Here is a 280896-nt window from a genome sequence, read left to right on the forward strand (position 1 = left end):
GCATCAGCACTGCACGTGGGCCAGCTCCACACGGGTCAAGGAGGCCCTGGTTTTGAACCTTGGACCTCCCATGTGGTAGGCGGATGCTCCATCTGTTAAGCCAAGTCCGCTTCCCTACTAGAATAATGTTACGTTTACTTGGGTCCATAGTTGAATCTCCTGTTGTGTTTGTTCCTTCTGCAATCTTGAGGATTTGGGGATGGTGATGCCCACTCTGCTTCTGATTGAGAGGGGGCTTAGATCCCATGGGGCAGATGGATGGAACTGTCTTGTTTGCAGTTGTAGATACTCTCTGTTATTTGGGACAACCATTGTCCATCATCATCATTTTGTTAGTTGTCCCAGGCAAGTCCAATGAACTGGAGAGTAGATATTTGCTGCAACTCTGCTGAGATTCAGGGCTCAACTGGCATATGAATAGACCAAAGATATATATTTAATAGGTATAGTGCTAATTATAGGTTCAAATAAAAGGGGCAGAAGAACTGTGTGTAGGAAAATTATCAATGAGTCTAACTCTGTAACATTATGGAGGTAGGTTATCATATATTTCAAGGTAAATGGCACCCAAAGGGGTGCCAATTTCCTGGGGTTGTCTGCTCTGCCTATGGTGTCCAGATATCTCTAGAGACCTCAGGAGCCCCTCTGCCTAAGTCATTGTTTACTGTGGCTATCAGTAAGATCCCCCTGAGACATGCATAAGCGTAACCTCTGGAATGACCTCCCAATTCACTTTGAAATCTCTTAGCCATAAAAACTCTTTTTGTATTTAATATTTCTCCTTCAGTCAAGGTCTTTTTCCAAATTCATCACTAGTTAGCTCTTGGTAATAACCCCCATGGTGCCAGGGCGGTTCATCCCTGGGACTCCAGTCCCATGCAGGGGGAGGGGAAAGCAGTGAACCTATATGCTGAATTTGGCTTAGAGAGAGGTCACATTTGAGTAACAAGTTGATTTTCAGGAGGTAACTCTTAGGTAATATATATTGCTAGGCTAAATTTCAATTTTACAAGAATAAGGTTCATAAGTATAAAGATTTATCAAGGGCCTGGTGTATTGGTCTGTCCTCCTGCACTAGGCACTGCCTATGTACTCTAGAAACTCTTACCACTCTATTAGAGAATGTAGCAGGACTCCCCAGGATGGGAATTTAATATTTTGTTGGTTATTGTGTGGGTCTCCACTCACTTGTTATAGAATTTGAGAGAGGTTCGATTATTTGTGTATACAGAGGCCAGGACTCAGGAATGATTTTGAGAAGGAAAAATGGTTTATTGATGGCCGGCCGGACTCGGGAGCTTCCTGTTGTAAACCCGAGCCCCCGAACAAGACTTACGAATTTTTTTTATACAGAGAGGAAAGGTTAAATGGTCCTTTTGTTTCAGTTCTCAATAGGCTTGAATTAGCATATATATCTTCCACATCTTAGGTAAGCTTTTAGCATGGACTTCAGACATTCTAAATAAGCTTTTAGCATATTTTGTTTGCATTTCCCCTGAATACTTAAAGTTTATAGACCTTGCATTGTTAAACTGTTTCCTGGGACTGGAGTCGTTGCCATGGTCACCAAGGGCAGGACTGCAGCCTCTTACTGTCTCACACCCACAAGTCACAGACAGCTTAGGTTATCTCTGAAGAGACAAAGAGCTTCCCACCCATAGCCCACATCACACTGAGATAACACCCCATGACCATATGTACACATTCATATTCCATAAAGGCATGCCCCGGTGCATCCTTCCCCACACATTCCCCAACTACTGACACCCTGCATGTAATTTAATATTTGATAATAGCTGTAGCCAATAACCAGTTCATGAAATTCCTGAAATTTTAATCAGTTCTAGAAGACTGGTAAAAGCCAACTCCTGCACATCCCTAAACTAGATCATTTCTGCTGGCTTTCAGGCATGCCTTGTGCTGCCTCTGCCGGCAATTTAGGTGTTTTCATTTTGCACTGGGTCTCACAAATTGTGTAGCTGGAGCTACTGATAACTCTTCGCTGGAATCCCCACAGCAGAACCATGGTGGAGTTGAGCCTTGGAAACTGCCAAAAAGTCTAAAAGCATGGAGTCACCACCCTCTCCCCCCACCCCCAGGATCATCCCTGGCCTGGCTGCCTTCCACTGAGGAAGGCTGTCCCCTCCCAGGAACCAGAGGGCATCATCCTAGGACAGCTCCCACCAGCTTAATCCCACAGGTAGGGAGCCGGCCTTACCTGAGTGAGTCCACAGCACCATCTGGTGGCAGCTGCCTGTTAGGGGTCCCTGGGAGCCAAAACCTGGGTCCTTGAAAAGAATTCTCTGCCAAGAGGGAATCAGCAGTGCCGAAAGAGGGATCTGGGTCAAAGAAGGGTCTTAGGGTCAGGGACGAGGTGAATTTCCATGCATTCATACTTGACCTAAGAGCTAGCAGAGACCTTAGAGATCCTGAGGATGATGAAAAAACTAAGGTCCATTGAGAGAAATTGATCAATGCCCATAAGACAGGTTTACAATATAGTTTTACTGACTCCCAGTCCAGTGCTCTTTCAACAGACTGTTTAACTCAGCAGATGCTTATTAATCTTCTAACAGTGCTTTACACTGTTTTAAGTCCTGAGGACAGAGGTAAGAGGCTAAGGCAACGATTACCACATTAAGAACTTTATGCCATCGGATGTATTTGGTGCTTTATTGATTTATTTAATTTTCACAACAACAAAGATAAGTGTCTGCATTTTAAAGATGAAGACACTAAGACATGGGGAAGTTACTTACTCTAGGTACTTTGCTTTAGTGGCTGAGCTGGAACTAGAATCCAGATCTAGTTGACTCCAGAAGTCATGCCAGTGAAGGCAGCCATCGGTCAAGATGTGGGGATCCAGTGAAGGCAGCCATAGGTCAAGATGTGGGGATGACAAAAGAGAGCCAAGCAAAGGGCAACAGCAAAGGGTTCCACTCAGTCCACAAACACTGAGGTCCTCATAAGCAAGGCCTGTGATAGGTCTGGGGACAGGGGGATGTAGCAGTTTGATATGGTTATGAATTCCAAAAATAGATATTGGATTGTCACACCCAGGATATCACCTGGGCATGATTAAGTTATGATTAGGGCTTTGATTGGGCATGTCATTAAAGCCTTGAGTCCTCACCCCTTGGTGGGTGGGAATTCACAGATAAAAGGCATGGCAAAGGACAGAGCAGAGGGCTTTTGATGTTGGAGTTTTGAAGTTGGAGTTTGATGCTGAAGTTGGAGCCCTGGGAAGCAAGGAACGCTGAACTCAGACAAAAGCAAGACCCTGGAAGGGAGGAACCCAGGAAGCCTGAAATTTTACAGACATTGGCAGCCATTTTGCTCCAACACGTGAAAATAGACTTTGGTGAGGGAAGTAACTTATGCTTTATGACCTGATATCTGTAAGCTCCGACCCCAAATAAGTACCGTTTATAAAAACCAACCAATTTCTGGTATTTTATATCAGCACCCCTCTGGCTGACTAATACAGGGGATGAGATAAGATGATTATAAAGAAGGATAAGATGCAGTTTATCATCTGGGCAGGGAGGCAGAACCTGAGGTCAGAAGAAGTTAAGACATAACACATGAGAGATGTGCAAAAACCTGATTTTGTAAGGAAACCTTGGATTCAAATCAGAGTTCTGCCATTTCCTAGCTGTGCGATTTTGGGAAAGTCACTTCATCTCTCTGAATCTCAGCTTCTTCATCTATAAAATGGAAATTAAAAGTAGTTCCTAGCCACATGGAGCTGTTGGGGAGATCACACAAGGAACACTGTAAAATGCCCACCTGTCTAATAAATGGCACTATTGGATCTACTAATTGTAGTGCATCGCCACTTGGTCATGTCATTTTCACAGTTTGCCATTTCCTTATTAATAAACCTTTAGGGGAAAACAGACACACATACACACACAAAAATAAGCCTTTCGGGGAGTGAATGTAACTAAGTTGTTGAGTGCCTGCTTCCCATGTACTATGTACGAGGTCCTGGATTCAATTCCTGATGCCTCCTAAAAAAGAAAAACTTTCATATAAAAGCCAGACCAAAAAATAATATGATTTCACTTACAAGAAATATCCAGAATAAAAACTTCATAGAGGTTTCCAGAGGCTGAGGGAAGTGGGAATGCAGAGCTATTGCTTAATGGGTAAAAAGTTTCTGTTTTGGGTAGCTTCAGCAATGTTTTGGAGATAGAAGGTGGTGATGATTATGCCTTTGTACACAACACGTGGTCATTCATGTTCTATTAAGCTTCTGCTCTCAAGGCAGTCATGTTCCATTCTTGTGTGTCTTCAAGGACTAATTTTTAAATATTTTTTTCAGTTCGTATATAATAGAAGAAATTTATGAACCTGTAGTTTGCTATATAACTTTAAGAGAATGTAGTGGTGATATTTGATTGTTGTGTGGTACGTGTGCGCTTTCTAAAGTTAAATGCGGGAAGCAGAGTTGGCCCAATGGATAGAGCGCCCACCTACCACATGGGAGGTCCAAGGTTCAAACCCAGGACCTCCAAACCCATGCAATGAGCTGGCACACACACAGTGCTGATGCACACAAGGAATGCTTTGCCACACAGGGGTGTTCTCCGCATAGGGGAGCCCCACGCGCAAGGAGTGTGCCCCGTAAGCAGAGCCGCCCAGCACGAGAAAAGTGCAGCCTGCCCAGGAATGGTGCCACACACACAAAGAGCTGACACAGCAAGATGACGCAACAAAAAGAGACACAGATTCCTGGTGCTGCTAACAAGTATGCAAGCAGACACAGAAGAACACACAGCAAATGGACACAGAGGGCAGACAACTGGGGCAGGGAAGGGGAAAGAAATAAAAATGAATAAATAAATCTTTTGAAAAAATAAAGTTAAATGCAACTATCTGTATATCGACAACCTTTTAACCAACTGTAGTAGTTTGATATAATTGATGAATTCCAAAGAGAAATATTGGATTATGCTTGTAATCTGATCTTACCTGGGCATGACTGAGTTATGATTAGGGTGTTGAGTCCCCACCCTGGGGACTCACAGATAAAAGGCATGGCAAAGAACAGAGTTGAGGGTTTTTAACATTGGAGTTTTGATTTTGGAGTTTGATGCTGAAGACTTAAACTAGAGCCCTGGGAAGTCAACACGCAGAGGAAAGAAAAGCCAGCCCCAAGAAGAAAGGAACCTTGAACCCAGAGAAAAGCAAGCCCCAGGAACATAAAACCCAGGAAGCCTGAACCCTCATAGACGTCGGCAGCCATCTTGCTCCAAATAGAGTTTGGTGAGGGAAGTAACTTATGCTTTATGGCCTGGTATCTGTAAGCTCCTACCCCAAATAAATACCCTTTATAAAACTCAACCAGTTTCTGGTATTTTGCATCAGTACCTCTTTGGCTGACTAATACACCAACCCCTTCAATATAATTAATATATATTTTTATAATTTCCTTGCCAGGATAATGTTTTTTATTTCAATGACTATCTCTGGGGTATTTCACAGAAGATCTGTTTAACCTTAAAGTTGAATAATTATTATCATTGAATTTTAGGAAGGATTAATGGTTAAGCACATGTAAAAACACTAGGGTTAATCAATTTTTTTGAAATTTTTTTCTTTATTAGAGAAGTTGTGGGTTTACAGAACAATTGGGTATACAGAACTATTATGCATAAAATATAGGACTCCCATATACCACCCCACCACTAACATCTTACATTGGTGTGAAATATTTGTTACAATTGATGATAACATATTTTAATAATTGTACTATTAATTAAAATCATAGTGTAATTGAGGTTCACTGTTGTGTAGTGTAGTTCCATGGATTTTTTTAATTCTGTTACAACATATGCAATCTAACACTTCCTCTTTTAATCATATTCAGATATATATCTCAGTGCTGATAATTGTGCTCACAATGTTATGCTACTATCACCACCATCCATTACCAAAATATTTCCATCATTCTGAATAGAATCTCTGCACATTTTAAACTTTAACTTCCCATTCCCTATCCCCACCCCATCCTCTGGTAACCTATATTCTAGATTCTGACTCCATGAGTTTGTGAGTTTGCTTATTCTAATCACTGAGAACATACAATATTTGTGCTTTTGTATCTGGCTTCTATCACTCAACATGATGTCTTCAAGGTTCATCCACCTTGTTGCTCATATAAGGACTTCATTTCTTCGGCTGAATAATATTCTATTGTTTGTATATATAAGGCTAGGTAAATTTAACTTCATATTGGCCAATACCAGGATGTATTCTACGGATGTCATTATTTTGAATTGAGAATTAATGTTTAACACTATCAAATTATATTTTAAGTATCTTATTATAATTTTTCCCCCAAGATGGCTCCCTCATCTGTTTGTTTTCTTTGTTGTGGGGGTTTTTTTGCTCATTGTCTGCTTGGGTTTTTTTCTTTAAGAGGCACCAGGAACCAAATCTAGAACCACCCATATGGGAGGTAGTCACTCAACTGCTTGAGCCACTTCCACTCCCTGCTCGTTTTGTTTTTGCTCATTGTCTGCTTTTTTTTTTTTCTCATTGTCTTCTTTAGGAGGCACCAGGAACCAAACCTGGGACTTCGCATGTGGGAGGTGGGTACCCATCTGCTTGAGCCACATCTGTTCCCCTCTTACTATAAATTGTAAAAATATTATTTCCAATGTTTCTTTAAAATAAAACTTATACTTAAAATGTAAAACAAAACAAAACAAAACAAAAAAAACCCACAAAATTGTACACAACATTGTAAAAGTAATGCCACTGAGTGGTTCAGTAAACTTTCATGACTCTCCTCTGCCCATGAATTAGGTTTAAATTTTAGCCCTGTATTCAAGGCTCTCAGGAATCTAGACGTTAATGACCTACCTCCATCTTCTCCCTTCCCTTTTCATTTTAGCCACTCCAGATTACTTCAAATTAGCCCTTTATCCTCACTCTCCTTATATTTATTCCTTTATTAACTCAACAAATATTGAGCAATTATTATGCTCCAGGCACTGTTCTAGTCCTAGGGGTAGACAGATGGACAAAATCCCTGCCTTCATAGAGATGGCATTCTAGTTTGAGGAAGGCAGGCAATTGAAAAATCAAGTAAAATATGTATTATGTTATATGGTGATACATGGTGTGGAGAAAAAATTGAAACGGGAAAGAGGAATGGGAGTGCTGGAGGGTGAAAATTGCAATTTTAAATAATATGGTCAGGGCAGGTAAGAAGATGATGTTTGAGTAAAGATCTGAAAGAGGTGAGGGTTTGAGGCACATGGATATCTGGGGTAAGAGCATTCAAAGCAGGGGGAAAAAAACCCTGCAAATTCAAAGGTCCTGAGGCAGGAGAGTGCCCAGAATTTTCAGGAAACATCAAAGTGGCTAATAGAAGTAGAGCAGAGGGACTGAAGGAGCCAGTAGTGAGAGGTCAGAAAGTTCACAGGAGGCCAGATCAACTACATAGGGCCTTAGAGGAGTTTTACTCCAAGCAAAATGAGAAGACATCAGAGAATTTTGAGCAGAGGAGAGTTGCTTTCAGGACAGACTAAGACTAGGCTAGGCTATAGGAAAGCAAAAGGAAGTGCAGAAATCCCAGCTAAGAGTAAGTCCCAATAAACAATGTAAGAGATGTTGATGACTTGGAGCAGAGGAGATGGTGAGGAATGACTGGATTCTGGTTTTGTTTTAAAGGTTTAGCCAGTTGGATATACTGAGAGATTAGCTTTGAAGTATGAAAGAAAGTGAAGAACCAAGGGTGACTCCAAGATTTTTGCCTTGAGTAACTGGAGGATGAGGTTGCCATTCACAGTGTTGGAGAAGTTTGCAGGAAGCTGAAGTGGATACATCAGGAGTTTGTTTTGGAACATCTGAAGTTTTATATCCACTCCAGATTACTCCAAATTAGTCCTTTGTCTTCACTCTCCTTACATTTATTCCAGATTACTCCAAATAGAGAATAATTTGGGTTGGAGAGAAATTTTGGGTGTCTCCAGTTTATTGATGGCATTTAAAACCATAGGACTTGAGATTACCTAGAGGGTGATTATAGACAGAGAAAAGAATAGGACTACGGACTGAGCTAGATAGAAAGAGAAAACAATGAACATTGAATAGGAGGTGCCAGAGAGGATAGGGGGAAAACCAGGAGAGCACATGTGTGCTGGAAGCCAAGTAATCCGCTGTCAAGTCAGATGCTTCAAGTAAAATGAGGATTGAGAATTGGCCATTGCTCTTGGTGATGTAAATATGGATTGGGGAGTGCAAAAATCTGATTGAAGTGAGTTTGGAGAGGGAATGAGAGGAGAAAGTTGGAGTCAGTTTGTTGTGGCAGCAGAGAGAAGTCAGTAATCATGGTATTGAAAGCCAGGACATGAGAATTTTCTAAGAAAGATTTATGATGACTGGCCAGGCCTGGCGGACTTCTTTCCAAAAAACAGAGCCCTGAACAGGATTTCCAGGCCCCTTTTATACAGAGAATTTAGGACTGGGGATCAAGCGGCACTTTTGGTGAGGAAAGAACTTTCTTTGTTAGTTTCTTAGAGTCTAGGGGTTTGTTTGGAAATCAAATAAGCTTGAATTAACATACCTCCCCCATTCCGTCTGGACGTAAGCTCGAATACATATTTAGTCTACATCCTTCCTGAATACTCAAAGCCTGTAGAGTCATTTAACTGGCTTTCTGGTAACTAGGCAAACTTGGTTATAGAATTAGATAAGTTTGAATACACACATATACACGTTCAAGCTATATTATTCCCCCCTTTGATGCTTGCTTAAGTTTGTTAAGCTTTGGCATCACTATATTTGGAGTTATAAGATGGGTGGCCATCTGTGTTTTTACCACATCATTTATTAAAGTATGTACCGTAGCTATTATTAAGGGGAGGAAGCAGTTAAGTATGATGAGAGCATGGAAGGAGTTCCAGCTGCTTATTGCTTTGACTGCTTATTTCTCTCATTAATTTTCCAGAAGGATTCAATGATAAAGTTCTTGGGGAATATTTGGAGCCCCTCCTGGCCTCAGGAGGAAGTTCCCTTCTGAGCAGCAGAATCTTGGGGAGAGTTTTCCAGCAGCCATCTTGGGGGCCATTGATGTCGATGATCCACCTACTGATTTTCTATCTTACTAGCCTGTTTTATTTCCTTTCTCAAAGAGTTTACACCTTTAATTTTGAAGGGGTGTTTAAGGGAGATGATCTTTCTCTTCCATAGCTACTTCCTGCTGGTTAGGGGCAGTAGGCTCTACTGACAAGGTGTAAAACTTTTCTTGCTATTTTATCTCAGTTGGAGGAAGATGGATCTGGAATCCTGGGCAAAGCTGGATGCAGTTTTTACATGGCTAACAAGAGGTTGCTTCTGGAAGAAATAAACTTAATTAGAATTTTGAGAATATATGGTTTCATTAAGAGGACACTGGACCACAGAAGTAGAAAAGGCTAGGTGCTTGCAAAGGCTGCGTTTTTTTCAAAGTTGATGGAAAACAGTATTTTCCTCTGAGTTATTTTATGCTGTTAGTTAATTCTAGAAATTGCAATAGACAATGGAGTTAGGTATAATTTGCCAAGCATTTCTCTTTTCAGTTAAACTACAGATGAAAACAGATAAGGTTTTTTTAAAAAGGGATGTTTGGCTTGTTTTCCCTTTAGCAATAGGCATTTGGGCTAGAGCTAGAGGGAACAACTAACTTTGACATAGACAATACTTAGCCTTTTTATTTTTTTGGAGAGGTATTTCCAGCCATCTAGTGACTGGCAATTTATACATTTCATCAGGTGCTTTTGCACTTCTGGCTTTACTCAGGATTAGTGCACCAAGCTGGACAGTCTTTTAACTTTAAAAGCTGTGTGAGTGATCAGAACTACAGAGTAAAGTTTTTTACATTTTTTGCTTCAATTGAGTAATTCTTGGTAATTTTTTTTACTTTTTACTAGGCTCTGTGTTTTAAAACCCATTTGGTTAAGCTGGTTAAGAGTTTTAAGGTAGTAGTGGAGAAGGGGTCCCTCAGGATCTGACTTTGGGCCCTCTACTGGCAGTAAAGTAGCTGGATTGAGAGTCTGACATACCCTTATCTGCACCTCAAGGGTCTCCGGCAATTGAGCCTGGTATTTAATTAACCAGCTACCTGGTGTGGGGTGAAGACTGTGAGAGGTTGCCCCCAAGTTAGTGTGGTGGCTTTTTCAATTAGAAGGACTACTGGCCCCACTGTTCTCTGGCAAAGTGGCTATTCTTTTATTTTACAAGACATGTTCATTAACTACTCAGAAAATGAAGTTTACCAGTACTGTTAACATGCTCAATGTCCTTCTGCATATGATCTAATAGGAATATTACCATAATTATCAGACATATATCTAGAATGGGATATAGGTACAGTATTTAATACTCATTAATGTACTACTCAATGAATAAGCTTCTCTTTGAACTGTAATTAATAGATTTAAGTTTCAGGTTTGCAATACCTTGCCTGTTATCTCTCCATGGGAGCAGGCCGTAATGCCAATTGTGTTTAAATTCTACTCTCAGTACTCTGGTGATCATTGCTCCACTTGGTATGTCCCTTACACAGTGAGCAAGCCACAGTACCATTGACCCTAGAAAGAGACTAGGAAAGTAGTTTCCAGTATTCCACCAGCCTGGTGCATAGCACTCTTTGGCACTATGAAACAGTGCCAGTCTGGAGGCAATATCTATTGTACCTTTGGCTATACTGAGCCATTGTTGGCTGCTGCAGGAGTTTGAAACTGCAATGTAATTTCCATCAACTTCAGGAGCACAACAAGAGATGTAGTAGATACCATTATTGTTTTAGGGATCAGTAACCAACCTAGCCAATAACTCATATGGAGAGACAACCTGCAGTGTATTGAAGGCCTGGTTTGAAGGAACAAGGGAGTTTGAAAATGCTGAAGTTTATCTCTTGATTTTTTATACACCTTTTAAACATTTCCAATGCAATGTGTTACATATCAAATCAACTTTTTAGTACTTGGCTTTTTACTTCTGCACTTTTACCATGAAAATATTAATTAGCAGGTATTTTACTTTAGCAGTAGAGGAAAAACTACTTTTTCCATTCTTAAAATGAAAACTGAAATTCCCAAAGGAATCAGGGTAACTTTTCTTTACCATAACCTGAATATGCACAGTGAGGTGACTTTTAGACAGGTTTTATTGCTTTGAAGTTACTTTTTGCTGTTAACATTAATTTAGGTATTTAGTTAATAATGCCTTCGTAGAACTAACCATTTTTTTTTTTATTTTTTTATTTTTTTATTCCTCTCCCCTTCCCCCCTGTTGTCTGCTGTGTCCATTCGCTGTGTGTTCTTCTGCATCTGTTTGTGCTATCCTGCAGCACTGGGAAACTGCATCTCTTTTTTGTTGAGTAATCTTGCTGTGTCACCTCTCCACGTGTGTGGCACCACTCCTGGGCAGGCTGCATTTCTTTCACACGGGGTGGCTCTCCTTCTGGGGCACATTCCTTGTGCATGGGGAACCCCTACGCAGGGACGCCCCTGCGTAGCTACGGCACTCCTTGCATGCAGCAGCAGCACTGCACGTGGGCCAGCTTACCACACAGGTCAGGAGGCCCTGGGGATTGAATACTGGACCCTCCATATGATAGATTAACACTCTATCAGTTGAGCCATGTCCACTTCCCAGAACTAGCCATTTAAATGCTTCAGTTTAGATGCTTTTACAAACTTTTTTCCCTCTTCCCCCACCCCCCTGCCCAGTTGTCTGCTCTCTGTATCCATTTGCTATGTATTCTTCTGTGTCCGCTTATATTCTTGTCGGCAGCAATGGGAATCTGTGTCTCTTTTTGTTGCATCATCTTGCTGCATCAGCTCTCTGTGTGTGCAGCGCCACTCCTGGGCAGGCTGGACTTTCTTTTGCGCAGGGCGACTCTCCTTATGGAGTGCACTACTTGCGCGTGGGGCTCCCCTACACAGGGGACACCCTGTGTGGCACGGCACTCCTTGCACACATCAGCACTGCATGTGGGCCAGCTCACCACATGGGTCAGGAGGCCCTGAGTTTGAACCCTGGATCTCCCATGTGGTAGGCAGACGCTCTATCCATTGAGCCAAGTCCGCTTCCCAACAAACTCTTTATAATTAATCACAACCACACAGACTGGTTAATTTACCTTAGATTACAATTAGTAACTGATGGATTTTACTTTATGCATTTGAGAGGGCAGATCTACATTTTAACTTAATTTCATTAGATATGAACTTAGAATTTTTATCATTTTAAAGGTTTAATATATATGATGTTAATTTATTAACTTGGTATTTTATAAACCAAAGAGATAACACCCAAGCTAAATAAATTGAAACTGTTATAATAGTTTATACAAAGAATTTTTTTTTTTCATTTCTTTACAGGGGCCTAAACCCCTTTTTAAATACAAACTGATTTTTAATTCCTTCTGCTTAAAAGAGTTTTAATCTGTTACACCTAGCCCCTCCCTTAGAGCTCTTGCAAAGAGAAGGCCCTGGGGGCTTGGTAGGTTAAGGAGCTCAGGAAAATCCTTTTCCTTTTTTAATAGTTGCTATATTTAGATTTCTATATGACTTTTTTTTTAAGATTTATTTTTTTATTTATTTTTCTCCCCTTCCCACCCCCCATTGTCTGCTTTCTGTGTCCATTTGCCACGTGTTCTTTTGTGTCCCCTTGCATTCTTGTCAGGCAGCACCAGGAATCTGTGTCTCTTTTTGTTGCATCATCTTGCTGCATCAGCTCTCCGTTTGTGCAGTGCCACTCCTGGGTGGGCTGCATGGGGTAGCTCTCCTTATGGAGCACACTCCTTGAGCCTGGGGCACCCCTACATGGAGAGCACCTCTGCATGGCATAGTATTCCTTGTGTGCGGTAGCACTGCACATGAGCCAGCTCACCACATGGGCCAGGAGGACCTAGGGGCTGAACCCTGGACCTCCTATATGGCAGACAGACGCTCTATCAGTTGAGCCACATCTGCTTCCCTCTATATGACTTTTTTTAGCCTAATTTGGGCTCTAGGAATATTCATCACATATATAACTGCATATCTAATTTTAACAATTTGAATAGAGCTCTTTTAAGAATTATTTGTTAATTTGATATTATCATCCTGATATACGAAGATATACCCTGAGCAAATAGGCAGACATGAATAGTTTGACATGAAAACACAACTTAGTTACTTAAAACTTTCATTTTTTTTAACATGTTTAATTATAAAACATTTGAAAAATTTCCCAGAAGGCTTTTTCTAATTTGTACTATGACCCTGCAGTTTTACACAAGAATTTTGTTTCTTAATTAATGGTTTATAACCAAAATGTCCCAATGCTCTAATACAATTTTCTTTTGCTTCAGAACTTTATCTTTGACTTTGACTTTTAGCAGACTTTGAATGAGTGAGATTAATTATATGTATATTCACTAAGGCTATCAAAGCCTCAGGGGCACTGGTTTCTCTCATGAATTGCTTTTAGGAAACCTGACAGTCAAGGCCAGAGGTTTATTTTACTTTCCAGTCCCCGGAAATAATGGGAATCCAGTGGCCACTGGACTAGAGGAGTGGACATCCAACCTCAAGGGTTAAGAATTTCACGAGGCAGTAATTTAGTTCACACTTGGAGCCAAGAGAGGAAGCAGGGTCACTAATACCAGTAGAACAGGAGACGGGGATGTCTCAAATTTGCCTTCACTAAGCCATAGGGGAAGAAATTGTCAAGAAATAATGTAAGCAGAGGCAAGGGGTGGGGCCAGACTTGCAGCAACCATAAACAAAGGCAAACTCAGTTTATAATTACCATCACAATACCTGACGTTTAAGGGCTAGGTGAGGCTAGTTATAAAATAACCATAATTAAAGGTAAGTTTAAGTTATAATTACCATTACTATAGCAAACACAAGATAGACTTGAAGTAGCCAAAAACAGAGGCAAATTAGTTTAAGATTACCATTATAGGGAAACGGGCTTTGGCCCAGTGGTTAGGGCGTCCGTCTACCACATGGGAGGTGGTGGTCTACCACATGGGAGGTCCGCGGTTCAAGCCCCGGGCCTCCTTGACCCGTGTGGAGCTGGCCGCGCAGTGCTGATGCGTGCAAGGAGTGCCGTGCTACACAGGGGTGTCCCCCGCGTATGGGAGCCCCACGCACAAGGAGTGCACCCATAAGGAGAGCCGCCCAGCGCGAAGGAGGGAGCAGCCTGCCCAGGAATGGCGCCGCCCACACTTCCCGTGCCGCTGATAACAACAGAAGTGGACAAAGAAACAAGACGCAGCAAAAAGACACAGAAAACAGACAACCGGGGGAGGGGAGGGGAATTAAATAAATAAAAATAAATCTTTAAAAAAAAAAAGATTACCATTATAATAGCTGAAATCTTGGCTACATTTATTCCATTGTAATAATTTCAGTTATTATTTTTCTGCTGTTTTATATATAAAGGCATTTATACAATGATCTTAACTTTTAGTTTCTAGAAAGTTTTCACTTAAAATCAATTTGGGGAAAGTGGATTTGGCTCAATGGATAGAGCATCCACCTACCACATGGCAGTCCAGGGTTCAAACCCAGGGCCTCCTGACCTGTGTGGGGAGCTGGCCCATGCACAGTGCTGATGCCCGCAAGGAGTGCCGTGCCACGCAGGGTGTCCCCCACATAGGGGAGCCCCACACACAAGGGGTGCGCCCCATAAGGAGAGCCGCCCTGTGTGAAGAAAGCGCAACCTGCCCAGGTGTGACACCACACACACAGAAAGCTGACGCAGCAAGAAGACACAACAAAAAGAGACACAGATTCCCGGTGCTGCTGATAAGGATAGAAATGGACACAGAAGAACACACAGTAAATGGACACAGAGAACAGACAACGGGGTGGGGGGAAATAAATAAATAATAAAATAGAATAAAATCTTAAAAATAAAATAATATAAATTTGGGCACCTTTATTTATTAACTAAGCAATTAAAATAATTTTATTAGTAACAATTTTGTGAAGTTTCTCTGTTTTTTCAGCAATTAAATAAATTTCACTTGTGATTTATGCATTAAATTCACTAGCAAGATAGCATTGACTTTTTTTTTTTTTTTTTTAAGATTTATTTATTTATTTAATTTCCCCCCCTCCCCTGGTTGTCTGTTCTTGGTGTCTATTTGCTGCGTCTTGTTTCTTTGTCCACTTCTGTTGTCGTCAGTGGCACGGGAAGTGTGGGCGGCGCCATTCCTGGGCAGGCTGCTCTTTCTTTTCACGCTGGGCGGCTTTTCCTCACGGGCGCACTCCTTGCGCGTGGGGCTGCCCCACGCGGGGGACACCCTTGCGTGGCACGGCACTCCTTGCGCGCATCAGCACTGCGCACGGCCAGCTCCACACGGGTCAAGGAGGCCTGGGGTTCGAACCGCGGACCTCCCATATGGTAGATGGACGCCCTAACCACTGGGCCAAAGTCCGTTTCCCAGCATTGGCATTTAAATATTTATTTTTAGGTTATCTTTGACCGTTTGTTTTTTTTTAAGATTTATTTTTTATTTATTTCTCTCCCCTTCCCTGCCCTCCCCCCAGTTGTCTGCTCTCTGTGCCCATTCGCTGTGTGTTCTGTGTTTGCTTGTGTTCTTGTCAGTGGCACCCAGAATCTGTGTCTTGTTTTGTTGCATCATCTTGCTGTGTCGGCTCTCCGTGTGTGTGGCGCCACTCCTGGGAACACTGCACTTTTTTTTGTGCTGGGCAGCTCTGTTTACAGGGCACACTCCTTGCACACGAGGCTCCCCTATGCGGGGTCACCCCTGCATGGCACAGCACTCATTGCGTGCATCAGCACTGTGCGTGGGCCAGCTCATCACATGGGTCAGGAGACCCTGAGTTTGAACCTTGGACCTTCCATGTGGTAGGTGGACACCCTATCTGTTAGGCCAAATCCTCTTCCTGTTATTTAATTTTTAACAGGTGAACTCCAAGTCTGATATTCTAGGTATAAACAAAATGACAAAGTTAAATGTAGATTTTAAAGTTGAACACAGAGTTAAGCACAAATTAAAACAGAAGAGAAAATGTATACTTTCAGCATTTCTAGGAACTCTTTGATCTTAATTGATGGCATATGAGCTCTTTTTGTCTTGATCACTATTTATACCATTTATAGGCACAACCAAGTTTACACTAATGGAATTTCAAGGTTTATTTTCTTATTTTTTTAAGGAAATACAATATGAGGTTTCTAGGCTCAGGTCTATCTGTTCTCTTTTTTTACTCTGGTTTAACTGGAATTCAGGATTTTATACAGAGGCTGCTTTGTGGCCATGTGGAGCAGCAGTGGACAGAATTTCCTGATTCCTGAAAAAGAGACTCTTATGGAGAGTTTACTGGTATTCAGAAGCCATGGTGATTATTTTAGGAAGAATAAAGAAGCACCTTTTTAATCAATTGACCTGACACCCCAGAGTCCCAGCCTAACCAAAGTTTTATCATTTTACATAATTTAATATTACCATCCAGAGGTATGAAAATATATACTGGCACTGAACAAACAGACAAACACAAGAAGACTTATGGCACACAGCAACATAAAGTTTATTAATTTGACTCATAATTCTTACTCCTTTGGTATGGTTGTTTCTCAGCTTTCCATCATTTCGCAATTTTTATTTGTATTGCTTTTAAGATTTTTGACTGGAGCTAAGGGGACTCACACAGCATTAATTCACAACCTTTGGGGAAGTGTCGTGTTTTCAGACATGTAAGCTATGGGAGGGGGGCTTATCTTTCTTTAATGCTTATCAGGGGAATTGAGTTACAGCTTGTTAACTATTGCAAACTTAGTGAGGGGGAACCTCTAACAGGACTCTTTGCTTACCTTTGCTGTCTACAAAACAAGCTCAATTGCAATCCACCATTAAAAGTTATAGGCCTATTTCTGGCCAAACTTCTCTTTTGCTCAATTCATTTTCAGACCAAGCTTTATCACAAAAACCAATCCATTTTTCTGTAACTAAGATCTTCCAAATTTAGACCAATTCTTCAAGATGCATCCCAGTGGGAAGCACTGGGATACTGACAAGGGAGTAGGACTTTAACCCACAAAACCTCTCTCACTACCACCAAACCTTTAACTTGCAGTTAGCTAGAACCAAACAGCAGGTTGGTACAAACCCCTAACTCAGACGAAGAGCCCCAGGGGGTGCCTTCACTGCCCTTGACCAGATGAAATCACCACAGAACCATGGATTAGGACTCCACTCTTGCCCTGCATAAGTATGTCTCTGCATCTCACTGAGTTTCCACAGTCAAACACACACAGCCACCTGCTTTTCTTTCCTTTTCAGACCTAGAGAAGGCAGCTTCCCCCCAAACTTCCTGGGAGTACTAGGGTCCTCTCAGGAGTTGAACAGGCTCCCTTTCTAACGTTTACAGTTAGGTGCCTCCTACACTATGCCCCCGGAAGACTTACCCATCTGGCATGCAGAGCTTTTCTGCTTCATTCTCAGGGTCTCCTTTTAAACCCTTCAGTGCCTCCAGTTTCTTCCAAAAGGGCTCCAGTGGACTCCACAACCTCTTTCTGTACTAAAAGGGTCCAGGGGTACCCTGGGCTGGGGTTCACCTGGGCCCTCCCAGCTTCCTCAGAGGGATCCAAGAGGAGCAACCAACTGTTGACATCTCTGGCCTTCACAACAATTCCAGACGAGCCCCCAGAAATGTTGTGGCAGCAGACAGAAATTGGTGATTGCAGTATTGAAAGCCAGGACAAGAGAATTCTCTGAGAAGGTAGATTTATTATCAGTGGATAGCCTGGCAGACTTCTTTCCAAAAAAACGGAGCCCTGAACAGGATTTCCAGGCCCCTTTTATACAGAGGATTTAGAAGTGGGGAACAAGCGGCGCTCTTGGTGAGGAAAGAACTTTGTTAGTTTCTTGGGGTTTGTTTGAAAACCAGATAAGCTTGAATTAACATACCACCCCCATTCCATCTGGATGTAAGCTCGAATACACATTTAGTCTACATCCTTCCTGAATACTCAAAGCCTATAGAGTCTATATCATTTAATTGGCTTTCTGAAAACTAGGCAAACTTGGATATAGAATTAGATAAGTTTGGATACACGCATATACACGTACAGGCTTTATTATTACTCTTTCCAGTTTTGCTGTAAAGGGAGTAGGGGAACAGTCTGGGGTCAAGGAAGAGTTGGTTTTTGTTTCTTTTCTTTTGTTTTTAAGATGGGAGAAATAACCACATGTATGATGGCAGGAAGAATCCAGTAAAAAGAAAAAATAGGATAAGCAAGTGAGAGGTGGAGAATTACTCAAGCCACATTCTTAAGTAGACAAGAGGGGAATCTAGCACACAAATGAGCAGGTTCATCTTAGTTAAGTGCATCCTTACAGGAAGGAAGGCACAATATGTGGGCACAGGGGCTGACGGGTGGGTAGATGAGGCGGTGGGAGCATGTGGAAGCTGCCTCTTCCTCTAGAAAATCCTCCCCATCTATCTCTGCCTATTGAATTCAATCCAACTCAATCCCTCTCCTCCAGAAAGCTTCCGGATTTCTCAAGACCACATCTCAGCTCGCGTTGTTTTGAGCTGGGCCAAGAATTGAGGTAACTGAATGGTGTTGGGTCTCCCCAGTATCCCGGGAGTCCCTCCAGAGACAGCATCGAAATCACCTCTGAATTTCCACACAGCAAACCCAAACCCATAGCTCAGCACTCTGAGCTTGTTGAATTAGCCCGAAGAGACCACAGCAACTGCTACGCAGCTGATTTCACAAAGGGGGGCGGTCCAAGCCCTGCGCTTTGGGAGCCAGACGTTCGAGCTCCAGTCATGCACCCCCCTCTTTCCTTTCTGCTCCCAGTGCTCCGCCGTCTGGCCGACTGGCCAATCCTGTCTCACTGCGGCTACCGTAACGAACTTCCGCTGATACACACCGAGAAAGGTTAGAGCTTGGCGGGGGTTGAGCCAACGCTCGAGGCGGGGCCTGTGGACGGGGCTGGATAAGGATTGGGCAAAACATTGAGGGGCGCCGCGAGGGGACCGAGCTTACGGAGGCAGGGCTTAATGATGGAGCGGGGCGGGGATTGGACTGAGGACAGCGCCCGCTCGGGGATTGGGTCGAGCGCTCCGGGGCGGTGCTTGGAGGCGGGGCCGCGTAGGCAGTCAAAGGTGAGTAAATAGTGGTGATGTCATGCGGGCAAGATGGCGGAAGGGTGAGCCCGTCATCCCGTTCCTGGGCGTTGGGGCCTGAACTCTCCCAGGGTTGGGATGCTCGGCCAGGGACCCCGTGGGGAACAAGGGGCCAGCACGGGCGAGAACGAAGCTGAAAGGGCGGGGTGCAGTCGCTGTGTGTGGGGATGGGGAAACGGTCTGCGAAGACTCTGCCTGCGGGCCCCATCCGAAGGGAAACTGAGGCCTGATCTTTGGGCGGGCAGGGGTCGTATCGCAGAGCCGCAAGATGTGTCTGTCTTCCACAGGGAGGACGTGGGCTGGTGGCGGAGCTGGCTGCAGCAGAGCTACCAAGCAGTGAAAGAGAAGGTAAGCTGGGCCGGCGCCCTTCCTACTGCTGAGCCCCGCGCCGTTCATTGCAACCTGGTCACCCAGCCCGGCCTGTGCGGACGCCGGGCCTCGGGGATGAGGCGGACCTGGGCCCCATTTTTGGCCCCTGCCGGCACACGGAAGGACAGACCTCGACGCAGACCGCTATGATACTAGCTTGAGTGAAATAAGGATGTTTTAAAGGCAGGAGCTACCCTTTCGTAGGAATCGAGAAATTTATTCCAAATCGGGAAATTCAAAACTTCTTCGTGGAAGCGAGAGCATTTGATCTAGGCTTGAAGATAGAGGATTCTAGCAATGGAACAAACTTATTCCTATAGTCATTCGAATATTAGAGTATATGCCACAACCGCAAGCAGCACTCTGACAGGGCCAAAGAATACAGATGTTAGGCAAACAAATACAATTCTGGGCCTCAAAGCTCACAGTCTAGCGGGAAGACAGATATTAACCGAATAGTCAACAAATGGCTATTTAATCAATTTCCGTTAGTACTGTGGAAGTAAAATGCAGGGACATCTCATCAAGAACACTCCAGCGAAGGAACCCTGCTTAGACAGGTCAGAGATGAGCATGAACCATACATCCGTGCCTGATGATTTCTGTCCAGCTGTGGGGTTTGCAGAGAGAGAAGATTGATGGCCAGAGAATTGGACCTTGAATGTCTAGCTAAGCAATCCTGGTGGGATAAGAGGCTTGGCTCTGCCAGTGGAGAATGCCAATGTGTGTTCCTGTTTTATTCTATTTTAGTTTGTCAAAACCAGCCCCAGTAAAATGTGGAAAAAGTTAATGACTACCTCAGGCAACTGGGGTGAGTCCAGCCTCAGGGCAGACTCCAGGAGACTTCTGGCCTCAGTTAAGTCAGTCCTCTACTCTGGGAGCATTTGTATTCCTATCCCAGCCTGAAAGCTTCTGAACTAGTCTCTAGGCTACAGCCCAACAAATCAGAAAAGGCCCTGAGCTGTTTTATGTTGTTGATTAGGACTGAGAAAGTCTTTCGCTCAGAAGTTTAATAGACTAGACCCCAGAGGAGCTTGTTTCCTGTTGAACCATTTCCTGAAAGGAGAGTCTGACATTCATTCAGCAAGTTGTGAGAGCTTATGTGTTCCCTCAAGGTTTGTCCTACCATAACTTATGAAGAATAGATGGTCAGCATTCCATTCTTGTCCTCAGGGAACTCCTAATTTGAAGCAGAGGGCTGGGTGTTGTTTCTGCCTTTGGTGGTGCCCCAGTTGGGAAGAGAAGAATTAATTTCCCATTCTTAACTGCTTACTCTTATGTGAACTTGGGCAAATTATTTAACCTCTCTTAAGGCCTCAGTTCCTCATCTGTAAAATGGGAATACTAATTATATCTATCTGATAGGATTATACAAAGGGTTAAATAATATATGTAAAGTACTTAGGATACTTCCTAACACATAATAAGCACTATATAAGCATTAGCTGTTTTTATTAAGTGTGGAGGGTGATGGGGAAACCTCAGACACCAGTGCATTGTTCCTTCCATTTTTTTCTTGGTCTTGCGGTGCTTTCCTGGCCTTCCTTTCCTTCCCTTCCCATCCAGGATCCATTTGGCCCACTTGCTTCCTAGCACTCCCATTCCCTTCAACCCCTTAGTACACATTTCGCTGGAGACTACAACTCTGAGATAGTGCTTTGCTCTGCCTTCTGCTCCTTACTGCTTCATTGAGGGTGTTTGAGCACTAAATACTGCTGGGGAAAGTTGCTCAATGGCCCTAGTACAGATTCCCCAACCTCAGCTGGGCCTGAGCACTTCCCAGCAAACCTGCTGAGCAACTAACTTGCTTCTCCGCCCCTTCACTTCAGACATTTTCTGAAATCCTAACTTCTTCAAGCCCTCTATTCAACCACTTTCACTTCTTAGGAGACAGCCTCACCTACTTTTTGAAACTTGAAGTCAACAAACATGATCTTTCTTAATTCCCTCCCCACCCCTGAAGCCACCACCTATAAACTTATCAATGTTCACACTCAGCTCCATCTACTACTTGCCAAATCCAGGAGGTGGTTTTTAGCTCTTATCTTCCTGGACCTTTCTGCTGCTTTTGGCACTGGTGAGCACTGCCTCCTTTTGAAACTCTACCCTCTTGGCTTTCAAGACATGATTTTTTCTCATCTTTCCTTGTACTTCTCTACTTTTTCCTTTCCTGACTGTGTCACAAGCTCCTCTTCCTCTGCCTGCTCCTTTAAGGTGATGTTCTGCAGGACCTTGTTGTCAGCCCACTGTCCTCAGCCCTCTACTCACTCTTCAGACTATTCCTTGATGACCTTTTCCACTTTGATGTTTCAACCAGCTCCCCTATGGTAACTCCTAGTCCTTTCCCTTTAACTTCAGTGTTTGAAGACAGCTTCTGCTGGACAACTGTCTCACATATCCTACAGTCACCTCAGATTTGCATGGCCAAAGTCAGTGTTACCATCTTCTATCTAAATCTGTCCCTTCCTCGTATTTTCTATCTGAACTGGCAGCACTACCTACTCACCTATTTTAGAAGATGGTAGCTCTTAACTCTTTTCTTGCCCTGAGCCTTCAGATCTATTTAATCACCAAGTCTACCTTTTTTGTGCTTCTCTCCTACCAGCACTGTCCTTGTTTATATTCTTCTGTTTTCTTTCCTGTACTATTACAATAGCCTCCTGACTGGTCTTCCTCCTGTTTTCTAATCTTGTCACCCTTGGACCCATCTTCCATGCCAGTCAGTAGAATGATCTATTGAAAATGCAAATCTCATCATGTCCCACCCCCATTCAAACTTTTGGTGTCTCCCTTCACCCACAGGGCCTACCAGGCCTTCCATCGTTGCCCCTGACAACCATTCCAGCCTCATCTCTCACAACTTCTGCTTCACAATTTACATTCATCAGAACTAAAACACTTGCAGGCCTCAGTAAACCCCATGTTGGTTTTTACTTCCATGTTTTCTGATGCCAGTCTCTTGGCCTAGATTATCCTGCTATGCCCATGCTTTCTTAACTTACTCCTGCTCATTCTCTAGGGCCTAACTCAGGCATCCTTCCACCAAGTTTCCCAACCTCCCTGCTCTGCCCTTGGACATCAGTGCTATTATGTGAGCATTTTCCCCAGTAGATGTGACCTTGTTTGAGGGTAAGGACTGTGTCTGCTTATATTTGTCCCCTCAAAGCTCAGCTAAATGGTGAAGACAACCATTCATCAAATAGTCTTGCACATGGTTATATGATTAAAATCACCCTGGGACATGTAAATTTAGCAAGCTAACAATTTTTAGCACCTAATATATGCAAGACTATGTCAGACACTTGGGAAGCATCAATGAATAAAAAACATGAGCCCTGGTGTTCCCAGAACTCAGTTTATCCAGGAAGTCAGATATCAAACAGGTAATCATGAGTCCAAACTTTGATGAATGTTTAACAAAAATTGTGGGTCCTCTGGGAGCATGAAGCAAGGGGGAGCCAAGGTAGTGTGAGGTGGCATCAGGGAAACTTCTCTAGGGAAGTGACATTTAAGCTTAGACCTGAAGGATAAACAGGAGTTAGCCATTTACAAGAGAGGGTTCATTCATTGTGTTTGTTTGCTTGCTTGTTTTGAGGAGTTAGAACTGTATGTCAGGTAGAAGGAATAGTGTGTTCAAACACCCTGAAGTAGGGAAGATCCTAGGGCATTTGAGAAACTTAAGGAAGACCATGGTGGTTGGAGCTCAGTGAGGAGCATGGTGGTAGGGGGATGAGAATCTGCCAGAGGCCTGATTATATAGGCCTTGTAGGTAAAGGTAGAGATTTTGTACTTGCTCTTAGGACAGTAAGTAACCACTGAAGAATGGGAAGCAGGGAGCTTTAACTTTTAAAGCTCATGGCTACCATGAGAATGATATAGAGGAATCTAGCATGCAACCTGGGAGGAGTCCAGATGACAGAGCAGGTTGGCCTGGACTAAGGTGGTAGCATTGTGGATAGAGCAAGTAAACTAATAAATGACTCCTCCACCTCCAATTCAGGAGCCCTGGGTCGATATTGAGGCAGGATTACTACTCCCCAGAGAAGCCTTGGGCTGATAGATGAGACTTTCCTATGCAGAGACTTCCCAGGCTGATAAAAAAAAAAAAAAAAACTGGTTCTTTCCAGAAGAAGAAACTACCAGACACCTGCTACTCATAAACCTGCTTTTAAAAAAATGCAGATGATTATTCCCATGTAAAATGAGACAGGATTGCAGCACAGAGATAGTTCCAGAAGGTAACCTAGAGTTGGTGAATATGAAGCATTGCAGGGCTAGTCTTCAAAGAGAGCTGAAGGGCTACTCCTCCAGCTACGTCTTAGTGCAGGGTGAGAAGCAGATTAGTTAAACAGAAGCAGGAACTTAATGGATGATTAGAACCATGGAATGGTGACACCAAGATCTCAGAATCTGATCCAGTATTTTTCTTAACCCCTTCCCCTAATTTGTTGAATGAAAAAATCACAACATCTTTTCATATTATTTGAAGTTTGAAACTACTATCGACTTAAAGCATATCAAGTCAGTGCATCCTCTGTTTTGTTTTCAGACTGTGTGTCCCCTTTCCAGTCTGCTCTTGAGAATCACTGATCTAGTCCACCTCTCTCATGTTATAGGAGAATACTGAGTTCTAGATATGACTTTCTTATAGCCACAGAGCTCATAGACACCTGGGCTGAGAGTCAGTCCCTGTACATAGAGCAGCAGGAAGTTTCCCAGTGCTCTCTGCTTTCAGGTAATCCCAGGTCACAGAATTGGGACAAGTGAACATTGTTTCTGAGCCCAGGCTCCCCATGGCATTTGTGTCTGTCTGGTACTGAAGAGGCACAGGGAACAAGAACAAAGGGGTTGGGGAGGGAAGGGATGGGCCAGCTGGCTCTGTCATTCCCTCTCTGTCTTCCAACAGTCCTCCGAGGCCTTGGAGTTCATGAAGCGGGACCTGACAGAGTTCACCCAGGTGGTGCAGCATGACACAGCCTGCACCATTGCAGCCACAGCCAGCGTGGTCAAGGAGAAGCTGGCTGTGAGTACTGCCCACACCCGCCAAGTGACTGCCCTCACAACCTGACCTGGTGGGGTTTCCCAACCTTTCTACCACTACCCAATTATTTTCCCCATAGACTCCCATTTTGAAAGATTTGGGTCAAGGAAACAAGATAGATATGTTAAGTAATAATTGACTTTCCCACTTCAGTATTGTGCTGGCGATATTATCTTACTAGCAAAGGCATTCATTACAGACAATTTAGAAAATATAGATACATGAAGACAAAAGAGAGGAGGGAAGGAAGGGAAGGAGGAAGGAAGGAAAGAGTACACCTTTTTCAAAACTGGATCAATTAAATACTGTGTTTTATAACCTATAATACCTATTGGACGGGATGGATGAGAGGGTGAGTATTAGTTTTAAGCTTTTTATTTTCTATTGCAAATTTCCCTCTAGAAAAACTTACCAACTTTTATTCTTCCTGAGCCTGTTTTTATTAATAAACTAGTGATGCAAAGCAAAATTCTCTTGTGTGATGGGAGTTAGGTTCTAAAGTCAGTGTGAAAAGTGAAACTTGTGTATGATCAAAGTAACCCTGCAAATCTAAGTTTCCAGTGAATTACACTGTACTGGTTTTGGATTACAGTTTTTCTTTTAGCATTGGAACAGATTTTGATTTCTGTTGCTTTGTGATTAAAGACTCTTTTATGAAAAACACATTTTGGAGTTCTTTTAGCCAAGCTTATTTTGTTGAGTCTTGTAAAATACTGTCTGCCTACTGACCACATCTGCTGATGAGCATGAGGGACAAGGAGTGACCCTGCTGAACTGCTCTCAGTCCAGTCAGTAGCAGAGGCATCGCTTGTTTCTTTCATTCATTCCTTCTTTTCATTCAACAAATATGATTGTATGCATAGGCCAGCAAGTGCCAGGCACTGTGGTAGGTTCTGGGTTTAAAATGCCTGGGCAGCCTAATCAGGAGTAAATATTACAGTTTTCCAAGAGGTTTATGGAGCCTGAGCCTGTCTCAACACCCCATCCCTGCTTGCTTAAGAGCATTCTGACCAGTGTGACTCAAGCTTGGTGTCCCACTTACCCCTTTCAGAGGTCCATACTTTGGCCCTCAGCTGATGCCAGATCTGCCCCCAGGCAAACCCAGCTGTTCTCATCCTGCCCATATCTCTGTAACCATTTGTACAAAATATTCTACTTCCTGAGCAATGATGATGATGAAAGTATTACAGTATTGCTATTTACTTAATTTTCATAGTAACCCTATGAGGGATGTATATTTATTTGCATTTTACAGATAAGGAAACTGAGGCTGAGAGAGGGTAGGAAGGTCATAACCAACAAGTTGCAGAACTGGGATTCCGTTCCAGCTGACTTCAAAGCTAATACCCTGTCCACTACTCTACCCATAGGACCTCTTCCCTGCTGAAATGTCCATGGCATGGATGCTCTCCTGTCAATTTTTAATCAGCTTGATTTTGATGAAACAGCATTCTAGGATCTCTGCTGTGACCTATATTGGCCTGTTCCATCTGGAAGGTGGAGTAGGAGCCTGGGTGCCTCCCTCTCCTTCTCCCATTCCAGAGATGGGATGAAAGGCCCTGAGCACTTTTCTGGTCCCACACACCCAGTACACCTTTGACCCTGATGCTTCAACCCCCATCCACCATACTCCAGATGGTAGCCTGCCTCTGGGGCACTTACCTCTTCTACTGGCTTTTCTCTGCAGACTGAAGGTTCCTTGGGGGCAACGGAGAAAATGAAAAAGGGGCTATCTGACTTCCTGGGGGTGATCTCAGACACCTTTGCCCCTTCTCCAGACAAAACCATCGACTGTGATGTCATTACCCTGATGGGTACACCTTCTGGCTCAGCAGAGCCCTACGATGGCACGAAGGTATTCACTGGTGGCCTCAGCGCTGGGCTTTAGTTTCCAACCTGAACTCACAAAAACAATACATGTTTAAGCTAAAAATGACACATATATGAAGAAATTAGGGAGAAGGTAATTACTTCTAAACCCATAATCTCATCACCCAAAGAGAACTTTCATTTACATAGGTAAAGAAAGTTTGGGTTTTTTTCTTCTTAACAAGGGATGAACTTTATACATACAATTGTGTAACCTGTCTTTTAAAAAAAAAATCTTTACAACAACTGAGTGTCTTTCCTAATCACCATTTTTAATGGCTTTAAATTATTGCAGATAAATATAGCATAATTTATTCAGTCATTTCCCTAGTGTTGGACATTTGGATTCTATTCAGCTTTCAACCATAATCAGGAATGCATTGGGGAGCATATTTCTGCCACAGTTTATTTTTTCATCATTCCTTCTCTTAGTTCATGAAGTATTTTTCTACTAAATTAACAGCATGGTGTCATAGTAGCTTGGCCTTCTTTGTAGCATTTTATCACATTGAATTTCCATTCCACATATACTGATTACGCATGTTTTTCCAGCACTGGCATTAGCACCACCATTTAGTGAACATTTGAGTGAATGATGAAAACTTGTAAATGATAACAACTGTGAATCATCAGGAAAACCTCTTGAAGATCTCATGCAGGCAGGCAAACCTGTTCTTGGCAGGATACTGAGGAAGGTGGGACTTTCTGTTTACCAGCTAAAGTTTGCCACCCTGTGGCATTGGTGGGAACACAACTTAAGGTCACTGGGCAGACTGACCATGAATTTAATAAATTCTTGATGAATGATTTTAATTTGAGGGGAGTTGAATTATTTCAAAACTTGTCCATGAATTTGGTCTTTATTAATATATTTTTGTTAACATTTCTCAAATTTCACAAAATTCAGAAACATTTTATACATGAAACTTTGTAACCTGCTTATACTGTATTTAGCTTAGTTCTCAGGGGTGGAATACTGGGTGAAAGATTTTTCTGAGAGCCCAAATCTTTGGACTCCTTGTCCTATATTCCTTTTCCTATACCACAATATTAATTAACAAGTGCCTGTGGGTATGGTAGCCAAGTGGCTGCCTGGTTATAGCTGGGTTATGGTTGATTGGGTACCCTCATAGAGAAAGGGTGCTTTCTATGCTCAGCACTCCAGAATTTCTGTTCTCTGTTTCTTCTAGGCTCGCCTTTATAGCCTGCAGTCAGACCCAGCAACCTACTGCAATGAACCAGATGGTGAGGGGGCAAACTTACAGGCCAGGTAGACCAAGGGGGACTGGGCTGTATGCCTGTTTGCCTTACATAGCAGAGACCAGGTACCCTTTACACAAAGGATCAGAGTGGGGCTAGTATGTACCTTATACCTGGTAGGAGGGGTTGATATTCCCTTTTCCTCCCTGAATCTGGGTGTCTTCATCTATTTGCAGAAGGTTTACTCCCGTCTTCCCTCAACCTCTCAGCTCAGCCTCGCTCCCAGCCCTGCTGCCTTCAGCCTCTGTTGCTGAGCCCCTGCTGTGCAGCAACACCCCCCACACCCCACCCCATGCTGGGAGCTGGAGATCAGGAATGAGTGAAACCCTCAAACTCGGTCCAACCTTTGAGGAACTTGCACTTAAGAGAGAGAAATGGTGGATAAAACAGAGATGGTAGAGAGTGGAGTGATGGGGCAGTGGCACCCAGCCCAGCTGGGGAATCCAGGAAATGATACTTGAATTGAGGTTTTCAGGATGAATGAGAAGTAAATGAGACGGGCAACAGAACATTCGAAGGCCCAGAAAGGACAGGGAGCACCTTGCCATTTGGTAAGGCTAGATTAAAGGATACGTGTGAGGAAGTAAGGAGGGCAAGAGCTGCCAGTGGGAAGGGCTTTGTGTACTAGATTAAGCAGTTTGAATTTTGTCTGAGAAGCATAGAGGTAGTGGTTCTTGGCCTTTTTTAGTCACAAAAGCCTTTGAAAATCTCTTGAAAATGACAAACCCTCTCTCCAGAATATGCCCCAAATTTTGTACACAATATGGGAATTCTTTGACCCTTTGAAGCTTGTCTGTGGACCCCAGCTTTAAAAACCCTTCCATAGAGAATGATGGAAGATTTTGAGGCCTAAGGGAATCAGATTCATACTGTATAAAGAGCCTTTGGGCAGTCCTGTGAAGGAAGAGAGAGAAGGCAAGACAGGAGGCACAAACACCAGTTAGAAGACTATGACAGGAACCTCAGCAGTGTTAAGGCCAAAACCTAGGAAATGGCAGATGGAATGAAGAGGAAAGTGTACACTGAGGGGGGTGGAATTCACAGTGATTGGATAAGGGAAGAGTCTAGGTTTCCATATGGATTATTGGGTGAGACTGATTGGAGGGTCTGCCACACCTGTGCAGGAAGAGGTATCCACACCTGACCTGTGGATCTGGAGCCCGGAAGTGTAGTCTGGGCTGCAAAGAGAAACTGAGGAACTCTCAGTTTGAAGAGGGGTTTGAAACTCAGAGTTTAGCAGAAGTTATCTTGGGAAAAAATAGAGAATGAGAAGAGGTAAGGGCATAAGGAAGGAGAGGAACCCATGAAGACTCAGAAGGAATAACCAGAGAAGTGAGGGAAATCTCAAAGAAGTGAGAAGCCAGGGGAGAAAGGGCTTCAAGAGGAAGGCATTGGCTCCCAGGGTCAGAAACTGCAGAATGGTCGCATAAGGGGAGGATAGAGAAGTAGCCATTGGATCTGGCAACATGGAGTATGGGGTCACTGGTGATGTGAAAATGGCAGTTTCAGAGAGGAGAGGATTCAGTAGCCAGGTGGAATGGGCTGCAGCCCCTTTCTGGAGATCCAAAGGTCTGATCCCCACCCTGATCTCAGTGAGACCCCTCCCTTTGCCTGACCCCCCCACCTTGGGCCAAATGGCTTTGAAAATCCCTTCAGCTTTCCTCCTTGTCCAAGCCCTGGCTTGGATTTGTTCTATAGGCCCAGTCTTCTTTCCCAAACCCAGGGTACTGACCATCTGTCCCTCTGCAGGGCCCCCGGAATTGTTTGACGCCTGGCTTTCCCAGTTCTGCTTGGAGGAGAAGAAGGGAGAGATCTCAGAGCTCCTTGTAGGCAGCCCCTCCATCCGTGCCCTCTACACCAAGATGGTGAGGGCCCAGCTGGCAGGACCTTAACCAGCACCAGGCTTGAGGTGTTGGGAGGTGGGAGGGTAATGTCCAGCGTCAATGTGGAGTCATCTGGCCCAGAGAGCAGGGGGAGACCCTATAGAGCCAGATCAGACATGTCATGAGCCAAGCATCTGCACAGGAGAAGCCAACTCACCAGGATCCTGGCAGTCAGAGAATGGTGAGAAATGGAAGGGCCAGCAAAGCCTGACGGGAGTTCTTTTCATCTTCCTTGGCTGAGCTGGGCTAGGAAGGTGGATCTGGCTGAAACTCCCAAGGGGTAGAAGTACTGTGAGAATCACTGCTAAGCCACTTACTCTGCTGGGATCCAGAGCAACTGGGAGCAGGCTGATAAGTCTGGGGAAGGAGACCCCACACAGCACTCCCAAAGTCTCATCCCTACTTCCTCTCCCTCCAGGTCCCAGCAGCTGTTTCCCATTCAGAATTCTGGCATCGGTATTTCTATAAAGTACACCAACTAGAGCAGGTAGGCTGACCTAGCCCAAGGAGGTACTCCACTCAGCCCTGGGGAAAACAGGCTGAATTTTGTTGCGGGAAGAGGGGACCCTGACTCCTCCTGGCTCTCTGTTCCCCCATACTCAGGAGCAGGCCCGGAGGGATGCTTTGAAGCAGCGGGCAGAACAGAGTATCTGTGAGGAGCCTGGCTGGGAGGAGGAAGAAGGTAAGCAGAGTGGAGAGGTGGTGGGCAAGTAACAACCTGCCAGAAGCTTGGAACGATTTGGTGCGTGGGGAGGAGAAGAGAAGGAGTACAATTTTCATATGTGCTGAGTGAGGACAGGCTAAAGTGACGAGATGTTTGACAAGATAGGTTTAGGTATCAAAATTACTGGTGTCCATGGGAGGTCTGCAGTTCAAACTCAGGACCTCTTTGACCGGTGTGGAGCTGGCCCACGCGCAGTGCTGATGCGCACAAGGAGTGCCGTGCCACACGGGTGTTATCCACGTAGGGGAGCCCCACGTGCAAGGAGAACGCCCCATAAGGAGAGCCGCCCAGTGCGAAAAAAAGTCCAGCCTGCCCAGGAATAGCACCACACACTCGGAGAGCTGATATAGCAAGATGATGCAACAAAAAAAAGAGACATAGATTCCCGTGCTGCTGACAAGAATAGAAGCAGACACAAAAGAACACACAGCGAATGGACACAGAGAGCAAACAACTGAGGGGGGCAGGGACGGGAGAGAAATAAATACAAAATAAATAAATCTTAAAAAAAAAAAAAATCACTGGTGTCAGTTGGAGTAGGTACCCTGCCAGCCCACAGATAGGCTGCTGCTTAGTCACTCAGAAAGCTTATTGAAAATCTAGATCCCCTCTCCACCTTCTAAATAAGAGGTAGGGATGGGGCCAAACTTGTATTTTACGAGCTCCTCTGGTAATGTTAATGCCATCTAGGTTTGGGAACCACTGGCTTAGGGAGGCTGCTGAGCACTCTCCACCTAGTAGCTTAGCTTAAAAAAACATGTTAGGGCTACATATATAATGTGCCCAATCTATGCTAAGAGCTTTACATGCATGGTCCTCACCATAACTACATTATCCCTCTATTATCAGTGAGGCAGGTACATTAGGGAAAGGTTAAATGACTTGCCCAAGATCATTCACCTAGGATGTATGTAGCAGAGTCTGACCTGAATCCAGAACTGACTCATTTTTAAATCTTGGCTCTCTAATCCATGTGACCATCTTGGGTTGCATTGATAGAAACTGAGTGTCCACCAGCCATGTGCTAAGCCCTGGGCAAGACATGGGCAAATAGGGAGTGCTGCAAAAGAAGAACCACAATGGGAAGAGGATAAAGAAGGGTGAGAAAATTAGCATTATTTTGTCTTGAGCAGGGTGAATTTGGGCAGAAACTGAGGTCTCTTCAGAGAGCTCCAAGGTTGTCTGGGGACTCTATAGGGTACAATGCCAACTTTCCCCTGCCTTTCCTTCTCTACAGAGGAGCCTGTGGGCCTTTCACCCACATCTCCAAAAGAAGCAAAGATTCTTGGGGCCAAAACTTCCACATTGCCTGAAGGAGGAGCTGGCTCCCAGAGCCCCTGTGAAGAGAATCTGGTGACCCCAATTGAGCCCCCAACAGAGGTGACTCCATCAGAAAGCAGTGAGAGCATCTCTCTCGTGACACAGATCGCCAACCCGACCACCTCACCTGAGGTTCCAGTGCTGCCCAAGGACCTGCCCCAAAGGCTGCTGGAGGCATCTTTGGAAGAACAGGGCCTGGCCGTGGATGTGGGCGAGACTGGGCCCCTGCCCCCAGCACACTCCAAGCCCCTAACCACTACTGGCCGCTGCAGTGGCCCAGAGCCCAGGCCTCCAGCCAGAGTAGAGACTCTAAGGGAAGAAGGCCCCACAGACTTACGGGTGTTTGAGCTGAACTCGGACAGCGGGAAGTCCACACCCTCCAACAACGGAAAGAAAGGTAGGTCTGGAGGCTGCAGCCAGGGGTTGGGGGCGGAGGGGAAGGGGAGAGCAAAGAATCTTGTGTCCTTGACCCTTGTTAGGATGCTAGGAACAGATTTCCTTTATTTGTGATACTGTTGATGATGATGATGATAACTGCAATATATTGAATATTTGTGACCATATTTCATCAAGTTTAAGGTGCACATATTCTCTGGAATCAGGAGGTATCTTAGAATCAAATAAAATATATGGTTTATGCCAGGTCCTGTGCTAAGTATGGTATATTGATTTAATTTCTCACTCACACCTCACAACCCAGAGGTTGGTGTTATTATCCTCATTCTGCAGATGAAGAAGGTGAGGCTCATAACTGTTAGGATGCTCCATTTCATTTGGCCAGGCCAGATTCAGACTCAAGTCCCTCTCACTCAAGCCTGTGTCCTTACCTGCCACATTATGCCCATTTCTGTCCCTTCGGACAATTCACCCTTCCCCTGGGCTGGGAACCCTTGTATCACTGCCATCAAAGGTCTTCTGCCTGGTTAACTATAGAGAAGACATTTAGCTTCTCTGACTCTCCATTATTATTATAATATATGGAAAGAAAATTTAGAAAAGAAGAAAATACTTATGGACTTGGCTATGATCAGCTTTAAGTAATAAAGCCTTAGTTTCTCATTTGAATAACAGAATTTTACACTGGTGACTCTGACTTTATCAAAGGAGAACCCCTTTAACTGATAAAAAATAAAGGACAAGGGTAGCTCTGGTGTCATCTTTTCTTGCCACATCCAAAATACCTCTCCAGAGATGGAGGATTGTCAGCAGGACCTCTCCTCATTCCCTTACACACACACACACATCCTCTCTTCGCTAACCCTCAGTACCAATCGCAGACCCAAAGCTTGCCCAGCAGGTGAAGCCTGTCCTGCAGGTGCAGAGCAGGACTGGTTTGCTGCAGTGTGTGGGAAATGGGCCCACCCCATCCCTACTCCACATGCTATTGGAACTGCAGGCTTTCCAGTTTCCAACACAGTACTTCTGACTCTGATTCAGTGAGGTCATCCATTGAACTCCTCCTACTCTTTATGAGACACCAGAGGGGGAGGGGCAAAAGTTGCAGTCTTTATGACGAGGCCCAAAACAGCAGGAGACAGGCTTGATACTGGAGGAGTTCAGAGAAAGAAGGAATCTCTGGGCACCGACATTTTTACCGAGGAGACGGATGTTGTATAGGAGAGTTGAAGAGTTTGGGGCAGGTGTGGGTGAGTGATAGTTCAGGCCAAGGGAGTCTGCAAAGTCAGATGGAAGAGGGCATGGGGCATGTTTGAGGGTTGTTGACTAAAGCTCACTTTTCTATATTGTTTCCTAGGAGAGAGAGGAACAAGAAGGGTAGACGGGTTGGCTCAGAAATAGAACTTAAGTTTGGAACTTAAAATCTTAAGCTGGATTCAGAAGGTTGGACTTGGTGCCATAAAGCAGCAGAGCATGGAGGCTAATGGCTCAAGCTCTGGAATTCAGACAGTCCTGGGATCAAATCCCAATTTTGTTCATAAGCCATGTGACTTCAGGCAAGTTATTGATTCTCTAGCCACTGTTTACTCCTCTAAAAATTGGAGTAATTGTTTCAGGATAGTTTCTCAAAGGAAGGAAATCTGATTAGAGCCCTGCTTTGAGGATATGATAATGATGATGATGATAAGAGATAACATTCTCTGAGCAGTTTGTTTGTCTAGCTCTGTGCGAAGCACTTTATCTGCATATCACTCAGCCCTCACAAAAGCCCTCTGAGGTGTGTGCTCTTTTCCCCGGTTTTGTACTGGTAAAAAACTGAGATCAATCTTACCTACCCAATAAATATTTAGGAAGGTATAAAATAGTCCTTTAGGTGAGTGAAAGAGCAAATGACCCTGACAATGGGCATGAATTTTAAGTGAGACCTGTTGTGCTTTTGCCCAGCCACATTCATTGCACATTTATTGTTGAAGGTACAAGAAGAGCATATGGAGAGAAAGATTTAACCAGGGTTGAAGTTTGCCAAGAGAAATCAGTGGAAGAAAAGAGTCCAAATTATGCAAGAAGGGATCAAAATGATGGCTTATGGAATCAGAGCTGGGTAAGAAAGGAAATGAGGAATAGTGAAAGAGTTGGAGGGTTAAAGAATTATAGGTTTCATTTGGAACTAGTGCTACTGAGGGTGGTTAGAAAAAAACTAGTGGTGATTAGAGACTGGAATCTTGAAATTGAGGTTATGGAGGAAGTGCAGTGTAAGCACTTAACTGCCTGGCTGTACTGCCTCTGATGCAGTCAGGGGTATGTGAAAGGAGGGGCTGGGATTTGATGCAGAAGACCCACCAGAAGCAGTTGTGGTCAGTCAAGTGGAGGTTAGCCAGGACTAGGGTGGACAGTGGGAATAGAGGGAGTCAATCTAAAAAGGAGGAATAGAAGCTTGGAGACAGATTGCCTGCTTTTTCCGGTTATGCCCACATCCTAGATGACATGAGGCATACTCTCCAGAGACTGCAGCAGTCTCTTGGGGTGGCCTAGCCATGGGGTCCCAGGGTGATCCATGTCATTGCAGAACTGCTTCTCACCTGTACTTTGTCTCAGGTGAGATCTGTGACATTGGCCTTACCCAATGGTGGGATGTGAGAGGGCAAGCATGGGGCAGACCTGTGGGCTAGAAGGAACCCTGGTTTAAGGCCCTGCTTCACCGTTGACGATCTGTATGACCTGGAAGTGGTTTGGTTTTGTTTTGTTTTGCCTCCATTTCTTACCTGGGGAAGCAGAGATCCAGTTAAAACAATAAAATGAGTTCTGAGTGACAGCACTAGCAATCACCTGAAAATTCCCCTTTCTTAAAAAAAGCAAAACTCCATATGAAGTCTTAAGTTGTTGTTTCTCACATGAGTCCTCTGCCACATGCACAGTGTCACGTAGAGCTCCATACTCCATGCCAGGGTGGGATGGTGGGAGGAGGCAGATGGCAGAAAGAGCCAGATTCACATATCGCTCTGCCACTTGAAGCCTTCATTTCCTCGTCTGTAAACTGGGATTGTAATACCCACCCCAGAGGGTGGGTGTGAAGTGCTGAATGTTGGCTGAGGTTCTCTTTTCTACCCCTGAAAGAGTTTGCCCTACCATTTAAGCCTGAAGAGGGAATTTCAAAGTCCTAGAGGGCAACCTGAGATGAGCAAAAGCTGCCATGGCCACAGCCACAGAGTTGAAGTGAGGACTGGGCCAGGAGCTGGGCTGCCAGGCTGCAGGGAGTCTGCACTGGCAACCAGACATGTACCATCAGTGTGTCCTGAAGGCACAGGAGGACTTAAGCGAGGAGTCAGAAAAACCTGGTCTTGATTGCCGCTCTGACTTTCTGTGGGACCAAGTACAAAAGTACACTTAATTCTGAGACAAGACAAAAATATGGCTCCATTTGTTGAATATCTACCGTGTGTGTGTGTCTGTATTTAACAGGCACTTTACCATCATACTTCTAATCCTAACACCATTGTTTCTCAAACTGTAGGCCTAGGGCTACATAGAACACACGGGTGCTTGTGTTTTTTGTTTTTTTGTTTTGTTTTGTTTTTGCTGGGCATTATAGAGGGTATCTATTTGGGGTAGAAGTTTACAGTTACCAGGCCATAAAGCATAAGTTACTTCCCTCACCAAAGTCTATTTCCGCATATTGGAGCTAGATGGCTGCCGACATCTGTGAGGGTTCAGGCTTCCTGGGTTCCTCTGGGCTCAGCTCCTCTTGTTTCCTCCACAAGATCAACTGTAGACTAAGAGGCTCTCTAGGCTGTGCCTCTCTCCGCAAGGTCAGCTGTAGACTATCAAGTGAACAGCTCTGTCTCTTTCCCAGGGGCTCCAGCTTAAGACTTCAGTATCAAACTCCAACATCAGAAACCAGTGCTTGTGTTTAAAATGCAGAATCTTGGTCCACTGCTTAGATCTGCTGAGGTCTCAGGGCCTGGGTGCCTGGTGGGGAACAAGTGGGACAAGAAGCCACATATTTATGGGCATTCCCACTTGGGGATCAGACACCCATTCTTTTTATTTATTTCAAAGTAATCTGTTCATTTTCAAAAAAAAAAGCACCAAGAAAAATTACCTAGAGATAACTTTTATTTGTATTTTTGTGGGTATCTTGCTCATCTTTTCTGTATGTGTACTTGCATCTATGAGTATATATTTTTTTTAATGGAATCATACCAGATATACTGGCTTTTGTTAAAGAACTATTCATGCAGATTGTGTCTTAGTAATAACTTTCATGTGCACATTTTTAATAATACCTATAAGAAGTCATATCCAAAGATGAATGTTTAGAGCAAAGATTATTAATCTTTAGCAGGCATCAGAATCACCTAGAAGTTGGAAAACTTTTTCTGTAAAGGGTCACATAGACTCGGTCGTAACTACTCAACTCTGCTGTTTATCACAAAAGCGGCCATGGACAATATGTAAACAAGTGGGCATGACTGTTTCAAAAACTGTAAAAAGCAGGTGGCAAGCTGGATTTGGTCCATGGGCCATAGTTTTCCAGACCCTGGTTTTGAACAAGGGCCCATGAATATTTATTGAATGCCAACTCATGTTCTAGGCACTTGGAATACACAGCACAGCAGTCAAAGATTCCTGTTCTCATAGAGCTTACTTTTTTTTTTTTTTTTTAATTTATTTTTCCCCACCCCTTCATTGTTTGCACTTGCTGTGTCTGTTCATCTTTGTTTCTTTAGGAAGCACCGGGAACTGAACCTGGAACCTCTAGTGTGGGAGGGAGGTACCTAATCGCTTAAGCCACCTCCATTCCCTGCTTTGTTGTGTGTCTTTCATTATGTTCTTCCTCCTGTGTCTCTTGTTGAGTTGGCTTGCTGTGCCTGCCAGTAGCATCAGCTAGCTGTCTTGCCCTTCTTCTCTAGGAGGCACCAGGAACCTCTGCTCCCTACTTTTGTTGTGTCTTTCATCATGTTTTCCTTCTTGTGTCTCTTTTTGCGTCATCTTGTTGGGTCAGCTTGCCGCGCCTGCCCGTCACAGCAGCTCGCTGTCTTCTTTAGGAGGCACTGGGAACTGAACCACAGACTCCCATGTGGTAGGCAGGAGCTCAGTCGCTTGAGTTACATCTGCTTCCCTGAAGCTTACATTCTAATTCCCGTTATTAAACAGTAAACATAATAAGTCTGATTATATAATATGTTAGAAAGTAAAGAAGTACAATGGAAAAAAAAACAGCTAGAGCTGAATGATGGGAATTGGGAAAGGGGGTGTTGGTCAAGGTAGGCCACATTTATGAGAGATTTGAGCTGAGAAGTGAAAGAGGTGAGGAAGTCTAAGCCATGTAGTAGCCGAGGTACAGGGAACCGCTCATGCAAAGACCCAGGTGGGAATGTACCTGGTATGTTAAGGAATAGCAAGGTCAGTATAGACAGAATGGGGTGAGTGAGGAGGAAGGTTTATTCCTTCTGGGAGATTCTTTGCCTCCCAAGGAGCCTCTGGGCCAAAGTGCTTCTCCACTGTTGAGTGACCTACTTTTCCTCACTTAGTAGTGTAAGACTACTAAATGTTCAACAGCCTAACTTTTAAAAGCTGTATAATGGTGGAGCAGGTGTAACTCAGTGGTTCAGTGCACACTTCACATGTACAAGGTCTTGAGTTCAATCCCTGGTACCTCCTTAAAAAAAAAAAGTTGTATAATATTCCCACATATGACTACAGCATTTATTTTAGTAATTACTGATTGTGGTTGTTTCTAAGTTTTCATTATGGCATTCCAGTGAACTTCCTTTTGGCTAAATTTTTTACTGAATTCAGAATTTTTCCTTAGAATAGAATCCTAAAAGTAAAATTTCTGAGCCAGAGTGAAAGCTTTTTGTTTTTTTTTAGGAGGTAACCAGGAATCGACCTCATACATGGGAAGCAGGCCCTCAACCACTGAACTACATCTGCTCCCCCAGAATATACTTTTGATGTGTTTTTGTCTGGAACTTTTTTTTTCTTTTCTTTTATATTGTCCACAGCTTTTAAATAGTGCCATCATCCCCAGCTACAACCTTTTCACATACCATTTTCCCTGCCCATTACTGCCTTTCACTCTGTGGATTGTGTTTCAGGCTCAAGCACAGACATCAGTGAGGATTGGGAGAAGGACTTTGACTTGGACATGACTGAAGAAGAAGTACAGATGGCACTCTCCAAAGTGGATGCCTCTGGGGAGGTGAGTGGGTCTGATTGGGTACAGGGAAGCAAACCACATGATCACAGGTCTTAGAACGCTCCCACCAAGCCCAACAGGTCCCCTGAAGGCGGATCCCTGCTCCTGGCTGAGGTGACAGGCTTCAGGAGTGTTGCTGGGGCCTCCCACTCAGGCCCAGAACAGTTGTCATCAGTGAGCTCTGCTTCCCCTCAGTTCCAAAGTGGACAGATGGGACAGCCTTGACCTTAACTCTTTATCCACATCACCTGAGAAACTACTTAAACATACAGAACTTCTAACTTGTGGGCCCCAGGTATGGGGCCTGAGCAGATACCTGGCCTTGGAGACAGAATGTGACCCAGGGCAAGTTCCTTAACCTGAGCCTGTTTCCTCATCTAAAATATGGGATTGACATTTACCAGACCTAGCTTATAAACTGTAATGAGGTGGTGCATATAGCCATCCTAGCCGTACCTGGGACATGGTAAACACTCCGTGGATGTTAAGGCAAAACACCACAAACCCCACTCCAGTCACTCAGGCCAGAGAGGCCTGTTGTTCCTGTTGGTCACTACTACTCAGAATCAAAAATGGGTCATTTTGAATGAGAGGCTGGACCGGTCCAAAGCCCACACAGCTAATAAGTGACAGGACTGAGTCTCCAGACAAAACATCTGACCCAAGTCAATATTACTTTCACTATGACATAAGAATCATATGATCCCTACGATCAAGTAACTCAGGAACCTGCTGTAAAGGAGTAGACAGATTAGAGAGACTCAAAGGACCTCATTTTCATATTGGAAAACTGAGGCCCAGGGTGATATGACTTACCCAAGAGTATTTTGTACCTGTGGCATCACTATATGCAGGGCACAGAAGACCCATAGCACCCTATCATGTCACTGTGGTTTTCTGCCTTTCTGAAACTGGACGTACAGTATACCTAAGCAGAATCATTCTATAACCAGTCACAGCAAGGATCAGCTAACAGCAGACCAAGAGTAATAATGAAGCCAGAGAAAGTTCCCTGGGGACACTCCAGCTGGGATAATGGTCCTGGAGCCAGAGCATTGAAGATCTATGAGCCCCCAGAGTCCAGTGCCTCTCTCAGGTTCCCTGCCTCTCAGAGTCATGGCCTTCACTGCCCATGTTCTCCTTAAGGGTTTGATAACTTGGTTTCTACGGGCCGGGCATCCCTTGTGCCCAGAATTGGTGGAAGTGTTTGCTTTGAGTCTGAACCCATCAGAGCAGCAGGCTCACCCCTCAGGCACAGCGCCTGAGACTGGTGGTTCGCTCTCATAGGAAGACAGGAAATGGCCCCGGCAGAGTGTGGGTTATCTGGAAATGAAGGCAGCCCTATTAAGCAAGGGAGGGTTAGGTCTGGGTTTGATTAGGAGGACTAAATGTGTTTGTGGTCTCCATTATCCCTTCCCATTTACAGCTGGAAGATGTGGAGTGGGAGGACTGGGAATGAGGGGAGCTAGAGCAAGCAGCTCCTCCACCCGCAGCACCTCCTACCTCCTTCGCTTGCCTCAGCCTGGCCCTGGAAGACACTGAGAATGTCCCCCAAATGGCCTCTGCCAACCAGAGCTCTGTGCACAGGTTCTGGGTTGCTCCCTGCTGGTCCCTGGGCACCTAAAAGGGTGCCTCTGCTCACACCTGGGGAGGGGCTCTCTAAATCCAAGCCAGAAACTCTGATTTGTGTCAATCGTAGGATGGCTGACTTAAGGGGGAGGAGACCCAGCCCCCTCACCAGAAGAGCCTACATTTCTCTCCTGAGCACACATGTTCCTAGAGACTTCTGCTTGGTAGTCCCAGAGATAGCCAGAGCCCTTCTGCCTGTGTGGTCAGAAGTTAAACCACCAGACTCATTGGAGTAAGTTGAGACAACACATTCTGCCCACCCAGTAGCAGGCAAGAAAGGCCATGCCACCTGCCCTGGCTAGACAGGGACGGAGAGCACATTCTGGTTCCTATCCCAGTGGGTAAGGGGCATTCATCTTGGGGAAATTTTCCTCTCTTGGGAATCTGTTTCCCCTTCTAGTCCTTTCCATTCCTGGAAAAGTTCCCTGTGGTTCAGAATCTGGAGACCAAACCCAAGTTCCCACTCCTTCCTTTCATTCAGGCCAACCCTGATATGTCCCCATGCCTTTCCCAGGGCGTCTTCATGTCACATGTACCCAAGTCCTTAGCCCAACTGTGCCACCTGCCAAGAGTCTGCTCTTGCATTTCTTGCCCTCCCCAAGAAGGGAGGGGGCTACTTCAGGCCCTTCTGTGCGTGGCCTGACAGGATACCTTGTCCAACCAACTACCCACCTCAACTCCCCTATAGCTTAGGACACAAGCCAGCTATTGGCGGTACAGAGCAGTGAGCAAAGCCAAGTACTTACACATCTGGTAAGCCCAACACTCCCACCTCGAGCCTTCTGTTCATGAAGGGATATGTTGAGGGGAACTTCTTGAGACTATCATCAGACTTCTACAAAAGCTTTTCTTCCTGAAGACAGTCCCAGTCTCTGTGACTCTCACCCTCCACCCTGGTAAAGCTGCACCTCTCTTGTGGGAATAGAGGGGCTGCAGGAATCCATGGAAACCCTGGTGCTTCACGTTGCTGCTCTGGTGATTCTTGTACATAGTGTGGTGTGTTCACCAATGATTTAAAGGGATCATGGGCAGGGATGCCAAGGGAGTGGTGGGCACTTCCACTTTGAACCTTCAGTGAGGGGGTGGGATGGAAAGAATGCTGACTTTTTTTGATGGGATGGGGTTATTCTCTTTGTAATTATTTCTTTAGTTTAATTAACCTTTTGGTTGTTTGTGCAATATTATATATTTTAAATTATAATGCATCTCCCCAGAATATTTTGTAGCTGGGAAAAGAAAAAAGGAAAAAAAATTCTAACAGCTGTTAGTTTTGTAATTAAAAAAGTAAGAAAAATGAACTTTGTCCTGAACCTTTTACAGACTTGCCGTTAACAGCATTAAAAAGATTCAACAGAAGCTGGAAGGTGTCTGGGGATCTGTTCTTGTCCCCCACAGCAGCTGTACTGGACACAGGGCAGGTGCATACACTGCAGGGGTGGCTCGCAGCTTGGAACCTGACGGGGAAGGGCAGGGTGGGGGGCAGCCTGGGGCCCGAGGAAGTCCTCGTCCTCATCCCAGACTCAGCTTGGGCTTTGGGATGAGGAAGGGACAGGGCCCCCAGCAGGCCTCTCGCCAAGACAAGGAGTCAAAGAGGCCGTTTCTGCATTCCCAATGCTTCTGCTTTTATTTGGAAAGGAAGTTGTAGCAACAGTGGTTCCAATTGCTCTTGGTCATTTTTCTCCTCTCCTCCCCCTGTGTGTGTGTGTCATTTTGGGATCTATTATAATTCTCTTTAGTTAAGCACCATGAAAATCACGTGTCAGTCATAAAAGGGGGTTCTGAATGAGGCTCTTTGTTTCCATGAAGATCTCTAAAGGGAAAGAGAAATAAGGCTGGGGAGGGTGTAAGTAGATTTAGGATAAGTAAACTTAAAGTGTAAAATATATATCACCATTTTAGAAGCGGATTTTTGGGTTTGCTTTCTCCCCCTGCTTTATTGGGGAGGACTTGCCATTGCTTTTATCAAGTGTTTGCTAGCCATGGATGCCAACTAACTTCTTCGATTGAAGGCCGGAGGATCATGTCTGGTTCCAGGAGCCGCTTAAGCAGGTCCTGGCATTCGGCCGAGATGCCCAGATGAGTGGGGAAGGACACCCCCTTCTGCTGCTGCCACAGCATCTTGGGGATGTCTGTGTCATCAAAAGGTAGGCTGGCACAGAGCATGACGTACAGGACCACGCCCATGCTCCAGACGTCACCCTTCTTGCTATCGTGGGGAATGCCCTGCAGCACTTCGGGCGCGGCATAGGCTGTGCTGCCGCAGAAGGTCTGGCTCAGCTCCCGTCGCGACTTGGGCAGCACCTTGGCGAAGCCGAAGTCAGTCAGCTTCAGGTTGAAGCCCTGCAGCAAGGCATTCTCGCACTTGAGGTCCCGGTGGGCCACGCCACAGCCATGGCAGTAGCGGATGGCCTCGACCATCTGACGGAAGAGGGCCTTGGCCCGGCTCTCGGGCAGTGGCCCCCCATTCAGCACGCAGTCAAAGACGTCCCCTCCCTCAGCCAGCTCCATCACCAGGTAGATTTTCCCATCGGCAGACTCCAGCATCTCATACACCCGGATGATGTTCTTGTGGTCCAGGGTACGGACGATCTGGAGCTCCCGAGGCAGGAATCTCTGGATAAACTCTAGGGAAACAAGGGGAGGCAGGATGGGGGATCAAGTCCAGAAGGGCCTAACTCCCCACTCCCATCTCCTGCTGCCTTCTTTATCCCTGCCTGCCTACCATGTCGGGGTTTTGTTCCTTGGCTCACTTTAATGGTCTTAAGCGTGTCTACCTGCCTGCACGCTGCAAAGAATTTCACCTCTTTATAAAAGTAGTATGTTATTCAAAAGAACTACTCCCTGCCCACCTCACACTGTTGCGAGCAGCCTGACAGATACCAAAGTGCTTTGGGGACTTGTAGACAAAGCCATTGGATCTCAGTTTTGGGGTCTGATTTGCCAGCAGGTGGGGAAGGAGCACCTCCACCTCTACCTTCTGATCACAGTTCTTTCCATGAGCCCCGTCTTTCTTTTCCCACCTCTGCCTACCTTGGCACCAGCTCCTGCCCACTCTTAGCCCTGGTTGTGGCTTCTGCCAGTCTCAGTCCCCGCCTGGAATAGTAATGGCCTGGCAGGCTCAGGTTCTGCATCTGAGCTCCCTTCATCTCCAACCACTCTTTAATCTTGGGCTCTGGAGTGGTGATGCTCCTGGACGGCCAGCATCACTCTCTTCCCTACTGACCTACCCCAAAGCCGGATCCAGCTGGCTTTCCTTGGCTGGGGACTAAAGGCCCGAGAGAAATGCTCCTTGCTGGAGGAAGGGCCCACCCACCTCAACCAGCCCTCCCTTCCTCCAAAGAGTCCCCAGCTCACCTTCTGGCCCTCCCATCTTGTCTATAATTTTAATTGCCACTTTCCTGTGGTGTTTTTTGGAAAATGCTTCTTTGACTTTTGAGTAGGTCCCTTCCCCAATGGTCTTGCCCAGCTGGTACCCATTGGAGAGCAGAAAGTCCTCCATGCTGTCTAGTGCCTCCTTCCTTCCTTCCTGTCACCCTCTCAGCTCATGCTGCCTCCGCGAGGCAGCTCTACTCCACCATCGCCCTTGGCCTGCTCCTTTTCCCCCCAAGGACTTCATCCGCAGCCGCCCCAGCGCTAGAACATTCTCCGACTGGACACAGCCGCGGGTGGTGGGGAGGGAGAGGGCCAGACATTTTTAAACTCCGGCCCAATTGTGATGTAAATGCTGTGTGACCCTTGGCCAAAATGGGCAGTGCCCCCTACCTGCCCTCACTACCACCACCAAAACCAGACCACTCAAGTCACAGCCGCCTCCCGCCCCTGGCAGGCGAGGAGGCGCGGCCCCGCCCGCGGGTGCATTCGGGGTTATCTTTGCGTGCAGCAAAGAACGCCGGGGTCCTCCGCGCGGATGCCGCCTCGGGGCGAGCGGCCCTTGCTTCTTGCGCCCTCAGCGGCCGGCTGGGGTCTGCGTCACCCAGGCTCATGGCGCCATGGCCAAGAGCCCTTCAGCTGCCGGCTCCCGCCCGCGCCTAGGGCCGGGGCGGCGCGGGGCGGCAGGGGGTTCCCGGGCGGGAGGAACGGGCTCTGTGAGGTCAGCGCGCCGCGGCCCGGGTCACAATGCGGCCCTCCCCCTCGACGCCCCGGCCCGGACGCGCCGCAGACACCTGCCCGGCTCCGCCTGGACCGGAGCGTCCTCCCCCGGCCAGGGCTCGGGCAGCTGCTTCCAGCTGGGACCGGCCTCGGCCTCCGGCAGGTGAGCAACGGCCCCGGGGGCGGGCGCGGAGAGGGGGCGCCCGGCGGCCCCGGGGCGGCCTGACCGCCACTTCCCTCGCAGAGCGCCCCGGGGCCTGGACATGAGCGCCCAGGAGCCCCCGCAAGGTCGGAGATTCCCCATTGAGGCCGGAGACTCCCCTGGCCTTGCCGCCGCCCCCGAGTCCCAGGACAGCCCGGAGCCCGGAGCTACGGAGCACAACCCGGTCAGGTGAGCCGTGGCGCCCGCGTGGACCCCGTAGGCGGCTGCGCCTGGAGCCCTCCGGACACCCGCCCTGCCCAGGCGCCCCGCGCCCGCCGCGTCCCCCCTTCCAGCCGGGACGCTCCCCACATCCACACCCGGACCTCAGGGGGCCCAAGCGCACTGCCGGGGTGGCCGGGCTCGCGTCTCAGCGTCCCCCGCCACGCCCCCCGCCTCCAGGCCGCTTCGACGCTGCCCGGGCTGCCACTGCCTGACGCTGCTGCACGTGCCCATCGACGTCTACCTGGCCATGGGCGGGAGCCCCCGGGCCCGCGCCACCTGAGTGCGCCTGCGCACAGCGGCTCCGCGGAGCCCGGTGGGGGCCAGGCCCGCCGCGGGCCACCGCGCGGAGGTCGGCGCGCCGAGCACGAGACAATGATGCACATTTTAAAATAAAAGAATGATGCACATTTTAATAAAGCACAGCATAAACTGTTCTTTCCACTCCGGGCTGGTCGTGTATGTCTGTCCGTCGGATCGGGCCCGCCTGGTACTCCACGCGGTCCAATAACACCTTCGCTCCCGCACCCTCTCTAGGCCTAGCCCCAAGGGCCCGCCTTCCTCTTGCCCGCCGCCTCCCTCCACATCTCTCCCCCAATTGCTCGCTTATCTTGATCCACGGTATCCTTTATCCTGCAGCCCTGCCCTTTCCTTGGTTCTCCAATTCTTTCCGTGGTATCTCGCGTTATGGTGCTGATCGCCGGGGACCCGGAGTAGCTCGGGACTGGCGGAAGAGGTGAACAGACAACTTAGACCAAGAGGCATGGCCACACGCACGGGACCCATTTATTTCTCCCAAACTGGAATTAGGTTCTGCCACCTGCTGCTTTGTGAGCCTGGGCAGCTCTAGCTTCGTTGGCGCTGTTAGGGGCTGCCCCAGTCCATACTGAAAGTTGGTTTCTCCTAGGGCTGGTGGCACCACAAAAAGAGATTGGGGGCGCCGTCACTTGAAAAGTTGGATTCTTAACTTCCAATTTCCAGATGAGGGAACCAAGCCTGGAATGCCCCAGATGGGGGCGAGGCTGGGGGCGAGGCTGGCCCTGCTCCCTAGGGCCCCCAGCGAGGCTTAGCCACCCCCCACCTGGGAGGAGGTCGTTATATGAAGGTTGCCTGGAGGTGCTAGGATTTAAGATGGAGTGTTTTCTCTCTTTCCAGTTTTGCTTTCATGAGGCTGAATTATTTTTATATTGGAAAAAACAGGCATAACTCGAGTCAGATTTAGTCTCCTATCCTCTGAGACCTAAATTCAACTGACTCAACACCCTTTCCTTAATCCACACAGGTGGAAGCCCAAGCCTCCCGTAGAACATTTCAGAATCCCACCATCACCCAAAAGGGCAGCCCTTAATTTCCATACAAAACGCTCTCCCAGACAGTCCCAAATGTAGGAGGCATATTGCAAAGGCGGGTGAGGGAGTCTTTGCCAAATAACAAGGTGGATTTCAAAGTCAGTCCAGCCTCTGGGTTCTTTAAACATCCTGACTCTTGAAAGCCCCTCCACTTCTGCCAACCTCTTTCCCAGGAGATTGCCTGGCTTTTAGACATAGTACAGGTTCCTCTCTCCCCCTTCCCTCTTCTCCTCCTCCACCCTTACCTCCAGGCAATGATTAGCCCTGCTTAAGTCACAACACATCCTTGAACTAGTTACCGTGGTCAGGGAGATGGGAAATTAGAACTGACCGGCTGGGCCACAGGTGGCCTGCCCTTGAGGTGGGAGCACAGCAGGCCATTGACGGCATCACCGGAAAATGATGTGTAGAGATAGAGAGGAAACATTCCATTCCAGGCGCCATGACACAACACAACTTATGCAAAAACTGGATATCCCTGGAAAACAGTTGTTCCTCTTGATTGGAGGAAAAGCAGCCTATCAAGAAGGGGTAGAAGGAAGTGGATGTGGCTCAAGTGATTGGGCTCCCACCTACCACATGGGAGGTCCCTAGTTCAGTTCCCAGTGCCTCCTAAAGAAGACAAGCTGGCTCAACAGGCAGGCATGGCAAACTGATGTAACAAGATGACACAACAAGAGACACAAGAAGAAAAACATAATGAGAGATACAAAAAAGCAAAGAAGGGATGTGGCTCAAGTGATTAGGTTCCTCCCTCCCACATCAGAGGTCCCGGGTTTGGCTCCTGGTACCTCCTAAAGAAACAAGGCAGATGAACAGACACAGCAAGGGCAAACAATGAGGGGTGCGGAGAAATAAATAAATTTTTAAAAAAAGAAAGGGTAGAGGGCACGGAAGCCAGGGTGATGACTGTTCACGACAATGTGGAGACTCAGACTCACCAGGAGGCGGGCTACTGAGTTGTAGTGTAGGTTTGTGCCTAAATCTGTCAACACAGGTCTGTTACCGGATTTTATTTAGGGTCTTGGCTATACTGCAGAAATGAATGTTAAGAGCACCCCGGGTGAGTTAGGTCAGTAATTTATTCAGGTAGGGAGGGAAGAGAAATGGGAGAAAATAACATCAGGGGTCCCAGGTAGAGAGGAAGGGGGTGAAAAGTGATAAAGAGGGCCGATTTACAAGTTACGATTCCCCACTTTAGATTATAAATGCCCAGGTTTACCTGTGTGGCCACGTGGCGAGGATAAATGGAGAGAGCGCACTTAAGCACTGTGCCTGCCTTTTTAAACTGTTCATTATTCCACCCCTTTGCTAATGGCAGGGGAGGGGTTCCAGCTGTTTGCTGTTTTTTTTTTAAAGATTTATTTTTATTTATTTAATTCCCCTCCCCTCCCCCGGTTGTCTGTTTTCTGTGTCTTTTTGCTGCGTCTTGTTTCTTTGTCCGCTCCTGTTGTCGTCAGCGGCACGGGAAGTGTGGGCGGCGCCATTCCTCAGCAGGCTGCTCCCTCCTTTGCGCTGGGCGGCTCTCCTTATGGGTGCACTCCTTGCGCGTGGGGCTCCCCTACGCAGGGGACACCCCTGTGTGGCACGTCACTCCTTGCGCGCATCAGCACTGCGCATGGGCCAGCTCCACACGGGTCAAGGAGGCCCAGGGCTTGAACCGCGGGCCTCCCATGTGGTAGACGGACGCCCTAACCACTGGGCCAAAGTCCGTTTCCCTGTTCGCTGTTTTGACTGATAACCTCACCATCAATTCCCAGTGAGGGCCCAGTGATAAAGTCCTTGGGGAATATCTGGGGCTTCTCTTGGCTTCCAGAAGAAGTCTTCTACTGAGGGGCAGAATCTTGGGGAGAGTCTTCCAGCAGCCATCTTGGGGGTTATTGATGTCCATGTGGACTCTCTGCCAGGTTCCAGATCTGTCTGTTGATTCCCTATCTTACTAGCCGGCTTCAGGCCTACCAGCCAGGGGATTCAGCGGTGAACTTGGCAGACATGGGCCTTGCCTGGCAGTCACCTGCTGGGAGGCTTCAGTCAAATTGCTTCTCTCTGGGCCCATTTCCTCGTTGATTAAAAAAAAAAAAAAGGCACCAATGGACTCTAGGGACCCTATCAGCCCCAAAATACCGAATCCCTCCCATTCTTCCTTTCTCTGTTCTCCTCTCAATCAGTTCCTCTCTGCCCTCTTCTCAACCCCCCTTTCATTTATTGCTTCCTCCGACATGTTTGATGGGTAAGGAAGGCAAAGATTCCAAACACAGACCTCACCAGTGGGTCAGATCCAGGGACTGGTGAGCTCTAGAATGTCCGCAAGCAAGGGATAAGTCACTCCAGGTGAAAGGAGCATGTGGGCAAAGGCCCTGAGGCAGGAAAGTGGGAGAAGTTCAAGTTCAATCCATTCTATCAACCTTCACCAACGCGCACCTGGGCCAGGCCAGGGTGCTGGGAAGCCAGGCCTGCGTCTGACAGATGCCTCGTCTTGCCCTTGCAGAGCTCAGAATCCAGAGGATCCAGGGATGGGTTAACAGAAGAGAAGCTGGATTGGGGGGCCTTCAAGCACCAGGTTTAGGGCTTTGTAATGTAGGCACAGGGAGCATGACAGTCTCCAACCTAAGCCACTTCACTCTCCTATCTTTTGTCTTCCCCTTTTCCGTCCTGTTTTTCTTCCTCTTTCTCCCTAGAAAAGCCACCAGCCTGAGCTCTAGTCCTGATTCAAATCCTGAGTTCTACCATTTTCTACCCGTGCAACCTTGAGCTAGTGGTTTGGCATTTCTGAGCTTCCATTTTCACATCTGTAAAATGAGGTTAATGACACCTGCTGGAAAGATTCTAAGGTCATGCAGGTAAAGCGCCCAGCAGGAATCTCTGGCACAGGCAGCATTTGAGCAGGAAAGGCTGCTGCTGCTGCTGCTGCTACACCACCTTTGGCCACAAGGGGCAGCAGAGAGCCAGACAACCGAGAACACTGCCTGCACCGGGCAGGGTGAAGTCCGGTCTGACGGAGCTAGGCAACCCCTCTTACCTCCCTCTGCCGACTTCCTTACAGTTCTGCTCAGGAGCTGAGGAAATTGGAACTTGGAGTGGGAGACCATTTTCAGGGGAATTCTGCCCCACCCTAGAGGGTAAAGCTAGCCCCTGAACCCCAAAGCAAGACCTCCAGATCCCAGCCATCTTCCCTGGGCCTGGGGAATGGGGACAGGTTCAGGGAAAGGGGGGTGCCCGAATCATTGCCTTTCTGACTTCTCTCTCAAAAGCCTTATTGGCCAGCCCTTCCCTTAAGAGACCCCCTTTTAGAAGGAGGGGGCGAAGTACAGATGGACCCCCCGGGTTACCATGGAGATGGCAGGGAAAGGGTTGCTGTATTGCCATGGCAACAAATGACATCAGCACTACCCTTTCTGATTGCTTGATGGGGTGGGGGGGACAGCCACCCCAACCACAAGCATATTCCCCACAAAGCCTCCTCCCCTTCCTGAGCCAGTTGATGGGGAGGGGGGTCGATAGCCTTAATATAGCACAGGAGTTAAAAGCACAGACTCCAGTGTCAGTCAAGCCTTAGTTCAGACTGTGGTTCTGCCTAGCTCTAGAGCGTTGAATTTGAGCAAGTTCCTTAACCCCTTAAGGGCTCAACCAATTGGGCTCCCATCTATCATACAGGAGGTCCAGGGTTTGATGCCTAGGGCCTCCTGGGGATGGAAAACTGGCCCACGTGGCGAGCTGGCCCATAGTGGCATGCTGGCCCACTCTGGAATGCTGCCCCACCCAGGAATGCCCCCTGCGTGGGAATGCCGCCCAGCGCAGGAAAGCCACCCTGCACAGGAGTGCCGGGTGACGTGGAAAGCTGGCACAGCAAGATGATGCAACAAGAGATACAGTGGAGAGAAAATAAGAAGACATAGCAGAACAGGGAGACGAGGTGGCACAAGAGAGTAATCACCTGTCTCCCACTCCAGAAGGTCCCAGGATCGGTTCCTGGAGCCGCCGAATGAGAATACAAGCAGACACAGAAGAACACACAGTGAATGGACACATAGAGAGCAGACAACAGGAGGAATGGGAGGGGGAGGGACGACGACAGGAGGAATGGGGGGGAGAGGAATAAATACAATAAATCTTTTTAAAAAAAGTCTCATATGGAGGTAAAGAAGCTACGTGCCCCCAAGGATTACAGTGAGCCTAACACGGGGTGACGCAGGTAACGGGTGCTGGTGCTGGTTCACGGGACATGCAGGTGTCTGCAGTCCGGCTGCCAATCCCAACCGGGCCCAGGATTTGAGCATCTCAGGATGGTGATGGGGGTGTTCTCAGGGTGGAGCCAAAGACTGGAGTTTCCAGCCTCTGAGGAAACCCCAGAAAGCATTTTCCCTTAAACACCGTCACATCCGGACTCTGACCAACTTCCCGTTTCTCTTTCCGTCCGTCTCCTCCCAGGCCTTCTGAGCACCTTTCTACCTTGTGGGCTCCATCTGCTCCTCTTGGAGAAAGGCAGAGGAGGGACCCTGGGAAGCCATCAGACAGACAGACTCCAGGTAGAACAGTGGACTGGACTCCACAGACACACCCAGCTCCCAGCTGCCCTTGGAGTAGATGGACGAGAGCCAGGCCCCTGTCCTCCCTCTTCCCCAACCCCCAATCCAGGCAACCATTCCCCCAATTCCACTGCCACCAGCCCGAGTCCAGCCATCACTACTCACCCAGGTGACCCCCACCAGTCTTTCTGCTTCCTTCTCTCTAGGCTCCTCCAGCCCAGACCAACCCAGAATTCTTTTCTTTTCTTTTTTTAATAATATATACATATTTTGAAAGATTTATTTTTTTTATTTCTCTCTCCTTCTCCCCCGCCTTCCCCCCTCAGTTGTCGGCTGTGTCCATTTGCTGTGTGTTCTTCCGTGTCTGCTTGTATTCTTGACAGCAGCCCTGGGAATCTGTGCCTCTTTTTGTTACATCATCTTGCTGCGTCAGCTCTCCGTGTATTCAGTGCCACTCCTGGGCAGGCTGCACTTTTTTTACACAGGGTGGCTTTCCTTATGGGGTACACTTCTTGCACGTGGGACTCCCCTGTGTGGGGGACACCCCTGTGTGGCATGGCACTCCTTACACACACACACATCAGCACCACGCATGGGCCAGCTCCACATGGGTCAGGAGGCCCTGGGTTTGAACTCTGGACCTCCTATGTGGTAGGTGGATGCTCTATCCATTGAGCCAAATCTGCTTTCCCAGAATTATTTTCTAAAGGCCACAAACCCAGCTGTGTCACCTTCCTATTTAAATTTCATCAGTGGCTTTTTTACTCACTTGTGGGATGAAGTCCAAATGTCTGACAAGGTCCTTTGGAGTCTTGCCTCAGGCCATCCCTTCCCTCAAGCTGTCGGGCCATGCCAGGCACCTCTCAGCTCCTCAGAAATCATTCTTCCCACCTTCACACCCACGGTTCCTTCTGACTGTTATAGCTTTCCTCCCAGTCCCATCCGCCCCTCAGATCCCCACCAGCTGTCACTTCTCAAAGAAGAACCCCTGGCTACCACCTAGCCAGGTCGCCTGTCCACCCCCTCCCCTGGCGCCTGCTTGCCTGGTGTGTTGCTCTCTTGCACTGAGGGCTGCTTAGTGCCTGGCTTCCCCCCTCAACCTGTGGGCTCCCTGAGGGCTCAGGAGTCGGTAGAACGTCCACAGATTAGAGCTGCTGGCGAGTAGCTGCTTGATAGTCTCCACAGAAGAGGTCCCCAGGCTGTGGGAAGGAACAGCAGAGCCACCGGCCGAGGCGGGGACGGGGAATGGCTTCCCTAAGGAACTGACACGCAGCCGGAAGGATGAGAAGCAGCTCCCAGGCAAAGGCCTGGCGGTGGAGATGTCCCTGGCACTGGGATTGGTAGGTGCCACAGGTGGACTTGGTGCTGAAGATGCTGAGCAGAGGGACATGGCTCTGCCATGTGGGAAGAGCCCGCATGGGTGATCAAGAGGGACAGCAGAGCGATAATCCAGGGGGCTGTTGCAGCCTCCCAGGTGAAAGGCAATGGGGCCTGGCACCCGGTGGTGACAGGGAGAACGGAGAGCAGCAGTGAGTTGACAGACATGTGCTGCAGATGGAATTGGTAAAGTTTGGTGCTGGTTTGAATATGAAAAGGGAGAGAGGTGGAAGAGTCAAGAACCAAGCCCAGATTTCCAGTTCAGGCACCTGAGCAAATATGGCCAAACATGGGGACATGAGAGGAAGGGCAGGTGCGGGACATGTTTCCTGGGAGGTGGGAAATCCAGGGGGAGGTGTCCAGGAGACAGGTGTGGGGCAGGGAAGAGAGGTCTGGGTTGAAAGAGAGGAGTCTGACGCAGGGTGGACACTGAAGGCGTGGGAACCAATGAGATTCCTCTGGGACAGAGTGTAGAGAGCCCAGGAACAAGCACACGCAGGCGTGAGTGGAGAATGAGATTTGCCACGTAGCAGCAACTAGTAAGAGTGAGAAAATCCAGAGGGCACGATGTCCCGAAAAACAAGGGCCAAAAAGGATTTCAAATAGGAGGGAGTATTTGCCTGTGCTGAAGCCGGCCACTGCTCAGGGGTCAAGTCAGATAAGGATCCCTTGGATTTAGCAACAAGGAGTCAGTGGTGACCTTGACAAGAGCTGTAGCTGAGGACTGGCCAGGGAGGAAGCCAGATAGCAAGGGTTCAGTGAGGAAGTAGAAACTGTGTGCGTACTCAGCTCTTTCAAGAATGCCAGCTGTGCAGGGGGAGCTGGGGAAGGATATGAGGTTGAGGGAGGCCTCTCCTCTCCAAAGATAGGAAAGACTAGAGCCTGTTTGTTTGCTGATGGGAAGGAGCCGGTGTGGAGGGAGATGTTGGAGACAAGGGAGAGGAAGGAATTAAAGGAGACAAGTTCCTCAAGGAGGAAAAAGATGGGGGGTGGGGGCGGTGGGGTTGAATAGGACCTCATATTTTTTTAATGTAATTTTTAAAAATAAATAAATAATTTAAATTGAAAAAAAAAAAAAGGAGGAAAAAGAAGAGACTAAATCCCAAAATATGCACAACTAGGGTGGCAAGTCAAGGCTTATACTGTGCTCTGGGGGCTCAGAACAGCTGCCCACTGTACCCAGAAGCCAGTGTGAGTCACTGGGGAGGGAAGACCAACTGGCAGTGTGGGGAAGGGAGTTGGGCCAGCATGTTCCTCAGGATCCCCAGGGATTGGGGAGCAGGGTCCAGCCTGGGCACAGAGCCCAAGCCCTGGCCCCCAGCCTCAGAGCAGCACAAGGGCATGAAGAGGCTGTCCTCAACCCTTGCAGGGGCAGGCACAGTAGGTAGGAAGCCTGGCTTTTACTTTTGGCTTCTTCCTGCCTCTTCTGCAAAAAGAGTGGGTTAGGGGAGCGGATGTAGCTCAGTGGTTGAGTGCCTGCTTCCCATGTAGGAGGTCCTGGGTTCAAATCCCCTGCCTCCTAAAAAAAAAGAGGGGGTTAGACTTTTGGGAAAAGGTCAAGGACCCTTTCCCGATTCTCTCCAGAAATGTGTGTGTTTGTGTGTAACTTTGTAGTTGTAGCTGGTCGTGGAGCTCTAGAAGCTCATCCACGACACCCAGGTAAGAACTGCTAAACTAGAGTCGGTGGGAGCAAGGGAGAAGACTCTGATAAGGGCAGAGGGCGGTAAAGGCGGTGAGAGGGCTACTTAAGCCTGGCAACAGGGAGACCTTTCAAGGCGTGAGTTCTGCCCCACCCAAGCGCACCATCAGGGCTGTGGACAGAGGATGGAGGCCGCCAGGTGCCCTAGGGAAGGGTTTTTCCAGCCGGCTGCTGACCCTCCTGCTCTCGGGCCCCCTCTTGCTGCCTGCGCCAGTCCTTGCCCTCCGTCCTTTGCTCTGGGGGCAGTGACATGTAGTTGGGGGTCTGAGATCTCCTGATTGACCTCGACCTGGGCCCCGCCAGTGCTGCCCACCCCCTCCGCCAGCTGACGCTTTCTGCTAAAAACAGCCGGCCGTGGGGGGGGAGCTATGGGCTTTCAGGCCTCCCCCTCCACGTCCCGGCAGGTATTAACGAGGCCGAGGCCTGGCCAGGGGTCGAACACCGTGCTCTACGCCGAGACTGCCCACTTCGTGGTGAATTTTCTCCTGCTCCGGTGAGAGGGACCGGGGGAGGGCGCAGGCGGGATAAAGAGCCCTGACCAGACGGCTGGCGGAGGAGGCGCCAGGTCCTCGGGAAGGCCCCGGTGGGGGCTCCGATCCCCTCCCTGGCCCTCTGTATCGGCCAAGGGCGGTCCCGACCCACGCCCAGCCTCCTGGGATCAGAGGCACCCCCTCCACGCCCGCTGTACCCCCTGGGGTGACCGCTGCGCTTCCCCTCCGCAGGCGGCCCCGGCCACACCCCCGCACCGCCTGGACCAGGAGTTGTGCTGGTGCTGCCGCCGCCGCCGCCGGGGGCCACCCGCCTGACCGACGGGCTCTCGGCGCGCGGGCGCCGCTGCTTGGGCGCGCGCCCGAGGCTCACTGGAGCTGCGGGAGCCTGGGGCCGGCCCCCGGGAAGGGGCGGGGGCGGGGCTTGCTGTGGGGGCGGGGCCTGAGGGAAGGGGCGGGTTCTCAGCGCCCAGGGCCGGTCCGCGGCTGGAGAGGCTGGGCCTAGCGACGCTCGGGAGCCGGCGGAGGGGGCGGAGCTGGGGAGAGGGGGCGGGGCCCGCGGGCATCTGAGCGCGGGGGAGGGGCGGGGCTAGGCCGAGCGTGCGGGCGCAGGCCTGAAGGGCGGGGCGCCTTGGCCCTGTTCTGTCTGCCCAATTTTCCCTTCGTCCAGGTGGAAGCACCGGTGGCAGAATATTAACTACCAGTTCCTGGGCAAGAGGAAGAGACCCCTAGTTCCTCTGGGTCCTTGAGACCCGGTGAGGGGGCGGGGCCAGAGGAGGGCGCGGCTGGCGGGGGCGGGGCCTCAGGGGCGGGACCTGGCCGAGGTGTGGGAAAGGGCGGGGCCTGAGCTCTTCCAGCCCCCCAGGCCCGCGGGGTTGAGGCGCAGTGGGAGGGGGAGGGGAGGGGGGAGGGGCCCCCCATGGCCGAAGTGGTCTGTGGGTTCATCTCCTTCCTTCTTGGGCTCCGCAAACACAATTTTTAAATGACTGGCGGATTTGGCTGTATTAAAATTTCTATTCATCAAAAGACGCCTAAAAGGGTGAAAAAGACTAATCACAAACAAGGCTCCTCAGCTACTTTAATCCCAGCCCTGTGCCCAGCACTGGGAATGCCGGGACTAGGAGAGGTCGTGCCCTCGGGGCCTAGTGGCCAAGTTGAAGGACTCCAAGACAGGAAGGCAGGCTCAGGGTGGACTTGAAGGGTGGGGTCGTGGCGACCCTTCTGTGTGCTTGTTCTTCACATCTTTGTGCATTGCTGAATGTCTGTATCCACCTTTGCGCATCGTTTTCTGTGTTAGTCTATCTCTGGTCTCTCTGTCCATTTATTTATTCAGCACATATTTATCAAGGCCCTATTTTAGTGCTTTGTACCAGGTTTTACACTGAATGCCTGGATTAGCATTGGTGAAACAGCCAAGGTCCCCGCCCTTATGGAGCCTCCATTCTGGTTCGGGAGACGGGCAGTAAAAAGCAGTCAGCATTAACGGTGTCCTTTGTTCGGGAAGCTCAGGGGTGAGCTGGGACTTTGCCTTGTTCACACGTCTCTCTCCAGTGCCGAGAACAGTGTCTGGCATGTGGTTGGGGATCAGTAAACCTGAATGAATGCAGGGTGCTCAGGAGGTGCTGCTACTTCTAGTGTCTCTGGTGGAGCGAGCACCATATGCCGAGCTGCTGACTCTTGCCTCTGGCTCTGTGTCCTGGAGTCTCTCTGTTGCGATGTCTCTATTTCTGACTGTTATCTCTGTGATCGTGGGAGCCGTGGGATAGATTTCAACAGGGCCCCCTCAGGGTCTCTGGAAGTGAGGTCACTGACAAACTGGCCAACTCTGGCCTAACTAACGCAGCTTGGCCATTCCCCTGGAAGCAACCCCTTCCCCCAGCAGCATCAGTCCCATCACCTCTGGCCCCTTCCCAGAGTAGCATCCTGCAGCCCGGAAGGAAGTCCTTCGTCCTGTCTAACCACAGGTCCTGCTGAGACAACCGCAGCCCTTTCCTCTCATTCTGCCCTGGGAGCAGAGGGAAGGAGAGGGACTGACCTGGTGGCAGCAGGTCGTGCCTGGACAGCATCCAGTAAAGTCCTGACAGAGTGCGAGAGGCAAACCTCAACGGGGTAGAAGTAATCACTCATCTTAGAGGCTTTTTCATTCATTATATCATTTAATCCTTCAACACCCCATTTTACAGAAACAGAAACCAAGGCAGACCCAGAGAGGAAAACAATGGCAGAACTGGGACTAGAACCAGGTTTCTTGATAAAATAGGATAATAATTAACATTTATTGTGTGTTTATTCTCTGCCAGGTACTGTGCTAATCCTTTGCAGGCAGTTTCTTTTTTAATCCTCATCACAACCCCATCATTATTCCCATTATCCTCAGACAAGGAAATGAGGCTCAGAGTCCTTAAATGCCTTGCCCAGGGACACCCAGCTAGTTCGTGGCAGGGCTGGGTTTGAGCCCAGGCGCTCTGGCAGGCTCAGCCACACTCCTGGGCCCCCAAGCTCTGGAGAAGTGTCACCGATGTCTCTTTTCTAGGGGTTTAGACAGACAGGCTTCAGGTTCATCCCATGAAATCCGAAAGCAGACACGTGCCAAGCCAGGGATGAACAGGAAGACAGCTTGGGAGCATTGCAGGACCCAGTGTCCCCTTTCTGGGGACAAAGATTATCCACCTTTACTCTCTTTCCTGGGGTCTCTGTGTTTCTGCTCCTCCCTCTCCAAATAGAGCAGTTCTGCCTCTCTCTGGTTCCCTCTGCTTTGGGGGATGATGATCTCAGTTCTGCCTATTAACACGCACTGAGTTGGGTCGAACCCACAGGGCTGGTGGGGCATCTTCGGGCATCCCCCTGAACCTTCCACTGCACCCCTTCCCACCCACGAACACCCCCATTTCGGGGATAGACTGGATGAGCCAGACCTGGGTCCTCATCTCCAGACTCTCATGATGCTGTAGAAAGAGAAAGGCAGAGCCAGTCACCAACTCAGTGAAGTGTCACAGGGCGGTGACATCAATCTGTCTGGGGTACAGTGGGTTCTCTGGGCTGTCAGGAAAGACTTCAGGAGAGGCGCCTTGAGTTGAATCTTGACAGGCGGGCAGGTACTGGATAGCCATGCAAGGGGAGGAGCGTTCCAGGGAGAGGGGCAGCGCAGAGAAAGGCGTGGAGATTTGGAGGCTGAATTTGTTATTCCATTGACGGACGTGAGACTAGCAGCCAGCTGGGTATCTGCCTAAAATGAGGCAGGCTGGGGCGAGGGGCTTCAAAGGCCTTGAAGGCCAGAACAGGGGGTTAGACATCCAGGAGAAAGTAGGGAGATATGGAAAGGTTTAAAGCTGGGGAGGAATGTGTTTCAAAGATCCTTCTTAATACAGAAATCAGATCTAATTTCTGAATGCAGAAATCCTGGCAAGTGTTGATATGCTGGGGAGGATGTGTGCAGCAGAGTGACGTTAAGGAAGGACAAGGACAGGCCTTGGGTACTGATTGAGGTGGGAGTGGGGACAAGGGAACAGTCAGGGCTGACCCCAGGGAGCAGAACTCAGAGTAGGTCCTGATGCTTCAGGCTGCATCCCCGCAGAGCTGGGCCCCATCATGCATTGCCAGTCCTGGGGCCCTGCCAGGGTTCTTCAACTCATCTCTGTTTGGGCAAGAAGTGATCTCTGATCCTTGACTAGGTCCAAGGTCTCAGGGTATCAGTTCCTGTGCTCCCCCTTTCACACTCTCCCAGGTCCTATCGGGGACTAAGCCCAGGAGTGGCTCTGGCAGAGGGTGCTGATGGCCACTGCCCTGACTCACCCACTCAGTGGTCAACAGCATACACACGCTCCGCAGCCCCTGCCCTTGCAGGACTCGCAGTCACATAAACAGGGGGCTACAAGGAAGCTCCATGCCCAGCTCCCCATTGCCCTTCTCTTGGGAACAGCACACTCCCAGAGCCATCACCCTCCCTCCTCCAACTCCCTCCACATTGAACCATTCCCCATCTCTAGTGCTCTCTGCTCCCTGAATGCCTCCGGACTTTTCCTTCTCTGCCCTCACCTAGTTCAGACCACCATCGCCTTTGTCTAAACCAGTCCAATCGACTCTTCCCTGGCTTTCTTGCCTCCAGCTTTGTCCCCTCCAGTTCTTTCTCCACTTGGGCCTGTTTGTCTTGTAGGTCCCTATGAAACATCCGGTGTGATCTGGGGCAGCTGGAGTTCTGGAGAGAGCTCTGGGATGGAGATAGAGATTTCCAGGCATCAGCATATAGATTCTCTCTTAGAAACACAAGGAGGAGACAGAAAAGCAAGAGAGGTTCTCTGTCTCTCTCATCTTCCCTCTCTCTCTCTTTCCAACACAGATTTTTCTCCAGACCCATGACCTATTCTGATGACATCCCAGAGGCACCTGAAACTCAACCTGTCACAAACAGAGCTTCTCCATTTCCACGTAGGTCCCACTGCTCCTCTCTGCTCCCTGTGTGGCTCTCGGCCCCTCCTCCCATTTGCCCCAGCCAGCCTCTTAGACACTGTCCCCAGTAGTCCTGCTCCTCACTCCATCATCCCTAGTCCTTTCCCGAGTCCCTGGACATCTCCTATATCCCTCTCCCTGTCTCCATCTTGCTCCACCTCTCAGCAGCATCTGACATGGTGGCTCACTCCCTCCTTTCTTCCCTCAGCCTGGGGAGCAACCCCTGCTCTGGTTCTCCTCCTTTCTCACTGGCCATTGGCTGAAACCTCTCCGGACCCCTCTTCTGAATCTAAATATTGGAAAGCCTCCCTCTCTGTCTTCCCAAACTACTTCTTCTCTCCCGTTGATCCCATCCAGTCCTGTGGCTTCAAATTCAGGATCACTCCCAAACTGTTACCTCGAGATGGGGCCTCTCCCCTGAAGTCCAGGTTCACATAGCCATTAACTGCCAGCCTGGTGTCTCCACGGGGCCTCAAACTTAAAACTGAGAACAGCATCTCCCTCGATGTGTTGGTGTGGGCTAACGCCCCCTTCTACCTTAGCTCAGGCCCCATTCTCTCCCGCCTGGATTACGGCAATAGCCCTGTCCAGTCTCCCTGATACACAGCAGGAAGAAGGCAGTCCAGGCCGAGGGGACTGCTCCGCAGAGGCGGGAAGGAGGTAAGATTAGGGCTTGGCTGAAAGCTCAGAGTATGTTATGGGGATTAGCTAGTGAAGACCTCAAATTTAAGGTAAAGACTTTGTCTTGGGGGCAATAGGGAGCTATTCAATGGTGTCAAGCCAAGGAGAACATATTTCTTCCTCCAGGGAAGTTGGAGAGCTCCTCAGGTGGTGATTTGATTTGGGTTTCAAAAAAGAACTCCAGCAAGCAGGAGACATAGGGAGAGGCATGGGGAAACAGCATGTTCAAAGGCCCTGAGGTGGGGGGAAGCTCGGCTCTCTGAGGACCAAAAAGTCAGTGGATTTGAAGTCCAGTGTGTCAAGGAGAGAAAGAAGGAAAATGAGGCTGAGGGTTCCATCTTCTTCTTGAAGCACAACCTCGGGCATTGGGGAAGGCTTGGCCTCTGCCTTCCTGTGCAGGCAGGAGAGAAGGGGAATTTGAAGAGATCATGGCAGGGGGCAGACAGATGAAGGCATGTGTGTTGGAGGGGGCTTCTCTCCGGAGTGTATCTCTCATGGGGAAGCCATCAAAGGGAGTCCCAGGTGGACACTTTTGGGGGCACAAGAAGAGAGGGAAAGATTCTTCAGGGTTCTAGGGCAGGCAATTTCCTTTACCACTTAAGAAACTGAAACCAAATAAATTTCCTCCTGAACAATTCAGCATCCTTAGACCAGCCCAGTCAGGCCCTCTACCACCTGCCTTGTAAGAAGAAAGGTGGTGCTTCCCAGGGGCAGAGGGCCCATGAGGGTTATCACAGGGCAGTCCCAGACTCCCCCCTCCCCTCCCTGGAGTAGGAAGAGAAGGGAAGGGAAGGAATGGGCACCCTGTTGACACCAAGTTTGTGTGAGGCCCTCATCCCAGCATTTCATTAACAGTAACTAGGGACATTTGTTGAACGCTTCCAGGGTGTACTGTGCCTCAGGTGCTCAGTTTTAAGTGCTTTACCTGCTTGCACTAACTCATTTATAAAATGGGTACCAATACGAGTCTCATTTTGTGAATGAGGACCCTGAGGTCCAGAAAGCCTCTAAGTCCATTTAGCTAGGACGTGATGGAGCCAGACCTTCACTGCTACAACTGCTTCGACCCTACAGTACATCACTGAACCTGAACCAGCCTGAAGGGGCTCCTATTTATGCCCATTTTGTGGCGCACAGAGGGAGCCCCAGCAAGAAGGGACTTCCCAGGGTCACAAAATTGAAGGGTGTCTGTAAATTGGACCCAGATCACTGGCGGTAGTGGGGGAAGAGGGTGAATGTGGAGATGATCCTTGGAAGCTGACGATCAGGTCGGTGGGGATGGAGGTGGGGGTAGGGTAGGGATGAAGGGACTGGGGAAGAGTTTCAGTTTCATTTCAAAGGGACTTTCCCTAAGTGGGGGATTTCTGCTGGAAAGTTGTAAGCAATCCACACTCCACTGATTTGGCAACCCATTCCCCTAAAGATACCCAGGATCTAAAGAGAAACTGAAAGTTGGGAAAAGGGGTGGTAGTGGAGAAAGCACTCAGGCAGCCCAGATAAACTGGGTTGAATTCCTGGTGACCTTAACAAGCCTGGAGGAGGGAGGCAGGCAGACTGGGATTACATGCCTCTATGGTGTTGGGGAGACTGAGCTCCAAAGAGACAGTTCTGTTAGATGGTGGCTAGGCCTTCCTAACTTTTGGCCCTCCCCCCATAACCATGTGGCCATCCTTTTCCAGGAAAAGGAAAGGAAGGGGGAAATAAAAGGTCTGGGCAGCCTAGAACTTTCAGAATTCCAGTCTTTGCAACTTGGTGATGGGTTGAATTGTTTGGGTCCTAGTGAAGGGCCGCTGAAGTGCCCCAGTATCCATATTGGAGTCCAAAACCCCCAGTGGGCAGGGAATCTGCAGACCTGGGTCCTGTTGCTGACCAAGCCAGAACCCTGGGTGCCCAGGCCCAGGAGAAGCAGCTGTGGTTCTGGGGAGTCAAGCCTACCCCTGGGAGACCCGGCCTGTGGCTGCTTTGCCACTCCCTGCCTATATCCCTGACTGCTGTGCCCAAGCCCAAAGCATCACAACCCTTTCTGGATGCCTCCACCTGGACCTAGCACCACCATGCTCCCCAGAGCATCCGAAGACCACTTTGTGCTCATCCTTGACTTCTTTCTCTGACCCTGATCCCAACACTCTGCTTCATTTCAGTTTACCCCTCTGTAAATAAGATCAAGGATGGCACACATCTCCCAGAGTGTGAGGTGATGTATGTAAAATAGGTGGCACAAGGCTTGGCATGAATTGGGCATTTAATGCTACAGCTATGATTCTTGTTACTGTTGGTTATTTCTGCCTTTTCATAACCACTGCTTTTCATAGCCAGTGGTCAAGGATCTCCATGGTTCTGCACTCTGGGGTTTTCCTCCCTGCTCTCTGCTGCCTCCTTCCCTGCCTCCTTCCTGGGGCCCTTTCCTGCCATCTGCCCCACCAATGGCAGTGCTCCCTACTGCTCAGGGTACTACGAGAATGTCCGCATGCCCTGCTTGGCTCCAGCACCTCCTACTGTCAGCGACCAGGGGCTCAGATTTCCTGCACTCAGTCCTGACTTCCAACCTTCTGCCCATTGTCTCTATAAAGTCATCAGCCAGACTTTGAGCCCTTGCCTTTGGCTCAGGAAACATCATTACCAAAGCATAAAGACGTCAGGCTACCCCTTGGATGTTCTCCCAAATGTTCCTTGAGTGCCTCGAACTCTGCAAGACTAGATTCAGCACCTCCCTTCCAAGTTCTTTTGTCCCCTGATGTCCCTGTCTCAATGGATCCATCTCGCCAGCTGTCACCAAAAACATAAACGTGGACAGCCTCTCTCCCATGTCCAGGCAGTTACTGAATCCTGGGAACCACAAGTCTTGGGGACCCCATCTCCTGAACCTGCCTCCCAGCTTGGCCACTCCTTCCATCCGCACCCTCACACAGACCATTTGCTGTTCCCATTTGTCTGCTCTAAGCTCTTCCCCTATCCCCTGGCCCACCCACAGGCCCCTCCTCCTTGCAGCTCACAGGCCCGGTGTCTGACAAGTGTCTGTCTCTACACCTAGACTGGGAAACCCCTGAGGGCAGGGGCCCAGCATGACTCACCTCTTACCCTCTATCCCATGTGAAAAGGAGGAACTCCAGTAAGTCTCTGGGAATGTGAATCATGGAGCCCAACCCCTCACTATACAGGAGAGCAAACTGAGGCCAAAGAGGAGAGAGGACAGGCTCGAGGTCACAGAGCAGGAATAGGTAGATCTGGGGCTAGACCTAAGCTCTCCAGGCCCAGCGGATGCTGCCCAGGTGAGAACCTTGAGTCTGGTCCTCTTCCTTGGCTCAGCCTAGCATTCTAGGGCCTCCCTTGGCCATTCTCCCTTATCTCTTTCTTCCCATTTCTCTCTTTGCATGTGCTGGACCTTCCACCAGGAAGGCCCATCCCTTCATCTCTGACTAGCCACACCTCGGCCAGCAACTAAACTGATTCCTGCCACAGGACCCCCTCAGAGGCTTCAAAGTCCCCTCCCAAACCTCCTTTACAGGGCAATGTTCTCTTCTTCCTTCCCCCTGCCTTCAGCCCTTCGTGTCACTCCTGAGGCCCCAGGCTTCCTGCCAGGGACATTCATTTCCTGCTGCCCATGCTTTACCCACAGGGGGCTGGGAGCAACTCGGGCCGGGGCTGGGCTCTGAGCCCTCACAAGGAGAACTGAGACAGTTCTCCTTTCCCTGCCACTCTGCCCTGGTAAAGGCCCACACCTCGCAGGTTCTGACCCCCACAGCCTGACTGACCCACTGAGGCACCCACGGGGCCACTCAGGCAAGCCCAAGGTCACCACTTTCACGCACACCCACAGATATTCTCTCACACAGTCGCACATACTCAGTCACAGTCAGCTGCAGTCCACAACACCAGTCCCAAGAACAGACAGGCACACACCCAGAGAGTCACCAAGAGTCACCACGGCTCTCTCACCCCTAAACACACAAGGCGAAAGACGCAGAATCACACAGCCACAAATGTATACACCTGGTCACACACACGCTCACAGTCACCAAGTTTCACATACAGACCGATACAGCGCAATACACAGTCACTCACACAGAGAAACAGACACATACAGTCGCACACAGGCCCCGGGAGACGCAGAACAATGGTCGCATTGTCTGGGTTGGCAGCAGCTGGGGAGGAAGGAGCTGCAGTGTGGACAGAAGAGGCCGTGGGGGCTGCTCTGCCCCGCCCCCCTGCATCCTAAGCCTCTTCCCTCTTCCAGAAGCTAGAGTCTACTGGGACCTGGGTTTGGTGAGGGATTGGGTTCTCAGGCACCCTCTCCCCAACCCCTGGGTTGTCTCCTGGGGTGGTGCAGGGGCTCTCTATGGACCAGGGCTCCCTTTGGAGATCAGGGGACTCAGGGTCCGTCAGCCCTGATGCTTCTCCCTCCTTCTGGGCATCATCTAGGGGATTTGCCTCTGACCCCTGAAGGGCAGTGCCTGGGAGTCAGAAGCCTTGGGATCTGCTCTTAACCCTTGACCCCAACCCCTCCAGGACTCACAAACCCGCATTTATGCCTGGGCAGTCGGTGCGGGCAGCGCCTGGCAGCATTGTGCGTTCCTATTGTGGCTGAGACAGAGATTCAGGTCACGACATCCATCTCTTAGGAGCAGCGGGTGGAGGTAGCTGTAATGCCAGTGAGCTACAGTGGGGGCACAGTGCCCCTCCCTGTCCCAAAGATACCTCTCCTTGGCCCTCCTCTTACCAGGCAGCCCCAGATCTCAACAGGAATTCTTCCAGGAGTTTCTTTACAGCTCCCAGCCCCTTTTATCTGGTCTCTCCAAATCTCCAAACTCTTTCTCACTGTCAGGGTACTGGTGTCTGCTGGTATCTCCTGCAAGTCAGTTTCTCTTTTTGCCTGTTAATGTCCCAATCTAAAAAATGGGAAGGAGGGGCCAATAAAGGTGAGAATATTCTGTAGTCTCAGAGTGGGGGTGGGGATAAAGGAGGCAAGAGTGAGTGCAGAATGTAGAAGCCAACCCAGTCCTTCCCAGCTCTTCTCTGGTCCCACCTGTGGGGAGTTTCCCAACTTCTCAGGCCCTGGGGTATCTCCACACCTCACAGCCTCTGGCCTCCCAGGAGTCCTTGCCCGTGGGAGGGCAGGCGGGAGGAGGGGCTGCTGAGCTGGCCTGGACACAGCCTTGCTTTTGCAACACTTTGCTTCCTCCAGCCCCCATCCTCTTCCTCCTGGGGGCTGAGAGCTGGCAATAGGACACGCACATCCGGGGCCAGGACTCTGGGGTTCCCACTGACCTGCCCAGGTCAGGAGAAGGGGAAGTGGCAGATACCAAGCTGATGAGGCCCCAGCCACCCCCCACTGCCCTTCTCCCTCACTCTCAATCAAAGCAGGAAGCTGGGTTGTGCTGCCTTGGGGGCTGTCCCTAAGGGGCTGTCCCCAGGGTGGAAGGAGCCTCCCCCTCTTGAGGTTTGTTGTCTCTCGGTAGGATTTCTGCCTGCACAGGGAGCCCTACTATGGGGGAGCAGAGGTGTGTTTGTGTGTGTGTGTGTTGGGGGCGACCAGACTCAAGCCGGAAAAGTTTGTCAACCTCCCTGAGCCTCAGGCTCCTCAGCTTTCACATGGGAATGGAGATGCCCTTCAAGGACAGGACCACCAGAGTGACTTGGTAATGGAGCCAGGCCGAGGGCAGGAGGGGCTGCCAGCGAGCGTGTCTGCTGGCGTCGGCAGCGCTGGCTGAGGGGAGGGCTGCGGGGCGGGACCCACCAGTCTGACCAGAGGTCACCCCGTGGTTGGTCAGCCCCACTCCAGCCCCCAGCCCGCACCCTCGGCAGGTGGTGGCACGCAGACGGGCTGGAGGGGGCGCGAACGCGGCGTGGGGCCCTGGGGCTTCTAGGACCACATTTTCTGGAGCACAACTCAGGACCAGCCGTCTGACGAGTCTGGGCATGTGAGCTCTTCGACGAGTTCAAGTGGGAGAATGACAGATGCTGTCACTCCACTCCACGAGGCTGGGGCGCCCACCCAGAGAGGTGGGGGGTGGAAAAGATGATCTCTCCCCTTTCCTTTAGGAGCGGGAGCCGGACCCCGTACAGCTCCCTGAAGGACCCCCGCTCTCTCCGCCCCACACCGGCCCCCGCTTGCCCCTGGTTGTCGGGTTGGGGACGTGGATAGGGAACCAGACTTTCAGGGTCGCCCACAACGCAAGTGGGGCCCGCGACCTGACCGCGCCTCCGCCCCTCGATTGGGCGCTCATTTAAATGCCCGGCCCCGCCCCCGGGCTCCCGGCGCTTATATAGGCGGCTCGGCGGGCGGCGGGCGGCATTCCGGCGCGAAGCGGAGCGGTGGTGGGCGCTGCCAGCGGGTTGGGCGCGGAGCCGGGGTGCAGCTCGGGTTCCCCCCGGCACCCCTCCCCCTCAGACGCGAGCCCCACCCCTCCGCCCGCCCGCCCGACCCCGCCGAACCATCCCCTGTGGCGCGAGCCCGGGGCGGCTCCGGGCGCCCCCCAGCAGACCCCCAGCATGGGCAGCCAGAGCTCCAAGGCTCCCCGGGGCGACGTGAATGCCGAGGAGGCAGCCGGCACTTCCCCCGCCAAGGCCAACGGACAGGTAGGTGCGCTAGGCACGGCCCGAGCGGGGCCCCTCGTCTCGTACCTCGCTCCCTCTCCGGCCCTGGGCCAGAGCCGCGCGCTTTGTCCGGCCCGGGACACGCGGCGCCCCCTCCCCCGCTCGGTCTCTTTGTTCTCGGCGCCTCAGCCCCAGCGGGCGAAGCAAGGGGAGGGGCGGGGAGGGGGCGCCGGCCGGGCCCCGCCGCCTTCTTTGTTCGCGGCCCCGGCCCCCGGCGCTGCCCCCCGGCCGCCCCAAGTACCGTGCGGGGAACAAAGGCGCTGCTGGGCCGCGCCAAGAGGGCGCCCAGGGGTCGCGGGGCGGGTACCTGGTGGTGAGCGCACCCCACCCGCAGACCCGACCTTGATGATTCATGGTTTATCTTTAGGGGGGAGTCGATGTGGGGAGAGCCTGGGGTGGGTGGGGGGCCTTTTGCACAAAGCAGGAGGCTGGGAGAACAGGCTGTCCAGGTGCAGAGAAACAGCGCCCCGTGCCGGCTTCGCGCCCAATATCGCCTGGCCGGGATCCGCGGCCCGAAGCGGTTCCGCGCGGTGTGAAGATCGCGCCCCGCGGGAGGGGGCTGGGGGGCCCCGGGGGCCCCAGGACCCCAGCGCCTCCTGCCGGCCACGGCCTCTGCGCGCTGTGTGGGGCAAGAGGGAGATGTTTTACGGAATCCCGGGTGTGGGGTGAGGCCAAAGCCAGACTTTTCGGAAGCATCGAGTCTGGTACCCTGTTGTCTGGAAGGGCCTAGAAGCGGGCTGGGGGAGGGGGAGAAGAGCCCCCGCCCTCACTGCTGTCTCCTCTGCCCTGCAGGAGAACGGCCACGTGAAAAGCAATGGAGACTTATCCCCCAAGGGTGAAGGGGAGTCGCCCCCTGTGAACGGAACATATGAGGCAGCCGGGGCCACCGGCGATGCCATCGAGCCAGCACCCCCCAGCCAGGGCGCTGAGGCCAAGGGGGAGGCTCCCCCCAAGGAGACCCCCAAGAAAAAGAAGAAATTCTCTTTCAAGAAGCCTTTCAAATTGAGCGGCCTGTCCTTCAAGAGAAATCGGAAGGAGGGTGGGGGTGATTCCTCTGCCTCCTCACCCACAGAGGAAGAGCAGGAGCAGGGGGAGATGGGTGTCTGCAGCGACGAAGGCACTGCCCAGCAGGGGAAGGCTGTTGCTACCCCTGAGAGCCAGGAGCCCCAGGCCAAGGGGGCAGAGGCTAGTCCAGCCTCCAAGGGAGGAAACACAGAAGAGGAGGCAGGGCCCCAGGCTGCAGAGCCCTCCACTCCCTCGGGGCCGGAGAGTGGCCCTACACCTGCAAGCGAGCAGAATGAGTAGCTGGGTTGGGGACAGGTGGGTGATCTCTAAGCTGCAAAAACTGTGCTGTCCTTGTGAGGTCACTGCCTGGACCTGGTGCCCTGGCTGCCTTCCTGTGCCCAGAAAGGAAGGGGCTGTTGCCTCCTCCCAGCCACGTTCCCTCTCCTCTCCCTCCTGTGGATTCTCCCATCATCCATCTGGTCTTCCTCTGGAGGCCAGTTGGAGATGGTCCTTTGCAGTTCCCCAAGTTAGGTTAGTGATGTGAAATGCTCCTGCCCCTGGCCCTACCTCCTTTCCTGGCCCCACCCAGAAAGCAGTTGCTGGTTTTCTTCCCTGATTCTTTTCTATGTAGGTTTTGTTTACCCTGCTCCCCAAATCCCTGAGCCAGAAGTGGGGTGCCTGCACTCCCAAACCCTAAGTGTCCAACCTTTCTCCCTGTTGAGTTTTAGTCTCTTGTGCTGTGCCTAGTGGCCCCTGCGCTGGGGAGGACACTGCCCCTGTCTAGGTTTTTATAAATGTCTTATTACTCAAGTTCAAACCTCCAGCTTGTGAATCAACTGTGTCTTTTTTGACTTGGTAAGCAAGTATTAGGCTTTGGGGGTGGGAGGGGAGGTCTCTAATGTGAAACAACTTGTTTGTTTTTTTCTCCCCGTTGTAAATAACTTTTAATGGCCAAGCCCCAGATTTGTATTTTTTTTTTTTTCTAACTGCTAAAACCATTCTCTTCCATCTGGTTTTACTGTAACATTTGGAAAAAGAATAAATGTTTTCCCTTTAGTGGTGCTTTTAATGAGTGGTCCTCTGGGGATAGGGTGAAAAGCCTGGTGAAAACTAGTTAACCTTCAGGGAGGAATTAAGAAGAAAGGTAAGTCTGTGGGTTTTGTTTTTGTTGAGGGGCTGCCCAGGGTCTGAATCAGCCCAGGGACACTGGCAGAAAACAGCTCAGGGAAGGTATAGCAATGTACCATTTTATTACAAAGATACTCACAAAATGAAAATAGTTATTTCAAAAAAGGAAATGCAACCTCCACCTGAAGAGTGGGGGGGAGGGTAGAGGGCAGGCAGTGAGTTTCTTGGCTCATTTGGAGCCAGGCTGCAACAGTGGGAAGGTACAAGGAAAGGAACCAATCTAAAAATGGCTGATGCTACCCTAAGGAGCCTGAAAAGAACAAGGGGTCCCCAAAGGCCCAGCCACCCCTTCTAGAATAATAAGTACACCTTTCCAAAGCTACTAAGGAAGCACTTGGCACTTCAGGATTTTGACCTGTGCTTAAAGCATCCCTTCTACCAGGACCTGGTACCCTTTATGGTTCAAAATTTAAGAGTTGGGGAGGGATGGGTGACAAGACAGTTTCTAGAAGAGTTCAGCCAGCAAAACTGCCCATGGCTTGGGGCCCTGGTTCCTGTCTAGTCCCTAGGGATATTATATTTAATATATTTTTATATAAATACACAGAAATAGAAAATATAAACTCTTGGGGGTTGGGGGAGGAAGGTGGGGAACTTGGCAAGAAGTCAGAGCTGGAAAGATGTGCTCAGGGCAACTTGACCTCCTCCTTGACCCTGTGGAGAGAGCAGAGACTGGTATGAGATAACCCACCCCAGAGGCTTTGAAGCAAAGGTACAATGACATCCATAGGATCTTGGCTGCTCAGGTAACTGCTGGGGGCTCTGCTTCCTAGCTCTGCCTAGAACTGCAGAGACAGCCTGGTTTGTGAAAGAGGCCTTTGTAAGCGCAGCTGTCCTGCGCCTTCTGAGTGGTGGGACAAAGGGGCTGGTGCTCCAGTGTCAGGGAGATGGCCGACAGTTCCTTCCTCACCCTTTAGCTTCAGGCTTCTCCTCCTTGGTTTTCTCTTCTTCTGTGACTTCTGGAACACAAGAGTACAGGGATGGCCAAGGGCAGCCCCTCTGGAAAGACTCACGGGGTCCTCACTTATCCTGAAACTCCTTCCCCAACACTATTGCCTGCTGGATATACAAGAGAAAAACCCATCCCAGGTATTCCCAGTAAGCCCTGTTGTGAACAAACAGGTTGGACCGGTTTCTCAGGCTGATACAGCCTGAACCCTGGTGGGTGGAGGGTGCCCCCTGGGAAATTTGGTAAAGTACAGGGAAAAGCTTGGGTGGTATGTGAGAGCCATGCTCCTGGCCCTGGAGATAGAGTCAAATTTCATTCCTTTGTGGGCCCTGTTACTTCTGGGAGCCCCTGGAAGGCCCAAAGAAGGAGTTAAGGAAGGGCCCCACAGGAGCTGGCCAGGCCTGGGTCGGCTCCCTCCTCCCTTGTCCTACAAAGATTCATCCTCCAGGGCCAGGGACTCATGATCACCCAACCCACCTTTCTTCTCTTCTGGGTCTTTCTCTTTTTCATCCTCTATTTTGACTCTCTTGGCTTTTTTGAAGTTGGAAGAGTTCTTGCGGCCGCCCTCTCCCTCCTCATCAGAGTCAGAGAACTCTTCTTCACAGGCAATTCGTTTGTCAGAGGAACAGACTGGAAGCAGTATAAGGGTATGAGGGAGAGAGCAAGAGGTTCTTTATCTCAGGGTCTGTGCCCAGAATTTCCCTGCTTAACCTCCAAGGGACATCAAGAGAAGGAGGGGGAGGGAACTTGGATTTCTCAATAGGCAGGTAGTTTGGGGGAATGTGGAGTCACAAACATTGGAGGGAAGTCAGAGCTGCCTACAAGGTGGGGAGGTACAGGCTCCTGGGTCTTACTTGAGATGCGCTTATCAGGGTCCTCCTCATCTTCATCGCCGCTCTCCTCTGGGATGGCATCCTCAGGAATCACCTGCATTTGGACCCCAGGTGCATGGGGTAGCATTCTCAGGTTCTCAAATAGTCTCTGTCTGGCCAATGGAAGAGAAGGTGACTAGGCTCTGCTCAGGGACAAACTAGAGCCTGGAATGCTCATTCAAGGGGGTGGCTGGGAGGTATACTCACTTGATCTTCTCCAGGTACTCATTAGTGTTCTGGTTGGTCATATTGGAAGGACTAATATGAAGTTTGAAATCTGGTCCAAAGTATTCAAAGTAGTCATTGTATGGAAGCTCTGATTGGGGCAGGAAAAGAGGAGTCAAGAGACCTGGTAAATCCTCTATCATGGGATCCTGAGCAAATATTTACAGGTTTCTTTGGACCTGTCCTCCCATCTATCAAATGTAGAGAAGACTGCCTCCAGTAAGACAGCAGAGAGCCTTGGGTGAGTAAAGGATTTCAATCTTTTTAATGTCATTCTTATGTGTTCACCCTAGTAGTATATATATATCACTATGAGAAGACCTAAGGCCCTGAGAAGTCCCAGGTTTCTTTAGAAAACTTTAGGGAGTGCTCAATAGGAACATACTCTTACTCCCTATCCCAGTTTCCCTATAGAGTAGAAATTCCAAGGCTGTAAATAACCACTCATAACTCTGTCCAGATCAGCAGGAGGGAGGGGGGAGAGGGTCTTAAATGATGGCTATCGTCTGTCAATCACAAGACGATAAGACAGGAGAATCAATGTATTAGAAGAGGAGAGGTCATATGACCAATGAGTAAGGGGTTGTGATGCTTGAAGGCACATGAGCTTTGCCCAAGCCAACCTGGCCTAGAGCTATTACCATTTGGGATCTCTGTGTCCAGGGCCACAGCTGTTTCATATGTCCAGCATCGAGCAACATTACGAATGGTATAACCACCTCCTCCCAGCATCAGCATAGGCAAGTTGAAGCTCTTCACAAATTCCACACACTTGGCATGCCCTTTGGTGGAGAGAAGGGGTGCTGGATTACAGGAGCACCGGGCAGGACCTTGCCTGCCCATCCCTCTGCTACCTGGTCTCACCTTTGATGGTCAGATTGAAGCAACCTAACCGATCCCCAGACAGGGAGTCAGAGCCACACTGTAAGACAACCGCACTAGGCTGGAACATCTCCATTACTTTGGACATGACCTGAAAGGACACATCCTGGTCACCACCAGCCTCCAGAAAAGCTATGAGAGGTACAAGGGTGGAAAGGGTGGGTGTGTAGCACATTCTCCTATTCCTTATCACCCACTCCTACTTTCCACTCTCCCCCATGTTGTGTGGTAGAAAAAAGGGAGCAACAGACTGGGATTCTCACTTCTTTCACCACCCACACTCCAGTGTTACTTCCTCTAGGAAACCTTCCTTACCCTTAGCTGCATTTGTTCTACTCATTTGGTTCTACAGACTTTGAGCATTACTTTGTGAGGAGGCACTTCACTTTTATGAAAAACAAGTAGACTCTAATTTGACTGAGGATGGAGTACAACAGTCTTCTCCGTCACCCTGACTATTGGACACATAATAGGCACACAATGCTTGCTGAACGACAACCAGACCTTATTAAGTTAATACTCTATTAATGGCTCCTCGTTGCTTATTGCTTATAAGTGAAGATTTAACTCCTCAGCATGGCATTCAAGGCTCCCTTTGAAATAGTGAGTCCAATATCTATTTTCTATTACATCCTTCAACACTCCTCCCACACATACCTGCCTACATGCAGCTACATATCACCCTGCTGTACTTCTGCCAGTGCTGTACCCTCTGCCGAATGCCACCCTTCCAGCCCCCAGCACCTCCTTCACATGGGTAACTCATTTTTCAAAGTACAGCTCAAATGTCACCACCTCTGTGAAATTATCCCTGACCACCTTCTCTTCAGTCCAGGAAGCACTTTTTCTCACACTCCTCTGTCCATCCCTCAAAAACAGTACAGACCACACACTGTTGGGTATGTGCTTCCCCACCAGACTGTGAGGTCTTCAAAGGCAAAGATCATGTCTGAGACATTCATAATATCCAGCAGAGGGCCCAGCTCCCAGAAATATATACAAACATTTGGGTGAATTTTGTTCCCCTAATTGACCACAAAGCATGCAATCCAGGACTAAAGCATTCCTCACTTCCCAACCAGCCTCTACAATGTGGAGAGATCCCTGAGGTATGCTGGGTGCTTTACTATCTCTCCCCTAGACCAGTCTCCTGTTTGTAACACAAGGGGCAGACAAGCCACTTACCGGCTTGAATATGGCCTCATAGGACTCATCATCAATCCCGTCTCGGAGTGGGTAGTTAACAGCATAATATTTGCCTTTGCCAGCGCCGATATCCTAATCAAGAGGGACATTAAAGTAAAACTGAAATTGAAGCTGGGAGGAAGTCTGAGGGTCAGGGCTGGAAAGCTAAGGAAAGAAGTAGTAGTTCTAAAGAGAGAAGCTGGGCCCATGAGGTGGGTCAGGGACAGAGCTAGGGAAATTGGTCAGTACCATTCCCTTCACTAGCAAGTCTAGCTCTCTCCAAATCTCTAGATATCCCAAGCCTAAATCCAGGCCAAGAACTATATATGGGGCCAGAGACTGAATATCCTGCCCCCCACCCAACACAGTATTTCTTCCTTTGGATTAGGTTAGAGCTGCCTAGTGCTGGGTCACAAAAATAACCCCCATCTCCCAACAAACCTTTCCAGAAAGCTTTACTGCTATCCCTCTACCTTCTCCATTCTTCCCTCTCTAGGAAGGGTTGGAAGGGAAGCAGAAAGGGATGAAGATTTCATCCAACTAATTTTAAAACTGTAAATGTACCCTATAACTTCTCTAATTAAAAAAAAAAAATTCCAGGAAATGTGTTATATATTGGATGATTTTCCCATAGAAACTATGTTTAAAAGGATAATTAATTTAAATTCATAGTCAGAAACCAGAAAGGAAGTTACCAGGGGCCAGGATGGGGGTAGGGAATGGTGAGTTAATGCTTAGTTGGTACAGAGTTTGTTTGGTAATGATTGTAGCACAACGTTGTGAATGTAATCAACACCATTGAATTACACATTTGTGGTTAAAAGGGGACTATTTTAGAATAAAAATTTTTAAAAAAAATCCATAGAACTGAACAACACAGTGACCCCTAATGTAAACTCTGGCCTATGGTTAATAGTAAATTACAAGAATTGATATTCTTTTACCAGTTCTAACAAAGGCACCATAATAGTGCAAAGTGTTAATAATAGGGGGTGGGTATATGGAAACTGTATTTTCTGCAGGATTTTTCTATAAACTTATAATTTCTCTAGTAAAAAAATTATTTAAAAAAAAATTAGGGGAACAGATGTAGCTCAAGTGGTTCAGTGCCTGCTTCCCATGTATGAGGTCCTGGGCTCAATTCCTGGTATCTCCTAAAACAAACAAATGAAAAAAAAAACAACTCTCACTGGGGAGCAGATGTAGCTCAGAGGTTGAGCGCCTGCTTCCCATGTACGAGTCTTGGGTTCAATCCCTGATACCTCAAAAAATAAATATAAGTATTTAAAAGATTAAAAAAGTAAAAAGTAAACAATGATTTAAAAAAGACAGATAATTATATTCCTAAGGGCCTAAATAACCAACTTACTATAGAAATGACCACTAACACCATATTTAATTAACTATCATCTGTAATATGTGTACATAATGCTTATTAAACATATAACAGCTCAAGATAACCAATCACAAGTTATATAACTTATACTTGTTTTCATTTATAATTTTTAATCCATTCTATGATAAAATGTATTAATGATAAAGTTGGAAGTGTTCCGTGTTTGAGCATACTCACTTCATTACCCTTAGTAATATCACCATATACATCAGTACAGTGGATATGGCTGTCATGAGCTAACCCTTACTTAAACTCGATTTTCTAATTCCTTCTATTGTGGCTTTCAGGATCAAAAGTCTCAAAGCTTTGGTTCTACTGCAGATAAAACAGTGTACTGTGTAGCATAAAATGGCATACAAAATCAAATCTTTACATATTGGTCACAAATATATGATGTTTTATATTAGCATGCCTAACATAAAACAAGGTTTTTAAATATTGTCCATGAGTTTTCAGAGGCTACAATGATTAATCTTTTTACAATTAAAAATTATACTCACCTAAAAAAAAAACCCAAAACTGTACATTCTCAGTTACTCTAATGTTTGCCCTGGCAAACAAATAAGTTAGTGCCACTTTTTCACCAAAAGGCAACTGCCACTGCAAAGCAAGTGGTTTCACTATATTCATGCTCATGGAAGCAGATGGAACAGTTCAATGAATTAGCTAACAAGGATTCTAATCCTGAGGTCCACAGACCTCTGAAAGGGGAGGTTATCTATTAACTCTTCAATATCAGATGCAAAATTTTGTACACTTTTCTGGAGAAAGAGTGTATAGCTGTCAGTCAGATGGTGAAGGGGAAGGTGACCTAAAAATGGTTCATAAAGTTCCCAATTCTAGCCCAGGAGAGAGAACCCGATGCTTCTACTCCAACACTCAAGCTTATGTCACATCTGAACAGTGCAATGCAATCAGCTGTGGCCAGGAGGCACACACAATGAGTCAGGGGACCTCTCTTCTCCCTCCCCCATTTTTATGTCCCATTATTCTCTTCCACCAGAATAAAGGCAGGAGGAGACCACAGCTAGTTGCAGGTGCCACAGTTGAGGTATGGTGTTCTGAATGGCAGAAGAGGCAGGAAGTGGTTTTTAGTGGCACAAGGTAGGAGAGTTAGAGCTGGCAGCTGAGGGTGAGCTGGTTGGCCCCTGATAGGAGTTCTCACCCGTAAATCCCCTGTTCCTGGGAAGTACTCTCCATATTTATGAAAGGACACAGTCATGACTCGGTCTGTGGTATAGAAGGCCTCTTCCACGCCATCGCCATGGTGAATGTCAATGTCAATATACAGCACCCTCTGGTGATACCTAGGATCAGAAGGGGGTCAGGGGCCTGGGGGTTCTTTGGGGGTAGGACGCACCAAGGGCGCCAGGTCCCAGCTTACCGGGCTGGCTGCCTCCCTCAGGTATCTCTAAGCACCAGAGACGTGGAAACTGGCTGAAGGAAGGTGGAAGAGCGGCCGGTGTCTCCAGAGGCCTGACCAAGCCGACCAAGTCCGATCTTCCTACTCTATAGCCAGGGTCAATTCCGGCCACACAGGGACACTCTGGAGGCAGGATCTGAGCAGCGCCTGCCCCTGATCTTGCTGTGAGCTCAGATCAAACCAAGACCCCGTCAAGGAGAGAATGGCCAGAGACACTCACCGAACACATCCTAGCCAGCACACTGCTAGGAAAAGCAAACTAGGGAGGCAAGCCCGGGGGGACAGGGATGTGTGGGAACCTGGCCTAAGGTGCTCCTCCAAGAGGCAAGGCCAGGCAGGCATACTTTAGCAGTTCCAGGATGGCCAAGACGATATCATTGACGTAACAGAAGCCAGATGCCTCAGACTTCTTTGCATGGTGCAGGCCCCCAGCCCAATTCACAGCGATGTCCGTCTGCTGCTTATTAAGTTTCACAGCACTTGCTAGGCGTGGGAAGAGAGAACACAAGCCTGTTACCAAGCTGCTTTCCCCCATCCTCCCAGAAGCCCAGGAGACCCAGTGAGAGGTAGGACCTGCTTATTCAACAGCTGTATTGTCCCAAGCCAGCCTCCTCCCTCCCATCCTGTTCCAATAGGGAATAAACATGATATTGGCTACTCTTAAAAAACTGTTTTTCAAACTAAGGATGGTAACCCATTAATAGGTCTTAAAATTGATTTAGTGGGTCAAAATTATGAATTAGCGTGTATGTGTGTGATATATACACACACAGATAATGAAATAGACTAGAATAAAAATATCAGAGTAACAGTAATGATAATGATTCTTTTGTGAAACTTTGGCTTCCGAGTGTGTGTGTGTATCCTGGATTGCATGTGTAAATGTATTTTTACTGTGGTTCATGGTCAAAAATTTTTGAAAAGATACCAAAGTTAGTGCTGCCTCAAAGAACAGATAAGTCTAAGAAGAACTGAGAGAAATACATACCCATGTGTGCAAAAACAGATTTGTGGCAGTGTAATTTGAACACCAATAAAAACATGGAACAACCCAAATATCCCAATAGGGGACTGATTATTATCAACTGAAGGAGATCTATAAAATGGAATAATCAAGCAGCCATTAGAAATCATGATATAGAAGAAAATTATGAAGAGAGAAATTGTGAAGATTCACTACAAAAAGGCAGACTCAGAATTGAATGTGAAACATTTTAAAAATATAGATACTGTATATACGTTATGTCCAGATATATGTACTATAGCAATAAGAATGAAGTATAATCACTAAAATACTAACAGTGGTTACATATGGATGGTGTGATTGTGGGTGATTCTGGTTTTTTCCTTTGCATTTATTTGTTTTCCAAGATTATACTGGGGGCATGGGGGAGGATACACAATTAAAGGAAATAAGTATTTATTAAGAAAGGGTTTACAGTAATCCTAGAGGTAATCCAGGAGTTACTAATGGAAGTAGGAGATATACGGGGAGTATTTCTGACCTCTAAAGGTCTTTTCCGTGTTCTTTCATAAGACAGAAATGACACTTCCCATTTTTATAGTACTTTGCAGTTCACAAACTGCTTTTATGTATAGCATCTCAACAACCTATGAGGTCTGCAGGGAATTCCTTTATATAAGATCTCTTAGTGGGAGAGGACAGTCAAGGATGCCTGTTAATACCATGTCAGAGATGGAACCTGGGCTGGGACTGAACCAAAAGGACATTTTAGAGACCAACAGTGCAAACCCACAGGACCATTCTACATGGTCACAGATCTGCCCCACCAGGGTAGTGGGGAGGGGTGGTATATTCCTTACCCACAGAACCACCAGTAGATAACTGACAGAATTCAAACAGGCCATCAAATACGGGACAGTCCTCACCAACGTTGACTTGAAAGAAACAGATAAAAGGTTAGTTTCCACAATTTACTTTAGCTTTCATTTAGGTATTTATGAGCTGATGGAAACAAAACAAAACAAAACAGAATATGGATTCAGAAAGCTTAGGTTCTGGTCCAGGCTATACTACTCACTAGCTGTGTAATTGGGATAAGTTGTTTAATAATTTCTTTGAGCTTTGGGCCCATTATCTATAACAAGCAATAATGATAGCCATCTTATTCCATTGTGAAGATGAGCAAAAATCTTATGTGAGGAAGAATTTAGCAAGTACTTGGAAAATGTTGGTTCATTCCTTGAGGGAGAAAAATTTAGCCTCTTTCAGCCAGAGTTTGGTCCTAGATCTCTCTCTAGGGGACCAACAAGAAGTGAAGGACCCATATAACCATCATTCACTGAGTGCTTACAATATGCCAGGCACTATGTTAAGTGTTTTAAATACTTGATCTCATTTATTTCCATGCAGCTTTCCAAGATAGGATTTGGTCCCATTTCACAAATGGGGAAACAGGCTCAGAGAGGTGAACTGCTAGTAAATGGCAGAAGCAGAATTCAAAACTTGGTTTGTCTGGCCTAAAAACCTGTCAAGTACTTTCACATACACAATCTCATTTGATCCTCACAACCACCCCACAAACCGGACAAGACATATCATCCCCACTATGCAGAGAAACAAACGTAAGTAGATAGTAAGTGGCCTGCCCAAGGTTGAATAACCAGGCAGAGGCAGAACCAGAAAAAGAGTTCCAGATGTATTGACTCCCACAGTCCAGTGCTCTTTCTACTACACCCACAAGTGACAAATGGAGTAAAAGTTATTTCAGGTCTCTAAAGGGGTAAGAGTACAAACTAGGACATAATGAGAAAACACATGCAAACAATAATGCAAATGAAAAAGATCGGGAGGGAAGCACACCTGCAGGTTGTAGACCACAGAGCTAGAGAGGAAGCTTACTGCTCCAAGTCTCCTCTCTCACAGAAAAGGAAACTGCTAAGACATCAATGATGCAAAGGAAGTTAGAAGGAGGAGGGGGGTTAGATCCTTATTCTCTTGCCTCAGCCTTCCCACTATATTTTGCTTTTGCAAACAGGTATTCCCAAAGTAGAACAAAGAGGAGGAGTCCTAAGATGAGGAGGGCAGGTCCAGCTTGGACTGTGGTAGTAACAAGCTGCAACTCAAGGTCTGCATTATCACTAGAGCTACCACCTCTGGCACTGCTCTAAACTTGGAGGGTTTCCTGATCAGGTGCTCTGATGGACTGTGCCCTGCATAAGGGAGTGAACAGTGGGTGGCTCTCTCCCCCACTTCTCAGGTAAATACTAGGAGGCTGTGTCAATAAGAACTTTGGTCCCTGGGTGCCAGGCCACCTATCCATTGGCAACTGATTTCCCCCTATGTATGCTTCCTCCTTCAGTGGGTTTGGCTGTGCTTGGGTTTCCAAAATGTTGATTGTATTCCCCTTTTGGATGTGGAGCCTCCATGGGAAGGAAACAGTTTTTTAGACAAGAGAAAAAAATATTTTCCTTCAGGCCCCAAACCATTATGTGGCCCAAATGGCCAGTCCATTTATTCCCAGCTCAACAAACTGTGTGATTATAGGCAGGAAAAAGGAAAAATGGGAGAGGAGACTCTCACTTGGGCTAATACGTGAGACTAGGGAGGACTTTCTGTGCATTCTCTCCTCCCACTATAAGAACTTTTCTCAATCTTAGGCTGGCTTTCTATTTAAGAGGAGCAATAGGGGGTAAAAGATAGAGCAGCAAAAAGCATACTGCGTAAAGAATTGCATGGGACTAAACACTAATTTCAGAATAGTGTTTACATACTAATGGTGATAATGGAGGGGGGACAATGGGAAAGAAGGGGTACGTGATCAGGGAAAGTTGGCCAAGGAGCTCTAATTGTACTGGTAATGTTTTCTTTCTTAGGCTGGGTAGTGGGTATATATACATATATTATATTTTGTACTTTTTGTGTGTTTAAAATACTTTATAATGCACTATTTTTCCCCCTCTATATAAAAACACTTTATTTTTTTTCAATTTTTTAAAATTAAAGTTAATAGATCACAAGGAATGTTATATTAAAAAACATAAAAAAACAAGAAACGTAAGAGCTTCTCATGTAACCCACTTCCCACCCCCCACCACATCATTTTTGTAAATTATATATAATGCACTATTTTAAAAAACTATTATGTTCAGATTCAGGCAACTCAAATTTCATTCTCCATTCTACCATCACCTTGCTGTGTAATCCTGGGAGTCATTTCACCTTCCTGGGTCTCAATTTATGTATCTGTAAAATGGGCATAAGTTCTCAAACTTTTTACCACCATAAATCCCTATCATTGTGTTTCAACCATGAATCCCATGTTTTGATAGATTATCTACCCCCAAAATTGCATTTATTCACGTCCCCATTTTAACTAATTAAATGTTAGGTCAGAAATTCTGATTAAAGTTCTTCAAAGTCTCTATAAAGAGTTTATTCAGTCTTATTATAAGTATAACTTCCTGGGTTACACGTTAATAAGTATTAAAAAAAGAGCTCTTGGGAAGCAGACTTGGCCCAATGGATAGAGCATCTGCCTACCACATGGGAAGTCCACGGTTCAAACCCCAGGCCTCCTTGACCCTGTGGAGATGGCCCATGCACAGCACTGATGCATGCAAGGAGTGCTGTGCCACCCAGGGGTGTCCCCCGCATAGGGGAGCCCCACGCCCAAGGAATGTGCCCCGTAAGGAGAGCCTCCCAGCGCGAAAGAAAGTGCAGCTTGCCCAAGAATGGCGCTGTACACACGGAGAGCTCACAGAGCAAGATGACACAACAAAAAGAAACACAGATTCCCGGTGCTGCTGCTAAGGATAGAAGCAGTCACAGAAGAACACAGCGAATGGACACAGAGAGCAGACAACTTGGGGGGAGAGGGAAGGAGAGAGAGAAAAAACAACCATAAAAAAAAATGAAATTAGTAATTAAAAAAAAAAAGAGCTTTCAAAACGATGATGATATAGATCGTTCTCCAAGACAGATGATATGTTAGGTCATATCACAGGTCTCAATAAATTTTATATGATTGAAATTATACAAAGCACTCTATCTGATCATAATGGAATGAAGCTGGAAATCAAGAACGGGGAAAAAGGGAAATTTCACAAATATGTGGAGATTAAACAACACACTCTTAAATATTCAGTTAGTCAAAAAAAAATTGCAAGAGAAATCAGTAAATTACCTTGAGGCGAATGAAAATGAGAATACAACATATCAAAACCTATGGGATATAGCAAAGGCAGTGCTGAGAGAAATTTATAGCCCTCAGTATTTATATTTAAAAAGAAGAAAGAACTAAAATCGACCTAATTGCACACCTGGAGGAACTAGAAAAAGAATAGTAAACTACTTCCAAAGCAAGCAGAGGGAAAGAAATTTACAAAGATTAGAATAGAAATAAATGAAATGGACAACAATAACAAAACAAGAAAGAATCAACAAAAACAAAATCTGGTTCTTCAAGAAGATAAAATGACAAACCCTTAGCTAGACTGACAAAGAAAAAAAAGAGAGACGATACTAATACATAAAGTCAGAAATGAGAAGGGGTACATTACCACTCACCCCACAGAAATACAAGAGATTATAAGAAGATACTATGAACAACTGTACAACAACAAACTAGACAACATAGATGATATGGACAAATTCCTAGAAGCACATGAACAACCTACACTGACCCTAGAAGACATAAAAAAGCTCAACAAAGCAATCACAAGAAATGAGATTAAAAGAGTCATCAAAAACCTCCCAAAAATGCAGAGCCCAGGACTAGGACCAGTGGGCTTCACAGGTGAATTCTACCAATCATTCAAAGAAGATCTAACCCCAATCTTGCTCAAACTCTTCCCAAAAAAATTGAAGAGGAGGAAACACTACCAAACTCATTCTGTGAAGCTAACAACACCCTAATATCAAAGCCAAACAAAGAGACTATGAAACAGATCAATTTTTTAAATGAATATAAGCACAAATCCTCAACAAAATACTTGCTAACAGAATCTAAAAGCATATTGAAATTATACACCACGATCAAGTGGGTTTTATCCCAGCTATGTAAGGGTGGTGCAACACAAGAAAATTAATTAGTATAATATGCCACCATTAATAAATTAGAGGAAAAAAATCACATGATTACCTCAGTGCAGAAAAGGCATTTGACAAAATACAGCAACCTTTCTCAATAAAAACATTCCAAATGATAGGAATAGAAGGAAAATTTCTCAACATGGTAGAGTGCATATATGGAAAACCCACAGCTAACATTGTACTAAGTGATGAAAGACTGAAAGCTTTCCCATTGAGATGAGGAACAATACAAGGATGTCTGTCACTGCTGTTATTCAATATTGTGCTAGAAGTTCTAGCTAGAGCAATTAGGCAAGAAAAAGAATCAATAGGGTTCCTATATACTACTAATGAGAAAACTGAGGAGGAAATCAGAAAATAAATTCCAGATACATTAACAATTATTTGTGTAAAGAATCAAATATTTAGGGATAAACCTGTCCAAGGACATGAAGGACCAGTATTGAGAAAACTATGAAATACTGCTAAAAGAAAAAACCAAAGAAGACCTAAATAAATGGAAGGATGTCCTGTGTTCATGGGTTGGAAGAGTAAATATCACTAAGATGTTATTTCTACCTAAACTGATTTACAGATTCAATGCAATCCCAATAAAAATTCCACCAGTCCTTTTTACAAAAACGAAAAGCCAATTATCAAATTTATTTGGAAGGGTAAGGGGTCCCTAATAGCCAAAAATATTGTTAAAAAGAAGAATGAAGTTGGAGGACTCTCACTTCCTGACTTTAAAGCATATTACTTAGCTACAGTGGTAAAAACAGCATGGTACTGGCATAAAGATAGACATATTGACCAATGGTACCGAAATGAGAATTCAGAAATAGACTCTTAACATCTATGGTCAAGTGATTTTTGACAAAGTGTCAAGCTCACCCAACTGCGTCAGAACAGTCTATTTAACAAATGGTGCTGGGAGAACTGGATATCCATAGCTAAAAGAAAGAGGACACCTATATCTCACACTTGGGTTGCATATGACAACATGGATGAACCTTGAGGCCATTATGTTGAGTGAAATAAGCCAGACATGAAAGGACAAATATTATATGGTCTCACTAATATGATCTAAATATGATGCATAAATTCATGGAGTTAAACTAGAGTGTAGGTTACTAGGAAATAGAATTTGGGTTGAGAAAGAGGAGCTGTTGAATATATGTAGAATGTTTAATAAGGGGGATTGTAAATGTGGGGAAATGATTAGAGTTGTTAACACATTACAGTGAATATAATCAATACTGTTGATTTATAAATATGATTGTGCTGAAAGGGGTAGTCTAAGGACGTTAATGTCAATTGCAAGAAAGCTAGAGGATAATCTAGGGACAGTATAACAGTGATTTCAGTGGTGGGTGATGACTGTAATTAACAGTACAAATAGGGAAGCGGATTTGGCCCAACAGATAGGGCATTTGCCTACCACATGGTTCAAACCCAGGGTTCAAACCCAGGGCCTCCTGACCTGTGTGATGAGCTGGCCCACGCGCAGTGCTGATGTGCACAAGGAGTGCCGTGCCACACAGGGGTGTCTCCCATGTAGGGGAGCCCCACGTGCAAGGAGTGTGCCCTGTAAGGAGAGCCGCCCAGCGTGAAAAAAGTACAGCCTGCCCAGGAATGGCGCTGCACACACGCAGAGATGACACAGAAAAGATGATGCAACAAAAAAAAGACAGATTCTTGGTACCGCTGACAAGAACACAAGAATACACAGAAGAACACACAATTAATGGACACAGAGAGCAGACAACTGGGGGGGCAGGGAAGGGGAAAGAAATAAATAAAAAATAAATCTTTGAAAAAAAAACCACAACAAAACAGTACAAATAAAAGAATGTTCTATGAACTAGAACAAATGTACGTCACTACTACAAGGTGGTAAGAATATGGTGATGCATGGGAAAAATACAATTAATGTAACTTATGGACTATAACAGCAATATTGTAATATTCATGCATCAATGTCAAGGTACTAAATCAACACTATAGGTCAATAACAGGGAGGTATGGGATTTTTTCTTTTGGACTAAAGAAAACATTCAAAAATTTACTGAGGTGATGACTGCACAACTCTGTGATCAAAGTGAGAGCCACTGGATGTACATTTTGGATGGACTGTACAAAGCATGGGACTGTATAGAGTGAACCATGTGGTAGAAGATGGACTGTGGTTAACAGTACAAATATGAGAGTGTTCTTTAATGAAGTATAACAAATGTACAATATTAATACATAGTATCAATAATAGGGGGTGTATGGAAAAAATATACCAATATATGCTACAGACCATGGTTAGTGGTATTATTCTAATGATGTTCTTTTATAACCTGAAACAAATGTTCCACAACAATGTAAGATTGGTGGAAGGGTGATATATACAAATTCTGCACATCATGCATGATTGTTTTATAAGCTCACAACTTCTCCAATAAAAAATAAACATTTTGAAAAACCACACAGGGAAGTGAATGTGGCTCAAGTGACTGAGCTCCTGCCTACCACATGGGAGGTTCCAGGTACAGTTCCCAGTACCTCCTGGAGAAGACAAGCAAGATAGCGAGCTGGCATGACAGGCTGGCACAGCAAGCTGAAGCAACAAGATGACACAACAAGGAGATAAAAAGAGGAAATACAATGAGAGACACAGCAAAGCAGCCGGCAGAGGTGGCTCAAGTGACTGAGCACCTCTCTCCCACATGGAAGGTCCTAGGTTTGGTTCCTGGCACCTCCTATAGAGAAGACAAGTAGACAGAGAGAGCACACAGTGAATGAACACAGAGAGCAGACAGGAAGAGCAAACAACAAGGGAATAAATAAATAAATCTTTGGAAAACAAGCACACACAAAAAAACCACACACACTAAAAGAATGTTCCTCTATTACAAGGTGTTAAGAATATGGCCCAATGGATAGGGCGTCCACCTACCACATGGGAGGTCCGCGGTTCAAACCCCGGGCCTCCTTGACCTGTGTGGAGCTGGCCCATGCGCAGTGCTGATGCGCGCAAGGAGTGCCCTGCCACGCAGGGGTGTTCCCTGCATAGGGGAGGCCCATGTTCAAGGAGTGCGCCCCATAAAGAGAGCCGCCCAGCATGAAAGAAAGTGCAGCCTGCCCAAGAATGGCGCAGCACATATAGAGAGCTGAAGCAACAAAAGAAACACAGATTCCTGGTGCTGCTGACAAGGATAGAAGCGGTCACAGAAGAACACATGGCGAATGGACAGAGAGCAGACAACTGGGGGGTGGGGTGGGAAGGGGAGAGAAATAAATAAAAATAAATCTTTAAAAAAAAAAAGAATATGGAGGTACAGGGGGAAAATACAACTAATATAACACAGATACTACAGTTAACAGTAATATTTTTTCAGCAATGGCAAAGAAGGTATGTCAATGCTAAGAGTCAATAATGGGGGGATGTATAAGGGAATAGGGGATTTTTCCTTTTGGAGTAATGAAAATGTTCTGAAATAGACTGAGCTGATTACAGCACAACTGTATGATGAAACTTAGAGCCACTAAACGTACATTTTGGATGGACTACACAAGGCAGAGGACCATATAACACAGTGAACTCCACTGTGAATGATAGACTGTGGTTAACGGTAAAAATATGAGAAAGCTCCCTCAAGAACTGTAACAAATATATAATACTAATAAATTATGTTAATAATAGGATGGTTTTGGGAAAAAATCACCAGTACAAGCTATGGACTATAGGGAGCAGTAATAGTATGATGATGTGCTTTCATCATTTGTAACAAATGTGTCATAACAATGTAAGGTATTGGTGGTGGGACAATGTATGGGAATCCAGTTAGACAGTATGCATGATTGTTTTGTTAACTCACAACTTCTCAAATTAAAAAATATACAGAGTGAAGCAGATGTGGCTAAATAACTGGGTGTCCGCCTACCACGTGGGAAGTCCCAGGTTTAATTCCCAGTGCCTCCTAAAGAAGACGAGCAAGATAGCGAGCTAGCTCTGATAGGCTGGTACAGCAAGCTGACTCAATGAAATGACTTAATGAAGAGACACAAGGAAACAAAATGAAAGACACAACAAGCAGGGAGTGGAGGTGGCTCGTGCAATTGGGCACCTCCCTCCCACATGGGAGGTCCCAGTTTGGTTCCTGGTACCTCCTAAAAAGAAGACAAGCACACAACAAACTGACACAAAGAGCAGACAGTGAGCACAAACGACGAGGTGGGGCCAGAGGGGTGGGATAAATAAATAAAATAAATCTTAAAAAATATATATATATATATATATATGTATGTATTTTGAGTGTTAATAATAGGGTAGAAAAAAAATAGGGTGGAATATGGGGAAAATACAACTAAAGCAAACTATAGACTACAGTTAACAGTAATAAATCTTTTTATCAGTTTCAACAAAGGTACTATATCAATGCTAAGGGTCAATAATAGGGGGATATAAGGGGTTTGGGATTTTTTTGGAGTAATGAAAATATTCTAAAATTGATTGTGATGATGAATGCATGACTCTGTGATAATACAGAGAGCCATTAACTGTACATTTTGGATGGATAATATCTATGTTCCTTCTCTGCCTGAAGTAGTCAGAATGGACATTGTCCCAAATCCCACAAGATTGAGAAATAAACAAAAATAAGGGGGGAATGTATCTGCTGACTAAAGCAGACTGTCTTACTGTATTTGTCTTATGTTAACTAACATGTAACAGTGATATAAAATTTTTTTTAAAGAGCTCTTATTTTACCAACACTGTTTCTGCAGATACCTCAAATTATAAAGCACTATACTAAGTGACATCTAAAGTCCTTGGCTTCTCTGACCCTCTATAACTCTATGAATCAAGTCAATGAAGTGCCTTGAAATCCTTAGAAACCTTCATCCTTCCTGCCTCCATCTCCAGTGACAGAAAATCTCAGACCTAATTTTTTTTTAATGTACAACTTTAGTATGCTGATTTCAGTAAAATTAAAGCGAACTAGGAACTGAACCTAATACTTTGCCTTGACATATTTGCTTATAACAAAAATGATGTCCTAAGAGCAAAAGTTACTATTCACTGAGGATAGATGCTTTGTATATATTACCTCATTTATCCCCCTAAATACCCTATCTTCCTTTTAAAGAAGGGAAAATGGATGCAGAATGGCTAGGAGACTTATTCAAGATTACAGATTTAGTAACAGAGGTGAGGGATTCAAACCAGGGCATCAAAGTTCATTTTCTTGCTGCAGTACCATGCTGCTTCTCTAATGAAAGTCCTCTCTGCTAAGAGTGGAGACTGACCCCTGGCCTAAATGGGTTATAGGAATCCCTAACACCATCTAGTGCAAAAGACTAAATTAGTCTTACCTTGGAAAGAAATAAGACATTGCCAATTCACTGAAAGAGGGCAGCAGGTCCTGGAATTGTGGATGGCAAAGAAACTTAATGCTGTAACTTCAAAAAAGATCTCTGGGTTCTGCCATCATTACAGTTGCAAATTTATTATAACTAATAAATAACTTTCTGCCTTCGGAATCAGACTAACTTCTGGACAGTAGCAATAAACAAGTGGCAAATATTTCCTGATATTTTAAGTTAAGTTGTCATAAACTAATCAAAACTTCTGGACAATGCTGTTACACTGTTTTTTGTACAAGGTCCTGGGTGCTAAGAGATCCTTTCTAAAGTAACACAAGAGAGAAGTCAGGTGTGATAGATTCTTTCCGAATTTGAAAAAATTTACCTCCACACCTAAAATAATCCCCACAGTTCATACAAACTAAGTGTGTGGCTTCTAAGATGGGACCTGTTCTGGAGTTTCAAGTCCAAAGGGGAAGGGTAGAATTACTTCATCCCAAAGATTGTATCATCTAGCGTCTGTCCTGAGTGGCCACTAAATGCTCAATTAATACAAAGTCAGAGGAGTTACAGCTGGGAGGGGCCCCAGATCTCATTTTACAAAAGAAAAATCTAAGGGGAAGTGACTTGCCCATCAGTTAATAATTAATGATGGGAAATATGTCCCCTTCCAGATCAGTGCTTTTTCTATTATAACAACAACAGTAGTCTTGTGATAGTGTTGTGACCCTAACTGGGAAAAGTTCAACCTGTATTTGCTTTCTACACTCAGGAACCAAGAAAACCAGACTTGAGGAAAAAAAAAAAGTAAAGCTCAACAATGGTTGAGCCAATGTTCCACATGCACAAGGTCCCAGGTTCAATACCCAGTACCTCCTAAAAAAAAAAAAAAAAGGGAACACTCTGGTGGCACCCTTGAAAGGCAGGGGAAATCAGATGTCAACAGAATGGGAGGTACAAGGAAAAGCAGGGTCAGCCCCTCCAATTGAGCAGAGATCCCACTGGAGTTTGACAGTAGGGAGGGGGCACATGGACTTACATCTCTGCATCTGCTTGCTGTACTCAGACATATTATCTGGACGGATGGAGCGTAAGAACTTAATGTAGTCATCACTGTGGTACTTGGTCATCTCCTCAGCATTGGCTTTGTGAGGGCGCTAGAGAACAGAGCGAGGAAAAGACATGTTATTCTTGACTACTGCCAGTCTTCACTCAGTCCATTTTGCACACTTCTCAGCCCAGCACTGAGCTAGGTGCTATGAAGGATATTAAGAAATAATTAATTAGATTCAAGCCTCAAGAAATTTACAATCTATTTAGGAAAACAAGATTATCAAAGGAGATCTGGTATCAGAAGACCTGGGCTCTGTTCAGGCTCTGTTGCCCAGGTAAGTCATTACCTCTTGAGCCTCAATTTCTTCATTTAATAACATTATCTACCTTGCAGGGAACTTGTGAAAACTGGATGAAATTGTTAAATTACATTGTAAATTGTAAAGTACTTTACAAATTCTTATTTTTTATTAAATGTAACAACATAATTATGGGTCAAATTGCTTTAAGAGTTCAAGAGAAAGGGTGTCTAATGACAACTGAGACAGGAAATTCTTTCTTGATCATATCCTCCCCACTAGAACTTCCTTAACATGGTAGTTTCCTGGTCATCATAACATTCTGACTACTCCTTCTTCCTTTAACTCTCTCCTTTTCTTCCCATCCCTTAAACGTAGGTCTTCTTCAAAGATGACCCTCTTCTCTAATTACTAATACCTTCTAATTAATAAAGCATTTTCTTTTTCTTTTTTCTTTTTTTTTTAAAGATTTATTTATTTATTTAATTCCCGCCTCCCCTGGTTGTCTGTTCTTGGTGACTATTTGCTGCGTCTTGTTTCTTTGTCCGCTTCTGTTGTCGTCAGCGGCATGGGAAGTGTGGGCGGCGCCATTCCTGGGCAGGCTGCTCTTTCTTTTCATGCTGGGCGGCTTTCCTCACCGAGGCACTCCTTGCGCGTGGGGCTCCCCCACGCAGGGGACGCCGTTGTGTGGCGTGGCACGGCACTCCTTGCGCACATCAGCACTGCGCATGGCCAGCTCCACACGGGTCAAGGAGGCCCGGGGTTTGAACCGCGGACCTCCCATATGGTAGACGGATGCCCTAACCACTGGGCCAAAGTCCGTTTCCCTAATAAAGCATTTTCACATACACAGCTAATACTGGTTGAACACTTACTCTCTCAGGTCTGTTCCAGGCACTTTATATGCTATCTTAGATAATCTACACAACATATTTTTTTAACCTGAAACTGTCCTATGTTTTTATTTTTTAAAACCTTTTTACTGACATAAATAAATTGCACATATTTAAAAGATAAAGTTTGATAAGTTATATAAACATGAAACCAATGCCACAATCAAGATAATGAACATGGGGAAGCGGACCTGGCCCAGTGGTTAGGGCGTCCGTCTACCACATGGGAGGTCTGCGGTTCAAACCCCGGGCCTCCTTGACCTGTATGGAGCTGGCCCATGCACAGTTCTGATGCATGCAAGGAGTGCCGTGCCACATAGGGGTGTCCCCCGCGTAAGGGAGCCCCATGCTCAAGGAGTGTGCCCCATAAGGAGAGCTGCCCAGAGTGAAGGAGAGTTCAGCCTGCCCAGGAATGGCGCCGCACACACGGAGAGCTGATACAAGATGACGCAACCAAAAGAAACACAGATTCCCGTGCCGCTGACAACAACAGAAGTGGTCAAAGAACACACAGCAAATAGACACAGAGCACAGACAACTGGGGCGGGGGGGGGGGGGGAGGGGGAAATAAATAAATAAATAAAATCTGTTGAATATTAAAAAAAAAAAGATAATGAACATGTTATGTCTAAAAGTTCACTTTTTTTTTTAAATTTTTTTATTTTTTATTGACTTTGTAATAATATTACATTAAAAATATATATGTGAGGTCCCATTCAACCCCACCCCCCCACCCCCCCTCTCCCCCCCCCCCCAACAACACTCGTTCCCATCATCATGACACATCCATTGGATTTGGTAAGTACATCTTTGGGCACCTCTGCACCTCATATACATTGGTTCACATCATGGCCCATACTCTCCTCTATTCCATCAAGTGGGCCCTGTGAGGATTTACAATGTCCGGTGATTACCTCTGAAGCACCATCCAGGGCAGCTCCATGTCCCGAAGACGTCTCCACCTCTCATCTCTTCCTGCCTTTCCCCATACCCTTTGTCCATTATGTCCACTTTTCCCAATCCAATGCCACCTCTTCTATGTGGACATTGGATTGGTTGTGTCCATTGCACCTCTATGTCAAGAGGAGGGTCAGATTCCACCTGGATGCTGGATGCAATCCTCCCATTTTCAGTTGTAATCACTCTAGGTTCCATGGTGTGGTGGTTGTCCTTCTTCAACTCCATCTTAGCTGAGTGTGGTAAGTCCAATAAATCAGATTGTAGGTGCTGGAGTCTGTTGAGGCTCAGGATCTGGCTATCACATTGTCAGTCCAGAGATTCAAATCCCCTAAATATATCTTAAACCCCAACATTAACTGCACCTCCAGCACATTAGCATGAAAGTCTTATGAAGGGAGATCCCATCTGAGTCCAGATTCATCACACATAAACACCATTTCCAAAGAGGGGCCATCTGCCCTGGTAGTTAACCCCATCGGCCATGACCATAACTCCCATGGGTCTCTTTAGCCCTCAAAGGATAAAAGTTCACTTTTACCTCATTCTAATTCCTTCCTCCCTCTCACCCCTACCTTCCCATGACCCCATCCCCAGACAAACACTGATCTGCTTTTTGTCTCTATAGATCAGTTTGCATTTTCCAGAATTTTATATAAAGGAACATACAGTATATACTGTTTTTTTATGGCTTTAGTTAACATAATTATTTTCAGATTTATCTACGTAGTTGGGTATATCAGTTTATTGCTGAACAGTCTTCCATTGTATAGATATATCACAATTTATTTACCAATATACCTGGTAATGGACATGTGGGTTGTTTCCAGTTTAGGGCTAATACAAATAAAGCTGTTATGAATATTCATATACAAAGTCTTTGATTTCATTTCTCTTGGGTAAATCCCAGGAAGGGAATAGCTGGGTCATATGGCAGGTTTATGTTTCAATTTTTAAGAAATTATCAAACTGTTTCTCAAAGTGGCTGTACCATTTTACAATTCCACCAACAGTGCATGAGAGTTTCAGTTCCTCCACATCCTTGCCAACACTTATTATGGTTAATCTTTTTAATTTTATACATTCTAACGAGGGTATAGTGATATTACACTATGATTTGAATTTGCATTTCTCTAATGGAATTTTTCACGGGCTTACTTGCTATCCATATACTTTCTTGGTGAAGTATGTTTTCACATTTTCTCACAACAACCTTTTAAAGTTCACTATTATTAACCTCACTTTGCAATGAAGAAAACGCAGCAGAAACTTGTCCAAGATTACATAGCTAGTAAATTGGAAAAGGAAACCAGAGGTCTGGCTCCAGGTACTATTTTGACTCTGATTTAATCCTCATTTAATTTAATGACAAATAGTGCATTGAAACAGGGATAATATTTTATCAAAAAAAAAACCCATAGGGGAGTGGATGTGGCTCAAGCAGTTGTATGACTGCTTCCCACATGGGAGGTCCTGGATTTGGGTCCTGGTGCCTCCTGAAAAAACAAACAACAAGCAAAACAAATGAAAAAAAAAAAACAACTCAGGGGAGCCAATGTGGCTCAGTGGTTGAGTGCTGGCTTCCCACATACAAGGTCCGGGGTTCAGTACTTGGTCCCCAGTACCTTTAAAAAAAAAAAAAAAGGCACCCATAAGTGAAAGAACCAAGACTTGGTTCCAAATAGCTAGTTGATTTCACTATACCAAGCCTTTTACTCTCTCCTTGGCAATCTCATCAAAACTCCACTTGGGTTATCCTCTCTAGATCTAGATCCCTCTTGATCTCTGCTCTGAGCTCCAGCTTCCCAGGCAGCTCCACCCACAAACCAAGAGGCACTTCAAATTTTCAAATTCAACTGGACTCAACATGTAACTCCGAAAACTTCTCTTTTACCATTTCTGTTAATGATACCAACATCTACCCAGGTTCAAAACCTAAGTGTCATCTTTAACTCTGACCTTTCTTGCCAATTCCTTTCATTACAACTCCATAATTTTGATTCTATCATAGTCACAACCTTATTTCTCCTGTACTCCTCTTTCCTATCCTCACCATCATCCAACCAGATGCTCAAGACAAAAACGGAAGTATCACCCTTGATTCCTTCCTCTCTTCATCTACCACATTTATAAGTCTACCTGCTTCCATTCTCAGGCCACAGCATTTCTGGCTTGGATTGTGGCAACAATCTCCTAACTGGTGCCCAGGTCTCAATCTTAACCATTGTGAATCTATTCTCAATCCTACAGCTAGAGTACTCCGTCTAAAATACAAATCTAATCATGCCACTCCTCTCTACAAATTCTTCACAGGCTTCATTATTCATGAGATCAAGTCCTAATCTTTAAATTGGCTTGGGAAGCCAGAATAATCTGGTCCACTAAAATACTCTACCCTCTGGCCCAGGGAACATCAAATTCAAAGCACTTACAAGTGGTAGGCAGTTTAGTTAATCTGGTGCTTAAAACAAATAAACAACAATAAGAAAAACTGTCAAAGACAGGACAGCCTTTATACAGCTCTAACTGATTACTCTCATGAGGGAATTTGTGCTAGTGTTGCTAGATTCTTTCTGATTTTGGAAGAGCAAGAAATGCAGATTTTTTAGGGGGTCAAATTTCACTATTATTTTTTTCAAAGGCTAGCCACTAAATAATGTTCTAAAAATACTTTATAGGTTAAATAAAACCCATTTAAAGGGCTAAATTTGGGTCATGCATTGTACCAATCCAACAAGCACTGTTTTACTTGCAATCCCCAAGAGAATTCTCTCACCTTTAGGCCTTTGCGTATGCTATGGCCTAAAACATTGTTCTCTTCACACCCAGATTTTCACTTGGCTAATTTCTACTCAAACTTTTTAGGTTGCAGTTGAAAAGTCATTTCCCCCAGAAAGCTGTCCAGGACCCCAGGGTCTTTGTTAAGTAACTCTCCGAAGTGCTCCCCTGAGAATCCTATACTTCCCCTATCATCACACTCACCAAACTGCACAGAAATTGCCTGTTTGCAGGTCTTATTCTAAGTATTTAGCTAGGTGCCTGGTATTTAGGGGCTCAATAACTACCTGTTGCCATAATAAATTAATTCTCACTTGGATTATTTTTTACCTCCTAATTAGTCACATTTATATCCAGCCTTATCCTCTTCCAATCCATTTTCTGTATTGGCATCACAAAAATCTTAAAAAGAAAATGCCCTGCTCTAAAACATTCAATGGCAAAGACTCAATGCCATGATATGGAAATCAAGGAACTTTACAAGGTCTCTTTCAAAATAATTTCCCCTGCCCTATTTCATAAATATTATATTCCAGACAAACAGAACTCTTCCTCAACAAGAGCATTAGACCTTCCCAACAGGGTCTTTGCTTATGCTCCATGAACATGGAGTGTCCTTCCATTTATTTGGGTCTTTTATTGTTAGGATGTCAATTCTACCCAAAATGAATTATAGATTCAAGCAATCCCAATCAAAATTCCAATGACTTCTTAGTAGAAATGGAAAAGACAACTGTATTATAGTCAGCCAAAGGGGTACTGACGCAAAATACCAGAAATCTGCTGGCTGTCATAAAGGGTATTTATTTGGGTAGGAGCTTACAGATACCAGGCCATGAAGCACAAGTTACTTCCCTCACCAAAGTCTATTTTCACGTGTTGGAGCAAGATGGCTGCTGATGGCTGCTAGGGTTCAGGCTTCCTGGGTTCCTCCCTTCCAGGGTCTTGCTTTTCTCTGGGTTCAAATTTCCTTTCTTCCCAGATCTTGCTTCTTCCTGGGCTCAGGGTTCCTCTCTTCCAGGGGCTGCCTTCTCTTTCCTCTGTGAGCTTACTTCCCAGGACTCAGCTTAAGGCTTCAGCATCAAACTCCAACATCAAAACTTTAACATTAAAAACCCTCAACTCTGTCCTTTGCCAAGCCTTTTATCTATGAGCCCCCACCCCCATCAAGGAGTGGGGACTCAACGCCCTAATGATGTGGCCCAATAAAAGACCTACTCATAACTTCTTCACACCCACATACAGACCAGATTACAGACATAATCCATATCTATTTTTGGAATTCATAACCATATCAAACTGCTACAACAACCACCAAATTTATAAAGGGTAAAGAGTCCTGAATAGCAAAGCCATCTTGAAAAAGAATGAAGTTGGAGGGCTCACACTTCTTATTTGAAGACTTATACAAAGCTACAGTAATCAAAACAGTGTAGAAATAGCACAGAACAGATAGATAGAACAATGAAATTGAACTGAGAGTTTGGAAACAAACCCTCACACCTATGGCCAATTGATTTTTGACAAGGGTGTCAAGTCCACTCAACGGGGAAAGAACAGCTTCTTCAATAAATGGTGCTGGGAAAATTGGATATCCATATACAAACAAATGATGGTGGACCCCTACCTAACACTGTAAGGAAAGGGTTAAGTTTAATTTTCACATAAAGATGAAGCTGGAGCTGGCTCTGCAGTTGGAGGAGGGAAAGGGGTTCTAGTGGCTTTGGCGCCAAGAATTTGAAAAGTAGCACCAAAGCAAGGGCAGGGCCAAAGCAAGGGCAGGCAATGGGGAGAAGTGAGGACGGGGTAAATAGTGAAAGTGGCGCCAAATTTGAAAAGCGGTGCTAGGAGTGAAAGCAGCACCGAGCCCACCCAGCCCACCAGAATGTAGGGACCAGAGCAGCGATTCAGAGTGGGAACCAAGTTAAGTTAGTTAGATCTCTCGGATAGGCTATAACTCCTGAAGTACCCAATCGATGGGGAACAGGGGAGGGACCTGCATGTTGGGTTTAGGGTATAATATTGCTGTTTCTTGCTGTTTGGCACGCTGGCCATTTTATCCAGGTTGTATGCCCGTTCTTGCATGACCGTTAATAAAATTCTTTTCTCCTCCACAATTGGGTGAGCTTTTGTTCTCTTACAGGTGCAGCTTTCTTTCTAACAACTTTGGGAGCTCATCTGGGATCCGAAGCTTCAGAGGGGGACGCCCAGGGCAGACGAGGGGAAGGTGTGCTCCACTGATTGAGTGGTCTTGGACTCTGCCATTGGGGGCCTGTGTTTGACAGCTGGAAGGACCCAAGAGCAGACACTTCAATCTGCCAATTGTGCATGGGAAAAGGGGAAGGGAAAACCTCCCTCTTGCTGACCAGGTAACCCTGTGTATGGGCCAATGTAAGAAAAGGGACTATTAAGAATTGCCTTGGGAAACGGACTTTGGCCCAGTGGTTAGGGCGTCCGTCTACCATATGGGAGGTCCGCGGTTCAAACCCCGGGCCTCCTTGACCTGTGTGGAGCTGGCCATGTGCAGCGCTGATGCGCGCAAGGAGTGCTGTGCCACGCAAGGGTGTCCCCCGCGTGGGGGAGCCCCACGCGCAAGGAGTGCGCCCGTGAGGAAAGCCGCCCAGCGTGAAAAGAAAGAGCAGCCTGCCCAGGAATGGCGCCGCCCACACTTCCCGCGCCGCTGACGACAACAGAAGCGGACAAAGAAACAAAGAAACAAGACGCAGCAAATAGACACCAAGAACAGACAACCAGGGGAGGGGGGGGAATTAAATAAATAAATAAACCTTAAAAAAAAAAAAAAAAAGAATTGCCTTGCCGTGCGCAGTGCTGATGCACGCAAGGAGTGCCACGACACGCAGGGGTGTCCCCCGCGTAGGGGAACCCCACGCGCAAGGAGTGCACCCCGTAAGGAGAGCCGCCCAGTGCGAAAAGAAAGTGCAGCCTGCCCAGGAATGGCGCCGCCCACACTTCCCCTGCTGCTGACAACAGAAGCGCAAAAAGCAACAAGATGCAGCAAACAGACACAGAGAACAGACAACCGGGGGAGGGGGGGAATTAAATAAAATGAAATTAAAAAAAAAAAAAAAGAATTGCCTTGGAGGTGGGGAAATTCTGATGAGTCTGGGCTTGAAAGAAGCCCAGACAAGACTCCGAATGGTGAACAGGGGCAGCTGGTCAATTGGGAAGGGCTCTCTGTAAGATCCCCAGGGGACATTTCTCCAGATAGTCTATCAGGGAGGATGGTGGAACACTGGACCAATAATAATCAGACCAAAGGAAAGGAAATGACCACCTGATGTATTCTGGCCAAAACACTGGGCAGACGAGGATTGGCTCCATACCAACCTGGCTTTCATAATTCTTTTTGTGTTTTTTTTTTGTTCATTCACTGTATGTTTTAATACCTCCGGGTGGTAATATTAAATTGACAATGAAAATTCTTAAAAGAGCTCTATTCAAATGGCTAAAAATTTAAAAAGCAATTATATTAGTAAATAAAGTATGGAAATCTTTGAAATGCCTAAACTGAAATGAATATTTATTCTTTTTTCGAAGAACAGAATGGGGGATATGAGACTTAAGCAGATACAGAAAGGTGTAAAACATTTGTGGGAGTTCCGACTAGATTTTGGTAAGTTTGTTTAAAGGAATGTTTTTTTCCCCTAAGATAAGATAGTTGGTTTTCATAAATCAGGATGGAATTATGTAGGCCAAACTTGAATGCATACAGCAAGTTGTAGAAGGTATTGCAGAGGGTAGCATTAAGTATGGGAATGTGTTTTGTGAAGGCGGAATTTGTCTTGAGATGAAATAACTATCGTCCCTGTGGTTACGGATAGTTATAAGAAGTTTGCAGAAGCAATGTTTAAACCAAATATTTGAATGGCTAATTACAGTAAGTCATTACTAAACAGAAACAACTGATTTTAATAACAAAAAGTAGCTTCATAACAGGAAAAACTGTCAGAGGCCACCTCAATCTGCATTTTAAAGTGGTAGTAAAGGAAGATAATCTTGATTGCATTGGGCATCTGTATTGCTGAAGTAAAATATTTGTTAATTAATGTCACCATGGTGAAGGTGTAGAAGTAAAAAGCTCCTTGGTGCTGAAGGACACTATGCACCAGGTTAGTAGAATACTGGAGTCTACCTTCCTAGCTTCTCTCTAAGGTCAACGGTGCTCCAGCAAGCTGGCTGTGTGAAGGACATGCTAAGTGAAGCAGTGATTACCAGAGTGCTGTGAGTAGAACTTAAACATAATTGGCATTATGGCCTGCTCCTGTGTAGAGACACCTTGTATGGTGTTGCAATGTGGAATTTAGATATATTAATTGCAACTCAAAAAGAAACATGCATTCATTAGTGCATTGGTTGGTATTAAGTACTGTACCTATATCTCTCCTATTCTAGATATATGCTTGATGATTATGGTGATATCTTTTCTAGATCATAGGCAGAGGGATAATGAACATGTTAAAAGGTCCTGGTAAACTTCATTTTCTAAGCAGTTAATGAACATGCTTAATCCAAGTCTCCCTCCTAGCCCTTACTCTAAAACCTGTCCCACTCATATCCTGGGGAGGACTGGCAAACCCACATGCCATCCTGCCAGGGCTAAGCATTTTCCCACCAGGAAGGAAACAGTAAACAAGGTGGCTGGGATCCACTTCAGCTTACCCTCTTCAAGACAGTCTATGGGTAACCTTTCCTCACCTAGGACCCAGAAACCAATTTCTGATGAAATCTGTAAAATAAAGCCCATCAACTTTGAGAAGATACAGCCTTTAGGCACCCGGCCTTTCTATTTTTGTGGCCCAGTATCCTTTCAGTGAAACACTATATCATCATAATTATAATTAAGTTTATTTCTTCCATCGTATTAGCCATACATGGATTTCATCCAGTTGCACCCAGGGTGCCACAGTTGTCGTCCTCCAAACATGATAGAAGAACAGAGGGTTTTTACACCTTATTAGGTCAGGCCTACTGTCTCTAACCAGTGGGAAGCAGTTACAAAAGAATGACTATCATCTTTCAGTACCCCTTTAAGAAGGTGTAAGCTCTCAGGAGGAGATAGAGGCTTTAGAGGGGCTCAAAAGGGCACTGATGCAGGCCCCTGTTCTGGATCTCCCTTCCCTTTAGAAACCTTTCTACCTGTTTGTTACAGTAGATAAAGGGACAACCTTGGGGGTTCTGACCCAAATCTGGGGGGGGGGTGTCAAAGGAGACCTGTAGCCTCCTTTCCAAAATCCTGGATCCTGTCTCCAGGGGATGGCCCAGATACATTCAAGCTGTGGCAGCAACCACTCTCCTGGCAGAAGAGACCAGGAAGCTGACTTTTGGAGAAGCCTTAGTCATTAGCACTACTCATCAGGTGAGAAATATTTTGTCTCAGAAAGTGGGAAGGTGGTTGACTGATTCCTCAATTTTGAAGTATGAGGCTATCCTAATGGAAAAAAATGACTTGGTATTGACAAGAGACCATAGCCTAAACCCGGCCTCCTTCCTTTGGAAGGAATATGACCAAATGGAGGCTCCTCAGCATGACTGTATAGACCTGATTGAGTATCAGACCCTAGTCTGGTCCAACTTAGGACCTCCCCTGCACTCAGGGGAAAAACTGTTCATAGATGGGATCTCTAGGGAAGGAGGCACAATGATTATGCAATTGTGGATGGACTAACTTGTGAGGTGAAAGAAGCTGGCCGATTGCCCAATGACTGGTCAGCTCAAACATGCGAATTGTATGCATTAAATCAAGCCCTCAAATTATTAGAGGAAAAGGATGGTACAGTCTATACTGACTCTAAATATGCCTTTGGGGAAGTCTATACCTTTGGAAAAATTTGGGAAGAGAGGAGAAGGGCTAGTCCATGGGGAATTAATAAAACAAGTACTGCCCAATCTACTCTTACCCAGGGAAATATCAATGGTACATATTAATGGGCACCAGAAAGGTCATACGTTGGAAGCAAAGGGCTAATAGGTTAGCAGATGAAGAGGCTAGGGAGTCCTCCCTTAGTTCCCCGTTGAAGTTGATGATCCTGATACCCTCCATTCACAAAGAGTTCAGAGTCCCCACATTCTCTGAAAAGGAGGTAAAAGAGCTGGAGCAGTTAGGAGTGATCAAGGGAGGTGGCTCCTCCCAGATGGCAGGCAAATATTGAACAAACAAGCTATGAAAGAAGTATTAGTAGTTTTACACCAAGGGAGTCACTGGGGGGTACAGGCCATGTGTGATCTGGTTCTTAAGTATTCTGAATGTGTGGGCCTTTATATTGTAGCTAAACAAATAAGTGAATGATGTATGATTTGCCAAAAGGTCAACAGAAAAGTCTTAAGGAAGTAAGAACAAGGGAGAAGGGAGCTGGGCTTCAGGCCTTTCCAGAGCATTAAGGTTGATTACACTGAAATGCCCCCGATGGGCATTTCGGCTAAAGTATGTTTTGGTTATTGTAGATCATTTGACAGGATGGGTGGAGGCATATTCTCTGGCCTCAGCTATACCATCAGGAACTACTAAAATTATCCTCGAACAAATCATTCCTCGTTATGGGTTAGGGGAAAATACAGACTCAGACAACGGTAGTCACTTTACCTCCTGTGGACTCCAGACTATTACACGAAGCCTGGGTGTTACACGGAATTTCCATACATCTTGACACCTGCCAACTTCAGAGAGAGTGGAGAGACTGAATCAGACTTTAAAGAAGAATCTTTCTAAATTGATCTTAGAAGGAAGCAGATGTGGCTCAAGTGACAGAGCTTCCGCCTACCATATGGGAGGACTAGGGTTCAATCCCTGGGGCCTCCTGGTGAAAAAGAAGATGAGAAAGCGTGCCCACACAGTGAGCCAGTGCCCGCGTGAGTGCCCACATGGTGAGCCAGGGCCTGTGCAAGTAAGTCACACAGCAAGATGATGATGCAACAAAAGAGAGACAAGGGGAGAGTCAAGGTGAAGTGCAGTAGAGACCAGGAACTAAGGTAGAGCAATTGACAGGGAACCTCTCTCCACATCAGAGCTCCCCAGGATCGAATCCCAGTGGATCCTAGAGGAGAAAAAATGAGAAAAGAAGACAACACAGACAGCAAAAAATAGCAGGTGGGAGGATGGGAAGTGGGGGTAAATAAATAAATAAATAAATAAATCTCTTTAAAAATAAAATAAATTGGTCTTAGAAACAGTTACCCTCAATTAAGTACTTACCCATAGTCCTGTTAAGGATTAGAACTGCCCCTAGGAAAGAGCTGGGAATCTCCCCTTATTAAATACTTTTTGGCTTGCCTTTTCCTAGGACTGGAGACCTCCTTTCCTTAAGAGTCGAAGGATTGCTTCTTAAGAAATATATACCGGCTTTGTCTTCTACATTGTCATCCCTCAGGCATTGTGGTTTGCTGGCCCAGACCCTGCCTCTCGAACTCACTGTCCATCAACACCAACCCAGCAGTTAGGTCCAAACTTCAGCCAACCTGGGAGGGACCCTATCAAGTTTTGTTGACAACTGAAACTGCAATCTGGACAGCAGAAAAAGGCTCGACCCACAACTCTTGAGTAAAAGGACCAGTACCTGAACCAGACGATAAATACCCAACAACACCGTCCAAGTCCTGGGAAATAACTCCAACTTCAGATCCCTTAAGAATCACTCTGAGAAAGCAATAGTTGGGAGGGCATATCCAAAAGGGGAAGGAACTGGTCAGACTCTGTATCAGCGAACTTTGCAGGAAGATATCCCTCCATTTAAAGGGAAGGCTATTATCTATATCCACCTTGTCTAGTACCTTAAGAGATTAGATATAAAGTTTCTGAAAATGAGAACAATTATACTGACTATGATGTTTCAGATACAGGTCATGACAAGCCCCATTAAATTGACAGTAAATATAACCAAAGACCTAGAGTCTCAGACTGTGCAGTTTGACACCTGTCAAGTGATAAAATATGGGGAGTTAGGACATCAATGGTGGCTGAGTGGGGAAATAAATACCTATGCCCGGAATCACCAAGAGGTTATTTCAACCTCCCCCCATCTCAATTGGAACTGTGTGGTAGACTACCAAGTACAAGGGGTGGAACCATTGGCAACCATGGAGGCCATACTCACTGGAAACCACTGAAAGACAAAATAGCCTTTTATAAAGGCTATTTTATAGCCACCACCCACCAGACTGAAAAAACTTACAGTGTAACCTGGTAACCAGCTCCACACTGGTCAAGGAGGCCCGGGGTTTGAACCGCGGACCTCCCATGTGGTAGACGGATGCCCTAACCACTGGGCCAAAGTCCGTTTCCCCATCTATTGTTTTTATTTTTAAGATTTATTTCTCTCCCTCCCCCCCACCCCCCACTCCCCACCCCAGTTGTCTGTTCTCTGTGTCTATTTGCTGTGTCTTCTTTGTCCGCTTCTGTTGTTGTCAGTGGCACAGGAATATGTTTCTTTTTGTTGCATCATCTTGTTGTGTCAGTTCTCCATGTGTGCGGCACCAATCATGGGCAGGCTGAACTTTCTCTCGCACTGGGTGGGGCGCACTCCTTGGGCGTGGGGCTCCCCTACGCGGGGGACACCCCTGTGTAGCACAGCACTCCTTGCGCACATCAGCACTGCACATGGGCCAGTTCCACACAGGTCAAGGAGGCCCTGGGGTTTGAACTGTGGACCTCCCATGTGGTAGATGGACGGCCTAACCACTGGACCAAGTCCGCTGCTGTCTTTCATCAATTTAACAAGGTAACTACTGCTAAAAAATAGTACATTATGAGATATGAATGTGATCAAGCATTTTTTTCTTCATTTTTTTCATTAACAAGGAGACTTTGGTCATGTCATTTAATCAATCTGTGCTCATCTATGTATCTTTCTGAACATGGAGAAACAACTGCGTTTCTTTTTAGGATTAAATGGGATAAATGTGCTTGGACAGAATTTTTTAAAGCAATGCTTCCATAATTTGTTAGGCTGCCTTTTGTCTGTTATTTTACTTTTTGAAGTTGAAAGAAATAAACTTTACTTAAAAAAAAAAGTGCAACTACAAAAAAGAGGTATCATCAATTATAACAAATGTTCCACACCAATGCAAGGAATTGGTGGTGGGGTGGTATATATAGGAATACAGTATTTTATGCATGAGTGATCTGTATACCCACAATTTCTCTAATTAAAAAATTTAACTCGTATATCCATACAATGAAATAATATTCACACATAAAAATGAATGAAGTTCTGGTACATGGTATAACATGGATGCCTTTTGAAAACATTAATCTTAGTGAAATAAGCTAGACACAAAAGGACAAATTTTGTATGATTCCACTTAAATAAAATAATTAGAATAAGCAAATTCATAGAGACAGAAAATAGATTACAGGTTACCAGGGTTGGGAGAGGGGGAATGGGGAGTTATTGCTTAAGGGGTACAGAGTTTCTGTTCATGGTGATCAAAAAGTTTTAGTAATGGAAGGCAGTGATGGCAGCACATTGTAAATATAATTAATGCCACTGAATTGTACACTTCATAAAGTCTAGAGATTTGAGAAGTACTGATTATAAAGATTATAAAGTATAAAGATTATACTGATTTTGGTCTAGGAGTTTACAATAAGAACAGATAGGCGTCATTTGTAATAAGATATTATTATCTCCTGTGACAGACACAGTGGTGGTTTGGAGCTATACACCCCAGAAAAATATTTCTTAAGCTTAATCTATTCCTGTGGGAATGGACCCTTTGTAAATAAGATCTCTTCAAAGATGTTACTTCAGTGAAGATCCAAATGAAAGAGGATGGACTTTAATCTGGATTATTAGGGTCCTTTATAAACAGAATGAAAGCCAGACAGGGGAAGAAAAAAAAAAAGCCACAGGAAGGAGCTGAAAGTCAGCAGAACCCAGAGAAGTCAGGAAAGGCCACCATGTGCACTGCCATGTGATAAAAATTCAAAGACCAAGGATCACCAGCAGCCAGCCCCAGGACACCAGAGTCTTCTGGGAGAAAGCATCATCTGGATAACGCTGGATTTTGCACTTGTTCTAGCCACAAACTGTGAGCCAATAAATAATAAATTCCCATAGTTTAGACCAACTCATTGTATGATATTGTTTTGGAAACTAAAACAGTCACTGTTGGTTCCCTCCCTGAGAGCCATTCTCTGCTTTCTTTCTTGGTAACAAACTCCAGTTTGGTTGAGTGTTAGTATACCCAGCCCCAAAGGTCAAATTGTGATTTACAGAAGCCAATTCTGATAATCCTATTCCCTTTGGCTGGTGAATGCTTTAAGGATGGCAAATGCCCAAGTGAGATGTAAAGGGAAGTCTACGGGGAAGCTTCTAGACGACATTTTCCTCTTTAATAAAAAGGAAGGGGGTGACGGTGGTAGCACAATATTGTGGATGCAATTAAGACCACTGAATTATATATCTGAATGTAGTTAATAGAGGGAAAGTATAGGTTATATAGATGTTATTAAATTTTTTTAAAAATTTTAAAGGAGTGGGACACAATGGAGACTGATCCATTTTGCCCCTGCCCCCTTCCTCACTACTTTGGACACTGTTGTATGGGGACATGATACTTGGAGCTGAGAAAATACTCTTCTGACTTCAAGGTAACAAGCTAAGGATGGCTAAAAAGGACAGAATAAGACTGGATCCTTGATGAAATACCCAAAAATTCCTGAGAACATCTACCTCTTCTTGTTTTGCTTTTTTTTAAGATTTATTTATTTTTTATTTTATTTTTATTTTTATTTTTTTTAAAGATTTATTTTATTTATTTAATTTCCCCCCCTCCCCTGGTTGTCTGTTCTTGGTGTCTATTTGCTGCGTCTTGTTTCTTCGTCCGCTTCTGTTGTCGTCAGCAGCACGGGAAGTGTGGGCGGCGCCATTCCTGGGCAGGCTGCACTTTCCTTTCACGCTGGACGGCTCTCCTCACGGGCGCACTCCTTGCGCGTGGGGCTCCCGCACGCGGGGGACACCCCTGCGTGGCACGGCACTCCCTGCGCGCATCAGCACTGCGCATGGCCAGCTCCACACGGGTCAAGGAGGCCCGGGGTTTGAACCACGGACCTCCCATATGGTAGACGGACGCCCTAACCACTGGGCCAAAGTCCGTTTCCCTATTTTTTATTTTTTTAATTTATTTCTCTCCCCTTCCCCCCACCAAGCTGTCTGCTCTCTGGTTGTTCTTCTGTGTTCGCTTGTATTCTTGTCAGCAGCACTGGGAATCTGTGTCTCTTTTGTAGCATCATTTTGCTGCATCAGCTCTCTGGTATGTGGCGCCACTCCTGGGCAGGCTGTGGTTTTTTGGAGTGGGGTGGCTCTCCTTACAGGGCACACTCCTTGCGCGTGGGGCTTCCCTATGTGGCAGGGTACTCCTTGTGAGCATCAGCACTGAGCGTGGGCCAGCTCACCACAGGGGTCAGGAGGCCTTGGGTTTGAACCCTGGACCTCCCATGTAGTAGGCAGACACTATCCGTTGAGCCAAATCCACTTCCTTCTAGGCTTCTTGTTAACAACATTGGTTATGAAAGAATAAAGGACAGATTCCAGACTCTGGAATCAGAGATCTGTGTTGAAGTCTTTTGTTTTTTTAAGGACTTATTTTTTATTTATTTCTCTCCCCTTCTCCCCACCCTCACTGTCTGCTCTCTGTGTCCATTTGCTGTGTGTTCTTCTGTGTCCGCTTGTGTTCTTGTTAGCAATACCAGGAATCTGTGTCTTTTTGTTGTCTGTGTCCATTTGCTGAGTGATCTTCTGTATCTATTTCTTTTTGTCATCTTTTCTTGTCTTTCTCCTCTAGGATTCACGGGGATTTGATCCTGGGGACCTCTGATGTGAAGCAAGGTTCCCTGTCAATTGTGCCACCTCAGTTCCTGGGCTCTGCTGTGCTTCACTTTGACTCTCCCCTTCAATTCTCTTTCTATTGCATCATCTTCTTGCTGCATGACCCACTTGTGCGGGCACTAGCTCACCATGTGGGAACTGGCTCATTATGCAGGCACTCATGTGGGCATTTAGTTCACCATGCAGGCACTCGCACGAGCACCCCTCTCACTGCGTGGGCACTGGCTCACCATGTGGGCAAGCTTTCTTTTCTTTTTTCACCAGGAGGTCCCAGGGATTGAACCTGGGTCCTCCCATATGATAGGCAGAGGCCTTATCACTTGAGCCATATCCGCTCCCCTTCAGTGTTTTTATCTTCCCTCTCACTTGAAGATAGGATCCATTTTTACATATCTCAGTATCACCCATAGACTTATTTGGCTGTAAAAAGGAATAAAGTTCTGATACATGCTAAAACATGGATGACACTTGAAGACATGTTGAGCAAAATAAGCTAGACATAGGACAAATACTGTATATGATTTCATTTATATGAAATAAGCAGAAATGCAAATTCATAAAATCAGAAATTAGAATACAGGTTACCAGGGGACAGGTGGAAGAGGGAAATGAGAGTTGTTTAATTGGTATGGAGTTTCTGTTACTGATGGAAAAGTTTTACCAATGGATGATGATGATGGAGATACAACTATTTGAATGTAATTATATCACTGAACTGCTTATTTGAAAGAGATAAAAAGGGAAAATTTAGGTTGTATTTAAGTTACTACCCACAAAAAAAAAAAACACCAAAACCACCAGATAACTGTACAACACAAAGAGTGAACCAAAATGTAAACTGTGGGCAAAAGTTCATAGCATAATTATAATAATATTGTTTCATCAATTTTAACAAAGATACCATACTAATGCAAAATGTTAATAATGGGAATCTGTGTGTGAGAGAGGGGGGTATGGGAATATGTATTTTCTGAATGATTCTTCTGTACACCTACAACTGCTCTAATTTTTTAAAAAATTACAGTGAAACCTCAAAAGCTATTGTTTATGTGAATTACATTAATAGTAACAATATCAGAAATTAAAACTGAGAACTTTCAAAAATAGTTATTAATTCATTTAAAGTTAACAATAACAAATCTATTACATGGTAACATAAATGACACATGCTTTTTAAATGGAAAAAAACAATTTTTTATAAAATAAAACATTAATGAAGGGAAAAAAAGGAAAGTTAGGGTCACTGCCACCTGTGGTTAGATTCTCTCAAGGATCACCAAGTTGGGAAAGAGCCCTAACTGGGCAAGATTTCTGGAAAGTGTTTCTTGTTTTTTTGCTTGTTTCTCTTTTTGCTTTTTTTTTTTTTTGGAGGGGGGGTATAGTTTTATGACCCTATCAAGAAGGACAGTGTTGGACAACTAGTGAACCCAAAAGGGACAGTCCCACCCTCCACTTCAGCCCCCCAAAAATATATCAACCAAGGAGGTTAACATAGTCCCTGGGGTATAACAAGTACTCAACAAAAATCTGTTGAATGGAAGAAAGATGTAGGACTTGAGATAACTCTTGAAGATGATTAAGATTTGACTAGACAAAGTAAATAATCCTTGGCCAGGACAGGATAGAAAGAGACAGAATCTGACCTGGCTAACTTGGAGGGTTCAGAGAACTGAGTAGAGGAAAAGGAGCCAGATTAACATGGCATACATGTGCAAGTGGCAGTTCCTGAAGGTTTTGGTGTTTACTACTCTACAACTTTTCTCCGTCTACCTCATTCAGGTATCTTTTCTTTAAATGCTAGTCTGGTCCCCAGAGTCCCTGAAAACCTCTGCCACCTTTTATGTTTATCATCCCCAGCTGTCCTTTAAACCTGAAAAAGCTCTAATCTCAAAGTCTGTTTACTCCTCTGTCCACCTTCCCCACTTGCTTCCCAGCTGCCTCCACTGGATCCAGAGACATGACAAGGCCATTTGGAACAGAAGACTCATATCCTTCAAGTCTTGGAATGGTGAAGAAGGATACTGTTGTTGCTAGGTTACTCAAGCTGTCACCACGGACTTTTAACAACATACTCTCTCTTATGCTCTAACCATAAGGCAATATGGGCCCACGGTCCCTTTTTATTTTCTCATTTGGACTCTTGGAACCGCCTCCTAACTGACCTCTATTCTTTTTTTTTTTTTAGAATTTAAAAAAAAATGTTTTTATTTTTAAATTTATTTCTCTCCCCTTCCTCCCCATTATTTGCTCTCTCTGTCCATTCGCTGTGTGTTTTTTTGCATCCACTTGCATTGTCAGGTGACACCAGTAAACTGTCTCTTTTTTGTTGCATCATCTCGCTGCGTCAGCTCTCCATGTGTGCGATGTCACTCCTATGTGGGCTGCGCTTTTTTTCACGTGGGGCAGCTCTAACTGTGGGACGCACTCCTTGCACATGGGGCACCACTACACGGGGGTGCCCCCACATGACACAGCACTCCTTGCACGCAGCAGCACTGTGTGTGGGTCAGCTTACCACACAGGTCAGGAGGCCCTGGGTATCGAACCCTGGTAGGCAAATGCTCTATCAGTTGAGCCACGACTGCTTCCTGTAACTAACCTCTATTCTATTCCCACTGATTCAAGCCCATCTTTCCCAGTGAGTGTTCTAAAATGCATGTCTTTTACTATGTCTCTTTCATTTAAAACTCTTTACTTGTTTTTCACTGCCTCCAGAAGAAGTTTAAACTGGGAACTCTTAGACCAGTCTGGCCTAGAGATATATTGACATGCTTTGTTTATATACAATATTAAAAAACAAACAAAATAACCCAGGGGCCAAATTTTTAAACCTGTGAGATTTTACATAATAACCAGAATTTACAGTTTCTCTTTAAAAACTGGAAGATTGGGCAAAAATGAGCCAGAGCCAAGTCTAGATTGTGTCCCTTTAGACAGAGTCTGTACCCTCTAATAATCAGAAATTTGGCATCCAGTATAACACAGTTCCAACCACCACATTTTTTAGGAATTGGGAGTTTCTAAACCTAGCCCACAGGAATAGCAAAGACCCTTAGTATACCACACACAAGCTTTACTCTTCAGCTCTATTTCCTTTCACTTGAACCTGTGAACTTTACGCTACAGCAAAACCTCACACTGAATTGTTTATATTTTCCAAATACACCATATTATTCTTACCTCTGCCTTTTTGCATATGTTCTTCCTTGACCTAGAATCTCAGCCTCTCGTGTACCCCAGATTAAATTCTATTCATTTTTAAAATCCTGCTCGGATATCACTTTTTTCCTTTTTTTTTTTTTTTTAGGAGGTACCAGAAATTGAACCAGGACCTCATACACAGGAAGCAGGCACTCAACTACTGAGCTACATCCACTTCCCTCAGATAATCACTTTTAAGAAATATTCCAAGGCTTTCTTCCTCCTTCACTCTTCATTATTTCTGAATCTTCTACAATTCTTTTTTTTTTTTTTTTCACAATTCTATAATTGTTGCACCTACATACTAGAGTACAATTTATTTGTTTCCATATCAGTCTCTACCACTAGGGAGTGAAATCCTTGAAATCAGTCTGTATCATTTACAGATTTACAGGGCCTGCCACATAACAGCCACTCAACCACTCAACACATGCTTGATGAAAGAGTAGTTGAGAAAATGAGATAATGAATGACATATGGAGAACCAGAGCTGATGCAGTTAGGGAGGGGTGGAGCTACTAGTAACTCACATAGATTTCCATCTTTCGGTAGAGACCATAGTTGAGCAGCAAATTGTGAGTCATGCGGATTCGGTGGGGCTTCATTGGGTGACCCTGTCCATAATAGTAATTTCCAACATCTCCTGAAGAAGAAAAAGTGACAGCTTCAATGACAAAGACACACACTCCCAGGAAAACCCTTTTCTAGTCTCCAAGATTCTCTCCCACCTTGAGGGAACCCCCCCCCCTCCGCAAAAAAAAAAACACACACAAAACAAAATACAGGTGACTCTGGTAAGGTCAGCATTTATCGATGTCAAAACCTAGCCCAGTTTCTTCCCCTAGAACTCACAGGCACTAGATAGTATGAGAGATCCATTCCAAAGTCACTGGAGACTCACCTCACTATATCTCCAAGGAGAGTCCCACCTCCAACAGAAGAATAACCACACTGCTCAGACTTACTATAAACCACAGTTCACCTCTTTCATATTTTGACACTTTATGGTGTCAAAGCACATTCATATGCATTTTCTTACTGGATCTTCACAATAGCCCAGTATATTAGGTAGTACCTGAAGTATTATTCCCTTTAACAGAAAAAAACTATAAACTTTTATGTCTTGATTTGTTAACAGCAAGTCTTCTAATTAGTCCCTCTGTCTTCAATTTGCCCACTGTCACCAATTATCTTCCTAATCCACAGCTCTGATAAATCACTCCCCTGCTCAAAAATCCTTAATGGGTCACCATCCCCTACAGGGTAAAGACAAAGAATAATCTAAATAACCTAGCATTCAACGACTTTCTTAATCCACCTCTCCAGCTTCATCATCACCTCTCCCCCACAACACACACACACTCTCTGCTCTACACCATAGTGGGCAAACTATGGCCCTGGGGTCAAATCTTGCCAGTCACCTGTTTTGTAAATAAATTTTTATGGGAACATAGCCATACCTATTAATTTATCTATTACCTATGGCTCCTTTCACACTACAATAGCAGAGGTGAGCAGTTAAATAGATGCTGCAGAGACTCACCATTATGAGGAGCAAAGTCTAAAATATTTACTACAGGCATACCTCAGAGATATTGCAGGTTTGGTTCCAGAACACTTCAATAAAGTGAATACTGCATTAAAGCACATCACACAAATGTTTTGGTTTCCTAGGGCATATAAAAGTTGTGTTTACGGAACTACAGTTGGTGCTGGGGTCTAATATATACCCAGGGGACCTTAATCTCTGGACTGACCATGTGATAGCCAGGCCCTGAGTCTCAACAGACTTCAGCTCCTACACTCTGGTTTACTGGACTTACCCCACTCAGCTAACATGGAGGTGAAGAAGGTCAACCAACACACCATGGAGCCAAGAGTGCCTACAACTGAAAGCGGGAGGATTGCATCCAGCATCCATGTGGAATCTAAGCCCCCTCTTGATATAGATGTGGAGTGGACACGGCCATTCCAAGGTCCACAGGATGGAGGAATAGAGTATGGATCAGAGTGGACTTACTGATAATCTATTCGTGAACTATTGTGATTAGTAATCGAAGAAAATGTGGCATTGGTGTGGAGGAAGTGGCCATGGTGGCTGCTGGGGGTAGGTAGTGGGAGGAAGAGATGAGATGTGGAGGCGTTTTCGGGACTTGGGAGTTGTCCCGGGTGATGCTGCAGGGACAGTTACCGGAAATTGTATGTCCTCCCATGGCCCACTGGATGGAACGTGGGAGAGTGTTGGCTATGATTTAGACCACTGACCATGAGGTGCAGCAGTGCTCAGAGATGTATTCACCAAATGCAATAAGTGTCTCATGATGACGGAGGATATTGTTGTTAAGAGGGGAGGAGTGGGGTGAGTGGGGTGGGGGGTATATGGGGACCTCATATTTTTTTTAATGTAATATTTTAAAAAGTTGTGTATACACTATATTATAGTCTATTAAATGTGTAATAGCATTATTTCTCAAAAAAACAATGTATATACCTTAATTTAACAAATTCTTTAGTTTGAATGAAATATTTGAATAAAAAATTTTTAATGAAAAAAAAAAACTTTATAGCTAAAAAATGCTAACTGCTAACCATCATCCGAGCCTTCAGCAAGTTGTAATCTTTTTGCTGGTGGAGGGTCTTGCCTCAGTGTTGATGGCTGTTTACTGAACAGGGTGGTGGTTGCTGAAGATTGGGGTGGCTGTGGCAATTTCTTAAAATTAGACAACAATGAAGGCTGCCACATTGATTGACTCTCCCTTCACTTCAACACTTAGAGGCCACTGTAGTGTTATTAACTGGCCTAATTTCAACATTATTGTGTCTCAGGGAATAGGAAAGCCCAAGGAGAGGGAAAGACACAGGAGAACTGCAGGTCAGTAGAGCAGTCAGAACACATTAATCTACTAAGTTCACCGTCTAACATGGGTGCAGTTTGTAGCTCCCCAAAACAATCACAATAGTAAAATCAAAGATCACTGATTACAGACCACCATAACAGATATAATAATGAAAACTTTTCAAATATTATAAGAATTACCAAAACATGACAGAGACTAGAAGTGAGCACATGATGTTGGAAAAATGGTGCCAATAGACTTGTTTGACATAGCGTTGCCACAAACCTTCAATTTGTAAATAAACACAGTATCTGTGACATGCAATAAGGAGAAGTGCAATAAAGCAAGGTATGCCTGTATCTGGCCCTTTATAGAAAATGTTTGCCAACCCTTGCTCTAGAAATACCATATTATATCAATTATCCTGAAGGTGGCATTCACCTTAACACCAAAGCATCCTTTGTTCAGACTGTTCAGACTTTGAACGTCCTTTCTTCTTTGATGATCCTCTTATTACAAAGCTCAGCTTAAGCCCTAAACCCTTCCTAATCAGAATGATCTTTTCTTCTGCATTCAATCTGTATATACCACTTAATTTTGTTTGGTTACTTACATATCTATCTATATTCACAAGACTGGGTGCTCCTTAAAGGCAGTGACAAATATGCCCTGTACATCACAGAGGCGCAATAAAAATTCAGTCAATTGAACTAAAATTCAGAAAAGTTAAGTGCCTACCCAAAATCACACAGCTAATGAGTGATCTGGCAGTCAGCTTTTCTGACTAGTATGCTAAGAGCTATGCTGGGTTTTCCCAGGAGACTATTTCAGTTTTAGAGGGCTCTGTGGATCTACTTGGTAGAAAGTTCCTTGAACAGTATTCCAAAATTGAGAGAACTATACACCAAAAGATTTCTCCTTAGATCAGGATGAGGCAGACCTTTCAGCACCCAGTGAATAAAAAAGTCCCAAACTCTTATGCATTGTGGTTTGGTAGACCCAGGAATAGGTTCTATTCTGAGGAGCAATGCGTTGTGGGGAATGCCACCAAGAACATCTAAGCCACACTCCAATTCTCTTTGACATAGACATGGCCTGGGATAATGGCACATTTTTAAACAACTGAATGATTAGGCTCTCCTTCTCTCTCTTTTTAAAACAGACTTTATTTTTCAGAGCAGTTTTAAATTTACAGAAAAATTGCACAAAGACAGTACAGAGGTTTCCTACATACTCCACACCCATCTTACAATAGTATGGTATATATCTGTCACAATTACTGAACAGATAGTGATATATTATCATTAACTAAGGTCCATACTTCTCCAGATTTCCTTAGTTTTTACCCAATGTCCTTTCATCCTCTTGTCTTAATCCTAATGAGGTTTCTGAGGGCAGCAACTGTCCTCTCAAGCAGAGCTGAGAAGCATAAATAAGCAATCGACAGAGACTCTTGTCCCATAAAGACCCAGATTTTTAAATGCCATAGAAGGCAGGCAGAACAGTCTATTCCCAGGGTTCCTCAAACAACCTTACCAGGTATGGGGGTAGACAGAATAGGCTCTCAAAGAGTTGGCAGAGACATCCAGGTACAGACCCAATTTGTGGGCAGTCAGTCAGTGGTCAATGGCCATTATTTGGTTTTACACCTGGACTGCTGTTTCCTACCTCCTTGGCATGGGCCTTGAGCTGTAGGCCCTATCAAGTTTGGATCCAGACCTGAGGCTCTATAATACCTTATCTACAAGGCTAAAGAAGTACCTGAGGGTGGGGTTCAGAGACATCCTTAACAGTTTTTAATCAAGTTGCTGAGAAACTTTATGGAAAAGAATAGAAGAAATAGTCCTGTTTGTTTAGATACCACTTTAAATTTTAAAGGACTTTCCCATGACTATTCTTATAAAAGGAACTGCTTTCGTTTCTCTTTTATAGTGGTATAATCTGAGGCTCAGAAAGATAAAGTGACGTGCCCAATATTGCAAAGCTTCTGAGTGGCAGAGCCATTCTGATTCACAAGCTAGTGGCTTCACTGCAAAACTCACAAGCAGTTTCTCAAGAAGTAACAAGTCTGCTTTCTTCTCCAAAGACTCAGGTCTTTCCACTTTCTCTTCTTTTAAATTGAGAATGTGGAGATCACCAAACTGTACAAATTGAGATGGCTACAAAGTCATAGACTCTAACCTCTAATGGGCCCTGAATGCTGCCCAGCAATTCTTACAATTTTCCCTACTCTTTCTTTCACAACAGCTATTTCAAATCTTCTGTCTCTTCAAGATTTCTATTCTAGCATAGAGAGATTGAGAGGTGATTATTAAGGGCAAGAGCTTTTTTGGTCTGTTTATTATTATTGGAATAATGAAAATGCTCTAATGTGATTATACCAAATACCACTAATTATGTACTTTGGACTGTACACTTTGGATGGATTGTATACTTTATTAATACGTATCAATAAAATTGATTTTTTTAAAAAGATTCCTATTCTACCAACTGCTCTCAGAAAAGGAAATATTCACTCACTTCATCTTGAGAAACTCCTTCAACCTTCCCTATCTTCTTCCCTTCAAACTCACCTACATTTGAACTTTTCCTTGCCACTTACCCTCCTGTCTCAGAGGAAATTTCTCTTGAAGGATAATGCCCCCTGTGCTCTAGTTTTCATTTTACCTGGTTTCCTCAGGAACCGTTATCAACACCCACCTCATTCTCTCCTACCTGTTTTCCATTAGAATCTGAACATGTCCCCTTTATCAACAATTGTCTCTCCCAGCTCCAGACAAAATGTCCCTCAAAAAGGGTTTAATTTGATCTCTTCACCCATTCAGTCACTCCTCAATCTACTGCAATCTAACTTCTGCCCCAAGCCCTGCCCAGAAACAGTTCTTACCAATATTTGACCACTCCCTCCCTCCTTTGGCTTTTGTAACCCAAGACTTCCTAGTTTACCTACCTCTCTGGCCACTTCCTCTGTATAATTATTCATTTAATGAGAGTCTACTGTGAGTTAGGCACTGTTTGGGGGGCTGGGAATAAAGAGGTGGACAAGGAATAGCTGCTTTCCTTAAGGAGCTTACTCTCTGGAAGAAATACTAACAAGTAAACCAGCAATTCCAGTACACGATGACAAGTGCTATGATGGGAGTTCTGAGCATGAGGGAAACTAGCTTTTCCTCAGATCACTTTTTAAATATTGCTCTTGCTTAGAATTCCATTCTGGATCCTCTTTCCCTTTCACCCTACACAACTTCTAGTTGACTGCATCCTGTTACATGACTACAATTACCACATATGCACTGGCAGCTACCCAAAATCTCTACATTCTCATCTCCATCTGGTTAACTGTAGACCTCATCAAGGGCCGGCTGGATGCCTCTACTTGGCATCTCAATAGGTATTACTTTAAAAATAAACACCCACTATCAAATTACCTAAGCCAGAAACTTGGGAACCTTTCCTTCTTCCTTACCCCTATTCATTCATGAACTTATTTCCTTCCCCAGAGTGATATTTATAAGGCAAAAATCGGATGCCAGTAACCTGAATAAAACTTCTATGGCTCACAAGTGTCCTCAGAATAAAGTCCAGCTTCCTTGGGATAGCATGCCCAGCCCTTCATGATCTGGTTCAGCCTCATCACTTGCAACTGCTACTTCTCACCTTCTACGCTCTGCCCCCAATTCTATGCTTCGGCCATAATGTACACATCCTTGTTGTTTTTCAAAGGTTCTGTCCTTTGTCTTACCTCTAAATTTGCTGGTATCTTAGCCTTCCCTGTGCCTGGCTAATAACTCCTTGTCCTTCAGGCCCTAACTGAGATGGCACCTCTTTCCCTGACTCCCCAGTCTGGGTTGGGTTGGGTTGGGTGCCTCTTCCTGTGCTTCCAAAACACTCTGAGCTTTCCTTATCCCAGCACTGATATTGGGAGAATAATTCTCTGCCAATGTCTATCTTCCCTTCTAGACTGTGAGCTGAAAATGGGAAGTGTGACTTGATCATCTCCATGGCCCCAGCCCCTAAACGCTACCTAGTACAGAGAAAGCTACTCCAAGATTTGGTTAAAAGGATAAGCCTGTTTTAAAAGGTTGCACCTTTCTTCCAACCCCAGGGGCCCCATTTTCCAGCAGCAACTGCAGTCCAGGCTATGAGACTGGAAGGAAGGAGAAGCGCTGGTTACCGCTAGCCGGCGATTCCCTCAGGAGTCTCACCAAAACCGATGTGGAAGAAAGGGAACAGTGAAAGACCTGTATACCCTCAGCAGGAGAATACATTCTTTCTACCTTCTCTATCAGATTCTGCCTCCCCCCTCTGACCTGACCTCCCCTTCAGGAGTACCACTCAAATTCTCCACGGCAGACTTCAGAATCCTGCCACTGAGATGACCTTGGCCTTTCCCCCAGACTACCCTCTCCCGAGCTCTATCTCCTTCCTCAGCCTCAAACCCCCTTTTCCTCTCCCATCTTCGACCTTTCTTCTCCCAGCCTCCTCCCTCATTCTCGACCTCCCCCTCTCGGCCTCCTCCCTCTCTCAGCCTCCTCTCTCAGCCTCTCCTCAACGCCTCGGCCAGCCCCGGCCAGCCCCGGCCAGCCTCAGCCTCTCCACTCAGATCTCCTCGACCTCAGCCTCCCTCTCCCCGATCCGGCCCAGCCCAGGCCCCGCCCCCGCCCCCGCCGTGAGGACGGTGCTCACCGTCGTAGTAGTAACAGACTTTCCGCCTGGTGCCCTGAGTCTGCGCCATCTTGCTCACCGCCCGTCCCTCCCGTCAGTCTGTCTGTCGGCTCTCCAGCCCGCGGCTCCGCTCGGCGGCCGACCCGGGGGGGGAGTGGGCGGGCCTCCGGTCCGCTCCGCCCGTCCCCTCCCGGCTCACCTATAGCCGCGCAGCCCGGGCACCACTCCAGCCAATCGGCTTGTCCGGGGACGAGCCCGGAACTCGGCTGGGGGCAAGGGCAGCCCTCGGAGACTGCCGAGGGCCCCCTGGGCCTGTACCAAGGTCCGCGACGGGGGGTAGGGGAGCTGTCTGGGGACCGTACCATTAGTCCCGGGGGAGGAAAGCAGGTCTGTAAACTTCACAGTCCATTTCGTTGTTGGAAGTGTGCTTGGAGATCAGAGGCCAACTTTGTAATTTTACAGAAAATAAACAGGCCTACAGAGGAAAAGTGACTTGCACAAGGTCGCCCAGCTTAATGAAGGAACTGATTCTGGACTACAAAGCAGATTTGGAGGAGAGTGAAAGAGGCAGGAAAGAGAAAGAAAACTATTATTTGTGGGGGGTCGGCTATGGGCCAAGTACTGTGCAATACCTTTACCAGCGTTAGCTCAGTTATTCCTCACAAAAGCTCCTGAGGAGGGCTTTTTAAACCCCGTTTTACAATTAAGGTTAAAGAAGTTCAGACCCTTGTGAATTGCTCAGTCACACAATTAGTAAATTCAATTGTTCAGATCTTTTTAATGCCTACTATGTGCCAGAGGCACTGTGACAAAGCCTACTTCCTTGAAGCAGTCATCTAGAAGACTAGGGTTTAGACAGGAGGAACCTGGACTGCACTCTTAGACCAAAGCAGAGTTTCTCAACCTAGGAGTAATTGACATTTTGTGGCAGATGATTCTTGGTTGTAGGGGGCTGTCTTGTGCATTGTAGGATGTTTAGCAGCATCCATGGACTCTACCCACTAGATACCAGTAGCAGCTTCTCCCCAGCTGTGACAACCAAAAATGGCTCCTGAGATTGCCAAATGTCTGCTTAGTGAGACATTAGTATTGCAAGCTGAAAGACTGAAAAGAGGGAAGTAGACGTGGCTCAAGTGATTGGGTTTTTGCCTACCACATGGGAGTTTCCTGGGTTTGGTTCTCAAAGCCTCCTAAAGAAAAGACAGTGACCTCAAACAAAGGGGGAATAAACAAATAAACCTTTAAAAAATTTTTCACAAATTACTGCAGGAAACTAAAAAAAAAAAAAAAAGGACAGAAAAGTGTGGTGCTGTGCTATTAAAATAAGAACCAGAACAATATTAATATTTTAATATTTAGTGAGTGCTTACTATATGCCAACCATTGTGCTACCTTACTCATTGTCCTCTACTCAATAAAATGCATTTTTATGCCTCTTTATAGTTTAAAGAATGTTTGAGGACATGTGTTCCTCACTTAGCAACTGCATTTAGGCCATTAATTAAAAAGGTGACTAAGACTGGGCTGTTCTATTATAAAAATGGGAAAGAGCCAAGCATCCGACCCTGTTCCCAGTTCTGTGTTGCTATCCATGGGTGGGTAACTTAGCCTTCCTTGGCCTCCATTTCCCTCTTCATAAAATGGGGAGGATAAGAATACAAAGTTCACTGACTATGGCTAAACACAGTGTCCAACACAGGAAGAGGGTGGAGATCAAATGAAATCAGGGGTGTGGCAACTCTTAGATACATAACAAGGGTCATAAACTCAGATGTCTAAAGGGTTATGCAGGTGATGTAAATGAGTGAATTTATGTTATTTTGACTTAGCAGCTCCTCTTTGTTTGCATGTTTTAAAAAGTGGACTCTTCTTCATGTTCATAAAGAAATGCGCCTTTCCAATCTTTCTTCAAACACACCACCATGTAGGGATATATTTAATTTTCTCATTTTTAATGATGTAGATGAAAAAATTCATTTTCCTCTTTCTTAGAAGGACAACATCTACTAACACACAAATTTATTGTGTGGGAGCAATAGGAAATGGAGGGGGACTCTGGTAAGGGGAAATCTCATGTCCCACGTTTTAAAGAGGGAGTTACTCTCCCATACCACGTGGCTTACTCCCTTATCTTCAAATTTTTGCTAAAATGTCACCTCCTCAATGAGCCCTTCCCTGAGCATCCTCTTTAAAATTTCAAACCTCCCCCAAAATGTGACTTTCCTAATCTCCCTTACCCTGCTCTAATCTTCCCCCTGCATGTATCAACTTGTAGCTCACTATCTAAATTTACTTCTTTATGGTGATTATTGTTTATTGTCTGTCTTCCTTTACTAAAATGTAAACTCCACAAGGGCAGAGATTTTTTTGTGTTTTTTTCTACTGTGTGTCCTATGAGCCTAGAATAGTGCCTGTCACACAGATGTTCAATAACTAATTGTTAAATAAGCAAATTAATTCAATTTTTAAAGATACCCTGAAAGTTAATCAAAACATATTTGAGGCAAGCACGGTCCTTCTGTCACTAGCTGTTAAAAATGTTATTGCCCTTATATCAAGGGAGGTGGGGGACCCTGTGGCACACCCATTCCTGAGGATACCAGATAGAGATCAGCCTGAATCCTTTGGTTTGGGGGTGAGGAGCATTTTCCCATTTGAAAGGATGGCAGAGCCCCCACAGTAGAGTATAAGGAACTCCTCTTGGAAAAAAAATTCAGATATCCCCTCATTTCATTTTGCACCCCAACTTGGGGTAACCTAGTTTCCATCTTCTGAAGCCCCACCCTCCTCCCAAAGGAAGAGGAGATGGGAATGGGGAGCAGTGAGATGTACAACTTTCATCAACAGACATTTATTGAGCTCCTGATGTGTGCCAGGCACCCAGAGGAACGCACAGAGGTATTAGATAAGGTTGTAGCCTTAGGGAGCTTCTTGATGACACCGGGAAAGGACAGGGGTGGGGAGCAGAAGCTGGTGTCAATCACAGGCCTCTCTCCTCTTGTGGGCCCAGGAAGTATGAGGATCCAGAAAGGGACATTTTGGACAGGGGACCAAAACAAACAGGCATCGACCACAGATGTACAAGACACGTGTGCAGAGCCCACGCAAGCACAAGATGTGAATGTGTCACATGTGGACAGGATTCATGTGCAGTGTCCAAATGTGCACAGACCACAGGAGTACAGCATTAGAACTCCATCTCCCGGGCAGCTAGATTTGGGGAGGGCTCCAGGCCCCAGACCAACTAGGCCCCTCAAGGCTGGGGCTGGTACTGGCCCTCCGTGGCCGTGAAGAAGTCCTCCAGCACACTGCGCAGGTAGTCAAAGGTAGGCCGATCCTCTGGGCGCTCTTTCCAGCACAGCATCATGAGGTCGTACAGCTCCTCCGGACAGTTGTCAGGCTGTACCATGCGGTAGCCTCGCTCCAGATTCTGAATGACCTCGGGATTGGTCATCCCTAGAAATTGATGGGAGAAACGACATCAAGGCTTCAGGCTTTGAATCCCTTAGTCAGGGGTGCTATTCAGAATATTTAACAACTGGCACGGTGTGAGCACCAATCTGAAAGGATCTGGGCCTTCATTAATGTTAAGGCCATGCTGGGAGTGCCTGCTGAATGTCAGTTGTGCCACCTGGAGTGACTGGTATAGCTTAGACACTCAATAACACATATATTTGCTATGTGATCTCTTTTAGCCTCAATTTCATTGTCTGGAAAATGGGGTTATTAGTTGGTCCTATCTCACATGGTCCTTTTTTTTTTTAAAAGGGTGATTTTTTTTCAGCAGCACCGGGAATCCATGTCTCTTTTTGTTGCATCATCTTGCTGCATCAATTCTCAGTGTGTGCGGTGCCACTCCTGGGCAAGCTGCACTTTTTTCGCGCTGGATGGCTCTCCTTACAGGGCGCACTCCTTGCATGTGGGGCTCCCCTACGCAGGCACACCCCTGCGTGGCAAGGCACTCCTTGCATGCTTCAGCACTGCATGTGGGCCAGCTCATCACATGGGTCAGGAAGCCCTAGTTTGAACCCTGGACCTCCCATGTGGTAGGTGGATGCTCTATCCATTAAGCCAAATCTGCTTCCCTCACAGGGTTCTTAAAGAGGATTGAATGAGATAATGTATACAAAGCACTGAGTATAGTGCCTGGAAAGGAGATGCTTCAGAAAGGTGAGCTGTGATTCTTTTTATTTGGTGGGGAAGGTCAGGGCTGAGGAAAGGCTGAGAGCCTCAGCCAGGAGAGTGGTGGGGTTTATCCAGCTTTAGGACCAAGATATAGGGGATGCTGTACCAGGAAGCCAGATGGATCCTGGGTCCCAGCAAAGCAGACCTTGCATGGGGCCGTGGTTCACCAGGCACCTCCATGGCCTGGATGCAAAAGTCCCCTCCCTTTGCGCTGGTTCTGGCCTCCCTGGCCAAGAGACTGCTCTGGAGAGCTGCATGATCATGGCAAACACACAGCCCCCTGTTTCTAAATTACCCAAATGGCCTCTTGTTTCTCCTTCAGTCTCCTGAGAGGAAACTGTGACAGGCAGTCTCCAAAAACTAAACCCTTTTAGGGTCTTGGCGAAATAGAATTTTTGCTCCTACAGAGGTTGGGACTAGATCCTGGTCAATAGAGACTTTTGCCTCCCCAGGCCCTGTCCCTGGGAAGGCTCTAGCTATGGGCCCCTCACTTTCCAGAGTCAGGACATAGGAAGACATAGGCCAGGGAATCAAACAGCCTTGGCTAAAGTCAAACTTACAGACTTGGCAGCCCATAAGCCAAATATAACCCACAGACCTACCTTGGTTTGGTCCAATCATGTTTTTAAACAGTTTGAGTCATTGCCAATATTTAGAAATGGGTAATTTTTTGCAAAGCTCTGAGTTTTGGTTTCTCTTGAAAAAGAAAGAATCTGTTTTTAGGGTCCCAATGCCTTAATGACACCATCTGCTCCAGCTGATGCAAGTTCAGCGAAGTCCCGATTATTCCCCATTGTTTTCCAACCCCGAAACCATACGATAGTTGCCATTTATCATCATGCTTCCACCGCCCTTTTTCTTCTAAAAGAGAAATTCCCAATGAGTTAGCCTCTACAGGCACAGTGGAGGAGCAGAAAAGGCCCCTGGCAGGGCTGGAGTGTGTGGTTTAGGCCAAGTGCTGCCCCCGGGCTCTGCATGATGTTGGCCAAATCCAGGGCAGGAAAGTTCTTCAGGCAGTCACCTGATTCTAAGGTGCTTTGCCTTCCTGGGAGGAAGCTTTGCACTTCCTGGGAGGAAGGTTTCCTGCTCTGGGAATGCAGGAAGCCTCTACAAATCTGGCCACTGTGCTCCATGACCTCCCTACTCTCCTCTTTGTGTTCCATTTCCTTTCTGCAGAACTTCCTAGCAAGCTCCTTTCAAAAAATTCTGGCCCTGTCTTGGTTGTGATAAGGGGTAAAGGGTTTCATCCAAGAGATCGAAAGAGGGGTGGGAGAGGGTAGAAATTAGTTGCTTACATGTCTCCCACCTGCTTAAGACAGAAAGTTTCGAGGAAAGGGAAGTCAGTGTTTAATGAGCACCTATTATGAGTCAGGCTCTTTCACAATCTTTCTTTTTCATATCAGGAATCTGAGGCTCAGAGAGGCTGTGACATACCCAAAGTCAGTGATGATTAATAATAAAACTTCCTCTTGGGTGCTTACTACGTGATGTCTGTTTGGTTTTTTTTTCTCAATGCCTGAGTTTGAAGCATCTTAATGACCCCAGAGTCCTGTAAGGGCACAAACCAGGATTTCAAAGCCCATTATATAACACATGGGTCAGATACTGTTCTAACCTCATTTAACATCTACAACAAGCCTGCAATCATATCTCCTTCAGAAGATGCTGTGAGCGTTAAAAGAGTTAATACACATAAAACACTTAGAACAGTAGTCAGCACAGAGTAGGTGCTCCCACATTTAACACATGGGGAAAGAAGGCACCATCCATTTAAAGTCAAATAGAAAATTAGTACTTGTGGCAGATCTATAACAGCAGGTCACTTGCTACCCAGTTCAGATATGCCTGTGCCATACAAGGCTGCATGTGCCAGAACTAAAGAAAAGAGCTGGTATTATTGAAGGGAGAAAGAGATCCAGAGACAGAGATGGAAACCAGCCCTGGGAGAAGTGCACTTGCTGGAGATGCTGAGGTCACACCCTCAAGAGAATGGAGGAGAAGCAGCTAGAAAGTTTCAGATTCTGGACCTAGGAAGACTTGAGTAGAAAAACATGGATTTGCTGCATTTCCCCATCAACCCTTTCAATTCCTGCCCTTGACCCTGACCTGGGTAGGGGATGCGGCCATGAGTGACAATCTCTGTCAGTAGGATTCCGAAAGACCAGACGTCTGACTTGATGGTGAATGTCCCATAGTTTATGGCTTCTGGTGCTGTCCACTTGATGGGAAACTTGGCCCCTGAGGGGAGGCAGAGTGAAGTCACTTGGGTTTGCTTGGCCAGACCCTGTCAGACCCCAGACCCCCCTCACACCCCACACCTACCCTCCCTGGCTGTGTACTCGTTGTCTTCAATGAGGCGTGCTAGGCCGAAGTCGGCGATCTTGCAGCTCAGGGTATCAGACACCAGGATGTTGGCGGCCCGCAGGTCGCGGTGGATGTAATTCCGCTCCTCAATGAATGCCATGCCCTCGGCAATCTGCAGGCCAGGTCCAGGTCAGCAGTCTCGGGGTGGACATCCTCACCCCACTGGCCTGTGCCCATGCCCAGTCCCTCCCTAGTCTCCTTACCTGGGCTGCCATGTCCAAGAGCTTGTTAATGGTCAGCTTGATGCCTGGGGGAGTTTTGAGGAAATCCACCAGGCTCCCTGTGGGCAGAAGCATGAGTATGAAGGCAGAGGGGGCAGAGGGGAGAGATCCTTCTGCCATACTGCTTCAAGTTGCCCCAGGGGAGATCCTTAGACCCTTCTTCCCAACTGGGAGGGTGTCTAGAAGCAGTGTCTGGCAGGAAAGGAAAAGAAGGTATGGGGGGAAGCGGACTTGGCCCAGTGGTTAGGGCATCCATCTACCACATGGGAGGTCCATGGTTCAAATCCCGGGCCTCCTTGACCCGTGTGGAGCTGGCCCACGTGCAGTGCTGATGCAAGGTGTGCCCTGCCACGCAGGGGTGTCCCTGCGTAGGGAAGCCCCACGCACAAGGAGCGCACCCCGTAAGGAGAGCCGCCCAGCGCGAAAGAAAGTACAGCCTGCCCAGGAATGGTGCGGCACACACGGAGAGCTGACACAAGATGATGAAACAAAAAGAAACACATATTCCCATGCCACTGACAACAACAGAAGTGGACAAAGAAGAACACGCAGCAAATAGACACAGAGAACAGACAACTGGGGGGGGGGGAAGGGAGAGAAATAAATAAGTAAATCTTAAAAAAAAAAAAAAAAAGAAGGTATGGGAATGGAGGAGTATGTGCCCAGGGTGAGGACGCTCAGCATATGTGAGGCACTTTTCCAGAAGGCTGGGATAGAACATGCTTGGAGGGCTCTGTAGGCTTCTTATCACCAATAGGGTAAAGCCCAAACTCCTCAGCCAGGCCCTGCATGATCCACATTTCTTCTTCTCTCCCCACCCCTGCCTCCCTTTTACTCTATTCACGCTAGACAATTTTGAAATTCTTCACACAGACTGCTGGACTCTCACATCATCCCGAAGTCTCTTTGTCTCATCTCTGCCTGCTAAAAATTCTACTTTTCTCTCTTGGCCAGCTAGAATGCCCCGGCATAAAAGTTGCATCTTCATCTGAATCCCCATGCATGGTATGCTGAAACCTCCCCCACCCCACCCCCAATGCACAAACCCTGGTCTGCACCGCACCTATTACTAAATTCCCCTGACAGTAGGAACCTTGTTTTATCCATCTGTGTTCCCAGGGCCAGCCCAAAGTAAGCAGCAATGACTCTGTCCTGACTGTATTGAATGGAGGATGGAAAGAGATGCCTAGGGCCTGAGGGACCACATCTCTAGGAGCAGAGGATGGCTGGAAGAACACAAATGGGAGTTGCTAGGATGGAGCTAGTGCCTGTTGGCCCTTCCCAAGAGATTAAAACCTGTGTGAGGATGACAGCATCTCGAGTGTCCCCACAATGAGTGCTAAAGGTCTTACCCAGAGGCATAGAATATGTGTGCATATACAGCCATTCCGCCACCGTATCCATGGCAGATATTGCTCACAATTGTAGCACTCACTTCCAATGAGCCTCAGAATCCTTTTCAACCCAGCGCTCCAGGCAACTAGCAGCCAATCAAAATAGGCACACATGACAAAACCTATTTGCCATGTCTAGAACTCACTAGCCAATTAACAGCTTGTTTCCCTTCTTGGAAGGGGGACAGATATTGTATTCCCAAAGAAGGAGAGCCAGATAACAACAAACTTATTGTGTTAATATATGGCAGGCACTGTTCTAACTACTTTAAATGCATTAACTCTTTCATTCCCACAAAGACCCTATGAGGAAGTTACTACTGCATTATTATCACCATGTTACAGTTGAGGAAACTAAAGCAGAGAAAATCTAAGTGATTAGCTCAAGGCCATACAATTACGGAGCCAGGATTCTAACCCAGGCAGTCAGACTCTAGAGCCCCTAATGAGTACTCGGTTTTGTTTCTGGGTGAGCCCGTTTAGTTTTCCGCTGTTAGGGAAACTGAGGGACAGGGGTGGGACAGAGAATTGGCCTCGGTCAAACAGCAAATCAGCAAAGCCCTAATGCTTCCATTTCGCCTTACTGTAGCTCTCACTCTGTCCAATAACACAGTACCGATAGCAGCCCCTTCCGAGGAGGGGGGATGGGCCCACCCAGAACCGAAAAAAAGAGCGTTGGGGCACATCCGCCCTCCCAAGATTTTGGGGAGAAAGGAAGAGGAATGGGGGTAGGGGCCCAGGGCAGAGGCCACTCATCTCCAGAGATCAAACATCCTGAAATCATGGAAGAGCTTTGAGGAAGGCACATGGGACTTCAGATCTGCTTGTTCGCCTGATTACATGCTCAAGCGCCCAAGAAAGCTCGCCTGGAAACCCTGGGTGCTGAGCTAGAGGGAAACGGTGTATCCCCCCTCCCGCAGGGGAGGAGGCAGCGACAGCGCCCCCAGCGGCCGCGGGCGGCCGCGGTGCCCACCGTTCTCCATGTACTCCGTGATGATGTAAATGGGCTCCTGCGTGACCACCGCGTAGAGCCGCACCAGCCGCTGGTGCTGCAGCTTCTTCATGAGGTTGGCCTCGGCCAGGAAGGCGTCGGGGGACATGCTGCCCTGCTTCAGGCTCTTCACCGCCACCTTCGTGTGCCCGTTGTAGTACCCTGGGGGAGGGGGCTGGGGACGTCACCCGGAGCCAGGCAGCTGCCCTGGGGCGAGGCTCTGACTCTGGCGAGCTCGGCCCCACTTCTGCGGACGCCCCTTCCTCCCCGCTCCCCGACAGTCCTGGAGGGCCGCACTCACCCATCCACACCTCCCCAAACTGGCCAGCCCCCAGCCGCTCCACCAGCTTCAGCGTCTCCCTGGGGACCTCCCACTCGTCCTCCCACCACGGCTTCTGGGGCTTCTGGGTCTGGCAGGGACGGCTCAACCGCGTGCACAGTCCATCCGAAGCATCTGCAGGGACACGGGGCAAGGGGCGGGGCTGTCAGCAGGGCGGTCCTGGGGCTCCCCCCCACACCCACCCCAGCGAGCCCTAGGCTAGGCGAAATGGACTGGCAGGGAAGTGTCGGGCTGTCCCCAGCCCCCTGGAGCAGTGGGGTCGGGGGCCCCACCCTACCCAGGGGGGGAAACGAAGGAGCGCAAGGAGGGGTGGAGATCGTCGGGGCTAAGTGCAGGGGTCTCAGGGGTGTATCTGAGGGGGCCCTGCGGGGCTCACTGGTGTAATGGCGAACTAGTGCGTGCAGCCCGGGGAAAGTGATGCGGGGGGAGATGTAGAAGCCGCCGTTGTCCAGGTTCCGGATCTTGTAATGCTTTACCACCTCTCCCTGGTTCTGATCGAAGTCCCGCACAGACAGTGAAAACGACCCTGGGTGAACGAAGGGATGAGCGAAGGAACCAACAGAAGCGAAGGAAGGCGGGCGAGCGGGCCCCCTCGCCGCGCGCCCCCGCGCGCCCCCGCGCGCCCCCGCGCGCCCCCGCGCGCCCCCGCGCGCCCCCGCGCGCCCCCGCGCGCCCCCGCGCGCCCCCGCGCGCCCCCGCGCGCCCCCGCGCGCCCCCGCCGCGGCGCTCACCCGCGGTGCTCTCGCTCTCCCGGATCAGGAAGGAGCCATGCGTGTTCCCGGGCGCCAGGAGTTGCCGCTCCGCGTCTTTGCGGCTCAGGTTCTTGAAGAACCAGCTGCGCAGGACAGAAGCGATGGCCGTCGTCCAGTCTGTGGGCCCGCTCTTCCTTCACGCCCCTCAAGCCTTCGCCGCCACCCCCGGCACCTCTCCCCTGCTCCAGGGTCCCTAGATCTGCTCCCAGCCTCCCCCTCGACGCGTCCCCACTCACGGTTCGGGCTCCAGGCTGTTCGCTTTGGCCACGAAGTTGAAGGGGATGAAGCCTTCCTGGCCTGTGGTCAGGGACTGCGCCTTCCACCACTCGCCGGTCCTGTGCCACAGTGGCCATCAGGACGGCCGCTGAGCCCTCGCCTCGGCTAGGGACCCTTCCTCGGAGGGTCAGACCGCCGGGCTTATCCCATCCCTCAGCTCAAGCACTCCGGGCCTTCCATTTGGTCCCAAGGGCCCCCCGGGCCCAAGCAGAGGCCACAGTAACTGGGCAGGAGGTACGTGTAACAGCAGGGGCCGGGGTCTCAGCTCAGGAGCCCCAGCTCCCTCACAGACTGCAGAACCCAGGTGGGCGAGGTGGAGAGGGCACTCACTGCTCCAGGATGCGTAGCTGTTCGCCCTTCTCGAAGCCCAGGTCTCCGTCGTGAGAGGGCTCGTAGCTGTGCAGGGCGATAACCAGGTTGTCTGTAAAGACAGCTGGAGTCAGAGCAGACCCGCCTGGGTGGGCAGGGAGCACAGAACCCAGGAGTACAGGGCAGGGTAAGAGCCTGGGGGCAGAGGGGCAGGATGGGGTAGAAGGCGGGTGGGGAGCAGATGGGGGCAGGCAGCCAAGGGTCCCCGTGCCTGGAGGGGTCACCTTGCAGTGGGGAGGCCGGTGGAATGGAGCCCTCGTAGGTGACCAGTGGATCCCGCACCTCAGAACCATTCCCGATGGGTAGCTGTGGGATGGGGAACGAGGGTGAGGTCAGAGAGCAAGAGGCTGGGTCACACCTTGACCCCTCGCTTCCCCTTGCTGCTTGTCTTCACTTCTTCAGCCTGACTGGGTCAGAACAATGACTTTGCCAACTACTTGCTGTTGCTGTGTGGCCTTGGGAGAGTCCTGTCCTTCTCTGGGCCTCTCTTCTGTATTCCATGGGAGAGGGTCAACTCTGTTCTTTCAGGAGCCTGCAGTTCTTTCCTCTGGGTGTCCCTGGGCCCTGCACTCCACCAGACTCCCTTGCCAAGCCCCCAGTCTGGCCTCTTACCGTGCTCTTGCCATCCAGTGGAACTATGGGGTAATGGCAGTTCTCACACACGTCGATGTTTTCCATCCAGTCATCTTCAGGGTTCGAGCTGCAGCCACAGCCCATGGTCCCTAGGGGTATAGAGAGGGGGCTGAAGGGGCTCCCCCATGATCTGCCTCCCCTAACATCAGATGTCCAAGGGCCTTGCCCTGGGAATTTCCCAAAGTACCTGAAGTCGGCTCCCCACCCCACCCCCATTCACCAGCCACAAAAAAAGCTGAAAAGTAGGGGGCGGGGGTCCTAACTCCTGACCAGTGCTCTCTTTGAGCCCCCAGGCCACAAGTAAAGTCACACAAGGTCCCTGCCGGGCCCCGGGCCCCGCCTTCCCACCTGGGATGGGCAAACCGCCACAGGCACCTTTGTTAGTCTGGTTGCCCACTTCCTGCCTCTCCCCCCTCCTGCCGTCCCCGGTGTTGGAGGACTCCCCGCCAGAGACCAAGTATACACTTCTCCATGTCTTGGGAGAGACCTATGCGGTTTTTTTTGTTTTTTTTTTTGTTTTTTGAGGTACTGGAGCCAGGGGTTGAATCCGGGACCCCCATGTGTGAAAAGCTGGGGCTCAACCACTGAACCACATTGGCTCTCCGAGCGCTGTTTTGATCCGACTCGGTCTACCCGAGAGGTGCGCACGCCCCGCCTCCCACTGGAAGCCCGCTCTCCGGCCCGGGAGGCTGGCTCGTGTCAGCCATCTAGGCTCTGACCCCTCTGCCGCCTCCGCAAGGCCGGTCGCTTTAAACAGCAGAAACCTCTTCAGTGGCCCCGTTGACTATAACGTGCTTGTTCGCTTGCTTGTTTTAGCAGTGGAAACTTTCTGAGATGAAACCAAGCAGAACCCCATAAATAGAGCAAGTAAAAGAGGAGCTGTTCTGCTGGAAGCGAAGTGAGCGTCCTTGAGGTCCTCTTTCCCTAGGACTGCTCGTCAGAACTGTTGAGCAAGTGTTAGTCCTCAGAGAAAGTCTGATTTACCGTGGCATTCAAGACCCTTTAATACACCTTCTTAACCTTTTCTGTTCCACGGAACCCTTTGCCAGTCAGTTGAAAACCACTGACCCCTTCTCAGAATGTAGCGGCAGATAGTTTTATTACACTCAACATCATCATGTCTTTAAATTAAATTTTAGGATTATTCAAAATTATGTTTTACAACGTTCCCATAACTGTAATACCTGATAACCTAACACGGTTCAGCATCTGTTCAAATGGTCATTTTGGCAAACACTTAGAAACTCGAGTTTTCCCACCGTGTCATACAACCATATCTGCTGTCCTTATCAACCTTTTTGCAGGCAGTTATCCACTGCCCTCAGAACATGCTACATAAAAAAAAAAAATCATACTAAGTCCACATCATACTGTGTATTATTTAATAAATATACCACACCCGCACCAACACATCCCCACAAGAATAATGTTTTTAAATACATAAAATTACAAAGGAAATCAGTTACATATATTGAAATAGTTACTAAAATAAAAAAAAACATGATATAATACTATCTATATGTGCTTCTTTCTTAACATATTAAATAATGATCCAATACATCAAAAATATAGGAAAGTTAAATTTTATTTTTTACAGACATCAATGTGCAGATTGTGGTTGTTTATCTTGAATAAGAGTATTAAACTGCAGTGTAGCTTTGACAAGGCAACACACATTTCATGTTGGACATCTAACTGAGTTATTTATTTTTTTCAATTCAAACTCAAAAGGTCCATGGACCCCTGGCTAAGAATCCCTGCTTTCCTAGCAAGACGAAATCCACCTCCTCAGTCCATTCTGTCACACATAAGCACTCCCTCCACTCAAATGCTGTGTTCTGAGCTACTCTTGCTTTTCCCAAACTCCTGACACTATTTTCTTACTCACTGCCTTTGTGCATGAGTACACAGGAAAACGCTTTTTCTTTTGTACATCTGCTGAACTCTAACTCAACCTTCAAGGCTCAGCTCAAGTGTCACCTCCCCTGTCAAGCCTTCCTAGTGTTCTTTGCTCCCCTCACCGGGGGCTCCGGTGACATTCTACTTAAACCCCATCATCAACTTCCGCACTGAGTGCCATAATTACAGATCTACGTGTCAACGCTCCAGCCTCTCCTGCCCCCAGGCTGGGGCTCATCAAGAACAGACGCTGTACTTTATTTGCCTCAATCTGCCCAGCAACCAGAACCAGTTGTCATTAATAAATGTTGAATTGTATGTGGGAAGGTTAATGCACAGATTCTCCCAACTGCCAAGGTCTTAGAAACACTCAAGTCCAACCTCTGATTTTAGATGAATAAACTGAGGTTCTGAAAGACTTGCCTAAAGTCACATAACCTATTTGGGGCAGAGCAAAGCTACAGCTGCTAGTCCATGCTGGGACCAGGTGGTAGAGGGGAGCAATGGAGGTTTCTGGTTAGCAAAAGCTGGAGCGCAGGCCAGAGAGACCTCAGTTCAAAACCTACTTCTGACTCTATGTGATCTTGCTGAAATCATTCTTCGTAAGTTTCACTTTCTCCCTTCTCTCAAATGGGGCTCATCATTCCTTTCTTGTAAGTTTACATACATATTAATTTAGTTTGGAGTTTGAAAAGACTTCCCCTTCCTCCACCAGTGTCCATTCTGTCCTACCAACCCCTGATTTGGGAGGGACACAGGTTGTCTTGTAAATAGACCTCTTTACTTTAGGCCCGCGTTTCTCAAATTAAGATACTCATAGCCCCCCACAGGGACCAGAAATTATGGTTGCGCATCTTCCTACAGCATCAGCATTATCTGACTTTATTTGTGTAGTTAAACGAACATAGATCTATTGTGGAAGAAAATGCAAAATTAATGTAGAATTTAAAGCTAAATCAATAAACTTTAAGGAAAAGGGTACACATTTACTCTTCCCTCCACTGGTAGAGCCTTGTTAAAGGGAACACTCCAGAAGTCCCGCTAAGCCAGAGCCCACCCATCTGTGGCAGCAAATGACTCTTTGACTGCTAATTTTATTATGTGCAGGAACTAATTAGCAGCAAAATCCTCCAGGAAAGGTCTGACAGCAACCTAAAACCAACCTAAGATGAGCTGAGATGTCTATTCAAACAGGCCCTGGAAAAATAGATGTTGGTCGTGTTGCAGAGAATGCCAACATCAGATGGGGTGTGGGCTTAAATGAATAAGGTACCTTCCAGGTTTGATGTTCTGGGAGGCTCTGGGAGGCTAAAGGCTGGAGCTGAAAGTCAAGAAAGTCAGGCTGTGTTAAATTAAGCCAAGAGGAACTCTAACTCTGCTGGGTATCTGACCCCTGCTGTTTTCTCTATGGCTTGTTTTGTGCTCCAGGAGCCATCTAGCTGCTGGTAGCAGATCTTGCCCTCTACAAGTGTGTGAGCTTTAGAGTGCAGGGCCTGGCAGCAATCACGAGACCCCAGAATCTGGCAATGCCAGAGATTATTTTGGTTGATGGTTCCCATCCTAGAGCTTACATGCTCCATGGAGACCCCAAAAGACAAGTCGGAGGCCTTCAAGTTATTGCAATATTTCAAAAATTGGAAGCGAAATTGTACAATTCTTGCTTTTTAGTTTGACAAATTGTATTGTTGTTTCTTCATTGCATATCTAGTTAATTTTTTAATTAAATTATGAAATAGAAAAAACAAAGTAGTACCTCAACATCATGAGATCCACAGGGTGGGGAAGGGCAGGGGATAGGAAAAGAGTCCTTGGGAGGGAAGACTTCAGGAAGCACTAATGTAATTCAGCCTCATTTTTAAAATGGAGAGTTTAAGTGATTTTCCTCAATAGCACCCTGAGGGCTCTTGGTACAGGCCAAACTCCAATCAGACCCTTACATCCTTTATCAAGGTACTCTCCTCTGTTCTTCACTCCCTGGGAGTCAAAGAGGGGTGGGACATCCTGAGAGGTCATGGGGAGATCTCCAGAGGTCATGGTGAAAGCAGGGTGGAGGGGCAGGTGTGACAAGGTGGAGTCCACCCTCCATCCAAAACAAGACAGTTTCTCCTACCAATGCATGTTTCTGGGTACATCTACCTGACTCAGTGCATGCAAGTATGTGCATATGGAGGCATACGCTTCGTGAGCTTCACGCTTATGTGTGCTTAGCTGTGGGTTTGTGCCAGTTCATGTGGATGTATAATGGAATGAGAGTATGTAGAGCTGTGCAGTTATGAGGTCAGATACCTGTTTATATAAAATGTGAATCCAACCCTCCTGGTCTTAGTTTGACACAGATTTCTGGGTAGCCAAAATGATTAAACCAGGTTGATAAAACCAAGGCAGTAAAAAAGAGAAAGTTAGACAATATAAATTTCTCATTGTCTGAAAAGAAACAAACAAAAAACAGACCTAAGGAATCCCCATGATTCTGAGAACTAGCAACAGGGGCAGATTCTGGGGTGAATAACACAGGACATTCTCTTTTCCCAAATCATAAATCTTTAAAGTCAATTGTGGAGGAAGCGGATTTGGCCCAATGGATAGGGTGTCAGCCTACCACATGGGAGGTCCAAGGTTCAAACCCCGGGCCTCCTGACCCGTGTAATGAGCTGGCCCATGCGCAGTGCTGATGCATGCAAGGAGTACTGGGCCACGCAGGGGTGTCCCCTGCATAGGGGAGCCCCACGTGCAAGGAATGCACCCCCTAAGGAGAGCCACCCCACACAGAAAAAGTGCAGCCTGCCCAGGAGAGGTGCCACACACAGAGAGCTGACACAGCAAGATGATGCAACAAAACGGGACACAGATTCTGGGTGCCGCTGACAAGAATGCAAGCAGACACAGAAGAACACACAGTGAATGGACACAGAGAGCAGACAACTTGGGGGGGGGGCGGCAGGGAAGGGGAGAGAAAGAAGTTTTTAAAAATCTTAAAAAAAAAAAGGCAATTGTGGGAATTTTGTAGATTCTGTTGCCTCTGACTACAACTCCTGATGCTCTTGTCTAACCTCAAGGCTATCCCTGATCCACCAACACTTTGCAACTTGTGAAAGGGTCACCCCTCCCTGGGACTGCATTCTTGGAGAGTGAAGGGAAGACTGGATTTCAGTTCCCCCTCTCCCCCTCTTGCACAGTCCCCAACCTGCCCAACACACACAGTGGCCCTTCTTACATTGTATGTAAATGATCAAAAATCCCAGGCTGCAAAAAGCTCCTGGACTAGATTTTCTGATCCTGGGTTTGTTTAGGAATCATATCGCCATGAGTTCTAGCTCTTGCCAACTTGTTCACTTTTATCAATGCCACAGAAGCTATCTTGAATCGCTGGGCTCAAAATGTGTCTTGTCCCTTTTAAAGGGCAATACCTTCCTTCCCTCAAACTATAGACTTATTCATTTGTTGAACATTTTGTCAAAAATGTGTACCTGCTTCTTGCCTGGGTTTCTCGGGCTAAAACTTTACATGAAGAGCAAGCCAACTATTCCACTGTAGACCATTGTTGTCCTCTGGGCCACCTTGTGGCAAAATCTGTAAGGAATAATTGTGAACATTTCCTTTGTTTCTGGCCAAGATTTGCTTACTGGCAAAGTTGCATATATTCAATGAAGAGCCTTAGCTATGAATGCCCACACAGAGGCCTCATCGTAGTACTCAAGAATCAGGGTTGGCAGGCTTGGTAAATAATTTCTAGTGGGGAAAACAAGGCTATGCCCTGAGTTCCTTTCCTTTTCATAGAATACCACTTTTGAATGAACTTGGTTGCCTCTTACTGCAGAGAAAAAAAAAGATAAGGCTTCTTTTATGTGCAAAACAAGACAGATTTACTATCACAAACTGGGAATGATTTGGACATAAAACTGATTCTGTCGTAGTTATTGCTATAAATAAGGGCTATAGGACCATTATTCTAAGCTAAGGCTGGTAGTTTGAGTAGACGTCCCCCATCTAGTAACTTGTATGTACCTAGTAATTCCTTTCAGTGAGTTCCCTTCCTTCGGTAGAGCTACATGCATTTTATATCATGGTTGCTTTATCAGAACAGAGCCTTGCTTATGGCTTGGCAATCCATGCTACTTTATTAAGGTTTCTGGGAATCTGCAGGTCGTCAAGGGTCAGCTCACCATATCTATGTCATAGTTTCAATCCCAAGGTCTCCAGTCATAGTCACTGGCAGGGGGCCTCTGGGCAGGTTTCTAAACCAATCTGAGCCTCCCTCAGTTCCTTCATCCACAAAATGGGAATGGACACAGGCCCTGCACCTAGAGTTGTTGTAAGCATTGTATGAGATAATATATATAAAGAGGTTAGCATGGTGCTTGGTACATAGCAAGGACTCAATAAATGAGAATAACTGTTGTTTGAGGCTAGGGTGGACATTCCGTTGCACCAGTCATAAACGTTTTCCGGACTAAAATGGCCCATAATCTTCATTTTCCTTCATTTTCCATTATTTTTGCCATGTCTATGGACTGCCTCTTCACTTTTAATATATTTACTTTAGTAGGAAACTTTTAAGCAACCATAAATGAAGAAATAGTATCACCAGCCATAGATAGAAAGTGCACATCAGTACGCATTAAAATAAACACATAATATAACAAGAATAATAAAAAATAATGTAATACATACACTCACATTTTAAAGCACTCATCCATTACCCCCTAAAATCACCTCATACCCATCGGTGATGTACAGGTCGCATTTTGGGAAACACCACACGGTTAGAAAGAACGTGGGAATGAGGTCTCTGTCCCTGGGTTAGAGGAGACCCACTTTGCTTAGCTGGTCAGTCTGTCAACAAAAATTGAATGGCTGCCGCCTGTGTGGTCAGCTCTGGGCTAGTGCTGGGGACACGGGCGAGCAGTCAGAGGGCTCTCATCCACTCGGCTCTGCCCTTTGTGGTAGAGGTGGGTGCCCCTCTAGCGGGCCCCTGACTTTTCGCATCCGTCATCAGATCGCAACCGTCATCAGGTCGCTGATTAGTAATGTCTATGACTCCCGACAACACTGGCAATGCAAAACAGTTCTACTTGCCAGGAAGTAGCCTCTCAAATTCACCACCATTGCCCATTTACCAAGCTAACAGTACACCAGTTAAAAGGATGAAGTAGATCTCCACGGACTGGCATGGAAAGAAGTCCTCCCACAGCTAACGTGGCGAGTGAGTTGCAGAACTGAATGTAGAAGATAAGCCTATTTGCATTTAACTATGCACTTAGAGGGAATTTTTTTAAGCCAGCTTCTGTGCTAAGCCTTTATTTGCATGATTTCATGTAATTCTCACAATAATTCTATGAGGTGAGTGCTATTTTTATCCCCATTCTACAGGTGTAAAAACTGAGGCCTACAGAAGGTAATGCATCTGAGGCTTCACAACAAACAAACAAGAGATGGACCTGCGAGTTTCTGAACCTTGGTCTGCCTGCCTGCAGAGACCAGGCTCTTAAGCAGCCACCCCATGTAGAAAAATCTAGAAGAAATGCATACCAGATTGTTGACAGTGAGCACATGCCAGAAATGGACTGAGGGGGTTACATCTCTTCTATTTTTCATATGCCTCTGTACTGTTTGAATTTTTAAAACAGCCATGTGTTAATTTTGCAAATGAAAAACAGAAAACAACAAAACCACCACCAACGCAAAAACTCTGCCAATAGATGTGATCATGTGAGGAGGATCAACTGCACAGCCTGTCTTTCCACTCCTCTGCCCATCTCAAGACGTATAGGCTGTGGACTAGTCAGTAGGTAAAAAGGTTCTGTGACCAAGGAAGTTTGGGAAACAATGGGTTAGACAAAATTAATCAGGTTTCTTCTCTTAGGGGTACTTTCAGAGCGCTTACAAACTAACATTGATTGTGAAACTAGCACAGAGGGACAGAGTTTGTAACTGAAGCCATATGGACTTGACCCCAGAGCCCTTTTCTTTCCAGGTGCCTCATGGAACTGATGTGCTTTGGAACAAGCTGTGAAAATGCAGCTCCAGATACTTTAACACTGGGGTTGATTGTTAGAGGCTGGGTCCCTAGATGTTATCTTGGTCCTACCTCTCCCCACCCCACCCGTCTCCGCTCAGTATTGCTTTCACTGAGTTGAACGTGGCCTTGAAGCCCTCAGCCTGTGAGTGTGGATATGGATTTTTACAAGCCAAGGCGGGCTATATGTGTAGTCTCTGCTTTTGCCCCTGAATGTACATGCACACATACACCTCCTCATGAAGATATCTAGCAAGTTTTGGATAGGGAGGCTATGTGTGTGTGAAACTGTGTGTGGAACCCTCCTCTGAGGCAGACCCAGGCCCAGCCCAGTATCCAGCCTGCCTGAGTTCTCACACCCACTATACACAGGAAACAACAAGCTCATATGCAAAGCCACACTGCAAGAGCGAGGGAATGGGCGGTTCACTGGCCCGCCGAGGTGCTGAGGGGCATAATTCTGGGTGAGGACAGCCTTCCCTCTGGTACACCATTTGAACACATAGTACCTACTCTGTGTCAGGTACCAGTCAGGGAACATCACAGTCATTATTTTCTCTCTGATTCCCCCTGCCAGCACTTTGTAAGGGTGGGTTTTATCATTTCCTCAGATAAGTAAACTGAAGTTCAGAGGGGTGAAGCCACTTGTCCAAGGAAATGGTGGAACCAGAATTATACCTGGGCCTGCCTGGCTCTAAAACACATGCTCTAGGTGAAGAATGTTCTTGTTTGTTTGCCTGTTTTTTTGTTAAACAACAACAACAACAGGCATGCTCTTGGCACTGTGCTGTGTCCCCTGGCTCTCTTGCTGTTGGCCTCTGCCTCGTGGTACCCAAGGAATCGAGCTCAGGAATAGCGATTTGGGCTTCATGTCCTGAGAATGCTGCAAAATGGGCTCTTGTCCTTCTCAGAACTGCCCTGACTCTTCAGGAAGACTTCCAGATCCCCGCAAGAGAAGCCTTCTCTGCTTCTCTCAACTCTCAGCCCTTTCTCTGTCCCTATTTAGCCCTTTCTCCTTTTGGGAAGAGCCTCTCTCCTTGAGCCCTGAAGATGAGGGACTGATTCATCAATTAGCCCAAGAAAGGAGGGGACTGTCCCTGTCTGTCCAGGGCATGGGTGAGGCCCCCTGAAGCACAGATGAGCCAACATTCCCCAGCCCCCGCAGGCCTTGGAGCTGGGGACAGGGGAAAGGCTGGGACATGCTGATAAGGCGGAAATTATGTGTCAAGAGAAACTCCAATGGTGGAGGGCATGGCGGGGGAACCTGGAATGTTTGACTGAGGCTGGGGACTCCCCCACTCTGCTGAAGGCTCAGAACTAGAAAGTGAGGGGGTGGGCAGGTAGCTGACGAGGACTTCCAGGGTCTCCACCTCCCTGGGGCTTGAAGGAGTAATCAACAGGACCATCTGGCCCTACACCAGCAGCCGCAGCTGAGGGCTGAGGCAGGAGGAAGCAAGGGGAGCAGGCAGGACCTTCTGCGACTCTCGGCAGAGGCAGGAGTGGCAGCTTTCGAGATGGAAGTTCAGAGTTCCTTGCCCAGGGCCAACTGCATCCCTGTCTGAGATAAAAATAGCTCTTCCTCTCCACTTCTTCCATCATCCTCTCCTGGCGTCAGACCAGATACTTCCGCCCTGGAGAGTCTATCCCAGGTCATAAATATCCCCTCACATAGCCAGCAGTTCCCGTTGCGCTCCCTTCCCTCTCCCAAGCCCTGCTGGTCCCTGACAGCTACGATCACTTCTCACATGTCCCCCGGACACTCTTGGTGACTCCTCTCTCACTCCGGAGATAATTATGGTCGCTAGGTCTGCCCTAGCAGACCCAGAAGGAATCCTGGGTCCCCTGGACTCAAGTCTGTCCATCTGAACATCACCCTACACCATGGGGGTGGGGGTCATGGCCTAGGCCACCACGCTCCCCCAGGGAGGCCGGAGCTCTGCGTTCCATCCTGGCCCTGCCCCTGCCTTGCTGAGGGGCTGTGGCGAGTGGGCATCCGGCCTGCTCTGGGTCTCAGGAGGCTCACCCATCATGTAAGAGACTGAACATGGTGATTTCTGAAGGCCTTTTAAATATCTGACCATCCATGTGTCAGATCTCCAAGACACATGTTCCCAGTGAGACAAGGGCTGATGGTGGGCAGTGTGGCAGGGGCCAGAGCCACCAGCCAAGCAGGAAAGAGGAGCTCCAGCCACGCTCCATGACTCCCACCTGTGCCCCAGCCTGAAGAGCTGCTGCATACCCGGGGAGCCTGGCCCCCTGCCCAGCTGCTGACTCTTTGCTGTCACCCCCCCCCACCACAGCCCCTGGAGCCCTGTTCCCAGTACCCCTTACCTGCCCAGCCTGGGAGCCCTCTGGCCCCATTCACATGGTCCTCCTGGCCTGGCCTGGCCGCCCAGACAGTCTCAGCTCCCCTTGCCGTCGTAGCCACCGCCTGTCTCCCCGCGCCCACGTCCTACCCTGACTTCCTGCCTCCTCCTGAGGGCTCCGCAGCCAACCCGGCCCCAGCAGCCCAACCACAAGCCTTCAGCACCCAAAGCTTCCTGCCCCATAGCCCCCCACCCTTCGGCCCCTGGGGGTCCCACACATCTCCAGGGGCAGGCCCTACTCGCCTGACGGTGAGCACTAGAGGATGAGCATTGAGGAGAGGATGGTACCCTACGGGGTGCTCCTGGGGAAGAGATTCAGGGGCAGCCTTTGGCCCCAGACAGCATGGGCTGAGCAGACACACACGCAGCTCTCAGTGAACGGCAGGTAGCACCACTGTTAGAGTCTGGGAGCTGTGACCCTTCTATTCCAGCCTCAGGCTGTCAGAGGAGAGGATAACACCCTGTTAAATAGCGCAACACCCATGTTAGCGTCGCACAGCAGGCTAACAGGCTGCTACAGTTGGCTTGTGGAAAAAGAGCCATGTCATCTCAGGAGACAGGACATCGCTTTATTAAAGCCAGAGGCTGGGCTTACACCCCTTACAGACAAAACCCTGGACATCCTGGTGTCAGGAACCAGGCAGGTCAACGTGGTGTCTTCGGAAGGGCAATGCAGCAAAGGCAGGGCAATACCAGCTAATTGTGGCGGGAGAATGGGGCAACTTCTAATTCAGGCAGAGGCAAGGCCACAGCCCCTGGTAGAGGTGCAGAGCCTGGCACCATCCCCTGCGGCAGGTGGAAGAGAGAACGAACTCGCCTGCCGGGCACCCAGGTGCAGGCGTAGGCTGGTGGAACTTCCTGCTATAGGCGGCAGGCAGGATCCTTGTCACAAGCAGCAGGCACTTTTGCCTGGGGCCAGGCTGAGGGTGGCACCCATCACGGGCAGAGGGCTAGGTCACCGGGGATCTGAAGAACGCCAGGTGGTCTCCGTGAGGCCTAAGAGCTGGGACTTGACCCCACCCTGAGGAAAGTGTGAATGTCACCTTCATGGCCTGGGCCCTAAGCCAAAACCCGGCTGGGGGAGGGGAACCCGCAGAGCATTGTTGGGGTTTGTGAAGTGGAAGCTGATGCTGTGAGCACCTCAGCTGTGAAGGGGGGCCAGGAAATAGGTTGGGGGAAGAGGAAGCCTGAGTTGGAAAGTCAGACAAAGAGAGTAACACAGAAACAAAGGCTAAGAGATGTAAAGTGAAAAACTTACTGGGCGACAAAGAGCCCAGAGCCCGTGCCCCAGGCCTGGGGCAGGGCAGGGGGTCCAGCTCACCTCAGTCCCTCTCTGGGTCCTTGGCACAATAGTAATAATACTACTGGTGACAGTAATGATAAGCAATAGAAAGCTGGCATTCACTGAGTGTTTGCTGTGCCTTGTCTCACTTAAGGCAGATCTAATGACCTATGGAGTGAGAATCAGCGTCTCCATTTGAGAGGTAAGAAAATAGATTCAGGATCTGAGGGACCGTCTCAAGGTCTACTAGAAATAGAGGAACTGGCTCTGAACCCAGGTCTACCAGAGCCTGCATTCTACACCTTCCCAATTTTATCAGGTGGGGGTGACTTGGGATTTTTAATTCTTTCCCAGTTCTGATCTTGAGTTTCCCACAAAGAAGCTGAGAGATAAGACAGAGAGCTAGAGCTGGAGCTGCTGGGGGAGGTGAGGACTCAGCCCACCCCCCACTCCCAAACAGGCCTTCTCTCCTGAAGAAGAATCACTGGTCCAGGGACAAACCACAGACAGAGAACTTACACATGAATAATGACTGCGGAGACCTTAGTGGAAATTAGAGAAGGTGTTTATTGAGAAGCTTGGCGGGGGTGGGGGGTGGTCTGTGAACAACTTCCTTTCTCCCCCATCCCCAGCTGGGGCAGGGAGGGGGAGGGACAGGTCGTCTGAGCTTTGCCTCTCAGAACTTCTGAGAGTTAAACCCTTCCTCACCCCCACCTCCCGCCAGGTGCTGGGCCCTCTGGGGCATCCCTCCCTTCTCCCTTCCCAGGCAGCCTGGGGAAAGGGCAGCCGGTGGCCCTCAACGGAGGGTGAAGCGTCGGGCGCTGATGTTCATGCGTGTGAGGCCGAGGTGCCGAAGTGGCGGTGCCAGGGCAAGGCCGGCCCCCCTCTCCAGCTCCAGCTCCAGCTCGGCCTCGTCCAGCAACTCCTGGTGCAGGTGACAGACCTGGTCCACCTTCAGCTTGTGCAGCTGAGCCCACAGCCGCAGTAACTGCCCAGCCAGCTGCCGGTCCTGAGACTGCATCTCCCGCTATGACCAAGAGGGGGCGTGAGCCTTGGCTGGACTAGCCCTAGCCCTCTTGCCATTCGTCTCTCCCTATTGTTAATACCCTGGGCCTTTGGGCTGCTTCAGAGTGCCCCAGCCTCCTCTTACCCCATCTCTCAGATCTGGCTCCAGGCTGCTGGCTCTCCAACCAAGCTAAGGAGCTACCACTAAACAAATACAGTTGCCTGGGGCACCATCCTGGATCAGCCAAGACATCTGGGCATCTTGACATCTGCACATGGTGGCTTGAGAGCCACCTAGTCAACACTCAGGCTCCTCCGATTTCTGCCTACAGCTCAGTCAATGCCTCCTTTTGCACTTCACGGTATCTTTGAGATACAGAAATTCCCAGAGCAGGGGAGGGCAGGTCTTCTCCCCCCATAACTGGTGGTCCCCTCAAAGGCAAGGCCAACAGAGCACATAGTCAGCGAATTGGATGGAATCCTTCTTCAGCACAGCTCCCTGAACAAAACACAGGACAAATCCATTCCGGGCTTCTCAGCACCAGGACACAGCCACAGGAATGGGCAGCTGCTGGGGGTAGCGTCCGTTCTCACTCCCTCCCCACACTCCTAGTCATGGGCCCCCAGCAGGACTGGCCTCTGCAAGGCTTCCCACCCCCACCAGACTCACCAGCTCCCGACGGAGCCACTCAAGAGCGGAGTCCATTGAGTCGAAGCCGCAGACCGCTCCAGATGCCCCTGGCCCAGAGCTGGCTTGGGCCCCGTGCCAGGCCTGGCTCTGGACCCGGGCTCTCCACTCCAGATAGGAGGGCCTCCGTGTCTGCAGCTGCAGCTTGGCCGTTAGTGCCTTCACTGTGTCCAGGCTCTTCTCCTTTTCATCCTCTTCATCCACTGCCTGGTATTTCAATGGCCACAGGGACATGGGAGCGTTGGGGTAGGGTTGGAGAAGAGCTGGCAATATTGCCCAAGAGGAGGTGAGAGAAATTGTGGGTGAAAGGAGTGTGCCAGGGTTTGTGTGATGGTGAATGTTCAAGGTGGCCCTGGGAGGCTGAGCGTGACGGCGGCGTGGGGGAGCAGATGGGTGTGGAAGGCCGAGTATGCAGGGGCTGGGATTTTCCTGAACTGCTAACCCAGGGAGCCACGTGGTGCCCATCTGGGTGGGGCAGGAGGAGCCCTGCTTCTCCTGCCTTAGATGAATTTTATTGTCTTTGCCCAGAAGGAGACATCCAGTTCCCAGAAAGGAAGTTGCTCCCGGATAAGGAAAGCATCATCCACACCAGAGTCTTGGCCTTCCTCCCAAGTCCCAAGTTAAGGTAGCAGGGACAGGGGAGGAAGCTTCCCCCGTCCTCACTCGTGATGCTGACGTTTCAGCAAAGGAATCGCGTCCAGAGCCCTGGCCTGGGAATCAGGAGACCTTGTGCAAGTCACTGCCCCTCTCTGGGTCTCAGTTGGGGCAGAACAATGATTTCAAAGTAGACTCTAAGGAGACTTGGGGTGCCTTGGAAATTCCTCAGGGCAGAGGGAAGAGCAGAGTTGCAGATGGGGTCTTAGCCCCCTTTCCCCTGTCGCTCCCAGGACTTCACCAGATTGGTTCCCTTTTTTAAACTTTGTGCTGAAAAGGCTTAAAACAATGTGCAGAAAAATGCACATATCATAAATACACAGCTTGAGAAATTCTCCCAGACTGACCACACCTATGTAACCAGTACCCAGATGAAACAATAGCATTACCAGCACCCCAGAATTTCTTCCATGGGCTCTGTCATGACTCCCCTAAGGGTAATTGCTACACTAATCGCTGGTAACATAGATCAGTTTTGCCCATTTATTTTCCAGGGTTTCTCAAACTTCAGCATGCATCAGAATCACCTGGAGAGCTTATTAAAACAGATGACTGGATTTGCACAGCAGCATTATTCCCCATTGCCAAAGGATGGAAGCAACCCAAGTATCCATCAACTGATGAATGGGTAAATAAAATATGGTACTTAAATACAGTGGACTATTATTCAGTATTAAAAAGAAATGAAGTTGTGATTCATGAGACAACATGGATGAACCTTGAAGACATTTGCTGAGTGAAATAAGCCAGACACAAAAGGACATATCTTGTACGTTCTCACTTACACGAAATAATTAGAATTAGTAAATTCATAGTCAGAAACTGGAATACAGTACCAGGGGCTGGAGTGCAGGGAGGGAGTAGAGAGTTAGTGCTTAATTGGTACAGAGTTTCTGTTTGGGGTGATGGAAAAAATTTTGGTAATGGATGGTAGTGATGGTTGCACAATATCATGAATGTAATTAATGCCACTGAATTACGTATTTGAATGTGGTTGAAAGGGGAAATTTTAAGTTGCATATATGTTACTGGAATAATTTAAAAAAAAAGGATTGTACAACACAGTGAACCTTAATGTAAATTATGGACTAAAGTTAATAGTACAATTATAGTAATATTATTTCATCAATTGTAACAAAGTTACCTTCATACTAATGCAAAATGTTAATAATAGAGAAAACTGTATGTGAGGAAGAATAAAAGGGAACTCTGCATATTCTGCATGACTTTTCTGTAAACATACTACTTCTGTAATATTGAGGGGGGGGACAGAAACACCTTGCTGGGTTTCACTGGCAAAGTTTCTGATTCCGTATGCCTGTCGTGGGGTTTGATCATTTGCAGTTCTAATTCCCAGGTGCTGGAGCTGGTCTGGAACTTCACGACTTGTACTCTTTTGTGTCTGCTTTTTAATATTTATTTTACGGGGAGGGGGTGTCCACCTATGGTTTTATTATTTTATTTGAAAGAAGGATTTTGCTTAAAAAAAAAACAAACCAAAGTCTGGAACTAGGGTACCAGAAAACCTTTTATAAGCAGGAGTCAGTCTTACTCTTCTTAGTAATCAGCATCCAGCATAGGTTAGGCATCAGTATTTAAGGAAGGAAAGAATAATTGGATGAATGGATGGGTCCTCCACTAAATAGGTTTAACCTGGTAATTTACCAATTTAAGAGTGTCTCTTGCCACGCTGTAACCCTGCCATCAGAATTTCTTCGTTCATTTTGGGTCCCTCACACCTAACCCAAGACCCAGCTCAGAGTGTTGGCGATACACATTTGGTGAAAGGATGGAGTGATAGGTGAGGGCAGAACTCGGCCAAAAGTGGCCCCCACAGAGGGAGCCCTCAGGCAGTGCCTTCCAGCTGTGGAGAGGGAGGGGCGCCAGCTACACAGCTGCTTGCATTTAAGGTAGACCAAGGGACTTCCCCCACCCAAGCCCCAGATGTATGGGGACGAAATAGGCAGTTCCCTATTTCATGCCTACCCTTTCCAGACCTCTCACCAGAGGACAGGGGAAGAGGTGGTTATTTACGTATTTTTCTTTCTAAAGTCAGCTGTAGTGCGGGCACTCCAGGATTTAAAATATGTTGAGTGCCTCCTGCCCCATCCCATCCCCACCCCCAGGCACTGGGCTGAGAGCTTTAGGCAAGATTATTGCCCCCATTTCACAGATGAGGAAATTGAGATTCGTAAAACAGGCTGTGGTCCCAGTCCTTGCTCGGAAGTGCGGACGACAGGAAGGGAAAATTCTTGTGCGATTCCTTCCTCCGAGGGGCCTCCTTAACAACTGTCCAGCCGGCGTCGCCAGTTGCCCAGTCAGTTCCTGTCCCTTTAGGAGCCCGCCCCGCCCGCCCGCCGCTCTGAGTCTGTCCTTCTGCTGAGCCCCAGGCCCCCCACGGGCTGCATGGAGTTCTCCGAACTGATTCGGACTGGCCGGGCCCAGGCAGAGCTCTCGCGCGGCTCGGAGGCGCCCCCGCTGCGCGGCACGCTGTGCGTCACCGGCCACCACCTGCTGCTGTCGCCAGGGCCCCAGGCGACTCCGGACCTGTGGCTGCTGCTCTTACGTAGTGTCGACTCCATCGAGAAGCGGTGAGACGTGGCGGGGGCGTCCCCAGAAATGGGGAGCGCGCGACCCCGCAGGGAAGGGGGGAAGAGCAAGCGCAGCTGGAGCTGGCAGCCCCCTGCATAACGGCCAATCCTATGAGACTCGCTTCTCGTCCCCCGGTGAGAAGTGGGGGACACTGACCCTGGAACCACCCGTCCTCAGGGTTGCGGGTGACTCGGGCACCATCACGCTGCGCTGTAAGGACCTGCGTGTGTTCCAGCTGGACATAGAGGGCGTGGAAGCGACTCTGGACATCGCCCGCTCCATTGAGGTACGCCGGGGGCGCGACAGAGACCCTTAAGCAACCCCTATCCTGTAGCGAGGGGAGTAAACAGCCTACTGGGAGAGGGAAATCCGCATCCAGCGTTATCCCTGGGCACAGCTAAATGGCGGGGGTGGGGTGCAGGGTGGTGGGGAACGTTGAGAGGTGGGAGCTGCAAAGCGAGGGGCTGGAGAGGGGCAAAGGCGTGATTCCGACCTTTTCCAGACCCCCTGACTTCCTTCCCCAGGCGCTGTCCTCCCTGGAATCTGTCATCACCTCCTTTCCGTTCTTCTACCGTCCCAGGGGCCTGAGATTGGGCGACGCCTGGCACTTCCACCCGCCCGAACGCTACTACAAGCGAGTAGCTCGCGAGGTGGGCGCGGTCGTGGGGGCCGGGGATAGGAGTGCGCCGGGCCTGGAAGGGGAGCGGGGACGGGGCACTCTGGGTGCCCTAGATCTGGCCTTCGCCCCTCCCTGCGCCGCAGACCAACGCTTGGCGGCTGAGCGAGGCGAACGAGGACTTCAGCTTGTGCCCCAGTTACCCCCGCGCGCTGATCGTGCCTCGCGCGGTGGACGACGAGGCCCTGGCGCGCAGCGCCCGCTTCCGCCAGGGAGGCCGCTGCCCGGTGCTCAGCTACTACCACGCTCCCAGCGGAACCGTGAGCCCCGCCCCGCCCCCGAGGCCGCCCGCCTCCCTTCTCGGTCTTTTTCTGCACTGGGCAGGCCAATCCGCCGCCAGGCGACTGCCCGGGATCCGGCCCTTTCCTGCCCGGCGCCCCTGCCTCCAGCAGGCCCCGCCTCGCGCGCGCGTTTTGGGTCTCGGCTTTCCCTGGCCCCGCCCACGGCCCGCCGGAGCCGCTGAAAACCCAGTTCCTGCTCCGTCCACTCCGGGGCCCGCCCACAGCCTACCGATTAGGCCTCCCCGGTCCCTCCTGAGCCCAGCCAGACCTGGGTCCGACCCCTCCCGAGTTCCGCCCCCAAGGCCCCTACCCGTCGGCCCCGCCTTTGCCGCTCTAGCCGCGCCGCTTCCCCAGGGGCTCCCGCTGCGCGGCCTGGGAGCCTGGGCTGGGTGGGGACGGCCCTGGAGCTGGGTCCCTGCCTGCAGGTGCTGCTACGTTCCAGCCAGCCGCTGACCGGGCCCCAGAAGCGGCGCTGCGCCGAAGACGAGGAGCTGCTGCAGGCTGTGCTGGCGGGGGCTCGGCCTGGGGCCCGCGGCTTCGTCGTGGACACGCGCTCGGCCCAGGCTGCTAAACAGGCCCGCCTAACCGGCGGCGGCACGGAGGCCAAGGCCGCCTATCCTGGCTGGAAACGGCTGCACCGGCCCCTGGAGAGGTGAGGGAGACCGCGGGGCTTCCCGTGCTCTCCCAAGCGCTCTCCCCCAGGATTCTGTGTGTGTGTAGGTGCATCTGCGGGGAACCTTGGAGACTGCCATACTGCTACGTGGGCCTCTCCACTTGCACATCCCCACGGACAGAGCTCAGTGCTCTGTAAGCGCCCCAACTTTGCCTGTAAAAAAAATCTACCTCTTGACATTAAACTGAAATTTGTCTTCCTGGAACAAACCCCTACACACATACCCAGCCCTGCCCTGAGGGCCTGTATAGGGGGCAGGTGTCCCCTCTGTCCCCAAGCAATGGTAGAGCGAAGAGGATGTCCGGTGGGAGTTTCGGGGCTTTGAGAGTGGACTGCTCCCTTCACCAAAAAACAAACTCTGTTGATTCATTTATTCAGTCGACATTGATTGAGCACAGGAGCTGTGGTGGTCCTACCAGTCCAGGCAAGGCTGAGAGATCAGTGGTAGATGGCAACTGGAATTCAAAAGGATAAGTGGGACCACAAAGGAGGCATCCCTCTCTTAGTATAGGGAGTCCAAAGAAGGGTTCTCTGAAAATCGGATGCTCTAGCTGAGACCTGGAAAGGAGGAGGAGTTAGCCAGAAAGAGGGCATTCCAGGTAGAGGGAACTGCAGGGGTAGATCGGCAGAGAGCCTGGCCGTTTGTCCCCATATTGGGAACTGCAAGTACTTCATTATGGCAGGACTATAGAGTGGGAGGTGGGAGTAGAGAGAGAGGGGGCTTGCAGCCACAGCAAAAGCCCAAAGGCCGTGATCATGAGTTTGGACTACATCCTAAAGGCAGTGGGCAGTCACGCGCAGTGGTGCTGTGAGCAAGGAATGCCATGCCACGCAAGGGTATCCCCCCGCAGAGGAGCCCCAGGTGAAAGAGTGCGCCCTGTAAGGAGAGCTGCTCTGCAGGAAAAAAGCGCAGCCGGCCCAGGAGTGATGCCACACACACAGAGTTCATGCAGCAAGATGATGCAACAAAAAAAGCTACACAGTTTCCCGGTGCTGAATGACAAGAATGCAAAGTGGACACAGAAGAACATACAGCGAATGGACACAGAGAGTAGTCAACGGGCCAAGGAAAGGGGAGAGAAATAAATAAAATAAATTTTAAAAGAATAATAAAAGAGGCAGTGGGCAGCCACGGAAGGCTTTAAAGCAAGGAAGAAAGAGCCATTTCAGGGAAGTAGGAGTAGATGCTGGAATCCCAAGAGTATTCAGACTGGGGCTCCCCAGAGTGTCCTGTAACTCTCTCATCAGATTGGGGAACTTCCAGGGTACTGGATCTTCCCAGGGTATTGGGGGCTTCCCAGGGCATTCTGTTTCCCCAGAGGGCTGTGACCTTTCCCCAGATAATGTTGTAAACCAGTCCCCTGCCAAGAGACTAAGTCTCCCAGAGGGTCTTTGTTTCCCCTATCAGGTTGGGGAATCTCCAAGGATGCTCAAGGATACTGAAGCACTTCCATCAGATTAGATTTTCAGTGGATTCTATGCTCTCTGAGACTGGCCCCCCAAAAGGCCCCCTGCCCCTCCCATCACAGGGGCTCCTGCAGGGCTCTTTGTCTCTCTCCTTGATCTGATGCACTCCCGCTCCCAGGCCATGAATGCCAGGAGCTTGGGCTGGGGAGGGATGACCACTGGACTCCCATTTTCCCAGGGGGCGGCCCCTACAGGAGAGCTTCGTATACCTGGTGGAGGCTTGTGGGGACTCGGAACAGAGCATGGACCGCTGGCTTAGTCGGCTAAAGGGCTGCCGCTGGCTGGTGCACGTGAAGGAGGCGCTGAGCACTGCCTGCCTGGCAGCACAGGGCATGGAGAGGTAAGGCCCCCACCTATGAGGCAGAGAACAGAGCAGCTGGGGCAGGGCTCTCCATCCCTGGGCACGGAACTGTCTGAGTAAGCAAGAGTAGGCTCCTTCTGGCCCAGCCACCCCTGGCTGCTGTTGATGAGTCCTGGGCCCACAGGGAAGGGGCCTGCATCCTTGTGCATGGGGCTGAAGGCACAGACAGCACCCTGCTCGTGACTTCCCTGGCCCAACTCATCCTGGACCCCATGAGTCGGACCATGGCTGGATTCCAGGAGCTGGTTGAGCGCGAGTGGATCCAGGTAAGTGGTCACCCAGACCCAGCCCTACCCCTCCATCCAGAAACCGCTGCTTCCTTGTGCCCATTGCCCTGTCCCCTCCCTAGGCCGGCCACCCCTTCCAGCTGCGCTGTGCCAGCTCGGCCTTCTCTCATGCCAGCCCCAAGCACGAGGCACCCACCTTTCTCCTCTTCCTGGACTGCGTGTGGCAGCTGGGCCGCCAGTTCCCGCTGTCGCTGGAGTTTGGGGAGGGGCTGCTGGTGGCACTGTTTGAGCACGCCTATGCCTCCGCTTTTGGCACCTTCCTCTGCAACAGTGAAAAGGAGAGGTGAGCTAAGGGGGTGCCAGGGCGGGTTAGGGGGCAGGCACAGGAAGCGGTCAGGCACTTGCTGCATTGCATTGGCGCCTTATTTCCCTGGAACTCATCTTTCCCTTGTAAGTGAGTTTCTCTTTAGGAAAACAGTATTTCTCCTCTCCTGCCTCCAGGCCTCACACTCCCCTCTAACTTCTGCATACTCAGAGGATAGGCCTAAAGCCAATTCTTCACACCTTCTCATCCTGCCCAGCCAAGAGCAAACATGCCTTTAGCTTGAAAACAAGGACCAGAGGGAAAGATTGCTGCAAAAAGAAATCATTTCTGGAGCTCTCTGCCACTTTGCAGGGCTGAGTCCAGTGAAGCAGAGCATAGAGGTTGAAAGCGGAGTCATTGTTTGGGCTCAAGTTCAAGCTCCCCTTCACCCACTGGGTGGTCTTGAACAAACCTCTCTGGGTCTGTTTCCTCATCTGCAGCAGGAGGAGGACTAAATTAGTAGCTGTAATCTATGGGGGTTGTGAGAATTAACTGAGTTTAACATAGCTCTTGGTACACTGCCAAGAAGTGGTAGTTTTTATTTGGGTGGCTGGTTGCACGTGCTCCCAATAAGCCCCCATAAGCCACTTTGTCTCATCACACTGAGGAAAGGCAGGAGGTAGGATTTGCTCCTCTCCAAGATGGGGTCAGATTTCGTTTTCTTACCACCCTTCCACACCGACACATCTTGTTTTCATTAACTCCACTAGTGGGTCATCTGCGTTAGAAAACTCATCTTTATTCTCCACCTTCTCCCCATCTTCATGTTCAACCTCACTCCTAAACATTACATAACTTAGACCTCTCCTATCAAAGTGCCCTTCCTACTGCCGTACTCAAAACTCTTGTTCCTTCCAATCAGGACCATTGGAATCGCTCCTCACTCTTCTCCCTATCTCCACTTTCCTAAGTTTTTCTGACTCTTCAGTCCAGATCTATCAATATTCACGTTGGGCTCTTTGTCACTTTGCTTTTCCACATGCGGTTCCCTCCTAAGTGTTTTCCTGTCTCTGCACACCTGGCCAATACACCCAGCTCAAATATCAAAGATCATGTTCCTAATGAAACTTCCTTGATGCTTTTGGGCAAAGCTAAATTGATTTCTCCCTCTAAACAGAATGGCTGAGGAACTAGGATTTTGTCCTGTTCCTGCTCTATTCTAGTTCCCAGTACAGGATCTGGCTGGCAGTAAAGTTTGCAGGAGAAATGAGAGGCTATTGTTGCCCCGGGGTGGATCTCACCCCACTAACCAGTCCCCTAACCCCCACCCCAGAACTCCAGGGGGCAGACCTGGGGCTGGAAATTGACTCTTCTACTCCCTACAGATGCCTGTGTGAAGTGAGGACTCGAACACACTCCCTGTGGTCCAGACTTAACCAGCCAAAAGAACAGCGGAAACTCCGGAACCCACTCTATGTCCTTAACCCCCTGGCCATCTGGCCCTCTGTGGAACCCCAGAGCCTGCGACTATGGCAAGGTGACTCCTTCCTCCCGCCCTGCCCCCGCTTTCCCATGAGTTCTCTCCTTTGCTCAACTTCCTTACCTATCCTCCTCCTCTACAGGCCTGTTTTTGCGCTGGAGCCGCCCTCCTGAGCCTTCAGAGGTGGCATGGGAGAAGGTGTGGCAAATAGTGACAGAAAGGGAGCAGACAGGGGACTCTCAGCCAACAGCCTCATCCTCTGAGCCCCAACCCTAAGCACTGGCTGCTCCTTGGATAGTGACTGAGACGTGCTTGAGACCTTTGCGGGCTCCTCAGCAACTCCGGACCCTGGGTGATTGCAGTGTAACCCAGCGTAGCCCAGGATACTGAAGTTCCAGCTTTGAAGTGTCCAAAGTGTAAGGAGAAGGCCCAAATAATAAAGGTATCCATGACTAGCATCAGCTTGCTGGGGTGTCAGTGAGAGGGAAAATGATGAAACAGACCCCACAAAATATCTGACTACAAACCAATTATTTCCAGACTAATTTATTTCTCAGAGTCCAAAATGTTCTGTGGGCAACCTCCCTGGTCCGGATGGAGATCCAGCTGCTTAAGCTTCAAACTCAAACTCAAAGTACTGTGGGTCGAAGTAATGGATGCGAACGTAACCATCTTCTCCGCCGCTGCTATAGCTGGAAAAAGACAGCCAGGGATCAGTGAGATGCCCGCTCTGGGAGAGGCAGGCCTGTGGGGCAAGGCATGGGAAAGGGGCAGAGACCCGACCCTGCTGAGCTCAGCGCCCGTAGCTAGGGCCCCACCTCTTGCCATCAGGATGAAAGGCTACACTGTTGATAGGTCCGAAGTGGCCCTTGACTCTTCCAAACTCTTCTTCAAAGGCCAAATGGAAGAACCTGGGGGAGAAAAGGTGAAGGGAAGGAACACACTTAATTCACTTTCCATCTCTTTCGGAACACACTGAGGTAGCACTTCCCAAATCCAAACTACGTAACAGAAAACAACACGGGAAAATTGGAAGAGGGGAAATGAATATGAACAAATAATATGAAGCTAGGGGAAGACTAGACCCATATGTCTGCCTGGATATCTAGCTAACACTTATCTCTGAGTGCTTACTCTGTGTTAGGCAGTGCTCTAAGAGCTTGAAAAGTATTAAATCACTTATTTAATCTGCACTATATTAAATCACTTACTTAATCTGCACTATTTCATGAAGGAGGTATTAGTATTATGATCATCCCCATTTTACAAACAAGGAAACTGGGGTACAAAGAAATACAGAGTGTCCAGGGTGTCAAAGGAAAGCTGAGTTCGTGCTCCAGTCTGCTATGATGCACATTTATTATGGAACAGCCACAAATTTGGCTGCATTTCTACCAACCAACGAAATAAGGGAAACCTGCTCAGTCACAAGGTTTGTGTGAGGTTTCAATTTGGAGGAGCCCCCTCCTCTCTCACCTGGCCTCAAACTTGCCAATCCTGGTGGAGGTTGTAGTTACATCCATGGCTTCCTGACCACCTCCCAGCACCACCTGAAGGAAAGGAGACTCTAGATAGGCCCAAAGAAAGGGCAACCAAATCCTTTTTCTGTTTATTTCCTTCCCCTAAGCTTTAACACCTCCCACGTCAGCCTGGGAGGATACTAAGGGAAGGGCACTAAGTGACACTCCAGCCACCTCCTGCCCTGTTCCCTGTGGTCCAGTTATTCAGCTCTGCCACTGCTTTGGCAATCGCCTCTACCTAACACCATTTCCCCCAGGGTTTGTAGTCTAACTGCCAGACAAACACCTAGATCCAGTAAACTTTCTGAGGCTTAAGCAGGAAGCCTGAGTGGAGTTCCCTTACATGGTCATAGTTGGGAGAGAGGGCAGCTGAGTTGACAGGACGTTCTGTCCGGAAAGTCTTCTGGTGATCCAGGGTCGTAGAGTCAAACAGCTGGAGAGAGAAGGCAGGGCAGAAATCTGTAAAAGGCACCTTCTTGGGGGAAGTCAGACAGGTTGGAGCTGTGCAGCAGGAGGTAGGAGCAGCCCCACCTGACCCCTTCCCCAGACTCACCTTGGCTGTGTTGTCCTTGGAGGCAGTGACAAACATGGTCATGTCCCTGGATAACTGGATGTCATTGATCTGCCGGGAGTGCTCCTTAACATTCACCAATACCTCTCCAGACTGGGGAAGGAGAAAAAGGGAGGCTCTAAACGGCCCTGACCCCCACAAGCCCCACGGTTCAGGCAGTGTTCTCCGCTATTTCTTGTGTGTTAAGGGGAGAGGGGGCCCGGGTTGGGACTGCCTAAATATCCCCAAAACAACATTTACTTTTCCCCCTGGATCCAAGACTAGATTCTAACCTGTCCCACGCTATGAGTTATACAATGGCTAGGCCATCCAGAATTGGGGAAAACACATAGTGATTGTCACAAATCTATGAAACCATTAATGAATCATCATATATAATGGTAGAGCAGTTTCTATTTATTCCTTCTTTCAACAAGTATTTATTGAACAGCTACTATTTGCCATCCATTGTGTCAAGCACTTATCAATACACCACTTCATTTAATTCTCACAGTTACCCCACAAAGTGGGTGTTACCATCACAATTTTAAGATGAAGATTAGAAGGCTCAGACAGGAAGCATGCCTGCCTGGAGAGCACCCAGCTAGTAAGAAGTGGCGAGCCTACGCCATCTCCCCCTTCTCACCCAGGATCTTGGTCATGGTCACTCCATGGGAACTGGTGTATGCCCATCATTTTTAGGTCTCTTCAAAAGGGCACTTATTCCCTGACTTCCCTTCTCACTTAACAACTGGCTACACCAGGGGTTCTTAACCTTTTTTGTTCGAGAGATCCCTTTGCCAGGCTGGTGAAAACCACAGGCCCCTTACTAAGTCCACACTACACTGTGTATTATTTAATAAATATAGCACACCCGCACCAACACGTTGCCACAAGAATGCTTTTTTGTATTTCACTTTAAGCTCATGGACCCCTTGTTAGATAGCCCTGCTAGACAGTGTAGTATAAAGAGCAGAGTTTTAGAATCAGTCCCTTATAGCTGTGTGACCTTGGAAAAGCACTTCTCTGCACCTCTATCTAGAAAAAAGGATTACTAAAACCCCACCTCCCAGAGTTCCTGTCAGGATGCTGGGGCTGTGTCTTCTTTGACTCTGCTGTGGCAGGCACCTGGCATATCTCTGTAAGCACTTGGTGGACAATATAAGTGCCTCACACATAGTAGGTCCTTGCAAAACGTTCCTTTCCTTAACTAGGTTACCTATTTTGCGGGAAAACTGTATTTTTGTCTCAATTCTGGTCACATGGTGGGGAGGTACTCTACTCCCACATTTTGGGAAACAAACACCAACTTTGCAGCTCGGCCCACCTGGGACCCACTATTTGATTCTTGCCTCTGCCCTTGGTTCCCATTCCCTTCCAGAGGGTAGGCCTGGCTCATCCTGGACCGTAGTCGGTGCCTGCTGAGTGACCTTGATAGCATTATGTTTTGGAAGGTCCAAAAACCCAGGCACCCGAATGAGAAATCTGAGATGACCTGGACTTGACCTTTTCCTCACCCCCTCCATCTAATTAGTTACCATCCTTAAATATCTCTTGAATCTGCCTAGTATTCCACATCCACATGGCTATCGCCCTAGTTTAGGTCCACTCTCCCAGCTGTAGTCTACAAAAATCTTCTCAAGAGAAAATATGATCATCAATAACTCTTTAAAGATTACGGTATAAAAAGAAAATCCAAACTCCCTACCACCTGACACTCCAAGATATTTAAAATCTAGTCCTTACCTACATTCCCTAATACCACATCCCAATGACAGTAGACTCTTCATTTCCTGAAGAATCCATGCCCTGAATCTGCTTTTGCTGTTCCTTCTGCTTATGGAATGCCCTTTCCTTCCTTGAGAAGCTCCACTTACTCTTCATGGCTTAATGTCTATGCCACCTCCTGTGTGTCAGAGTGTACCTTCCACATTTTGCCAAGGCCTCAATGGTGGCACAATTCGCACTCTGACTCATGAGCTGTTTACAAGTCTGTCTCCCCTGGGGCAGATATCATGACTGATTCATGTCTGTGCGCTTGGAGCCCAGTGCAGAACCAGGTAGTCAGTGGTGGCAGGAAAATGCTTATTTGTGATCATTACTATTATGTCCTGAGTACTCTGTGACAAGTTATTTAAATACTTCATGTGGGAAGCAGATTTGGCTCAATTGATAAGAGCGTCCGCCTACCACATGGAAGGTCCAGGGTTCAAACCCAGGGCCTCCTCATCAGTGTGGTGAGCTGGCCCACATGCAGTGCTGATGTGTGTAAAGAGTGCCCTGGCATGCAGGGGTGTGTCCCCCGCGTACGGGAGCTCCACATGCAAGGAGTGTGCCCTGCAAGGAGAGCTGCCCTGTGTGAAAAAAGTGCAGCCTGCCCAACATGGGAGAGGTGACGCAGCAAGATGACACAACGAAGACATAGATTCTGGGTGCTGCTGACAAGAATACAAGCGGACACAGAAGAACACACAGAGAATGAACACAGAGAGCAGACAACTGGGGGGGGGCAGGGGGAAATAAATAAATAAATCTGGAAAAAAACAAAAAAACAAGAAACCTGGGCGGTGGACTTGGCCCAGTGGTTAGGGCGTCCGTCTACCACATGGGAGGTCCGTGGTTCAAACTCCGGGCCTCCTTGACCAGTGTGGAGCTGGCCCACGAGCAGTGCTGATGCATGCAAGGAGTGCCCTGCCACGCAGGGGCGTGCCCCGCACAGGGGAGCCCCACGCGCAAGGAGTTCACCCTGTAAGGAGAGCCGCCCAGCGTGAAAGAAAGTTCAACCTGCCCAGGAATGGCGCCCCACACACGGAGAGCTGACACAAGATGACACAACAAAAAGAAACACAGATTCCTGTGCCACTGACAACAGACGCGGACAAAGAACACGTAGCAAACAGGCACAGAGAACAGACAACCGGGGTGGGGGGGGAGGGGAGAGAAATAAATAAACCAATAAATCTTTAAAAAGAAAAAGCAAAAAAAAAAAAAAAAAACTTTGAAAAAATACTTCATGTCATTTGATCTTAAAAAAATTTTACTGACTCAGGAAAGCAATGTAACTTGCCGAAGATCACACAGCTAGAAAGTGGTGAAATCTAAATTTGAATCCAGCCCTTGCTCTTAACTACTGTCCTGTTTCTGCTCTTGTAAAGAACCATTTTGGGGGGCAGATATAGCTCAAGTAGTTGAGCACCTGTTTCCCATGTGTGAGGTCCTGTGTTTGATCCCCAGTACCTCCAAAAAACAAAACAAATGAGAAAACCAATTCTCATTGGGAATGTTATGTAGCCCGAGGGTTGAGCACCTGCTTCCCCATGTAGGAGGCCCTGGGTTCAATCCCTGATACCGCCTGAAAAAAAGAAAAAAAAGAAGCATTCTGGCAAGCTCGGGCCCTATGTGACTCTGTACCTTGGCACTGTACTGGTTGAGCTCTCCGCTCTCATGGCCCGCAATGATGCACTCCCCCAGAGGCCCCCAGACAGCACTGGTGATTTTGGAGTCATTGCAAGGGATCTTCATGTAGGGCTCGTTGCTGTCTGTGGGGAGCAACATATGTTAGGCTCTGGACTCTGGAGCTGCACTTTTCACCTCAACCCCAGCCATAGCTTCAGCTCTCACCGATCTGGCTTGGATCCCTCAGGTCGAAGAAGCTCACAAAACACTGGTAGCCCATCTGCTTGTCCGTGGAGAACATGATGATGTTGCCCCCAAAGTCAAAGCCACAGGTCCGGACAGCTGAGTTGGTCTTGAGTAGGGCCAGCTGCTTCCCTAGGGACAGGCAAAGCCTGGGCTACCACTTGATCACTGCCACTATGGGGAGGACACTTCCTACATCTGCCTGTCATATCCCAGTGTTTTTCCTGCTCTAATTCCTCTTTCTTACTATCACTTCTTTGACTCAACTCTTAATTTCTTCCCCCTAATCCCTCCTCAGACATCCCACTAATATGGCACTGCTCACACTGGAATGCAACAAAATCTGTCTCCCCCTTGGATGTGGTCCTCCAGCAAAGGCCTGGTCTAATTTCTCTGCATGCCCCAGTACCCATAAACCCAGTACAGAATTGGGTGCCCAGTAAATATTTATTAAACAAGGCAGCTTAGTAGGGTTCCCCATCTCCAGTCTCAGTTCTTCCACTGCATGCTCCCCACTGCTCCCTGAACTTGCTAAAAATGGACCACCACCCTTCCCTGCTCAGAGACCTCTGCGGCCTACTAAAAAAAAACAAAAAAAAAACTAACTTCCTGGGTTTGGCCAACAAGTTTTCTTCTGGCCCCAGCCTACCCCGTCAGCCTCATCTTCTCCCCTGTCCATCTATTTCATCCAAGAAGCATTTACTCCAGCCAGATCAGATGATTTGAACAGGTTGCTCCCCCTGCCTTCATTCTTGCATGTGCCAAAGTGACAATCTCTTTCTCATCCTTCAAGCCCCAGCTCATGACATTTACCTTGGGAAACTTTCCCCAGTTGCTTCCACCTGACTCTAGGAATTCAGTTGCATCCTCTGTCCTCCCAAATACTCTATACTTCCTCTAACATGGCTTTTATCTTACAAGAATGCCTCTTTTCTCTTCCTTTTTCCTTATTTTCTTTATTATCTCTTTTTACTTAGACTGGAATCATCCCTGGCTTTATCTCCATTTCGCAGAATGTGTTTGCTTTTATGTTTGCTGAAAAAGCTAATGACCCAAGCTTACCTGTTTCACAGTCCCAGAGACGACAGCTGTTGTCAGCTGAGCCGGTAAGGACATGTTTGGTGTCCCCTGAAAAGAGTGTTAAGAAACATAGCCAAGTTTACCTGAACCCTTGTCCTTGGAAAGGCCAACTGACCCATATCTCTGTTCAGTCTATCTTCCCCCTCCTATGTCAGAAGATTCTCATCTCCTCATCCAGAACTAGAACTTATCCCAAATGTTCTCCCAACCAGGGAAGAAACCGGGAGAGAAGGAGGTTTCATTCTCTAAACTCACATAGCACCTGAAAACCCCAACTCCCAATTCAGCAGCCTCTCCATTGCTGGCAAAACATGGCAGCATAAACTCAGAGCAAAGTCAAGGATACAGTCAGCGTCCACACACCATACAGCTCCAGTGTGGCCTGTGTAGGTGCCCAGCCTCTCACCGTTCACAGAGTACCATACATTGACAATCTAGAGGAATCAAATGACAGGATGCTACATATACCAAGCAGAGTAGAACAATCTCCTATTTGCCCCAGGAAGCCCCCACAGCCTCTAGCCATGTCAGATTCTGCCCTCTCCTGCTCATCTCTTGGAAAATAGCAGGGAGCTAGCAAAAAGACCATCTCCTGGATTTTACTCCCTTCCTGCAAGGGATAAGGAGGCTTGCAATAGCATCGTCTTTTGTCACTGTCTCAGCCCTCCTCTGGACTCTTTCTTGCCTTCCCCTTCCCAAACCCTGGAAGAGTAAATGGTCAAGCTGTGCTCCAGTCCAGAAAAAGTTGCTTACGTGTTCTGTCCAAGTGGGAGGAGTTGGTGGTAGGGAAGCCTGGGTACCAGTACCTGCTCTGCCACTATCTAACTGTACTATCTCAACTATAGTCCTGCCCCCCGTTCAGTTCAGTTTTCCCATCTGTAAAATGGCCATGACAAAATGCCACCTTCAAAGGGTAGCTGTAAGGCTCCAGTGAAATGATGTCTAGGGAGTTTAAAATATATATGATTTACATTAATTAGGCACTCAAATGTACCAGGTACTCTGCTAAGCTCCTTTAGTGAATAAACACCTTTAATCCTAAAGAAAATCGCTAGAGGGAGGTACTATGGGTACCAATATTTTATAAAAATGTAATCTTGAAGTTTAGGAAAGTTAAATGACTTGCTTTTAGTCGCATTGCTAAAAGATGCAGGAGTCAGGATTCAAATCAGTCTATCTGGCATCAAAGTCCCCACTTTTAAACACAGTCGTTAACTTTTCTCTATGTGGAGGTGCTTGGAAAGGCAGTACCGTGAGGGACTGTTTGCAAGCACTGAGTGACAGGATACGTTCCGAAGAAAATAGGGATGACTGGGGACATCCCTATTAATCCTCTCTCTCATTGCCCGTGAATCAACTTTCCCCTGCTAGGGATGGTTGTCCCCTATCCAGGTATAATGCTTCTGTTGTCCAGAACGGTCTCGTCCCGGGCCCTGGAACTAGATGATCCTCTTTCCCCTCCTACAATTGTTGCTTTTCAAGGGCTACCTTCCTCCTTCCACCAACAATTGGATTCTTCTCCCACATTTTCCGACCGTCTCTCGCCCCCCTGCCCCCGAGATGGTCTCTCCCTAGTTCCCAGAACTGTGCGCTATTTTGGTTCCCTTCTCTCGCGGCAAAACTGGCTTCTCCACCCTTCGCTTTAGCCCCCTCCCGGACGCCCTCCGCACGGTCTCCCCGCCTTCCTGGCCACGCTCACAGGGTCCTTGGCCACAGTGAAGAGGAGGTCTCCCTCGCGGTTGTACTTGATCTGAGTAATGGACCGCTCATGGCCCTGCAGCAGGATCGGCTTCTGTGGGAACAGGACGGGAGCGTCAGCGCCCGGAATCGGGCTCCTGAGCCAGCTCGGAACCCTCATCCCGGCACCCCACCCCCAATATCGCTCACCATTCCAACGGCGGCGCGAGAAAAGCAGCAGCGTGAAGAGGACCGGAAGAGCCGTGACGCCACTTCCGGGTTATGGGTCTCAGCCCTTTCGTTCCCGGAAGTAGAAGACAACTGCGTTGCCATGGCGGCGTCTCTAGGTGGGTAACCGGCCCCGCCCCTCCTTGAACTTCCCGACCCCCGCCGAGAGTTTATTTCCTCCCCACCTCTACTGCCCAGTTCTACCCCCTGCTACAACTCCAGACCTCAGCCCCATGGACTGATGTCTCCGGCCTCCCTGAGCCTGCCCTAGTCACGCCCTCCCCGCCCCCCCAAGTTACACCCGGCCGTCGGAATGCGAAGGAGGGATATACAGGAAGTGGCCAGGGGAGGACCGGATCGGGATGAGAAGTTAAGAGAGGACCGGACTGGGCGGGCGGCCGGCGAGGGAAGACAAGGTGACTCGAACCTCTATCCAGGGCAGGTGCTGGCACTGGTGCTGGTGGCCGCTTTGTGGGGTGGCACGCAGCCGCTGCTGAAGCGGGCCTCCACCGGCCTGCAGCAGGTTCAGGAGCGGTCGTGGACCCAGCAGTTGCTGCAGGAGATGAAGACCCTCTTCCTGAATACTGAGGTGCGTCTGTGAACCGCCCCTCTCTCGGGGGTGGCCGCTAAGAATTTGGTCTTTGGAGTCAAAATCCAGGCTCCACCACTTACAAGCCAGATGCGTTTGGATGCATCACTGTCCTCTCTGCGCCTAGATTTCATTATCTGTAAAAGAGGATAATAGTAACTGCCTTATAGGGCAGTTGTGAGGATTACCTGAGGTAAGGCACATTGAGCACATAGCATTGGGCCTAATACATAATAAGTGCTCAATCCATGACTGCTGTTGTTATTGTGATTCTTCGGCAGGCCTTACAGAGCTAAGGCTTGGAACTCAAATTGTCCCTGGGCCGGGAGGATGAGGAGAAGTAGGGAAAACTGCCTCTGCCTCCAAGGCTTCCAGTCTAGGCTAGTGGGAAAGACAAGACATGGACACAACTACCTCTCAGGGCTAAGGGCTATGAGAGAGGTACAGATAAAGTTCTGTTTCAGAGGTGGGAGGCTGCAGCTGTAGGACTTAGGGGAGACTTCTGGGGAGGGGGGCGACATTGGCACTCAGGACCTGGCAGGATGGAGAGGATGGGAACTGACACCTGAGGGAGAGGACATTCCAGGGTGAAGGCATGGAGTTCAGTCAGTAACTCTTTCCCTCTTTGCCCTGGAAAAGCCCTTCTCAGAGGACTGAATGCTCCTTGGGCCCTTCTAACCACTCTCCCTCTAAGGAAAGGCAGATGCTAGAAGCTCAAAGAAGGCAATGCTCAGTCTAGCAACGGCTCTGAATGCAGCTTTCCTGTTTCCAGTACCTGATGCCGTTCCTCCTCAACCAGTGTGGCTCCCTTCTCTACTATTTCACCTTGGCATCAACAGGTAGGTCTCTGGCTTGGAACTGCTCTACTAATGGCAGAGGCCACGAGAGAGGCATTTTGGGGAGGGACCTTGAAATATCTTGTTCCCACCCATGAGGGAGAGTCCACTTTCTTGTGTTCTCTCTTTGCACCCTGTTCTCTGAGCAGTTTGGAACAGTGGGCTGGTTACCGACTATGCTGCCAGCGCTAGGGCTGGTTTGAAGCCTGGCAGTCTTGAGCGGCAGCAGAGGCGGAAGAAAGGTTTATCTTGCTTTTCCAAGTGTTAGCTTTGACACTTTTGCTTCCACTGTGGTACCTGTCTGACCTTGAGCAAATCCTTATTTGAGCCTCGGTTTTATATGATCTGCTTTATAACATGAAGGATTAAATTTAATAATGCATGAGAAGCATCTGGCACACAGTAGGAGCTAAATATAATTTCCTTTCCCCCAGTGTTTGTTGACTGCCCTCTATTGCATCAGATACTCTGCTAGTTTTATATATTTTGTGTAATTCCTGTCATGACCCTGCAATGCAGACTTGAAGATACATAAATCACACAAAATGTTACATTAAAAAATATGAGAGATGTACTCACCAGATGCAGTGGATGTGTCATGATGATGATAGAGTGTTACTGTGGGGGGAGTGGTGGGGTGGGGATGGTGGGGGTGAATGGGGACCTCATATTTTTTTAATGTAATATTTTTTAAAAAATGAATAAATAAAATAAAATTTTTAAAAAATTATATTTTTAAAATAAATATATATATATATGAGCTTCCCATATACCCTACTCCCCACACCCCTCATTCCTCCCACATCAACAAATTCTTTCATCAGTGTGGCACAGTCATTGCGTTTGATGAATACATTTTGGAGCACTGCTACACAGCATAGGTTATAGTTTACATTGTAGTATACACTCTCTCCCAGTCCTTTCAGTGGGTAATGGCAGGATATTTAATACCCTGCATCTGTCCCAGTATCATTCAGGACAACCCCAAGTCCCGAAAATGCCCCCATATCACACCTCTTTTTCCGTCTCCCTGCCCTCAGCAACTCCTGTGGCCACTGTCTCTACATTAATGATATAATTTCTTCCATTGCTAGAGTCACAATAACTCTATAGTAGAATACCAGTAAGTCCACTCTAATCCATATTTTATTCCTTATTCACTAGACTTTTTAAAGTTTGTTTTCAGTAGTCAGTCTCTTGAAGTGTCAAAACTAAGGAACATGGGAAGCGGATGTGGCTCAACTGATAGAGTGCCGCCTACCATATGGGAGGGTCCAGGGTTCCATACCCAGGGCCTCCTGACCTCTGTGGTGAGCTGGCCCACTTGCAGAGCTGCCATGTGCAAGCAGTACCGTGCCACTCAGGGGCGCTCGCGTGGGGGGTACCCCACGCGCAAGGAGTGCACCCTGTAAGGATTGCCGCCCCACATGAAAAAAGCGCAGACTGCCCAGGAGTGGCACCACACACGGAAAGCTGACACAGCAAGATGACGCAACAAAAAAGAGATGCAGTTTCCTGGTGTGGACCGAGGATGCAAGCAGACACAGAAGAACACAGCGAGTGGACACAGAGATCAGACAATGGTAGGGGGAGGGGGAGAAATAAAATTAAAAATAAGCCTTTTAAAAAAACAAAATTAAGGAACAGATCATGGCCTATGGTGACCTCTACTCTGTGGGGCTGTCTTGACCAGATACCTGGCCTCCCACTTCTGCCTTTTTTTTTTTTTTTTGTCTTTAACTCCACCAAGGCCCATGCCTAAGCTGAAACAGAAACAAAATGTGCTTCCCCTGCTCTTTTAGTTTGTGCATAGCCATATGGTTCAGTAAAGGCACAGGCTTTGGAATCAGGCAGACCTTGGTTTAATTCCTCAATTTGTGTGACTTATTTGAGCCTTTGTTTCCTTTACCTGTGCAAAATGGTGATAATACTCTCCCTGCAGTGTTGTTGTAAGGATTAAATGGGATAAAGTATACAAATCACACCTAGCACATAGTATGTACTTAATAAACGGTGGCTGTGCTTGGCCTCACTGCCCTCATGCCACTGCATTCCTTGGGCTTTAGGTGTTCGTTTGATCTGCCGTCAAACCAGGATGGGGGCGGCGGACTTGGCCCAGTGGTTAGGGTGTCCGTCTACCACATGGGAGGTCTGCGGTTCAAACCCCGGGCCTCCTTGACCCGTGTGAAGCTGGCCCATGCGCAGTGCTGATGCACGCAAGGAGTGCCCTGCCATGCAGGGGTGTCCCCTGCGTAGGGGAGCCCCACGCGCAAGGAGTGTGCCCCGTAAGGAGAGCTGCCCAGCGCGAAAGTGCAGGCTGCCCAGGAATGGTGCCACACACACGGAGAGCTGACACAAGATGACGCAACACACACACGGAGAGCTGACACAAGATGACGCAATAAAAAGAAACAGATTCCCATGCCGCTGACAACAACAGAAGCGGACAAAGAAGATGCAAATAGACAATAGAGAACAGACAACTGGGGTGGGGGGGCGGTAAGGGAAGAGAAATAAATAAATTTTTTTTTAAAAAACCTGCTATGTATTTCACAACTTAAGCTCCCTTATTAAAAAAAGCAAAGGAAAAGAAAAAAACAAACAAACCAGGATGGTCCCAGACCTCAGGGATATGATCTTCATCTCGGAATACTGAGGGAGCACTGAACTTAGAGTCAGAAGACCTGGGTGAGTCCTAAATTTTGCTGTGACTTCACCTGAAAAATGAAGGGCCATCCTGATGATGAAATGAACATGTTTTGTGTCTAGAAAGACATTTTTTACATCTCAGGGATTCTTTTTTCTAACCACCCAGATCTGACGCTAGCTGTGCCCATCTGTAACTCTCTGGCCATAGTCTTCACGCTGATTGTCGGCAAGGTCCTTGGAGAAGATATTGGTGGAAAACGTAAGTCAGGCCACAGCAAATGTGGCAAGCAGCTACTTGGGTCTTTACATAACAGGATTAGTTTCTTTCTAGACCCCATCTCCCATGGATGGGTGGGGAGAGGGCTTCCCCATCCTGCCCCCTTCCTCTGGCTCTCCAGCCTCCAACTCTCTTGTGCTTCCTTGTGGCCAGTATTTCCTTCCCCTGGACAGTCTGGCAGAGGTTGGGGGCGGGGATTGGGACCAGACCAGACCTGAGCCCTGCCCCGAGGCCTGTACCAGCTCTTACTGGCATGGCTGGGCTCAGAGGCCCTCAATTTCTGCCCATTATCCCAGGAGCAGTCGCAGGCATGGTGCTCACCGTGACAGGAATTACACTCTGCATCACAAGCTCAGTGAGCAAGACCCAGGGGCAATCGACTACCCTTTGAGTGGGAAGACCCCATCCTACAGCTCTGCTGACTCCAGGAAGCCCCTAGAACATGAGGTACAGGGCAGTGAGCAACAGATGTAGCACTTCCCCCCTCTGAGTCGCAGCTTCCTCATCTCATATGGGGATAACACCTACCTCATGGATCACAGTAAGACAACATGAATGAAAGGATTTTGTATCCTTCGAGTGCTGTCCAACTGCTAAGATTTAGCACAGAAGACTTCACACCCTCAGCAACCTTCCTGGCCCACCGTCATCTCGGCTCCCCCCCCAGCCACCATGACTATGGCCTGCTCTGGGCCATCACAGCAGTGGGCTCCATGAACCGCAGAACTCCAGCTACAGCCTTTGAGCCAGAAATGCAAATGGGAAGGTGCATCAGAAGCGGCAGGTATAGAGGAGATGAGCTGTCTGTCGACCTTGCTTGTCCCACCCATGAGGTGAGGGGGGAATCCTTGAATGCCCAGGTCCTCTCAAATGGGTAGACAGTTGTGAGCCCCAACACTGCCCACATGCAGCAGGCAGCACAACACCTAGCAGCAGTAGCCTTCAATAAATCTGTGCTAAACAGACAAAGGTTAGCAAGTATTCTTTTATTGTGATAAACCCACTCCCAATTTTGTGGTCTCTCCCTCATTCTCAGTCTGCACTCCTTTCTCTGGCCAGAGAAGACCAAAAGGAAATGGCCTCATAGCTTGGGCTGCTCAGAGAAGAAGACTGGCTGTGGGCTGGGATGCAGAAGTGCTGGGAAGGGTTGGGGAGGCCAGAGGCTACCCTGTTAGCCAGGGGAGGTACAGGCTCCTTGGGAACAGACTGCTGGAGGCTGAGGACAAAATGTGGCTGCAGAGTAGTGGTCCCCAGTTCCTGGCTGGAACTGCTGGCGCTCAAGATGGCAGAGTAGGGGCTGAGGCTACCCCAACCCAGAACGGTTGTTTCCCAGGAACAGGGCCTCTTCCACTATCTGTGCTGACTTCTGGAGACATGAAATGGAGCTATGAGCATCCTCTGGCCAGCCGATAGCCCTCAGCAGGGAGCTCACTGACCCCAGGAAATGAGACTTTTAGAAATCAGGGTCTGCCCCCTCATTTAACAATGTAGGAAGTAGGGTTCTGTGATGTTGGGAGAGTCACAAGGAAGAACTGTTCCTGGAGCCCAGGTCTTCCAGTTGCCAGCTCAGAACTCCTCCCTTTCCGACAGACTGCCTCCAGCCCCAGCCCACCTGATCCAAGGGCTTCTCTGTCCAGGTGTCTTCATCATCAGCTACTTCCTGGGCCCCTGCTGTTTCTCTCCTTGGGTGGGGAGCCTTGTATACTCCCTTGACTCCTAATGAGGAGGCAACATAGGCTGATGTCCAAGCTGAGGAGCCCTTGGCATTCTTTCCCTTGACCTTCTCCACCAGCCCCTTCCCCTCCCCTGAGCCTGCACCACACTTCTCATTACCTCTGGATGGCAGAGAAGCTAAGAGGAGGGTCTTTGGCCCCCAGCCCCATCCCTTCCAAATCTTACCCCAAGTCTCATCCCTTTGGGTTGAGCAATACCCTCTTCACATGCTGAGTCCCTGTGAAGACGTGAGGGACTAGATATGCAGATGGGGGTGTCAGAGACAGTTCTGCTGAGGTCAGTCAGCTGTTCCTGGGATTCTGCTCCCATGGACCTCCCCCACAACAGCAGAGACCATCCTATGTCATGTTGGAGTGTAGCTGAAAAGGGCCTGGGCCCCAGGGGACCCTCACCTGATAGAATTGAGAGAATAGGGAGTTTGCTTCTCTGCTGAATGGGCTGCTGGGGTCTCGCAGAGAAAGATGGCTCAACTTGGCTTGGTTCCTTTGGAGAGGGCTGGGTTGCCTGTGCCCTGTGGCCATGGGCCTGTAGAGGAGCACTGGGCTTGGGCCATGTGTGCTGGCTGTTCTTACCTTCTCTACACCCCAATCCGGACCTCCTTCAAAGTGCCTCTGATGTGTCCATCTTCGTAGCCTGAATCCTCCCTTCCTGCTCACTTTTCCCATCTGGCCACCATACTAAGGGACAGAATAGCTGATGCCTGGCACTTAGAAATGCCCAGTGGAACCAGACTGTCACACCACTACCCTCGACTCCCCCTGCTCACTGGCTCATTTCTTGGAAGAGTTCAGGGCTTGCGTAGGACATGGAGCCCCTAAGCTCTTGGACCCTGCTCTGCCAGATGTGCCCGTTCTCTCCTAGCATCTAGCCTGCCAAGAAGGAAGTAGGTCTAGCAACTCCTGAAGACCTTCATAGGGCCTGGAGGAGCTGGCCAGATCAGGTTCCATTAATGACACTCAATAACTGAACAAATCACTCCTTTCCAAGTTTTCTCCTCTGGAATATCTCTTTCACAAAATTAGTGAGATAAAGTCAGAGCTTGAGCTGGAGGAGTCAGCCAGTCACTCCCCTTCCTTTTCAGCCCTCCAGCCCCTGCATCACCTACCCCCTGCCTGTGGCATCTAGACTTCGGGCCTGGGGGATGCCTGCAAGAAAGAAAGGCTGTAGTAGCTGGAGGAGGACATGATTCTGAGAGCACACAGACCAGAGGCTGACTTCCTCTGCTCTGGCTGCGACCCTCCACCTCATGCAGACATACCAGCAGCCCGTGGGCAGCAAGGGGCTGGGCACCAGCAGCTCCAGATAGGGCAGGGGCTTGAACTCATCCTCTCCAACAGCCACGTAGTAGCGGCCACTCACCAGAGCTTCCCCTGCTGACAGTGGGGACCCCTCCAGGGTGCAGAGTCTAGGAGGGAGAGTGAGGTGAATGGGACAAGGGCCAGTGGACAGGATGCCTCATCATATTCGGCAGACTGAGGGTGTGAATACAGCTATTCCTAGGGGTACCCTCTGGCTGCTGGACCCCTGAGCACCAGGGTCAGTCACCAAGGCTTGGCCCTGGTTCTGAGAGCCGAGCCAGAGGGACTTTGCCCTGGTGTAGGAGGAAGTCTCATTTGAGGGAACATGGTTTCCTTTTGCCTTTTCATCCTCAGAGACAGCCCAGACCAGTGAGAAGTCTCCCCTTTGGGGACTTTGGGCCTCCCCAGTCCTCATACTCACTTGCATACAGCCCCGCTCGGCAACTTGGCCTTTTTGGTTAGGAGCTTCAACACTGTTTCCCAATCCTGGCTGGCAGCAGGGGATAGCTTCAGGCCAAATGGAGGGCTTAGCAGATCCCCATTCCTGAACACACTGAGACAACAAGCATCCTGGTAAGGGGGAAGGGTCCCCAGGGCCTGTTGCCCCCATTCAGGCTCCAGGACTCCCAATGTAAGGGAGGAAGAAGGGTAGCAAGGAGCCAGAAGATGGTCCAAGGCTCTTGAATTGGGTCGTTTTCACCCATCAGGCATTGTGGGCTTTTATAATCCCACCAGTGACCAGAGGTTCCTGGAACAAACTCACCCCCATTTCTTGGTGTCCCTGAAACAAATAGCCCTGCTCCCTGACAGCAGAACTCACTGGATATAGCAGGGGGCACCTGCAGGCAGCCACCTTCCAAGGGCTCCATCACACAGCTGGTGAGTCACAGGAGGACCCTGAAAGCCAAGTCAGTCCCCAAGGTCAAGAGAGTGAGGGGCTCCATTTAGGTGGATCAGCCCAGGTGGGTGGGGTAAAGGCAAGGTACCAGACCAGGGTGGGGGCTGGTAAGGAGGGATGAAGACTGGTCACATCTTTCAGCAAAGGTGCTTCTACTTCCCCTGTCACTTCATTTCCTACCTACCTTCATGTTGGACAGCTGTTTCTTTGGGGGACCACAGCCTGGAGATAAAGTAAAAGGCTGGGAAAGGAGCAAGGGAGTTCTGTACCCTAGGAAAGATGACATCTAACTCCAGAGTGGGCATGGGAGTGCCCACCATGGAACTGGGAAGATCTTGCTGTTCCCAGGGCCCCTGGCTACCCAGACCAATTAGGGGCAATCCCAGGAGGGGTGGGAAGACAGGGGCTGGGGGACAGCCTTCCCCAGGACTCACTAGTAGTCTGCTGCTCTTCCTACCTGGATCCTTCCCTCTGGGAGGTAAATAGCTGAAAGAACAGATAGATCACAGGTCATTTTGGTACACCTGGGGCCTCAATAGCCCAGCAGCTGCTGAAGTATGGGGCTGGAACCCAAGACACCAGCTTTCCCTCCCCACTGGAATAGCCTGTTCATCTCAGTCCAGAAACAGACGCTGGCACTTGAACCTGTCTTTCTCAGTGCCCTGTGTCAGGCTGGGAACCCAGACTGGGGTCTCAGGGTCAAACCAAAAGATCAAAGGGTCAAGAGAAACTACTTCATTAAACTCTGCATAATCCCAGGAATTTTCTCATTTGTGAGATAGGTGGTTTTATCTCCATTTTGAATGAGACACAGGAAAGTTAAGTGACTCACCCAAGGTTACACAAGAAGTTCCAGAGCCCAGATTCTCAGTCCACCTAGCTCCCAGCCCTTTGCTCTTGGCATTATAGTAAGCAATCTCAGCTGAGAATGATGGGGAGGGCCTGGAGTTGGAAGCTCAGATGTCACATTCTGCCACCTTAAGAGACACAGCCTCACCCTGCCCTGATCTGCCAAGCACAGCAGGGAGGAAGTAACAGCTGGATTTAGAGGCTCTGGTGGTGGTGGTGGTAGGGGATCTCATCAAGAAGACCTTTTAGGAAAAGGTGTAGGAGAATGTTTTCCTTCCTACAAGCTGGTCCTGGCTGTCACTGGCATAAGCATCAGTACCAGACAGACTTCAGTTTGAACTAAGGCCCAGTTATTTGTTACTTGTGTACTCTTAGGCAGGTTACTTAACTGCACCGTTTTTCCCTTCTAACTTCTTATCATGGTATTTCCCCTTCTGATGAGGATAAAACCACTCCCTTCATGGGGTAGTATTAAATGAGAAAAGTGTATAAAGTACCTGGTACATACGTAGTCAATACTGGATAAATGCTATTGCAGTTATTTCCCTCCCTAGGCCACATGCCTGACCAGCCCCACCCCACTTACTGGAGCTTGCGGAACCGTTCCAAGCCAGCAGCCACATACCATCCTCCATTCTGCAGGTCTGCGAGGTTGGTGACAGGGTGGCCATGACAGGGCGTGTAGAGGGCACGTACAGCCAGTGGGGCCTGCACAGCCAACGTCACCTCAGAGAGGAAGGCCTCCAGGGTGGGGAAGCGGCGCTGAGTCACCACCAGTTGGCGGCCTGGGTAGAAGGGGTCCCCGTTCCTGTACACCATTACCCTCTTGGCCCCTGGACTGCCATTCGCCATAGTGTATCCTCAGCCAGAGACGCGGAGCTGTTGCCAGGGAACAAAGGCAGGGCTGGAAAAAGTGCCAAGTCCTACCCTCTTGCCCAGGAAGGCAGGGAGAGCCTCTGCAGGAGCATATATGTGCATTTGAGGTTTCATGTGACCTGCCTCTGACAAGGCGTCACAAGAGGCAGGCAGATATGATCACCAAGTAGAGAAGAAACCCTGAAGCTCAGAGAGGGGCCCACAATCATAGAGTAAGAGAGAGGAAAGATCAGGCTTACACACAGATGCTCCAGTACCTGAGGAAGAAGCAGCATCTCTGGAGCCTCCCTGCTACTCCCAAGGATGAGCTCAGAAGTGGATCAGCTTTAGGGGTCTTTCCCCAAGGATGGCTAGATCTGCTTGTGGGCCATGGCAGAGGATGAAAACAGCCAGCCTCAGAGTCCAAGAAAAATCTTTATTCTATATCAGGGCCCACACTTTACTTCCCCCAGGTAACTACCTGTCCTGAAACTTGAATTGAACCACAGGCAGAGGGTAAAAGGGTCTCCTCTTCCAATACTGGTGCCAGCTCTTTGCTGCAGCTTTGTACAAATCACAGTGGCCAGGGACAGAGAAAGGAGGTAGAGCTGGTACCCAGGATTGGGTCTTGCCCCTTCATAATATCCCTCTTGGAACCTAGCCCTCCCATCTAGGATCTAGCCCCATGGTCCTGTTTTCCATGGCCTGTCCCTCCTGTGGTCCTCTCCTAAACAGTATGACCCTGTGGAAAACATTCTCAGGCAGCCTTGATCTCCACGTACAATCATCTGGTTCGTCCATCTGTCACGGCTAGGCTCACTGGAGGTTCCATCTGTGGACATTCCATCATTGGAGGTCTGGCACGTCGGTGGTTTAGTGCTCCAGGGATCCAGGTTGCTATGCTCTGGTCCTGCCAACGTCCTATCCCAGATGATGTGGTTCGTGGTCTAGCTCTTTGGCAGTCAGGCTCTTGGTGGTTCAACCCTCTGGAAGACCTGTCCTCAATACTTGGGTCCTCAGGGAGTGAAGGCAGCTGTGTCCTGGCCTTCCCAGAACAGTGGCCCTTGGGTTTGAGGCTTTTGGGGGCCTGGTCATCCAAGAGTTTTGTCAGCTGCAGGCAGTTCCCTCTGTAAGCCTGTCCTCTGTGGTCTGGCTCTTTGGTGAGCCTGTCCCCTGTGGCCTGACTGTCTGATGATGTGGGCAGCTGGGGTCCAGCTTTCCTGTAACAAGGTTCCCTGTACTTGGCCCCAGCAGTGCCTTTGTCTGTGGTGGCCAGACAATCTAGAGATGTGTGGGATTGTGATTTGACCCCCCAGCAGGAGTCATCTGCATGTTCCAGCTCTCCAGTGGCCCTGTCTTTGTAAGGCTGGTCCTCCAGTGGTGGACTTGGTTGTGACCAGGCCCTCTCACAGGCTTGTCCCTGGTGGTCTGGGCACATGCTGGGCTTGTCTCTGGTCTGGCTCACCTCTGGGGATCTCAGTGTTTGTTTGAGAATTAGGTACTGTTGGGGAGAGAGAACAGACATGTACCAAGTCCTGCTTGGGCATGGTGGGAGGCCTTCCCCTTCCCTTCCCCTACCCTTGGCACTAAATGTGTAGAAAGGATTCCAAGTCAGTGCCCACCTCCTTACGGCTATTGATAGCCTGTTGCAGCCACAACAGTTCCATGGCCAAGTGGCTACGGTGCTGCTGGAGCTCCTGGAGCTCAGGCTGGCTGAGCGGCAATCCTGGAACTGCAACGTCTGTGAAGGAGAGAAGGAGAGCCTTGAGGGGTAGATGCTGGGCATTGGCCTAACCTTACAACACTGGCAACTTCTCCCTGCCCACCTGTGTGTTGCCCCCAACCAGGCAGAGGAAAGAGGAAGGGGATGCAGTTTATCTAGTGAAAGCCTTTCACTTTTCAGATAGGGAAGTTTAGGTCCAGAGAGAAACAGGAGTTTGCCCTAATGTAGGCAGAGGAGGTACCTGTGTTCTCCATCCTTGATGAGTCTCTTATCTCCCCTTGGCTGAGACTCCTGGTTTCCCTGCTCTGCTCAGCCTGAAGCCAGGAACTATTGTCTCTGCAGGAAAAACTTCCTGGGTTTGTTGAGGTCTCTCCCGACTCTTTCAGCACCATCTCCTCCCAGGGAGCCTCTCTCTCAGGCTCTTTACATGGGACATGGTGCCATTGTTTCTGCTCAGAATGTGGCACACTCCTTCCTGCTTTCCACATCTGATGGGATTTGACCTTCTGAGAAATCAGTTGGAAAGGTATGAGCCCCAAGGCTACCCACACTCCCTTCCCGCCACGAATGTGGGTGCCATGATCCAGCAGACAAACTGGTGAGGATTAAGGATTGTGGGTGTGAAAGGGTGGGTCTGCTGCCTCTTCAGTGAGAGAGGCATGTCAGCAGAAGTGGGTTCCACCAGTCACTTGAATCACCTTGCCCAAGTCCCTCCTTCCTTTCTCCCCCTGGGGTGATTACCACCTCTGAGAGAAATCGGGGCCTGGGAATCCAGCCCTCTGTCCACTGCAGACTGCCCAGGTCCCCCTCGATCTCCTGTACTACGGCCTCGTACTCAGCTCGAAGACTCTGGAACTGACGTCGGACCAAGAAGCCCCGGACGCAGGCCTGATGTGGAGAGTGAGGGAAAAGAAGACTCTTATCACTGCAAGAAAGGGAGTGTCCTGGGGAATTCTCCTGGAGTGGTCATCCGGGTCTCTGCAAGAGGGGACACGACCACCAGGAAAGGACGCTGTGTTGGGGATCTGGGAGCTCACGGGAGGATGCTGTATTGTAAGTATCCCGCCCTCTTCGCTTTAAGCCCTTCCCGCCATTTCCCCGATCCCTACAGAAGTGTGTGGTGGGAAGTGGGGTCGCGAGGGGAAATCCATGTATCCCACCATTCTTCGGGGCGGTGGGGGTGGATCACTATCTCCAGAGGCTGGTACGCGCGGGTAGGGGACTGAATGCGCGAGCTTCATCTCGCTCGAAGGTCCAGTCGGAAATTTCCTGGGGAGAAACCAGACGCACCCATTCCTCGCCCCCCGCACCTGCAGCACCGATACTTTCCGGACCAACTGCTCCAGCTCCATTCTGGCGTCAACGGCCCTACAGGCCACCCGCGCGCCTGCGTAGTGCGTCATCAGCCCGCGCCGCTCTGCGTCAGAGCAGGCCCCGCCCCCGCTGTCTGCACCGCGATCTTCTCCTCCCGACTGGAGACTCCTCCCCACCCCTTCACTCGCGTGGTGCCCGCACTCCAGGTTCCTCTACTAGAGCCGCACCGGGAATGCCAGCCCACCTGAGCGGGACTTCCCAAAGGGTGTTGCGGAGAGGGGTCTCCGCGAAGGCCTGAGCCAATGGCGCATCCGCGGTAAAGACGCAACGAGAGGAGGGACGACACGGAGCTTGCTTTCTTTCGGGTTTAATTCCATCCAGTGCCCCCCTCCCCCATAGCACCTGGGGGGCCGCGGAATACCCGCCAGAATCCGTAGAAAGTCACAGTTTGAAGGGAATGAGAGGGGGCAGTCGGCCTGGGTGGGACATCTACACAGCTGACTGCTCCTCAGGCTCAGCGTTCTCGGCCAGGTGCAGCTTCTGTCTGTACCAATCAAGGATCGTGACGCCTTGGACCCAGTCCTTCCTCTCACCCCCATCTTGCCATCCTGCACAGGCTTAGTTTCCCCGACTCTGCAGAGGGCCAGGGGCCATGTCTTTGGGGCTGCCCATGGTCTGAGGCTACGGTCCTGTCTGCCCTGCTTGCTAGGTTTCCCTCTTCTCTTGACCCAGACCATGCTATCTCTGGGTCAAATGAGCTGTGGATCGGCGAGCCAGACTATGAGGTGTGAGTGTATGTGTGTGCGCGCGCGATTTTTGACTGAGAACTAGATGGGGAGGAGGTAGTCTAAATTAGCAAAAATAAATGTTCAATACTGAAAGAGCAGGAGAGCTTCAGACACACTTTGCCGTGGATTGGTGTCACTTAAAGTATTTTATCAGTAGGTGAAACATTCCCCACAACCACTGTCTCTCCCCTGCTCCTCTACCTGGGTGGGGGCAGTTAGTGCCTAATTCTGACTGAGTAGGGCTGAAAGGGACTGATGGTTGTTTGTGACTACTCCTGAGAGGTGGGGAAGAGGAAATTGACCTCATCTCCAGTGCTGCCACTCGCCACTCACTCTCTGCCAGGTTCCTTGGAAAGGATACATAGAATTGCTAAGATCTTCCAGCTATCGATAGAGAGAGAAAGGGAAGTTTCTGTCAGAAGGGACACCACGTCAAACCCTAGATGCTTGGGGGCCATCTTCTGATGGGGGTTGAGGAGCTCAGAACTCTTGGATCCATGCACCCCTAAGTTTTCAGGGACCAGGAGTGGACTTGGGAGCATGTGCCTCCCCTCCTCCCGCCATAGTCCTCTCAGGAACCGAAGTATCCAGCCCTGACTCACATTGCTAAGCAGCTGGTCCAGGTTGCGGTCAGCCATTGTCTTCTTCTGCTCCTCAGGCAACCCCTCAGTGACACCATCCTCTTCCTCCTCTTCCTCTTCCTCTTCCCCACACACATCCAGGCTGAAGTGCAGCCGGGCCAGCTTCTCCTGCATCTCCCGCACGTGCTCCAGCTGCTCGAAGGAGCATTCCTTCCCTGGAAAGCCCCTGTCTGAGCCTGGCACGAGGTGGGGACCCCACCCTGGAGACCAGGCCCTCCAGCTCCACCCACATCCCCTCTAGGCTCTACCCCCAGGACTCACCAAAGGCCTGCAGCCGGCCTGAGTGAAAATCATTGAGCAGGTTCAGCAGTCCCCCCTCCATCTCATAGACATCAGTCACCTCAGTCAGGAAGGAGTGCTGCAGGGGGGTGCCCACGGAGCCACTCCCACCTCCGGCCAGCACTGGGCGGCATTTCTCCTTGACTACCCTGGATGGAGTGGGGTGGGCATGACCATGGATCATAGGTTGGGGGGCAATCACACACCCCTAGATCTTTTGTGCCATCTGTCTATACAGTAATTCATTTGCCCACTCACCCACCAATATTAATGGATGTTTGTTCTCTGGCCCTGCCCGAAGAACGGGTTGGTAGAGGGTAGAGAGTGGGGTGAGGAGAGGATGTGAGGGCGATCTGGCTGTGACATCTGTCACCCCATTGATTGCCAGGTTGATTCGGCTGATCTGGCTGGCTAGGCAGGTGTCCCCTTCCTCCCTCACTGCTCCATGTGTGTCCCTCCTGAAGCTGCGCGCTCAGTCAAGAGGACAACCTTCCCCACTAGAAGAGGACCGTTCTTCGGTCAAAGGTATATGAGTAGCTTTGCTCCCCTGCTAGAACCTCCAAACAAGCTCTCAAGAGAGTGGGGTGAGGAGAGGTGAAGGTAAGAGGCTCTTTTTTGCAAATGACAGTCACACCCAGAGCCATGCCTGGAAGAGGGCTACTGGGTTCCTTTCTGAGCCTCTCACCTCATTCCTCCTGGGACCCTGGGTGAGTCAATTGTCTTCCCTGGGCATGGTGAATTTGTTCCATGGGGACAGTTAACCCCTTCTTGCCACCCAGGCCATTTTACCCATCTCCAAAATATCTTCCTGCCCCTCTTTTACTCCCAAACTGTTTTGAGCTCTCTTGCCCTCAGGATAACACTGAAAGCTCTTCCCAGCCTGGCCCACCTGCCATCTGCCTCTCCAGTTGCATTTCCTATTTCTGCTGTAGACCTGAGCTTTCTCTCTGGTCTAGTGCTGACCATCCAGAATAGGCCTCTCAGGTGATTTTATTTGGAAAGAGTTGGTGAAAAAATGTATTTTGTTTAGTGGGAAGCAAACATGGACACATAGAGGAGAATGCAAATTCGCAATCATTACAAAGAATCAGCTTCCATCCTCATTTCCTGTTTTCTAATATTCCAGGGTCAGCAAACCACCTGCAGTTCCCTGACCCTTCCAGGTAATCTCTCTTCCACATTAGTGCCAGGCAGGTCTGTTGGCCTGGAATGTTCTTCCCCTCCATTGTGCCCAGCAGCCTTCTCTGACTCTTGCCTCCTGGCAGGGTTGCTCACTCCCTCCTCCGAGGAATATCATCACATTATTTGTGATCCCAGCGACCCACCTGGGCCCTCTCCCCAAACGCTTGAGGGCAGAGCCTGGGTGTGAGTCATCTTTGAGTTCCCAGGGGCTAGCTGAGCATAGCCCTAGGGAAGGCATCAGTTATTGTTTAGTAATAGAAGGCTGAGCCCCCTCCCCCTTGCCTTCCTCCTCACAGAGAACCAGAGCTGGGGTCTTTCCCTTCCTGCCCTGCTTCCCCTCTTTACCCACCTTTTGAACTTGGCCCGCTGCTTGGGGGATGGCAGATGAGGGAGTCCCAGGGCCAAGGAACCACTGTGGCTGGTGGGCACAGGGACCCTACGTAGTGTGCCTGGAGCTTGGGCTGGCTGGGTCAGGCAGGGCTTGGGACTCCTCTTCTTCTTCTTGTCGTCCATTGGGTGCTGGCTGGGCCTCAGGCCCTGGGAGGGAGGCAGCCCTGCTGAGATAGTGAGGGGCACTCTCAGTCCTTCACCTAGCAGCCCCTGAGAGCTATAAAGGAAGGGCCCTGGGACCTTGGTACTTTCCCCTCACAACTGTTAGGGCCTTGCTGCCCCTGCCCCCTTGCTGTGGGGGCAGGGCCAGATGCCAGTGCCTGTTTCTGGGGTAGTGGATGCACATTTGAGGACCTTCCCCAGCCCACTCCAGATCCCCTTCTGCTCTCCACCCTTGGCCTGAAAATCTATCACTGCCTGAAGGGCCTGGACCAGACACTGTTTTCCTGCTGCTGCTGGGGTTTCTGGTCCCAAAAGCTGAGGAGGCGGGCTGGCAGAGGAAATGTGTATGTGTGTGTGTGTTTGTGTGTGGGGAGACAGGGTGGATTCCAGCTGGCGGAGCACAGCCTATGATTAGCTCACATCCCTCTTTCCCTAGGCAGACGAGGACAAGCCAGGTTAGCAAGGGAGGTGATCAAGGGGGTGCTTGGGAGGTCCCCCGTTGAGCAGTGACCACCCAGGGTTGGGTAACAGCCAAGGAAGCCTGGGCCGGGCTCATTGCGGGGACCCCTCACATAGACACTCCTCCCTCCTTCACCACCCCACCCCACCCCACCCGCAAACAACAGGCAACTCCCAGAAGTTCCTGTGGACATGCTTCCAGAAGCTTCACCCTTCCCAGTAAGAAAATCCCAGCTCGGCTCACAGACCTTCAGCCTCAGCTGCAGCCAGAGCAGGGTGGGTGCTTGTGCTCGGGCAGCTGGCTGGTTGGCTTCCAGCAATGGCTGTGCCTGTGGCTGGCACCGCCCCCAAGGCTCCCATCTGCTAGGGTCTTTCCCTCTGGAGGCCCACCACAGGGGTTTCCCGAGTTGTTCACTCCAGGCCAGGCCGCCGCTGCCTATCCCGACCCTGCACTCTGGGATGATGGTAGTGATGGTGGGGGCATACGCATGTAAACTGGCATGTCGCTGACTGGCACTGAACGGTTTGGTGGCAGGTAGGGGAGGGGAGCTGCATCGTCAGCCCCTCCCTGCAGCAGCTTGACCCAATTAGGGACTTGATAGAAGAACTACAGCAGGCACCCCATCTCCCCAGGAGCGTCTGGGGGCGACCAAGTATCTTATTTCCCACGTTCACGCTCCGAATCCATGTGCCAAATGGATCACTCTGCTCAGAAGCCTGGATCCGAAGTGGAGCGCCAGACCCGAGTCATTCCGCCCCCCTCCCTGGGGCAACTGACCTGGAGGCCTGGGACTGGCGAGATGCTTCCCGGCAGGTTACTCCCGCCCTCAGCTCACTCCTCCCAGGGAACAGGAACCGAGGGAAGCTAAACTGGCAGGAGGTTATTTGCATTTAAAGGGAAAGTGATCTTCTTTAGCACTGGGGATGGTGTTAGATGGGAGCAGCATCCCTGCGTTTATTAAGCTGTTCCTCTCCCCTGACTAAAGTGGCTTTCCTGGTTGTGTGATTGCAATCTAAAAGCACTTTCACATTCCCATTAGTTTTAGACAGAAGCTACAGTCCCTTACAAAATGGTGGTAGCTTTGTCAGAACCAGGAGGGAAGCAGGGGTGGGGGTGGGGGGCTGGAGAGAGAGAAGGTGAGCGTGCAAGAAGTAGCTGAAGGATGAAATTGTAAGCAAAAACTACCGTCTTTTGCATTTTAGATCCCTTAGCCTGTCTTTGGAGGGCAACCTCCTAACAACCGAAAGGAGGACCACATTCTCATACCCATTTGACTGAAAGGTTCCCACCCTTAGCTGCTTTCCTGAAAGCCAGAGGGATCAAGGAACTTGCCCAAAGGGGGAAGGTGAGTGACAGCTGTCACAGACCTCACCCGGGTCCTGCCTTGCTTTTCGCTCGCTTCTCCAAGGCACTGGCTGCCTCCCACAGGAGGGAGTCCCTTGAGCACATTAGCATTACCACCCCGGTAAGCACTGGGGGCTGTGCTCTACCACGGGGAAGTGACAGGACCCGGTCATTTTACCCCTTCCTGCTCCCCAGGCCCAGAAGGCACCAGTGGGAGCATCAGAAGACCGTGTGATTCCCCGTGCTTGACTCCAGACGCCAGGAGCTGAGTGTTGCTGTGCAATAGGGCAGGTATTTAAAGGCCTGGCAGAGGCTCCTGACTCAGGGCCCCAGAGCAGCATCTGATGCAATAGGAGAGTGGCTTGGTCTGGCTGCCCAGCAATCTCAAATAACTGCCCCAGGGGCCACCTTCCCCTCCCACTGGGCACTTCCTGGGGAGGGAACTTCCTGGCTGAGTTGGGGCACTGCCACTGCTGACACCTGGTCAGGCTCTTTCACAGGTGCTTCTAGCACTCAGGCCACTCTGGAAAGGCAGGCATTAATTCAGGACTTTTCAATAACCAAGGGGTTGGAGGGAGGTGCTGCACAGTCAGGGAGGACAAGAGCTGCTGGGACAGCTAGGACAAGTGCCCCACCCAAGCTGCTAGAGGGTGGTGTCTTTCTAGGAAAGTGGCAGAGGGTCTAGGAGCATCCCTGGAATTCCCACCCTCAGCTGCTCCTTTGGGAACCAGAAGTCCGAAGTTATTCTCAGAGCTGATATGCTTGGGAGCTCTAAGATTTGATATGTGCTCTCCTCCTCTTCCCCTCCAGAGGATCTTTTCTGGGAACCGATGTGGTCAGCACAGAAAACAAAAATATCGATCCTTCCTCTGGACCGTGGCTAGGATAGAAGTTCTGCTGGGACTGTGCCAGCCAGTGTGGGGGCGCCACGACCTGGGGAGGCCTAGTGGGAAGGCACTTTGGGTGCTTCTGCTATTTGTCGGGCATTTATGTACCATCCTTTGTGCAGACCAACCAAGGCCTTAGAGACAGAGCAGGGTGTTGGGTGTTCCCATACGGTACCTGTCCCCCACACAGGACCTGGAGGTGAGAAAGCAGCCAGTTCTGGGCCTCAAAAGGCCTATGCCCGGCTCTCAGACCTCCCTGCCCTTCATCCACTTTCCTCAGGGATCTTGCAGATTTCCTGTTTAAACATCTTCAGTGAACCCCCTGCCCCGATTCCCTTCAACCTGGTTCACAGGCCCCAGCCTCGTCTCCTCCCAGTACTCTCCTGTGAATCTGCATTTGTTGGTGAGCCATTTCTAGTTACTCTTTGGGACAAAAGCCCCTTTCTAGTACCCTCCTCTCTTCCCCTGCTGGGTCAGGAAGGCTCCTGCCTCTGTGCTACATCACCATGGACCTTTCTACATTCTAAGTACCTTTTCCTTCACTGGCCTATGAGCCCTCAGAGGACAGACAATTTTTGATTCAGTGATGGCCACACAATTCAGACAGAAACAAGTAAGGCAACAGACTCTTTAATATGGTTTAAAATACATCAAAATCAAACCCCTGGCTGTTGTGAATACCAAGAGAAAAACTGTCAGCACAGCTTCAAATGAGTCTAAGCAGCCAGGTCAGGCCATCAGAGAAGCAGAGTACCAGGGACAGAAGGCAGCCAGCCCCCTGGGTGTGGCTAGGGGAGCAGGCGATGCCTGGCTGCTCCTGGGGTGATCACCTCCGTGCTGTGCGGTGCAAGATGGGGGGGCTGGACAATCAGCTCAGCAGGTCTCCGCCCTCCCCCAGTAGATAACAGGGCAGCCCTCAGCAGGCTCACAAAGGGGGCAGGGGAACCATCTTTACAGAAATAACATTCTTTTACAGAAAGTGCCTGAGCCCAGCCCCTGGTCCAAAAACCTCATGGGAAACAAATAAAAAAGTGCTGCTGATACCTCAGAACCCTGTGTATGTGCAGCTCTCAGCTGGACGAGGTCCTGAACACAAGCCACTGTTAGCAGAGCCAGGAACTCTGGGCTGTGAGCCTCACCTGCTGTGGTCCCCTGGAGGAATAGCTAGCAATCTAAGAAACCAAGTAGAGCAGCTCTTGGTCCTAAAGCTGAGGTCATGTGCACGGGACCTGCCCGGGCGAGGAAGGCACTGGCCTTCATTCATGTACTGGCCACCCCTCTTGCATCTGGTCCAGACCCCTTGCCTGTGTGGGCAGCACCCAGGCACCTGGGCAAACTTTGGAAAGCAGAGCAAGCAGAGCAGCTGTAGTGATTGGTGAGATTTGGTCAAGGAGGGGGAATGAGAAAGAAAGGGGTCCCTGATCCCCACCTACAGCCTGGCCTGGACACCGAGAAATGGCTGGAGTCAGAGCAGAGGGTCTGCCCTGCACAAAGTGGCCTCCCACAACACCACACCAGGCTCCAACAGACCCAAAGCCCCATGGGCTTTTAACGAGGTAGCTGAAGTGAGGCAGGCAATTTCACCAGCCACTGAAGGTCTTTCCACTCTCTTCAAGGGGGCAGGTGGAGGCCTCTGCCTCCTCTCTGTGCCTCCTTAGCCCAGCTAACCCCGTGCGGCATCAGCAACTCTTGTACCTCAGCGCGGGCAAAGGGCTGGGGGTGGGAGGAGGTCTGATTGAAGTAGGAAAAAGCAGGTCTGGGGACAATTCCACACAGGGATTTCGAATAGGAGAAAAGATCTGGGCAATTTCACAGCAGAGCAGGATCTCAGCCAGGGATGGCAAAAAAGGTCTCCATGCTCATCCCCACTGCCGGGGGCGGATCTTGCTAGCAAAAGGACGTAACAGAGATTAGCGGGGACACTCTGAAGCAGATGGTGAGCCCTGCCGGGGGTGCAGGAGGAATGTGGTGTTCCACACATTAGCCACCTCTGGTCTACTTGTCATTCCTTAAAAACCTACTCACCTCAGGGGCTGAGTTAAGGGCTGGAAGAGGGTGGACTAGCTGTGGAAGATGAAGGGAATGTAGGACAATAACTAGCTTCAAGGAAAGATGGCAGCAAAAATTCAACCTTCCTATTCATTTTGGTCCCTGGCTCTCTCAGCTACGCTGAAGCTGAGGCCCAGCTGGAAACGGGGCCTTATAGGCCAAAGTCAGCACAGCCCTGTTTCCTGTCTCAGACTCACTCTGTTGTCCCAGAAAACTGCTTGTATGAAAAAACTGGCTAATACACTAGCAGGTTTGCATCCAGCAGAATTTTCAAAGTACAGAGTAGTGTACACTGGGGAGGACAAACAAAAATGTCTGCAGCTTGCTTGTGCATTTCTGGGAGTATTGTTCTTAAACCCCTACCTGTCACACAACAGCTGGGGGCTGGCTTGTGGGCTCCCACACTGGAAGGAGTGGAATCCCAAGGAGGACACATCTTAGTTCCTGGACAAAAAGGAGGTACCAGGAAATATAACAATCTCAGGGATTACACATCTGGGGTCCAGAAGTGAAAAAGGGGGAGTGGATGTGACTCAAGCGGTTGAACACCTGCTTCCCACATTGGAAGTCCTGGGTTCGGTTCCTGATGCCTCCTAAAAACAAACAAACAAAAAACAACAAGCAAACAAATGGAAAACCTAACTCAGGGGAGCCAATATGGCTTAGTGGTTGAGCACCGGCTTCCCTCATACGAGGTACCGGGTTCAATTCCCAGCCCTGGTACCTTAAAAGAAAAGAAGAAAAAAAAAAAAGTAGTGGAAAGGGATCCAGAAAGCCAAGGGAACATTTGGGCCTGGGGCCCAGCAACTCCTGCGTGGAGACAGAGGTGAAGGGAGGCATAGGTGGCCACCCAGGATTTAAACCCATAGGCAAGTTTAGGGCAAAGCCACCAAAAACCCTTTCCTTTCTCTCACTCTAAAGAATCTAGAGTGATTCCAATTCCAAACAGGAAAACTCTATACCAACTTGGCAGGGGAACCAGATGGGGTGGTGGGGGTGGTGGAATGCTGGAGGCCAGAACCTAGATACCACCTTTCTTCCTCCTTCCTCTTTCCTCAGCAGATCCCCGATACTGTAATGTGCAAAAAAAAAAAAAAAAAAAAAAAAAAATCCTTTGGGTGATGTCAATCATTTGTGCAGGCTAGAGAGGCACCTGTGAATGATAAGGCTACTGAGAAGCATCACTGGCCTGATCCTGGCACCCCCAGAGGGCAGGCCAAGGAGTGCGTGGGGGGCTCCCTACCAGCATGCACGTCATCTCACAGCAACAATACCTGGTCCCTCATTCTGGGTAGGAAAGCAGTCCAATTTCTAGCTCTGGTGCCCTGCCAAGGCTTTGCCTGGGGACATCTTTTTCAGGTCAAGAGAAGTGAAGGAATCTCCAGGGGATGCTGGGAGAGCCTGAGCTATCCAAGTCCTGCTCACAACAGAAACACAGTCAAGGCCTGAGGATGTCACTTGTCATGAGCCCTGAGGGGCTGGGAGGCAGGAGAAATGCTCAAGCTACTTGTCCTGCCAATTCACCATGACGGAACCCACAGATGACAGCTCCTCTTTTAAGACTGCTCAGCTCACACAAGAGCCACTGACACTGACCTTATCTATATACAACCCACCCCCAATGCAAGTCCATTTTACACTTACAGATAGAAATGTATGAGGCCTTGCACATATACCATATATATGTAAAACGGACCCACCAAATTTAAAATTGCAAAGTGTCAAATGTCAGTCTGGCCAGAGCACCTGGCCTGAGCCCTGGACTGCTTGGTGGTGGGAGGCTGGCATGGGCCAGCCTGGTGGGGCTGCCTGCTCCCTTCCCAGCAGGCCTGAAGTGCCAGGCTCTCTAGGCCGTGGCAGGGCTGGGCTCCTGAGACCCTGTTTGGCCTGTTGCTTCTGTGTGTGGTGCTCCAGGGTGGCAGGCAACCTCTGTGGCCCTTGAGGAGTTGGGTGTTTGTGCCCCTGGTGCCTCACCACCCTGTTCCTTGGAAGCCTCTGGCCTTCGCTCAGGGCTGCTGTCAGGGAAGGGGCCCTGGCCACCAGTGCTCAGGTCCTGTACTCTCTTATTCAGGTCATTGCGCTCAGTCTGCAGTGCCCGGCACAGCTTCTCCAGCCGCTGAATTTTCACCTGTAGGCCCTCCAGCTCCTTGTCCCGGAGTGCTTTCTGTAGAGAAAAATGGGGACCTCAGAGCCATCCCATCAACTCCCACCCACCACCACCACTTGGAAGAAAACACTTTCACAAGGCTCAGAGCAGCCCAGAGTTAAAAGCCAGTCCCCTTTGCTAGTCAGCCCTGGTTTATGCCATGATGTATAGCTGTAGGGTACAGTATTGTGCAGAAAAGATGCATAGTTGGAGGTGAGACAATGTATTCCTCTCTCGACCCACAGGTGACCCCGGCAAAGTACTTGGCTTTTAAGCCTATTTCCATACCTGTAAAACATGACTACTAACACCAACCTCACAGACCTGAAGGCGAGGTTAAATGAGCTGGGATGTCTAAAAGGTTCAGCAGGGCTGAATGAACACTGAGCAGCGCTGCTCAAGCACTATTAACACCTTTTCTCTCCGACATCCCAAGTCATGATACCTCAAGTTATCTGGGTCACACTGCAGGCAGACAATGCATGCCCACTGGCCTCTTGTTTTTTCCGCTTCTTTCTTGCTCCCTCTATTCCTACTACAAACCTACCACTGAGTTCACTTCTTCCCCTGGGCAAGTACCCAGGAAGGACTTTGGGTGTGGACAAGATGGGTGCAAATGTCAGCTCCACTTTGCACCAGCTGCATCACGTAATGTATGGGAAAGGGCTCGGTACTCAACAGCTGTGCCACTGGCCCCCCCTCCCCACCAGGCTGCGGCCCACTCTGACCCACCTCCTCAGCCATCTCCAGCAGGGCTTTGTTGCTGCTCTCCCACCGGGACCGGTACATGGTGGTTTCTTTCTCCAGCTTCTTGATCTTTTTAGTCATCTAAGTTATGTGACAGACAGAAGAAATGGTCATGGGGTGGCCTGCCTGTGAGCCTGTGTCTCTAACATGGGGAACAGTCCGAGAGGGCAAGGCATTCTAGGGCACAGCCAGTGCCTTCTGTGCCACCTCAGGAATTTGCCCACGGTGAATGTCTATCATCACCAACAAGCAATGCCAACACTGCCCCTTCTCTGGGACAAACTGGAGGGTACACATACTACTGATGCTTCCTTTGGAGGGGGAAAGTTCGTGATCCCTCCTAAAGGCACACTCAGTTACAGCAAGCAGCAGGATAACCCGAGGCACCTCAGGCAGGGGGGCTTCCGGAAAGCAGGCTCAATGTTCAATTCTGAATAAGGTAGCCTGTTCCCCCAGCAGCCACACCCAGCCTGGACCACTGTTACCTTTTCCATCTCCTGTTTGAACGTGGTGAACACCTCGCTGCTTTTCGAAAGAGTGTTCTGGAACTCCTCAAATTTCTCTGTGTATAGGGCAAGCTGGATGAGACAGAAGCCAACAGGTGAAACTAGGCTTCTTTGGAGGGTACCTGTGATCAGCACACACATATCCTTGGCCCTTTGGCCCAATGATTATATTGATGCCATTTTTCTTTAAAATAGAACAAAAATTACTTATTTGGAAGGATATAATCCCAAATGCCAACCCTGAAAAACTAGGATTTAGGGTGACTTATATTTTACCCTGATGTTTATTTTCAAAATTTTCTTCAGGAATCAAGTCTAACTTACTTAATTTAAAAGAGCAGTTCTGGGAAGTGGATTTGGCCCAATGGACAGGGCATCCGCCTACCACACTGGAGGTCCGCGTTTCAAACCCCGGGCCTCCTTGACCCATGTGGAGCTGGCCCGTACACAGTGCTGATGCACACAAGGAGTGCCCGGACACGCAGGGGTGTCCCCGGCGTAGGGGAGCCCCACGCGCAAGGAGTGCGCCCCATAAGGAGAGCCGCCCAGCGCGAAAGAAAGTGCAGCCTGCCCAGGAATGGCACTGCGCACACACGGAGAGCTGACATAACAAAATGATGCAACAAAAACAAACAAAGATTCCTGGTGCTGCTGATAAGGATAGAAGTGGTCAGAGAAGAACACACAGAGAATGGACACAGAGAGAAGACAACTGAAGGGGAAGGGGAGAGAAATTTAAAAAAAGAAAAAAACAAAACAAAACAGTTCTGCCCTATCTCCTCAATGGCAGCATAGCACTTCCAAGCTGGAAGGGCAGTCCTCTAAGTTCACCCAGCTTCCTGGTCACTACCATACCAGTGCTGGGCAGGTCTTGAGAGAACAGAGGGTCACCCAGAGACACACGCAGTCAGAAGCAAAGATGGTCCTAGAATGAAGGCCCCATTTCCCTTTCCCCAGCATAGGGCCCAGTGAGGCAGGGTCAGGTTACACTCCTTACCTGCTGCTTCAGGTGGGTCTCCTGCTGCTTCATCAGCTCACACATCCTCTGGGACTCCACTGCCTCTTTGAGGAGCTATTTCCAAGACAGGACCCCAGATCCTGTCAGAAGCTTCCAGGGACTGTGATTGGCCTTTTTTCAGCTGTAAGCACCAGTACCCACTGAGGTTTCCTGAGGCTCTCAGGCTGGTTTCTGAGGAAGCAGTGCCTCTCTCTGGCCAGGAAGCAACCTCTCCCACACAAACTGGACCATGAGCTGAACCGGAACCCAACCCGCCTCTCTTCTCATTCCACCCCTTGCTGCCCCGGGGGCCCGAGCCTCACAAAATCCTTCTCTCGCTGGTGCCTCTCCTCTGCCTCCTTCAGCATTTCCTGGGCCTGCTGGAGCTTGGCGTCCACCAGCTGCTGCTGCAGGTCCTTGTGCTTGAAGACTTTGTCGATATGCTGCAGGAAAGCGTGATGTGAGGGGCCTGCCTGTCAGGAGTTCCTTACCCCAGGGTGGCCCAGAGGCTGCAGGGATGCCCCATATGCAGAGAGCAGGGTGCCCTGCCCAGCCTCCCATCCATTTGACATGCTGGACACTGCATACAGCACAGGGCCCCCACTTCCCTGGAAGATCTGCTCTCCAACCTCACACTCTCTCTCTCCTATGGAGTCAGTCCTGTGAGAGCACAGGGGTTTAGGGATGGTCTAAGCTCCAGGGGAGCTGAACAATAAATATACTCCAACCTCTAGGCTCAGGATGGATCACTTCATGGGACTGGCGGCCCTCACTTTTGTAGCCCCCAACTCCATTAAATGGGAAGGGCAATTGTGACACTATCAATAAAACAGCTTGGCTCAGTTGGCAGCGATCTGCCGTATCTCTAGGTAAAGATTAGACAGACAAGTGCATCCCAAGGAGTTGCTGCCCTGACTGTTGGAGGAGAGGTGAGATGCTGGACCAGGTGAGAGCAGGGATGGGGAGATGATGATGGATTCAAATGCTGCTTCAAAGGCCTTACTGAAATAAGGGATGTGGGATATTTTATTATTTGGATTGGGTAGGATAGGTGAGGTGGTTGGGAGGCAGGTCCAGTTTGGGACATGATGAATTTCTGTGGCCTGAGGAGGCAGCATGGGAGTGCCTGACTGACCAGGGAGGCACGTAGAGAGGGAGCAGAGCCTAACAGACCCCTATTGCCAGCCCACAGGCAGTGCCAAGGCCCTTTCTGCCTCTGGGGGAGGCTGGGGGGAGAGAAGGAGGGTCCTCAGCTTCTTGAAGTAGGTGCCTCACTCTGTGATGGTCGAGGAAGCCTCCATGTCTCTCAGCACTGAGGGGACAGATTCAAGCCAACTGTCTGCAAACCAAATGCCCCACAATCAGCCTTGTTCCCAGAGGATGAAGACACGATGGGGTGGGTCAGAGAAGGTGCCTCCAAGCCTAGTACACATGATCGCCCACAAGGGCAGGGCATTGCACATCTCACCCGCTACCACACCCCAGGGCCTAGGAAGAGGCTTGGCCTACAGCAGGTTTGCAGTGTTCCTCTGCTGAGCAGACACATATCCCACTCCTCTGTCCAGCATTTAAGGTAGATGTGATTCTTCAGAGCTGGTGTGGGAACCCCAGGAGCAGAGGGGTTCAAGTACCTGGGCAGTAGCCCACAGCAGCCAAGGCAGTGACACCCTAAGCTTTCAAGTGGGCAGGGGCAGCAGGGAATCAGAGAAAGCACCTCCTGGAGCCCATCACAGATACAGGGAAATGGAAATTGTTGAAAGCTGACAGCCAAACTTGACCTGTACCACTGTGAGGCTATAATCTATATGAGTATTCACAAGTTTCACTGCATAAATACTAACATGTTTGATTTGGCTGCTGTTCCAAGGCCCTCCTGGGGACCACATAATATATACACATCTGTATATATTAGTTCCATTTTAAAACCTGGACAGTTCTGAATTCCAAAAGATACCTGACCCTAAGCTTTGGGAGCAGGCACTGGGACAGTGACTATGTGGCTGTAGCTGAGTCTCTTCTCCTCACTTCTCTGAGACTCAGTTCCTTTACCCATGGGATACAACAGGGACCCCAAGGGAATGACAATATCATTCCCTTCCCAAAGAAAGAGGAGGAAGAATGGAACAGGGCCTGAAGAGCATTGCTGGCACCTCGCCAACACTGGGCCCTCACCATCCCCTGACCCTGGCTGCCCTCTGCGATGCCCTTACCTCCTCTCGCAGCTCATACTGCTCAATGAGCTTCTTCAGCCTCTCGGCCAGCTCCATGTTCTCCTGGCGCAGCTTGGAGTTGCGCTCGTTGTGCTGCTCCATCTGCAGCTGAATGTCATTCAGTGTCACCTGGAAGTGTGAAGTCACCTCCTTGCGCTTTTCCTCTTCCTCCCGGGCCCGCTGCATTCCTTCTTCCTGGGCAGAGAAGGCAGCACCAGCTCAGCACCACAGCTCCCTAGTCAGCCTCAATAAGCCTCCTCCAATTAGTCCAGGGATGGTCCCCACCATTAGCCCTCCCTGCCCCTAAATAAGGAGCAGACAGGCTCCAGGGGTGCTGGGCGATGGGGGGCGGAGGGTGGCTCCTAAGTGACCTCTGTGCCTATCGGGTATTAATTACTGAGGGACTGCCTACCTAGAAAACTGCAGGCATGAATGTAAGGACCATTCTGAAGCAATCTGAATTCCTGATTACATATTTCAGATTAAGCCGCCTCATTTTTTTCTTTAATTTGACTATTTGAAAATTAAGAACTTTAATTTATCAAAGGCATGTTTTGGACCAGAGACAAATTTCAAACTGGGAGAAGATACTTGCAACATACATAAACAACAAAGGATTGCAACAATAATTCTTTCAAATCAATGAGGAAAGCAGAAATAACCTAATATAATAGAAAAATGGGCAAGAGATATCAACAGGCATTCCTCTGAAGAGGAAACACATATGGTCAACAAACATAGGGAGAGATGTTTAACTTCACTGATTAGAGAAATGCAAATCAAGACCACACTGAGCTAAAACTTTTACTACTGAAAAATAAAAGTCTGACAAAACCAAGAATTGAAGAGGATGTGGATCTATTCACAGGACCTCCTACACAATGCTGGTGGGAGTGCATACCTGTGTACCTACTTTGGAGAAAAGTTTGGCATTACCTTTTTTTTTTATTATTCCCCCCCTCCCTTGCGGCTTGCTTGCTATCTACTCTCTGTGTCCATTCACTGTGTGTTCTTCTGTGTGTCTACATTTTATTTTTTAATTTATTCTCCCCCCCTTGCAGCTTGCTTGTTGTCTGCTCTCTATGTCCATTTGCTGCGTGCTCTTCTGTGTTTTTTACTTGTCTCCCTTTTTGTTGGGTCACCTTGCTGAGTTGGCTCTCCGTGGCACTTGTGGGCCAGGCAGCTCTCCACAGTGTGCGGGCGAGCCTGCCTTCACAAGGACACCCTGGGACGCGAACCTGGGGCCTCCCATATTGTAGATGGGAGACCAACTGATTGAGCCACAGCTGCTTTCCTGGCATTACCTTTTAAAAATTATTATTAGAAAGGTTGTAGATTTATAGAAAAATCATGCATAAGATACAGAGTTCCCCTATACTACCTTATTATGGCAGGCCTTAACCTTCTTTCTTAAGCGTCCTCATTTTAATACAATTTCATCTCTATCCCCCACCCCCAATAGATCAAGGTGTAAAAGTACAAGTATACCCACTCTTGGCAAGGTTGTAGAGAACTAGCTACTCAGACATCGTAGGTGGGAGGGTACACTGCCCCTTGTTGGAAGGCAGTCTGGCAAAATCTTTTAAAATTTAAATATAGTCTTTAGCCAACCTATTTCACTTCTGAGATTTGTCCTACAGATAAACTCTATATAACTGGCCAGGGATATACGTAACAAGAATTTCAACTGTAGCTCAGATAAAATAGTGTATGCATACAATGATGCTGTTAAAAAGAATGCAAATAGCCTTATATAAACTGACAGGCATTTTGGAAAATGGAAAAAATGAACATGATACAAAACAATACATGTATAATAATTTCATTCAAAAATTGTATATAAAATTTTATATGTAGAAAAGAAAGTCTAGAAGGCCTAAATTTACATACAAGTAGGTTTACTTTATAGTAGTTTCTTCTTGGCAGTGGAAACAAGGAGAGCGGGCAACCACTATCTTTAATTTCTTATACTTTTGAATCCTTCACATCAAATCCATATTAAATTTGTAATGTTTTAAAAGACAAACATTTATCAACTAAAAAAAGAACAAAACCAAGTTGCAGGGGAAATGGATGTGGCTCAAGCAGTTGGGCTCCCATTTACCATATAGGAGGTCCAGGGTTTGATGCCCAGGGCTGGTGAAGGTAAACTGGCCTGCGCAGTGAGCTGGCCTACGCAGAGTGCAGGCCCACGTTTGAGTGCTGCCCCATGTGGGTATGCCACCCTATACTGGAGTGGTCCCCTCAAAGGAGTGACCCCTGCGCAGGAGTGCCAGCCAAAGCGGCAAGCTGGCACAGCAAGATGACGCAACAAGAGACACAGAGGAGAGACAATAAGAAATGTAGCAGAAAAGGGAGCTGAGATGGTGCAAGAGAATGATCGCCTCTTTCCCACACTGGAAGGTCCCGGGATTGGTTCCTAGAGCCGTCCAATGAGAATACAAGCAAACACAGAAGAACATACAGCGAATGGACAGAGAGCGCAGACAACAGGGGGATGGGGAGGGGAGAGAGAGAAATAAATCTTTTAAAAAAAGGAAAAAAGAATTCAAGTTTCAAAAACCCAGATATTTGTGATTCAAATTGTTTAAGAATTTTCTAACTTTGTGAGGCTATACAGATGAAAACCATGTGGAGGTCATGGCAATAACCCAGCTTTACCTACAGATTGACCCCATCCTAGGAGAAAAGCTGCTTGCCAGTGCTGGGCCTGTGGCCTATCCTTGGATTGCTATTCAATTGAGAAATGCTGAAGCCACTGCATTTTGAGTTCTCTCTGTTACAGCACATTGGCCTTTATCTTGTATAATACAAGTACATATCAAATGGCCAACAGTTACAAGGTAACCAAGGTACGGCATTATGGAGAAAATATTTTTTTTTTAGGAGGTACCAGAAACTGAACCTGGGACCTCGTAGTGGGAAGTAGGCGCTCAACCACTGAGCTACATCCACTCCCCAGGGAAATCTATATTTGAACCACAAGTCTTTGCCACTTCTTAGGGGGAAATCCCAAAAAGGTAAGTGGATGCCACACAAAATCTGAGTTCCTCTTTCCAGGGCCGCCTACCTTGAGGGAGCGGTTGTGCCGCTGTAGCTCGCGGCACAGGCTCTCAAGCTTGCTGCGGGCCAGGATGGCCTTGCTGTGTTCACTGCGCAGGTGGTCCTTCTCCTGTACCAGCTGGCTCTGCTTCTTCTGTAGGAGCTTCATCTGCTTCTGAGAGTTCCGATGCTCCTCCAGCTGGAGGTGGAAGGACAGGTGAGCGTCCTGTGGGGCTTCCCCTGATGGGGGCTCCAGCCGTGAAAGCTTAGGCCGCCCAAACTCTCACAGCCAACCACACACTCTCCCCTTTGCTCCTCACAATAACCCTGAGTCCTGTCTGAAGGACAAGGAGATGGACAAGCAGGAGGCACACAGTTTCTATCCCAGCTCAGTCTCCAGAAACAAAGCTCTCAAGACACTTCAGACCACTGCATCACACCAGCTCGCAGCGCACTTAAACTGTCAGATGACACCACCTGCCTTGGGATCAACAGGTCTGTCACCACCCCTTCAGCCTTAACTCCTGGGCACTGGCTCATTATCTCTCTCTCCAACACAATTCCTACTCCCATTCTTGGTCATTTCAGTGCAGACAGTCCTCTTGACTCCTTGGCCCCACTGCCCTTAGCCTCCTCCACAAACCCAGTCCTCTGCCCCCAGCTCAGGCCTGTACCCACGGTCCTATCCAGCACAGCCCACTAGAAATACAATGCGAGTCGCATAGACAAAAGTTTTCTAGTGGCCACATTAAAAAAGTAAAAAGAAAGAGGTGAAATTAATTTAAATAAGTTTTAAAATCTAATATTCAAAATATTTCAATATACAATCAGTGTGAAGACTTTTTTGAGTTATTTTAAATTCTTTCTTTTGTCCTAGGATTTTGAAATCTGATGTGAATTTAACGCTTAACAGCACATCCAAATTCAGACTAGACACATTTCATTTGGCTGGTGGCTACCATCCTGGACAACGTGGGGCTAGACCTTGTCGTAACCAGAACTACCTCCATCATCTCAATTTCTAGGATCCCAGGCCAGAATCATCACCAATCTTTCTAGCTCATTCCCTCCAATACCTGTGTCCCCAACAAGTCTCTGACCTCACTGGATCTTCAATCCATGAACCCAACGCTCCTTTCCTCACTTCCCTTCTTACCTAGCTTAGATTCCTACATCCTCAACTCCCTTATCCTTCCCAGAAAAACCAACCACCTGCTTCCTCTGCACCTGCACTGCAACAATCCAGTATGAAGGATCTCACTTTAAATCCATCCACCAACTTCAGGTGCAGAGTTGCCCTCCTCTGCCTAGCTATGCATGCTCCTCCTCTTCTAGACAACTCTTTCACCCACCTCCTCAAAGCTCCCCCATTCCAGTTCTTTCTGTCTTTCCCATTTCTCTAAGAACACAGAGGCAACTAGAGAAGGTGCATACATCTGCCAGTCCACCCATTCCTGTCCACCTCATCATCCTCTCCTCTAGTCACAAGGACCTGGTCACACTCCTCAGCAAGACTGGCCCTTCTGCTTGTGCACTGGACACCATCTCCTCTGGGTTGCTGAAGGATGTCACTCCAGAACTTGCTCCCTGCTCTTGCATCATCCATCTGGTCCCTGGCTGGATCATTCTGAAAGGGTGCTATCTTCTTTATGTCTTTTCTTTTATTTAACCTTTACAATAACTCCATTAGGGAGGTAAGATTTTACAGATGAGAAAAGTTCCTTACAGGAGAATTCCAGCTAATAAATGTGGATAGAATAAAAGAATTTCAAACTAAGTGAGCAGGCACTGACCATCAATGGATGAAAAATCCATTCATTCAAATTCTGACAGGGAAACTGACAAAGGAGTTAAATGCTGCCACAAGAAAGACAGCTAGAAAGTGGGGCACCCTATAGGACGACTGATCTGGTTTCTGTAATAAGTCAATGTCGAGGAAAAAAAGAGAGGTAGGGTTCTGCAGTGAAAGGACTTAAGGGTTCTAACACCCAAATATAATAAATGGAGCTCATTTGGACTGTGACTTTATCAAAATGACATTTTTAAACAACTGGGGGAATTCGACTATGGACTGGGTATTAATGTACATTTTCTTAAGTGTGATAATGGTCTCGTGGCATGTCCATATTTTAACAAGATGCATACTAAAGCACATGGACAAGATGACATCATATCTGGACTTAGGTCAGGAGCTAAGACTCTACCAACTGGGAATCATTCTTTGAGAAATTTCTTTCAAGGAATGTGAAGTTCCTCCTCTTAGTGTCAGCCCTGGAGAGGCTGGCTGGGCCTTGACTCCCATTCAACAGATGGAGAACAGACTCAGAGAGGGGCTGAACAGGAAATAAAACACCACCTTTCCCTACACCCCCAACCCCACTCCAGGTAGCCTGCTGACCTGCCAAAGGCAGAGAGGGTGCGAGGGGAAGGGGGAACTGACCAGTTCAGCGTACTTCTTGCACAGAGCTGCCAGCTTCTCCTCTGGGGTGCTCAGCGTGTTCAAAGTCTGCATTAGCAACGTGATCTCCTTCCCTGCAAGGCACAGGGAGCAAACGCATGGACACCCTTCTCCGCAGGTCCCCGAGCCCTGCCAGGCCTGGCCCTACCCTCTTGAGCCCCGAGGCAGTCCTCCCCTACAAACCCTAGGTTCTGCTTGTTGAACTGGCTACCTTCCCTGCTAGTATATGCTTCTGGAGGGCTGGGACCAACTCAGTCCTGCTTAGTGCTGAAGTGCCAGCACCATCCACAGTGCCTATCAGAGGACACGCTCAACAAACGCTTATTAAGTAAACAAGCACCACTGGTGGGAGGAAACAAATGCCTGCTCCACCAACAGACAAAAGATGTCCCACCTGCAAGTTCTGTGCTACCGTTTAAATGCAAGAATGGCCCTGCCAACTTTGGAATACAGAGTACACTTAATGAACATTTATTGAGAAGCTACTATTTGCAAAGCATGGGATGGGACTCTCCCAAGTATGAAGAGGCATCAAACAAGACATACATGTCCCCTGCGTTCATGGTCCCAAGTGCTACCTTCCTGAGAAAATTCTTGATCTTATCATAATTAGGAATGAAAGCGAGATTTTAAATTTATATAGGACCTAATGTGATGCACTTTATAAAAATTATATGTATAGAATCAGGATAATAAGTTTTCCCACTCTATTGAAGATGTTATGAAGCAGTATTTGGAAGGTTTGAATCACATGTTCCCAACATTAAAAATTCCAAAGTATTGAGAAAGAAAGAAAAAGGAAGGAAAGGAAGGAAGGCCCTGCTAGAAGAGAAAGGATCCAAAAAGGAACAGGTCTCTTAGTCTTCTTGAGGAGCACTAAACTTGTCAACATGTGGCCACATGGTGAATTTTAAAATGAACATACCTTCCACAAATGTGATCCTAAGACGTGTTTTTTTAGTATTCCCTCTGTAAATTAGAACCACAGGTAGAGAATAGGAAAGTGGGGAGTAGAGATGGATATAGTGTTATCCAACCTCAATTCTTAATACCCTTCCCAACGCTGTCAAATGACTGTCAGTTACCACCTTTTCCCCACTGCCTGTGCCTGAGTTAAGAGGGTCACCCTGCTCCTATCCTGGAGGGCCACCTTACACAGGACAGCACTAATGTCCTCACATGTCAGCCTTGGGAGGCCCCAAGAGTTGGGTGCAGAGACTGCAAATGACTGATATACAGGGCAAATCTAGCCCACAAGTGGGTTTTATTTTATTTACTCTAGATTCTTTTTCTTCTTAGAAAGCAAAGAAATAGTAAAATTCTGGCTGCACTAAGCCTGTAGTTTTGCATGCTCTCAACTGGCTAGGACAAGGTGGAAAAGTAGGCTACTCTCTTGGTCCACATGGGGTTCCCTGGCCTGCCTGGCTTATGCAGACATTTGGGTTTCTGACCCCAGCCCAGTTCAATCCTCTTACTGGAGCAAAGTGGAAACTAAGGCCAGAGGGGGAAAAGGACTTGCCAAGGTCACACGGCAGGTTAGGAGTGTTTCTGGCTGGCAGAGGCCACCCAGGCCTCCGGTTCTCTGTTTCTCAAAGACAGAGCAGGTTGGATTTCAGCCCCGACTTGCTCCCAAGGCCAGGTGCCCTTGGGCAGTGTACAACCTGCAGACCACTATGCTATGGCTGGCTCTGATTAGGGTAGGATGTCTGACTTTTGACAAGCAGGCTAGCCCAAGGAATTTCGGGTCTCAACTCCCTCCCCTCAGTAGCCTCATGAATAGGTGTCCTCTGCTCACCCAGACCCTTGGCTTTCTTCTTCTCCTGTGGCCTTCGGTGATCTCTGTCTCCACCCTCGTCACTTGCTCGGATTTCCTCTGTGCCTGGCTCCCCTTTGGAGGTCTTCTCACCATTGACTACCGGGGTCCCTGGCTCAGGCTCCCCGTTCCTTGCTGTGTAGCTCCGGGGCTTTTCTGCGTCTTCAGGCTCAGTGGGCTCACCCTGTGCCCCATCCTCACCTGGGCCCCCCTGATTGATGTCTACACAGTATGTACTCAAGATGTCTTCCAATTGGCGGCTCAGCTCCTCAGAGACATCACTGAGGGGACCAGACTGAGAAGTTTTGGCTTGAGCCCCTACAGCAAAAGGAGATGTGGGGCAGAGTGAGAAATGAGATGGTTATACCACTGGTTGGGATTTTTCAGGTCTGGCTAATTTCACTGGCTTGGGTTAAACACTGCCTAATTTCTTTAAGCTTCAGTTTGTTACAAAATAGCGTAACTACCCCTTACCACCACCCAACAAGGTGTGTTGTAAGCCTAGGAGGTCAAGTATATTACACACCTGGTACAGGCCAGGCATATAGCAGGAGCTCAATTTCTAGTCCAGCTCCTTCTCTTCCCCCCAAAACCACTTCTTGCTATTTAAAAAAGTTCCAGAAATGCCTCAAATACGAAAGCCCACTGGGGCTGAGGCGTTTCCTAACAGGACCTGGATTTGCTGGTTGGGTCTCTCATTTGACTGCGCGTGGAGTGGGAGTTCTATCAACTCCCCAGGAAACGGTTCACCTACACAGACTCAACAGTGTCCTCTCTCATTCTACATCTCTGGCCTCTAACTCCAGAAGCTAAATCAGCGGACCACAAACTCCTCCCCCTGCAAACTGGAAAAGCAGAACTGACACACACCCTCAGTCTTCCCTGGGGCCTGCCTGCAGGAACCTTCAGCTTCTGTCGCTGGAGTCGACTGGCCGGGCCGCCCAAGGGCTCCCTCCGGTCCTGCTTCCGGTTGCCCCGGGCTGCTTTTGGGGTTGGAAGTGTTGCCTGATTGCTTGGCAGTCCCATTCTTTTTGTCTTGGTTCTTCATTGCGGTTTGCGATGCTAGGTCAGGAGCAGATCCTTTAGAAACACCGTTGCTATATTCCAGACTTGGAAATTCTTCGCAGCCTGCCTGGGTCAGAAATCCCAAGTGCGGGCGCGCTGAGCTCTTTAAAAATAAACAAAAACAAATTGGCTGGCCTTCACCGGAGGGAACCAACGGTTCTGGCGGCCACTGGGCGGACAGGGTAGTCTGACGTGCCCAGGTAGCTTTTCCGGGCTATGCTCCTGGAGAGGTGGAGGAAAGAGGCCTCTTTTTTCCCAAAGCCACTTCCCGGCACAACAGCCCCCCCCACCCCCCCCCACGACAGGCCGAGAGCCGGATTGGCTCAGGATCGGAGCCTGACGTGGCGGGACGCTCGATTCCAGACGTAGCCCCGCCCCCAGGCCCCACGTGCCCCCGTGCGCGCGCGCAGACACCCACGCCCCGCCCGGCGCCCTAAAGCCGTACGCGCGGCACGCCCGCGCTTGCGCGCAGGCATTAACCCGCCCTCCGACCCGAGCCTACGCACGTAATCAGCTTGATTCTTCCCGCTGGCCGGAAGCGTCCGGACCCACAGGGCCTCTGATCGTCTTGCCCTGCTTGCCGCTGCAGTACGCGCCTCACTGCCGACGTCCCGACGGCTTCGCCCGCTCTGGCTTCGCACCGGAAACCCTGGGCAACCGCTGCTGACAGTGCCGCCACTGCAGCCAATCAATAGCCCCAGCTGTCGCGAAGCTTTCTGGGAAAGATGAAGTGAAAGCGCCTTTTGAGGCCGCTTGAATTGGGAAGGCGGGGGAAGGAGAGGACGTGTCCCTCCATGCACTGGGGCTAACTGACCGCATCTCCCAAGATGCAATAGAAAAGGTTTTGGTCCTAGGAGCCGGTTACCCAAGAGTTCCGAAAGCAGCCAGTCATTCTGCACAAATACCCACGTCAACCTCTTTCATAGTACGCAGAAGCAGTCAGCCCTCAAACCTAGCGCCTGGCTTTTGCTTACATGCCCTCACCATCCCTTCCGCCTTTTCTGTGAACATCTACGGCTATCTAGGACTCATGGAAAGAGATGAAACCTGGACTGGGAACCAAGGGACCTGTATTCCTGTACTAACTACAGTAATTTGCTGTGTGATTGGGCCTCTGTTTCCTTATCCAAGTGGGGGCTTTTGGCAATAATAGCAGTTCTTTGAGCGTTTGCTGTGTGCTTTCCCGTGATCAACTAGTTCAATCCTCCTAACAGTTCATCGAGATAAGTACTATTGTTATTCCTGTTTTACAGGTGAGGACAATAAGGTAAAGGTTAGGTAACTTGCCCAAGAGTTGCACTCCTAATGAGTGGTTAGAGCGGGAATGCAAAACTAGGAAGTCTGCATCCAGCAACCACATAAACTGTTCTGCTACACAATCTTTCACCCGGAATAACCAAAGAAATAACCACGGCATACTTACCCTGAGGATAAATCAAGGTAATTGTGAAACTAAGGTTTTTGGGGTTTTTTCCCCCCCTCCTTCAGTGTACCCTGAGGATAAATCAAGGTAATTGTGAAACTAAGGTTTTTGTTTTTTTTTTTTCCCCCTCCCAATTTTTGAAGGAGTCGAGGGCGTCCTGCAAGGGGAGCTTGGCTTCAGGCAGAGATGCCTGAGCTTTTTCTCTGGCCCACCTTCTGCAGGGTCACAGTAGCACTGGGACTAAAGAAGGGAAAAAACCAAGCTTTTCTCCAAATGTGGGATTACAATTCTTAATCTCCATTGCCTATACATAATGGAATAAAGGCAAATAATCCTTGTGCCTGGAATTAAGAATTTGAATGGTTTGGCTTCTGCCTCTTTCCAGCCAATCCTCCCCATCCTCGTCATTTTGCTCCAGCTATACTTTCAGTATTTCCACAATTTCCCAGGTCTTTGCAGATCCTATTCCCTCTTCCAAAATGACCTGGTAAAACAAAATCTTCTGAGGCTCAGCTCAAAGGTCACTTCAAAGCCCTTCCAATGCTCTGTAGTCTGTCCTCTCCCTAAGCCTGGACAGAGTTTTATTACAGTATTATCAGCAAAGTGTTGAAATTACTATTTGCTTACAAGTTAAAGACCTATTGACTAAATTCTCTAGCCCCAGAGTTTAGCAATAGTCTGAAAGCAGAGGCTGCCTTGAAATTTCCGGACAGTGATTGGTCTAATCTTCCCCAACTCTTAGATAGCACCAGTGTTTGCATAAGCTGGTTAACACTGAGAGGCAATATAGTATAATGGTATGATGATGGAACTGAAGCTCAGAAAGATTGTCCTAAAGAGTCAGGATTTGAAGTCCAGTTCTCTTTACCCTAAGGACCTAATTTCCATAAAAACATATTGGTAATCTCTTGTGAAGGTAACATGAATCAGGCTTTGATAGTTTTACATAGGAAAATGGTGCTCTAGGCAGAAGCAAGGAAAATAATAAGCAACAACAAGGTATAACATGGGGTGAGGAGTAGAGGGCGTAGCAGGAAGAGTCAACCCTGGCCTTTAAGGGACCAAATAGGTAATAGGAATAGAGCAGGCAGGTGGAGAATAAGAAAAAGAGTTTTCAAATTCTGGAGGGGTCAGGAAGGAGATAAAGAGGAATGTTTTATGAATTATAGATAGCTTAATTCAGTAAGGTAGCCCTTGTATCTAGAAAGTAGAATAAAATATTAGCAATAACCAAAAAAATTGATAGAAACATGGGTTAAAATGTTAGAAGGGAAAAATGGCAATATTTGCACTGACAGGAAGATAATGGGAATAGGACTATGGTAAAACAAAGGCATTTTTGCAGTTTGTTGCCAAGCATTAAGTTAGGCTCAGTGGTGCCAGATATTCAATATTTTTCAATAAAAGACAAAGTTTTTAAAAATCAAAAACTGTCCTTGTGGGTGGAATCAACTTGTTAGTTGCTTGTATATAATCTCTGCTTTAGGAATTAACCTAAAGTCTAGTGAGGAATTTGTGCTATGACCTCAGCCTTTGTAAGACTGTTTCTTCATGGGGAAAATGGAGACAATGTTCACTTAACCTGATGTCAGAATCCTTTACAGAAATTTTAGAAAATGCTAACCAATCTAGAGTGTCCCAATGCATATCAGTGATTGCTATGAGTGGGGCAAGAAGGACTCCAAAGGGGCACATGGAAACTTTGGGAATGAGGATATGTTCATTGTCTTGATAATGGTGGTTTCATGATTGCATATGTCCAGACTTACCACATTGTACACTTTAAATAGGTGCAGTTTATTGTATGTCAATAATAAAATTTAAATAAATTTTAAATAAATTTATTTAAAAATAAAAAAAATCTAGTAGGAGCAGGCTGGTGCCATTATTTCTACTGTTAGGCTACAAGTTTAAACACCATCTCCTCATTCACTTCCAAAAAAACCAATTTATTTCACTTCAAATCAAAGGAGACAATTTAGAACTTTGCAACAGGTTTTTATTTTTGCTTTATATCTATTACAGTGTTTGAAACCTAAAGAAATACATTTTCTCTTCAAATTTGGATGTGTATATAAATACCATTTGTCTGGACTCAGCACACTCAATGCCATGGTTTCTTGGCCTATGTCTGCTCTGAAATCATCAAACTGTGTCTGTCTCCCTAGGGGCCCTGAGAACATGGAAAATAGCCAGATGGTTTATGGTTATTGGAAAAATGAAATGAATTTTGAAAGAAAAACTACTGAGGTGAACGAATGGATTCATCTTCCTAGGGTCTGTAGCTGGGAAACCAACCTGCTCTTAGGGGATAGATCTGGTATGTCTTGGGTAATTAAGGCCCTGTACCCCTTTTCCATCACAAGTGGCTCAATCAAAGGCAGTTCTCACAAAACCTGGCTAAAGAAGCCAAAATTTAACTCCAAGGTCTGAGGTTTCTTGTAGAGGACATTTTCTAAGTCAGAAGTTCCCAGCCAGTCTGAGAACCTCTGAGGAATGCCTTCCTTCGCTGTCCCAGGGCATGGCAGTTTTCTCTTCCCAAACCTAGGGGCTGAAAATTGAACCTACATAGGGGAACAAGGCATTGAGCAGAGGGGTTCAGGTAAGCGCTAAGCCAGGCTGCCCTGCAGTAGCCAGGTAAGCCCAAGCCCACGGAAGACCTTTATACCACACTACACAAACCTCTTCATAGGGTGTTCTGGGCCTCTTCTAACTCTCATGGCCAGTTTTAATTCTGCATATATTGATTCAGGCCTGGGTGGGTATAGCAGCAAGAGTAACCCTGACCTATAGGGACCAGAGATAGGTAACATGAGTAGAGCAGACAGGCAAGGAATAAGAAAAACAGAAACATGAGTTTAAAAGTTTTCTCCTTTGCTATAAACGAAAAATGGTAACAGTAATTGCAAAATACCTTCTCAGAGGAAAAATAACAGCTTAATTAACAAGATTTGGTTAGTCTTGACCTCAAAGTCTTCCCTTGCCATGGTCTTAATTTGGGGATGGGGATAGGGATCAACAGGGATGACTGAATCTTTATGAAGGCTTTGGCCAAAGAGCAGCCTAATGTCCACCACATGAATTCCTATAGGGCCAAAATTTCAATTTGTTGGTTTTAACAAAAGAATCTAAAACTAAGATGCAGAAAAACAGTCGAGAATGTGCAATCCTAAAATGGCTGTAGAAGAAATCTACTCTGAGCAATCTCTCAGTCCCATAATCGTTCTCTTCTGGGGTGGTCCCACCTGGAAGATGTTGTTACTGGCTATGAGCGATTTCTGTAGTTCAATGCCCTGGGGCCACTTACCCCTCCCTAGCCTGCCAGGGAGGCTGACAGGCACACACAACATTCCTGAAGCACCCAGCCAACCTGTTCTCCCAACTCAGTCCCTAGAGTGTCTGCAGGGACCTGAAGATTTGGCTCTTTGCCTTCAACTGAGGCTTGTGAGACCACAGGATAAAGCAGTAAGGAATACTCAAGATGATGAATACCTAGCTGAGTGAGTCTAGAGAAGAAATGAGGCCTGAGCATATGAGCTGGCACCTTCAAAGAGGGACAGGTGGGAATAGAAGGTAAGTGTCTCTAGGCTTTCATCTCTTCTAGTTTGCTAGAATAGGGGTAACTCCAGGGTATAGGAAGAAGGTGGGGAAATTCAGTTCATTCTGCCATACGGTGTTCATTTTAAACTGGTTCAACCTGAGTGAAATAGAATATGTGTGCCTGAAAACCTTTCCCTCTTCTGTAACTAAGTACAATAATAGCTACAATGTACAGTTCATCTCTAGAAAACAGGACTTCTGGAAGGTGGTTTCTAGGGCAAAGAGAGTAGAAGTGGTAGATCTAAGGAAGATCTAGGTAAAAGGGAACACCAAGGGACCCTGAAAGTGGGGTCATCAATACCTGCTCCTTGGAAAATTCATTTATGCCCACCACCCCAAGTAACCAGGTCGGCCAACTGAAGGTAGAACCCATGTGGTTCTACCACTGCCAACACTAGGGCTAGGCAGTTACTTGGGATAGCCAGGAACTAAAGACAGGCTTCTAGAGATCCATTAGTACTAAAGAAGATGATTTGGGATTGGGGGACTGAGAGGGGCTGGCAATAAAGAATAGGAAGAATTAGTCAAAACAGTTTTTGATCACTTTATCTAAGAAAAAAGTCCCCTTGTCCTCTTAATCCACACAGATACTTCTACCTTACCTCTGCAAAGCTACAACCTGAGTTCTTAAAAGGATACACCAACCACGTGCCAAAATACAAGGATTCCAAAAACATGTCTACACTTATCAGGCTATTCCCTGAAGCAGGCTGGGAAGCCCTTCCATTCCTACAACAACCATTCAGAAATCTACCAGAAAAAGCCTTTAATTTTACTTAGGCCAGGGTCTGAAGTCTGGTTGAGAACTGTCCAGGAAGAACGGCTGTCAAGCTTGGGCTGAAGAAATAACTTTTGCTTTCTCAGATGGCCAAAGGAAAGGAGACACAAAAGACAATTTCACTTCCTTTGTGGGATAGAAGAACTTGACCTGTTGACTGAATGAGGGGCAAGAGAAAGAGAATGGGAAAACATGGTTTGAGGATAACACTAATGAAAGCTTCTAGAGGGCACATTTCTCTGACAAGAAATTTGTACTCATGTTTTGCCCGTGGGAGATTTCAGCCTTTGAAGTCCCTGGAGAAAAGGGTCTTCAAGAACAGTCATATGACCAAAGAAGTTTTCCATCTGGTACAGGGCCCAGACCTGAAGCCAAAGCAGATTTTGGAGGAACAGTTGGGAAAGCAGAATGTGTGTGTCTCACACAAAGAATCTGGCTCTAATGTCAGAGACTTAACTATTGCTTGAGATGTACAATGAAGATCCTACTAAATTGCTTCTACCCACTGGACAAGGTAAATGGGGGGCATGGTAAAAGGATTTCTTTGAACTGTACAAGAACAGTTTTGTGATGGAAGCAGCAGGCCAAGTGAAAAAGGTCCTGCCCCTTGCCTATGTGGGAGTTTGGAAGTTGGTAGTCATCATTCCCAAGCTGAGTGGCATGTGACTCACCAAGGCAGTATAGCATTGGCATGACTTTTCAGTGATAACTGCCAGTCCCAAGTTACCTTCTTCAGAAAATGGTTCTGGAGATGGACCTCAACACTAGAAGAGGGCAAATTCAAGATCAACAGCCAGTTGTGAGCACTTGAATGTAAGATCTGTAAGGAGAGGGGCATGGATTTCACCTGACCTAGAGGGGATGTATAGGAAGGGAAGAAGAATAGCATTGTTTCTGGGGAAGGAAAAGTACAGCTTAGAGCCAGGCACACCAGAGTGTGTGTGTGTGTGTGTGTGGGAGGCAGATTGTGTCTCCAGTCCTAACCTTGATTTACATTTAGCTGATAATTTCCTCCACCCCCATCCTGGACAACTCAGTTTTACTATCATATATAATCCGCCCAGAGGCAAAGGGAAGCCACTGGGGCACTGAACTACCTTTATTCAAAAAGAAAGAAAGGACACCTGGATTATAACTGTCACAAGGAGGGGCAAGACCCAAACTAAGTACAAGGATCCCAAACACAGAAGATACTAAGAGCTCTCATAAAGGAATTCAGGCTGAAAAGGCAGACCGCTTTCTGGTTTCCTGATGTAAGCACAATGCTCAGCAGTAAGGACTAGAGTGGTAGACTGCACCAGGGCCTGGGGCCATCCTTGCTCCATATAAAGGTTGCGGAGCTGAGGGTTGTTCCCAGGTGGTAGCCCAGAACCCAAGCAGAGAGGAAAAGGACCAAGCTCAGGCCTCCTGAGTGTGGGAGCTTCCACATCTCTTTTTGGTCTTCCTTACATTATACTACTTACAGAAATTAGTCAGTTCTTCCTCTTGATACCAATTAAGATTGACCTACTTAATATATAGAATATAAAAAAATACAGAACTTTTTTGAGATTCTCTCCTTTGGAAGTAAAATATACATGATCCAACTATGGAAGAGGAAGAAGAAAGGCCAATGGGCAGGGATCCCTGGCTGTCCCAATACATGACACTCTCACTCCAACCTCCTCTGCAATTTATGGGTCAAGAGAGCGAGGACCATCTTCTCCTCAGGAGAAAGGAAGGACCACAACCCCGTCTCATGCTTAGGAGAAAATACAGCCACCTCAGAGGTTCATTCAACTCTGAGGGGAATTTTCAAGTAAACAAATGAAGTTGGGTCGCACCATTTGGAAGGTGGGTAGGAAATGTAGGATCAGTAGCGACACATGGGAAGCCCCATCTGAAGACCTTGCTTCTCCCTTCCACTCCCATTGGTGCACATTCCCCAAGAGAGTGAGGGAGACCTCCCAAACTAAAGAGGTCTGGGAAGTAAGTCAGAGGAAGGGAGGGGCTTTTGTCTCATGGTGACCTCCCCCTCAGCCTCTAATCCCAGACAATGCTGGCAGCCAGGATTCCTAAAACCAGGAACTCATGGCTCTTGGGAAGAGCAATCTTAATACAAGAAAAATGTGCAAAGAAAAAAATTAAATAATTCAATCCAAGCATACAAGATTAATAATCTGTCAGCAAGAACACTTTGTTTTGGATTACTCCCCTCTCCCTCCCACCTCCCCCCAACCTCTGGAATATTCCAACTGCTCAAGTACCCAAGATAAGACTTACACTGATCAGGGTAGAGGACTGGGAAGGACCAGGAAGATAAAAGGGAAGGAAGTCACCACAAAAGAAAATAAAAATTAAAAAAAGGTGCAAAATTGATTACCTCAGTCCTCCTTTGTCTAACCCTGGGCTCCTGGGTTAAAAGACACGTGTGCAGCCAAAGTATAGCGTAAGGAAGAAAAACCCAACACGTCCCCTTCTCGTCACAAACCCAAATGTGAGCCTCAGATGGTTCTGTCTGTCCAGAGGGTGCTCCCTCCAGGGAAGGGGTGGAGCAGGTCAAGAGCACAGTCTCCAGGGCAGCAGAGGTGAGTGGTGGCTGGTGGTGGGAGGGCTGGTTTCCCGCCCACCAGAGGGCTGCTTTTCCGCTGGTTGGTGGTGCTTCCCATCCCCTCCCCTCCCTGGAGGCAGATATTATAGCTGGAAGCCCTCCATAGGGGCCTCAGGCTGCTGGAAGATAAACTGCTGTTGCGTTTCATCCACTTGGGGAGCCAGGCTGCTGTCATCATCTTCTACGCCAAAGTAATGCTCAATGAGGTCGAAGGCCTTCTGGTAGATCTCCTGGTTCTCGTGGCTTTGGAGAAACTCAATTTTATCCAAGCCTAGAAGCAAGAAAGAAGGAGGAGGGATAAGAATGAAGTATGAGTGCTTGTCTATGGGAAGAGATTGATCTCATGTAATATTCCATCTATTTTTCCTTCCCTGATTTATGTGTTCACAAACACAAGTAATATGATCAAATCTTTCAGAGAGGAGAGCTAAGAGCTCTCCCTAAAACCAAAATTTCAGTTATTAATCAGAGATTCTAGCCCTGATCCTGCTTCTAACTAGCTCTGTGACTTGAGCCTCTCTTGGTCTCAGGTCTCTCTTCTCAGAGATGGATGAGAATATCCAGCACTCTTACTGGAACTTGCTACAAACTAAACAAAAAACACATGTCTTCCAGCTCCTGATTCTATGATAAGATTTGGATTTTTATCTTTGCATCTGTCTCACACTGACTTACTGGGTAGGGCCTTTCCAAAAGAGAACTTATCTATTTCTCCTCAGAAGGAACTAAGGAGATAAAATCTTGGACTTGGGAAGTAGATGTGGCTCAAGCAGTTGGGTGCTTGCCTACTACATGGGAGGTCTCGGGTTCAGTTAACAGTGCCTCCTAAAAAGATGAGCAGACACAGAGAGCGCTCAATGAACAGAGAGAGCAGACAGTGAGCACAAATACTGGCGGAGGGGGGTAGAGAAATAAATATATAAAATAATATTTAAAAACCTTGGACTGGATTTCAGATGAACCAAATCCAAATCCCAGTTCTATGTCAACTACTCAGTACATGCCCATGAGGTCCATAGCAACATGTGAAACCCTGTAGATGGTACAACTTGACTGGAGGAGTTCTTAACCATTTTTATTGACATAGATCCAAATCTCATGGAAGCCATGCATGCTCTTAGAAATATACACACCTTCACATTCTGTATTCCACTTTGGAGGCCTAGAAGCTTTCTGCTTAAGACAGAGGTAAGGGTGAGGAGAGGGCACATACCATAGGCTTCCTCAATGAGGCCACAGTAGGGATTGACCCCTGAGCCACTGCGCTTGCCCTCTTGCTCTCCAAGCCGCAGGATATTCTCTAGTCCGTTGAGGGCCACTTGTACAATCTTTGAATCCATCACAGTCAGCAAGTCGCACAGGGGTTTGATGCATCCCAGTGAGACCAGGTACCTGGGGACAAAGACCAAGCAAGTTCTACATTATACAGAGCAAAAGAGTTGGTGGACAGGCACTTTGGTCTGTGGGTCTCCCTGGGATATGGCAACATTCTGAGTAATCTACTCTTAATGAGCCATAACAACCCCATTCTCTATCTCAATCTCTACTCCCTCCCACTGTTTCAGGTCTAGTTCATTTCTCATGTGGATGACTGCCACAGAGTCCTCCTCTTTTCTTCTAGTATTTCCCTTGCTGCCAAAGGATCCTTTCCTGCAACACAGCTTTAAAAATGTCATTTCCCTGTTTAAAAATTTTCTTAGACTCCTTATTTCTCTGAAGCTCAACTTTTTTATTTTTAAAGATTTTTTATTTCTCTCCCCTCCCCATCCCCATCTGCTCTCTGTGTCCATTCGCTGTGTGTGCTTCTGTGTCTGCTTGCATTCTTGTCAGCAGCACCAAGAATCTTTGTCTCTTTTTGTTGCATCATCTTGCTGCGTCAGCTCTTTCTATGTGCAGCGCCACTCCTGGGCAGGCTGAGCTTTTTTTTGCACGGGGCCTTATTCCTAGCAGGGAGCACTTGTTGCACATGGGGCTCCCTTACACGGGGGACACCCCTGCGTGGCACAGCACTCCTTGCATGCAGCAGCACAGCATGTGGGCCAGCTCACCACATGGGTCAGGGTTTGAACCCTGGACCTCCTACATGGTAGGCAGACACTCTATCAGTTGAGCCACATATGCTTCCGTGAAGTTCAACTCTTTTTTTTTTAAGATTTATTTTTTATTTATCTCCCCCCGCGCCGCCAGTTGTCTGCTCTCTGTGTCCATTCGCTGTGTGTTCTTCTGTAACTGCTTCTATCCTTATCAGTGGCACCAGGAATCTTATTTCTTTTTGTTGCGTCATCTTGCTGTGTCAGCTCTTCGTGTGTGTGGCACCATTCTTGGGCAGGTTGCACTTTCTTTTGCACTGGGCGGCTCTCCTTACGGGGCGCACTCCTTGCACGTGGGGCTCCCCTATGCGGGAGATACCCCTGCATGGCAGGGCACTCCTTGTGCGCATCAGCACTGTGCACGGGCCAGCTCCACACGGGTCAAGGAGGCCCAGGGTTTGAACCGCGGACCTCCCATGTGGTAGGTGGACACCCTATTCATTGGGCCAAGTCCGCTTCCCAAGCTCAACTCTTAGCATGATAATACAGACCTTCTGCAATATGGCTCCAACATCTTTTTCCAGCTTTCTTTCCCACTATTTCCTTCCAAGGACACTACCCTTTTCCAAGTAAAGGTCTCCAGCTTTCTGTACCATTTCTTATCTTTTCCCTGTCCAAAAGGCTTTCTTCAGTCTTTCATTTATCTTTCAAAGAAGAACTCGATAGCTACACTTTCTTCCTAAGGCTTTATATATACTGACTATACACTCCTTAGAAACTATGAGTGGAGGGCAAGACAGCTGTCTAAGTCCCACCACTCCTACTCATGTTCAGATAATGGACTAAGAACATACATGCACAAAATAGCTTTCTATTTGCTTCCCTCAAGTCTTACCCCTGAAAATGATTTCCCAAAGGAAGTGCTTGGAATGAGCCATAGCATGGTTCCCCTTCAATTATATGGGTAATTGAGAATAACATGAATTTCAATGTTCTCTCAAGAGGGCAGGGAGACGCAGAAGGATGGATGTGTGTGTCATGGTTTCTATTCCCAGGAGAGAAAACAGGTACCACATTACATGGTATATATGAATCTGTTCCATATTACAGTGGTACTGAGGCAGCTTATCAGTTAAACTCTATTTTATCTGGGCTAGAAGCAGACCTATCCCAGCAAAAGCAGTTTAGAGGTTATCTGTAAACCATGAGCCAAAAGGGATAGCAAACTTATTATTCAAGACAATGGGAAGGGAATGTGATACCTGATCTGTTCAGGGGTCCCTCCTGATGTGGCATTGGTGATGGCCCAGGCTGCCTCTTTCCTTGTACGGAACTCTGCTTTCTGAAGGATTTCGATCAGCACAGGGAAGATATTTGCATCTATGACAGCCTGAGAGAGGATTGGGGAGGAGGGGGAGGAAAGTCTCTCAGAGAATGATAACTTCAGGCACTTTTCAAGGACTCAACTTCAAGAAGATAAAGCAGATCCAGCCCATAAATCAGCTAAGACTTAGACATCTTCCTTTTCCTGGGAGTCCTCTTCTGTTCTTGCCATATAGGTGACAAGGCTACAAAGGAACTTTGCTTCAGCTACACAGAATCTTTGACCAATAGTACACACGGACCATAATTCCCAAAGGGAAAGAAACTATTCCTTGTGAAAGCAAACATCCCACATCCTCCCATGTTCCCATGCCTTCCCACCTCCCTTCCCCTGACTTTCCTGCCTATTCTACCTGTATTTGAGCCCTATTGCCAGCGGTGATGTTTGAAATAGTCCAGCAAGCTTCCTTACGGATTGACTCCTTGGGGCTGCTCAGCAAGTGGAGGAGGCAAGGGAGGGCTGAACAGTTAAGAATAACCTAGAAAATCAGAGTACAAGTTTGAGTGAGACTGCTCAGCTGCAAGAAACCTGTGAAGCCAAAGAATTATGGCAACTGTTCGCAACTCAAAGAAAACCCAGCTCCCTAGCCTTTGAGCAAGGGAATCTTGTTTACTGTGTCCTCACTGGAAGGGTTATTAATATGAAATTAAAATGAAGTAATGTACATGGGACCCTAAAGGTCTAGGAAGTAGGGACAGAGTTCCATAGCTTTCAGTATCTCAAAGGGAACATGACTCAAAAACTGATCAGAAAAAGTACCTAACAGTGTTCCAGGTAGTAAATCAGGTTATCCCATTTAGTTTTCCTTCACCAGCATCCAATGGATTATTATTTGTTTCTAATCCATAAACGAAATACAGGCAACCAAGGTGCCCATGATCATATAGAAAGCAGAAGAATTTTACTCAAGCTCATGCTGCCGCCCATCAGGATGAAAGTGCTCTTGACAGAGAAAGTTTTTGTCCACAGCCATCTTTTCATACTTCACTCCTATAGCTGTTCTGAGCTAAGATCCTGGTATCCTTCCTCCTTACCTGGGTCTGGATGTCATCCCCGGTGACGATGTTACCCACAGCTCTCAGGGCAGGAGAAGCCACTTTGTAATCGTTGTGCCTAAAAAGGGAGGGAGATCTGTTCAGACAGTCAGCACACCATATTTAGCTCTGCTGACCACCAAGGCTGGCAACATTCTTATGGTTCCAGACCTCTGGATAAGGCAGCAAACTGCTGTCTACAGTTCTTTAGTCTGAGCTTAGAGAAGCTTAGGCAACCTGTATCATCTGAGACTACTCACATCAGAAGCTCTACCAATCTCCGGCAAACTCCAGAGTCTATGACTGCCTGGATCTTTTCATTGGGGCCATCAGACAGGTAAGAGAGAGCCCAGCAAGCATCTGCCAGTAAGTCTGAGTCACTGCTGAAGAGTAGGCGAGACAGCACAGGCAAACAAGGAGAGACCTGTTGGAAGGAGAGGGGCTCATAAGGGGTTAGGGATGTGTCAGCTCTACCACTATACTAACATCGTTACCACCCACTACTGTATGTAATTCTGGACTCTGGGATTTCTAATTACATTAAACCATCAGGCCTTTTCACTTCACTACCTAGGCAGACAGCAGACCAATGAGATAACCTACTTCACTGACAACTGTCTCTTTTAGTTCTCTGTGGTATGAGACTCTAAGGTGTTTCCCAAAGACTTAAAACACTTCCCACATCCAAATTCCTCTATTTGAAGGAAGCTGCTAACACCCAGGGACTGGTAAGTAGCTCTCTCACCTTTGCAAACTCTGGGGGCGGATTCTTCCCCCGGCACAGGTTTGACAGGGCCCAAACTGCATTCCGTGTCATTGTCAATCGTGTGGACTTGGTAAGGAGTCTGAAGGAAATAGCAAAGCCATAGCCTGAGCAATGATGCCCTGGCACAGAGTTCTTGTCCAAGCAGACCCCTAAAACCTTAGCAAAGACCTAAGACAATAGGGCCAGGAGGCCAATCTGTTTCTCCAGAGGACTAAGACTAGCTGCCCCAAGTTAAGACCATAGCTGATTGGTTTAAATGTAGTTCTACATTTAGCATGTGGGGAAGGGGATAGGGATGGAAGAGTGTCCAGATAACCCTTCTAGGAGTCTTTGATCTATAGTTAGATAGGTTACAATTGATGTATCTATGGTCATAACCCCATAGCAAATCAAAACCATTCTGCAGAAGGTTGGATTTTTTGATGGGCTACATCTGCCCCTTTACCCTAGCTCAATAATGGGGCAGATATGCCCAACATGAGACTCTCCAGTGCCACGAGGTTAGGAAGCACAAGATCCATCTTGACACAGCCTAATGGCACAATCTTAAGTCTCAAAAGGACACCTTTTACTTTGGCAATCAGAATGCACTTTTAGAGTTTTTGTATTTGCTGATCTTAAGGGACTCTAAGTAAGTTGCTCCCAAATGACATGACTTCCCTATGGATTCCCCAGGAGTAGATGATTATAATTACTCACGTTAACAAAGGATTAAGGATGGAACAGTTCAAGACATAATCTCGGCAAACGGAGCTGTCTCCAGCTATGTTTCCCAGTGCCCAGACTGCCTGAAAAGGGGATGAAGGAACTGTCACTTGGAGAGCATGGACTGGATTCCGTAAGTACCCACTAGTGACCCAGGCAGAGAACCATGTCAGGGCCACAGAAACATTGAATGAACAAGCTCAGATACCCTCCCTTGTTGAAATTCTTATTGAGCACTTGCTCTATGAAGTTCTTTCCACTGGGGAGTTCCTGGTTCAGTGGGATCTGCCATCCATACTGCAGCCAAAGAAGCCAAACTAAGACACACCTATTCCCATGACCACAAAAGAAGTAAGTAATCAACAAGTTCATTCTTGTAGCCTTACTGGACCAACCCTACATGCTTTTTAATGGAGGAAAGATTCTAGTACCACTGAAAGATTCCAGTACTTCTATACAATTAGCAAGAATCAAATGGGAGAAATGGAAGTTGTGAGTCTATAGCTATGATTTGTGGGTACTAAGTAATAGGTACTATCAAGAATTAAGTCAAACTTGATCATTACCTGTTCCTGTACATCCTCAAAGTCTGAGTTAAGCAGCTCTATGAATATGGGGACAGCCCCTGCCTCAATGACAATTTTGGTCTGCTGAGAGGTTCCAGAGGCAATGTTTGTTAGAGCCCAGGCAGCTTCAAACTGAAAGACAGATTAAGCCATTGAGAGGTCATTCCAGACAGAGCATCAGTGCCTACCAGCTGCCTCAAAATATTAAACCTCCTGCCCCTGGCTAAAAGCAAAACAAAACAAAACAAAGCAAAACAAGAAAACCAAAGTTTTTTCCTCTTGTCCCTGTAAATGGTGGGAAGAGGTATCAGCAGTGATGTGATACAATGAGAAGACCGAATAGGGCTTCAGTAGTTCTAGGTCTAGTTCTCCATTACCAAAGAACCCAAAGGTCTTTGCGCAAGTTATGTTTTATTTCCTGAGCTTCACTTTCTTCAATTTTGAAACCAGAATTAGAGTGAGATGTTCTCTCAAAATCCCCTTCTGCTGACTTTCTAGCAATTTCCAATATAAGTGCTAGATCGACTTATCACCCATATCTGAGAGGAGACCCAGAGAGGCTAAATTATTTGGCCCAGGACACACAGCTAATTAGAACCTCTGATTTATAACTGAATGATCAGTCTGCCATGTTCTGACATCTTTCCTTTGAGATTACATGATTTAAGAAAGAGATCTTACAGGCTCTCTTCTTTGAGGTCAAGGGGGCATCTGATTGTATTACTTTTCTATTTCCTAAGAGATGTGCCTGTAATCTCTTGGAAGAAGAACTTTCAACTGAGATCCCTTACCCCAGATCTCCCCAGACCTCACCTGTAATGTACAATTCTCATTCCTTTTCAGAAACTCCACAAAGCGATCCACCACTCCTGGGGTGTTGATAACTTCATCTATTGGGGGACTAGGCTCTGGGAAGAGTTGGAAGGCAATGAGAGAAGTCAGAAAAAAGTCACGAAATCTTTTGGCTGGTCCACTCACTAGGGATAGTCCACAATCCTGCTCAGATATTCCTGATTTTCCTTAAACCATACCCAAATGCCCTTCTGGTGAGGTGATTTTAATAATAGCTGTTTATCTTTGAATTGTATAATACAGTTGGGACACTAAAAGGCATGTTCAGGTTTCAACCCCTGGTCCTATGGGTAAGAACCATTTGCAAATAGGACTCCTGAAGATGTTATTACATAAGGTGTGCCCAAACTGAACGAGGGTGGGCCTTGATCCAATATAGCAGAAGTCCTTAGAAGCAAAGGAAATTGGACACTGACAGAGAACATTACAGGGGCAAAAGTCAACAGAACATAGAAGGGAATGGAGAAGACATCATCATGTGCACTGCCATGTGACAGAAAAGCCAAGGATCAAGGATCACCGGCAGCCAGCTCCAGAATGCCACAGCATTTAGAAAAAAGCAATGTCTTGTCAATGCCTTGATTCTGGATTTCTCCTGGCCTCAAAACCATGAGTCAATAAATTCCTGTTTAAGCCAATGCACTGTATGTATTAGTTTAGGCAGCTGGGGAAATAATACACCAATTATGTGCCAGACATGTTTCTAGGTCCTGAGGATAAAGTAGTCAACAAAACTGACAGTCCTTGCCGTCACAGAGCTTGCATTCCAGTGGGGGAGACATTTTACTATGTTATAAAGTAAGAAGTATAACAAAGAAAAGAATAGGGCAGGGTAAGGAATAAAAATTCTGAGGGTGGGAGGTGATTTACAATTTTAGTAAGTTATCAGGGAAGGTTTCATTGAGAAGTTAGTATCTGACCATAGAGGTGAGGAAGTTGCCACATAGATAACTGGAAGTAGAAGATATCAGGCAGGTAGAGAGAGAGAAAAAAAAAGCCAGTACAAAGGTGGAAATGTGCCTGGCAGGTCCAAGGAACATAAAGGCCAAAAGGGATAGAGCAGAATGGGTAAGGGACAAATTAGTGAGGTCAGTAAGGGGACGGCGGGGTGGGGGAGAGCTAGATCACAAAGATCTTCTTTGGGGAGGACCAGGCTTTGTACCTTTGGAGAGTAATTTCCGGAATTTCTGTGTGGTTGCTAACTGCAGGTCAGAATCATCAGAAAAGAGCATCTCTACCATTTCTCTTGTGATCACACTCTCCTAGAACATAAAACACGTTAAGAACTTTGCAAATCAACATCAGATCCAGATGTGAGCACATAATTCTGCCTGGCAACCTGCTTTCTAAAGACTTGCGGGGAAGATGATGGCAGGCTTAGGAGAAGAGGCTTGTTTAATCCATGCCTTCTTTAAGTTAGGACATCTGAAAGTGATTCCTAACCTCTGAGGCAACTGATGGTTTCCTCAGGCATTTTTATCTGAGATGAATCCTTGATGACTCCCTTAAGGTGACCATCTACAAAAGGGCCCATGGAAGAAAAAGCATGGCTTGATTATCAGCAAAGCTATTAGATGATGTGAATAACTTCTGTTTTGTAGAAGCAGGTTCTTCCCAGGAGTGCCTCAGGCAGCATGCAAGGTCCTTACCCCAGTGGTAGAGCTCACATAGGAGTCCATAAGGAGATTATCAAACATGGCAGCTTCTTCATTAATCAGTTCTACATTTCTCCGTTTAAAAAGCTGAAAGTAAAGTGAAGAGACAGTGGTAAGACTATTCAAGAAAATAGAAGTAAGGGAGCTCAGAATGGCTGATGAGCCTCTTAAAGGGCCAGGCTTGGAGCTGGGCTTTGAAGGCCAGGCCTGACACTGACTGCACAGAGAAAAGAAGGCAACTAGGGACTAAGAACTAGAACATTATATTAAAAACATTAATATAACATTAATATTATATTAAGTTGGTCTAACTTGTGGAATGTGGACAAGGGATTGGTTCTCCCTTTCTCAAACTCTCAAACATTTCTGTTACAACAAAGGGAACTAAATGACTGGCCCAAAGAGCAAGTTACTTTCCTGGCAGGAAGGAGAGAGCCACTATGGTGGCTGGATCACTCCCCTGAATGGTATGCTTGAGAATACTTCAGTTAACCTACTTGTTGCTCCCGCTTCTGTTTCCGGAGCTGAATGCCCTCTTCCTCTCTTCTTCGCCTCATTTCCTCTGGGTTTAGGGCATTGTTCTTGTAGCTCTTCATTCGATAATTGTCTTTTCCTGGGCTTGCCATGGTCTCTAGAAGAAGGGAAGATACAGACACAATGGCAATGGTCTTTAAAAGGGGAGCATCTTTTTCACTTTGTCTCTACCCATCCTGCCCTTAGTTAGGAGGAATTGTGGGGGGCTGGGTTGGGGGGAGACCATGGGCTCTTAGAGAGGCCTAATAATCTAAGTAACAGCACTTAACATTTCTAGTACTACCCACCCCCAAAGCTCTCTCTCACATACACATACACAGTCTCCTTTAACTGGAATAAGCTTGTGGAATTATAGCAACTGGTACAGCATAGTTGCTAAAAATATGGGCCCTGGAGCCAGTATCACCTGTGCTCAAATCCTGGCTCTTCTTGTTAGCTGTACAACCTTGAACAAGTTGCTTTAATCTATGTCTCGTGATCTCATCTTTAAAACAGGGACATAACAGTTCCTACATCATAGTTGTTATGAAGTGCTTCTTAGAACTAAGTATACGGTAAATGCTTACAAGTTATGATAATCTTCCATTTTACAAGAGAGAAAACAGTTATGGTTTTCCCAATGAACTAAGATATATGAAAAGACTATCTTGCCAGATTAAAAATTATAGTATTGGGAAGTCAATTTCACTCAATGGATGGAGCATCTGCCTACCACATGGGAGGTCCAGGATTCAAACCTAGGGCCTCCTAACCTGTGTGATGAGCCGGCCCACGTGCAGTGCTGATGCACACAAGGAGTGCCGTGCCACGCAGGGCAGTCCCCCATGTAGGGGAGCCCCACATGCAAGGAGTGCGCCCCATAAAGAGAGCTGCCCAGGGCAAAAAAAGTGCAGCCTGCCGAGGAGTTGCGCCACATACACAGAGAGCAGACACAGCAAGAAGACACAATGAAGAGACACAGATTCCTGGTGCCACTGACAAGAATGCAAGCGGACACAGAAGAACACACAGGGAATGGACACAGAGAGCAAACAACTGGTGGGGGGGAGAGAAACAAATTTAAAAAATAAATCTTTAAAAAAAAAATATAGTACATCCAATTCAGAGGAATTCTGTGCATCTTTTTTAATGACTCATATGCCCTACCATCTATTTTTAATTTTTAAATAAAATTATATAATATCTGATACATACAAAAGGATAAAATGTATGTAAGTTACCAAACAAAATACAGTGAAAATCTGTGAACCCATCACCACATCTAATACTGGAGCCTTACCAAATACACCTGAATTTAATTATGGGCTCCTCCTTTATCTCAGGCTCCTCCCAACCCCTACATCAGCCAAAATAAAACTACTATCCAGAACTGTCATCATCTTTGCCTTTGCTTTTTATTAATCACATGTATGTATAATCCTCAATAATGTACACTAAGCCACAACGGCTCTCACTGGTTTTCTAAGATTCACCTGTGGTGTTGCATGTAGCTGTGTTTGTTTTTTCCTGTTATAGTATTCCACTGTATGACTACATAATTTTTTTTTTTAAGATTTATTTTTATTTATTTCACTCCCCTTCCCTGCCCCAGTTGTCTGTTCTCTGTGTTCATTTACTGCATGTTCTTTTGCCCGCTTCTATTGTTGTCAGCGGCACAGGAATCTGTGCTTCTTTTTGTTGTGTCATCTTGTTGCATCAGCTCTCCATGTGTGCGGCGCCATTAGTGGGCAGGATGAACTTTCTTTCGTGCTGGGTGGCTCTCCTTACAGGGTGCACTCCTTGCGTGTGGGGCTCCCCTATGCGGGCGACACCCCTGCGTGGCACGGCACTCCTTGCGCGCATCAGCACTGTGCGTGGACCAGCTCCACACGAGTCAAGGAGGCCCGGGGTTTGAACCGCGGAACTCCCATGTGGTAGACGGATGCCCTATCCATTGGGCTAAGTCCGCTTCCCTGACTACATAATTTATCACTTTTTTGAGGGGGTCTCCCCCCAAGTTTTTTACTATTACAAACCTACGGGAAAGCTGATGAGCACTCAGTGGTAGATACAAAGTTTTAAAAATCATAATTTCACTTGAAAGCTCAAATTTTATTACTGACAACTGACAGACTCACTTAAGGTATTTTATTTTTTTTAGGTTCTTTTTTTTTTTTATATGATGATTTTTTTTTTTTAAGATTTATTTTTATTTATTTAATTCCCCTCCCCTCCCCCAGTTGTCTGTTTTCTGTGTCTTTTTGCTGCGTCTTGTTTCTTTGTCCGCTTCTGTTGTCGTCAGCAGCACGGGAAGTGTGGGCGGCGCCATTCCTCGGCAGTCTGCTCCCTCCTTCACGCTGGGCGGCTCTCCTTATGGGTGCACTCCTTGCGCGTGGGGCTCCCCTACGCAGGGGACACCCCTGTGTAGCAGGGCACTCCTTGCACGCATCAGCACTGCGCATGGGCCAGCTCCACACGGGTCAAGGAGGCCCAGGGCTTGAACCGCGGACCTCCCAAGTAGTAGACGGACGCCCTAACCACTGGGCCAAAGTCCGTTTCCCATTTTTTTTTTTTAGGTTTTATTTATTTATTCCCCTCCCCACCCCATTGTTTGTGCTCACTGTCTGCTCTCTGTGTCTGTACATCTTCCTTTTAAGAGGCACTGGGAACCAAACCCAGGACCTCCATGTGGTAGGCAGACACCCAGCTGCTTAAGCCACATCCACTTCCCGCTTCATGTATTTTTGAGAAAATGTATGGCAATGTAAAATGTAAGTCTAAATAACCAGTTTGTCATTCTTTCATGACAAGCTGCAAGCTAACCTGGTCTAGTTTAGTTTGTAATGTAACCCTGCAAGTGATTTTCCTCGACATGTTTTTTAAAGAGTTGGTTTTGTACTGTTTCATTAAGGACATTCTTTTTTTCTTTTTTTAATATTAAAAAATTTTTTTGTTTTATTTATTCATCCCCTCCCCCTGCCCCATTGTTTGCACCCACTATCTGCTCTCCGTGTCTGCTTGTTTTCTTTTTAGGAGGCACCAGAAACCAAACCCAGGACTTCCCATGTGGGAGGGAGGTGCCTAATCACTTGAGCCACATCTGCTCACTGCTTGTTGCGTCTCTCATTGCGTCCCATTATGTCATCTTGTTGAATTATCTTGTTGTGTCAGCTTACCACACCAGCCCGTCATGTCAGCTCATCTTCTTTAGGAGGCACCAGAAACCAAACCCAGGACTTTCCATGTGGTAGAGAGGCACCCAACTGCTTGAGCCATATCCATTTCCCTAGGGACATTCTTAAGTGAAACTGTTTTTTTTTTTGTAAAGTGACTGCCCAGTGTCAAGTGTCCATGAATATGTGCAAATGTCAACACAGGGAAAACAGTAAATAGTATTGTAGTATTGTTTTTGATAATAGTCTGCAGACCACACTTTGAGACATGCTGCTCTAAGGTACAGTGATAGGAATTGCTGGATTGTAGGTAGGTAAATGTTAAAATTGAGACAGTATCAAATTGCCTTCCACTGTGTTATCTATTTACATTATTTTACCAATCCATAATCCCACTGACTAATACTTGGAATTATCACTTTTGCTAATCTACTGGCTGTAATAAGGATTCCATTGAGATACTGATTTGCATTTTTCAGATTACAGATGAGGTTAAATTTCATGTTTATTGGCCATATGTTTTCCCTTCTGTGAAAAATACCTGTTTATATATTTTTAGTACTTCTCTACTGAATTGTCTGCTCCTTTCTTAATGATCTGCAGCCCTTTAGATATTCTAATTATTAATCATTTTTTGGTTATTTGTGTTATAGGTATCTTCTAACACAGAAGATACCTAAACACTTCTCTTTTCAGTTTTTTATGGGAGTCCTTTATCAAGAAGTTCTTTAAGGTAAATTTATCTTTTTTTTTACTTAGCTTTTTGTATGTGGGTTTTGTTTAATAAATCTTTCCATAGTCCTAAGTTCAGAAAGATACCTTCCTCTCATGATCTTTAATTAAAAAAAAAAATTTATATTTATTTATTTTTATTGTGGTAAATTATAGACTATAAATTTGCCTTTGTAACCATTTTTCAGTGTATGATTTAGTGGCATTACATTTACAATGTTCTACTACCACTACCATCATCCATTACCAAAATTTTCATCACCCAAACCAAAGAATCTGTACCCATTAAGCAATAAGTTTCCTCATTCCCCCTAACCCCAGGCCCTAGTAATCTTTAATCTACTTTGTCTCTATGAATTTGCTTATTTTAGCTATTTCATATAAGAGGAATCATACAATATTTGTTCTTTTGTGTCTAGTTTATTTTACTTAACGTAATGTTTCCAAGGCTTATCCATATTGTAGCATGTATCCAAACTTCATTCCTTTTATAGCTGAATAATATTCCATTGTGCATATGTGTCACATTTTGTTTATCCATTCATCTGTTGACAGACATGGTTAACTTCCACCTTTTAGCTATTGTGAATAACTTGCTATGAACACTGTTGTACAAATATCTGTTTGAGATCCTGCTTTCAATTCTTGGGGCATATATATCTAGAAAAGTGGGATTGTCGGGTCATATGGTAATTCTAGGTTCAACTTTCTGATGAAATGCCACAGTGGCTGCAGCATTTTACGATCCCACTGTAGCAGTTTGGTATTATTGATGAATTCCAAAAAGAAATATTGGATTATGTTTGTAAACTGGTCTTTTCCTGTGGGCATATTATAGTGTATTGGATTCAGAGATTTTAGTTTTACTTGATTAAATAATGGTTAAGGCTTTGATTGGTACATGTGAGTAGGACTGCACCACAGAGAAGGGAGTTTTGAGTTTTGAGCTGGAGCCCAGGAACAAAGAGGAATAGAAACGGCTCCTTAGACACAGCAGAAGCCCTGGGGAGAGAGACAGAGCTGTTTGCCTGATAGTCTATGTGGAGAGAGAGCACACCAGCTGAGCATGGAGAGAAATGGGGCCCTAGGAAGAGAGGAACCCAAGAAGCCTGAACTCTTGGCAGAGGTTGGCAGCCATCTTGCCCCAACACATGGCAATAGACTCTGGGGAGAGAAGTAACTTATGCTTTATGGCCTGGTAACTGTAAGCTTCTACCATAAATAAATACCCTTTATAGAAACCAACCAAGGGAAACAGATGTGGCTCAACCAACTGGGCTCCCTTCTATCATATAGAGGTCCAGGGTTTGATGCCTAGGGCCTCCTGGTGAGGGAAAGCTGGCCGATGCGGCGAGCTGGCCCACACGGGAATGTAGCCCCGTGCAGGAGTGCCACCCTGTGTGGGAATACTGCCCTGCGCAGGATAGCCGCCTTGCGCAGTGCTGGCTGACAGAGAGAGCTGGTGCAGCAAGATGATGCAACGAAAGACATAGAGGACAGAAAATAGGAAGACAAAGCAGAAAAGGGAGATGAGGTGGTGCAAGAGAGTAATTGCCTCTCTCCCACTCTGGAGGGTCCCAGGATTGATTCCCGGAGCCACCTAATGAGAATATAAGCAGACAGAGAAGAACACACAGCAAATGGACACAGAGAGCAGACAATGGGGGAAATGGGGGTGGGGAGTGGGGAGAAATAAACCTTTGGAAAAAACAAACAATTTCTGGTATTTTGCATCAGCACCCCTTTGGCTGATTAATACACCCACCAACAAAGCACAAGGGTTCCTATTTCTCTGCATCCTTGCTAACACTTATTTTCTGTCTTTTTAAAATAATGGCCATCTTAGTGGATATGAAGTGGTATCTCACTGTGGGTCTGATCTGCATTTTGCTACAGATAATTCTTAATTGCTCTCAAGGTTGAGTACCATGGGCAGAATGAAAGGGGAGTTACAAAGTTAGGAGAAATTGTGGCTGGATATACAATGCAGCCTCAGGGGGGGCTGAAGTGTTTGATTTGCATTTTGCTACAGATGATTCTGAAGTGCTGCTAAAGATGAGTTCTATGGACAGACGGAAAGGGGACTTAAAAGTTAGGAGGAATTTTGCCTGGATAAACAGTGCAGCCAAAGGGGAGGCTGAAGTGAAGTCTATCAGCTTTCTACCTGCTTAATGCATTTCAGGTTTGCCTACACCACATTTCACCAAATAACAGGAAGGGAAGTTCCCAGACCTGCAACACAGACTGCTTTTATTCTCTGCATATGTAGCCTACGGCCTTGGTATATCACAAAGGTTTTGTACATGGCACAGCTCAGACAGGTGTCTTTGCCTTTGTCTCTTCTATATCCAGTAACTATCCCCAGTGAAGCCCACCTCCACTCCCTCTAATCACTGGATCTGAGGTTTGAAAAGCCTTATTTTTCGAGAGGCAGGCCATAGAGAAAACACCACTTTGGAGTCTGATAGATTTAGGTATGATATTTGGCTTTGTGACTTACTGAGTACTGTGATCCTAGCTAAGTCACTTCACCTCTCAAAGCTTCGGCATCCTGATCTATGAAAAAGAAAAACTTCACTGGGTTGTTAGAGGCATCTGGAAACTCCTCCCTCAAAAATCTTAAAGGAATACACTGGAATCCCATGCTTCTAAATCAAATAGAGGACCTGGTCCGATGTTGGGGCAGGAAGAGGCTAAGAGAATGCCCAGTATCAGACTGCCCTGGTACTGGTGTCTCAGTAAAGAGTGGCTTATATTCTATTAAACTGTGGAAGCAGCAGCTTTGGGTTCTTGAATACTGGGTAACAAAATTCTGCAAGAGTCTTCTGCCAATGCAGTTTAACAAGCATTTACTGCGAAAGCTCCTGAGTCCCGCCGGCTGTCAATAAACCATTTTTCCTTCTCAAAATCAAAAAACAAAAAAAAACAAGCATTTACTGAGAGTTTACCATGCAAGGACTCATTCTGTATTAGGGATTCTGGGGTTACCAAGAAGCACAGACAGACAGTAGTTGCTTTCCTCCAAGAATTCAATTTAGTTCAGCAGGACCAATTATTAAAACATTGATTTAAACATTTTTGCAATATACCTTCTCCAATTAAATCTGACATGGAATCTCAATATAAAACAAAACAAAAAAACCTGTTAAAAAAAGTGAAGCTGCTTGTGCTGAAGTATGGGTAGGTAGGACTGACAACTTACCAGCTTGCTTCTTCCTTTATTGACATTTCCCATCCTCGAAATCCCTAACCTCAAACAGTCACTAAAAGTATTGCAAAAGGATGAAAAAGTTTTTAGGAACACAGAAAGACAACTAACTCTATGCCCTTTTTCTGGAGGGGTGGTAGCAATTGTGATGAAAGAGTTTTAAAGAAAATCTTCCAAAAATAAAATCTGGACTGAGTCTTCATGCAGTAATTCAACTTGGGAGTGTGAAGCAAGGGCAGAGGAAAGAGAACATGAATGAAAAGTACAAAAATGTGGTGGTGGTGGGGAAGTGATCTATAAGATAACCTGATTGTAAAAGGAATGAAAATGGAGGTTGAGGACGACAACTTAATTCTGTAGCCAGGGATACTGCAGAGATGCAACTTCAGAAAAGGTTCCCCTGGGCATTCTAAAAAGCAGCTTAGGGAACCAAAAGCAGCAGCAGGCTCTTAGTATGTGCAAGTCTCACATTTTTTTACTGCAAAAAGTTCTAGGAGAGGGCAGTGGCCTGCCTTTGGGATCCCTGATTACCTCTGTGCCTGAAAGTTAACAGGTGCAGGGCAGACTTCTAAAGGCAGCACTGTGGACTGGTGTTCCCTTTTACCTGACAAATGGTTTTTCATGACTCTGAGTCTCCGCTTTCCCAAAGCTTGTCCCTCCTTCAAGCAGCACTGACAGTGAAGCTGGAAGGGGGAACCAGGCTACAGTGCTTCTTTAGTTACCATAGAGACAAGAAAATATCACAAATATTTGCTTATGACTTCACTGGAGAAGCCAGGAAGGCGAGGTTAGGTTGGAAGGAGGAACGCAAGCACAAGCACATCTGGACTCAGCAACCAAAGGAAGGCTGGCTTGCTCTCAGGGACTGAGGCGGCAAGTGGGCTTTTTCGATCACATACTCCCTTACCTGCTAGAGCTGGTTCAAGAAAAAACAGGTTTTTTTTTTAGGAGGTACTGGGGACTGAACCCAGGAACCTGTACATGCAAAGCAGGTACTCAACCACTGAGCTACACCTGCTTACTAAGAAAATCCACAATAACAGATAAACCTTTCCTAGCATCTGATTGCCTTAGACTGCCTTTGGGTTTTTTCAGCCAAGGAATTCTCTCAAAGTGAATAGGTCCCTCAAGTTATAGCTCCCATTTCTAGAAAATAAATGTCTAATGCTATATTTTCTAAGCATTTAGAACTGAGAAACTTGTAATAATAATACAAAATAGGGATGGAACCTAACCGACAGATTTCAAAGAAACAGGCTCAGGTTACATACTATGTGGATAACTATAGGGCTCCCGGGAGCAGATGTGGCTCAAGTGGTTGAGCTCCCACCTCCCACACGGGAGGACCCGAGTTTGGTTCTGAGTGCCTCCTAAAGTAAAAATAAACAAGGGGAAAAAAAACAAACAAGCAGACAAAGGGTGCAAACAACAAGCAAAAAGATGAGGGAGTCATTGGGGGGGGGAGGGTTAAAAAACTATAGGGCTCCATTTAATCACCATTATGCTTAAAAATTTGAGATTCATAAAATTTTTAAATTATGTATACTTTTCAGAAACAGACATACTACATATAGCCAGCTACCCTGTGTGTGGGATGGGAATGAAGTCATAACACCTTCAAGCTCACAAATGTGTGCTTAAAACATCCTGGACAGCTAGCTGGTTCTAGAACTTTTCAAACCAAAGTCTAATGTTCACTGTCTATACTTCAAGAAGTTACCAATCACTTGAAGGCATCTATCTAGAAGAGTCCAAAAGAGCTATACACACAGAGTTAGGGGAACCAGCATTTATTTTCTAGTTAATGACATGACAATCTTCAAACATCATAAAGTGTCAACCTTTTCAAATTATGATTCTTGTCCTGGTGCTAAAGTTGAGCTGGCTGTCCTCTTTGCAAAGGAAGGCTCTCTGATGAAATGTTATTGTCTGCCCTAGCACAATGAGCTAAGACTTTAAATCAGGCAGGCTAACTCTTGGGCATATACATTAAAGGTTGTGGCATTAGGAGGAGAGATAAAGAGAGATAACTGGTATCTCCCAACATTTAGGAGATATCTTTCTTCAAAAGTATAAGAAACCTGCCTCTTTTCAGGGGGAAGTGGCTTTTTTTCAACTGGCCCCTTCTCTCACTTTTCACCAGGAATTTCTCAGCCAAAAAGTATCAACAAAAGATTGTCAGTTAAAATACTATGGCCCTATTCCTGTACCATATATACTGGGATATAGATTTCACAATCTTAGCAAGTTAGAAAGGTATGATAATGTGCCAAACTCTTTATAAATATAATCTCTAAGCTTCACAACAATCCTGAGAAGTAGGCATTATCCCCATTTTACAGATGAGAATAATGAGACTTAGAGATTAAGTGTCACACGAGAAAGCTGATTAAAGTCAACCCGAGGCTGTCTGGTCCTAAAAAGTCCAGATTGTTTTCATTCTGTGAAAAGCGAAGCTATTGTTCACAGCAAATCTGTCAGATTTCTGGGTTGGAACGCTCTATCACTGATATAGTAACAAATCTGTTAATATCCCAGAATTTCAGTTAACCACAAACTCAAATGACTTAAAGGGTAAAGAGGTTAATGATTTTTTAAGAGGACAGTTATAAGAGTAGGACAGTAGGCAGTGGCAGGGACTGTACTCATGCTCAAGTTTTACACCTCTGGTTTGAGGACAAAACAAATAATTAATAAATAAACCTCATATCATGCTACTGTTTTCAAAAAATATTTTCATACACAGGCGCTAACTGGCCTCTGCAAAAAAAAGAGAAAAAGATAAGTCAATTAGGAGCATATCTATTTAATATCTAAAAAAGCAGGTTCAAAAGTGCCATGACTTAAAAAAGATCATTCAGTTATTAAATTGTGAAGCTAGAATGGGGATCTGGATCTCTGATTCCTAAGGTTTCCTCTTTTCACCCAACCTCTGAGAACCACTTTTTTTTGCATCTCCCCCAATATGAATATTTCATTCAATTTGGCTCTTGTCCTTAGACTAGTCCTTCTGCCTATTGTGGTCTATTACATTCATTTAACTTAAGAATTACTGGCAGTCAATCCTCTGATTAGAGCAGATGAACAGGGAGCAATTGAAAATTCCTACTAAAAAGACAATGTAAACTCAAGAGGACTCTGCAATTGCTCCCTCCCAGCCTAAGAGGGCTCCTCCTACCAAACCTGATTTATAGAAATTCATTTTCACAGTATAAGTTTTTCTTTGGCAGTGAATTCTCTCCCCAGTACACAAACCCAACAAACCACAACATTGAAGTACATTTGACCCTATGTGGACTAATTCCTACACCACCAGAAGTAATCAAATAAAAATTCCTCCAAAGTAAAACAACAAAACAAAACAAAACAAAAAAGCCATGATGTTGGGATGGAAGGGTGGGAAGATAATACACAAGTGATAGATACGGAGAATAAATCCAAACTTTTCAACAAAATTCTAAAATTTACTTGGCTTAGTTTTTTGATCAAAGATGCCAAAACAGACTGATTTAAATTTTGTCTTTTTCTTGCTGGTCTACCTAATAATTACTGTGAGTGAATAGAAGGTTAGTGGCAACATTTTGGTGTAGCTGATTTACAGTTTTTGCTAGCTAAAATCACCACCTATAATTCTACATACTGAGAATTAAGACACTTATGAGTGCATCTTGTCACTCACAATCCCCCTCCCCCCACCAGCGACTGCTCCATTTCTCTGTTCCACGAATAGTGAAACCATTTTTATGCCCCCATATTAGGAAATATCCAAACACCAAAAGTATGAAATAATACAGTAGACACCGATAAATCCCCCACTAAGATTCAACAATATTTAACATGCTTTATTTTATTCTACATGATATTTTGTATATATTAACGGAATCTATTAAGGTTGTATATAACTCCGATATTATTATTTTTTAATTGTCATTTATTTTAAAGCTTTATTTATCCCTCCCCTCCCCTGCTGGTCGCTGTCTGCTCTCTGTGTCCATTTGCTGTGTGCTCTCTGTGTCTGCTCGTCTCTTTAGGAGCCAATGGAAACTGAACCCAGGACCTCCCATGTGGAAGAGAAGTACTTAATCACCTGAGCCATCTCAGCTCCCTGGTGTGCTGTGTCATTTTCTTTCCTCCTTGCGTCTCTTTTGTGCAACATCTTGTCACATCACCTTGCTCCACCTGCATGCCACACCAGCTTACCTTCTCCAGGTGGCACCAGGAACGGAACCTGGGACCTCCCATGTGGTAAGCAGAAGTGCAATTGCTCAGGCTACATCCACTTCCCCTCAATACTATTTCAAACTAAGAAAATTAAAACTACGCAATATAGGGAAGCGGACATGGCTCAACGGATAGTGTGTCCACCTATCATATGGGAGGGTCCAGGGTTGGATACCCAGGGCCTCCTGACCCATGTGGTGAGCTGGCCCACATGCAGAGCTGCTGGGCGCAAGGAGTGCCATGCCATGCAGGGGCACCCCTGCCTGGGGGTGGCCCCACGCACATGGAATGCACCCTGCAAGGAGAGCTACCCTGCATGAAAAAAAAGTGATGCAGTTTCCTGATGCCACTGAGGATGCAAGTGGACACAGAAGAACACACAGTGAGTGGACAAAGAGCAGACAACTGGAGGGAAGGGGAGAGAAATAAATAAAATAAGTCTTTAAAAAAACAAAAACAAAAACAAACTACCCAATATCTAGTCCATGCTCAAAGTTCCTTAATCACTTCAACATATCTTTTATAGCCATTTTGTCTTTGAACCAGGATCCACTGAAGATTCACATAGTGTATTTGGTCTTTTAACTTTTTATTATGGAAAAATTCAAATATACACAAAAGTAGACAGAATAAATAAAATGAATCTCAAAGCACTCATCATCCAGATTCAATAATCATCAACTTGCAGCCACTACTGATTCATCTATGCTCCCACCTACTCCCATACCCTGTAAACAAAAACAAACAAAGATGATGTCAGGAACTTGCTTGTCATTTCAACTGCACATCTTTCAGTATGTATCTCCAAACAATAGTTTTGTTTTGTTTTTTAAACAACATTTGGTCACTTTTAATCTACAAAGCCCCCTCTCCCTGCCATTTAATTTACCTATGATACTTTCTGAAGAGATTAGATGAGTTGTCTTATGAAATGACCCACATTTTGGTTTTGTTGAATACTTAACTTAGGTCCCTATCCCCTTTATTTCCTGTAAACTGGAAATTGGGTCTAGAAGCCAGAAGAGATTCAGATTCAAGTAAAGTTTCCACTCTTTTTTTTTTCAAGGTACCAGAGGCTGGGGATTGGACCTGGGATCTTTTATGTGGGAAGCCGGTACTCAACCACTGAGCCACATAAGTTTCCCTGAGTTAGTTTTATCGTTGTTTTGCTTGTTGTTTTTGTTTTTTCAGGAGCTACCAGGAACCAAACCCAGGACCTCCCGTGTGGGAGGTGGTGCTCAACTGCTAGGGCCACATCCACTCCCTGCTCGTTTGTGGGTTTTTTTGTTCATTGTCTGCTCACTGTTTGCTTATCTTCCTCTAGGAGGCACCAGGGACAGAACCTGGGACCTCCCATGTGGGAGGTGGGTGCTCCACTGCTTGAGCCACATCTGCTCAATCCCCATTCACTTTTAATTTTATTTCTAAGTGTTTCTTACCTTTACATATATGATATAAAACAAAATGAAGTGACATCTACCCAACTTTAAAAAATGGACATTGTCATTATCATTGTATATGTGTGCTCTGTTCACTCTTTTAACTATTCAAATCTGACTTCTGTTCCTTCCACTCCAATGAAACTGCTTTAATCAAGGTTACCAAAAATCCCCATATTCCCAAATCTAACAGAAATTTGTTTTCTTCATCTCAACAGCAGTTAATAATCCTTCCTCTCTGAAATACTTTTTTTTTTAAAGGAGGTATCAGGGATTGAAGCCAGGACCTCACACATGGGAAGGAGGTGCTCAACCACCTAAGTTACGTCTGCTCCCCTCTGAAAGAAACACTCTTAGCTTTTTTGACACCACAGCATTACTCTGAATCTCATCCATACTTACCATTCTCTCCAGATGGCTTCTCATCCCTACATCTAAACATTGGTTTCTATCTTCACTCTCTCCCTAGGTGATCTCTCACCCATTCCCATTACTCCCAAATTTATGTCTCCAACCCAGCCCTTTCCTTTGAGCACCAGACTCATATTCAAGTGTCTATATGAAATCTCCACTTGGATGACCCAAACTAACTAAATTTCTAACTTCCTCCCACTACCTTCAATAATAACACCTTCCTCAACCCAAAACCTAGGTAAAAGCCATCCTTAACCTTTCCTTTCCCTCACCTCTTTAAATTATTGCCAAATCCTGTCATAATTTAACCTCCAAACATATCTTCAATGTATTTACATCTCTTCCAACTCCTGACTCCTACTCAGTCCAAGTCACCCCAAACTCTTGCTTTTACTACTAAAACAACTCAACTCTCCTCAATCCATCATCACCCAATAAAATGGGAAATACACCCTTCCCTCTCCCATTTAGAATAATACAAGGCCCTGCCTACATCTTCAGCTCATCTCTTCACTTGCAACTATTTATCCTCATTCATCATTGTTCCAGTCCCACTCATCCAGTATGTGGAACCCATCGAGCTGCTTCCTGCTCCGTAGTCTTCACACTTCCTGTTTTCTTTCTGCCTACAATGCTCTTGTCCAGCTCTAGGAATTGCTGGGATCTTCCCTCATGTAAAGTTTTATTTTTTGTCACAGGACCTGCTTTATTTCTTTTGTTACCAAAATTATAATCCGTGTCTGCTCTCCCCCATAGGATGTGTAATTTCTGTAAAGGCAGGGACCTTTACAGACACAAAAATTCGTTGAATACTTAGTGAGCATCTACAGTGACAAACACAAGATCTAGCTAATAAATGTTAATTCTTCGTAAATATTTCCTGAATAAGTAAGTAAAGAATTGTAGAAGAAACTTTCCTCATGACTGTAGTGGAACACAATCTACAAAAGCAGATTTTAGAAGAGTTATTTTTTACCCTACAGAATAGACATGAACCCTGGAAAAAAAACCACCATTGTTAAGACTAGAGGACACAGATTGCTAAATCCAGGGACCTTGTCAGGATTCATTCTATTTGACTTTCTAATTTGCCACTGATGATTATTTTACTTGTTGAAACTTATTACCCATGATTCTGACGGCACCACCCCTCTCCCTGTTCTTCTCTAATCTCTATAACCACTCTTCCTTCTCAGGTTTCTTAACTGTGTTTCTCTTCCAATACCAACCTCTCAACGTCAGTGTGTACCAAAATTCTACCTTTGGTCTTCTGCATTCAACCACTGAGCTATATCTGCTCTGCTCAACCTCCACTTTTACACCAAGTATAAAATCCCTTGGGGAAGAAGTGTAGCTCAGTGGTTGAGTGCTGCTTCCTGGCACATATGAAGTCAATCCCTGGCCCCTCAAAAAAGTTTCAGGTAAGCAGATATGGCTCAAGGGATTGAACTCCTGTCTACCACAAGGCCACATGGGGGGTCTTAGGTTCTGTTGCCAGTGCCTCCTGGGAAGATGAGCAAGACAGTGAGCTGGTGTGATGGACAGGCATGGTGAACTGACACAACAAGGAGACACAAAGAGGAAAGACAATGCAAGACACAACAAAGCAGGTAGCTGAGGTGGCTCAAGCCATTGAGCACCTCTCTCCCACATAGGAGGTCCCAGGTTCAGTTTCCAGTGCCTCCTAAAGAGAAGATGAGCAGACACAGAGAGCGCACAGCAAATGGACACAGAGAGCAGACAGAAAGCACAAAAAACGAGGGGGGAGTAAATAAATAAAAATAAATCTTAAAAAAAAAAAAAACCCAACTCTATTGTCACAACATCATGCCAGAAAGATTATTTCCAAATGTCTACAGGCTACCTCCAGCTCATTTCCCTTCTCCTATTTTCCCTATTTCAGAGTTAATGCAATCACCATCCATCTAGTCTTGAGTAAGCCATAAACTTTCTCCTCCCCAAAGACAATAAAGTTGGTAAATTACATTAAGTTTACCTGTATAACCCAAACTGGTTCCTACTGACCACCTCTAATAACGCTGTTTTATTTTATTTTTTTAAAAGATTTATTTTTATTTATTTCTCTCCCCTTCCCCCCCACACCCTAGTTGTCTGTTCTGTGTCCATTTGCTGTGTGTTCTTTTCTGTCCACTTCTGTTGTTGTCAGCGACACAGGAATCTGTGTTTCTTTTTGTTGCATCATCTTGCTGCTTCAACTCTTGGTGTGTGCGGCTCTCCTGATGGGGCATACTCCTTGCACGTGGGCTCCCCTAGGGAGGGGGGCACCCGTGGGTGGCATGGCACTCCTTGCACTCATCAGCACTGCACGTGGGCCAGCTCCACACGGGTAAGGAGGCCCGGGGTTTGAACCGTGGACCTCCCATGTGGTAGATGGACGCCCTATCCACTGGGCCAAGTCTGCTTCCCTAATAACCCTGTTTTAGTTTTAGTTCACACCCTCATTACCTCTCACTTCAAGACACATCTTTGAGAGCAAAACCTCTTGTATTTACCTTTGAAGGCACAGTGCAGAGCTTACTTACAGCATGCTCTCAAATGTTCCAACTGATAACTTTTCTTTTGGTTGTCAAATGATCCTTTTAAAGAGTATTTTCCTTTGTAGTTCTTAACTAGTTGGGCATTCCACTGCACCACTGTTGACGTAATCTACGATGTCATGAGGGGGTGGCAATCAAATTTGCAGGCCAGACTAGGTACTCCCCAGAATCTCTTTAATGGTTCCAGAGAGTTCTCGAACTAAAGATCAGAGCCACATCTGTTGGGCAATGTTGACACTCTCATCAAAAGCGGTATCTCCACTGTGCTTAAAATTTTCCTGTTTTTTTTTTTTCTGTCTCTGGGTGATTCTTTAAGGCACTGATGATCAGGGCAGAGGCAGAAGGTACCATCTCAATCTGGGTTTGTCTGTTCTAAATGGTCAGTTTTATACCAATCCTTAGGCCCTCCCAGTCATCAGTTACCATGATGATGTCTTTTTTTTTTAAAGATTTATTTATTTCTCACTCCCCTCCCCACCCCAGTTGTCTGTTCTCTGTGTCCATTTGCTATGTGTTCTTCTTTTTGTCCACTTCTGTTGTTGTCAGCGGCACGGGAATCTGGTTTTTTTTTTTTGCATCATCTAGCTGCATCAATTCTCTGTGTGTACGGCACCATTCCTGGGCAGGCTGCACTTTCTTTTGCACTGGGTGGCTCTCCTTACGGGGTGCACTCCTTGTGCGTAGGGCTCCCCTACGTGGTAGATAACCCCTGTGCGGCAGGGCACTCCTTGCCACATCAGCACTATGCATGGGCCAGCTCCACACAGGTCAAGGAGGCCCAGGGTTTGAACTGCGAACCTCCCATGTGGTAAACGGATGCCCTATCCACTGGGCCAAGTCTGCTTTCCTTGATGATGTCTTCACCATCCTTTTGGAGACAAGTTCAGGGGACTAATCATGGGGGCCAGGGCAGACATGGCACCGACTTTCTACTGGTTCACTTCTGGTACATGACTTTAATCTTAATGGAGTTAGGTGAACTTGGGCGACATGGCAGAGGCAGCTGGTGTGGGATGAACCCAGACATGGGACCACTGAAAAAAGGTGCACCTTGGGATCCTCTGAGCTGAACACTCAACATTTTAAACTTCATTGTTCCAAAGGTTCTGAAGTGCTTTACAATGAAGTCAATAAAATAAAAATACAAAAACAATAATCTGGACTAGGAAAATATGTACTTGCAAAGAAAATGGGGAAAGATGAATACAGACAAGCAGGATCCAAGCAATCATTCAATGATTAAAACTGAGTGGTATAAAAAGGTTATCTGTAAACCTCTTAAAATGAATAGAAATGGTTAAAGCATATCATGGTGTTTGTAACCAGCAAACCAGTGGTTGAAAGGGAAAGTCTAAAGTCACGTATATTACTAGAAGGAAAGCTAAAACTGTAACATGGGACATTATAAGATAGCAAAACATTATGTAAAACATGATTATGGGAAAGGAGTTGTGGCTCAACTGATAGAGTATCTGCCTACCATATAGAGGGTCCAGGGTTCTATACCCTGGGCCTCCTGACCCTTGTGGTGAGCTGGCCCACACACAGTGCTGCCATGCGCAAGGAGTGCATGCCATGCAGGGCTGTCCCCCGTGTAGGTGAGCCCCACGCACAAGGAGTATGCTCTGCAAGGAGAGCCGCCCGGCAAGAAAAAAAGCACAGCCCACCCAGGAGTAGTACTGCACACAGGGAGAGCTGATGCAGCAAGATGACGCAACCAAAAAGCGATAGTTTCCCGGTCCTGCATGACAAGAATGCAAGTGGACACAGAAGAACACACAGTGAATGGACAGCAAGAGCACACAATGGGGGGGGGGGGGGGGGGGGGGGGAGAAATAAATAAATCTTAAAAAAAAAACCAAACAAACAAAAAGACACAACACAATTATGGGCACTATTGCATATATAAGACTTTTTACAAAATATAAATACAAATATACTAGAGAGAAGGAAAAAGAATAGCAGCCATGCTTGGCAGAGGATGCACAGAGAGACTGAGAGGTGATAAGTTTTGGTTGTTTTTGTTTTATTATTAGTGAAATAATAAAAGTGTTCTAATAATGAATGAATGAATGAATGCACAAATATGTGATTATACCAAATACCATTGATTGTATACTTCGGATGGATTTGTGCTTTTTAAATATGTATCAATAAAATTGATTTGTCAAAAAAAACCAAAAACAACTAAGTGGCATTTGGCATGTCAGCTCCATGGCAGACAAATTAAAGCAATATTATTAGTGAAGAACACTCATGTATACTTTGAAAGTATTTTGAAACTTGGCTTCAAGAATAAACAAATACTATGGTTTTAGAATCTACCTTTGAAGCTTTGATTCTGGAACCAGAGAAGTTGGCAGTAATAGGGTATGATTTCTCCGTGCCATATCTCCAATCCAAATGGAATGCAGTGGGGAGGAATAAAAGTCAAGACTACCTCATTCTACTTGTTCTATATAGCTTGTCACTTCATTAAACAGGTTCCATAGAATGAATCAGATTATTAGGCTGGTCTCTTCTCTGATTCTCAAACCATTCTTTAATTTCCCTTACTTATATCTATGCTTGAACACGAGTGGTAAGAAACTTATTACTTCCAAAATCAGTCCACTTCATATCCCTTATTTTGAATGAGACCCACAACCCAGTAACTTATACTGGTCCTACACCTTAGGCCCTTGAAATAATATTCTTTCAAGTATTGGAAGACCATTTTCTTTCATGTTTCTTTCCAATGTCTAAAAGTTTTTGTTAGACTTGCTAAATTTGATTTTCAAGAGAAACTAAAAATTTGGATTTTTATATAAATTATTTAATGTTTCTGCAGATTTTTTTATCCCCCTCCCCCTTGCGGCTTTTTGTGTGCTGTCTGCTCCCTGTATCGATTCAGTGTGTGCTCTTCTGTGTCTGTATTTATTTTATTTCCCCTCCCCCTTGCAGTTTGCTTGTTGTCTGCTCTGTGTCCATTTGCTGCATGCTCTTCTGTGTTTTTTCGCTTGTCTCCCTTTTTTGTTGTGTCACCTTGCTCAGTCGGCTCTCAATGGCACTTGTGGGCCATGCAGGTCTCCACAGTGTGCAGGTGAGCCTGCCTTCACAAGGAGGCCCTGGGACACGAACCCAGGGCCTCCCATATGGTAGACAGGAGCCCAACTGATTGAGCAACAGCCGCTTCCCTGTTTCTGCAGATTTTTAAAAAGGGAGGGCCCAGGGTTCGATACCCAGGGCCTCCTGACCTGTGTGGTGAGCTGGCCCACGTACAGTGCTGCCACCTGCAAGGAGTGCCATGCCACGCAGGGGTGTACCCACGTGGGGTGCCCCATACGCAAGGAGTGTGCCCCCGCAAGGAGAGCCACCCCGCGCGAAAAAAAGCACAGCTTGCCGAAGAGTGGTGCCGCACACAGAGAGTTGATGTAGCAAGATGATGCAACAAAAAAAGCGAGCCAGCTTCCCAATGCCGCATGACAAGAATGCAAGTGGACACAGAAGAACACACAGTGAATGGACACAGAGAGCAGACAATGTGGGGGGAAGGGGAGAGAAATAAATAAAATAAATCTTAAAAAAAAAAAGATATAATTCAAGGAGTGAATGGAGCTGAAGTAGTTGAGCGCCTGCTTCCCACATATGAGGTCCTGGGTTCAATCCCCGGTACCTCCTTTAGGGAAAAAAAAGGATATAATCCATATACCATAAAATTCACTCATTTAAAGTATACATACAATTTAATGGTTTTTACTATATTCACAGAATTATGCAACCATCACCATCATCAACCTTATATCTTCTTCTCCCTAGAAAGAAACCCCATACCCTTTAGCTATCAACTTCCCAAGGCAAACTGTTGCCTAATCCAAGGTCGCAAAGATTTACCCACATATTTTCTTCTAAGACTTTAATAGTTTAATGAACTTATCTTTAATTAAGATGCCTTTAATTTTAATGATTTCTGAGATTAAACCAACATTTTAAGGAAAGTATTGCAGTATACATCAAATTCCCTTCTGTATCAAGCTACTTGTTTCTGTGACCCACTAGAGGGGACCTGTGTCAGGTACTAGGGCAGGCAAAGATCATAATACTGCTGCCAAGAAAGTCACACATCTCTGTTCTTACTGCTAGTTGTGAAGCAGTCTTTTCAGGTTATCCAGTCTTTGGCCATGGTGAATTGGTTTTATGTACTAAATCCAGACTAAAACCTAGGACACCTTTCTTGAAAGCGCTTTCATATATTCCAAAGTCAATCTCTAACCCCAAAGAGAGGATGGTCCCAGGGAAAATTAAAATTGGATTGATAATGATTTAGTAAGGATTTCTTCAGCTTCTTTATTCTAAGATTTATTTTATTTATTTATTCCACCCCACTACCCCCAGTGGTTTGCACTCACTGTTTGCTCTCTGTGTCCGATAGCTGTGTGCTCGTCTTATTTTCAGGAGGCACTGGGAACTGAATCTGGGACCTCCCATATGGGAGGGAGGCACCCAATGACTTGAGCCACCTTCATTCCCCGCTTGTTGTCTCTCATTGTGCTTCTCTGTTGTGTCTCTTCGTTGCATCATCTCATGTCAGCTTGCCATACCAGCCTGTCCCTTCAGCTCACTGTCTTGCTTGTTTTCTTTAGGAGGCACCGGGAACCGAACCTGGGACCTCCCATGTGGTAGGCGGATGCCCAACTGCTTGAGCTGCATCCGCTTCCCTCTAGCTTTTAAATCCAAGCTCATGTGGAATCCCCATTTTACAAGCAGAGAAAATTGTGGCATAACTTTCAGAAGAAACCAGTTAATAAGTAGAAATGTTTAACCCAGGTCTTCCTGACTACGGTCAATACTTTCTTCATTACTATACTTAATCAATAGCATTTTAGCCACAACGGGACTTCCTTATTGTTTCCTGGAAGGAGTGTGCTCCCATGAATGTCAATGCTCCTTTGGATTCTAGCATCCTAAAAGTCACCTTCAGTCTCTCAAATGAGATGTGGTCCAATTCTTATCAGGAACAAGGATTACAAATAGCTGAAACAAACACATGTGCAGAGAAGAAGTAGAACACTGTAGGGAACGGCTGGTATTTCGGTAGCACTGAAGTCTATTTGCCACTTCAAAGGAAAAATAAAAAACAATCACCTGAGTTAATCCTCCCATTCCTGTTTTTGAAACTCTGTATATATATGAACATGGGTACATGTATGTGGAAGAAGGGGCAATGACATTAATGACACAAAGTTGAGGGAAAGAGGATAAGCTGAAACAAATGCCCCTAAGTGTGGTTTAAGATCTGATATCTTTTGTTTTGTTTTAACTGACTTTATTTTGTAAATGTGAATGTTAAAAAGTGCTTTTCTGTTACAACCACATCCTTTTTTGTTGGTGATGGATTTTATGGAACAGCTCTGAGCAGACTTGGAGCCCTCAGATTTCCCTAGCCATCACTATGTTTCTGTTATTTACTTATTGATACAATGTCAGCTAAAAAGTAACAGTCTTGACGCTACTAGTAACAGCACATAAAGGAGGGACAGGAATGAGGACAACAGAGAAATATAACCAAGGGCTCCTCCTTCAAGAAGAAACAAACAAACAAACAACAAAAAAAACACTACTATCTTTTGTGGCTGAAACCCAATTTAGTGAAACTGTGAACCCTTCCTTGACAGCAAAGGAACAATTCATCTTAGCTTAGGTATTTGTTAAAAGTCATGAGTTAAAGTACTACTTTAACCCCTAAACAGACTCTCAAAAACTTGTCTCCTCTCAAAGTTTTTCTTCCAAAAACATTTTGTCTTAAGGATTAATATTCTATTTGCATCAGATGCCATCCAAATGTTCAAGCCAAAAATATTTTTGCATTTAAACTAAATTTTTTTTTCGGTCTGCTAAAAATCATATTGCAAATTTTGGCTTCGCCTGACAGAAATCACGATCGTGGGCAAAATGCTAACAATGGAAGCAAATGATTGGAGCACAAGTGGGTTGTATAATTTCTTGAATGTTTTACATTTTGTGAGAATCTTTTTAAAAGTTCAACAATCTGTCAATGGACAGAGTACCTTCAATGGTTGTATTAGAAAGAAACATTTAGTGCTGACAGAAAGCAGCTGTGCTGGGTGAATTACCAACAGGCAGAGTGGTAGCAGTGTGGTATTAGTGAAAAGAGCTACAAAGCCACACTATCTGAGTTTTGGTCTTGCTATTTACTAATTGTACAACCTTGGGTGTCACTTATCTGTACCTCAATTTTCTTATTTTAAAAATGTTCACAGTACCTACCCTTTTCCTGTCTATCAGAGTTACAGTGAACAAAGGAATATACATAAGTACTTTGCAAATAGTAAAATGCTGTGCTGGTAAACTAGGATTAAATTTGGGAAATGGCTTTTCCAACTTCCAGAATCTCTCTCAGAGACTCATGACCAGGAAATACTACAAACAAGGAAAAAAAAAAAAAAAGGAAAACATGAAATAGGTCTAACAGCATGAGGCTCTGGGGGAGTTATTTGCAAGCTTGTCAGAACTGCCAGTCACCAAGATAAAGGGAGAGACTCATCTATCTACTGGACAATTGGGGTAGTCCACAATGGGGTCATAATAGGGTTGCTCACATTCTGGCAGTATCCTCACAACAGCAATCACTCTAGGAAACAATGCTGAATCTATAAACTAGGTGGTTTAGTCAAAAAGTCATTTGGGGAAAAACTGTTTTCTGCACACTTAATTATCTATTCAAAGTTCAGGGTCTAAGGTACTGAACCAACCAGACAGTTGATAGTCCTACCTCATTGTCCTAATTCTCTCCCAGGATTTATTAGTCCTTGTGGCCCTTGGATCTATATGTAAATGCAATGCTCAGACCTAAGGATGGAGGATGAGAATGTCTACATTTCTCAAAAGAAAATTTCCCAATTATTTCTTGTGGAATGGGACGAATCAGGTGGCTCTCACCTTCCTAAGGATTAAAATTTATTACTTAAAATAGGAAAAGCAAAAAGCTCAACTTCCTTTACGACAATTCATAAAACTTACTGAATATATTCTAAGCACTTGTACTGTTCAAGGACTCAAATATATATAACATTCAAATGATTATCTCCAAACTGGTCCAACAGATATGTGATTTATTGTTCAGTAAAAGTGTATGCTGGGTACTGTGTAAAAGTTTCTGTCTTTAGGGAGATTGATTGATTGATTCATATGATTTATTTCTTATTTATATCTCCTCCCCCCCGCCAGTTGTCTGCTCTCTGTGTCCATTCGCTGTACGTTCCTCTGTGACTGCTTCTATCCTTCTCAGCGGCACCAGGAATCTGTGTTTCTTTTGTTGCGTCATCTTGCTGTGTCAGGTCTCCATGTGTGTGGCGCCATTCTTGGGCAGGCTGCACTTTTCTTTCGCACTGGGTGGCTTTCCTTACAGGGCACGCTCCTTGTGGCGTGGGGCTCCCCTATGCGGGGGACACCCCTGTGTGGTATGGCACTCCTTGCGTGCATCAGTGCTGCACATGGGTCAGGTCCACACGGGTCAAGGAGGCCCAGGGTTTGAACTGCGGACCTCCCATGTGGTAGGCGGATGCCCTATCCATTCGGCCAAGTCCGCTTCCCCTTTAGGGAGATTTATAACCTAAGTCTCATAGCATTAAGAATTTAAAAGATAATAAATGTATATGTGCAATAAGTCCAGAGGGTGGGAGTGAGAATTATCTTTACTAAGTGGTAAGCTCTGAAGTGGTCTTAGAAGGCTAGTTAGTATGTCTGGTTAATATGCCTGAAAGTAATGGGGATGAAGAGGGTTAGCAGTTTACCAGGAGCAAAGATCAGGATACCGGAAGCCCTAAAGTAATTCTGGGAACAAGCCAACATTTCATGCAGCAAAATACCTCTGAGATCAGAACAGTGATCAGAGAGAGATCAGCTGGCTACTTGGTCTCTACTCTATAGCCCCATGACCAATTTTTTGACAGAAAGGTTTCAGTATTTTCTCAAAGTGGCCTGAATTACATTAATATTTGGATTATTTCTTCATTTTAACTTTAATAATATGAGAAAGGACCTTTCCAACAGCCCTTCAGACAAAACAAAAGCAGGGATTTCTCTAACCTGTATACATGAATCCAAAAAGAAAGACCTAGATTTGGCAGGCAATCTTCTGCAGCCCCATATGGGACAAGCACAGGGCAATATGGGGGAGAGAAAACACGCTAAGAGACCACAAAAAGGGAATCCTCTCCACTTCCATAACACATGCCACTGGCAAACATCTCAAAGTTGTCCCTCAGACACTATCAACTCCTTAAAAAATGATGCCATGTAAAATACATTAACTTGGAAGTCAGGTGAGCTGGGTTCCAATTCCAAATGTATATGCATAGGCATGTTATCCACTCCATTTCTGCATCTATAAAATGGGATAAAAAACTATACAGGGCCCTGAAGAATTAATGAAATAATATGAAGGTGTCTAGCACCAAAATGTTGAATCGATGGCATTTCCTTTTTCTTTTCAGCCCCTACTGAAAGGCCCCAATTCCCTATGAAGGGGAAGCAGATGAGGCTCAAGCAGTTGAGCGCCTGCTTCCCACATGCAAGGTCCAGGGTTCTGTCCCCAGTGCCTCCTAAAAATAAAAAGCAAAAAACAAACAACAAGCAAGCGAACAAAAAAACCAACTCTGGGGAACCAATGTGGCTCAGTCATTGAGTACTGGCTTTCCAGTACCTCAACAACAACAACAACAACAACAAAATTCCCTATGAAAGCAACTGTCAGGAGAGGATGACTATATTTTCTTGCTCCCCATTAATAGGTAGTTTTACCTTACCCTTCCTCCTAATACTCTCATTTCTCTGAATCTTCATCCTTTGATTCCATTTTCTCCTCCTCAAAGCTCAATAACAAGAACCAATCAATGAGCCCTAGGTTTAAAAAAGGGCCTGTTTCACTACCATTCACTTCATCCCAAGGTGAGCAATATCAATCACATCTTATTAGACAACTATTGCCTCTTTGAAGGCTTAACATGCTCATGCTTCCATCTACATCCACAGCACATCTAATAACCAACTGTTCTTTCCAACCATGCCCCAGAAGTACCTCAAATGTAAATTCAAAATTAAAAAGCTGTCATGGGGAGCAATGTCAACATGATGGTGGAGTGAAAAATTCCGAGGTTCTGGTCCCCAAAGTAACAAAGAAAAACCAGCAAAAACTGGCAGAACAAATTTTCTCAGAGCCCGGAGAAACAGTTAAAGGGATGCAGTAACTGGGTGGGCTCTGAATCAAGAAAAAGGCAACTTAAAAACTGTAGGAAGTGGGAAGCAGATGTTGGTCGGTGGTTGAGTGCCTGCTTCCCAGGTATGAGGTCCTGGGTTCAATCTCTGGTACTTCATAAAAAAACAACAACAACAAAACAAAAACAGTAGGAAGAGGAATGTGGGAAGACAGTAGAGTAGGAAGCTCCAAAAATCAGTGCCTCCATGAAAACAACTATGCAACGGGCAGGAACTGTCTGAATCAACTATTTCGGAAATGTGGCATCTAATGGAACACTGGCAGCAGGGAAGAGCTGAAGGAAGAGGCTGGTAAACTATGGTAAATATCAGTGAATTTCACCAATAACCACCAGCACAACAAACACTTAGCAATCCCAGAGAGGAGTACAAGAACTGAACTTTCAGAATTATAACAAGAAAATTCTCAGAATGTCTAGTGTGCAACAAAAAACTACAAAACACACAATGATAAAGGAAAGTACTGCCTATTAATGCAGGAAAAAAAGATTTTGCAAGAAAACTCCCCAAGGTAGCACATACGTTGCAACAACTAATCAAAGACTTTAAATCAACTGTCTTAAATATGTTCCATGAGCTAAAAGGAATACATATACAAAGAACTAAAGGAAATTAGGAAAATACTATATGAACAAAATAAAAAGTTTTAAAAAGGAACTGTACTTTGTATTGCAAATTACATTAACTGAAATAAAGAACTTGTTAGATGAACTCAACGGCATATTTGACGAGGGAGAAGAAAGGATCAGCAAAATTGAAGACAAGACTATTGAAATTATCCAGTGTGAGAAGGGCAGATACATACTACACCATGGATGAAGCTTGACTTCATGTTGAGTGAAATAAGTCGGACACAAAAGGACAATTATTTATGATTTCTCTTATATGAGATACCTAGAATCAGCAATTCATAGAGACAGAAAGCAGAGCAGTAGTGACCAAAGGTTATAGGAGGGGAATGGGGAGTTACTGCTAAATGAGTATGAATTTTGATTTAGGATGATGAAGAGTCTGGAAACAGATTGTGGTAAGAGTTATACAATTTTGTCAATGTTCTTCATGTCCAAGAATTGTCTACTTAAAATGGTTAAATGGGGAAACGGACTTTGGCCCAGTGGTTAGGGCGTCCGTCTACCATATGGGAGGTCCGCGGTTCAAACCCTGGGCCTCCTTGACCCGTGTGGAGCTGGCCATGCGCAGTGCTGATGTGCGCAAGGAGTGCCGTGCCACGCAAGGGTGTCCCCCGCGTGGGGGAGCCCCATGCGCAAGGAGTGCGCCCGTGAGGAAAGCCGCCCAGCGTGAAAAGAAAGAGCAGCCTGCCCAGGAATGGCGCCGCCCACACTTCCCGTGCCGCTGACGACAACAGAAGTGGACAAAGAAACAAGACGCAGCAAATAGACACCAAGAACAGACAACCAGGGGAGGGGGGGAAATTAAATAAATAAATAAATCTTTAAAATAAAATAAAATAAAATAAAATGGTTAAATGATTTTTGTTATGTATATTTTACCACAACTAAAAATAAATCAATTTTAAAAATTTAGAAAAAAAAAAAAAGTATTTGAAGAAATAATGGTCCCAAACTTCGCAAACCCAATGAATATACACACCCCCGAATGTTCAATGAACTCCAGGTAGGACAGACTCTAAGAGATCAACAGCAAGATTTATTATAGCAAAATTGTCAAAATTCTACAACAAATAGGACTTTGAGACACTTTTTTCTTGGGCCCCTCTTCTTTTCCCTTTCACTCCTTTTCCTTGTGATGCGGCCCCTTTTTCAGCTCATTGGTTCTTCACAGCAGCTCCAGAGGTGCCAGTTTCTCTGCTGTATACCAGGCAATGGAGTAAGACATCTGCAAGAAACCCGTTCTGGGCAAAAGGATGGGAGTCGCCCTGGTCCTCCCATACCCCTGTTTGGGTGGGGCTGAGGGCCAAGGACAAGATGCTGCTGGAGGAAAGGAAGTGCCTTACTGTAGCTTTGTCCTTCTCAGGTGTTCTACTGAAGGGGACGGATCTGGAAGCATCTTTGCTAAATTGTGAAAAACTTGACTGTGCCTTACCAAACCTTTGGGCAGAACAAATGATCAGGTGTTGCTGTATTTGCAGCTTCCTTCAAAAGTCCTATCACTGGCTCTCCAACCAAATGGATGGCTGAAATAGAATGTGATGACACTGACACATTGAAAAGAAACAGGCACCTTCACCATGGTAAATTTGATGGAGAAGGTACAAGGCCTACAGAACCTAGCTAGCCTATCAGCTGGAGCTGGATGAGTATGCAGAAACAGAAGCCAAAGATATTAGGTGATTTGTCCAAGGACAGCTACACAGCTCATTAGTTGCAGACCCAAAAATCTGAATCATGTATGGTGAGATCACAAAAAAAGAAACATTCAGTCCTCCTCAGGGGTGGGGACAGCTAGAGTTTTGATGAAGACACATCTGCAACTCTCAACTTTTATAGGCTCTTTTCTGAATGCTTGAAGTAGTGTGCCCTCAACCATTTGCCATGAGAAAGGAAGTCGTAAAACAGAGAGAAATACTTAATATTCCTGACTTTAAAAGACCTTCTAGGACTTGTCTTTTTTACTTAAAAGCAAGAGAAGTGACCTGTCACATACAAGGGATCTCCAATAAAATTAACAGAGGATTTCTCACCAGAAACCATAGATGCCAGAAGACAGTGGGATGCCATATTTAAATTCCTTAAAGAAAAAAAAAAAAGTCAACCAAGAATTCTTTATCTAGCAAAAAGATCCTTCAAAACTGAAGGAGAAAATAAGTCATTTACGGATAAACAAAAACTGAAAGAGTTAATTACCAGAAGACCTACCCTATAAAACGTACTAAAGGGAATCCTTCAGGCTGAAATAAAAGGATACTAGATAGTAACTCAAAGCCCTAAGAAGAAATAACATTGGTAAAGGTAACTATATAGTAAATATAACATCCTGCATTATACTTTTGGTTTATAACTGCTCTCCCCTCCCCTACCTATGGCTTAGTAGGCAAATATGTAAAAAATATTTTAAATCTATGTTAATAGTCATATAATGTATAAAGATGTAATCTGAGACAATAATATAAAATGGGAAGGGCAGAAATATATAGGAGTAGAGAGTTTGTATACTGCTGAAACTAGATTGGTACTAGTAAAACTGTATTTCAAAATGAGGGAGGGATTAAGACATTCTCAGATAATCAAAAGCTGAAGGACTTTGTCATCACTAGACCAGCCCTAAAAGAAATGCTAAAGGAATTCTGCAAGTTGGCAACAAAGGACCTTAGATAACAATCATGCATACCATACAAGATTCCCATACATTGCCCCACCAACATCTTACATTGTTGTGACAAATTTGTTACAAATGATGAAAGAACACTCCTATCTATAGGCCATATATTATAATTGATATCTTTTTCCCACAAACCATCTTATTCAGCACCATTGTATTAGTATTGTATATTTGTTAAAGTTCTTGAGAGAATGTTCTCATATTTGTACAGTTAAGGTTCATTCCATCATTCGCCATGGGGTTCACTGTGTTATACAGTCGTCTGCCTTGTACAGCCCATCCAAAGTATACACTCAGGGGCTCTCAGTTTCATCATAGACTTACGCTATCATAAGCTCAGTCCATTTCAAAACATTTCCATTACTCCAATATATGGGTACTGTATAAAAATTTGCTGAAATTAATAACTATTGCCTGGATGGTCCCTAAAAGTATGAGTGTATGACAAGTATGCCAATTACGTTGCTGCCTTCCCCTTGAAGAAAAAAGACTGATTTGCCTTTACATAGGGGCTGACACATAGTAAATATTTGTCTACTAACTGACTAAAAGCTATTAGCTATCATTTATTGAGTGCTTACTATGTTCTAGGCACCATGCTAAAATGCTTTACATGCATTACCTCATTTAATCCTAAGAACAACCCTATGAGGTCTATAGATACTATTAGAGATGAGGAAAATATGGCTCTGAAGATGAAGTAACTAACCAGAGAACTAATTATATTACAGAATGAAAAACCTGAAATGCAGGAAAGAAAATGCAAAGGGCATTATAAAAAGTTAGGAACAAAGTTCTGTGAATTCAGAAGGAGGTTCACTTCTAGTTTGGAAAACAAAGTATTTGGGAAAGGTTCATGATGGCAGTAGCATTTAAACATGTGAGAACATGTGAGATTTTCATAGGAAAAGATAGTGGGGGTGGTATTGCTTTTACCATTTTTTCCAACAGAAATGCTGATATACAAAAGGCAGCAGTCTGAATGGAATGCTGGATATGTGAATAAATGGAATAAGACTTTTCTAAAGTCAATAGGAAGGCCTTGAATGATACATCTATGGTTATGATTTTATCCTGTAGGCAACAAGGAGACAATAAAGGTTCCAAGCTAAGGAGGAGAGTGAGAAGATCAGATATGTGTTATAGTAACAATGCCGAACTCTTAGTGGTAGTGGGACAGGTTATAGAACAGAGATCAGTTTGGAGAATTTCTGAAGTAATAATACCTTTAAATTTACAAAGTGTTTTTTGACATCCAGTATTTTAACAACCTTAAAAATAATACTAACCCAATTTTCACTTTGAAGAGCCTGAAAGACTCAGAAAGGCTAAAAACCATAGAATAAATACCTTTGTGGGGTTGTGCTATGAAAAAACATACACAAGGCAATTTAGGGGAGGTCTCAAGAGATAGGATCATAGAGTATCCAAGAATTGTCAATACAGAAAGGTAGAAAAGAACCATAGATGAATAAATAGGGTTTCCCGTCCTAGTGTTTGGGTCAATGACACACCATTAACTTAAGTGCAGCAGGAAGGGAGGAGAAAGGAGTGAGTTTGATGCTGTGGGGCACAGGTGGTAACTGATGGCCTAGTATATTCTCTGAAAGTAGTTGTTTCAAACTGTGGGGTGGCTGGGCAAGGCTGGAGGGAAACTAAAAGAAGAGATGGGCTCAATTACTTCCTCTGTTCCCAAGGTTAGAAAGGTTTAGTTACTTGCAGCCAAAAGCTAACTAGAAGAGGCCTTCATTATCCCATTTAAGTCCAGAGATAAAAAAAAAAAGCTCCGTAATTCAGTGGCTCAAAAATGTTATGAAGAGGTCAGATTTTTCCATCTTCTCTATCCTCAACCTCAGAACTGCCTGTCTTACTTATAAATTTTGCCTCATGATCACGAAATTGCTAATGCAATTTCAGGTAGCAAAAACAAAAAAGCAATTTCAGAGGCAGAAAAGGGTTCTTTCCTTTCCAGAGACAGAACATAGCTGTTAATAGCTCATACTTTGGATAGAATCATACTACCTCATTAAGTGGCTCCCACTTACTAGTTATGACCTTGGGCAAGCTACTGAACATCTCTGTGCTTCCAGTTTCCTCAACTATCACATAAGAATCTGAGAATTAAATGAATTATTACTATGTAAGATACTTAGAGTGCCAAACACACAGCAAGCTCTATATAAGTGTTGGCTATTATTATTGTAGTTTTCACATCTCTGTGGTTTTGAGACTCACACTTTTTTGAAACCTGGGTTAAAATAGAAGTTGGCAAATTATAAAAGCTGGTAAATCTCTTTTAAATAAAGTAGAGGGAAATGGACTTTGGCCCAGTGGTTAGGGCGTCCGTCTACCACATGGGAGGCCCGCGGTTCAAGCCCCGGGCCTCCTTGACCCGTGTGGAGCTGGCCCATGCGCAGTGCTGATGCGCGCAAGGAGTGCCGTGCCCCACAGGGGTGTCCCCCGCGTAGGGGAGCCCCACGCGCAAGGAGTGCACCCATAAGGAGAGCCGCCCAGCGCGAAGGAGGGAGCAGCCTGCCGAGGAATGGCGCCACCCACACTTCCCGTGCCGCTGACGACAACAGAAGCGGACAAAGAAACAAGACGCAGCAAAAAGACACAGAAAACAGACAACTGGGGGAGGGGAGGGGAATTAAATAAATAAAAATAAATCTTTAAAAATAAATAAATAAATAAATAAATAAAGTAGACGTCTCCAGAAGTCCCCCATTGGCCTCATATCTAATTAGCCAGAACTGCGTCATACCATGCCTAAATCAATCACTGGCCAGAGAGACAGAATTATGATGATTAGTTTAGAGTTTTAGATTAATCAAGGCTTGCCCCCTGGGGATAGGGAGTGGGGCCCAGCTTCCCCTAAGGCATGCTGCCAGATTCCCCGTTAGCAAGATGGTAGGAATGGTGACAGGACAATGAGTGTCTGCCAAGATATCCTTCAGAAGTTGTGGTCTCTGCTATGGAGAGTCAAAATAAACAAACCCCAAAGCTGCAAGCATCATTCCATATGGCTCCTAAGACAATGAAATCACCATAGCCATCTCCTAAGGCTAGTGAAGTCTGGTACAGGGAAAACAGTATAGGCTATAGCTTAGAGCTCGAGGAGAGTACACCTGAGAGGCCATGAAACACAGTGGGTTCTGGACTCAAGGGATTGTAGGGATAGGCCATGTTTGTGTCCCCAGCAACCACAGGGTCTAGATCACTAGCCTTGAACAAGTCACTCAATCTTAAAGCCTCAGTTTACTCATTTGTAAAATGGAGATAACCCAAACTACCCCAGGGTCAACATTAGAATTAAATATATTCTTACTCTGGATTCGCCCCCAAGGTATAAAGGTCAGCCAAAAAAGCCAACAGCTCCATGTTCAGAAAGACAAGGTGGAGCAGGGGAGAGGTTCTTGAGATGGAGTTGCAAAGACAAGGGAGGTTACTTAACTCTAGGCTAAAAATCCCCTTCCGGATCCTGGTCAGGTTTTGTTACTCCAATTAATTTTCATCTTGAGGCCTACCAGAAAAAGACTAATTTTACTTCACATCTTAAGTTTTCTTAGAGGCTTATGGTGCAGCAAAACAGGTAAGACTGTCACTCTTGGCTTTGCTCCTTACTACTTGTGTTATCTTCTCTGAGGTTCCAAATTTACCTCACTTAGCTTAATAAGCTAAACATTAGCTCTTTCCTTTGGAAGGAGAAGTGCTTTTCAAATTGAAGGCCAATACAAAGTCTGCAAACATAAAAGCCCCTAAGTTTTTCATTGATACATAAAGCTGCAGTTACAAACACAGGCCTAACAGGCTTACCACTCAATGGAGGATTCTAGAACCAGAGTGCTTAAGGAAAGGAACATGACTGAAGGTTGAAAAGGATGGTTTCTGACATTTACAGAGTCCTTACTAGGCTCCAAACACCATGTGTTATCTTATTTAACCCCCAAACACCCTGATAATACCATGCCATTCTAGAGATGAAGAAATGAAGGCTCAGGAAGGAAAATAACATTTATTGTAGATGGTCCTAAATGTTTTCCACATGCACTGCTGCGTCTAATATTTAAGTGACTTCTCTGGAAGAGAGCTAAGATGTGGCAGGTCAGATCACAACACCAGATCTGATTCTAAAGTCACTGCTTCACAGCTCAAGTGGATAATTTGTTTCCTCAGGGGATATTTATGATATTTTACAAGATTCAATCCCAGAGTATCATTGAGTCCCCAAGTATTGGGGTTTAGCAATTCACTCTGGGCATTCTCAGTTTCCTTTTGATTAATGATTTCAAAGAGGACCCACAAGCGAAAAACACCTTTACAACTTCGCCTAGGGTTAAAAGCTTGTTTTCTCTCCTTCTTCCGGCCCAGCCACTAGAGGGCCGGGCCATAAGGAAGAGCGGTTATAAAACTAGGGCTTTGCAGTGCGAATAAAGTGAAATAAGACATGTAAAGCAATTAGAATAGTGCCTGCATAGAGAAAAAGCTTGGCAGACTAAATCTGTATTGCTAGGGAGGAGATAGCACTGCTGACTCCAAAGACTTCATCTTCCTATTCGCCCTGAGCAGTGGCCTTGCCAGCCGGAGTACCCTGAGAAACAGCAACAGGTCGATCCTCTCCTCCTAATCACAGCCGAGCCCAGAAAGCTGAAGTCCCCGACCAGAATCTGACCAAAAGCTCTACCACAACCAGGGCTGTCACTCTGAGCTCAACCGAACCTCTCCATTTCCGCCTCGGCCAAGGGAAGTTCTCCTGGCCTTCAGCGGCTCAAGCTCTTCTCAGCTTGACTTGCCCCTAGTTACGGGCCTTGAGCTGGCTTGTCTGCCTTCCTCTCACCGAAGGACCCGATCTCGCGACATAGGTAGGATGCCCCAATTCAGGGCAGCCAATGAATCCAGTCAAGACATGCGTCTGCCAAACACACGCCCGGAGAAGGCTCTCTCAGCGTCGCCCCGGCCTGCAGCCGGGAGCCCGTCCCCCAGTCCCAATCATAGCACAGGGCGGAGGGTCGGCCTCTTTCTAGTTTGCGGGAACGCCGGAGCAAGGGCCCAGAGCTACCACGTGGATGTTCCTGGCGTGCCAAGGTGTCCTCAGAACCAGCCCCCAAAACTGCTCCTCGCGTGGGCCTTCGCCCGGCCCCAAACTGGCCTGAGACACTCCCGGCCAGGCTTCTCCGCCTTAGACCTATTTGAAGGGGTCTCAGACAGCCGCTGCAGGCCGGAGACAGGGTCTTGCCAGACCCCGTGCTCCAAGACTTTCTCAGCTCGACTTCCCAACTGCCTGGTTTCCTCACTCACCCATCGCGGATCCGCTGGCTCCGACTCCGCGGCGGCAGCGGCGGCAGCTTCAGTAGACAATATGGCGGATTTGCAGGACGGCAGCCTGAAACGGACAAACTACTTAGAATTCGATTCGGGAACGAAAAATGCTCTTGGCCCGCCGGCCTCGTTTACATAGAACGCGCTCACTTAAAGAGATCGCAGTTACTAAAGGTAAGGAAGGGATGGAATGAAAGGAATGGGTGTAGAAGACTGGAAGAGATACATACTAAAGAAAATTAGGCGTGCTCCTCCCCCAGAAACTTTTTGTCCCAGAAATTTATCTCTTCTTTCATAGTTAAAGCCTATCATAGGCCCTGAGCTGGATATATGAATAAAGAATCGTCTTAGTCTTACAAAAAAATTGAGGCCCAGAAAGGGGAAGTTACTTAAGGATATAGCATTAGAGAGATGGAAGACGTCAAGACAAATCTCAGTTTTGCCCATTACAGTTATCTCTAGTAGAGATTGCAATCTTATGGGAGATAAGAAGTAAAAAATAAAATAATTAGATCAGTACAGTACTTAATAGTTGACAGAGCAATTTCAGTCATTTCACTTATCCTTCCAGTAAGCTCCTTGAGGGAAGGGGTCAGTTTTGTGTTATTCATTATTGTATCCCAAGGAATTGGTATGTGCTTCATCATAAGTAACTCTTGAATAAACAAATGAACTAAAAGCCCTGTGAGTTACACAGAGCAAGGGATATGATTTCCCTTTTTATAGATGAGGCTCTGAGGCTCTGAGTGTTCATGTGCCTTTTGAGTCATGTAATTTATGACTCATGCATTTTAGTCCTCCCTTTTGCAAAATGACACGCTAATACCCGTCCCCCACCTCAATACCACAGCCAGGCCATGTCTTCAAACCACTGTCCCAGGAGGGAGTTCTGTCTTTTGGAAGTAGAATAAGGAGCCTGGTAGCTGATCCCTAGGGCCACTAGCAACAAATTGCCAACTCTAGTTGTGTGCCTGGACCATTAAGGGAAACAACTAAAAGGGAAAACTCTAGGACTCAGTCAGCAAAGAGAGCACCTGTCTTTGTCTTCCTACTGCCACTGCTCAAGGTTAGATTTCATCACTCTCTCCTGGTCTATTTTGCCTGTATCCTCACTGGTCTTCTGTCCCCAGGTTCTCCTACTGTCACCTACTATCTCCTTAAAAGAAGAGATCTTATTGTGTCACTCCTCTGCTTAGCAACTTCCTACTGCCTGCCCTTAGGTAATGCCCAGACATTTCAGTCTGGCACACAGGCTGACTCCTTCTCACTTCTCAGGCCACACCCCACCAGGTCAACCAGGCTCTATCCATACCACTCACTTTTCCCCAAATAGGTGATCTTACTTCTCTGGTGCCTTTGCATAGGCTGTTCCCTCTGCTTGGAATGCTATGTCCTCCCTTCCCCCCTGGACTATTGTGATGAACCACTCACTTTCTAGACCCAATTCAACTATCACCTCCTCTGAGAACTGTCTTTCCAGACAGAATCTGAGTGTCTTTTTTCTGTAATACACCAGGAAGAAATGTTTTCCTCAGTACTTAACACCCTAATTTGCTCATAAGGTATATCTGACTCTTCCAGTCATCTATGGAAGGGACAGTATCTCCCTCATCTCTGTCCCATGCCTAGCACAGTGCTGCCTCAACAGAGGCACCCAAAACTTGGTTGAGGTGTCTGTTTCCCATACACCAGTGAGCTCATGTGGATACCCTGTGCCAACAAGGGCTCCAGGAATGTGGGCTCTTCAGATGGAAGTAACTATCTCCTCTCTGTCCAGCCCCAGAACTCCGTAAATCACATCACCCAGAAGACAGGTGACCTTCCAGCTTTATGCCTCCACTCCTAGCACCTAGGCTCTGCCAGTATACCTTCCTTATCCTAGCGCCCAGGGTCTTCCCTAATTCAGTCCCTGACTTTTCCAGCATCTCCCCCACCCCACTTTCCTTATCCCATCTGTTCTAGGAACCACACATACATCAGGATGTTCAAAATCTTTGTGCTATTTTAAGTGCCCTTTCCCTCTGCTTGAAATAAATATCCCCCTCTTGTCCACCTAGGAAGTGGCTAATACAACTTACATTATCCCCTCCTCCAAGCAGCTCTCAGAGCACTAAACACTCTTTCCCTTGTGCTACTCTGTACCTTGTGTTATACCCAGCCGAGTGTAATATGACTTGCCTGCTTCTGTGTCTTGGCATCTTCACCAACTACCATAGTGCCTGGCAGAGCAGAGTCTCAGGGGCTGCATAATGTGAGAATCAGGACATCAATTCTGCTAGGAGAGCAGTGTCATCTTTCAGAAGTTTTTTGGGTTCAGCTCAACTACCTCCTAGCTGTTTTACTTTGCATAAGTCACTTATCTATAGAATAAGAATAACACCACCTTCCTTCTTGGGGTGTCATAAAAGTTAGATAATTTAAGGTCTGAAATACACAAAGTACTGTCCAGCAGACAGCAAGCATTCAGTTAAGTGTCAGCTATCAGTGTAGTCATGACCTTAACTCCTCTCCACTGGAGAAGGCTGAGCCCATAGGGCCACAGAAGCCTCATGTGGGGCTACCCAGCCCAGAATCCTACACCTCTGCTTTCTACCTGACAGGCAGAAAGAAGGGAAAGAACTACAGAACACAAGATGTTGGGAGTATAAAAATAGGACTTTTTTTTTCCTTATAATCACATCAATTATCAAAGAAAGAAACAGTACGTAACAAAAATACAAAGCTCTGGTGGAATTTTTTGTCTTTTTTTTTTTCACCCCACCCACCCCACCCCACTGGCCCCTTGCCAGGCAGCTCCTGGCTGAAGCCTGGATGCTGTTCCTGGAGTCACTCTGGGGCTCAGGAGAACCGATGGTCCAGGTCCTTCTGGGGGCTGGCTGAGTACGAGTAGGCCTTGCCCAATACCAGGCGGTCCCGCAGCAGCTTGAAGAAGGCATAGTAGTTACTGAAGAGGATGAGTGCCAGTGAGATGGTCTGGTGCCACTTCTCGGAGGACACTAATGAGTATAGCTGGTAGACAATGACAGCACCCTCAAGCAGCAAGAGGATGTTGAGGATCCGCAGCGGTTTGCTGAAAAAGAACTGCCCAGGAAAGGGTGGGCATGGACCAGAAAGTGTATTCCAGAAACCTGCCTCTTGGATGGGGGCTCTGGGTGGGCCAGTAAAGGGGACATGCTCTGGAGGCCCCATGCAGACCTGGGTAGGGAAGAAGATATCGGAGGGACTTTACATGGACTTTCCCACCTCATATGCCTTTGCTGGGGGGTTTTCCATCTCCCAGGACTGCCCTTCCCACAGAGGTTGTTTAAAATCCTGCTCAACTTCTGCCTCCTCCAGGCAGCCTTTTTTGAGAGGTCTTGCCTGCCTCATACTCTTTTTTCTGGTCTAAAATCAGTACCTTTTAATATACGATCCTCCTGGGTTATTGACAGGCCTGCAAAAACTAGAATCTTGTGACACAGAAAATGGAAAGTCATTACAGATACTGCAGCCTGAATCACCTGTTACTTCATGTGTAGCATCCCCAGCTAGGCCAGAAGCTTCCAGGGGACATGCCCACCTTACTCTCACCTGGTATTTACAAAGCAAAGTACAGTGTAGGGACTTAAGGAACCTGTTTCTGATCAGTTAAAAAAAAATGCTGAATTGTCTAGGGATCTTGATTCTGTAGGGGCTAAGGTACCTAAGCCTTGAGAGCTGCTTACAGAATTTGGGGAGAGTAGGCAGGAAATGGGAGTCCCAGAGACCCACATGCCAGGCCCAGTTCTGTACCTATATATTGGACTTTGGTCTATGACTGTGTTGGAAAAAAGGATTTTGACAATAAAATAAATAAAAGGAAGACAGCTAGCCTCGATGATTTTGAGTAGCCCTTTCAATAGTATTGGCTTCATGAGTCATTACCACCAGTTCCCAAATATTCCTTCAAGGCATTCCTGAATGAATTAAACTCTGTAAGCCTATCCCAGTACCTGAAAACAGGGATAGCCATGGCATTTCTCTCATGCACAAGATTCTGGTGAAAGGAAGGGAATGGGCAGATGCATGGGAGGTGTTTAGTGCAGTGCCTGGATCACAATAAGGACTAATGATAGTTTGTTACTATTTTTACCACTAGAACCCCTCCTTTTATTATATCATCTCCTTCCTCCCTCCACCCAATGTTTTGAAAGATCAGCTACCAACTGTGCTGCAGTTATGACGTAATAATCTGTATAGCTTGTCCTTGTACCACACACCTGCTTTATCTTTCTTTGGATTTGTGGAAACAGAAAATAGTTTGAGGTATCATGGATTAAGAATCTTTTTCCTGCCACAACATCAATTTCCTGCCCCACCAATCCTTCCCTGGGGAGGAGACTCACGTGGAACCGAAAGTGGGAGACATCTGAGGGGATGGCCACATTGTAGTGGCCCACTGCTTTGTAGACGTTCTTGCTGTGCTTCACCAGCACCCCCTGTGGCCACATGCATTCTTCAGTCCACCTGGAGATAACACACAGCCCAAAGCATCCCTTACCCACCAGCTCACCCAGAGAAGGGGATACCAGAAGGTTGGACAGGGGGTGACCACCAGCGCTCTACTCTCATTTCTATCATGTAGTCACAGTGACTTTCCTTTTCTGGGTCTCAGTTGCATCCTCTAAAATGGGGTAGAGTCATAAGAAATTCAGTACATTGAAGTCAGAAGGTCTAGGGCTGTCACTAGTGTCTGAGGGATTGTCAAGAAAACCCTTGTCCCTCTCTCAGTGCATTTTCTTCATCTGGTTGCTTCACCACTAGCTTCTAATCAGTCTATCACACAGCTGCCTGATGGTCTTCATAAAATACCAAGCTGAGCCTGACTGTTCTTGGTTAAGAAACCTTGTTCTGAAGGGAGGAGAAAACTCCCAAAAGGACATGAACTTGATAACTGTACTGAGGGTAGTTACATAGGTAAATATCCTTGTTCCTAGAAAAGGTACACGGAAGTAATCAATGTTCAAGCAGCATGATATATACTACCTACTCTCAAATGTTTAGAACATAGAGATATATAAACAAGATAGATATATAGACAGGCAGGCAGACAGACAGAATGATATGGCAAATGTGGCAAAATGTTAAAAGTTGGTGGAGCTGTGTATCTGGGTGAGGGGTCTGTTGTATGGGTTTTGTATTATTTTTGTACCTGTTAAGTGTGAAAATATTTCAAAATAAAAAGTTCAAAAAGCAAACAAACAAAAAACCCTCTGAAGACTTCCCAGTACCCTGGGGTCAAGTCCAGGCTCTCTGGCACAGTCCCTGTGTGGCTTCTCACAACCCCCCCACATAGCATATGCTCAAGACACTCAACACCATGTCTAATTTCCCAGCACGGGGTGGCACTGCATCGTGTCTCTCTCTAAGCTGCTCTCCCCTCCCCCACAACTGGATTATCCTTCCTGATGCCTACCCTTCTGGCAAGCTCTTTGTCATCTTTCAAAGCCCAGGCTCCTCCAGAAAGCCTTTCTTAAACTCCTCAGAGTTCAGTATCCTTTAACTGTTCCCTGGATCTCCTGCTACTGGTCTACTTTACCCAGCTTTTTGCCATTTACTTCTCTATGTCCCTCACCAGAGTGGGATCCCTTGAGTGAACGGATTGTGTCTGATTTATCCCTGGAGCACACCACAGGCCTGGTACAGAGGCCCCAGTGAATATATACTGGAAGATGAGATGGCAAGACTAGAAAGCTCTTCCTTCCAACATTCTGTGAGATCTCCCAGGAATTCCAAAGGTCCTGGACCAGAGGATCAAGAATCACAGTGTGTAATCAGTCCCCTCCTTAGTCCCATGCTCCTGCCTCATTGATTCATTGAAAGAATATTTTTTCATTTTAAATGCAATAATATGGATGAACCTCAGAGACAATATGCTGAATGAAGGAAGCAGGACACAAGAGTATCTACTATATGATTCCATTTTTAGGAAGTCCTAGAATAAGAAAAACTAACCTGTGGTGAAAGGAAACAGAAAAGTGGTAAGAGGGTCACTGGGAAGGGCCACAAAGAAATTTTCTGAGGAGCTGGAAATGTTCTATTACTTGGTAGGGCACTGGTTACGTAGGTTAATATGCCTTTATCAAAATTCAAAGAATTATACGCTTAAAATTTGCACATTTCACTCTAGTAAATTTTATATTAAAAAAAAAAGTTATATAAAAAAAATGTACTGCATGTCTATTACGAGCCAAGCAATCTTCCCAGAGTGAGGAGACAGCTGAGTGCTTGACAGGCAAGCACCTGACCTCCAGGAACTTTTAGTACTGGAATGACAGGTAAGTAACCAAGCAAATATAGCAGAGCACACTAAGTGCAATAATCATGGTATTATGGGGCTGTGAAAGCACAGGGAGGGGCAGTGAACCCATCCTAGATGGAAAGGCATGTGATCCTGGAGGGAGCAAAGTATTAAAGGATAAACAGGAGTTAACCTGGAAAAGAAGGCTGGAAAAGGCAATCCAGGCAGAGGATACCTCATGTGAAAAACGGAAATAAAGTAAATGGCATGTAAAAGTGTATTACACATTGGCAGAGATTTTGGCTGCCTAGAGCAGAGTATGAGGTAAGGTTTGGTAAGAGATGAGGCAGGAAAGGGTGGCAACACTCAGGTTATTAGATGGGAAGTCATGCAAAGGAGCATGAATCTTATGTGAGGGCATGGTGAGCCATGGACAGGTTCATCTTCACACTCCTTCCTCCTCTCAGAGTCCAAGGCTAAGCCAAGTGCCTTTTCTGACCTTTAAGCAATGCCCATCCCCTTTCCTGGACCACCTGGTATGGAGATTGAAAGGGGCCTGATTGGCACAGAGTACCAACAACAGGAGACTTGGCCTCCATGGCCTCTCTTTGCATCTCTGCTCCTGGCTAGGCCTACCTTTATGAACCTGCCCTAAAGGCCTCCTCTCCGTCAGGTCCTGTGCTGAGCTCAAGACTCAGACATGGTTCAGAGGTAGTCCTGGCGTTGAGGAGCTTCCAGTGGAATGTGGGAATATAGGCAGGAAAACTGGTATAACCTGGGTGAAGAGCACTGTGAAGAGGGCTGTAGAAATGCTAGCTAGGTAGCCTTGCAGGATGAGCCAGCTGAGGGAAGAATGGCCCAGTACCTCAGGGCTCCTAAGCAGGGTGACTTCTACTCTGCTGTGGGCACAGCACTATCCTGCAGCTGGGCCTCTCTTGCCTCACTCATTCTATTTGTGTACATGGTTATCTCCCCCACCAGACTGGGTCTCGTCTCAGTCATTTCCTCACTGCAGCCCTCCTACCCTAGCCAAGGGGTCACCATCAGGTCACCTGGCACCAGAGTCCTGTCACCAGGCTGTTTCTGAAGCACACCTTGGAATGTTCCCCTCCTGGTCAAAATCCTTAATGGCTCCCCTCTGCCTACAGGTCAAAGTCAAGTGTCTTTGCCCAATACATAGCACCAGGACTGTACGGATTAGGTGAAAGTAAGTGCCTGCTGAAAGAGTAGATGACTTAAAATTGAGCAGTGAGTGAGCAGAGGAGAGGAGGAGTGAATGAATGAATGAGCAAGCCAGTCAATGAGTGAATAAATGAGTCAGTAAATGAGAGTCATGAGTCTATGAATTTACTGATTATCCCCTCCAGTATACTGCAAGTTTACTAAGAACAGGGAACACGTCTGTCTTAGGCGCTGCCAAAACCCACTCTGGACACAAGACCTAGTGTATAAGACATGTTCAATAACTATTTTCGGATGAATGAATGAGTTAAAGAGTGGGTGAGTGACTTCAGACACTAACCAGAAGGGGTGGGGTTAGGCAGAGCAGGGTAGGGTGACTCACGGGTGCTGCAGCACGTTGGAGCACAGTGCTGGGTCCACTTTCTGCCAGCAGCCCAGGTGGGCAGCAGCCTTGTGCAGCAGGTCGCAGTAGCTGGCAGGCAGCAGGTGCTGCATGAGGATCACTGAGGTGCTGATGGACACCAGCAGGAAGAGCTTGCAGGACCATCGCTTGTCATAGTAATGTGTGTTCTGGGGACAGTGGGGAGGTGGGTGAGATCTAGGACCCTTATGCTGGTCTCACTCCTCCTCCCAGCACTGATGCTACCTGCCCCAGGGTTAAGGCCAGCCCTGGGAAGACTTCAGGAAGGCTTGAAAATAAGGATCAAAGACCTAACAAAGAGGACTTGCTCATGGGCTCAGACCCTGTGTCCATCAGTCAGTTTTCTACAAAGAAAAATTGCTCCAGATGACCCTACTGTGAGCCAAAGCACGGGCTCTGGGGTTCAGGAGACCGTTCTTGGCTCTGCAGCTTATTAACTATGTGACTTTGGGCATGTCTCTTAATTTCTCTGTGCTTCAGTTTCCTCATCTGTTAAATGAGGATAAGAGCAACCACCAAACACTTCTGGGAGGTATTAGGAGAATTATAATACATGTGAAAGCTTCTAGCACAGTGTAGGTGTTCAATAGGCATTAAATCCTCTCAACCTCACATCATTCAGTGCAGTCCATCCTTGGAGAAGTGTTTCAAGCCTACTGTCAGGTGAGGAGGTACCTTCCCAGGAGACTGTACAAGCAAGAGAGAGAGCACAGAGATTTGGAGTCATTCAAATCTGGATGAATCCTGGCTCCCCTATTTAATAATAAAATGGGACACTGTAACACTGTTGTGTCATAACAGTCACACTGAAATAGTTATTGCTTCTTTGTTGTCGAATATTATGAACAGCAATGCCATGTCACCCTCACTGGCTGCTTGAGCAGGTCACTTCATTTCAGTGGGTCTTGTTCTCTACACTCTACAATGGAGACAGTAGTCATTTCAGCCTTCCAGAGGACAGCAGGTGGGAAACCCCATTTAAAAAGGCAGTGTTATTTATGCAAGCAGGAGGGCTCACGTGAGGTAGGCTGCAGGGTCAGGCCCTTTCCCTCCCTGGATTGAGCTACTCACCTTCACGAACCAGACAGGCACAAAGGCCACATAATAGGCACTCAGCATGGAGCTGACGAGTACTTCCTTCATGCGCCAGTTGAAGTCCATCTTGAGGAACTCTACCTCACTACGGATGAGGCTGGGTGACAGGCAGCAGGCGTGGGTGGGCATGGCCTCCGGGCCATACAGCTGCCGTGTGTGCTGCTTCCACGTCTCCCGCAGCGTCAGCAGGTAGTCCCGACTCCGCGCCAGGCCACTCACTGCCTCCCGGGGTCCCATGGAGGCCATGTGGCTGAAGAGGTTCGTCTTGCGGAGGTCACAGTTCAGCTGCAGGAACGGAATGTACATCCCAAACCTGCTGCAGAAGATGGTGGTGAGAGCAGGCTTGCCCCATGGGCCAGGATCCCAACCCTCAGGAACTGGGGGAAGGAATCTTCTTTCCTCCCTGGGCCTCAGCTCTCTCAGCTGCTCAGAGGGGAGAATTTACCCTGCCTTCCAACCAATCCATCCTCCCATCCAATGGTTAGTCATTCAACACCTATATTAGCACTAAGTGTATGCCATGCGTTGTGCTGTGCACAGGATACAGCAGTACTCGAATGACAAGTTCTTACTTTCACAGTCTACTGATGACTAATGGTAATCACAACAGCTCAGATACTGGGAACAGCCTCTCTTCCAGGCATTGTACTACATATTTCACAGGCATTTTCTTCTTTCATTTCTCATGAGACTACTATGAGGGAGGTATGTTATCCTGTCCATTTTCCAGCTGAGGAAGTTGTGGTTCAGAGAGATGAAGTGAATTCTTAAAGGTCATACCATTAGTAAAGAAGTTATAGAGCTGGGGTTCAAATCCAGAAGTGTCTCATACCAAAGACCAAGAAAGAGACTCAACAAATAGCTGTGAGTAATTTGAAGTGTACAAAGTGTCACCAAAAAGAGGTATATGGTTTTATGGGCCCATATATCAGAGGCAGCTCTTTCGTTTGCAGGGGAAGGTGGATCAGGAAAAAACACTTATTTTGTCTATTATATGCCAGGGTTTTTGGAGTTAAAATAATGACAGTGAGGCTCCTGAGACCTCTAGAGACATCTAGACACTATCAGCAGGGCAGACAATCTCAGGAATTTGGCACCCTGTCAGCGGGCCTTACTTTGGAATATATGATCCTCAATGTAACAGAGATAGGCTCATTTATAATACCCTACACATGGCTCTTCTGCCCCTTTTATTTGAACCTAAAATTAGTACTATACTCGTTAAGTATATGTCCCAGAGACTTAAATCTTTGGTCTGTTCATATGACAGTTGAACCCTGAATCTCAGCAGAGTTGCAACACCTACTCTCCAGTTCATTGGACCTGCCCAAGACAACTAACAAAAGGATGATGATGGACAACTCTCAAACCCCCAAAAAACAGAGTATCTATAATTGCAGGCAAGACAGTTCTATCCATCTGCCCCATAGGATCTAAATCCCCCTGAATCAGAAGCAGAGTGGGCATCACCATCCCAAAATCCTCAAGATTGAGGAATGAACAAACATAAGGAGGGAATGCAACTATGGACTAAAGTAGACTTATGGTTATTCCAGCAATGGAAGAACCTGTATCACTGATATAAAGGCAGTGGTCATCAGAAGTTCTGAGGGGAGGGAGAGGGAAGAATAGGTATAACACGGAGCATTTTGGGGACACTGGAATTGTCATGTATCATACTATAATGACAGATACAGGCTATTATACATTTTGTCAAAACCTATAAAATTGTGCTGTGCAAAATGTAAACTATAATGTAAACTATAAACTATGGTTAGTGGCAATTCTTCAATATGTGTTCACCAGTTGTAACAAATGTACCACACTAATGAAAGATGTTGTGAACGGGAGAAAGTATCGTAGGAGGAGGGGGTGGGTTATAAGGGAATATTTCATTTTATTTATTTTTTATTTTTCATTTATTTTTACTTTTTGGAGGTACCAGGGATTGGAACCAGGACCTCATACATGGGAAGCAGGCACTCAACCACTGAGCTACATCTGCTCCCCCCTATATTTTTGATGTAACATTCATGTAATCTAAAGCTTATTTTAAAAATTTAAAAAAGGATTTAAAAAAATGACAATGCCACATCTTTCTATCAACAGTAATTTTCTTTTTGAAGGGTTGAACACACTACATGGCACATTGTAGTAGGTGCTGTTTACAGACATTTCCTTTTTTCTAGCTTGGGAACTCTCAATCTCCCCAGGTCCACAAAGTTATTCCAGGAAGGTCCCTGGAGTTAAAACAATGATAATGCCACATCTTCTTATCAACAATAATTTTCTTTTCCTTTTTAGTGAGTTCCCAAGAAAAGATATATAAATGCCTCTGGACAAGTAACTCAATCTCTCTGGGTTTTTGTTTTCCAGTCTGTAAAACGGAGATGCTCCCATCCTCCTCAGGGTAAGGTTAACTGAGATAATATAGAGAACTGGGGTCAAGAGCAAACTTTTGGGGTCAAATGGGCCCAGATTAAAATCCAAGCTCCACCACTTACTAGCTCTGTGATTTAGGGCAAATTACTTAAACTCTATGAGCCTCAGTTTTCTTAACTTGCTCCAAGTCACATAATATGCATTGATCGTCTATTCTCAGCCAGGCATTATGCTAGTGTTTTCATAAATACTTTCTTTTAAAAATGCTTGCAACAGTCCCCAGCATAGTGCCTGGCTCAGAGTAGAAGATCTACACAATACTGTTTTGAAAAGAAAGAGGGCAATGATTCTGTGGGGACAGTAAAGAAGATGCCTAAAATTGGATTGTCAAAATACTCTTCACAGTACCTTGTGGGTTATAAGGGGCTAGGGGCTCCTACATGAACATACAATGTACTCAGACAAAACCACTAAAAAGAAAAAAAAAAAAGGACCCTCCCTGGCTTTGTCTCTAAGAAGGACTGAAGATAGGTCCTATGATCAATTAAATTATTAATGACAGTAAATGACTATGACAGATCAGAAGTCGGAAACAGCTTTGCATACAAGATGGCAGATTCTCTCCTATCCCCTCCACCCAAAATGTGAAAATAAAAAAGTAGAAAATAAATCCATATCAGCAAAGAGAATGGGAGTGGGGGTTATCAGTATGCAAATAATTTTAACAAATGTGGGAAATAGATGGAAACATGTTAACAGATGAGGAGGGAGCCATTGTCTAAAGCAGCAGTGTCTAATAGAAATATAATACGAGCCACATATGCAATTTAAAGTTTTCTAGTAGCCACATTAAAAAACAGAGATGAGGTCAAATTTTTTTTTTTTTTTTTAGGTACTGGGACCAGGGATTGAACCTCAGACCTCTTAGGTGGAAAGCTCATGCTTAATCACTGAGCCATATTGGCTTTCCTCAGCTGGTTTTTTCATTTGTTTGCATATCATTTGTTTTTGTTTTTAGGAGGCACCAGGGACCAAACCTGGGAAGAAGGCACTCAACTACTTGAGCCACATCTGCTCCCTGAAGTCAATTTTAATACTCTATTTTATCCCTATATATCCAAACTATTATCATATCAACATGTGATCAATATTTATTAATGAGATTTCCTTCCTTCCTTCCTCCCTCCCTTCTTTCATTCCTTTCTTCTTCCCTCCCTCCCTTCCTCTAAACCTTTAGACTCTGGTGTGTATTTTACACTTATAGCATGTCTCAATTCAGACTGGTCTATGTTCAATTCAGACTGGTCTACTTTAAGTGCTCTATAGCCACAGAGGCTGTGATTGCTATGTTGGATGACATAGACCTAGAATATGAGAGGGCTCCAGTGGGGGTGGGAGTTTATTTACCCAGAGTGACCTGAGAGAGACTCTGGCTTGAAGTGAAGAAATTACAAAGTGGGTAGAAGGTAGAAGCAAGGCTAAACGCGATTAAACAAAGATCTGTATTTATTTGTTAAGAGTCAGTCTTTCATCCCCCATTCACTTCACACAATCGACATAAAGGATTCTTCTCTTATGAAATTGAATACACTGTTTGAGGAGAAATGAGGTCTCTAATGGGGACAACCTAGAGTAACATCCCCAGTTTTTCTGGCCTTTGGAGGCCCACAACCTGACCAGTAGCACCTCACCTACTCATCCTAAAGCAAAGTCTGTCAATGTGTGCTACCCATGTACTATACTAAGAACTCCCAGTCAAACCTCCCACCCACTTATATTCTGACAGAAGGAGAGAAAATGCACTCTAACTACCCAGGCCTTAATTCTTATAGACAACCAAAGCAACCAACTATATTTGGTAAACTAATAGCATGAAACAGAAAAACTGACCCCAGGGGAGACAAAATTGAGAGAACATAAGGTCCACAGGATGGAGGAATAGAGTATGGATTAGAGTGAACTTACTAATATTCTATTCATGAACTATTGTGATTAGTAATTGCAGAAAATGTGGCATTGGTGTAGAGAAAGTGGCCATGGTGGCTGCTGGGGGTAGGGAGTGGGAGAAAGAGATGTGATGTGGGGGCATTTTTTGGGGTCGGAGTTGTCCTGGGTGGTGCTGCAGGGACAGTTACCGGACATTTTATGTCCTCCCATGGCCCACTGGGTGGACTGTGGGAGCGTGTGGGCTATGGTGTGGACCACTGACCATGAGGTGCAGCGGTACTCAGAGATGTATTCACCAAGTGCAATGAATGTCTCATGATGATGGAGGAGGTTGTTGTTATGGGGGGAGGATGGAGTAAGGGGGGTGAGGGAGTATATGGGGACCTCGTATTTTTTGAATATAACATTAAAAAAATAAAGACAAAAAAAAAAAAAAAAGAAACTGTTAAGGGAAATGCACTTGGCTCAACAGATAGAGCATCCGCCTACCACACGGGAGGTCCAGGTTTCAAACTCATGTGGTGAGCTGGCCCATGCACAGTGCTGATACGTGCAAGGAGTGCCCTGCCATGCAGGGGTGTCCCCCACGTAAGGGAGCTCTAGGGGGGAGAGTTGACGTAGCAAGATGACGCAACAAAAAGAGACACAGATTCCCCATGCCGCTGACAAGAATACAAGTAGACACAGAAGAACACAAAAAGCAGACACTTGGGGGCGGCTGAAGGGGAGAGAAATAAGTAAAAAATAAATCTTAGGAAAGATAATAAAAAGAAACTGTTAAAACAGGAATAGGATGCTATGAGAAAAAGAACAACCAGAAAATAAGAAAGAGGCCTTAGAGAAGAAAACTGTGAAAACTGGTTAAAGGGGGGAAATTTTTTTAAAGCTAGAAGATAAAGTTGGAATAAATGTATTTGAAGACAAAGCAAAAAGAGAGAAAAAGGAGACAAGGAATATGTGAGAAAAAATATAAGATGTAACTGGAAAAAGACCACGTGAGTGAGGAGGTCATCCCAGAGGTAATGCTTATGCACGTCTCAACAGGATCTCATAGACTGCCAAAGTAGATACCACCCCAAAGAGTAAGGCTCCTCAGGGCTCTGGAGACACCCAGGTCCTATGGTCATGGCAGACAGCTCTGGAGTTTTGTGCCCTGCCGGTGGGCCCTACTTTGGAGTTTGTGCTCCCAAGTGTGACAGAGCTGGACTCAGCTGTGACTTCTCTACACATGCCTCTTCTGTCCCTTCTATTTGAATCTATAGTTGGTTCTGGAGTTGATAGGTGTACATCCAAGAGACTTGAATCTTTGGGCTGTCCATGTGCCAGCTGGGTCCTGAGCCTCAGCAGAGTTGCAACACCTAGTCTCCAGTTCATTGTACTTACCTAGGAAAACTAACAAGGAGCTGAGGATGGACAACCACCATACCAAGGAACCGAAAGTCTACAACTGCAAGCAAGAGAGTCCCATCCATCAGCCATATGGGATTGAGTCCCCCTCTCAATTGGAGGTGGAGTGGGCATATCATCCCAGAATCCTCAGGATTGGGGAATAAAAAATGGACTAGAGCTGACTTACTGGTATCCTACTATAAATTTACTGTGATTCTACCAATGGAAGAAATTATATCATGGACAGGGAGACAGTGGCCACTGGAGGTGCTGAAGGCAGGGAGAGGGAAAAAGAGGTGTAATATGGGGGAATTTTCGGGACTTGGAATTGTCTTGAATGACACTGCAATGACAGATAACAGGCCATTATATATCCTGCCATAACCTACAGAATTGAGTGGGAGACAGTGTAAACTACAATGTAAACCATAATCTATGCTTAGTGGCAATGCTCCAAATGTGCTCATCAACTGCAATAAATGTCCCACACTAAAGAAAGAAGTTGTTAATGTGGTGAGTGGGGCATATGGGAATCCCTTATATTTTTTTGTGTAACATTTTGTGTAATCTAAGCATTTTTTTTTTAAATTAAAAATACATGTTAAAAAATATATATATATATAAATAAGAGAAACAGATGACAAATCTAAGGTCTACCATCTGACAAACTGAAATCCCAGAAAGGAAATAGAAAAAGTAGAGGGGAAGATAATATCCAAGAAATAATAGAAGAAAAATTCCCTGAGATGAAGAAGTACTCAAATCTTCAAGTTAAAAAAAGTCCTAGAGTACTGATAGGATGAATGACAAAATTTATACATGAGATACATTCTTGTGAAATTTCAGATAATCAAGATAAATAAAATATTCCTAAAAGGTTTCAGAAAGGAAAAACAAGTTACTTATAATAGAAATAGAATTAAACTGACATCAGACTTATTACTGGCAACACTGGGTACTAGAGACAATAAAGCAATGTCTTCAAAATTCTGAGAGAATATGAATTTGAATTTAGAAATCTATATTCAGCTAAGTCATCAATCAAGCATAAGGGCAGAATAAAGGCATTTTTAGACATGCAAGGACTATGATGTATATACCACCCACATATCCAGTGTTAAGGAAATTACCTGATAACGGTACTCCAGCAAAATAAAGGAGAAAACCAAGAAAGAGGAAGACATGGGATCCTGGAAACAGTGGATCCAACCCAGGAGGGCAGCAAAGGGAAGTCCCAGGTTGAAGGCTGTACAGCAGACCTAAAGAGCAACCACTCCAGACTGGAGCCTGAGGATGGAGGGGTCCAGAAGGGATGTCTTTGGGGGAAAAAATGGACTCCGGGCAACAGGTAGCATGATTGAGAGGCTGGATAAACTTGAGGATATGTTGAAGACCCATCATTCTTTGGTCAACAAGAAAAAAGAAAGGTAATTAGATACTCCATGAAAAATAAAAAGCTGTATAAAAAAGTTATAATCTAAATATGAAGCAAACTAAAATGTGACATGATTTTAAGCAATTGATGGAATGTAAGAAAAGAGAAACCATTTGACCTGAACACTAGGAGCATTCTTATTGAAAAGCCCATGATTGTAACTTGGTAACTATAGGGAAGGAATGTCATCTATGCACACTACTTGGCCCTGCAGTGAATGATATCTTCATACTCAAAATATTATCAAGGCTATTTATTGGTTATTCATTTTTAGAATTAGACAAAGAATAGAAAACTTAAATGTGGTTATATAGGAGAATGTGAATGTCAAGCTTGACAATACAAAAGTAAAAGTACAGGTGCCAGAAAGTGAGAGGAGGAAGAAGAAAGGAAAGGTTCCTAACATTCTTGTCTTATATAAAAGGGCTTCAAGATACCAACTACTGACAGAACAAGAAAGAGACATATTTATATTATTACAAAGTTAACCAACAGAGGAACTAAAAATAATAACAATTATCAAACACTGGGAGCAGTATGGATGGGAAGATGACCTCAATGCTCATCTGTCATTGCAGGGAATCAATGTGTGTGTGGGAGGGGGCAGTTTATGTGTACATATACAGAGCATTTATTTTTAGTAGACTACACAAGAAACTGGAAATATTGGTAGTTACCTCTTAGAAGGGAAACCGGGTGGCTGGGAGATAGGAGACAGGGGAGACTCTTTTCTATACTCTTTTCTACCTTTTGAATTTTAACTATGTGAACTTACTATCTAATTATAGAATATATAAAACTTTATGAAGAATAAACAAAGATATAATGGTAGTAGAACTATGAAGATAACTCTAAAAATACTTCAAACTACAAACAGTGGAAGATACTGCTTTTGAGGAGTGGGAATAAAAATCTGGAGGGTGAGGTTGGTTGGTGGGTACTGCCTTTTATCATAAGTTTTTTAGCACTATTGGATTTGATTTTTATGATTTGTAGTATGCTGATAAAAATTTGAAAATTAAATAATAAAAAATAAAGCAAAATATGAACATTGTTTGATGTCTATATCCAAGGAGAATGGACTCACCAGGTAGTAACCAGTATAACCCTTTTGGAAGGCAATTTGTTAATACTGTAAAAAATGTAAATGGCCTTACCTTTCAGCGCAGTAATTCTACTTCTGGGAATTTGTTGTGCAGAAATATTAGATAAGTGTGCAAAGATGTATGCAAAAGAAAGTTCCCTGCTCCATTGTTTCAAATAGCAAAAAGCTAAGAACTGAAAACCCCACTAAGAGAAGAAAAAGAAAACAAATAATAAAAAATCTATACAAGGGAACACTATGAGGCCATTAAAAAACGAGTTAGAGCCATTTGCATTGCCATAGAATGATATCCAAGTTATATGATTATGTGAAAAATGCAGCGAATTGTATAACATCATGCATAGTGTAATTCCATTTTTGTTTCTAAAAAATGCATATCTATGTGTACTTAGAAAAAATTTGGAAGTTATATTGCAAATACAGTGAAGGATTTCTGGGGGAGTGGGATTATATATGACTTCCACTTCCTATACAAAAGCTTCTGTAGTTTAATGTTTTTCTAAGACACATGTATCATTTTTATAATGAAAAATTAGATATGGGAAAAACCTAAGCAAGTATGATGGGGTTCCCATGCCAGTGCCCTTCTGGTCATGCAGGGTAGAAAGGGAAGAGTGCCCAGCTTCCCAGTGACCACGGCTGGCCTAGCATGAGGAAGTTCATGAACCAGAAATCCCAGGAGCTGGGAAATAACTACTAATGCCCAGGGAGCCAGGAGCCTGCTCCAGGAGCAGCTGGAACAGACCTCTTGCCAAAGCCTTCCCTGATTCTAGGTCAGAAAGGGCAGTCTTGGGCTCCTCCCAGACTCTCTCTCTCCATCCTCAATAATCTGGGTTCTAGCGAGGAGGGAGTAAGTGAGCAAAATGGACCAAAGACAGATACACACATACATGCACATGCAGGTACATACACACACACACTTCACACACAGACACCCTCAGAGAAACACACACAGGTGCTCACATGCACAAAGACCCAGGGGAGGCACCTAGAAATTATACAAAAACTGAGATACACACACACACACACACACACACACATAGAAAGAAAGCGAGAGAGACAGAGAGACCAAGAAAGAGAAAGAACTGGAGAATAAGGAAAAGGAGAGGGAAGCGGACTTGGCCCAATGGATAGGGCGTCCGCCTACCACATGGGAGGTCCACGGTTCAAACCCCGGCCTTCCTTGACCCGTGTGGAGCTGGCCCATGTGCAGTGCTGATGTGCGCAAGGAGTGCCCTGCCATGCACGGGTTGTCCCCTGCGTAGGGGAGCCCCATGCACAAGGAGTGCGCCCTGTAAGGAGAGCAGCCCAGCGCGAAAGAAAGTGCAGCCTGCCCAAGAATGGTGCCGCACACACGGAGAGCTGACACAACAAGATGACGCAACAAAAAGAGACACAGATTCCCGGTGCTGCTGATAAGGATAGAAGCAGTCACAGAAGAACACACGCAAATGGACACAGAAAGCAGACAACTGAGGGGTGGGGGAAGGGGGAGAAGTAAATAAAAAATAAAATCTAAAGAAAAAAAAAGGAAAAGGAGAGAGAGAGACAAAGTCTGTGCATTACCTCTTGAAAATGTTCCTCTGGGATATACACTCAGATCTGAGTCCCCTCTGGGGACTACCCCTCGATAGGAGATTAGGTAAATTATGCTGCCTCAGTTTCTTCTGCAGAAGAAAGCTAATCATCCTGACCTCATGGGGGTCAGACAATGTGAGGAGACACTATTGTTGCCCTGCCTGTGAGTCTTCCAGATTGGGGGACCTGGTGACCCAGCCGTACTCAGGATAGAGGTCAGGGCCAGATGCTAGGTGGTGAGGGGTGAAGTGAGGGAGTACTCACGGATAGCAGAGGAACAGGAGGTTCAGGAAGGAGTAGGTCCTGAAGAGGTGGATGAGGGAGCGGCACAGACTCCAGCCTGTTGCCGTGAGAACGGTGAAGCGGGTGAGGAACAGCAGGATGGAGCGAAAGAGGGAGACCTTCCCCCTCTGAGATGCCTGGGTCAGGACGAGACAGGATGGGATGGCGCCTTGGATGGAGGCTGCAGGGGTTGTGCCCAAATCCCACCCAGCATGACCTGTATCCAACCCAGGGAAAGGTGGGGCAGCAGGTTGGACAGAACCTGGCAAGGTGAATCCTTCTCCTTGATGCCCAGTAAACTCCAAGAGCTGATGGGATGTAAGTAAAATTCTTCAACTAAGTCCAAAGGGTGCCCCAAGGAAATGCTCAGGGTTGAGGGGCTAGACATGTGTTTGTTTCGATGGTACCCCCAAAGGGAAAGGAGAATCCCAGAGTCCCCAGCCAGCCTGTAGAACCCAATCACCTCCTTCACGACGGACCCAATGAAGCGGCGGCCCAGAACAATGGTGGTCACCATCAGCAAGTTGAAGTCGATCAGGTGGAAATTCTGTCAGGGGCAGAGGCCTGAGTGTCACACAGGCCCCCTGCCCACACATGGGCTTTTCTCATACCCACCTCCCCTTGCCCAATCCTTTGCAGAGGGTCTGCCCCCACTCTCTGACCTTCATAGGCCTCCAGCTGAGTCAGGCCAGGAAAGTACCTAGAGGAGCAGAACAGGACCAGAGGAGGGAAGTGGGACAGTCCCTAGGGATAAGAGAGTGGTGTGTGAGGCCTCTTGCTCTGATCACCCATGCCCCTGTCCCTGTGCCACTCCTTCTGCACGGAGCTCTTTCCGCCTCTGAAACACTCATGTATGCCCGTGGCTCCTCTCTCCCACAGGACTTAAAACTCTGAGTTCCTTTTGGAAAATCTAAGATTCATCTCTGCTGCCCTCACAATGCCTAGTGTGTGAGGAGTGTGACTAGGAGTGTGAGGAGTTGTCAGTTTCCTGTTCCTTTTACACCTCTCATGGCCATACAGTGGTTCTTGGTAATCTATGCTAAACTGAAACCAAGTATTACCCCCCCACAAACACACAGCTGGCCCTGGACAGGCACCTACCAGGGAGGTGTGGGAGGGCGGGTGGGAGGGTGGATACCACCACACTGTTTTGTAGATGTTGATGTAGTGGACGAAGAGGGCTATGAGCTGGCAGAAGAAGAGCTGCAACTCAAACAGAATGCTGGCCTGGACTGGCAACTCAGGGATCTTGCAGTGCTGGAGGGGCACGACCGTCTGGGTAGCCAGTGGGGGACTGGAGAGGCCCGTCCCAGAACTGCTCCTGGGGGTGGGGAGGGAACATCAGGAGTTGACTGAGAACTCTACCAAGAATGGCTTCTGGGGCACAGGATTGGGGGTAGGCCAGAAAAGCCACACATGGCAAGGACAGAGCCCGCCCACTCCTGCCAAAGTAGCTGACAAAATTTTTTTAATCTTGTTCAGGTCTTCCAACACCCTCAGGAGGGAAAGAATTATTAGACCCATTACAGACGAGGAAAAGGATGCCTGAAGAGGGGAGGCGTCTTGTCTAAACCACCAGCAAACCAGGAGCAGAGATGTAATCGGAATTTAGGTTCTTGGGCTTATTCCACCATATCCCATAGCTTCTGTTGAAGTGACCACCCTCATCTGCGCTCACTCTGGGTCTTTTCTACTGCTCACTGCAACTCGAAGCTCCCACCTGGCATCTGGGATATCTCATTCTGGGGCCCAGCCAGGGAGAGCTTTGTCCATACTGCCCCTGTGAGCCCACAGAGAGGGGTCAAGAGACAGAGAGGTGGTTTACCTGGTGCGGGAACGGACACTGGTGACCGAGGCACTGGAAGTACGGCCCCTGCCAGAGCCCCCTGAGGATCCTGGCTCACAGAGTGGATTTCGACAATAGGACGTCCTGTTGGGACCTCTTCGTCCTCCTGTGGGGCTCAACAAAAGGTAGATCCTCAAGCCGGGGGGGCATATACTGAAGACAACAATAATGATACTGGCTACCAGTTATCTGGTGTCTCAGTTTATCACTTAATCCTTACAAGGCCCTATAACCCCATCTACCTCTTCAACCTCATCCCCCTCTATTCTCTACTCTAGGTTCCAGCCATCCCCACCTCTCACTCCTCACGCAAGCCAAGCATGTGGCTACTTCTTACACTTGCTGTATCCTCTGTATGGGGAGTCCTTCCCTGACTGCCTTTTTAAAAGTTGCTGCCCCTATCATTCTCTATCCTGTGGTTAGCGAATGATGTTTATGTTTCTTCCACAACATTTCATTCTCTGAAATGATCTTATTTACTCACTTGTTCACATATTCCTTGTCTGCTTTTCCCACTAGAATGGGAATGAGACTTTTTCACTGCTGTATCCTCTAGCCCTCCCATCATACCCAGCAAAAAGTAAGTCCAGTAAGTATACAAGGATGACTGAGCACAGCAAGGTAGGTTTTTTCCCAATTAGGAAACTGAGCTACACTGTGTCATGGACAGTTTTCAAGGACTGGGTCCTCTGCTCTCAGTTCTGGTGGGCACTGGGTCCCATTCAGATACTAAACGTTTCTGGCATCTTACAATTATGGGTACCCTTTAGACAGTTTTTTCTTTCAGGGGCCAGAAATGCAGCTTCTACCCTGAAGTCTCATGGGTAGAACCCAGGGCCTGAGCACAGGCTCAAAGACATAGGCTCTGGGAGAACACTGTGTTTGCTGACCCAACTCTTCCAGCCATAACTTATTTCCCTGGGCTCCAGTGGTCTAGCCCAAGCCCGCTGGTAACCATCCTGTGCAAAGGTCCTCAGCACCATCCCAGGCCTTGTTCATACCACCTCACAGCAGCACAGCAACCTCATCCCCTCTGTGCCCTAGTTCTTCAGCTCCGTAAACTCTTCCAGTATGTCTCCATCTAGTACTTGTTCAGGAGTTCTGCCTCCAACAAGGCCCCAAAACAGAAGCTCTGTTCATACACTATTAAACTTGGCTTAAAACAATCCTCATAAGCACCCTCAGTCCAGAAGCTCCGCCCACACCCACTCTCCTCTCTTCAGAAGCTCTGCAACCCACGTAAAACTCTCAACCTACACAAAATCGTCAGCCGAGAAACCCCGCCCACAAGTCGACAAAAACTCTCAGCCCAGGAGCCCCGCCCCAGAGTGGGAACCTTTAGTCCGGAAAACCTCCCAGCCCCACCTCCCCCAACGTTAAGCCCCTAGAGCCCAGAAAGTTCGTCCCCGCACAAGTGCCTACTACAGACCAGAAGCTCCGCCCTTAGCACCAAGGCCACGCCCACCACAAAATCCCGCCCCCGCTTCTACCCAAGCAGAGTCCTCACCGACGCCCAAGCCTCAACAGGCCCGCTTCTTGTTAGAAGCCCCGCCCATTTCTCCCATGTCCCGCCTCCACAACAGAAACCCCACCCCGCAAAACGACAGGAGGGGGCGGGGTCCCGTCTGCACCCGCATACCCTGCCCCTCCCCTCGCCAGGTTCCTGTCCGCGTGGGGCAGCAATTCGTAGCATGGCCACCCGGACCCCCACGCCCGCTCATTCCTGGGCCGAGCCTGGCCCGCTCTGCTCACCCATCTCCTCCCCCCCCCGGCGCTCTCCGCTTCGCCGCCGCAGCTCCTGCGGGCAATATGTCGGAGGCGACGGCGGCCGGGAGAGGACTAACCGCCGCAGCCCAGTCCCCGGGTATCAGCCGCGCGCTCCCGCCTAGCCGCTAAATTTGCATACAAGGCGGGCTAGAAACTGGGGGCGCGCATCTTAAAGGAGCAGCCGGGACAAAGGCGGTGCCTGAGCGCTCTTTGTCTCGTGGTACCCCCACGCCCTTCCTGTAGCTGCAGTTGAAGAGACCCAGGAAGGAAGGGAACCTACGTCCTGTTTTTCCCGTGTTCTTCCAGCATCTCTTCAGGCGGTAGGAAAAGGGCTGGAACCGTCCGTTCTGCTGTCTCCGGACCCCGCCGTAAGTGGTCTTTAAACACCACAAAGTCAACGCGTCCCAAACTTGACTTTCATCTTTCCCTTCGGCCCTGTTGCTCTTTTTTGCCCCTCCCCGGCCAAAACCTAGGAATTAGCATGAACACATCCAATTTTTGACCTAGTCTTGCTGACCGTAAAGGCCTAAATATTTCTCACACTTTCTCTCCTTTCTCACTCCACCTCCCTAGTTTGAATCCTGCCTCTGCCATCTCCAAGCCTTGAAATCCCGTTTCTTGCTCTTTATAATGAGTCTAATAATATTAACCTTATGGGGCTTGGTGAGGATTAAATAAAATAATGCATGTAAAACAGAGTCTGTATTAGTAAATGTTAGCCATCATCATAATTACTATTATATATGGCATGTACTTAACAGGGGAGTACTCAATAAATGTATTAACACTACTTATAGTTATTATTTCTTCCCTCACAAGACTTATAAACTGTCTTACCGTGTAGCTCCATTGCTTAGCACAGTGCTTGGCACATAACATCAATATTCATGCAATTAATTGAACAAATATTTAATGGATATTTAAATATTCATAGAGCATACAATCAAGGAGAGGAGATAGATGAAAACAAAACAGGTAATTCTGTAGTATGTTAAAAGGGAATGATTGTTATGAAGGGAAAATAAGGAAAGGGGATGGGAACTTGCAATTTTAAAAATTGTGGTAATATTAGTTACAACATAAAATTTCCCATTTTAACTATGTTCAAGGATTAATTACATTCACAATATTGTGCTACCACCACCACCACCAGCCATCACCAGAACTTTCCATCAGCGTAACAGAAACTCTGTACCCATTAAGCTTTAGTTTCCCATTCCCCAGCCCTCTCCAACCCAATCTACTTTTTGACTCTGTGAATTTGCATATTCTAGTCATTTCATATAGTGAGATCATACACTATTTGTCCTTGTGTCTGGCTTATTTCATTCAACAAGATGTCTTCAGGGTTCACAACTTTACTCCTTTTTATTGCTGAATAATAATCCATTGTGTATATATGCCACATTTTGCTTATCTAGTCATCTGCTGATGGACACTTGGGTGGCTTCCAAACCTTTTCGGCTGTTGTGAAAAATACTGCTCTGAACATTGGTATACAGATATCTTCTGCTGAAGTTCTTATTTTCAGTTCTTTGGGGTATATGCCTAGAAGGATTGCTGGATCATATGGTAATTTTATGTTTAGCTTTTTCCACAGCAGCTGTACCATTTTACATTCCCACCAACAATGTATGAGGACATCTTTTTCACCTTTTCACCAATACCTTTTTTTTTTAAGTAATAGCTATCCTAGTGGGTATGAAGTGATGTCCTCTTGTGGTTGATGTAATTTCCCTAATGATTAATAATGTTGATTATCTTTTCATGTGGTTATCGGTCATTTGTATATCTTCTTTAGAGAAATGTTTATTCAAGTCCTTTGCCTGTTTTTCAATTGGATTGTTTGTCTTTTCCTTTTTGAGTTGTACCGGTCATCTATAAACCCTATCAAATATAATGTTTCCAGATATTTTCTCCCATTCTGTAGGTTTTCTTTTTAATTTTCTTGGTAAGATTCTTTGATGCACAAAAGTGTTTAATTTTGATGAAGACCAATGTTTGTTTTTTCTTTTGTTGCTTGTGCTTTTGTTTTAGTTTTAAGTACCCCTTACCTAATACAAGGTCCTGAAGATACTTCCCTATGTTTTTATAGTTTTAGCTCTTATATTTAGGTCATTGATTCATTGAGTTAATTTTTGAGTATGGTGCAAGGTGTAAGTTGCTATTTTAAATAGGGCAGTCAGTGTAGGCTTTACTGAGGAGCCTTTTGAGTGAAGTGCGTCAGTCCTGCAAATACCTGGAGAAAAGGGGCATTCCAGGCACAGGGAACAGTCAGTGCAAGGGCCCTCAGGTACAAATGTGTGTGGTATATTTAAAAAACAGCAAGGGGAAGCAGCTGTGGCTCAAGCAATTAAGCTCCTCTTTACCATATGGAGGACCCAGGTTCAATCCCAGGGACCTCCTGGTGAAAAAAAAAATTAAAAAAGGTGTCCCAGTCTTGTGCAGAAAGCCACAGGCCCGGGTGAGGATACACTCGAAAGACATAATGCAACCAGATAGGAAAAAAAAAAAAAAAAAAGAGGTCAATGTGGCTTAGGTAGAGTGGATAAAGGGGGAAGTAGTAGGACAAGGGTTGGGCTGTATAGGGGGCTGTGTGGCTTTTATTCTGAATGAGATGGGGAAGTACTGGATGGTTTGAACTTCCATTTTAAAAGAACTTCTCAGCTTGTTCTCTGAGAATGGACTGTAGGGGAAAAAAGGTGGAAACGGGGAGACCAGATAGAAGGGTGTGGCAATATCATAGCTAGAGATAGTAGTGATTTTTATCAGAGTGGGTAAGGTGGTGAGATGTGTTTGGATTCTGGATTTAAAGGAAAAGTCAACAAATTTGTTGACAAATGGGAGTGTGAGAGAAAGAAGTCAAGGGTAAGTCCAACAAATGGAAATATGGAGTCCAATTTAACACAGATATACCTACTAAATTATTATAGATTTTACACTAAGTTGGTCCTTCCCTTCTGGGGGGAAAGAGGCCCAGAGAGGAATGACCATCCGCAGGTCACACAGCTGAGTAGAAACCAGAAAGATTTCTTTCTCCAGCCAAAGAATTCTCACGAAGAGTTGGTTCTGGTCCCTTCAGAGGATGCCAAATTCAAAATGTTTCTTGTTAAATTCCAAATCTGCAAAGCCTAACACTACCTGGCACATGAGAGACATTCTGTAAGTACTAGTTCAGTTGAGGTAGTGGCACACTGGCTTTTGAAAGGAAGTCTGGGGAAGATAAATGGTTTCAGAAGTATTCCATGGAAGACTAGGGCTGGGCCATTCTTGGAAACTCATTTTAACTCAGGCCAGCAAATATTTTTGAGCATCTACTATACACGGGGTACTGGTATATAGAGTGAATGAGTCTCAGCCTCGTCACTCATTGGAGGGGAACAAATGTTACAGCACAGTGTGATAATAATAGTAGTATGTACTAAGTTTAGAGGCCGATGGGAGGTGACATCAGTGTTGGTTTCTGAGAAACTAATAGTTTGCCTGTTTTACTCTTATGGGGAGGAAGCAATGCCTTGAATCTGGTAATCACCTTCCTGGGGTTGATGGCAGGGGGATGTCTTTATATGTTTATTATGTGGAAGATGCTAGACCTTGTACACAGCAGGTACTAAGGAAATGTTTGCTGAATTAAAAGGGCATTCATACAGTGTAGTGTAGAGGGTAAGGCTACTCATATAGACTGCCATGCAGGTGACCAACCTGTGGCTTCTGCCCATCTTGTAGAGGCCAACTCTTGACTTTCCCTGCCCAGCATTTATTCTTCCTTCTGGTAAGATCACTCACATTTTCCATTGGCGGAACTACCCTTTCTCCCTCTCAGTCCATATAGTTTGGTGTGGCTCCCGTAAGAGGGTAACCAAGAGTTTCAGTGTGGGCAGATGACTCTGACCTGGCAAAATCAGAGCACTCCATCCCTACCACGGCAAGCTAATCTGTCTGGATCAGGAGTGAGTTAATGACAGAAGTCAGGCCAATCAAAAGCAATCCTAGGATCTTGCTTAAACTGTTGGGAAAGAATTTTTACCCTGGGATGGTTAAGCAAGTAAGATAAACTTGGAGATCTTGGTGGCATTATCACCTCTAGGGGAGAACTTAGCTGACCATGAGGGAAACACACATGAAGAGTCAAGAAATCAGGAGACGTACTTCATGGCATCATTTGAATCCCTGGATCCAGTCATACCTGAAGCTATTCTGGACTTTTCTGTTACATAAAGCCAGTTTGTATTTGGTGTCTGATAACTTTAATTCAAAAGTGTCCACCTCTGTCCCAGTATCTGCTAGAAATATCTAGGGTCTTGGTCCTTCACACCTGCTTCCTACAGGCTCCCTGGGAAAAATAACCAAAAAATGGAAAAATGTTGGCTAGGTTCTTGTACTCCAGATTCAAGGTCACACACACTCAGCTGCTTTGTGACCTTGAAGCCCTCACTTTCCCTCGGGAGTATCCATTTCTTGATTAAACCTGCTCTCTGTTCATTCTTCTAGGAGTCGGAGTTTTTGAGGAAATGCCACTGGCTTTAGGCCAGTTCTGTCATTGGGTATCAGGAGTTAGGATCACTTTTTTGGTCATGTTAATTCTGGGGCCAAGGCCCATGGCTGCCAAGTCTATCCTCTAGATCTGTGCTTCTCAATCTTCTAGACCTCTTGAGGTACACACGAGGGTGCTAAAATCACAGGATTAAACACGATATAGCTTTCTGGAATGCCAGTTTTATTCAATTGAAATATAAGGCAGTATTTTCCATTTTGAAGTGTAGTTATTAAGAGCACTCCCTCTGAAGCCAGACTTGTATGGGTTCAGATCTGGCCTCTACCACTTAACTGACTGCATGATGTTAGGAAGTTACATATTCTGTCCGTGTCTTTTTCCTCACTGTAAAATGATATAGTATCAGTACTTGCCTTATGAGATTATGGTGAGGATTAAGTTCATTTGTGTACAGTATTTAGAACAGTGCTTGGTATGTAATTAAGTGCTGAGTATTAGCTTAATGAGTATCATTAAGACAGACATAGTATGAAGTACAAAGAAAAACTAACGTGAATTTAGGATTGAAGACTTTGAAGAAATATTGCCTGTAGCTGTGTCCCAGCCCCACAGGGAACTGATGTCTTCTGCCAGCAGGAATACATAGTCTGATTTGCACAGGAGAATCCAGTTGTCTTCATGTTCTTCTAATTTTCTGGGTCACATATACACTAAATCTTCCCACCCAATTTTGCACCTCAAGGCCACCCACCTACCAGTTCTCATCCAGTTATTTGTCTTTCATGTCTTATATCTGGTTATTACAAATACATATGCACACTATAGAAAACTTGGAAAATGCTGTATTTCTTAATTCATCAAAGATGGGTAGGATTTTGATAGGTAATATACTGGGGGGGGGGGTCAATGAAGACAGAAGACGTCCATTTTGGTTTAAAAGCAATTGGAAGTTGGAAAAATAGGTTGTTCGGATCACTTGAGGATCTTGAATGCTACAGTGAAGAGTTTAGCCTTGACTTCATCACCGCTGTGCTTCACCTGTAAAATCAGGGTAAGTCCCATGTCACTGAGTTGTCATGAGGAATAATGATGGAGAAAAGCAAGCAGGTGGTAGGTGGGAGAGATCCTGAATGAAAAGGGAGTGACTGTCATTAGGAGTTGGGGACAAAGATTCCTTCTTGCTATAGTGCAAACCATCCTACCACCTAGGGTGGCCTAAAATTCAGTTCCACATTTGAGGTCTTAATTTTCTGCAGTGCACACCTGAACCACTAGAGAGAGTCAGACACAAAGAAATTAGCGCTCCCAGCACAACAGCAGAATTCTGCTGGGCCAGGCTGAGCAAGGGATGGACAATCCTGGACTCAATCCAGAGCTTTTCTATTTGGACAGATTGATTCAGGGGCCCCATCTATAGTCCTCTTTTTCTTAAGACCCCACCCAAGGATAGGGGTGAGGTACGCTGCTATAACTAGAGGCTGGCAACTAATTAGATGTAAGGTCCCTAGGATGGGAGATTAAAGAGGGGTGGATCTGGTTCGGGAGCCTGCGTTTCTATAACCCAAGCCAAAAAAGGCTTTCATCAAATCTGCTTATAAACCACTAACCCCACTACTTCTTGGGATAGTTTGTGCCAGGCCAGGTATTCTAGCTAGAGCCAGACAACTTAGTCAAAGGAGCTGGGGCTGCAGAGTGGGGAATAAGGGGGAAGGAGTGCCATAACCGACAGTTTTTCGAATGGCATCCACATGGCATGGGGGGACAGACCCCAGGCACAGCCTTTAGGTCTGTTGGGGAAGGCTGTGGAACTAGCTTCTTTAGTCATTACTTACTATTTAGGGTATCATAGTATTTTTATAAACCTCCTTTACCTTATCTTCTCCATATAACCACATTTGAGTTGAGCAGAGATTTTTTTGTTAGATGTTAAAATCTACCCAAGATTAAGCAGCACTCTGGAAGCAGTAAGTAGCTCTTAGAGGCCCAGGAAAGGGAAGGCAGGCAGGCAGGCAGAGAAATAGCCTTCAGAGCAGCTGCCAAGTACTGGCTCTTGGCCAGGCCTTATACCCGCCCCTCCAGGGCCAGATCTGCTGCTATGTCCCAGGCTGCCAGCCTTGCCTCCACACTCCTACCCCAGGCCCCTGAGGACCCGTCACCCTGGTAACAGAGAAAGCCCCAGCTAAAATATTTATGGCTCAAAACAGTCCAGAGGCTTGGGATAGGGGGAGGGAGAAAAGCTGGTATCATCACTTCTCTGCCTGCAGGAGGCGGTGACTGACATGTGGGACAACTGGGTGGGTGGACCAAGCACACTAAATCAGAACTTTCAACGGGAGGAGGGAGGAGACTACACGTGGCAGATGACAGGATTGGGTACGACCCACAAATCTGGAAGAGGAGGAGGACAGAAGCTTAAGTATTGAGCTGTATTATGTCTAGACTCTGCTAGCATCTCACACATTTCATTTATTTCTTAAGATCCCATTTAGTGGATAGAAATTATCCTACTTTAATGGAGTAAACAAGCCCAGGGAAGTATTTGGCAAGTATACACCAAATGATAAGCTGGGATTGGATCCAGATCTGTTTGGCTTCAGCTTTGTGATCTTTTCTCAAAGATTCTGCTGTTCCCAAGCAGATTATCCAGCATCTGGGATTGAGGGTACAGCTGTCTAGGGACCTAGTGCTGGTTTCTCATGACTCAGGTCTGCCAGGCCTGAGCATGGGGCATGTCTGAGCTCCCTTCTGTCTATAATCTGGCTATTGCCTGATTGTCTACCTCCCCACCTCAAACTCTTATACCTACCTGGCAAACTGAAGCAGGTCCTCAAATGCTAGATGGAAGTAACTTTGGTCACAAAGTGAGGCCTAGGAGGCTAAGAATAAACAGGCTTCATGGCCAGCCCTGGACTGAGAGCCTCGTCCCAGTTTGCCTGGGATTTTCCGAGTTTCAGTAATGAAAAGTTCCCATATCCCAGGATCCCTCTCAGTCCTGGGCATTAAATGTAGACAGTTTGTCAATCTCAACAAGAATGTTTCAGAGCACTTGTACCTCTTTTAAGAGGTACAACAAACAGGTCAAAAGCATGGGCTATTTAGTGTGATAGTGTCTTTTTCTCTTACCTAAGTTATTTGTCCTCCTTGAGCCTCTCATCTATAATATAAAATGGGAGTAATGAATTGGAGGGATAAATGAAAAAGTGCCTACAAATGCTTAACATGGTGCCCAGTACATCCTAAGCACTCAATGAACTATTAGCTATTATTTATAGGAATCAATAAAGAAGAGAAAAATGGGCTCAGAGGTTAGACAACTTGCCCAAAATAAATTATTTCAAAGTCCCGTTCTATGATTTCTCTCTCTCTTCCAACTAAGAATGAATTCAAGCTCATTAAAATGCCCCAGACACAGTTAAAATAGTGAAAGTCTCCTTCCATAAACTCAGCCTTTCCTCTTGTTCCCTAGTTACGATAAATAACCAGAAGGCATTAAAGAACAGCAGAATATTAGAGGTCTGTAACCTCTTAGGAAGCTCATTATAAAATCAGCTGAGGTCACAGGCCACTGGAAACCAGAGGCCTATTAAAGACTGACTTTCCAATCCTTTAAGAAAAACTTTAAAATAGCTAGTTCAATATAGCTAGAAGGAAAGTGGGAACTAGATCAACGGGGCTTTGGTTCTCTCCTGAAATTTACAGAAGGTACCAGAATGGCACCATTTATCACTTGCCCAAACCTTTATTGAGTTCCTTTGTGCCAGATACTTGTGGGGGAGGGAATGGGATATAGTACAGAGCTGAAGCAAGTGATGCTCCACCCTGTTCTGACATTAACGTTACTGTGTCCTTCAATAAATTAACTTCTCTGTGCATCCATTTCTCCATATATGAATTAGGGATAATGATACCAACCATTACCTTACTCAGGGATGTTACGGGGACAAATGAGATAGTATAAATGCAAATGCTTTGAACTCTTTGTAAAAAAGGTGCTGTACAAGTGAAGGTATGTTATTTCTGATGATCCAATTACTGATTATGTTTAGGGCTTAAATAATAGCAATATTGTGAGTCATGTTAAGAATAAGTTTCAATTTGATGCATATTTATAGTTTTCTTCTGTGGCCAGATATTGATCATTCATCTAGTAGTGGTACCTAAGGAACTGAGTCGAGTATTTGTTTTCCATGTGTTTCTGCTGGTAGTATTTCAATTCTGAATATTCAGAAAAGCTGGAGCTTAATTTGTAATATCTTTATATAAATTTACATGTAATGAACCTTTTTCAAGGTGTATATAAAGGTATAATTACATGTAAATAAGAGGTATATGCACTTATCAAATTGTCTTTGTTCTTTTTCTAATTGCAATGTCAGTTTTATATTTTAAAATCAACAAAAGAAAAAAATGGGCTCAGAGATTAAATGAATTTTCCAAAGTTAACTCAAATTTCTCACTTGGCTTTCCTCAGCCTGTATTACAGAGACAATGAGCAGCCTTTCCCTGGGAGCCCTTTGGAAGTGTCCAAGGGCTCCCAGGCTGGCACCCACAACACAGGGGTGGCAGGGTGGGTACTAGGAGGTGTGGTGGTAGTGTGTTCCAACAATTCTGCTGGGGAATGTGGTAGACTGGGAATGGCAGAGTTGTCATTTACCTGAGTAAATCTAGGAACCAGAGTTGGGGATACTGTTAGTTCCCTTCAACTCTTTAAAGTCCTGAACAGGTTTAACTGTTAGCATCACAGTCCCCTGCAACCCTGAGTACCCCTTCTGGGCCTAGAGACTCTTCAAGAATCCTGGCTGGCTTTATTTTGGTAAAACAGACAGACCAAGGGGTGGGGTGGAAACAAAACTGTTGATCTCCTCTCCTGAGTTTTTCTGTGCCCAGCATTTGCCCTCAGACCAGCCTTGACACAGCATGTAGCTCTCCTGGTTTCCAGAATCCTTTGATCCCTGCAAAGACACAAGGTGATAAATTAAGAAACATGAAGATGATAGACTCCTATCTTAGCCTCATGTCAGTCAGGCAATGAAAATTTAGCCTCATATCCCATACCTATGTGGCTGTTTGTGAGCTCTATGATCCTGGGCAGAATCAACTAAACCTTTGGGGCCCAGGATCTCAGCTATACAGGGATCCATCCCTCTTTGTATAGCTGGAGTTATACAAAGGAGAAAATGCTTCCTGGTCTCCTAGAATGTAAAACCGATAAAGATCAACAAAGAACTTTAAATTTTTTTGTAAGAAATGGAGTAGGGAAACAGGCATTTTCTCATTACTATTACTACCCTGGTTCTAGGCTGATGGGTATGTCTCTTCTGGCCTTAAGTGGGGTTCATCCCAGTCCCAAATACTCAGGGTTGTTCATAGGCAAGACACATCCTGAGCCAGGCACAGGGGAGAGGCCTGATCTCATGACAAAAACGTGTAGGAGGGAAGCAGATGTGGTTCAAGCAATTGGGCTCCCATCTACCATATAGGAGGTCCACGGTTTGATGCCCAGGACCTCCTGGTGAAGGCAAGCCTGGCCAGTGTGGTGAGCTAGCTGACGTGGAGTGCTGGCCCATGTGGAGAGCTGGCGCAGCAAGATGATGCAACAAGAGACACAAAGGAGAGACAATAAGAGACAGAGCAGACTGGGGAGCTGAGGTTGCGCAAGAGAATGATCGCCTCTCTCCCACTCCAGAAGGTCCCAGAATCAGTTCCCAGAGCCGCCTAATGAGAATACAGACAGACACAGAAGAACACACAGCAAATGGACAGAGAGGAGACGATGGAGGGAGGAGGGAGAAATAAATATTAAAAAACAAAAACAAGAATGTGTAGCAGTGCAACTCATCTTTTAAATGGCATCACCATCCTCCACAGCTGTTCAAGCCAATAACCAGGAAGCCCTCTTCAGTACCTCCCCTCTTCCCCCATATCTAATCAATCATTATATTATGTTCATTCTATCACCAAAAAGTTCTTGAATCCATTCATTCCTCTACATTTTGCTGATATTATCCCACTCTAGGTCTTCCTCATTTCTTACCTGAACAATCGCGGTTTCCTCACAGTTTCACATAATCTAATCTTCACTCAGAGGAAGTGAATTTTAAAATCAGAAATCTAATCATGTCTCACACACATACTCATGCACACACACACACACACACCCTGATTCAGTGGTCTTCAGTGACACCTCAGAATAAGGTTCAGACTCTTACCTCACCAGTTTCCTTGAACCTGCCTTAGTCTCACCCTCTGCCTAGAAGGTGCTCCAGGTCCTTTCCCCAAACAATCTCTCCCAAGTCCCAACCTCAGTCTAAACATCTTTTCTTCAAGAAAAAACCCAAATGTAGGTCAGCTTCCTGATGTGTGCTTTCATAGCACTTTGTTCTTTTCTTTCATCGCACTAATCACATTTGAAATTATTTGTGAGATTACTGGTTTAGTGTCTGTCTACCCAATTAGACTGTAAGCTCCATGAGGCCAGGAACCATTCTATCTGTTCACTTATCATTGAATCCTCAGTGCCTAGCACATGCTAAGTGTTCCAATTCATAAAGTGAATGTATGAAAAAAATGAAAGGGGCCATTAGTAGTGGGCTCAGGAAAAATGCTTATGAAGAATCATATCTGAACACCAGATATTTATTTCTCTTTCTCAAAGGTAGGCTATTGCCTACATTTTTACCTAAGAGAGCCCAAGAGATAGGAAGTATCCATCTTGTCCTTTAGTGTGCCAGAGTCTAAAGAAAGGTGAATAGGAAGGATGAAGAATAGAAAGTCAAAATACATGGAAAAGAAGTAGCCCTGTATCTGATGCCAAGCTTTTCTATCTCAAAATGGTGCCTGGAAGAGAGGGACTGGCTACCCTGAGGTGAGCTGAGGTAGATATAGAGGCTCACAAGGAAATAGCCTAAGGCATCTTATAGTAGTATCCAGACCAGAAATAATGCCCAAATTTCTGGCAATATGCGCTATTTAGCTTATTAATCTACACTGATAGCCCAGCTGCACATTTATACTCTGCCTGGAGATATCTCAAACAAGCTGCCTTTTTTTGGGAGTTTCCACAACTTCCCAAATTTGTCCTACAAGTGACAAGGCCCCTTTGAAGCAAGACACTCCCTAGGACTAGATGGGGGAAACACAGGGCTTGTGTATCTAATCGCCACAGCATAGGCTAGGAATGAGAAATACATTTACTGCTGAGAGGCTACTGCATATCAGTTAAGAAGCTAAACCCCAGCGGCATGGCTATGAAATGAAGTCCCTTCCAGACATAAGTCTGCTCCTTTTGGAAAAAAGAGCTGCAGTTGCCAGACACTAGATGGAAAAACAGCCTCAGCCCCACAGCCAGGACAGGCTTTAGTATAGATGACCTCCAGTTTTCAGGGGCTGGAGAACTGCTCTAAGATGCCAGTGAACATTTCTGCTTCCCACTACCCAAGAAAAAGGGCTTGGTCTGCTGCTTGGATACAGCCGCCTTGAAAGGCAAGGGCAACAGTGAGATCACACTATGATTAGGGAAGAGTGTCTACCACAGACCTTTGCCCCTAGGTGGCCTGGAAAGGCCAGGCCTATTTTCAAGGCCAGGGAACAAAAGAAAGGGTAGTCAGACTGTACAGTGTACTTCCTCCCCTTCCCCCAAACAGCTGCTCTCTCAGGCAGCTGTTTCCAGCCTGTCTGTTCAAGGCTATTAAATATTCATCAGATGCTTGCTAGCTTTAAACAGGCAATGACTATTAATCTGGAGAGCAGGAGGTCCATGTGGGGCCAGAGAAAGGGCTAATAAGGATGCAAGTCAATAGACTTCAGGAATCTGGAAACCAAGCAAAGGCACCCATCTTATACACCAAAGCTGGGAGACTACTGTTAGGGAGAAGTGATTTTCTTGTGGCTACTCCAGGTACAGAGGAGAGACCAGGAAGCAGCAAAGTGGGAGGAAGAAAGGCTTGGGTCTAACTACATCTCTTAGACCTTGTGAGTGACCTAACCTCTGCATGTCTCAGTTTCCCACTTTGTAAACTAGGGATAATACTTGTTTCACAGAGTTGTTTTATAAGGATTAAATGGGAAGTTGCTATGGATAATCCCAGCACAGAACTTGGTACAGAATTAAAAGCTTAAAAAAGAAGGCAGCGCCTTCATCCATTCATAATTTAAAGGAGAGAGATAAGCAAGGCCTTGTTTAACAACCCCATAAGAACAAAGTTTGTATCAATGAAGACTCATGAAAGTTTTGGTCTCCAATTTACAGGGTGGTTGAAATCAGACAGGATCTGGGTAGACTCCCTTAACATATGGCCAAAGCCTAATATTCCATTCTCAGATGCTCCAAATACCTGAGAGATGATTTTTCTTTCCAAAAAAGGTAGGAAGCAAGAGGTTCTCAGGCAAGAGGGAGGGCAGGAGGAAGACAAGGTGAGGAGAAGATATCCTCTTCATTCTCTTCCACAAAGAAGTGGTATCATCTTGCAAAAGGCTTTTCTTGTCTGCTTCCCTATTTTCCCTACCTTACAATGACAAACATGGGTATGTTCAAGTCACTCTTACACTTAAGGCCCTTAAGAGACTCCCTAAATGTTAGAACAAAGCCCAAATTCCTAGGCCTAACATTTAGTTTTTCAAAATCAGCACTAATCTACCCTTTCAGCCTCTATTTATAGCGAACATTTATTGATACTTCAGACTCACATTGAATGTTTTATCTGCAGTAGTTCTCTCAATCTTTGCAATAATGTTGTGAAGTAAAACGATATTATCCCCATTTTACATATGAATAAACTGAGGTTTGGTAATGACAACTTACCTAAGGTTCTAAAACTAAAGAGGAAAAGCAGAATTTGAAGGTAGTATTGTTTAAAGTGCTATGCTAAACTATTTGTCTGCCTGGCAAAATCTTATTATTCTTTTAAGACTTGACCCTCTCTAGTCCTCCCTGAGCCTTTCACAGATAGCTCTTCTAGGTTCACCAGTATTCAGGTCTGCAACAGTACATGGTCACACACTTCTGTAACTTTTTAGGACTCATTCTCTCCTATTAGACTGAATTCTTGAGGGCAGGGACTATAAACCAATGCAGCCCTGTGACCCAGTACAGCCAGGATAGGGCCTAAGTGGTCTCAGCAAATTTCATAGCATTAATAATATTCCAATGGAGGAAGCTCCTTTGAGAAGACAGGATGATTCTATGGGCTGTCTGCATTAGTTCTGGCTAAAAGGGAAAATTCCTTCTATATTTCAGT

The 280896-nt window shown here is 46.7% G+C and overlaps 16 protein-coding genes and 1 long non-coding RNA gene across 38 annotated transcripts in view; 5 read left to right on the forward strand and 12 right to left on the reverse strand.

Annotated features, from left to right (window-relative positions):
* The first annotated feature begins 19138 nt into the window (after positions 1 to 19138).
* Positions 19139 to 41209, forward strand: BSDC1 (BSD domain containing 1). Of its 3 annotated transcripts, XM_004471353.4 has the most exons (11): positions 19139 to 19186; positions 19451 to 19511; positions 24439 to 24555; positions 26261 to 26428; positions 27633 to 27687; positions 29452 to 29567; positions 30004 to 30072; positions 30189 to 30267; positions 31547 to 32026; positions 38124 to 38227; positions 39651 to 41209. In XM_004471353.4, the coding sequence occupies exons 1-11, from the start codon at positions 19176 to 19178 to the stop codon at positions 39681 to 39683; spliced, it is 1293 nt and encodes a 430-aa protein (XP_004471410.1). In that variant the 5' UTR covers positions 19139 to 19175; the 3' UTR covers positions 39684 to 41209. The 3 variants fall into 3 exon arrangements, with proteins under 3 accessions (XP_004471410.1, XP_058159956.1, XP_058159958.1); XM_058303973.1 differs by lacking the exon at positions 30004 to 30072; XM_058303975.1 differs by lacking the exon at positions 24439 to 24555 and having other exon boundaries at positions 19145 to 19186.
* Positions 41210 to 41746: 537 nt separating this feature from the next.
* On the reverse strand, positions 41747 to 43352 carry TSSK3 (testis specific serine kinase 3). The gene is made up of 2 exons (XM_023592535.2): positions 43208 to 43352; positions 41747 to 42477 (listed from the first exon to the last, which is right to left on the reverse strand). Exons 1-2 carry the CDS (start codon positions 43350 to 43352, stop codon positions 41816 to 41818), a joined length of 807 nt encoding a protein of 268 aa, XP_023448303.2. The 3' UTR covers positions 41747 to 41815.
* A 543-nt stretch (positions 43353 to 43895) lies between these two features.
* On the forward strand, positions 43896 to 44807 carry FAM229A (family with sequence similarity 229 member A). Its single transcript, XM_004471356.4, is given in 4 exon segments — positions 43896 to 44075; positions 44078 to 44105; positions 44187 to 44333; positions 44544 to 44807. Coding segments are annotated over 4 exon segments (384 nt in total). The 5' UTR covers positions 43896 to 43969; the 3' UTR covers positions 44647 to 44807.
* A 20412-nt stretch (positions 44808 to 65219) lies between these two features.
* MARCKSL1 (MARCKS like 1) lies at positions 65220 to 67584 on the forward strand. The gene is made up of 2 exons (XM_058303978.1): positions 65220 to 65505; positions 66316 to 67584. Exons 1-2 carry the CDS (start codon positions 65419 to 65421, stop codon positions 66826 to 66828), a joined length of 600 nt encoding a protein of 199 aa, XP_058159961.1. The 5' UTR covers positions 65220 to 65418; the 3' UTR covers positions 66829 to 67584.
* Positions 67585 to 67759: 175 nt separating this feature from the next.
* HDAC1 (histone deacetylase 1) lies at positions 67760 to 114831 on the reverse strand. 2 transcript variants are annotated; one of them, XM_058303976.2, is made up of 14 exons: positions 114585 to 114831; positions 107592 to 107704; positions 87077 to 87194; positions 76473 to 76547; positions 74993 to 75131; positions 74391 to 74532; positions 71830 to 71922; positions 70627 to 70735; positions 70404 to 70544; positions 69745 to 69853; positions 69520 to 69650; positions 69143 to 69295; positions 68627 to 68675; positions 67760 to 68370 (listed from the first exon to the last, which is right to left on the reverse strand). In XM_058303976.2, exons 1-14 carry the CDS (start codon positions 114631 to 114633, stop codon positions 68343 to 68345), a joined length of 1449 nt encoding a protein of 482 aa, XP_058159959.1. In that variant the 5' UTR covers positions 114634 to 114831; the 3' UTR covers positions 67760 to 68342. The 2 variants fall into 2 exon arrangements, with proteins under 2 accessions (XP_058159959.1, XP_058159960.1); XM_058303977.2 differs by lacking the exon at positions 67760 to 68370 and having other exon boundaries at positions 68640 to 68775.
* A 2567-nt stretch (positions 114832 to 117398) lies between these two features.
* Positions 117399 to 136445, reverse strand: LCK (LCK proto-oncogene, Src family tyrosine kinase). The gene is made up of 13 exons (XM_004471349.2): positions 136335 to 136445; positions 126068 to 126177; positions 125680 to 125761; positions 125417 to 125507; positions 125047 to 125145; positions 124790 to 124893; positions 124435 to 124584; positions 124020 to 124172; positions 123701 to 123880; positions 121316 to 121392; positions 121071 to 121224; positions 120855 to 120986; positions 117399 to 118019 (listed from the first exon to the last, which is right to left on the reverse strand). Exons 2-13 carry the CDS (start codon positions 126170 to 126172, stop codon positions 117817 to 117819), a joined length of 1530 nt encoding a protein of 509 aa, XP_004471406.1. The 5' UTR covers positions 126173 to 126177; positions 136335 to 136445; the 3' UTR covers positions 117399 to 117816.
* A 1753-nt stretch (positions 136446 to 138198) lies between these two features.
* FAM167B (family with sequence similarity 167 member B) lies at positions 138199 to 139779 on the reverse strand. The gene is made up of 2 exons (XM_004471347.4): positions 139327 to 139779; positions 138199 to 138678 (listed from the first exon to the last, which is right to left on the reverse strand). Exons 1-2 carry the CDS (start codon positions 139576 to 139578, stop codon positions 138448 to 138450), a joined length of 483 nt encoding a protein of 160 aa, XP_004471404.1. The 5' UTR covers positions 139579 to 139779; the 3' UTR covers positions 138199 to 138447.
* Positions 139780 to 142312: 2533 nt separating this feature from the next.
* Positions 142313 to 148517, forward strand: LOC101444217 (myotubularin-related protein 9-like). Its single transcript, XM_058303984.2, has 10 exons — positions 142313 to 142589; positions 142768 to 142876; positions 143115 to 143240; positions 143353 to 143526; positions 143973 to 144199; positions 145866 to 146027; positions 146173 to 146314; positions 146398 to 146618; positions 147965 to 148116; positions 148202 to 148517. Exons 1-10 carry the CDS (start codon positions 142405 to 142407, stop codon positions 148333 to 148335), a joined length of 1632 nt encoding a protein of 543 aa, XP_058159967.1. The 5' UTR covers positions 142313 to 142404; the 3' UTR covers positions 148336 to 148517.
* Positions 148518 to 148589: 72 nt separating this feature from the next.
* EIF3I (eukaryotic translation initiation factor 3 subunit I) lies at positions 148590 to 156880 on the reverse strand. The gene is made up of 11 exons (XM_004485174.4): positions 156736 to 156880; positions 156548 to 156640; positions 155195 to 155282; positions 154831 to 154896; positions 153751 to 153900; positions 153541 to 153668; positions 150133 to 150243; positions 149923 to 150012; positions 149536 to 149609; positions 148878 to 148970; positions 148590 to 148751 (listed from the first exon to the last, which is right to left on the reverse strand). The coding sequence occupies exons 1-11, from the start codon at positions 156856 to 156858 to the stop codon at positions 148670 to 148672; spliced, it is 1098 nt and encodes a 365-aa protein (XP_004485231.2). The 5' UTR covers positions 156859 to 156880; the 3' UTR covers positions 148590 to 148669.
* TMEM234 (transmembrane protein 234) lies at positions 156879 to 170678 on the forward strand. The gene is made up of 5 exons (XM_071217568.1): positions 156879 to 157342; positions 158115 to 158181; positions 160994 to 161086; positions 169237 to 169514; positions 169714 to 170678. The coding sequence occupies exons 1-5, from the start codon at positions 157067 to 157069 to the stop codon at positions 170071 to 170073; spliced, it is 1074 nt and encodes a 357-aa protein (XP_071073669.1). The 5' UTR covers positions 156879 to 157066; the 3' UTR covers positions 170074 to 170678.
* Positions 162072 to 167420, reverse strand: DCDC2B (doublecortin domain containing 2B). Of its 7 annotated transcripts, none has more exons than XM_004471340.5 (9): positions 166470 to 167420; positions 165469 to 165520; positions 164957 to 165033; positions 164558 to 164689; positions 164097 to 164243; positions 163944 to 163983; positions 163231 to 163363; positions 162717 to 162820; positions 162072 to 162470 (listed from the first exon to the last, which is right to left on the reverse strand). In XM_004471340.5, exons 1-9 carry the CDS (start codon positions 166733 to 166735, stop codon positions 162408 to 162410), a joined length of 1014 nt encoding a protein of 337 aa, XP_004471397.1. In that variant the 5' UTR covers positions 166736 to 167420; the 3' UTR covers positions 162072 to 162407. The 7 variants fall into 7 exon arrangements, 4 of the variants coding, with proteins under 4 accessions (XP_004471397.1, XP_023448317.1, XP_023448318.1 ...); XR_011649704.1 differs by having other exon boundaries at positions 162426 to 162470; positions 162717 to 163363; positions 166470 to 166762; positions 167017 to 167420; XM_023592549.3 differs by having other exon boundaries at positions 162072 to 162820.
* CCDC28B (coiled-coil domain containing 28B) lies at positions 170127 to 175326 on the reverse strand. 2 transcript variants are annotated; one of them, XM_071217569.1, is made up of 6 exons: positions 175200 to 175326; positions 173015 to 173222; positions 171466 to 171632; positions 171166 to 171359; positions 170925 to 170947; positions 170127 to 170319 (listed from the first exon to the last, which is right to left on the reverse strand). In XM_071217569.1, exons 2-6 carry the CDS (start codon positions 173176 to 173178, stop codon positions 170265 to 170267), a joined length of 603 nt encoding a protein of 200 aa, XP_071073670.1. In that variant the 5' UTR covers positions 173179 to 173222; positions 175200 to 175326; the 3' UTR covers positions 170127 to 170264. The 2 variants fall into 2 exon arrangements, with proteins under 2 accessions (XP_071073670.1, XP_058159971.1); XM_058303988.2 differs by lacking the exon at positions 175200 to 175326 and adding an exon at positions 174455 to 174546.
* Positions 175327 to 176522: 1196 nt separating this feature from the next.
* TXLNA (taxilin alpha) lies at positions 176523 to 193778 on the reverse strand. Of its 3 annotated transcripts, none has more exons than XM_004471337.4 (11): positions 193448 to 193778; positions 192747 to 193044; positions 191859 to 192194; positions 190046 to 190137; positions 187634 to 187804; positions 184564 to 184758; positions 182677 to 182796; positions 182354 to 182428; positions 181336 to 181428; positions 180836 to 180931; positions 176523 to 180121 (listed from the first exon to the last, which is right to left on the reverse strand). In XM_004471337.4, the coding sequence occupies exons 2-11, from the start codon at positions 192922 to 192924 to the stop codon at positions 179804 to 179806; spliced, it is 1674 nt and encodes a 557-aa protein (XP_004471394.1). In that variant the 5' UTR covers positions 192925 to 193044; positions 193448 to 193778; the 3' UTR covers positions 176523 to 179803. The 3 variants fall into 3 exon arrangements, with proteins under 3 accessions (XP_004471394.1, XP_058159965.1, XP_058159966.1); XM_058303982.2 differs by having other exon boundaries at positions 192747 to 193163; positions 193448 to 193646; XM_058303983.2 differs by lacking the exon at positions 191859 to 192194 and having other exon boundaries at positions 193448 to 193647.
* Positions 193779 to 196341: 2563 nt separating this feature from the next.
* KPNA6 (karyopherin subunit alpha 6) lies at positions 196342 to 244635 on the reverse strand. 3 transcript variants are annotated; one of them, XM_058303986.1, is made up of 14 exons: positions 244457 to 244635; positions 210822 to 210955; positions 210319 to 210411; positions 209832 to 209931; positions 208631 to 208725; positions 207818 to 207949; positions 207246 to 207334; positions 206526 to 206625; positions 206041 to 206204; positions 205781 to 205859; positions 205099 to 205224; positions 204625 to 204752; positions 202546 to 202724; positions 196342 to 201603 (listed from the first exon to the last, which is right to left on the reverse strand). In XM_058303986.1, the coding sequence occupies exons 1-14, from the start codon at positions 244458 to 244460 to the stop codon at positions 201416 to 201418; spliced, it is 1611 nt and encodes a 536-aa protein (XP_058159969.1). In that variant the 5' UTR covers positions 244461 to 244635; the 3' UTR covers positions 196342 to 201415. The 3 variants fall into 3 exon arrangements, with proteins under 3 accessions (XP_058159969.1, XP_058159968.1, XP_058159970.1); XM_058303985.2 differs by lacking the exon at positions 244457 to 244635 and adding an exon at positions 218555 to 218644; XM_058303987.2 differs by lacking the exon at positions 244457 to 244635 and adding an exon at positions 217243 to 217333.
* On the reverse strand, positions 237514 to 244435 carry LOC139439694 (uncharacterized). The gene is made up of 2 exons (XR_011649707.1): positions 237923 to 244435; positions 237514 to 237687 (listed from the first exon to the last, which is right to left on the reverse strand). It is a non-coding gene; the product is annotated as an uncharacterized lncRNA (long non-coding RNA).
* A 2478-nt stretch (positions 244636 to 247113) lies between the features above and the next one.
* Positions 247114 to 267265, reverse strand: TMEM39B (transmembrane protein 39B). Of its 7 annotated transcripts, XM_023592545.3 has the most exons (11): positions 267151 to 267259; positions 265378 to 265504; positions 264654 to 264873; positions 264215 to 264296; positions 264016 to 264099; positions 263535 to 263689; positions 260283 to 260554; positions 253411 to 253747; positions 252301 to 252488; positions 248842 to 248962; positions 247114 to 247558 (listed from the first exon to the last, which is right to left on the reverse strand). In XM_023592545.3, exons 1-11 carry the CDS (start codon positions 267152 to 267154, stop codon positions 247316 to 247318), a joined length of 1833 nt encoding a protein of 610 aa, XP_023448313.2. In that variant the 5' UTR covers positions 267155 to 267259; the 3' UTR covers positions 247114 to 247315. The 7 variants fall into 7 exon arrangements, with proteins under 7 accessions (XP_023448313.2, XP_071073666.1, XP_071073668.1 ...); XM_071217565.1 differs by lacking the exon at positions 260283 to 260554 and having other exon boundaries at positions 267151 to 267252; XM_071217567.1 differs by lacking the exons at positions 260283 to 260554; positions 267151 to 267259 and adding an exon at positions 266906 to 267104.
* A 4596-nt stretch (positions 267266 to 271861) lies between these two features.
* The window catches only part of KHDRBS1 (KH RNA binding domain containing, signal transduction associated 1), a 45840-nt gene continuing 36805 nt past the window's right edge, over positions 271862 to 280896 (reverse strand). The window contains exons 11-12 of one of the 2 annotated variants that reach the window (XR_011649709.1): positions 274784 to 276612; positions 271862 to 272698 (exon numbers count right to left, since the gene is read on the reverse strand). The gene's annotated coding sequence lies outside the window, so the exon portion shown is untranslated. Of the gene's footprint in view, positions 276613 to 280896 lie in introns of both variants that reach the window. The other variant, XR_011649708.1, reaches the window with a different exon arrangement.

Source organism: Dasypus novemcinctus, chromosome 9, assembly GCF_030445035.2.
Source record: "Dasypus novemcinctus isolate mDasNov1 chromosome 9, mDasNov1.1.hap2, whole genome shotgun sequence".
Lineage (NCBI taxonomy): Eukaryota > Metazoa > Chordata > Mammalia > Cingulata > Dasypodidae > Dasypus > Dasypus novemcinctus.

Bases quoted from the DNA above. Each gene is read 5' to 3' on its own strand.
- TXLNA (XM_004471337.4), bottom strand. From the start codon at position 192,924: ATGAAGAACCAAGACAAAAAGAATGGGACTGCCAAGCAATCAGGCAAC. The intron at 187,805-190,045 runs GTCAGTTCCCCC...TTCCACCTCCAG, and splicing joins GCAAGAAGTACGCTGAACTG to CTGGAGGAGCATCGGAACTC. The intron at 181,429-182,353 runs GTAAGGAGTGTA...TGTCTCATCCAG, and splicing joins AGACCCACCTGAAGCAGCAG to CTTGCCCTATACACAGAGAA.
- FAM167B (XM_004471347.4), bottom strand. From the start codon at position 139,578: ATGTCCCTGTGGCCATTGAAATACCAGGCAGTGGATGAAGAGGATGAA. The intron at 138,679-139,326 runs GTGAGTCTGGTG...TCTTGGTCATAG, and splicing joins AGTGGCTCCGTCGGGAGCTG to CGGGAGATGCAGTCTCAGGA.
- LOC101444217 (XM_058303984.2), top strand. From the start codon at position 142,405: ATGGAGTTCTCCGAACTGATTCGGACTGGCCGGGCCCAGGCAGAGCTC. The intron at 144,200-145,865 runs GTGAGGGAGACC...CCATTTTCCCAG, and splicing joins CTGCACCGGCCCCTGGAGAG to GGGGCGGCCCCTACAGGAGA. The intron at 148,117-148,201 runs GTGACTCCTTCC...CCTCCTCTACAG, and splicing joins GAGCCTGCGACTATGGCAAG to GCCTGTTTTTGCGCTGGAGC.
- EIF3I (XM_004485174.4), bottom strand. From the start codon at position 156,858: ATGGCAACGCAGTTGTCTTCTACTTCCGGGAACGAAAGGGCTGAGACC. The intron at 154,897-155,194 runs GTATCCTTGACT...CACTCTTTTCAG, and splicing joins ATGGTGTGTGGACGCTGACT to GGGACACCAAACATGTCCTT. The intron at 150,244-153,540 runs GTACAGAGTCAC...CTCCTTCCCCAG, and splicing joins TCAACCAGTACAGTGCCAAG to TCTGGAGAGGTATTGGTGAA.
- TMEM234 (XM_071217568.1), top strand. From the start codon at position 157,067: ATGCGAAGGAGGGATATACAGGAAGTGGCCAGGGGAGGACCGGATCGG. The intron at 157,343-158,114 runs GTGCGTCTGTGA...TCCTGTTTCCAG, and splicing joins CCCTCTTCCTGAATACTGAG to TACCTGATGCCGTTCCTCCT. The intron at 161,087-169,236 runs GTAAGTCAGGCC...CTGGGAATCCAG, and splicing joins AGAAGATATTGGTGGAAAAC to CCCTCTGTCCACTGCAGACT.
- TSSK3 (XM_023592535.2), bottom strand. From the start codon at position 43,352: ATGGAGGACTTTCTGCTCTCCAATGGGTACCAGCTGGGCAAGACCATT. The intron at 42,478-43,207 runs GTGAGCTGGGGA...TTGTTTCCCTAG, and splicing joins CAAGATGGGAGGGCCAGAAG to AGTTTATCCAGAGATTCCTG.
- MARCKSL1 (XM_058303978.1), top strand. From the start codon at position 65,419: ATGGGCAGCCAGAGCTCCAAGGCTCCCCGGGGCGACGTGAATGCCGAG. The intron at 65,506-66,315 runs GTAGGTGCGCTA...TCTGCCCTGCAG, and splicing joins CCGCCAAGGCCAACGGACAG to GAGAACGGCCACGTGAAAAG.
- BSDC1 (XM_004471353.4), top strand. The intron at 29,568-30,003 runs GTGAGGGCCCAG...CTCTCCCTCCAG, and splicing joins GTGCCCTCTACACCAAGATG to GTCCCAGCAGCTGTTTCCCA. The intron at 30,268-31,546 runs GTAAGCAGAGTG...CCTTCTCTACAG, and splicing joins TGGCTGGGAGGAGGAAGAAG to AGGAGCCTGTGGGCCTTTCA.
- TMEM39B (XM_023592545.3), bottom strand. The intron at 264,100-264,214 runs GTCAGAGAGTGG...TGCCCCTGACAG, and splicing joins TCAGCTGGAGGCCTATGAAG to AATTTCCACCTGATCGACTT. The intron at 260,555-263,534 runs GTGAGTACTCCC...TGTTGACCAAAG, and splicing joins CTCCTGTTCCTCTGCTATCC to AATGATGGGTCTTCAACATA.
- DCDC2B (XM_023592549.3), bottom strand. From the start codon at position 166,735: ATGGCGAATGGCAGTCCAGGGGCCAAGAGGGTAATGGTGTACAGGAAC. The intron at 165,521-166,469 runs GTAAGTGGGGTG...CTGTTCTTTCAG, and splicing joins GAACGGTTCCGCAAGCTCCA to CTATTTACCTCCCAGAGGGA. The intron at 163,984-164,096 runs GTATGTCTGCAT...TCTTTCTTGCAG, and splicing joins TTGCTGCCCACGGGCTGCTG to GCATCCCCCAGGCCCGAAGT.
- CCDC28B (XM_071217569.1), bottom strand. From the start codon at position 173,178: ATGGACGACAAGAAGAAGAAGAGGAGTCCCAAGCCCTGCCTGACCCAG. The intron at 171,633-173,014 runs GTGGGTAAAGAG...CACTCCATCCAG, and splicing joins CAGCGGGCCAAGTTCAAAAG to GGTAGTCAAGGAGAAATGCC. The intron at 170,320-170,924 runs GTATCCTTTCCA...TGATTGGTACAG, and splicing joins GAAGATCTTAGCAATTCTAT to ACAGAAGCTGCACCTGGCCG.
- LCK (XM_004471349.2), bottom strand. From the start codon at position 126,172: ATGGGCTGTGGCTGCAGCTCGAACCCTGAAGATGACTGGATGGAAAAC. The intron at 124,894-125,046 runs GTGAGTGGGGAC...TGTCCTGCGCAG, and splicing joins AACAGCCTGGAGCCCGAACC to CTGGTTCTTCAAGAACCTGA. The intron at 121,225-121,315 runs GTAAGGAGACTA...CCTGGCCTGCAG, and splicing joins TCTTGGACATGGCAGCCCAG to ATTGCCGAGGGCATGGCATT.
- KPNA6 (XM_058303985.2), bottom strand. The intron at 210,412-210,821 runs GTAGGTTAACTG...CTTTACTTTCAG, and splicing joins AACAGAAGCGGGAGCAACAA to CTTTTTAAACGGAGAAATGT. The intron at 207,335-207,817 runs GTAATGATCAAG...TCCCCTTTTCAG, and splicing joins TTGAGGATGTACAGGAACAG to GCAGTCTGGGCACTGGGAAA.
- HDAC1 (XM_058303976.2), bottom strand. From the start codon at position 114,633: ATGGCGCAGACTCAGGGCACCAGGCGGAAAGTCTGTTACTACTACGAC. The intron at 69,854-70,403 runs GTAATAGCTCTA...TGCCCCAATCAG, and splicing joins GGACACAGAGATCCCAAATG to AGCTTCCATACAATGACTAC. The intron at 68,371-68,626 runs GTGAGGAAGGAA...CTCTCTCCACAG, and splicing joins GAGAAGCCTGAAGCTAAAGG to GGTCAAGGAGGAGGTCAAGT.